This window comes from Ranitomeya imitator, chromosome 1 (genome assembly GCF_032444005.1).
Source record: "Ranitomeya imitator isolate aRanImi1 chromosome 1, aRanImi1.pri, whole genome shotgun sequence".
Lineage (NCBI taxonomy): Eukaryota > Metazoa > Chordata > Amphibia > Anura > Dendrobatidae > Ranitomeya > Ranitomeya imitator.
The window spans coordinates 1,236,167,643-1,236,456,000 of NC_091282.1; the positions used below are offsets into that span (position 1 = coordinate 1,236,167,643).

The 288,358-nt window shown below is 45.2% G+C and overlaps 1 protein-coding gene and 1 long non-coding RNA gene across 3 annotated transcripts; both read right to left on the reverse strand.

Moving 5' to 3' along the window:
- Positions 1 to 22,432: 22,432 nt before the first annotated feature.
- Positions 22,433 to 148,920, reverse strand: PTPRA (protein tyrosine phosphatase receptor type A). 2 transcript variants are annotated; one of them, XM_069745146.1, is made up of 23 exons: positions 148,495 to 148,920; positions 100,542 to 100,617; positions 62,235 to 62,313; positions 60,822 to 61,211; positions 59,918 to 59,941; positions 59,413 to 59,497; positions 53,537 to 53,610; positions 49,072 to 49,208; positions 42,151 to 42,241; positions 41,686 to 41,762; positions 41,136 to 41,172; positions 40,916 to 41,013; positions 40,594 to 40,713; positions 36,187 to 36,353; positions 33,373 to 33,508; positions 33,120 to 33,269; positions 28,082 to 28,175; positions 27,638 to 27,714; positions 24,422 to 24,556; positions 24,126 to 24,251; positions 23,221 to 23,372; positions 23,007 to 23,142; positions 22,433 to 22,862 (listed from the first exon to the last, which is right to left on the reverse strand). In XM_069745146.1, exons 3-23 carry the CDS (start codon positions 62,305 to 62,307, stop codon positions 22,788 to 22,790), a joined length of 2,454 nt encoding a protein of 817 aa, XP_069601247.1. In that variant the 5' UTR covers positions 62,308 to 62,313; positions 100,542 to 100,617; positions 148,495 to 148,920; the 3' UTR covers positions 22,433 to 22,787. The 2 variants fall into 2 exon arrangements, with proteins under 2 accessions (XP_069601247.1, XP_069601246.1); XM_069745145.1 differs by lacking the exon at positions 100,542 to 100,617 and having other exon boundaries at positions 148,495 to 148,738.
- A 68,596-nt stretch (positions 148,921 to 217,516) lies between these two features.
- LOC138658400 (uncharacterized) lies at positions 217,517 to 226,050 on the reverse strand. Its single transcript, XR_011317488.1, has 2 exons — positions 225,997 to 226,050; positions 217,517 to 217,608 (listed from the first exon to the last, which is right to left on the reverse strand). It is a non-coding gene; the product is annotated as an uncharacterized lncRNA (long non-coding RNA).
- Between the last annotated feature and the right edge of the window lie 62,308 nt (positions 226,051 to 288,358).

Genomic DNA, 288,358 nt, shown 5'->3' on the forward strand with positions numbered 1-288,358 from the left:
CTCTAGCTCCTCCCTCCATAGAATGTCTGTGTCTGCCTCTAGCTCCTCCCTCCATAGAATGTCTGTGTCGGCCTTTAGCTCCTCCCTCCATAGAATGTCTGTGTCGGCCTCTAGCTCCTCCCTCCATAAAATGTCTGCATCGGCCTCTAGCTCCTCCCTCCATAGAATGTCTGTGTCGGCCTCTGGCTCCTCCCTCCATAGAATGTCTGCGTCGGCCTCTAGCTCCTCCCTCCATAGAATGTCTGTCGGCCTCTAGCATCTCCCTCCATAGAATGTCTGTGTCGGCCTCTGGCTCCTCCCTCCATAGAATGTCTGTGTCGGCCTCTGGCTCCTCCCTCCATAGAATGCCTGTGTCGGCCTCTAGCTCCTCCCTCCATAGAATGTCTGTGTGGGCCTCTAGCTCCTCCCTCCATAGAATGTCTGTGTCGGCCTCTAGCTCCTCCCTCAATAGAATGTCTGTGTCGGCCTCTAGCTCCTCCCTCCATAAAATGTCTGCATCGGCCTCTAGCTCCTCCCTCCATAGAATGTCTGTGTCGGCCTCAGGCTCCTCCCTCCATAGAATGTCTGCGTCGGCCTCTAGCTCCTCCCTCCATAGAATGTCTGTGTCGGCCTCTAGCTCCTCCCTCCATAGAATGTCTGTGTGTGCCTCTAGCTCCTCCCTCCATAGAATGTCTGCGTCGGCCTCTAGCTCCTCCCTCCATAGAATGTCTGTGTGTGCCTCTAGCTCCTTCCTCCATAGAATGTCTGTATCGGCCTCTAGCTCCTCCCTCCATAGAATGTCTGTATCGGCCTCTAGCTCCTCCCTCCATAGAATGTCTGTATCGGCCTCTGGCTCCTCCCTCCATAGAATGTCTGTGTCGGCCTCTAGCTCCTCCCTCCATAAAATGTCTGCATCGGCCTCTAGCTCCTCCCTCCATCTTATGTCGATGTGTGCCTCTGGCTCCTCCCTCCATAATGTCTGTGTCGGCCTCTAGCTCCTCCCTCCATCTTATGTCGATGTGTGCCTCTAGCTCCTCCCTCCATAGAATATCTGTGTCGGCCTCTAGCTCCTCCCTCCATAGAATGCATGTGTGTGCCTCTAGCTCCTCCCTCCATAGAATGTCTGTGTCGGCCTCTAGCTCCTCCCTCCATAGAATGTCTGAGTCGGCCTCTAGCTCCTCCCTCCATAGAATGCATGTGTGTGCCTCTAGCTCCTCCCTCCATCTTATGTCGATGTGTGCCTCTAGCTCCTCCCTCCATAGAATATCTGTGTCGGCCTCTAGCTCCTCCCTCCATAGAATGCATGTGTGTGCCTCTAGCTCCTCCCTCCATAGAATGTCTGTGTCGGCCTCTAGCTCCTCCCTCCATAGAATGTCTGCATCGGCCTCTAGCTCCTCCCTCCATAGAATGTCTGTGTCGGCCTCTGGCCCCTCCCTCCATAGAATGTCTGTGTCTGCCTCTAGCTCCTCCCTCCATAGAATGTCTGCATCGGCCTCTAGCTCCTCCCTACATAGAATGCATGTGTGTGCCTCTAGCTCCTCCCTCCATAGAATGTCTGTGTCGGCCTCTAGCTCCTCCCTCCATAGAATGTCTGCATCGGCCTCTAGCTCCTCCCTCCATAGAATGTCTGTGTCGGCCTCTGGCCCCTCCCTCCATAGAATGTCTGTGTCTGCCTCTAGCTCCTCCCTCCATAGAATGTCTGTGTCGGCCTCTAGCTCCTCCCTCCATAGAATGTCTGTGTCGGCCTCTAGCTCCTCCCTCCATAAAATGTCTGCATCGGCCTCTAGCTCCTCCCTCCATAGAATGTCTGCGTCGTCCTCTGGCTCCTCCCTGCATAGAATGTCTGCGTCGGCCTCTAGCTCCTCCCTCCATAGAATGTCTGTGTCGGCCTCTAGCTCCTCCCTCCATAGAATGTCTGTGTCGGCCTCTGGCTCCTCCCTCCATAGAATGTCTGTGTTGGCCTCTAGCTCCTCCCTCCATAGAATGTCTGTGTCTCTAGCTCCTCCCTCCATAGAATGTCTGTGTCTCTAGCTCCTCCCTCCATAGAATGTCTGTGTCGGCCTCTAGCTCCTTCCTCCATAGAATGTCTGTATCGGCCTCTAGCTCCTCCCTCCATAGAATGTCTGTATCGGCCTCTGGCTCCTCCCTCCATAGAATGTCTGTGTCGGCCTCTAGCTCCTCCCTCCATCTTATGTCGATGTGTGCCTCTGGCTCCTCCCTCCATAATGTCTGTGTCGGCCTCTAGCTCCTCCCTCCATCTTATGTCGATGTGTGCCTCTGGCTCCTCCCTCCATAATGTCTGTGTCGGCCTCTAGCTCCTCCCTCCATAGAATATCTGTGTCGGCCTCTAGCTCCTCCCTCCATAGAATGCATGTGTGTGCCTCTAGCTCCTCCCTCCATAGAATGTCTGTGTCGGCCTCTAGCTCCTCCCTCCATAGAATGTCTGTGCCTCTAGCTCCTCCCTCCATAGAATGTCTGTGTCGGCCTCTAGCTCCTCCCTCCATAGAATGTCTGTGCCTCTAGCTCCTCCCTCCATAGAATGTCTGTGTGTGCCACTAGCTCCTCCCTCCATAGAATGTCTGTGTCGGCCTCTAGCTCCTCCCTCCATAGAATGTCTGTGCCTCTAGCTCCTCCCTCCATAGAATGTCTGTGTCGGCCTCTAGCTCCTCCCTCCATAGAATGTCTGCGTCAGCCACTAGCTCCTCCCTCCATCTTATGTCGGTGTGTGCCTCTAGCTCCGCCCTCCATAGAATATTATGAGCACCCTTTTTCAGCTCCTATCTCAGTAATGGGAAAATCTCCAAAGACATACTGATAGGGAATTTAGATTGTGAGCCCCAACGGGGACAGCGACGATAATGTGTGCAACCTGTAAAGCGCTGCGGAATATGTTAGCGCTATATAAAAATAAAGATTATTATTATTTATTATTATAATCTCTCCATTGAATTTAGAGTTCATCCCTGAATTGACAGTTAATGATCAGTCCAGTAGAGAGGTGTCTCTGATAAGATACAGTATATTACAAAGTTGCTTATTTTCATCATGTGTTCTATTGATTTATGAAATAACAATTAAAGCAGTGATCACTCTTTAAGCATTTTCTTGTATCCCAGCACCTAGCTGTCTCCATTTATGGAGGATTATCACATGACCATGTAGCAATCAGATATTCATCATTGCTGTTCACTAGGGTGCTGATTCTCCATGCTACACAGACTTGTTTAGTATTCTCCAATTTGGGAAATCTATCTATCTATCTATCTATATATATATATATATACACACACATAAGAAATGGGAGATGGAGTAATAAGAAAGGATGAAAGCCATTGCCGCACTTCCTGCACTGGATAAAAGAACAGAACAGGAGTGTGGAGCAAGTGAGTCTCTGGTTGTCACTTGGGCCACCTTTGCTAATTAAAAGTAATGTGACCGAATTTGGGGTCTTTGAGTTAACTCTTGAGCCACTGCAGTTTGAACCAATGTTCTTTGTTCCTGACCAATTGGGAACATTGTGACCTGCGGCCAGGGGCATCAAGACCTAGTATTAAAGCATGACTCCAGTGTTTTTTGTAATTGCAACACTAGAGCTGTGCTTTAAATGCAAGTCCCCTGCCCAATACTCACCTTCCGGAGTTTTCATCCGTTTTCGCCACTGCTCCAGTCGTTCTTCAGTGACAAGTGACCTGCTTGGAGGTAACTTTTCAATATAGTCTATATAGCCTCATTCTGGCTCTCAGACTTGTATTGAGAGCTTGTGACATAGCTTCTGGATAGTCAGAAGCTTCTGTCACAAGATGGTGCCGTGTGACTGGGGCGGTGCTGAAAAACATTGAAGATGTCAGAGGGCAAGTATGTGACTAGGGGCAAGGGGCTTACATGTAAAGCACCACTCCAGCACTGAAAAAAACCAAGCCACTGCAGTAGTGTTTTAACTTCTTGACTGGACTCTGCTCCCTTTGCCCTTGGCTGCGGCTCTTTGCTGAGCTCCACTGAGTATTCGATCAGTTTAATGTTCTGTTCAGTTGCTGTTTGTCTTAGATTTAGATCCTGCAGCTGCATTTTCACTGCAAATTGCTTCTGAGACCTGCTGGTTAACCTATCATTTGCTGTAGGTATTACAAACTGTTGTTTTGAGACTATTTTCTATGTGCTACAAACTGTGGAGCATTCAACAACTTGCATTTACTGCTTCTGGAACCTGCTAGCTATCCCATTGTTTGCTGTAAGCATTATGACCTGTTCTTAGGGTCTGTCCTCATTACGTTGCAAACTGCTGGATTCTACTGCTTCTGAAAGTACTTGTTAATCCATGGTTTGCTGTAAACATTACATAGTTGAGACTATCACATTATGTTGCATTCTGCTGTGGATACTACAACTTGTACCTACTGCTTCTCAGACCTCTTGATTGATCCATCGTTTGCCGTAGCATCTTTGACTCATTTAGAAACTGCTCATTTCACGCTGCAACCACTGATGCAGATTCTTGTGGTTTCTACACTACTTCAGACCTGACATTTTCCTCCTCTTCTACTCTCCTGCCACCTGGTTCTTTGGTTTTGAGTGTGCGCCTGCCTCACTTGTTTGCCATCCAGTATAGCCAGTAGTCCAGGGCCTCGCTGTTCCACGTGTCTGTCAGCCTGTTTGCCAATGCCATGGGGCCATGTCTTCTCCCTGACCTGTTGCTTTGTGAGTCCACCTCACCAGGTGAGCCCTAACACTGTGGGTAACATGGCTGGTTGGGAGCATTGTGAGTTGATGCAGGCACTATGGACACTGTATTTGAAGGCTTTGTGGCTTGCATTAGGGGTACTGTGGCTAGTTAAGAACATTGTGGCTGATTCTTAGTTGAGTGTTGCCAGTACTAGGGACACTCAAGCTCAATCTTAGGGTTATTAGCAAGAATTAATGCCAACACTAGCAGCAATGTAGGATATAAAAATAAAAATCTGCAATGCTACACCTGGTTTTTATGTCCCTCTTCAAAGTGAGAGATTGTAAGGCAAATATACATCTTTACTACCATAGAACAGGTGGTGGGCAGATAGCTGCAACATGACAGTCATCTCTCTTTTGTGTTTACAGGCAGTTGGCACAAAATACATCCGCCATTTACTGTGTTCCACTCCCAGACACAAGGAGATAATGGTCTGTGACCCACCTTCTCCTTTGCGTGTATGGAAATATTTCTATATGTTCGCATTGTGAAGATCATTATTTAATCTAGGTCTGAAACATCACCTTTAATGCTGTGACCTCATATCAGAAGATCTGTGGCTTGATTGTTGGACATGGTTGTAGTAGGAGTACGATCAGAAATAGGATAGCCAAAGTCGATAGATTTCACAGATCGGACTGTTAGTCAGGAAAACATTCATTTTTAGTGTTTGTCCTACAATTCCCAGAGGTTTTTGTTCCTGGATGAGATTAAATATCAAATGATCTGACAGAAGAGCAAACAAGGAGCCATGAATATTTTACAACATGGGAATTGTAGGCACCTGACGTGTGTGTGAATAAACCACGAGTCGTTGCTCCACAAGTCCAACTCTTCCACATTCAGAATGAACATTACTTTTATAGCACCAACATATTCTGCAGTGTAGTGCAGAGACTGATTCATTACGGAGGGCAAGTCACGGCTCCATATTTCAGACATACACTGGTGCTATTCTTAAAGGCCATCACAGAGCAGCATCCAAATGACAACCTGCTCCACTATTGTCCTGGAGAAGTCACAGCACTGTTAGGAGACTTGCCCACTGCTTATGGCCCATCGGCAGCTAGAGAAACCATAGACTTCTTATGATCTACGACATTCTTGGGCATCAAACCTCAAGGCTTCTCGGAACCAAACCCCCTTCCTATTTATGATTGACTAGATTTTTCCCAATTCTCTTACATAGTAACATAGTTAGTAAGGCCGAAAAAAGACATTTGTCCATTCAGTTCAGCCTATATTCCATCATAATAAATCCCCAGATCTACGTCCTTCTACAGAACCTAATTGTATGATACAATATTGTTCTGCTCCAGGAAGACATCCAGGCCTCTCTTGAACCCCTCGACTGAGTTCGCCATCACCACCTCCTCAGGCAAGCAATTCCAGATTCTCACTGCCCTAACAGTAAAGAATCCTCTTCTATGTTGGTGGAAAAACCTTCTCTCCTCCAGACGCAAAGAATACCCCCTTGTGCCCATCACCTTCCTTGGTATAAACAGATCCTCAGCGAGATATTTGTATTGTCCCCTTATATGCTATGAGAATGCCATACAGGACCACAGCCACAGAAGACCATAATTTTGGATGTTCACTTGAAGAACTCTTCAATAGTCGACATCTTTGACAACATCCCAATAAGGAGTGGCCACAATGGTCAATAAAGGTTTCGAAGAGTTGGGCATGCCTAAGCCTTAGTGACTTGTGATGATCGGTCATTGGTGCTTTGGAGGCTGCAGGGGGAGATTAGATTTCAATAGACTTCATGTCACTGTTGAGCATTGTAAGGTACCAAGTGGAGGCCATTTGATCACTTACTTATGAAGGCTACTGAAATTACGATGAACATAGTAACATAGTAACATAGTAAGGCCGAAAAAAGACATTTGTCCATCCAGTTCAGCCTATATTCCATCATAATAAATACCCAGATCTACGTCCTTCTACAGAACCTAATAATTGTATGATACAATATTGTTCTGCTCCAGGAAGACATCCAGGCCTCTCTTGAACCCCTCGACTGAGTTCGCCATCACCACCTCCTCAGGCAAGCAATTCCAGATTCTCACTGCCCTAACAGTAAAGAATCCTCTTCTATGTTGGTGGAAAAACCTTCTCTCCTCCAGACGCAAAGAATGCCCCCTTGTGCCCGTCACCTTCCTTGGTATAAACAGATCCTCAGCGAGATATTTGTATTGTCCCCTTATATACTTATACATGGTTATTAGATCGCCCCTCAGTCGTCTTTTTTCTAGACTAAATAATCCTAATTTCGCTAATCTATCTGGGTATTGTAGTTCTCCCATCCCCTTTATTAATTTTGTTGCCCTCCTTTGTACTCTCTCTAGTTCCATTATATCCTTCCTGAGCACCGGTGCCCAAAACTGGACACAGTACTCCATGTGCGGTCTAACTAGGGATTTGTACAGAGGCAGTATAATGCTCTCATCATGTGTATCCAGACCTCTTTTAATGCACCCCATGATCCTGTTTGCCTTGGCAGCTGCTGCCTGGCACTGGCTGCTCCAGGTAAGTTTATCATTAACTAGGATCCCCAAGTCCTTCTCCCTGTCAGATTTACCCAGTGGTTTCCCGTTCAGTGTGTAATGGTGATATTGATTCCCTCTTCCCATGTGTATAACCTTACATTTATCATTGTTAAACCTCATCTGCCACCTTTCAGCCCAAGTTTCCAACTTATCCAGATCCATCTGTAGCAGAATACTATCTTCTCTTGTATTAACTGCTTTACATAGTTTTGTATCATCTGCAAATATCGATATTTTACTGTGTAAACCTTCTACCAGATCATTAATGAATATGTTGAAGAGAACAGGTCCCAATACTGACCCCTGCGGTACCCCACTGGTCACAGCGACCCAGTTAGAGACTATACCATTTATAACCACCCTCTGCTTTCTATCACTAAGCCAGTTACTAACCCATTTACACACATTTTCCCCCAGGCCAAGCATTCTCATTTTGTGTACCAACCTCTTGTGTGGCACGGTATCAAACGCTTTGGAAAAATCGAGATATACCACGTCCAATGACTCACCGTGGTCCAGCCTATAGCTTACCTCTTCATAAAAACTGATTAGATTGGTTTGACAGGAGCGATTTCTCATAAACCCATGCTGATATGGAGTTAAACAGTTATTCTCATTGAGATAATCCAGAATAACATCCCTCAGAAACCCTTCAAATATTTTACCAACAATAGAGGTTAGACTTACTGGCCTATAATTTCCAGGTTCACTTTTAGAGCCCTTTTTGAATATTGGCACCACATTTGCTATGCGCCAGTCCTGCGGAACAGACCCTGTCGCTATAGAGTCACTAAAAATAAGAAATAATGGTTTATCTATTACATTACTTAGTTCTCTTAGTACTCGTGGGTGTATGCCATCCGGACCCGGAGATTTATCTATTTTAATCTTATTTAGCCGGTTTCGCACCTCTTCTTGGGTTAGATTGGTGACCCGTAATATAGGGTTTTCATTGTTTCTTGGGATTTCACCTAGCATTTCATTTTCCACCGTGAATACCGTGGAGAAGAAGGTGTTTAATATGTTAGCTTTTTCCTCGTCATCTACAACCATTCTTTCCTCACTATTTTTTAAGGGGCCTACATTTTCAGTTTTTATTCTTTTACTATTGATATAGTTGAAGAACAGTTTGGGATTAGTTTTACTCTCCTTAGCAATGTGCTTCTCTGTTTCCTTTTTGGCAGCTTTAATTAGTTTTTTAGATAAAGTATTTTTCTCCCTATAGTTTTTTAGAGCTTCAATGGTGCCATCCTGCTTTAGTAGTGCAAATGCTTTCTTTTTACTGTTAATTGCCTGTCTTACTTCTTTGTTTAGCCACATTGGGTTTTTCCTATTTCTAGTCCTTTTATTCCCACAAGGTATAAACCGCTTACACTGCCTATTTAGGATGTTCTTAAACATTTCCCATTTATTATCTGTATTCTTATTTCTGAGGATATTGTCCCAGTCTACCAGATTAAGGGCATCTCTAAGCTGTTCAAACTTTGCCTTCCTAAAGTTCAATGTTTTTGTGACTCCCTGACAAGTCCCCCTAGTGAAAGACAGGTGAAACTGTACAATATTGTGGTCGCTATTTCCTAGATGCCCAACCACCTGCAGATTTGTTATTCTGTCAGGTCTATTAGATAGTATTAGGTCTAAAAGTGCTGCTCCTCTGGTTGGATTCTGCACCAATTGTGAAAGATAATTTTTCTTGGTTATTAGCAGAAACCTGTTGCCTTTATGGGTTTCACAGGTTTCTGTTTCCCAGTTAATATCCGGGTAGTTAAAGTCCCCCATAACCAGGACCTCATTATGGGTTGCAGCTTCATCTATCTGCTTTAGAAGTAGACTTTCCATGCTTTCTGTTATATTTGGGGGTTTGTAACAGACCCCAATGAGAATTTTGTTACCATTTTTCCCTCCATGAATTTCAACCCATATGGACTCGACATCCTCATTCCCTTCGCTAATATCCTCCCTTAAAGTGGACTTTAGACAAGACTTTACATAGAGACAAACCCCTCCTCCTCTCCGATTTTTACGATCCTTTCTAAACAGACTGTAACCCTGTAAGTTAACTGCCCAGTCATAGCTTTCATCTAACCATGTCTCAGTTATTCCCACTATGTCAAAGTTACCTGTAGATATTTCTGCTTCTAGTTCTTCCATCTTGTTTGTCAGGCTTCTGGCGTTTGCGAGCATGCAGTTTAGAGGATTTTGTTTTGTTCCAATCTCCTCACTGTGGATTGTTTTAGAAATGTTCTTACCTCCCTTCTGAGTATGTTTTCCTGGGTCGTCTTTGTTCGAGTCTAATGTTTTTCTTCCCGTCCCCTCTTCTTCTAGTTTAACGCCCTCCTGATGAGTGTAGCGAGTCTTCTGGCGAATGTGTGTTTCCCAGGTTTGTTGAGGTGTAGTCCGTCTCTGGCGAGGAGTCCATCATACCAGTAATTCACACCGTGGTCCAGGAATCCAAATCCTTGTTGTCTGCACCATCGTCTTAGCCAGTTGTTTGCATCAAGGATCCTGTTCCATCTCCTGGTGCCATGCCCGTCTACTGGAAGGATAGAAGAAAAAACTACCTGTGCATCCAGTTCCTTTACTTTCTTCCCCAACTCTTCAAAGTCCTTGCAGATTGTCGGTAGGTCCTTCCTTGCCGTGTCATTGGTGCCAACATGTATCAGAAGAAATGGGTGGACGTCCTTGGAGCTGAAGAGCTTTGGTATCCTATCGGTCACATCCTTGATCATCGCACCTGGAAGGCAGCATACTTCTCTTGCAGTTATGTCCGGTCTGCAGATGGCTGCTTCGGTGCCTCTCAGTAGTGAGTCTCCCACCACCACCACTCTTCGTTGCTTCTTGGCTGTACTTTTTGCTGTCACTTGTTGCTGTGTGCCCTTTTCTTTTTTGCTTGCTGGTATTGCTTCATTCTTAGGTGTGCCATCTTCATCCTCTACAAAGATTTGATATCGGTTCTTCAGTTGTGTGGTTGGTGATTTCTCCATGGTCTTCTTGCTTCTTTTGGTCACATGCTTCCACTCATCTGCTTTTGGAGGTTCTCTGACACTTTTTTCACCTTCTGTGACCAGTAGAGATGCTTCTGTTCTGTCTAGAAAGTCTTCATTCTCTTTGATGAGTTTCAAAGTTGCTATTCTTTCTTCCAGACCCCGCACCTTTTCTTCTAAAAGGGCCACTAGTCTACACTTCTGACAGGTGAAATTGGATTCTTCTTCTGGTCGATCTGTGAACATGTAGCACATGCTGCAGCTCACCATGTAGGTTGTCACATCTGCCATGTTGCTCCTAGATCCTGCTGACTTGCTGTGTGTTTTCCTTCTTGTGTAATCTACTCAGCCAAGCTCTCTTGCAATAATGTCCTACAGGCAAAAATTTGCGCGCCGTAAGGCGCGCGGTTTGGTGATGCTTTCGAAGCAGCTGGTCCCAGCTGTACCCAACGATCTTCTAGCTTAGGGAGACTTCGCTTCTCCCAGAAGGCACCTGGAATATGCAAATTAGCCTCCTGAAGCTTGAATCCTTGGTTTGGTGATGCTTTCGAAGCAGCTGGTCCCGGCTGTACCCAACGATCTTCTAGCTTAGGGAGACTTCGCTTCTCCCAGAAGGCACCTGGAATATGCAAATTAGCCTCCTGAAGCTTGAATCCTTGGTTTGGTGATGCTTTCGAAGCAGCTGGTCCCGGCTGTACCCAACGATCTTCTAGCTTAGGGAGACTTCGCTTCTCCCAGAAGGCACCTGGAATATGCAAATTAGCCTCCTGAAGCTTGAATCCTTGGTTTGGTGATGCTTTCGAAGCAGCTGGTCCCGGCTGTACCCAACGATCTTCTAGCTTAGGGAGACTTCGCTTCTCCCAGAAGGCACCTGGAATATGCAAATTAGCCTCCTGAAGCTTGAATCCTTGGAACCATGCAGGTTCCATTTACGCCCAACCACATTCGGAGTGAGTGCAGAGTCTAGATAGAGAGTTATGGGTCTAGGTCTAGTATTAAGACCACCCCTAAGTCGAGAAAAAGTAAAAAAATTTAATTCTTGAAGAAGTTAAAGTGATACTCCATCTACAACTATTGTCCAGAGTGGAAATGTCCATCCCAAACCCAAGATTTTACACTGAGGTCCCACTGTTAAATTTTAGGCATCAATGACAAATTTCCTTCTCCGACAAAAGGCTCGTGTTTGGCAATGTATACAGACCCAGCATGTGCTGGAGGATACTCTTTTGGCATACACCAAATATATGAGGCAATATGGATACCTTCAGAGTAAGTGCCCTACGCTTTCCTGGCACATACACCAAATATAGGGAACAAAACTAAGTGTGAACACAACTTTACCTATGTGGTCCTCGAATGTTCGTGGCTCGGTACCTTTGTCTAAGACCTGAGTGCTCATTGGCAGGTTACAGTAGTGACCCATGAACCATATAAGACTTTGGGGCTGGGATAGGCATGGAGTTGGATAAGACAAATGGGGGCCGTCAGAGGAAATGGGTAGCCAAACTAACAGGTGGCCATTGTGTGAAGGCTATAACCCAGGACCCATTATATTTCTACAAAGAAAACATGGTCTTTAATACTTCTAAGAGTGATCTGTGAGTTTCTCTTGTTTTGTTTCAGAAACGATTCTTTCTTGGTACATGCTCAATATAATCTTTGGCAAACTCTGCAGACTTGTTAACGCACTGTCTTTCTGGTCAGTAGACTCGCGTCATACAAGTGGGTAAGTACATCTGTTATCTCGGTGATGCCAAATGGCCAAAGGATGTCCTGCAATTTATGATGGAAACACATCTGTTGGACGTTCTCACATCTTGGATTTGCGTAAATATTAGGTGACCGTGTTCTGGTAACTTTATATTTTTCGGTCCTGGATGTAGATTTCCCATTCTATATCCAGCCTTGTAATATCTGGCAGTAAAGACAGGTAGGGGTGAGTTGGAGTGGTTGGCATCTCAGAATGAGTCTCATTGGTGGCACGTCACATGTCGTGTGCCTGCCGGGCAGGCTTCAGGTGAGGCATGGACAGGTGGTGGCAGCTTCCAGCTCAGTACACATGACTTGAGTTGCTGAGCATTGGATTGAGCTGTGAGCAGATATGGACTCAATGTCCTCAAAGTATTAATAAGACAGATGAGCGCCTTCTTACTTGATTGCGGAATTATGACTGTTTCTATCATAAAAGCTCATAACATTACATTCACATGTATGGAAAAGTATTTTCCCTCTTAAAGAGATCCCTTAATATTGCATATTTACTGAGCTCCTCCGTATACATGATCGAGAACCAGATCTCGCTCCCGAGACCTCTGCAAGATGAAGACATGACTTGTCTATGTAGCAGCCACTACATTGGAAATCTACCAACCCATTCACATAATGCATTACTGCTTGTTAATGGCCCTCATGTTGGCGAGTCTTCTCTGTGATGTCCATAAGCTTCATTGGGGTCATCAGTATGAGAACCCCCATACATGTAAAGGTGTAGTTATTTATTCTCTTGGGTGAAGGATAATTTTACATATTTGATTACTCAGGCTCCAGGAAATATGTAATAGAAATAGAGATCTACCATTGTCAGCCTCGTCATTTGTCCCTAGTATACCTTTTCTTTAATCGGACATGTCAAAGGTTACTTTTACCATCACTCTTTCAGGTGCCAGCCAATCACAGGCTCAATTCCCTCTGTGGCATCTAAGCTCCACCCATGAGGGGAAAGACAAGGATATGTGCCCACGGTCAGGAACTGCTGCGGGTTTGACGCTGCCTATTTATGCATTAAATCCACACTGGCGAGCTGTGACAGCATAGTGGATGGGATTTCTAGAAATCCCATGTCCACTAGGCGCCCACAGACACCAGCGGATCACCCGCGAAGAAGACCGCAGCATGTCAAGTTCCCTTGAAGAGATGCTACTCTCCGCAAGACATTACATCAATAGAAAGTTTTGAATGCGGTAAATCCGAATGAATCAGCGAACACATGTGGATTGACCTGCATTCAATAGAAGGCAGCACTTTGTTCGCTGCGTCTAAAACGCTGCAATTCCCAGATCGTGGGTACCCGGCCTCATAACGTGAAGTTTGTATATGCATTTCACACAGTATCATGGGAGATAAATAACTAATAGATTTAATCATTTCCATTTTAGTTCTCAATTCCTATAAGGAGATCATCGATGTAACGACGGTGATGATGGGATTTTTCCTTTAAGTCCTTCCTTTTGAAATCCAAACATTTAATGATTCTCAGCCTGTGCAGGAATTTTCCAATCCAGCAAATAACCCCCGAATTTTTGTCAGAGAGTCTATTTACAATGCTCTAAGATCGTTAACAATTCTGATTGATTCCTCTTCCTAAGGCAAGTGTAATCTGTTTGCCTTAAGGCACATCTGCTGCCGTCTTCCCCGGGGACTTGCCTGCTTTATTGCTACATTGAAAGTTTGTTTGAAGAGGTGATGGATTATTCTGTTGCTATTTACTATTCCTTTATCTGAGCCAATGGTGGAGGCCAGTGGCAGATGCGGCTTTACATGCATCAGACCAGAGACACCGAGTTGTCAATATCTGTTACAACGGGCACACGCAGCCGATTATTCCCAGGTTGCTCTAAAGCCGCAGATTGACAACAGCTTCCTCGTGATGACTTATTTATAGCAGCGCAAACACCGAGGATGAATTGATACCAATTACATGTATGTGATTCAGTTCTCGAAGTGAAGCGGATGAAGACGCAGTCAATCAGTTCAGGAGAGTTTAGAAAAGTCTACGCAGGTGGCACTTTGGAGCAAACTTAAATTTTTCCCCTGTAATTAAAAAAAAAAGTTATTGAAAGCGGGTAAGGGAATCCATTACGGAGTGGCCACAAAGTGTCTTTGGAAGAACCAGCGATTCTGAGAACTTCAGTCCCCACCAATGCGGCCGGTTTCTCCATGGACTGAGGGGTTCCAGTTGTGATCCACCACAATTAGATCATCATCTAAAGAAATTGTACAAAAACAACCAAAACCTTTAAGTTCATTGGTAAAGTTTGGTGGTTGCCAAAGGTTGGGGCACATTATAGTCACTGGCGCACTCTTCCACAGCAGTTTAGGCAAGAAAAGCTGAGCTGTAATTGGTTAAATGGCCATCTATAGAGGACCACTGTACACCCATGTGACTCTGCTTTCGACCCAAAGTTTTATAAGTTAGTCCAAAAAAGTGTTTTGTACCATCTGATTCTTATTTTGAATAGTTTGCCGTGAAAGTACTCCCAAGTAATATGGTGCCAGACTGAGGCACACAAAGCCTGTATTGCTTCATAAGCACGACAATGAGAATGCAGCCTTATGGGAACTTCGTTCAGAAAGGTGTCCAGAAGGAAAAGAGGGACTTAAAAAAAACAAAAATAAAGGTAATTTCCAAAATCACTATATGGTCTTATATTATATATAAGTTTGCAAACTCGGCTTTGGGAAAATGGCCGCCGCAATCTCTTCTGCGCACCGCGCGTGCGCATCCCGCGGCCATTTTCCTGAAGCCCCGTGCAGCAGAGCACTCCATCTGCGCACGCGCGGCCCCAGGAAGATGACCGCCCCCACCGATGACAGGGGGTAATAGCGCAGATCGCGCGCTGCTTCTTCACGTGCGCGCAGTGGATTCGTCACTGCGACATGCGCACACCACTACGCCACCAACGGAAAGCTGGGGAAGAAAAGAGCGATGTCATCACGCCCACCTGACCTGCCTGATTGACAGGCGAAAACGGCGACTTTGGTAATGTATTTCTCAGCATAGGTGGGGAATCAGGGTACACTACATACACTATAGTAACGCACAGCGCAGGCCCTACTTAACAGTATTTATATCTCAATCTGAAAAAACGGGGTGACAGGTTCCCTTTAAAGAGACTCCTCCAGGCTTTACTTACCATTAAGTTGCCATTAGAACCATCCTATAGTTTCAAGGGTCCAGGATGATCATAAGCAATGCAGTCTCTCTTAGAAGTTTTCATACAATGGAGGAAAGAAACTTTTACTGTGAGGGAGGATATCATGGAAATTAGTGGAATCTCCTTCATTACACTGCGGAAGGCTGATAGTGGGAAGCAAATAATAGAGCGATGTAAGCAAGATGGGACTTTATATACAGAGGGCTGAAAGGAGAGAAATATTGCAGGATGGGCTGTGTATAAAGGAGACAGAAAGAAGAGATATTGCAGGATGGGTTGTATATACAGGGGACAGAAAGGAGAGAAATACTACAGGATGGGCTGTGTATAAAAGGAGACAGAAAGAAGAGATATTGCATGATGGGCTGTATATAAAGGGGACAGAAAGGAGAGATATACTGCAGGATGATCTGTATACGAGGGTCTGGGAGGAGTGATTTACTGCAGGATGATCTGTATACAAGGGTCTGGGAGGAGTGATTTACTGCAGGATATAGTGTATACAGGCTGAGATGAGAAATATACTGCAGGATGGACTGTACCTAAAGTGGATAGAAAGAAGAGATATACTGCAGGATGGGCAGTATACAGGGTGCTGAGAGGAGAGATATACTGCTGAAAGGGCTGTATACAGGGGGGCTGATGAGCTAAAAGGAGAGATATGCCACAGGATAGGTTGTATATACAGTGGACAGGAAGGAGACTGTTGTATAGAGCTCTGTGTACATGGCTCATTTGAGTTGTGTTTGATGCATCCTGAAGAAGTCAGATCAATGATTTGCAACCGTCACATGCATCAATATAGCAAACTTTTGCAGTTACACAAAATTAATCTGTCTGCAGCAGGCAACAAACACAGCTCCGCACTGCCATTGTGGAGAACTGCAGGAGAGTTGGTCTCTGCTAGAACCAGATAAAGGTGTAAAACTAAAGAGGTAGCTATACTGATGTAGACAGCAGAAGAAAGCATCCGGCAGGCAGTGTGCTGTACTGACAGTGCACAGATTAGCCTTATGGCACAGATAGGTGGGACTAGTCGGGAACACACAGAAGATGGAAAGAGGGGCCTGCAGCACTGAGGAGAAGCAAGTGCTGCTGGGAAATGTAATTTTAGCAGATAAGAATAGCACTGCCCTCTCTGCTATGCTATGTTGGATGCAGACAGAAATGGAAGACATAATAGGAACATGTTGGGCTTCGTCTGTATATTAAAATGTTAACCCCACCTCCCCACCCCCAAAAAACTGGGTTCATGGCACAGTCAAAGGGCAAACCCCCTAATTATAAAAAAAAAGTGAGTTTGAACTGACGTTAAGCGGGATGCCTCTGTAATTTGGTGCCACATATCCATGCACAATAAAAAAAAAATCCTGCAAATTCCAGATGAAAGAAGCCGACACTCACACAAGTCTTTCTGGAATGGACACATTTATTTCAGAGTAAAACCTGGTGCTTGAGCGACTTCCCGAAAATCAGGGAATGGACAAGCCTTTATTTGCACCATTAATAGCATGATCTGATGTCAGGATTAATGCGGAGGATGGACAGAGCTAAAACCGCAGCCGAAAACCCAAACTGCGGCTCACATGGTACAAAAGGAAAAAGGTCACAACAGTTAAACAACAAAAAAGGGAACAAAATACAAAGAATCATGGAAATGTTTGACGGAATGTTCAGTCCATTCACGAGTTCCAAAACACCGGTGGATTGGGTGACGTGACATAGATGGCGCCTACCGAATGGGGGGCTAAAATGGTCCTACTGGACCGCCGCCGAGTACGGGGCTCCCCGGAAATCTATCCATGTGTTCTCATGATATACTTTTATGTTGGAGGTCAATCGTAAATTGCACGGACCTGATTGTGAATGTGAGTTGCTACAATTAAAAACCCTAAAATAAAAAAATTATAAAAAAATAAATAAATAGAAAAATTAATAAAAAAACAAACAAAAAAAAAAAAAACTTTCTGGAGAGAAGCAAGTAAGAAAAAAGCGCCACATCTGTTGTGGTCAGGTATTACAGCTATGCTCCAAAGAAGCGATGAGCTACAATACCACACACAATCTGTAGACAGAGGTGGAGCGGTTTTTGGAAGAAAGCAGCCATGTTAATTTTGTACATCACCTTATCGCTTATGGATAGCTTTGGAGACATTTTTGTAAATCGGGTTCCATTAAGAATTTTACTGGCTGCAGAATGAGTTAAGTGAGAATCAGCCAGCGAGCTCATTCTGAGAAGAGACTTTTTCTAACGCACTTGTCTTTTTCTAAAATTCCTCTTTACGGATTTATAGACCATATCAAAGCTGAACCTTGATGAGGTCATAAATCAGCATAGAGGAGCTCAGCTAAAAAGTTACATTTTCCATCAGAACAAACAAGCTCACTGGTGGATTTCAGTTAACTCATTCTGCAGACAGCAAAGCTGAACAGTGCAAAATTATTAACAATGCTTAAGTGTAAAAAATAAAAAAAAGTCATGAAAGTGTCCACAAGCTTTAATGTAAAGTCAAATGCTATAGAACAGATCTAAAAATTATTTACAAACGATAATTAAAAAAAAAAATTAAAAAGTCATTAAAGAAAAAAAAAAAAAGTAAAAAAAATTACAGAGAGAAAAAAGTGAAATTCACATAGTGGGAGTTTGTTGGCACTTGGCGATGTGGAGCAGCTCCGTCTGACCTCATTATCTGGCTCTGCTCATCTCCTATAGATCATGATAATTACATTGATGTGTTTGTCGATTACGACCTATTAAGCTGGAGAATGAGCAATCGGATTTTGGTGAAGCTTAGTCAATACGAGCGCCCGGGTGACATCGCAATCCCACCGTCAGAGGTGGAGAGACACGTAAATACCTCTGAAAATGGATCTGAGGTTATATTGACCGAGCGTAGGAATCGGGATTTACACATCAAAGCATGTCTGATGGGCAACATCGGAACGACGGGAGCAGAGCAACACAACCTTAAGTCTTACTAAAGAGCTAGAAAAGAAAGAAAAATTATTTAAAGAGGAAATCCATGGAGCATCTTTACAGAAAAATGTATCAACACTTGGGATTGGTTCACATTCTGTTCGGCTCCAAAATCAACAAGAAAAAAACGGATTCAAATCCTCTCGGAAAAAGCTTCCTGTTATTTCCAAGAAGAAACCCAAATAGTAAAAAAAAAACAGCATCATGGGCACTATGTGGAAAAGGGGCAACAAGTTAATTCTTGAGGCTCAAAATTGGAAAGCTGAAAAGGAAAAAAAAATGTCCTGTGAACAAAAATAGTGTATTAAAAAAAAAAAAAACACTAGAAAAACTTAATTTTTTAAACTTTTTTTTGTGGGTGTATTTTTCATCCACAATAATCCATGTTGAAAATTTTGAGTTTCCGGACATGGATTTTGAAGCTACATTAGGCTGTGCGCACTGAGTTTTTGGGCAAATATTTTCGAACTGAGCCTTTTTTGCCATGTGCACACAGCTTCTTTTTCAGGTGAATTCCAACTGGAAACAGTAGGAAAAAAGCACAAAGAAACCCCCCAAAAACAAGGAACACATGCACAGCAAAGTACACGTGTTCTTTCTTTTGTCACTGCAGGATTCCAAAGCTAAGGCTAGGGTCACATTGCGTTAGTGCAATCCGTTTAGCGCTAGCGGATTGCGCTAACGCAATGTTTTTTATGGGGCCGCGTTCGGGGTCGCGGTAACGTCCCCGCTCTCCGGCGCGTCGCTAGCGCGTGCCGAACATGTAGTGTAGCGCGTTCCCATTAGCGTGAATGGGCGCGTTAACGGCCGCGTTGCACGGCGTTAATTTCGCCGTGCAACGCTGTCCGTTTAACGCGGTCCCATAACGCAATGGGAACCCAGCCTAAGAGAAGTGGCCTGTCCGCTCTTCTGGCAACATATAGCCACTATGGAAATCCGACGGCAAAGCAGCGGCATCTAAAAATCCCATAAAAAGTATTTGAAGTGGTATTTGACTGTGGATTTTGAAACGAATCAGCTTCCATGACAAAAGGCTCCAACAAGAAACGCCTCTTGATGCAGATTCTGAAACATATCCTAGAGGTCATGTTCACACAGTATACATATGTGGATTTGAGAGCAGATTCTATAAATCCCCTTTGAATAAGCTCCCTGTTCACATCTACAGTGCGCACATGGCGGTTTGTTTTTCAATAGTTTATTTTTTTATGTGGAAAAAGAAGCAACAAGTCAATTCTTGTTGTTTCTGCCTGAAATAGAAATGCTCCAAAATCAGTTGAAGCAAGAAAAACAAAAAAGGCCCACATACAAAAACTGCACCCAAAAAACAAACAAAATGAATTAAGGCGGTTCAGGACAGAAGATGTCCAGTAGCAATGCATTAGATAAGCCTGTAGCTGACTGACCATGAAGGCACGGTGTAGGGATTCATACATCGGTCTGTAATATGGCAGAACAAAGGATCACAGCAAAAAAAAGCGCAAAAAAAACCCTACAGTGCACCCTGCCTTCACAGAAAAGACCCCTTAAGTCCCTTCCCTTTTCTTCTGATGCCATGCTGTGCAAAGCCTTGTATCTCTCCCACTATCAATTGAGATAAAATAGCAAAAAAGGGAAAAATTTGATCAGACACATTCCCCTGCCCCCCTCCCATTACCAATTGAGAGAAAATAGCAAAAAAAGGCAAAAATAAGATCAAACACATCCCACTGCCCCCCCACAAAAAAAATAAAATAAAGTGCTATAGGTAAAAAAAAGAAATTATATAAAAAAGCATAAAAATGTTACCACCGACTGTGTCATATGCTAAGTGCTATCGATTTGGTTGCATTTCCTTTGGTCACCGCCAACATTCAGGTCACCCCCGAGGTGTTGGGTGAGGACTATACTCAAGAGAGGTTACCAATATCAGACTGGCAAGGGTCCGACACCTACAGCGCCATACACAAACTAGTGGCCATTCTTGAGTACTGCGGACTAGATCCTATTAATTTCAATAGGAGTGGAGTTGCAGTACTAAGAACAGCCACTACAAAATGTATGGAGCTGTGCGAATCCGGCTTTGTGCGCTAAGTACAACCGGCCACCTCTGGCGCTGATAACAGCTGATCAACGGGGTAGCTGGATGTCAGACCCTCACCGTGGATAAGTCATCGATATCTAAATCCTGGACAAACCCTTTAAGTCCCAGTATGTCTTACCCAAAAGCCAATAGTTTAGGGGAGAACACTACATATGTGAAGGATTCACTACTATTAATGTCATCTGAAGGTTCATGTGCAGAATCCCTCTGTGACCTCCACAGGAGGAAGAAGCAGGAAACTCTTTGGTCAGAGTTGGCGCCCAAGGTGGGATGTGTGCACTAGACTGTACAGATCAGGAATCTCCTCTAAACCTCCAGCGGTTTGTGTCACATGTCAAATACCAATGAATCAGCATACAGACATTAGGAACCCCAGCCACAGCTCTGTACATCAGCAGTGGGTTCACTTTTATTATCACTGATACTTTAGGTCAATTAAAAAAAAAAAACCATAAGGTGCCACAAAAAGATTTCAGGTAAAATTATCGTCACTGCTGGGCACACTAAAGGGCAACTCCGATTACAGCTGATAGTAATTTCAATGCCTTCAGTAAAATGTCCGGAACTAGAAAATGTGTTATTTACATCTACTAGTGCTGAAAGAATGTGCTTGAATAAGGTGTTATCTGAGCATGCTCGTGTGCCGAGTGTCTTCAGCGTGCTCGAAAAGCATGTTCCACTCCTCGCGACTGCATGTCTCGCGGATGTTCAATAGCTGCAACGCATGCAGGGATTTGCCTGTTTGTTAGACAATCCATGCATGTGTTGTGGCTGTCGAACAGCTGCAATACATGCAGTTGTGGGGAGCCGAACACACTCAACACGCGAGCATGCTCAGATAACACCTTATTCAAGCACATTCAGTCAGCACTAATAACTACCCATAAAACACTTTCCAAATCATATCTTTACCACACCAGGACTAAAGTACAGTAACACCACCCCTTATCGGCAAGAAATTGTACCTGCATGTGTAAAATTTTTTGTATCTGATAGGAGTTGCCCTTTAAGTGGATTTCTGTGTCAGCAAATCATATCAAACAAAATCTTCCAATTATTTTTTCTTTCAGTCTGTACGTCTAGCTCTAGTGACATTAGTATGAGGAATGCCTTCAGTTAAGAGAGTTCTGTCTAAAACTTGTGGAAATTTAATAAAGTCGAGTCCAACTTCTGAAAATCATGAAAATTAGACCTTCACTGATGTTTCTTGACATGGACGTGAACACAGCCTGGCCGTAGGTTAGTCATTTTGTCAGCTTGATCAATGTGCAGAATGATGCCATCATTTCAGATATTAAACAATTGTTGATGATGGACAGTAGCTGTCCATGACACTGACTCCAATGGATTTAAAGGGGACCTGTCACTCACCATAAATGTGTATTTTTTCATGTAGCGTAAATACTACCATTCTTCTGAATCCGGTGTCGTTTTTCTTTTGTTTCTATCCCTCTCTGTTCCCGAGATATGGCCTTTCTTGTCTGTATATAGTTCTAGGATGAAGTGGGCGAGGTCTGTTTTTATGTTGAGTCTACAAAGGGACCACGCCCCCTCAGCCTAAAAGACTATTTCTGTAGCGGGAAGAAGAAGTCATATCTCAGGGAAGGAATGGCACAGGAACAAAAGAAAAACAACGCCGGATTCAGGAGAAAAGCGGCATTCACAATAGTTAATAACAGCACATATTTATGGCAAGTGACAAGTCCCCTTTAAGAGTGACCGCTATAGTCAGCCTTGCACTTTATCCTAGGTTACTGTCTGCTACAAAACTATAGCCTTATTATAATATTTGGAGCTGACAAAATAGGTGCCTATGTTGTGAGTAACTGATAGAGAACGGAGGAGCAAAAGTTGACTTGGGTTATGTTTTTTTCTTCAATACCTGGAATGTACGATAAGAATTAGCCCTATGTGATACAAAGCAGCATATTCAGGTTACAACTGGTGTCTGACACCCCCTTTATTTCCCCCTGACCCTTACGAGCACCGCAAGTCTTGCCTCTGTCACAAATGGAGGCCTCGCGTTAACGGAGTATCAATAATCTCAAGACCGATAGTTTCATCTTATCTTTTTGTTTTTTCGCTTTTAATACAAAAAAAATCTATGATATAATTTCTATTTATATAATTATTTACAGAAGAAATTCATGATGTACGGCGGTAAATGTGGCGCCTATGATGCTGCTGTGTTTCCCATAAGTCTTAAAAATTAAAAAAAAAAAAAAAAAAAAAAGCTTCCAAAGGCTTTTTCCTTTCAGGTTAGAGATGGAGCTAGTGTCAATGCCAATAAACAAATGGGGAATGGGATATAAAAAAAAAAAAATCCAAAACATCAAGCTATTGTATTCAAATTATAAAAAAAATGAAAAAAATAAAAATAAAAATCCTAAATGGCTATCGGCACTAATCACTTTGCTACATATAAAATGTCCAGCTAATATAAAGCACGTTGTACCAATCCTCTAAAACAGTTAAGATATATACACTGATCTAGATATTAACAAATAGAATATTACAAAATATTAAAGGCCACGGTCACGTCCTCCGCCGGCTTCTTATTTGAAGTTGGCGTAGTCCGAGAAGGCGTCGATGTATTCTTGCACCACTCTGTAGCAGAACTCGTACTGCTCCTGTAATGGGAAAGTCACAATTCATTTCTTGATCAGGACAACCCCAAAAAAAGGCAGCGAAAGGGACATTATCGCTCTGTGACTCCAACCACAACCCCGTATCTCCCCAAAAATGGGCTCCAAAGGAAGAAACCAAGGACCTACCAGTGTCTGAACCATGTGTGGCCGCTGTAACCTCAAGCTTTTCACGGTCTGAAAGACGTCTAGAATTCCCTCAGCTTTCACTCTCTCCAGGACTGTACTCAGGGCGCAGAACGTCCCCGTCCTCCCAGCGCCGGCACTGCGGACACAAATAACAGCACATGAGCCCTCCCGGAGAACATGGGCCAGTGTTGGCAGAGGCAGCTTTTCTACTCACCTGCAGTGCACAGTGATCGGGTGATTCCCGGACTGCTGTTGCTGTTTTTGTACGGCCGCGATGATATTGATCATCCCTTTTCCGTCTGTTGGGATCCCAACCTCCGGCCACCCGTGAAAGTGGAACTGTCGGATCTGACGGGCTTTGTTTTCCTGGATAAAAAAAAGTAATGGTTAATAGAAAGTGATACACGAGGCACCAAAGGCCAGGCGCCAAAGGACAAGCAGAGTCCACCTGGCGGGGCGCCAAAGGACAAGCAGAGTCCACCTGGCGGGGCACCAAAGGACAAGCAGAGTCCACCTGGCGGGGCACCAAAGGACAAGCAGAGCCTACCTGGCGGGGCGCCAAAGGACAAGCAGAGTTCACCTGGCGGGGCGCCAAAGGACAAGCAGAGTCCACCTGGCGGGGCACCAAAGGACAAGCAGAGTCCACCTGGCAGGGCACCAAAGGACAAGCAGAGTCCACCTGGCGGGGCGCCAAAGGACAAGCAGAATGCACCTGGCAGGGCGCCAAAGGACAAGTGAGTTCCACTTGGTGAAGCCCCAAAAGGCAAGTGGAGGCCACCTTCAAAGGTGCAAAAAAATGGATAAAAGGAGACCCCTCATGGGAGGCCACAAAGAAAAATCAAATGGAGTTCACCAGGCGAGGGAACAAAAGACTAGTGGAATTCAGTTGTCGAGGTCCAACACGAGTGTCCAGTTGTTTAAGCCCCAAAAGAGAAGTAGAGTTCACCTGCCAAGGTCCCAAAAGATCAATTAAGTCCATCAGTAGATGCCCCAAAAGACAAGTGGAGTCCAGGTGCTGAAGGACCAAGGATAACTGCAGCTTACCGGCTGAAGCCCCAAAAGACAATCTCCCCAATGACAGGAGCAGAGACCTCTACCAGACCTTGTGAGCGTTCTCACCCGGGTGTTGGTGACCAGTAGATCTCGCACTGTGTAGCTCTCACATTCCTCCTCTTTCTTCAGTTCTATAGTGATATCCCCAAGTGACATGACGCCCTCTGACGGCCAATACTGTGCACACTTCTCCTGTAAGGACACAGGAATAAGAATGTACAGTCAGCTCCACGCCCCCGAGGAGGCGGACAACCAAGAGATCACAACAGTTTATAGAAAATCAGCCATTAATGAATGTTCCTCAGGAACAGATGATGATTATCAGAGGATGGTGGCATTTTTCACCCCTGATTAACCCTTACCTGTCCTCTTTCCTCCAGCTCAGTTAACATTACAATAGAACAGGATTTCCACTCCCAAATCATCCTCCAGAAATCCTCCATGGTGTGACGTAACGGGCCCTGGCTCGCAATGTACGAGTCTTTCTGTCTGTAGCCCTGTAAATAGCAAATGGAAAAAAAAATTTGTTAAGAGAGCACCCCCGTGTCAGGGCCAAAAACAGCAGAGGTCACCACACAATGCAAAAAAGTAGGACAATGGCCATCGCTGCTGCCATTTACTTTTACCGTAAAGAACCCCTCCTCCGAATATTAAGCCCATGTTAATATTTTAATATATAGTCTTAGAAGCAAATGTAAGATTTACCATAAACAAACGGGAAGGAAAGGGCAACACCCCACAAGGGAGATGCTAGCGGCGGCACCACTTCAATAATCTGTAGGACATTTATTCATTGTGAAGTCCCCGGGGTGCAAACCTGTGACAACGCTGAGAAAGGGAGCAATAAACTATGGATGGACGACTAATACCACCCCAGTATTGTCAGCAGGGCAAAGGCATTAGTGCAGGAACATCAATATGGATGAAACGTAAATGACAAAGGAAAATTAAAATACATAGAAATCGTAAATAGATAAAAAACCCTTTAAAAGGAATCGTTCACCAATTTTTTTTTTTTATTACACTAAAATGCATTTACAATGTGCTAAAAAGAATTGTTGCAATTGAGTCTCATTAAAAATGTTGCACCGTTTGCCTTCTGCAGCCTCTGTGGTGCACTGTACACTATTTCTGGCTGCAGAATGAGTTAACTGAGAATTTGTCAGTGGGCTCCTTCTGACATGAGAGTTTGTTACATTCATCTGTCATTTTCCGAGCTCCTCTCAGCTGATTTAAGACCATTGCCTGTACAGGGCAAAAGGTGCTAAATTTCTAATAAAACCCAATAAAAACATTATTTTAAGCCCCAAATACATTACGTATAATATTGAAGTATAAAAAACAAAAAGAGAAAAAATATATACAAAAAGTCCTCAGCTCCTTCAAGAGTTGGGCAACATAACATTATCCGATTTTCCATAAACATTTACAGCTTTAGATCAGCTTAAAAGGGCATCAAAAGTTAGATCATTGTGGGACTACGACTGCCTCTGCATACAGGACAGGGTCTGCGCCCTCCAATCCTGCATCAGTGTCCGGACTCACATTAATTAGATTTGTATATCATTTCTAGTCCAATTAAACAACAAGTGGGTGGAGCTTAACATTTTTTCATGAAACATGCATTTCTGAGATGATGTGTCAGGATTTTCCAAAGTCGGGACCTTAAAGTTTTTCAGAAATACTAATAGTAATTTAAAGGGAAAACATAGCTTTTCATAAATACGTATTTTTTCTAACCTGGTGTAAATTCTAATGTTCTCCTGAATCCGGTGATGTTTTTCTTTTGTTTCTACGCCTCTTCATTCCAGAGATATGGCCTCTTCTTACTAGAATGTAAATCTGTCCTTGGTCCTCAAGAAGAAATGACCACACCCACTTATCTAAATGACTTCATTTACATAAAGGAAAGAGGAGGCCCTATCTCAGGAACGGAGAGGCGTAGAAACAAAAGAAACACAGCACCGGATTCAGGGGAACAACGGCATTTACACCAGGAGAAAAATATTACATATTTATGACAAGTAACAGATCCCCTTTAAGGGAACCCAACTTTTTGGTTTTTATTTTGATGGATTTTTCACCTATGCATAGTCACATGAAATATGGAGGACTAATTCCTTTTTGAAACACATTCAAGTCATAGCAGGTAGCGCCCAGAATATGCCGAGCTCTCGCTTTCTCTTACAGAAACGTGGAGCGACCAGCTTAGTAAATACCAGCAGATTACCGCACACCACGCTGATAAATAAATCACGCTTCTATTTCAGAGCTGTAAACAACTCAAAAATGGCAAACACCCAACCGATGCAGAACAAGCGCACATTACTGACCCCTACAAAGAGGGAAGGGGGTAATCACCAATCAGTCTGCCATAAATAAAATATAACGCAGATAAATGGGGGGACCGTGTGGTCGCACTCAATACAGCAATCAGCCCCAAGCCGCAGGACGTGACTGGAGATCTGGCCGCAGCGGAAGGGACGGATGAAAGAAGAGAAAGCTCTGCTACACGCATGAGCCAGAACACAAACAGCCATACTACACATATAAGGTCGCACTCACACAGCCCTGCTACACGCATGAGCCCGCACACACACAGCTTTGCAACAAGTATAAGGAAGCACACACAGCTCTGCTACACACGCATGAGCCAGAACACACAGCCCTGCTAAAAGTATAAGGAAGCACACACACAAAGCCCTGCTATATGCATGAGCCCGCACACACACAGCTCTGCAACAAGTGTAAGGAAGCACACACAGCTCTGCTACACGCATGAGCCAGAACACGAACAGCCATACTACACATATAAGGTCGCACTCACACAGCCCTGCTACACGCATGAGCCCGCACACACACAGCTCTGCAACAAGTATAAGGAAGCACACACAGCTCTGCTACACACGCATGAGCCAGAACACACAGCCCTGCTAAAAGCATAAGGAAGCACACACACAAAGCCCTGCTATATGCATGAGCCCGCACACACACAGCTCTGCAACAAATGTAAGGAAGCACACACAGCTCTGCTACACATGCATGAGCCCGCACACACAGCCCTGCTAAAAGTATAAGGAAGCACACACAAAGCCCTGGTATATGCATGAGCCCGCACACACAGCCTTGCTACACAAATGAGGCCGCGCGCACACACATACACCCCTGCTACATGCACACACGTCCCTGCTACATCCAACGCCGCTACATACACTGCCCTGCTACATACACACACTGGACATTACATTAGCACACAATCATTTCACTTCCAGTGTATATACCAGCACCATACACAGACGTTCCTGCCAGGCCGGTGACTGATCACTACTGAGGAGTTAGTGTCCTGGTGGATCCTCTCCTGCACCGATCAGACTGAGGAGTGACTGATCAGTGTCGGCAGCAGGAGCAGCTCTCCCAGTGACCGGGACGTACGCTGTCTCAACTTACACACACACACACAACTTTTAGCAAGATTTTTTTATTGCTTAAAAAACCCCTAATTCTTCTTTTTGTATAAAATATCTGGCGTAGATATATAATCTATGTACGACACTCAGATTAGAGGCTGAGGTACTCACATCAATGAAGGAGGCATTTACATAATCTGTATTTTCTTCTCCTCGCTTTACCGGTATAATTACTCTGTTAAATTCATCTGGTCAAAGAGAAAAAAATAAAAGGTAAAAAAAATATATATATTTTCTTGGGAGCGGGTGATTGCTGCCCCCCACATCTGCACCCCAATAGAAAACAATTTTCCTAATTTTAGGGGAATATAATGCATTTCCCACTCCCACCAGCAGTGAGGATTTCCAGGAATCTAGTGACCAGAATTTAGCATATAAGAGGTGTCCCAGCCGCTGTCAACCCGATTGGCGCTGGTATGAAAAGATTGCTACCTAGCCCCTATGAATATGTGCACCTTAGGCAACTGCCGATTTTGCCCCCCTCTAAAACCAACCATGCACGCAACATATTAATACTAATCTGCAAAGGCGAGACCCGGAGTCAGAGAGACGTACAAGGAATTATCTGCAGGACCCGATTCTTCTTCATGTTGGCGGGAAGGTTCCCCGTCCTCATCTTGTCGTTCTGAATTTTAATGGACGTTAATTTCTGTGATAAGTAAAAGAGCAAAAATATAACGGTCACCGGAGGACATCGGGGGCAAAATCAGGTTGTATAGCATTGTAAAAAATAGGTTTAGTCCGGCCGCGAAATGGTCCCTCCCTACTCCCCTCCAATCAGTGCCATTGTGTCGCCCCATCACGGACAGACTTTTTACTATTGATGCTGCCTAATAGAATGTTAAAAATAATAAAAAATCATGCTGTTCTCACCTGTCGCCTCTGCAGCTTTCCTGCTCCTCACGATGCAGCCGGCAGCTTCCGTTCCCAGTGATGCATTGCGAAATTGCCCAGATGACTTAGCGACCTCGCGAGACAGCTTCGTCATCTGGGTAATTTCGCAATGCAATCACTGGGAACGGAAGCTGCCGGACACACCGCGAGGAGCGGGATGGCTTCGGTGGATGACGGAAGAGGAGTATATAACTATTATTTATTTTAATTCTTTTTTTCACAGGGACATGGTGCCCACACTGCTGTGTACTACGTGGCCTGTGTTACATACTATGTGGGCTGTGTTACATACTACGTGGCTGTCTGTGTTATATACGTGGCTGCTATATACTAAGTGGCTGTGCTAAATACTATGTGGGCTGTGTTATATACTACGTGGCTGCTATATATTACATAGCTGCTATATACACTACGTGACTGCTATATACTACGTGGCTGCTATATATTACGTCGTTGTGCTATATACTACATGGCGGTCTGTGTTATATACTACGTGGCTGCTATATACTACATCGCTGTGTTATATACTACATGCCTCTGCTATATACTACGTGGCTGTGCCATCTACTGCGTGGGCTGTGTCATATACTAAGTGGCTGTCCTATATACTACGTGGCCAGCCGTGACCAATCAGCGATATTGTCGCGGGATTTAAACACCTCTTCGGTGATTAGTCGTGCCCGGCCAACCGCGACCAATCAGCGAAACGCAGTACTGCAGCGAATTGGTGCGGGATTTCAACCACGCTTCTCTGATTGGTCTCGCCCGGCTGGCCGCGACCAATCAGCGATATTGGCGTGGAACTTAACTCCCACTCACAGCGCGACGTACATACATATTCTAGAACACCCGCTGCTTTAGAATCAGGCCACCATCTAGTATATTTATATATATAGAATATGGATTTATGTATGAATATAGCAGCCACAAAGTATACATCACAGGCCACGTAGTATATAGGAGCCATGTAGTACATAGCAGACAAATACTATGTGGCCTGTGCTATATACTATGTGGCTGCTATATAAATACATATTTTAGAATACCTGATGCGCTAATACAGGCCACGCAATATATAACAGTGGCCACACAGTATATAACACAGCCACGAACTATATAACACAGCCCATGCAGTATATAGCAGTCACGCAGTATATAACACAGGCCACATAGTGTATAACACATGCCACGCAGTATATAACACTGGCCACGTAATATATAGCACGCAGTATATAGCAGCCTCGTAGTATATAACAGTGGCCACGTAATATATAGCACAGCCCATGCAGTATAGAACACTGCCTATGTAGTATATAGCAGCCACGCGGTATCGAACACAGCCCACGTAGTATACAGCAGTGTGGGCATCATATCCCTGTTAAAAAAAAATAATTAAAATAAAAAATAGTTATATACTCACCCCCTGGGATCCACCCAAGCTCCGGTGAGACCGCCAAGTCTTCTGGGTAATTTCACGATGCATCGCCGGGAACGGAAGATGGCGGCAGGCGCGTGCGGCTCGGCGGACTACGGAGGGTGAGAATAGCAGGTTTTTTGTTTTTTTTTAAATTATTTTTAACATTACATTTTTTTTTTACTATTGATGCCGCATAGGCAGCTTCAATAGTAAAAAGTTGGGGACACACAGGGTTAATAGCAGCGGTTACGGAGTACATTACCCGTGGCATAACGCGGTCCGTTACCGCCGGCATTAACCCTGTGTGAGCGGTGAGTGGAGGGGAGTATGCGGGCGCCGGGCACTGACTGTGGGAAGTAAGGAGCGGCCAGTTTCTTCCGGACTGTGCCCGTTGCTGATTGGTCGTGGCTGTTTTGCCGCGACCAATCAGCGATTTGGATTTCCATGACAGACAGAGGCCGCGACCAGTGAATATCCGTGACAGAAAGACAGACGGAAGTGACCCTTAGACAATAATATATATATATATATATATATATATATATATATATGTATATATATGTATGTATGTATGTATGTATGTATGTATATGTGTATGTATGTATATGTGTATGTATGTATATGTGTATGTATGTATGTATGTGTGTATGTATGTATGTGTGTATGTATGTGTGTATGTGTGTATGTGTGTATGTGTGTATGTGTGTATGTGTGTATGTATGTATGTATGTATGTATGTATGTATGTATGTATGTATGTATGTATGTATGTATGTATATATATATATATATATATATATATATATATATATATATATATATATAATCTCTCTCTATCTATATAGCCCGTTGAAGTCCAGCTATATTCACCATCCGCCGCCTTTCCCGCTCCTCTGGAAGCTCCCGGGACCGCTCCATTGCAAGCGGCAGCTTCCGGTCCCAGGGCTGGTGTGAGCAGGACCTATGATGACGTCGCGGTCACATGACCATGACGTCACGGCAGGTCCTTGTCGCACACCAGCCCTGGGAGCAGAAGCTGCCGCTTGCAATGGAGCGGTCCCGGGAGCTTCCAGAGGAGCGGGAAAGGCGGCAGAGGGTGAGTATAGCAGGTTTTTTTATTATTATTTTTAACATGACATTTTTACTATTGATGCTGCATAGGCAGCATCAATAGTAAATAGTTGGGGACACACAGGGTTAATAGCAGCGGTAACGGAGTGCGTTACACCGCGGGCCGTTACCGCTGCCATTAACCCTGTGTGAGCGGTGACCCGAGGGGATTACGGAGCGGGCGCCGGGCAGTGAGTGCAGGGGAGGGACTAATCGGACTGTGCGCGTCGCTGATTGGTCACGGCAGCCATGACAGGCAGCTGCCGAGACCTATCAGCGAATGAATAACCGTGACAGAAGGACAGAGACGGAAGTGACCCTTAGACAATTATGTTTATAGAATATATATATACACATATATACACACACACAGACTATGAATAACCTGTGACTTTTCAGCTGGAAAACATGTCTATATACAGGAGGTGATGTCACCGCTCACCACCTCCTGTACAATGATAACACCTCTATATAGATAAACACAAGATCCACCATTCATAATAGGTGATCTCACAGCTCACCTCCTCCTCCTGTACAATGACTAATAATATATCTATATACAGTATATAACACAGGATCCACCATTCACAATAGGTGATGTCACAGCTCACCTCCTCCTCCTGTACAATGACTGATATCTACTGTATATAGAGGAGTTAACACAGGATCCACCATTCACAACAGATGATGTCACAGCTCACCTCCTCCTCCTGTACAATGACTGATAACACCTCTATATACAGTAGGTAACACAGGAGCCACCATTCACAATAGAGGTCACAGCTCACCTCCTCCTGTACAATGACTGATAGCACCTCTATATACAGTAGGTAACACAGGAGCCACCTTTCACAATAGGTGATGTCACAGCTCACCTCCTCCTCCTGTAAAATGACTGATAGCACCTCTATATACAGTAGATAACACAGGATCCACCATTCACAATAGGTGATGTCACGGCTCACCTCCTCCTCCTGTACAATGACTGATAGCACCTCTATATACAGTAGGTAACAGGAGCCACCATTCACAATAGGTGATGTCACAGCTCACCTCCTCCTCTTGTACAATGACTGATAACACCTCTATATACAGTAGGTAACACAGGATCCACCATTCACAATAGGTGATGTCACAGCTCACCTCCTCCTGTACAATGACTGATAACACCTCTATATACAGTAGGTAACACAGGAACCACCATTCACAATAGATGATGTCACAGCTCACCTCCTTCTCCTGTACAATGACTGATAACACCTCTATATACAGTAGGTAACACAGGAGCCACCATTCACAATAGAGGTCACAGCTCACCTCCTCCTGTACAATGACTGATAGCACCTCTATATACAGTAGGTAACACAGGAGCCACCTTTCACAATAGGTGATGTCACGGCTCACCTCCTCCTCCTGTACAATGACTGATAACACCTCTATATACAGTAGGTAACAGGAGCCACCATTCACAATAGGTGATGTCACAGCTCACCTCCTCCTCCTGTACAATGACTGATAACACCTCTATATACAGTAGGTAACACAGGATCCACCATTCACAATAGGTGATGTCACAGCTCACCTCCTCCTGTACAATGACTGATAACTCCTCTATGTACAGTAGATAACACAGGAACCACCATTCACAATAGATGATGTCACAGCTCACCTCCTTCTCCTGTACAATGACTGATAACACCTCTATATACAGTAGGTAACACAGGAGCCACCATTCACAATAGAGGTCACAGCTCACCTCCTCCTGTACAATGACTGATAGCACCTCTATATACAGTAGGTAACACAGGAGCCACCTTTCACAATAGGTGATGTCACAGCTCACCTCCTCCTCCTGTAAAATGACTGATAACTCCTCTATATACAGTAGATAACACAGGATCCACCATTCACAATAGGTGATGTCACGGCTCACCTCCTCCTCCTGTACAATGACTGATAGCACCTCTATATACAGTAGGTAACACAGGAGCCACCATTCACAATAGGTGATGTCACAGCTCACCTCCTCCTCCTGTACAAAGACTGGTAACACCTCTATATACAGTTTGGTAGCAGGGGTAAGGGTTATACAGAGGGGCATTTCATAGAGGGTCTTTGGGGTTTTCCGGGCCGTCAATCCCATTTCTAGAAGATGACATGAATGCGTTCTGACCTTAAACTCCTCCTCGAGGCCGTTGCTGTGGGTCCCGGGAATCTTATTGTACAACTTCTGGAGATGGGTTTCCAGAGACGTCACCTCCAGCTCGGTGTCTCCATAAAGGAAATGTTCCAGCAGCGCTTGGTAGATGAAGACGTACTGCATCTGTAGGAGAGGAGGCCGGCGTGACTGCGAGCACACGAGGAGACCGGGGCCCCCCACCATGGCCCAGTAACCCCTCCACACCACGGAGGCCCTCACTACGTACGTCTGTCTGTACCATCTGACAGCGCTGAGCCCGGATCCGGCTGACAAACCCGTACACATCCACCTTCTTCTCAGCATTCATCATATCCAGCATGGCGTCTATGACGATGAAGGTCCCGGTGCGGCCCACGCCGGCGCTGCAGACACACAGAACACAGAACGATCAGGCCAAAAACTCACAGAGAAAAAATTTACCCCAAAAGGTCAAACGCAAAGGGCCGACGGGCAGGTGGCTGATGACAACAGGAGAAGGTGGGATTCACCAAGGAGGCACCAAGGAGGGGGAGGGGCTGAGCGATGCAGGGGGCCGGCGGAACAATGGGGGAACGATGCAGGGGGCCGGCAGAACCATGGGGGAACGATGCAGGGGGCCGGCAGAACCATGGGGGAACGATGCAGGGGGCCGGCAGAACCATGGGGGAACGATGCAGGGGGCCGGCGGAACCATGGGGGAACGATGCAGGGGGCCGGCAGAACCATGGGGGAACGATGCAGGGGGCCGGCAGAACCATGGGGGAACGATGCAGGGGGCCGGCAGAACCATGGGGGAACGATGCAGGGGGCCGGCAGAACCATGGGGGAACGATGCAGGGGGCCGGCGGAACCATGGGGGAACGATGCAGGGGGCCGGCAGAACCATGGGGGAACGATGCAGGGGGCCGGCAGAACCATGGGGGAACGATGCAGGGGGCCGGCAGAACCATGGGGGAACGATGCAGGGGGCCGGCAGAACCATGGGGGAACGATGCAGGGGGCCGGCAGAACCATGGGGGAACGATGCCGGGGGCCGGCGGAACCATGGGGGAACGATGCAGGGGGCCGGCAGAACCATGGGGGAACGATGCAGGGGGCCGGCAGAACCATGGGGGAACGATGCAGGGGGCCGGCAGAACCATGGGGGAACGATGCAGAGGGCCGGCAGAACCATGGGGGAACGATGCAGAGGGCCGGCAGAACCATGGGGAACGATGCAGGGGGCCGGCAGAACCATGGGGGAACGATGCAGAGGGCCGGCAGAACCATGGGGGAACGATGCAGAGGGCCGGCAGAACCATGGGGGAACAATGCAGAGGGCCGGCAGAACCATGGGGGAACGATGCAGAGGGCCGGCAGAACCATGGGGGAACGATGCAGGGGGCCGGCAGAACCATGGGGGAACGATGCAGGGGGCCGGCAGAACCATGGGGGAACGATGCAGAGAGCCGGCAGAACCATGGGGGAACGATGCAGAGGGCTGGCAGAACCATGGGGGAACGATGCAGAGGGTCGGCAGAACCATGGGGGAACGATGCAGAGGGCCGGCAGAACCATGGGGGAACGATGCAGAGGGCCGGCAGAACCATTGGGGAACGATGCAGAGGGCCGGCAGAACCATGGTGGAACGATGCAGAGGGCCGGCAGAACCATGGGGGAACGATGCAGAGGGCCGGCAGAACCATGGGAGAACGATGCAGAGGGACGGCGGAAAAATGGGAGAACGATGCAGAGGGACGGCGGAACCATGGGAGAACGATGCAGAGGGACGGAGGAACCATGGGGGAACGATGCAGAGGGACGGCGGAACCATGGGAGAACGATGCAGAGGGACGGCGGAACCATGAGGGAATGATGCAGAGGGCCGGCGAAACGATGAAGAGGGCTGGCGGAACCATGGGGGAACAATGCAGGGGACTGGTGACACCAAGGGGGGGGGGGGGGAATCAGTGGCAGTAAGGGAGAAAGGGAGAGGGGCCAGAGGCACTAAGAGGAGTGGAGGGGAATCGGCGGCACCAAGAGGGAGAGGGAGGAGGGCCAGTGGCATCACAGGGTGAGGGGTGATGCAAAAGGCCAGCGGACCCATGGGATGGGGGGGGAGAGGGCGATGCAGAAGGCCGGTAGGACCACAGTTGGGGGAAGGGGTGGTGATGAAGAGGGCTGGCAGAACCACGGGGTGGGGGGTGATGCAGAGGGCCAGCGGAACCACAAGGGGAGCATGATGCAGAAGGACAGCGGTGGCAGCATGGGGGGAGATGTAGAGGGTCAGTGCAACAGCAAGGAGGATGCAGGGGGCCGGCAAAACAAAAAGTTTGGGAAAGAGTGAGTGTTAATTTGGTCGCTATATTATTATTCGACTTCAGAAAACCTTAAAGATCAATAAGTGATTTCCACATTTTTGCACACAAAAAGCAAAGCAGTCGTGTCTTTCTACAGGGAGGACACGTGACGTCATGGAAGCAGGAGGGGCCACAATTTAAAAAAAAAAGTCTCCTTTTTGCCATCAACCAGAATCTGATCAAAAAGTGAAGTTAAAAACCTCGCAGTGATGTAAAAAGTGAGCCGCCGCCAGACAGGAGCCTTGCGAGCCGCCACCAGACAGGAGCCCTGCGAGCCGCCGCCAGACAGGAGCCCTGCGAGCCGCCGCCGCCAGACAGGAGCCCTGCGAGCCGCCGCCGCCAGACAGGAGCCCTGAGAGCCGCCGCCGCCAGACAGGAGCCGCCGCCAGACAGGAGCCCTGAGAGGAGCCGCCGCCAGACAGGAGCCCTGAGAGGAGCCGCCGCCAGACAGGAGCCCTGAGAGGAGCCGCCGCCAGACAGGAGCCCTGAGAGGAGCCGCCGCCAGACAGGAGCCCTGAGAGGAGCCGCCGCCAGACAGGAGCCGCCGCCAGACAGGAGCCCTGAGAGGAGCCGCCGCCAGACAGGAGCCCTGCGAGCTGCGTCCCACCTGCCGCCACCCCCGATGCCTCTTCTGATCAGCCAGCCTGGCGCAATGTCGTCTGTGTACAATGAAGCAATGATGGCGTGGTACCGCGCGGGCGGCGCTGCGACGGCTCACTGACCTGCAGTGCACTACGATGGGCCCGGCGTACTGCGGGTTACAGGTTTTCACTTTTTTCAGAAATTTTAACATCCCTATGGGAGTAAAAGGCACCCCGAAATCAGGCCAGCTGGTGAAGTGGAACTGGGTGACAAGGCGCTGAGGCTTCTTATTGGAGACATCACCGACCTGGAAGAAGAGAGACAGAGAGCGTTACACCCGCAAGCGGCCCCCCGGACCGTGAGGAGGGCGGCTCCGGAATATTTCACCGTTTAGGAGTGGAGGAAACCAGTGTGGTGGTCACCGAGCTGCCCCGACCGGCAGATCTACACTGCTCGCCAGTGACCCCTGCTGGATGAACATGGTATTACATGTTGCACATTCAAATGGCCTAATAAGACATCTGGGCGGAGTCCTGCTCTGGGACCCTACCTTTAACCCCTTGAATGCCACTGTCCCTCTCAGACCGTGTGTTATAGGAACCTGTGACTTTATCTATACTGTGGTACCGCAGTATACAGAACAGGCAGTTAAAAAGATTGCAGGTTCAAGTCACCAAGAGACCACAAAATAAAAAAACAAAGAAAAAATTATAAATAAAAATATTTATAATTATAATCGCCACCCCTTTCAAATAAAAACATTCAGTATCGCCGACTCCATAAAAATCCTATCCTTAAAAATAAAAGGTTATTTAACCCATATGGTAAATAAAAAAATAAAAAAATGCCAAAACCGATGTTTCTCGGGCACCTGCCCCCCAAAATTCAATAACAAAACATTAAAGTGTCGTATGTGGCCCCAAGTGGTACCGATGAAAACAGCAGATTCCCATATATATATATATATATATACATACACTAGATGGTGGCCCGATTCTAACGCATCGGGTATTCTAGAATATGCATGTGCACGTAGTATATTGCCCAGCCACGTAATATATTGCACAGCCACGTAATATATTGCACAGCCACGTAATATATTGCCCAGTCACGTAGTATATTGCCCAGTCACGTAGTATATTGCCCAGTCACGTAGTATATTGAGCAGCCACGTAGTATATTGCAGCCACGTAGTATATTGCCCAGCCACGTAGTATATTGCACAGCCACGTAGTATATTGCCCAGCCACGTAGTATATTGCCCAGCCACGTAGTATATTGCCCAGCCACGTAGTATATTGCCCAGCCACGTAGTATATTGCAGCCACGTAGTATATTGCCCAGCCACGTAGTATATTGCACAGCCACGTAGTATATTGCCCAGTCACGTAGTATATTGCCCAGCCACGTAGTATATTGCCCAGCCACGTAGTATATTGCCCAGCCACGTAGTATATTGCCCAGCCACGTAGTATATTGCCCAGCCACGTAGTATATTGCAGCCACGTAGTATATTGCCCAGCCACGTAGTATATTGCACAGCCACGTAGTATATTGCCCAGTCACGTAGTATATTGCCCAGCCACGTAGTATATTGCCCAGCCACGTAGTATATTGCCCAGTCACGTAGTATATTGCCCAGCCACGTAGTATATTGCCCAGCCACGTAGTATATTGCCCAGCCACGTAGTATATTGCACAGCCACGTAGTATATTGCACAGCCACGTAGTATATTGCACAGCCACGTAGTATATTGCCCAGTCACGTATATTGCCCAGTCACGTAGTATATTGCCCAATCACGTAGTATATTGCCCAGCCACGTAGTATATTACCCAGTCACGTAGTATATTGCCCAGTCACATAGTATATTGCCCAGCCACGTAGTATATTGCCCAGCCACGTAGTATATTGCCCAGCCACGTAGTATATTGCCCAGTCACGTAGTATATTGCCCAATCACGTAGTATATTGCCCAGCCACGTAGTATATTGCCCAGTCACGTATATTGCCCAGTCACGTAGTATATTGCCCAATCACGTAGTATATTGCCCAGCCACGTAGTATATTGCACAGCCATATAGTATATTGCCCAGCCATGTGAGACCGCTAAGTCTTCTGGGTAAGTTGGCAATGCATCTCTGGGAACGGAAGATGGCGGCCGGCGCGAGAGCATCATCGGACGACTGAAGGTGAGAATAGCAGGTTTTTGGTTTTTTTTTATTATTTTTAACATTAGATCCTTTTACTATAGACGCTGTATAGGCAGCATCAATAGTAAAAAGTTGGTCACACAGGGTTAATAGCAGCAGTTACGGAGTGCTTTACCCGCGGAATAACGCGATCCATTACCGCCGGCATTAACCCTGTGTGAGCGATTATCGGAGGGGAGTATGGAGCGGGTGCTGACTGCGGAGAGTATGGAGTGGGCGCCGGGGACACTGACTGTGGGGATTACAGAAAGGGCGCCGGGCAGTGACTGCAGGGGAGTAGGGAGGGACTAATCGGACTGTGCCCGTTGCTGATTGGTCGCAACAGCCATGACAGGCAGCTGCCGAGACCAATCAGCGACTTGGATTCCATGACAGACAGAGGCCGCGACCAATGAATATCCAGGACAGACAGACGGAAGTGACCCTTAGACAATTATATATGTAGATATATATATATCTACTATACAATTGTCTAAGGGTCACTTCCGTCTGTCTGTCTGTCCTGGATATTCATTGGTCGCGGCCTCTGTCTGTCATGGCAGCTCCTTACTCCCCACAGTCAGTGCCTGTCGCCCGCATACTCCCCTCCACTCACACAGTGTTAATGCCGGCGGTAACGTCCCGCGTTATGCCGCGGGTAACGCACTCCGTTACCGCCGCTATTAACCCTGTGTGTCCCCAACTTTTTACTATTGATGCTGCCTAAGCGGCATCAATAGTAAAAAAAAATGTAATGTTAAAAATAATGTAAAAAAAACAAAAAACCTGCTATCCTCACCCTCCGTTGTCCGCAGAGCCGGCCGCCATCTTCCGTTCCCGGCGATGCATTGCAAAATTACCCAGAAGACTTAGAGGTCTCGCGAGACCGCTAAGTCATCTGGGTAATTTTGCAATGCATCCTGGGAACGGAAGATGGCGGCAGCCGCGCGCGTATCCCTGGAGCTCCGCTAAATCCCAGGGGTGAGTATATAACTTTTTTATTTTAATTATTATTATTTATTTTATTTTTTTTTAACAGGGATATGGTGCCCACACTACTATATACTATGTGGGCTGTGTTAGATACCACGTGGCTGCTATATACTACAAATACAGTGTTATATACTATGTGGGCTGTATGATATACTCCATGGGCTGTGCTATATATTACGTGGCCACTGTTATATACTGCGTGGGCTGTGCTATATATTACATGGCCACTGTTATATACTGCGTGGGCTGTGCTATATATTACGTGGCCACTGTTATATACTGCGTGGGCAGTGCTATATACTGCGTGGGCTGTGTTATATACTGCGTGGGCTGTGTTATATACTGCGTGGGCTGTGTTATATACTGCGTGGGCTGTGTTATATACTGCGTGGGCTGTGTTATATACTGCGTGGGCTGTGTTATATACTGCGTGGGCTGTGTTATATACTGCGTGGGCTGTGTTATATACTGCGTGGGCTGTGTTATATACTGCGTGGGCTGTGTTATATACTGCGTGGGCTGTGTTATATACTGCGTGGGCTGTGTTATATACTGCGTGGGCTGTGTTATATACTGCGTGGGCTGTGTTATATACTGCGTGGGCTGTGTTATATACTGCGTGGGCTGTGTTATATACTGCGTGGGCTGTGTTATATACTGCGTGGGCTGTGTTATATACTGCGTGGGCTGTGTTATATACTGCGTGGGCTGTGTTATATACTGCGTGGGCTGTGTTATATACGGCGTGGGCTGTGTTATATACGGCGTGGGCTGTGTTATATACTGCGTGGGCTGTGTTATATACGGCGTGGGCTGTGTTATATACGGCGTGGGCTGTGTTATATACGGCGTGGGCTGTGTTATATACGGCGTGGGCTGTGTTATATACGGCGTGGGCTGTGTTATATACGGCGTGGGCTGTGTTATATACGGCGTGGGCTGTGTTATATACGGCGTGGGCTGTGTTACATACTGCGTCACCTGTGTATATACTGCGTGGGCTGTGTTATATACTGCGTGGGCTGTGTTATATGGTACGTGGCTGTGTTATATACTGCGTGGCCTGTATTAACGCATCGGGTATTCTACAATATGTATGTATATATATATAGCAGTCGCATAGTATATAGCACAGGCCACATAGTATTTGTCTGCTATATACTACATGGCTCCCATATACTACGTGGCCTGTGCTATATACTATGAGGCTGCTATATACATACATAAATACATATTCTAGAATACCCGATGCGTTAGAATCGGGCCACCATCTAGTACATATATATAAATCCGTTGCCCTGCACAGCATTGCCCCCTGGTGGCCATCACAGCACATTACCGTCCCGGAGGTTTATTCACTACCTGCTGGATGCAGAACTTCCGTACGGTGTAATCCACCAGGACGGTCATATCTTCTACAGACACGCGGATATTTCCATACGTCCAGCACCCCTGGTCCGGCCAGTACTGGGCACATTTACACTGTGAGAGACACAAAGCACAATCCGTAACGAGGTCCAATTTTTTATTTATTTATTTTTAATCCAGAAACAGTGCCGCTTTTGTGAAACAGGCCGTGTCTGGTATTGCAGCTCAGCTTTAGTCATTTTCATGGGACGTAGATGCCATACTGGACACGACCTATGGACTAATGATCTTGTAATATGGATACTTTAGTCCTCACCTCCTTCCTTTCTTTCAGGTTCGTCACCATGACTATGGTCGCCGTATTCTGTTCCCAAATCATCCTCCAGAAATCGTTCACAGTTTCTTCTTTTGGACCTAGAATTAATTTGGATGCAAAAAAAAAAAGTAAAGATGATTTTTGCATGTACTGTACCTTTAAGAAATATAAAATCCCCCCAAATGCGAAATGCTGAACAGCGAGGAAACTTCTTTCTTACCTTGGGCTGCTATAAACTTGTTCTTCTCTTGGTAACCCTAAGGAGAAAGAACAAAAAAAACACAAGAACGAATAAAAGTAATAAAACAGAATAACAACATAATCAAGAGTAAAAAAAATAAAAAAGTTAAATCTAAATTAAAGGGCCGGTACACTGTGAAGAGGTTTAGCAAAGAGCGGGGAGTTTTCTGACTGAGACCCTCTTAAGTTGTAACACATTACAATGTAGTAAAGTGGTCATAAACATTACGTGTCTCAGTGGGGGGCGGTCTCATCTAGAGGACCGCCCCCATGATTGATGAACCCGCCCCCGAGGACCCGGCAGTGGAAGATAATCAGCGTTTCATCACATTTCTACTGTGAATCTGATGATTAGGCGCCAATTTCTAAATTCTGTAAATGTAGAGAATCCCGATACAATAATATAACGTTATCGTGAGGCGGTTTGCTGAAATTCCAGAGCATTTTCTAATTTATTTCCAGGAATTTGAGCTTTTTCTAAAAATAAATAAATAAATAAATAGATAAAAAAATCTGGAATCTGAACTTACATTGATGAAGGAGGCGTTAATGTAGTCGGAATCTGGAACTCCTTCGATGGGACTCAAGTGAAGTCTGGAATGATCATCTGCCATGAAAGATCAGAGTCGTATCTATGTGCAGCTATTAAAGGGGTCTTATGCAAAGTTTAAAAGTTAATGTCCACTCTTAAAGAGATTAAAAAAAAAATATTATTGACTTTTTTTTTTACATTTATCTTTTACAGTAGTCAGAAAAAGAGCTCCCAACTCTCCTGCATGGACATAAAATAATCGACTTCCTGCTGTCACCACTAGAGGGAGCTCACTGCATTCATTCTGCTCAGTAATAAACAGAGAATGCAGCGAGCTCCCCCTAGTGGAGACGGCCAGTATACACAGTGTTAAAGATGAAATTGATGCTTTTCGGCAGGGGGATCACAGTTAAAGCTCAGTGCACTGGCGGCAAATATTCCTTGTAGGATAATGCTTACTCACAAGGTAAGATGTTCACATATCTGTTCTTCTCCTTGTTCTCTTCCTTCGAAGCGGCTTCGCAGGTAGCTTGTATGGGACAGGCCGGCAGTGCCTGGACACAAACGTTTAAAAAGCTGGTGATACCCCACAATTATTGTCAGAAGGCCCCTAATAATGACACCAATAACCGGACCCCTGAACATTAGGTGTATGAGCAGCCTCCGTGCAGAAGAACCTCATGGAATGTACTGCCTTCTGGTGGATGTGCTTGGGTACTGCACTTTTTCAGAAAGTATAAATTTTGCCTTTTTTTATGTTCCTTTATGACATCTTGGGTTTGTGGAAGAAGTACTTGATAAAAGGTGGTACTTTTTTGCTACATATTAAATATTTTATTTGTATTATTTAAACTTTATTTTGGGATTTATTTTTAATTTTTATTCAACTGATCCTTATTATTTATAGCCATGTATGTTTGGCACTGATCATCATCATCGGGAGTTATAAAAATCCATCAAATATTTTTGATATTTATTCTTATATATAGTTACACAACTATATAACAGAAAAACGTGTAAATATAAAAAAAATGCAAAAATATTTGATATTTCCATTGGTTCCATTTCATTTTATTTTTTGTCTAGAGTTTTATTGCACGATAATAGTATAAAATAAATCCATAATATAAAACCCCTTTTTCCAGAAATTTATATATTTCATGTACTTGTGTACACAAAAATAAAGGGATTTACAGATTTTTTTTTATTAGGTTTATTCTTATATTTATTTTAAGTTTTCCTGTAATGCCATAGAGAAGCCTGCGGAGCGCGCCGTGCCCTCCCCTGCGCCGTGCCCTCCCCCACAGGCGTCCTCAGGTAGCAGTGAATGCATTGGTGGAGGACGGCGCCCCGGCCCTATCATCCACCAATGTCAGACAGCAGACGCAGCGACATCAGTTCATCACGCTGCTGATGAGACTCCGTGCACAGGAGACAGGAGCGCGACGAGTATGTGGTGTCGGTATTATTCCTGAGTACGGGATATTTATAAGTAGTTAAGAGGCTATGTGGGACGCACACTGTATATAAGGAGGCTATGTGGGGCTCATGGTGTATATAGGAGGCTATGTGGGGGCTCATACTGTATATAGGAGGCTATGTGGGGGCTCATTGTGTATATAGGAGGCTATGTGGGGGCTCATTGTGTATATAGGAGGCTATGTGGGGGCTCATACTGTATATAGGAGGCTATGTGGGGGCTCATACTGTATATAGGAGGCTATGTGGGGCTCATTGTGTATATAGGAGGCTATGTGGGGCTCATACTGTATATAGGAGGCTATGTGGGGGCTCATTGTGTATATAGGAGGCTATGTGGGGGCTCATACTGTATATAGGAGGCTATGTGGGGGCTCATACTGTATATAGGAGGCTATGTGGGGGCTCATACTGTATATAGGAGGCTATGTGGGGGCTCATACTGTATATAGGAGGCTATGTGGGGCTCATTGTGTATATAGGAGGCTATGTGGGGCTCATTGTGTATATAGGAGGCTATGTGGGGCTCATACTGTATATAGGAGGCTATGTGGGGGCTCATACTGTATATAGGAGGCTATGTGGGGGCTCATACTGTATATAGGAGGCTATGTGGGGGCTCATACTGTATATAGGAGGCTATGTGGGGGCACACACTGTATATAGGAGGCTATGTGGGGGCTCATACTGTATATATGGAGGCTATGTGGGGCTCACTGTATATATGGAGGCCATGTGGGACGCGCACTGTATATATGGAGGCTATGTGGGGGCTCACACTATATATGGAGGCTATGAGGGGCTCACACTGTATATAGGAGGCTATGTGGGCGCTCATACTGTATATAGGAGGCTATGTGGGCGCTCATACTGTATATAGGAGGCTATGTGGGGGCTCATACTGTATATAGGAGGCTATGTAATGGCTCATACTGTATATATGGAGGATATGTGGGGCACACACTGTTTATAGGAGGCTATGTGGGGGCTCATACTGTATATAGGAGGCTATGTGGGGGCTCATACTGTATATAGGAAGCTATGTAATGGCTCATACTGTATATATGGAGGATATGTGGGGCACACACTGTATATAGGAGGCTATGTGGGGGCTCATACTGTATATATGAGGCTATGTAATGGCTCATACTGTATATATGGAGGATATGTGGGGCACACACTGTATATAGGAGGCTATGTGGGGGCTCATACTGTATATAGGAGGCTATGTGGGGGCTCATACTGTATATAGGAGGCTATGCGGAGGCTCATACTGTATACAGAGAGTCTATATGGAGGCTCATACTGTATATAGGAGGCTATGTGGGGGCTCATACTGTATATAGGAGGCTATGTGGGGGCTCATACTGTATATAGGAGGCTATGTGGGGCTCATACTGTATATATGGAGGCTATGTGGGGGCTCATACTGTATATAGGAGGCTATGTGGGGGCTCATACTGTATATAGGAGGCTATGTAATGGCTCATACTGTATATATGGAGGATATGTGGGGGCACACTGTATATAGGAGGCTATGTGGGGGCTCATACTGTATATAAGAGGCTATGTGGGGGCTCAAACTATATAGGAGGCTATGTGGGAGCTCATACTGTATATAGGAGGCTATGTGGGGGCTCATACTGTATATAGGAGGCTATGTAATGGCTCATACTGTATATAGGAGGCTATGTAATGGCTCATACTGTATATAGGAGGCTATGTAATGGCTCATACTGTATATAGGAGGCTGTGGGGGCTCATACTGTATATAGGAGGCTGTGGGGGCTCACTGTATATAGGAGGCTATGTGGGAGCTCATACTGTATATAGGAGGCTATGTAATGGCTCATATTATATATATGGAGGCTATGTGGGGGCACACACTGTATATAGGAGGCTATGTGGGGGCTCAAACTGTATATAGGAGGCTGTGTGGGGGCTCGGAAGGGAAGGAGCGCCGTTTGACTTTTCAATGCAAAATTGACAGGAATTGAGATGGGACGCCATGTTGCGTTTGGAGAGCCACTGATGTGCCTAAACATTGAAGCCCCCCACAAGTGACACCATTTTGGAAAGTAGACCCCCTAAGGAACTTATCTAGAGGTGTGGTGAGCACTTTGACCCATCAAGGGCTTCACAGAAGTTTATAATGCAGAGCCGTAAAAATAAAAAAATAAAAATTTCCCTCAAAAATTATTTTTTAGCCCGCAGTTTTGTATTTTCCCAAGGGTAACAGGAGAAATTGGACCCCAAAAGTTGTTGTCCAATTTGTCCTGAGTACGCCGATACCCCATATGTTGGGGTAAACCCCTGGTTGGGCACACGGGAGAGCTCGGAAGGGAAGGAGCGCTGTTTTACTTTTTCAACGCAGAATTGGCTGGAATTGAGATCGGACGCCATGTCGTGTTTGGAGAGCCCCTGATGTGCCGAAACAGTGGAAACCCCCCAATTCTACCTGAAACCCTAATCCAAACACACTTCTAACCCTAATCCCAACGGTAACCCTAACCACACCCCTAACCCTAATCCCAACCCTATTCCCAACCGCAAATGTAATCCAAACCCTAACTTTAGCCCCAACCCTAACTGTAGCCTTAACCCTAACCCTAACCCTAGCCCTAACCCTAGCCCTAACCCTAGCCTTAACCCTAACGGGAAAATGGAAATAAATACATTTTTTTCATTTTTCCCTAACTAAGGGGGTGATGAAGGGGGGTTTGATTTACTTTTATAGCGGGTTTTTTAGCGGATTTTTATGATTGGCAGCCGTCACACACTGAAAGACACTTTTTATTGCAAAAAATATTTTTTGCATTACCACATTTTGAGAGCTATAATTTTTCCATATTTTGGTCCACAGAGTCATGTGAGGTCTTGTTTTTTGCGGGACGAGTTGACGTTTTTATTGGTAACATTTTCGGGCACGTTACATTTTTTGATCGCTTTTTATTCCGATTTTTGTGAGGCAGAATGACCAAAAACCAGCTATTCATGAATTTCTATTGGGGGAGGCGTTTATACCGTTTCGCATTTGGTAAAATTGATAAATCAGTTTTATTCTTCGGGTCAGTACGATTACAGCGTCACCTCATTTACATCATTTTTTTATGTTTTGGCGCTTTTACACGATAAAAACTATTTTATAGAAAAAATAATTATTTTTGCATCGCTTTATTCTGAGGACTATAACTTTTTTTTATTTTTTTGCTGATGATGCTGTATGGAAGCTCGTTTTTTTGCGGGACAAGATGACGCTTTCAGCGGTACCATGGTTATTTATATCCGTCTTTTTGATTGCGTTATTCCACTTTTTGTTCGCCGGTATGATAATAAAGCGTTGTTTTTTGCCTCTTTTTATTACGGTGTTTACTGAAGGGGTTAACTAGTGATATAGTTTTATAGGTTGAGTCGTTACGGACGCGGCGATACTAAATATGTGTACTTTTATTGTTTGTTTGTTTTTTATTTAGATAAAGAAATGCATTTATGGGAATATTTTTTTTTCTTTATTTAGGATTTTTTTTTTTTTTTTTTTTACACATGTGGAAATTTTTTTTGTAACTTTTTTACTTTGTCCCGGGGGGGACATCACAGATCGCTGATCTGACAGTTTGCACAGCACTCTGTCAGATCACTGATCTGACTTACAGCACTGCAGGCTTCACAGTGCCTGCTCTGGGCAGGCTCTGTGAAGCCACCTCCCTCCCTGCAGGACCCGGATGCCGCGGCCATTTTGGATTCGGGTCTGCAGCGAGGAAGGAAGGTAAGAGACCCTCGCAGCAACGTGATCACATCGCGCTGCTGCGGGGTCTCAGGGAAGCCCGCAAGCAGCCTCCTCCCTGCGCGATGCTTCCCTCTACCACCGGCACACCGCGATCACGTTTGATCGCGGTGTGCCGGGGGTTGGTGTGCCGGGGGTTAATGTGCCGGGGGCGGTCCGTGACCGCTTCTGGCACATAGTGCCGGATGTCAGCTGCGATAGGCAGCTGACACCCGGCCGCGCTCCCCCCGTGAGCGCGGCTGATCGTACTATTCCGTCCTTGGGAATTAAGGCCCACTCCACATGGACGGAATAGTACGTCCAATGACAGAAAGGGATTAAGTCTTTTTTAACCTGTTACATACGTGTCTGGGCAATATACTACGTGGCTGGGCAATATACTACGTGGCTGGGCAATATACTACGTGGCTGGGCAATATACTACGTGGCTGGGCAATATACTACGTGGCTGGGCAATATACTACGTGGCTGGGCAATATACTACGTGACTGGGCAATATACTACGTGACTGGGCAATATACTACGTGGCTGGGCAATATACTACGTGGACATGCATATTCTAGAATACACGTTGCGTTAGAATCGGGCCACCATCTAGTACTGTATATAAGAGGCTGTGTGGGGCTCATACTTTATATCGGAGGCTGTGTAGGGCTCACTCTATAGGAGCTACAATATGTAGGGGCTCATACTGTATATAGGAGGCTATGTGGGGGCTCACTGTACATAGGAGGCAGTGTAGGGCTCACTATAGGAGCTATGTGGGGGCTCATACTGTATATAGGAGCTATGTGGGGGCTCATACTGTATATAGGAGCTATGTGGGGGCTCATACTGTATATATAAAGGCTGTGTGGGGCACACTGTATATAGGAGCCTATGTGAGGGTTCATAGTATATATAGGAGGCTGTGTGAGGCTCATACTGTATATATGAGGATATGTGGGGGCTCATACTGTATATATAAAGGCTATGTTGGGGCTCATACTGAGTATAGAAGGCTATGTGGGGGCTCATACTATATAAAAAGAGGCAATGCGGGGGCTCACGCCACAGGAGGCTGTCGGGGCTCATACTTTTTTTTATAAAGGCTATGTGGGGCTCAAACTGTATATAAGAGGCTATGTGGGGGCTCATACTGTACATAGGAGGCTATGTAATGGCTCATACTGTACATAGGAGGCTGTGTGGGGGCTCATACTGTATATATAAAGGCTAAGTGGGATGCACAGTACATATAGAGGCCATGTGGGCGCTCATACTGTATATATGGAGGCTATGTAGGGCTCATGCTGTACATAGTAGGCCATGTGGAGGCTCATACTGTATATAGGAGGCTGTGGGGGCTCACTGTATATATAAAGGCTATGTGGGGGCTCATACTGTATATAGGAGGCTATGTGGGGATCATACTGTATACAGGAGGCTATTTGGCACTCAACCTTTATATATAATGCATATGTGGGGCTTACACTGTATATATGGAGACTATGTGGGAGCTCATACTATATATAGGGGGTTCATACTGTATATAGGAGGCTGTGGGGGCTCACTGTATACAGTGGGCTATGTGAGGGATCATGATTTATATAGGAGTCTATGAGAAAGCTCATACTGTATATAGGGGTCTATATTGGGGCTCAATTTATATATAGGAGTCAATGGGGGCTCTGCCAGTATATAGGGGATGTCAGAAAAAAAGAATTCTGCTCAATATTAAGTGATACAATGAACATAATTATAATTAATAGGTTAATATTGACATTGAGCAGACTTAATTTAAGCCTATTGCTTTGGTCTCCACAACAGTTATGGTCTCATGTGGCCCCTTGGGAGAATTGCCCACCCCCCGCCATAGAGCAAATTTGTCATTTTGATTTTTCACTCTCGTCTTGGCATGTAGAATTCATTATTTTTATTTTTATTTTTTTTTTTTTTTTTTTTTTTAACTTTTTAATGTCTGAATCAGGGTTGAATATATCATACAAGGGGTTAAACAATGAGCTCAGAGGCCTCCTGTGTCTGCTGACTACACCCTCCTGTGTGGGAGGAAGACAACCGGGAGGAGGGGTGAAGACGATTAAAATAATAATAGTAATAATCCCTAGTTCCCACACTCACATTGAACTCTTCCCGGAAGAGCTTGTTGTCGTCGGCCATTCTGCGGTTTATCTCCTCCTCCAGCTTCTCCACCGGCAGCGGCGGGTACTTGCGGTTGGTGCTGGGAGATCTCGCTAATAGCGGCATGCTCTGAGGTTCTGCGAGAAAACCAAAAACCATCACAAACAAAATCCTCAAACAGCACACGGTGTCCCAAAGACCTCCAGAACCGAGAGGACCCTACGTCCCAAAGACCTCCAGAACCGAGAGCACCCGGCGTCCCAAAGACCTCCAGAACCGAGAGCACATGGCGTACCAAAGACCTCCAGAACAGAGAGCACACGGTGTCCCAAAGACCTCCAGAACCGAGAGCACACGGTGTCCCAAAGACCTCCAGAACCGAGAGGACCCTACGTCCCAAAGACCTCCAGAACCGAGAGCACACGGTGTCCCAAAGACCTCCAGAACCGAGAGCACATGGCGTACCAAAGACCTCCAGAACAGAGAGCACAAGGTGTCCCAAAGACCTCCAGAACCGAGAGCACATGGCGTGCCAAAGACCTCCAGAACAGAGAGCACACGGTGTCCCAAAGACCTCCAGAACCGAGAGGACCCTGCGTGCCAAAGACCTCCAGAACCAAGAGCACCCGGTGTCCCAAAGACCAGCAGCACCGAGAGCACCCAGCGTCCCAAAGACCAGCAGAACCGAGAGGACCCCGTGTCCCAAAGACCTCCAGAACCAAGAGCAGCCGGTGTCCCAAAGACCTCCAGAACCAAGAGCACCCAGTGTCCCAAAGACCTCCAGAACCAAGGGCACCTGGCGTCCCAAAGACCTGCAGCACAGAGAGCACCCAGCGTCCCAAAGACCTGCAGAACCAAGAGCACTCAGCTTCCCAAAGACCTCCAGAACCAAAAGCACTCAGCATCCCAAAAACCTCCAGATCCGAGAGCACCCGGCGTCCCAAAGACCTGCAGCACAGAGAGTGGCGTCACAAAGACCTCCAGAACCGAGAGCACCCAGGTGCCCAAATAGCTCCAGAACCAAAAACACCCGGCGTCCCAAACATCTGTAGCACAGAGAGCACCAGACATCCTAAAGACCCCCAGAAGCCAAAGCAACCAACGTCCAAAAGACCTCCAGAACCAAGAACACCCGGCGTCCAAAAGACCTCCTGAACCGAGCACCGTCCCAAACATCTGCAGTACAGCGAGCACCCGGCGTCCAAAAGACCTCCAGAACCAAGAACACCCGGCGTCCAAAAGATCTCCAGCACAAGAAGCACGCGGCAGACCAAGGACGTGCAGCACTGAGTGCGCCCAATGTGACTCTTCAAACCAAAACAAACTACAATCCAAATAAATGAAAAAGAAGCAACACGTCACTCGTACTAATAATCAGTATAGGTGCTCGAGTAGGGTATCCAGCCCAGGAATCCAAAATCAGAAAAAACTTGGCACTCAAGAAGAATTTTGGTGTAAAGAAGAAGATCCTTTAATGTGCATCCACAAAAATATAAGTTTGAACGTTTTCGGTCCACATCCGGACCTTCATCAGAACAATTTTACTGGTATAGTAGGTAAAGCGCATATAGGGTCAGTGTGGTGAAATATGTGTATATATATATATATATATCTATCTATATGTGTGTAGGGACATATGTCTAGGGTTATACAGTCATGGCCAAAAGTATTGACACCCCTGCAATTCTGTCAGATAATACTCATTTTCTTCCTGAAAATGATTGCAAACACAAATTCTTTGGTATTATTATCTTAATTTAATTTGTCTTAAACCAAAAAACACAAAAAGAATTGTCCTAAAGCCAAATTGGATATAATTCCACACCAAACATAAATAAGGGGGTGGACAAAAGTATTGGCACTGTTCGAAAAATCATGTGATGCTTCTCTAATTAGTGTAATTAACAGCACCTGTAACTTACCTGTGGCACCTAACAGGTGTTGGCAATAACTAAATCACACTTGCAGCCAGTTGACATGGATTAAAGTTGACTCAACCTCTGTCCTGTGTCCTTGTGTGACCACATTGAGCATGGAGAAAAGAAAGAAGACCAAAGAACTGTCTGAGGACTTGAGAAACCAAATTGTGAGGAAGCATGAGCAATCTCAAGGCTACAAGTCCATCTCCAAAGACCTGAATGTTCCTGTGTCTACCGTGCGCAGTGTCATCAAGAAGTGTAAAGCCCATGGCACTGTGGCTAACCTCCCTAGATGTGGACGGAAAAGAAAAATTGACAAGAGATTTCAACGCAAGATTGTGCGGATGTTGGATAAAGAACCTCGACTAACATCCAAACAAGTTCAAGCTGCCCTGCAGTCCGAGGGTACAACAGTGTCAACCCGTACTATCCGTCGGCGTCTGAATGAAAAGGGACTGTATGGTAGGAGACCCAGGAAGACCCCACTTCTTACCCAGAGACATAAAAAAGCCAGGCTGGAGTTTGCCAAAACTTACCTGAAAAAGCCTAAAATATTCTGGAATAATGTTCTCTGGTCAGATGAGACAAAAGTAGAGCTTTTTGGGCAAAGGCATCAACATAGAGTTTACAGGAGAGAAAAAAGAGGCATTCAAAGTAAAGAACACGGTCCCTACAGTCAAACATGGCGGAGGTTCCCTGATGTTTTGGGGTTGCTTTGCTGCCTCTGGCACTGGACTGCTTGACCGTATGCAAGGCATTATGAAGTCTGAAGACTACCAACAAATTTTGCAGCATAATGTAGGGCCCAGTGCGAGAAAGCTGGGTCTCCCTCAAAGGTCATGGGTCTTTTAGCAGGACAATGACCCAAAACACACTTCAAAAAGCACTAGAAAATGGTTTGAGAGAAAGCACTGGAGACTTCTAAGGTGGCCAGCAATGAGTCCAGACCTGAATCCCATAGAACACCTGTGGAGAGACCTAAAAATGGCAGTTTGGAGAAGGCAGCCTTCAAATATCAGGGACCTGGAGCAGTTTGCCAAAGAAGAATGGTCTAAAATTCCAGCAGAACATTGTAAGAAACTCATTGATGGTTACAGGAAGCGGTTGGTCGCAGTTATTTTGGCTAAAGGTTGTACAACCAAGTTTTAGGCTGAGGGTGCCAATACTTTTGTCTGGCCCATTTTTGGAGTTTTGTGTGAAATGATCAATGTTTTGCTTTTTGCTTCATTCTCTTTTGTGTTTTTTTATTTAAGACATATTAAATGAAGATAATAACACCAAATAATTTGTGTTTGCAATCATTTTCAGGAAGAAAATGAGTATTATCTGACAGAATTGCAGGGGTGTCAATACTTTTGGCCATGACTGTATGTGTGACTAGTGATAATGTAACATCTGTCCTGAAGGCAAGTCGCACCTAGGTGTTAATAGGTACTTCCTTGGGACTAGTAGAAATTCTGTCTCCATATCCCACCAGGAGGTCTGGCTAAGGCCAAGAACAAAGGAACACTTGACACCTCTGAGGTCTTGGAGGGGAGATGCTAAATTGCGGCCTGAGGGAATCTATCCCTGAGAATCTTTCCACAAAAGAAAATAATATATTCATTGGGGGCGAAGCCGTGGCCCAATCAAACAGGCAGCAGTTATGATATTGGCCTGAGGGGCCGGTCTAGAAACCTGACCTCAGACCAAAGTTATAAATTTAGGCTGCAGACAGAGAATTGTGTTCACATGATGAGGGCAGCCTGAGAAGCTGATGTGATCCAATCTACATTCTTCCTTCCCTCAGGGATCAGAAAGCAACTACCAGTTAGATAATTTCTGTAAGTTTTCTCCTGTTTATAAATTGTATGTCTTTTTATTATCATATTTTTACACCTTTTTCTTATTGTAAGCATTAAACCTTTTGTTATTAAAGTATAAAACTTTAACAAGTTGAACCTTGAATGTTCTAAAAGAATCCATAGCCTAGAGGTGTGTGAGCCTTATGAGTGATAGACATATTTTTATTAGTATTGTTAGTTCCGGGACTCATCGCCCGTGTATTCGATGAGTGGTGGCAGCGCGTATGAGCGGGTGTGTGGCCTGGGTCGGTGTGTGATTTATGCTCCCATTACACATAGGACAGAGGTTGAATGCTGGACAGAGAGGGGAGATAGATTAACCCTTGCAGGCACAACCCCAAGTCACGTGTGAGAGCAGGCACGTGACGAATAAGTGACACCACGGAGAAGGGATCCGTGAGTCAGTGTTGGTTCAAACTGGATTATTCAACTGGCCTGGATGTAACGGGAGAACCTGTGGATGTCAGCGCACGAGGAGTACAGCGCAAGCCGCTCAGAGAGACGCCTACACACTGACCCTATACACGCTTTACCTACTATACCAGTAAAATTGTTCTGATGAAGGCCCGGATGTGGACCGAAAACTTTCAAACTTATATCTTTGTGGATGCACATTAAAGGATCTTCTTCTTTACACCAAAATTCTCCTTGAGTGCCAAGTTTATTTTCTTATTTTACAATGCAAATAAAAACACCACATACCCATGTCATCAGCTCGGCCATTTGACAGCCGGAAGGAATTGGAGTGACTCCCTGCTTGTTTGTATTTCTTAAACCTAAAAGAAAAAAAAATGCTAATCATTTGTGCCAAAAAGCTGTAGTGATATCATGAACTGATAGGGGTGCAATACACTCATTGGCCACCAGGTGGCAGGGCACACTAGTGTATATAAAACATATAACATCAAGATCAGTAATGTAATGTATGTACACAGTGACTGCACCAGCAGAATAGTGAGTGCAGCTCTGGGGTATAATACAGGATGTAACTCAGGATCAGTAATGTAATGTATGTACACAGTGACTGCACCAGCAGAATAGTGAGTGCAGCTCTGGAGTACAAAGCAGGATGTAACTCAGGATCAGTAATGTATGTACACAGTGACTGCACCAGCAGAATAGTGAGTGCAGCTCTGGAGTATAATATAGGATGTAACTCAGGATCAGTAATGTAATGTATGTACACAGTGACTGCACCAGCAGAATAGTGAGTGCAGCTCTGGAGTATAATACAGGATGTAACTCAGGATCACTAATGTAATGTATGTACACCGTGACTGCACCAGCAGAATAGTGAGTGCAGCTCTGGAGTATAATACAGGATGTAACTCAGGATCACTAATGTAATGTAAGTACACCGTGACTGCACCAGCAGAATAGTGAGTGCAGCTCTGGAGTATAATACAGGATGTAACTCAGGATCACTAATGTAATGTATGTACACAGTGATTGCACCAGCAGAATAGTGAGTGCAGCTCTGGGGTATAATACAGGATGTAACTCAGGATCAGTAATGTAATGTATGTACACAGTGACTGCACCAGCAGAATAGTGAGTGCAGCTCTGGAGAATAATACAGGATGTAACTCAGGATCAGTAATGTAATGTATGTACACCGTGACTGCACCAGCAGAATAGTGAGTGCAGCTCTGGAGTATAATACAGGATGTAACTCAGGATCAGTAGTGTAATGTATTTACACAGTGACTGCACCAGCAGAATAGTGAGTGCAGCTCTGGGGTATAATACAGGATGTAACTCAGGATCAGTAATGTAATGTATGTACACAGTGACTGCACCAGCAGAATAGTGAGTGCAGCTCTGGAGTATAATACAGGATGTAACTCAGGATCACTAATGTAATGTATGTACACCGTGACTGCACCAGCAGAATAGTGAGTGCAGCTCTGGAGTATAATACAGGATGTAACTCAGGATCACTAATGTAATGTATGTACACCGTGACTGCACCAGAATAGTGAGTGCAGCTCTGGAGTATAATACAGGATGTAACTCAGGATCACTAATGTAATGTATGTACACAGTGATTGCACCAGCAGAATAGTGAGTGCAGCTCTGGGGTATAATACAGGATGTAACTCAGGATCAGTAATGTATGTACACAGTGACTGCTCCAGCAGAATAGTGAGTGCAGCTCTGGGGTATAATACAGGATGTAACTCAGGATCAGTAATGTAATGTATGTACACAGTGACTGCACCAGCAGAATAGTGAGTGTAGCTCTGGAGTATAATACAGGATGTAACTCAGGATCAGTAATGTAATGTATGTACACACTGACTGCACCAGCAGAATAGTGAGTGTAGCTCTGGGGTATAATACAGGAGGTAACTCAGGATCAGTAATGTAATGTATGTACACAGTGACTGTACCAGCAGAATAGTGAGTGCAGCTCTGCAGTGTAATACAGGATGTAACTCAGGGTCAGTATTACAAGGTTTCTGACGCTTTGGCTTCTTGGACTATGATGTAAGCTCATGCAGACCGTGCACCTCACCGCTGTGGTCGATGGTCCCATCATTAGGGGTGTAGTGAGTGCATGCTATTCATGTTTCCACAACAGACGGCATTAGAACAACGCACAGCTTTATCGCTATAACATAATTATTCTCAGGACCGGTTGGCGGTACTCGCGTTACAGGCAGTAAAGCTCCTGAGCGTCCGCAGCTCCGACTGATGAGAAGGAAATGTAATTAGTTGGAGGATTAGATAAACATTCAGGGAGTCGGACCCCAGAGAATGGACGACGGCACACGACTCCACAACCAATCAACAGGGAGAAAGAAATAATAATCCCATCCTTTGTGAAATTAGAGGACATCTAGAAAGTCATGATGAGCAGTCTCCTGTAAAGCCAATCATCTTCATGCAGCTTACATTAATTTTCATCTAATTTAAGCTTAGCTGTCTTATCGCTCTTCATTATGGGCCAGAAATACCCCCAGACTGCTAAGGGGCCACAGTAAGAGGGGCGAGCGCTGAGCTGCTCCCTGACACACAGACATCGCTATTCCAGGAGGCAACACCATAGGGAGCTCAGTGCAGGGATTGTACAGCGCCCAATGAATCCAACAGGAGCTGTACAAATCAATGGTTCTTTGTTGTGAGCTGTCTATGGTGGCTGTATAATCTGTATGCAGTGAGCTCCCTCTAGTGGTGACTGTATAACCTGTATGTAGTGAGCTCCCCCTAGTGGTGGCTGTATAATCTGTATCTAGTGAGCTCCCTCTAGTGGTGGCTGTATAATCTGTATGTAGTGAGCTCCCTCTAGTGGTGGCTGTATAATCTGTATGCAGTGAGCTCCCCCTAGTGGTGACTGTATAATCTGTATGTAGTGAGCTCCCCCTAGTGGTGGCTGTATAATCTGTATCTAGTGAGCTCCCTCTAGTGGTGGCTGTATAATCTGTATGTAGTGAGCTCCCTCTAGTGGTGGCTGTATAATCTGTATGTAGTGAGCTCCCTCTAGTGGTGGCTGTATAATCTGTATGTAGTGAGCTCCCTCTAGTGGTGGCTGTATAATCTGTATGTAGTGCGCTCCATCTAGTGGTGGCTGTATAATGTGTATGTAGTGAGCTCCCTCTAGTGGTGGGTGTATAATCTGTATGTAGTGAGCTCCCCCTAGTGGTGACTGTATAATCAGTATGTAGTGAGCTCCCTCTAGTGGTGACTGTATAATCTGTATGTAGTGAGCTCCCCCTAGTGATGACTGTATAATCTGTATGTAGTGAGCTCCTTCTAGTGGTGGCTGTATAATCTGTATGTAGTGAGCTCCCCCTAGTGATGACTGTATAATCTGTATGTAGTGAGCTCCCTCTAGTGGTGACTGTATAATCTGTATGTAGTGAGTTCCCTCTAGTGGTGACTGTATAATCTGTATGTAGTGAGCTCCCCCTAGTGGTGGCTGTATAATCTGTATGTAGTGAGCTCCCTCTAGTGGTGACTGTATAATCTGTATGTAGTGAGTTCCCTCTAGTGGTGACTGTATAATCTGTATGTAGTGAGCTCCCCCTAGTGACAGCTGTATAATCTGTATGTAGTGCGCTCCCTCTGGTGGTGGCTGTGTAATCTGTATGCAGTGAGCTCCCTCTAGTGGTGACTGTATAATCTGTATGTAGTGAGCTCTCTCTAGTGGTGGGTGTATAATCTGTATGTAGTGAGCTCCCTCTAGTGGTGACTGTATAATCTGTATGTAGTGAGCTCTCTCTAGTGGTGGGTGTATAATCTGTATGTAGTGAGCTCCCTCTAGTGGTGTCTGTATAATCTGTATGTAGCGAGCTCCCTCTAGTGGTGACTGTATAATCTGTATGTAGTGAGCTCCCTCTAGTGGTGGGTGTATAATCTGTATGTAGTGAGCTCCCTCTAGTGGTGACTGTATAATCTGTATGTAGTGAGCTCCCTCTAGTGGTGACTGTATAATCTGTATGTAGTGAGCTCCCCCTAGTGGTGTCTGTATAATCTGTATGTAGTGAGCTCCCTCTAGCGGTGGCTGTATAATCTGTATGTAGTGAGCTCCCCCTAGTGGTGACTGTATAATCTGTATGTAGTGAGCTCCCTCTAGTGGTGACTGTATAATCTGTATGTAGTGAGCTCTCTCTAGTGGTGGGTGTATAATCTGTATGTAGTGAGCTCCCCCTAGTGATGGCTGTATAATCTGTATGTAGTGAGCTCCCTCTAGTGGTGACTGTATAATCTGTATGTAGTGAGCTCCTACTAGTGGTGGCTGTATAATCTGTATGTAGTGAGCTCCCTCTAGTGGTGGCTGTATAATCTGTATGTAGTGAGCTCCCTCTAGTGGTGGGTGTATAATCTGTATGTAGTGAGCTCCCTCTAGTGGTGGGTGTATAATCTGTATGTAGTGAGCTCTCTCTAGTGGTGACTGTATAATCTGTATGTAGTGAGCTCCCCCTAGTGATGGCTGTATAATCTGTATGTAGTGAGCTCCCTCTAGTGGTGGCTGTATAATCTGTATGTAGTGAGCTCCCTCTAGTGGTGGCTGTATAATCTGTATGTAGTGAGCTCCCTCTAGTGGTGGCTGTATAATCTGTATGTAGTGAGCTCCCTCTAGTGGTGGGTGTATAATCTGTATGTAGTGAGCTCCCTCTAGTGGTGACTGTATAATGTGTATGTAGTGAGCTCCCTCTAGTGGTTGCTGTATAATCTGTATTCAGTGAGCTCCCCCTAGTGGTGGCTGTATAATGTGTATGTAGTGAGCTCCCTCTAGCGGTGGCTGTATAATCTGTATGTAGTGAGCTCCTTCTAGCGGTGGCTGTATAATCTGTATGTATCTGTATGTAGTGAGCTCCTTCTAGCGGTGGATGTATAATCTGTATGTAGTGAGCTCCCCCTAGTGGTGGGTGTATAATCTGTATCTAGTGAGCTCCCTCTAGTGGTAGCTGTATAATCTGTATGTAGTGAGCTCCCCCTAGTGGTGGCTGTATAATCTGTATGTAGTGAGCTCCCTCTAGTGGTAGCTGTATAATCTGTATGTAGTGAGCTCCTCCTAGTGGTGACTGTATAATCTGTATGTAGTGAGCTCCCCCTAGTGGTGGCTGTATAATCTGTATGTAGTGAGCTCCCCCTAGTGGTGGCTGTATAATCTGTATGTAGTGAGCTCCTTCTAGTGGTGGCTGTATAATCTGTATCTAGTGAGCTCCCCCTAGTAGTGGCTGTATAATCTGTATGTAGTGAGCTCCTCCTAGTGGTGACTGTATAATCTGTATGTAGTGAGCTCCCCCTAGTGGTGGCTGTATAATCTGCATGTAGTGAGCTCCCTCTAGTGGTGGCTGTATAATCTGTATGTAGTGAGCTCCCTCTAGTGGTGGCTGTATAATTCTGTATGTAGTGAGCTCCTCCTAGTGGTGACTGTATAATCTGTATGTAGTGAGCTCCCCCTAGTGGTGGCTGTATAATCTGTATCTAGTGAGCTCCCCCTAGTGGTGGCTGTATAATCTGTATGTAGTGAGCTCCTTCTAGTGGTGGCTGTATAATCTGTATGTAGTGAGCTCCCTCTAGTGGTGGCTGTATAATCTGTATGTAGTGAGCTCCTTCTAGTGGTGACTGTATAATCTGTATGTAGTGAGCTCCCTCTAGTGGTGGCTGTATAATTCTGTATGTAGTGAGCTCCTCCTAGTGGTGACTGTATAATCTGTATGTAGTGAGCTCCCCCTAGTGGTGGCTGTATAATCTGTATGTAGTGAGCTCCCTCTAGTGGTGGCTGTATAATCTGTATGTAGTGAGCTCCTCCTAGTGGTGACTGTATAATCTGTATGTAGTGAGCTCCCCCTAGTGGTGGCTGTATAATCTGTATCTAGTGAGCTCCCCCTAGTGGTGGCTGTATAATCTGTATGTAGTGAGCTCCTTCTAGTGGTGGCTGTATAATCTGTATGTAGTGAGCTCCCTCTAGTGGTGGCTGTATAATCTGTATGTAGTGAGCTCCCTCTAGTGGTGGCTGTATAATCTGTATGTAGTGAGCTCCTTCTAGTGGTGGCTGTATAAATCCACATACATATCGGAGGACACCAGTTCCACAGAAGATCATAGAAGTCACCAACACTTACCGCAGCATGTACAGCACTATAATGATGAAAACGATGATGAGGAGAGAGGACAGTGCCACCATAACGGCTATAATGGGGGTCTCATCTAAAACAAAACAAGAAAGGCTCACACAACATGGACAAAATACCACTTATCACACATGATGGGAAGTAATGACTCTGCTCAGTTATATAGCCACCCGTAGAGCGAGCGTACAATGTATGGGCTTAAAGGGAACCGGTCAGCAGGATTGTGCTCAGGAATTACAGACAGTGTCAGGTCGGCGCCGTTATACCGATTACAATGATATCTGGTGATGAAATCTGTCTTGTGGTTGTTGTGGAATTTTTATTTTCAACTTTTGCAGTAATGATATGCTCGTGCTCCGAGGCGGCCTGTGGGGGTCTTCATGTGGTGCTCTGATTAGGTATTCATCAGTATGGTGTCTTGACAAGTCACTGATCCCTCACTGACCTGCTGACAGGTTCCCTTTAATAATGTGCTCAATAGGAAGTTGGGGCTTACCTTGACCTTCTTCCTCTGGGGCGCCTAAAGATAAAATAGTAAGAAAGAAACAACGTGTGAGTAAAGCCGAAGCTTAATAACCATATGAATGAAACCAAAAATATATGGGAAACAGTCAGCAAGGCCATTTGTAGGTTATCCTTGATTAGATAAGCTGTAACAATGCAGTACGACGCTATTCCTACATTGGATGGCAGTACCGTATCCAGTGAAAAGATCGCAAGGATGCATATATGAAAAGCAAGGAATGCGAGATTTCAGCTCTGAAGCAAGCAGAACTGTAAAAGCAGCTCTGGAGTTTAATACAGATTGTAACTCACAGGACTGTGGGATCAAACCAATTTTTTTGAGCAAAATGAGAAGATTAAAAAAAAAAAAAAAAAAACAATCCTGCAACTTTTTCAATTTTTCTAACCATTTAGATGCTGCAGCAGTTAATAACGCAGCATCTACGGTGTTATAATACAGAATCCCGGCTGTGTACATCGCCACCTCCGCAAGATCGCCATGACATACGGCATAAATCATTATTATGATGCACTGACAAGCTTTTCAAAAGTTTGATAAAAAGTTTTAAAAGTTTGGAAAACTCATGTCACTGCACCCCCATTAAGGAATTCTGGATGAATGGTCGAGGTCGACCATTAGAAGAGGTTAGAAAGAGGCTGTCATGTCCTGTACTACACAGATGGCCATTGATGTGAATATCTGCTGTGTAATACTCCACTTTACCTGTGGTGGCGCTGTGCAGATCTGAACATGTCCCAGATTACATCTGATTGTTGGGGGGGGATACACTTGTTAGACAATAAGCTCACCAGAGACCGAGAGTACCCCTTTAAGGACCAACTAACGCGTTTCAGGCCACAGATTCCTAATCATCAGTCTACGTTGTGGCCGTTACCTGTGGTCGTGAAGCTTTCTTCAGTTGGGATTCTCCATGTCGGGCTCTCTTCTGGGACGCCATCCACGGTGGTTTTCTCGTCATGGAAGGGGACGGCCGGGGTGCTTTTCCTGCTGACGGAGCTGACGGTGGTGGCATGAGCAGTGATGTTCTCGGACAGTGTGTAATTCCCGGGGTCTGTGTCGTTGCTGGTGGGGATGATGGCGGGAGGGTTGTGGGTGACATTAGAGGTAGGCGCGAGGACGACTGCGGCAGGGGTTGTAGCGACGGCAGGGTCCTGCTTAGGATCTGTAGGGTCAGGATTGGCACCGCTGCCAGTGCTCGACAGCACCGGGGGGATCTGTGCCGTTGGACCCGACGTGGCGTTCACAACATCTGCACTTTGGGTAGCTTAGGAGGAAGACAAAAAAATTAATAAAAAAAAAAATAACTTGACCCCTTAAATTATCTGGGGGTTGACAACTGACGTATTTGACCGTCCATTTAAGAGATCCAAATTCTAAGAGAATGAAATGATAAAATTCCATGTACCGTTAGTCACCACTAGAGGCAGCACACTGCATCCGGACTATACACTTGACTCTATGAGAACACTGTATGCAGTGAGCGCCCCCTAGTGGTGGTGGGAGGCAGAGAGAATTTTGCATTTTTACTTTGCTAATGTTTTTCTCAAACAAATATGAAAATAGAAGAAATCAGTGGGAACAGGAGCACGACTTGCTCCCCTGAGGCCGATCACTGCACCACCGCGACTACCTGACTGCCCCTTTAAATCCCGATCCACAATTGTATATATTTCTTACGGCGCCACATAAGTGTCAATGAAATATTCCACTGCGCCTTTCGCCTCCGGGCTGCAAATCTTGGGTCACGTAAGATGAAATATTCACTGCGTTGTACACCTGTAGCCCCAGGTATTGATATAAAAGGGACCAGATGCAGCGATTAACCCTGTAATATCTGACCGTACAATCAGACTAGACCACCCTGCAGAGCGGAGGCAACAGATCTCAGCCATTTACTGTTTTCTGCTTTATCTTCATCACCAATTTTTTTTTTTTTGCCTTTACACACTGTAGTGGAAACCATCACCAAGCAGGCTATTTATTCTACGTGGATCATGCTTAGCTGATGAACTATTCAGCTCACACGAATAAGCCCCTACAATAGGGAACCATTATGGATCCAAGGGAATTAGTAGGGGTGTTTAATGGCGCTCACAGTTCCACCAGAAGCTGCTTACTGATAGTTTCCTGGTAAAAATATTGACTTTTGCCGAAAAGAAACCGCTATGGAAAACCAAAGTGCGGTCAATCTCACGCCACTCACTCCAGTGATTGCAGATTTCTGGAGTTTGGTTGCTTTGAGGTTTTGGCTTTAATCAGACAAGGTAAAAAGTAGATCTCCACTCACCGAGGGTCACGTTCTCAGCCACGACACACGTGATGGAGCACGTCAGCAGGAAGAGAGCGTGCCAGGAATCCATGATGCTCTGAAACATAAAGAGGCCTAAGTTACATCAAGTGGAGGGGATTCTATAGACAAGCGCTGAGCACAGACAAGAAAAAAGGGTCTTATTCATCCTAGCAATGAAGTAGAAGATAACACTGAGCAACAGACACCAGCGCACATGCTTGGGCTTCAGACTTCTCGGGCAGTAGGCACTGAGGCATGGGTCTTTGGGCCTCCTACTTCCTGGGGAGTGGGCACTGAGGCATGGGTCTTTGGGCCTCCTACTTCCCAGGCAGTCAGCACTGAGGCATGGGTCTTTGGGCCTCCTACTTCCTGGGGAGTGGGCACTGAGGCATGGGTCTTTGGGCCTCCTACTTCCCAGGCAGTCAGCACTGAGGCATGGGTCTTTGGGCCTCCTACTTCCTGGGCAGTGGGCACTGAGGCATGGGTCTTTGGGCCTCCTACTTCCCGGGGAGTGGCCGCTGAGGTGTGTGTCTTTGGGTCTCCTACTTCCCGGGCAGTGGGCAATGAGGTGTGTGCCTTTGGGCATCCTACCTTCCGGGCTATGGGCACTAAGAGTGTGCCTTTAGGGGTGTGAGCACTGAGGTGTGTGTCTTTTGACCTGTGGACACTAAGGAGTGGGTCTTTGGGCCTCCTACTTTCCGGGCAGTGTGCACTGAGGAGTGTGCCTTTAGGCCTGCTACTTCCTGGGCAATGGGCACTGAGGACTGGGTCTTTAGGCCTTAGGACACTGAGGTGTATGTCTTTGGGCCTCCTACCTACTGGGCACTGAGGAGTGTGTTTTTAAGCCTGAGGACACTGAGGTGTATGTCTTTGGGCCCTCTACCTCCTGGGCAGTGGGCACTGAGGACTGTGTCTTTAGGCCTGTGGGCACTGAGGTTTATGTCTTTGGGCCGCCTACTTCCCAGGCAATGGGCACTGAAGAGTATGTCTTTGGGTTTCCTACTTCATGGCCAGTGGACCCCGAGGAGTGCGTTTTGGGCAGAAGGCATCATAAACCCTCTCCGTGCAGTGGAAACAACATGCATGACACCAGTGTGACCACTCGCTTACTAACAGAACGCGACTGGACAGCGGGCATTATTGGCAACCAGGGAGTAACAGAATAGCTCTGGGACAACAGTAAATGAATAGGAAATTACACTGCTCAAAGAAATAAGGGGAACACTAAAATCCCACATCCTAGATATCACGGAATGAAATATTCCAGTTGTAAATCTTTATTCATTAGCATGGAATGCTGTTGAGAACAATAAAACCAAAAAATGATCAATGTAAATCACAACTAATATCACACGGAGGTCTGGCGTTGGAATGACGCTCAAAATCAAAGTCAATCAAATTACAGGCTGATTCAACTTCAGTGGAAATGCCTCAAGACAAGGAAATGATGCTCAGTAGTGTGTGTGGCCTCCACGTGCCTGTATGATCTCCCTACAACGCCTGGGCATGCTCCTGATGAGGCGGCGCATGGTCTCCTTAGGGATCTCCTCCCAGACCTGGACTAAAGCATCCGCCAACTCCTGGAAAGTCTGTAGTGCAACGTGAAGTTGGTGGATGGAGCGATACAAGATGTCCCAGATGTGTTCAATTGGATTCAGATCTGGGGAACAGGCGGACCAGTCCATAGCTTCAATGCCTTCATCTTGCAGGAACTGCTGACACACTCCAGCCACATGAGGTCTGGCATTGTCCTGCATTAGGAGGAACGCAGGGCCAACCGGACCAGCATGTGGTCTCACAAGGGGTCTGAGGATCTCATATCGTTACCTAATGTCAGGTTATCTCTGGCGAGCACATGGAGGGCCCTCCAAAGAAATGCCACCCCACACCATTACTGACCCACTGCCAAACCGGTCATGCTGAAGGATGTTGCAGGCAGATCGCTCTCCACAGCGTCTCCAGACTCGTCTGTCGCATGTGCTCAGTGTGAACCTGCTTTCATCTGTGAAGAGCAGATCTGGTTTGTTGTCCTCCTATGGACCTCTCCATGTCTCCTGGTGTACAGGCCCATCTCTTGGTATCTGCTCTGGACACTGTGCTGACAGACACCACAACCCTTCTTGCCACAGCTCGCACTGATGTGCCATCCTGGATGATCTGCACTACCTGAAAATCTTTCATGGGTTGTAGACACCAACTCATTCTACTGCTAAAGTGACCAAAACAACAGCCAAAAAGGATGTGAACAGAGAAATGGTCTGTGGTCACCCCATAATAACTAACAGAAAAGCAACCACAGATCCACACCCGAGGTGGCGATATCAGACTACATAGAAAAGAAGAAAACAGAAACAGAACCTCTGATCTCTGGGAGGTGGAGGTAGAAAACAGCCACAAAACCATAATAAACATAAGAATGTTAAAAAAATAAAAAAAAAGTATTCTACCAAAAAAAAAAAAAACGTACAGTAATTGAAAAAATAAGAAGATAAATACACCATAAATTACCCATCTAAACTGAGTAAAAAGTGTGTAGGCTTATACAGCTCCTTCCTACTGAGCTGCTTGACGTCATCATACAAGATCCTCCATCCAACGACCTCATTTATTATGTGGACACCATACCAAGAAACATTATTCTTTAGTTGTCCTGAGATTCTTTTGATGGGGTCCCCTACCGACCACAAAGACACAAACTGCTGGATCTGGCTCTTAAACAACCAAGACCATGGCACCTTCTCTGAAGCCTTACAAAACAAAAATTCTTCATAAGAAAAAAGATGAAAGAAGAGCTCTGGACAAGGCATGGAGAGACCACCGTCCTTATGAGGGAGATAGAGTGAATGTGGTCAGGAGAAACATTGTCTGTTACCCCACAAAAAGTGAAAGACGACATTGGTAAATCTGGGGAGCAGCGGGAACACCACACTGATATAGAGGAAGAGCGGGAGCAGGAAGGTCTTCAGCAGGAGGATCTTCTCCAGACATGTCAGCTCCCAGTGTTTCCAGCTCTGATATAACCACTATAATACTGCCCCTATGTACAAGAATATAACTACTATAATACTGCCCCTATGTACAAGAATATAACTACTATAATACTGCTCTTATGTACAAGAATATAACTACTATAATACTGCCCCTATGTACAAGAATATAACTACTATAATACTGCCCCTATGTACAAGAATATAACTACTATAATACTGCCCCTATGTACAAGAATATAACTACTATAATACTGCCCCTATGTACAAGAATATAACCACTATAATACTGCCCCTATGTACAAGAATATAACTACTATAATACTGCCCCTATGTACAAGAATATAACTACTATAATACTGCCCCTATGTACAAGAATATAACTACTATAACACTGCTCTTATGTACAAGAATATAACTACTATAATACTGCCCCTATGTACAAGAATATAACTACTATAGTACTGCTCCCTATGTACAGGAATATAACTATTATAATACTGCCCCTATGTATACGTATATAACTACTATAATACTGCCCCTATGTACAAGAATATAACTACTATAATACTGTCCCCTATGTACAAGAATATAACTACTATAATACTGCTCCTATGTACAAGAATATAACCACTATAATACTGCTCCTATGTACAAGAATATAACTACTATAATACTGCCCCTATGTACAGGAATATAACTACTATAATACTGCCCCTATGTACAAGAATATAACTACTATAATACCGCTCCTATGTACAAGAATATAACTACTATATTACTGTTCCTATGTACAAGAATATATCTACTATAATACTGCCCCTATGTACAAAAATATAACTACTATAATACTGCTCCTATGTACAGGAATATAACTACTATAATACTGTTCCTATGTACAAGAATATAACTACTATAATACTGCTCCTATGTACAAGAATATAACTACTATAACACTATGCTCTCTGTTTATCCCTTATCACCTTTGTTGGGTAAGAGACCATTAATGTTCAGGACACAAACTTCTCTTCCATTATTTGACCCCAGGAGGGTATGTGCTGAGCAATCTGTGTCTCTGTTACCTGCCAGCAATCGGCTTCTCTCCAGGCCTCTGAAATGAGCAGGAGGACTGAGCGGAGACGCAGTGAATGGACCCGGTATTCCCACCATCAGGGGCCATTATTCTAATATTCCCCCATTACTCCAGAGATGATTAGAAGTTGTGGAGACACATTACAGATCGCTGCTCTCCTCCTAACAAGTGACTACTTTACATATCAATGAGATTTGTTATCTGAAACAAAAAGATTCTTCACAGAATATCGCGCCTACAATTACCGCTTTAAGGAGATTCATTTACATAAATTAGGTTTTAGTCTCAATGATCGGTCCTGTTTGTGACTTTCAGGCTTTATATCGAACCATCCACTACTGCCTTGAAGGTGAGACTGCCATCATTTTATAGATATCTCATACTGAAATGTGACTTGTGACTAATTAGCATATGATTAGTTATGCAGATTCTCGTCATGTCACTGCATTGTTACGGTTTTGCTCCTGGTGGTGATACAACCTGCGAAAGAAAGGTCACTGGTTGGAATCAAGGAGCCAGCATTAAGATGATTTCCCAAGAAAGGAGAACCATGGTCGGATTTGATTACGTATTCTTCCAGGTGTCATGGCCCTCACGTGATGCGGTTTGCAAGTTTTCTTGGCCAAGACACGACTGTCGATTAGCTGGATGATGATGTCCAGCTCATCGACAGTCGTGTCTTGGCCAACAAAATGGCCAAAATTTATCAAGTGAGCGCCATGACACCTGGAAGAATACGGAATCAAGTCCGTCCATCCAAAAGCCAAGAAGTGGACGTCCAGGCAAAATATCAGTCACCAAGTTGGCTCATTTCAAGGTCTCTCAGTTCTGGAGACAATCACGGCCATGGAGAAGGCTCATATGCTTCGTAACAGTGAGATCACAGACGTCCATGGAAGCACCATGCCACGCACGTTACACAAGTATGGAATGGTGGCCCGAAGAATGGTGGTGAAGAAACCTCGACCACAATAAGGTCATCAGAAGCATCAGCTCGAATTTGCAAACCAGTACGAAAAGTGGAAGATTGGAAATGGGTGATTTGGAGCAACGAGACGAAAGTCAACAGACGGCTCTGATAGGGGCAAACGGGTTTAGAAGAAACAAGGAAAAGGGGCCAACGAGAAATTGAAGGATCTGTCATGTTCGGTGGAGGAAGCCTGATGATATGGGGTATGTTTCACAGCCAAAGGCGTTGGATACTTGACCAGGATCGATGGTGGTCTCAATGCTGAGCTATGTGTGAGCGTCCTACAAGACGAGCTACTTCGTAAACTCAAGTACTATGGGTGTGAAAGGACGACATAGTGTTCCAGCAGGACCATGACCAGAGATTAGCGAAGAAATGGGTCAATGATAATGAGGTAGAGGTCCTGGATGGTCCTCCATAGTCCCCGAGACCTCAACCCAATCCAACACTTGTGGGAAGAGATGAAGAATGAGGCGACCAGTGGGCACCAACATGGGGAACGTGTAGAAGAGACCTGGGATCAGATTTCGGTGGAGACAAACCAGAATCTCATCAAGAGCAGAAGGGTTCAGCCAAAAAGGTGGATTTACAAAATACTAATTTAATGTTTAGGAACAAGACAGTAATTATGACAAGAATCCGCATAACTAATCATATGCTAAACAGCTGTATGTATGAGATAGCCAAGATAATGGTCTACATAATGATGGCAGTCTCACCATCAAGGCAGTAGTGGATGGTGAGATGTGGAGCCTGAGAGTCAGAAGTTCACAGCATGGTTCCCCTTCTGCTCCTCAGTGTACAGAACATTTCCCGATAGACTGAAGGCATCTCCTGGACTTCTAGAACATGGTTTCTAGTCTGGTCTTTCCCAGTGCTCCATATCTGCACTTCTCCTGGTCAGCCGCTAGATGGCAGTGCTCTGTCGCAGTTTGCTGCTCTGCATTGATATATACATCATATAATGAAAGATATATTTATTTTTCTGCGTTTCTCGCCATCCTGTATATACTGTGTTTATTCTTTACAATCAGAACCTAGCGCTTCCAGGTGCTTATGGCTGACCAGCGCAGTTCTGCACTTCTAACCTGAATGCAACTGTAACAAACTCTCAGCTGCGAGACAGCGAGCAGCAACATATAACATTTGACGTATAATATCGGCTCGCGGTCAATTAATTTAAGTCAATTGAAGTCGCAGTCAGTCCGTGCAGCCACAAGTGTCGCTCCTTATGAATGGACCCGGCCGCCGCCATCCTTGTGCCGCCGCGGGTAATGGCCATGTACGGAGCAGGAAGCAGAGTTCTGCAGTGAAGGCCGGCGCTATCAAACTTCAGTCCTAGTTACCATGACAACACGCTGCTTCACTACACAGGATTATTTTTCTTAATTAAATATTGGAGGCTTCGCCGTCGCCGATCATTTGCTGCTTTATGTCTTCGTAATTAAACACAAAAGAAATACGGTAATAAAAAAAAAAAAAAAAAATCATCAACCAAAAAGGATGAACGAGAAAGACGACCCGGAAAAGTGTACAGAGCGGAAACGGCCACGAGGGAGAGAAAAGAGGAATTACCGTATTTATATCCGATTGTTTGCCATCTATGGCGGAGAACCAAGCAAAACTAGAAAACTGCTCCACACAAAAAATAATACCGCAACACACTCTATACAGTGCAATTCTATATATACAGGGGGGGAAATAAGTATTTGATCTCCTCCTGATTTTGTAGGTTTGCCCACTGACAAAGACATGAACAGTCTACAGGTCCTTCTCAAAAAATTAGCATATAGTGTTAAATTTCATTATTTACCATAATGTAATGATTACAATTAAACTTTCATATATTATAGATTCATTATCCACCAACTGAAATTTGTCAGGTCTTTTATTGTTTTAATACTGATGATTTTGGCATACAACTCCTGATAACCCAAAAAACCTGTCTCAATAAATTAGCATATTTCACCCATCCAATCAAATAAAAGTGTTTTTTAATAACAAACAAAAAAACCATCAAATAATAATGTTCAGTTATGCACTCAATACTTGGTGGGGAATCCTTTGGCAGAAATGACTGCTTCAATGCGGCGTGGCATGGAGGCAATCAGCCTGTGACACTGCTGAGATGTTATGGAGGCCCAGGATGCTTCAATAGCGGCCTTAAGCTCATCCAGAGTGTTGGGTCTTGCGTCTCTCAACTTTCTCTTCACAATATCCCACAGATTCTCTATGGGGTTCAGGTCAGGAGAGTTGGCAGGCCAATTGAGCACAGTAATACCATGGTCAGTAAACCATTTACCAGTGGTTTTGGCACTGTGAGCAGGTGCCAGGTCGTGCTGAAAAAATGAAATCTTCATCTCCATAAAGCATTGACCCTGCCCTTGATGAAACACAGTGGACCAACACCAGCAGCTGACATGGCACCCCACACCATCACTGACTGTGGGTACTTGACACTGGACTTCAGGCATTTTCTTCTCCCCAGTCTTCCTCCAGACTCTGGCACCTTGATTTCCGAATGACATGCAAAATTTGCTTTCATCAGAAAAAAGTACTTGGGACCACTTAGCAACAGTCCAGTGCTGCTTCTCTGTAGCCCAGGTCAGGCGCCTCTGCCGCTGTTTATGGTTCAAAAGTGGCTTTACCTGGGGAATGCGGCACCTGTAGCCCATTTCCTGCACACGCCTGTGCACGGTGGCTCTGGATGTTTCCACACCAGACTCAGTCCACTGCTTCCTCAGGTTCCCCAAGGTCTGGAATCGGTCCTTCTCCACAATCTTCCTCAGGGTCCGGTCTCCTCTTCTTGTTGTACAGTGTTTTCTGCCACATGGTTTCCTTCCAACAGACTTACCATTGAGGTGCCTTGATACAGCACTCTGGGAACAGCCTATTTGTTGAGAAATTTCTTTCTGGGTCTTACCCTCTTGCTTGAGGGTGTCAATGATGGCCTTCTTGACATCTGTCAGGTCGCTAGTCTTACCCATGATGGGGGTTTTGAGTAATGAACCAGGCAGGGAGTTTATAAAAGCCTCAGGTATCTTTTGCATGTGTTTAGAGTTAATTAGTTGATTCAGAAGATTAGGGTAATAGGTCGTTTAGAGAACCTTTTCTTGATATGCTAATTTATTGAGACAGGTTTTTTGGGTTATCAGGAGTTGTATGCCAAAATCATCAGTATTAAAACAATAAAAGACCTGACAAATTTCAGTTGGTGGATAATGAATCTATAATATATGAAAGTTTAATTGTAATCATTACATTATGGTAAATAATGAAATTTAACCATTTAACCCTCTATAGCGACAGGGTCTGTTCCGCAGGACTGGCGCATAGCAAATGTGGTGCCAATATTCAAAAAGGGCTCTAAAAGTGAACCTGGAAATTATAGGCCAGTAAGTCTAACCTCTATTGTTGGTAAAATATTTGAAGGGTTTCTGAGGGATGTTATTCTGGATTATCTCAATGAGAATAACTGTTTAACTCCATATCAGCATGGGTTTATGAGAAATCGCTCCTGTCAAACCAATCTAATCAGTTTTTATGAAGAGGTAAGCTATAGGCTGGACCACGGTGAGTCATTGGACGTGGTATATCTCGATTTTTCCAAAGCGTTTGATACCGTGCCGCACAAGAGGTTGGTGCACAAAATGAGAATGCTTGGTCTGGGGGAAAATGTGTGTAAATGGGTTAGTAACTGGCTTAGGCTACGTTCACATTAGCGTCGCGTCGCCGTTGCGTCGGCGACGCACGGAAAAACGCGCGCAAACGCGCGCAAAAACGCGTTTTGCGACGCGTGCGTCGTTTTTGACGAAAATCGGACGCACAGAAAATGCTACATGTAGCGTTTTCTTGCGTCCGACGCTAGCGTCGGAAACGACGCACGTGGCGAAAAACGCCACCAAAACAACGCACGCGTCCCCTATGTTAAACATAGGGGCGCGTCGCCGCTGCGTCGCCGACGCAACGGCGACGCGACGCTAATGTGAACGTAGCCTTAGTGATAGAAAGCAGAGAGTGGTTATAAATGGTATAGTCTCTAACTGGGTCGCTGTGACCAGTGGGGTACCGCAGGGGTCAGTATTGGGACCTGTTCTCTTCAACATATTCATTAATGATCTGGTAGAAGGTTTACACAGTAAAATATCGATATTTGCAGATGATACAAAACTGTGTAAAGCAGTTAATACAAGAGAAGATAGTATTCTGCTACAGATGGATCTGGATAAGTTGGAAACTTGGGCTGAAAGGTGGCAGATGAGGTTTAACAATGATAAATGTAAGGTTATACACATGGGAAGAGGGAATCAATATCACCATTACACACTGAACGGGAAACCACTGGGTAAATCTGACAGGGAGAAGGACTTGGGGATCCTAGTTAATGATAAACTTACCTGGAGCAGCCAGTGCCAGGCAGCAGCTGCCAAGGCAAACAGGATCATGGGGTGCATTAAAAGAGGTCTGGATACACATGATGAGAGCATTATACTGCCTCTGTACAAATCCCTAGTTAGACCGCACATGGAGTACTGTGTCCAGTTTTGGGCACCGGTGCTCAGGAAGGATATAATGGAACTAGAGAGAGTACAAAGGAGGGCAACAAAATTAATAAAGGGGATGGGAGAACTACAATACCCAGATAGATTAGCGAAATTAGGATTATTTAGTCTAGAAAAAAGACGACTGAGGGGCGATCTAATAACCATGTATAAGTATATAAGGGGACAATACAAATATCTCGCTGAGGATCTGTTTATACCAAGGAAGGTGACGGGCACAAGGGGGCATTCTTTGCGTCTGGAGGAGAGAAGGTTTTTCCACCAACATAGAAGAGGATTCTTTACTGTTAGGGCAGTGAGAATCTGGAATTGCTTGCCTGAGGAGGTGGTGATGGCGAACTCAGTCGAGGGGTTCAAGAGAGGCCTGGATGTCTTCCTGGAGCAGAACAATATTGTATCATACAATTATTAGGTTCTGTAGAAGGACGTAGATCTGGGTATTTATTATAATGGAATATAGGCTGAACTGGATGGACAAATGTCTTTTTTCGGCCTTACTAACTATGTTACTATGTTACTATGTTAACACTATATGCTAATTTTTTGAGAAGGACCTGTATAATTTTAAGGGTAGGTTAATTTTAACATTGAGAGATAGAATATCAAAAATAAAATCCAGAAAATCACATTGTATAAATGATATAAATTAATTTGCATTTTGCAGTGAGAAATAAGTATTTGATCCCCTACCAGCCATTGAGAGTTCTGGCTCCTACAGACCAGTTAGACGCTCCTAATCAACTCGTTACCTGCATTAAAGACAGCTGTCTTACATAGTCACCTTTATAAAAGACTCCTGTCTACAGACTTCATTAATCAGTCAGACTCTAACCTCTACAACATGGGCAAGACCAAAGAGCTTTCTAAGGATGTCAGGGACAAGATCATAGACCTGCACAAAGCTGGAATGGGCTACAAAACCATAAGTAAGACACTGGGTGAGAAGGAGACAACTGTTGGTGCAATAGTAAGAAAATGGAAGAAATACAAAATGACTGTCAATCGACATCGATCTTGGGCACCATGCAAAATCTCACCTCGTGGTGTATCCTTGATCATGAGGAAGGTGAGAGATCAGCCTAAAACTACACGGGGGGAACCTGTTAACGACCTCAAGGCAGCTGGGACCACAGTCACCAAGAAAACCATTGGTAACACATTACGCCGTAAAGGTGTAAAATCCTGCAGTGCCCGCAAGGTCCCCCTGCTCAAGAAGGCACATGTGCAGGAAAGTCTGAAGTTTGCCAATGAACACCTGGATGATTCTGTGAGTGATTGTGAGAAGGTGCTGTGGTCAGACGAGACAAAACTTGAGGTCTTTGGCATTAACTCAACTCGCCGTATTTGGAGGAAGAGAAATGCTGCCTATGATCCAAATAACACCATCCTCACTGTCAAGCATGGAGGTGGAAAAATTATGTTTTGGGGGTCTTTCTCTGCTAACAGCACAGGAGGACTTCACCGACCGCATCAATGGGAGAATGGATGGAGACATGTACTTTAAAATCCTGAATGACAACCTCCTTTCCTCCAGCAGGACATTAAAAATGGGTCATGGCTGGGTCATCCAGCAAGAAAATGACCCAAAACATACAGCGAAGGCAACAAAGGAGTGGCTCAAAAAGAAGCACATTAAGGTCATGGAGCGGCCTAAATAGTCTCCAGACCTTAATCCCATAAAAAAACTTATGGAGGGACTAGAAGCTCTGAGTTGCCAAGCAACAGCCTCAAATCTTAATGATTTAGAGATTATCTGCAAAGAGGAGTGGACCAAAATTCCTCCTGACATGTGCACAAACCTCATCATCAACTACAAAAAGCGTCTGACTGCTGTGCTTGCCAACAAGGGTTTTACCACCAAGCATTAAGTCTTGTTTGCAAGAGGGATCAAATACTTATTTCTCACTGCTAAATGCAAATAAATGTATAGAATTTATACAATGTGATTTTCTGGATTTTATTTTTGATATTCTATCTCTCAATGTTAAAATTAACCTACCCTTAACATTATAGACTGTTCATGACTTTAGTCAGTGTGCAAAACTTACAAAATCAGCTAGGGATCAAATACTTATTTCCTCCACTGTATAATAGTAGTTATATTCTTGTACATACAATGGGGAAAAAAACTATTTATTCTGCCACCAATTGTGCAAGTTCTCCCACTTAATATGATGAAAGGCCTGTAATTTACATCATACGTGACCACAACTAGGAGAGTCACAATGAGAAAACTAATCCAGGAAATCACCTTGTCTAATTTGGCAAGATTTATTTAGCAAAATACGGTGGAAATTAATAGTCATTAACAAAAGCTCATCTGAATACTTTGTAATATATCCTTTGTTGGCAATGACAGAGGTCAGACGTTTTCTGTAAGTCTTCACAAGGTTGCCACACACTGTTGGTGGTACGTTGGCCCATTCCCCCATGCAGATCTCCTCTAGAGCAGTGATGTTTTGGGCCTGTCCCTGGGCAACACGGACTTTCAACTCCCTCCAAAGGTTTTCTATGAGGTTGAGATCTGGAGACTGGCTAGGCCACTCCAGGACCTTCATATGCTTCTTACAAAGCCACTCCTTCGCTGCCCTGGCGGTGTGCTTGGGATTATTATCATGCTGACAGACCCATCCACGTTTTATCTTCAATGCACTTGCTGATGGAAGGAGGTTTGCACTAAAAATCTCACGATACATGGCCCCATTCATTCTTTCATGTACACGAACCAGTCGTCCTGGCCCCTTTGCAGAGAAACAGCCCCAAAGCATGATGTTGCCACCCCCGTGCTTCACAGTAGGTATAGTGTTCTTTGGATGCAACTCAGCATTCTGTCTCCTCCAAACACGACGAGTTTTGTTTCTACTAAACAGCTCTACTTTGGTTTCATCAGACCATAAGAAATTCTCCCAATACTCTTCTGGATAACCCAACTGCTCTATAGAAAACTTCTGACGGGCCCGGACATGTACTGGCTTAAGCAGGGGGACACGTTTGGCACTGCAGGTTCTGAGTCTCTGGTGGCGTAGTGTGTTACTGATGGTAGCCTTTGTTACAGAGGTCCCAGCTCTATGCAGGTCATTCACTAGGTCCCCCCGTGTGGTTCTGGGATTTTCGCTCACCGTTCTTATGATCATTTTGACCCCCATTGGATGAGATCTTGCGTGGAGTCCCAGATCGTGGGAGATTATCAGTGGTCTTGTATGTGTTCCTGTGCAACCTAGGAGAGGCGAGCTTCCAAGAGTGGACCCTGTGGGTGGCGGCACCGAAGCTTCCCCAGGTGAGCGAACCAGGTGGAACCGACCCCTAGACAGGGATCGTTAGGAGCAGGCCCGGGGGAGTCTGATATCGCGACAGATGGTACCAAGAGGGGCGGCTTGTAGAGAAGTAGAGGGTAAAAACAGGTAGGAGCTAGCAGTAGAGCCGTAGGCTGGGTAGCAAGGAGACAGGAACCAAGATAGCTGAGTAGGTACAGGGAGCTCAGAAGGAGGTACCCATGGCACCGGAGTATGGGATTGAGAGAGGGACAGGGTCCACAGAGCAGAGGCCAGGAGGCGAGGGACGGCCAGGACAGGGCAGGGAGTACCGAGGCAGGGAGGACCAGGGACTGCAGGGGAGACAAGCAAGGATAGGGTAAATCAGATAGTGGGCAGACTCCTACAGAGGCGGCCTAAACTTGAGTATGCCGTAGCACACACAATCAGACGCCTCCACTAGGGGAGTGCGGCCTGATCTACCCAGTGGCAGCATCTGATAGGAACAGCAGTTGTTCCGGGTCAGATGCTGCAAGTTAAAGAGCCGGCATAGCGCGCACCCGCAGCCTAAGGCGCATGCGCAGATTCACCTCCGGCCGCGAGACAGACAGCGCGGGAGAGAGACGCCGGGACCCAAGACAAGCTGGAAGCCAGAACGGAGCGGTAAGTATTGGGGGGCAGAGCAGATGCAGCAGTGGAAGCAGACATGACAATTCCATTTTCTTATTTTTGCTCCCACAGTTGATTTCATCACACCAAGCTGCTTGCCTATTGCAGATTCAGTCTTCCCAGCCTGGTGCAGGGCTACAATTTTGTTTCTGGTGTCCTCCGACAGCTCTTTGGTCTTCACCAAAGTGGAGTTTGGAGTGTGACTGTTTGAGGTTGTGGACAGGTGTCTTTTATACTGATAACAAGTTCAACCAGGCGCCATTACCACAGGTAATGAGTGGAGGACAGAGGAGCCTCTTAAAGAAGAAGCTACAGGTCTGTGAGAGCCAGAAATCTTGCATGTTTTTAGGTGACCAAATACTTATTTTCCACCATAATTTGTAAAATAAATCTTACCAGATCGGACAAGGTGATTTTCTGGATTTGTTTTCTCATTGTGACTCATAGTTGTGGTCTACCTATGATGTCAAATACAGGCCTCTCTCATCTTTATCAGTGGGAGAACTTGCACAATTGGTGGCTGACTAAATACTTTTTTCCAAATTGTATGAGGCAGTATTATAGTAGTTATATTCTTTTACATAGGAGCAGTATTATAGTAGTTATATTCCTGTACATAGGGGGCAGTATTATAGTAGTTATATTCTTCTATATAGGGGCAGTATTATAGTAGTTATATTCTTCTATATAGGGGCAGTATTATAGTAGTTATATTCTTGTACATAGGGGGCAGTATTATAGTAGTTATATTCTTGTACATAGGAGCAGTATTATAGTAGTTATATTCTTGTATATAGGGGCAGTATTATAGTAGTTATATTCTTGTACATAGGGGGCAGTATTATAGTAGTTATATTCTTGTATATAGGGGCAGTATTATAGTAGTTATATTCTTGTATATAGGGGCAGTATTATAGTAGTTATATTCTTGTATATAGGGGCAGTATTATAGTAGTTATATTCTTGTATATAGGGGCAGTATTATAGTAGTTATATTCTTGTAAATAGGGGGCAGTATTATAGTAGTTATATTCTTGTATATAGGGGCAGTATTATAGTAGTTATATTCTTGTACATAGCGGCAGTATTATAGTAGTTATATTCTTGTACATAATGGCAGTATTATAGTAGTTACTAGATGGTGGCCAGATTCTAACGCATCGGGTATTCTAGAATATGCATGTCCACGTAGTATATTGCCCAGCCACGTAGTATATTGCCCAGCCACGTAGTATATTGCCCAGCCACGTAGTATATTGCACTACAGCACAGAGCCACGTAGTATATTGCCTAGTGGCGTAGTATATTGCCCAGCCACGTAGTATACAGCACAGAGCCATGTAGCATATTGCCCAGCCACGTAGTATACAGCACAGAGCCACGTAGTATATTGCCCAGCCAGGTTTGTCACAGGTTAAAAAATAAACATACTCACCTTTCCGAGGGAGCTCTTGTAGTCCACGGCAGCTTCCGGTCCCAGGGTTGGTATGAGCACAGGACCTGTGATGACGTCGGTCACATGACCGTGGCGTAATGGCAGGTCCTTCAACCATACGATCTTTGCCACCGGAACCTGCAACGGAAGATGGCGGCCGGCGCGAGCGACTACGGAGGGCGAGTATTGCAGTTTTTTTTAAATTATTTTTAACATTACATTTTTTTCTATTGATGCCGCATAGGCAGCGTCAATAGTTTAAAGTTTGGGACACGCAGGGTTAATAGCGGCGGTTACGGAGTGCGTTACCCGCGGCATAACGCGGTCCCTTAGCACCGGCATTAACCCTGTGTTAGCGGTGACCGGAGGGGAGTATGCGGGCGACAGGCACTGACTGCGGGGTGTAAGGAGCGGCCACTTTCTTCCGGACTGTGCCTGTCGCTGATTGGTCGCGGCAGCCATGACAGGCAGCTGGCGAGACCAATCAGCGAATGAATAACCGTGACAGAAGGGCAGACGGAAGTGACCCTTAGACAATTATATAGTAGATACTCTTGTATACAGGGGCAGTATTATAGTAGTTATATTCTTGTACATAGGGGCAGTATTATAGTAGTTGTATTCTTGTATATAGGAGCAGTATTATACTAGTTATTTTCTTGTGCATAGGGGCAGTATTATAGTAGTTATATTCTTGTACATAGGAGCAGTATTATAGTAGTTATATTCTTGTACATAGGAGCAGTATTATAGTAGTTATATTCTTATACATAGGGGAGATATTATTGTAGTTATATTCTTGTACATAGGGGCAGTATTATAGTAGTTATATTCTTGTACATAGGGGCAGTATTATAGTAGTTATATTGTTGTGCATAGGAGCAGTATTATAGTAGTTATATTCTTGTACATAGGAGCAGTATTATAGTAGTTATATTCTTGTACATAGGGGCAGTATTATAGTAGTTATATTCTTGTACATAGGGGCAGTATTATAGTAGTTATATTATTGTACATAGGGGCAGTATTATAGTAGTTATATTCTTGTACATAGGGGCAGTACTATAGTAGTTATATTATTGTACATAGGGGCAGTACTATAGTAGTTATATTCCTGTACATAGGGGGCAGTATAGTTATATTCTTGGTAAGAGGCAGAGCTTTCCTACTTATATTCCTGTATATTAGGCCACTATTCCAGCAGGGTTAATTCAGACTAATAAAAACACACTTATAACAATAGATTCTAGTACATATATAAAGCAGCGCCTTTCTTGCTGTTTGGTACAGCAGTGCGCTCTTTGGGAACAGAATGTAACGCCGTCTTCCCCTGCGCGGCCTGTTTCTATTGGCAGGGATCTCTGGCTCCCCTTACAGCATTACGTCACAATGATCCACATTACAGATTGCGATCCCTCTTAGCGGACGAGCCGCTGATCCACACCCTGTTCGCATTTATCACACCCTATAAACATATCTGCTGGTGTCGTCCGGCTCCGGCAGAGTTACTACGATAGTGTAATCAGTGGAAGCAGCTCCCCGGCTCTGCCCTTTATAGACATCTATGACGAGAGGGGAAAAAAAAACAAAAAAACTTTATTTTAAAAACGGAAATACCTAGAATTGTACGAACAGTTTAGAAGCACGTGGTCTAACTGTGGGGTCATAAAAGAAAAGAGGGCTAGTCGCTTCAACAAGTGTGAATTAAAAAGGGATTGTAAAATTGACTTAAGGCCCCTTCACATTTAGCGACGCTGCAGCGATACCGACAACGATCCGGATCGCTGCAGCGTCGCTGTTTGGTCGCTGGAGAGCTGTCACACAGACCGCTCTCCAGCGACCAACGATGCCGGTAACCAGGGTAAACATCGGGTAACTAAGCGCAGGGCCGCGCTTAGTAACCCGATGTTTACCCTGGTTACCATGCTAAAAGTAAAAAAAACAAACACTACATACTTACCTACAGCCGTCTGTCCTCCAGCGCTGCGCTCTGCTTCTCTGCTCTCCTCCTGTACTGTATGGGAGCCGGAAAGCACAGCGGTGACGTCACCGCTCTGCTTTCCGGCTCCCAGACAGTACAGGAGGAGTGCAGAGCACAGCGCTGGAGGACAGACAGCGGTAGGTAAGTATGTACTGTTTGTTTTTTTTTACTTTTAGCATGGTAACCAGGGTAAACATCGGGTTACTAAGCGCGGCCCTGCGCTTAGTTACCCGATGTTTACCCTGGTTACCAGTGAAGACATCGCTGGATCGGTGTCACACACGCCGATCCAGCGATGTCTCCAGGGAGTCCAGTGACGAAATAAAGTTCTGGACTTTATTCAGCGACCAACGATCTCCCAGCAGGGGCCTGATCGTTGGACGCTGTCACACATAACGATTTCATTAACGATATCGTTGCTACGTCACAAATAGCAACGATATCGTTAACAATATCGTTATGTGTAAAGGTACCTTTATTCTTTCCCATTGAACAGCGCCACTTATGACTGTGGTCAGTGAGTGGTACTGCAGCTTGAAAAAAAATAAATAAATTAAAAGGTAAGTTAAAACCAATGGCTCAAATACGGTAAAGGCCGCTGTGATGATGCGATATGCTATGTGGGTAACATTTTTGTGTATATTTCTTTTTTACTTATTTTCATGGTGTTCTCTTGTAGAAGGAGTTATTTGCCAATTGATGAATTGCTGTTATTTGCCATCTGATATCAGCCCCCACAGTCTTGTACTGTTCTCTCCACAGGGTCAGTGAATAATGTTGTTTGCTAATATGCTAATGACATGTTGACCTAGCTTGGTGAAACAATGAGCCCCTGTGACCCACCCCCCTAACATGTGAATGAGGAGAGGGACTTGTAAATATCAGGGAGGTGAGACACAGATCAGATCCTGTGTGGAATGATGATGTGTTCACAGCATGTCAGAGAGAAAGAAGAGTATATGGACTATGCTATCCTCTGTCTGCTGGATTGTTGGACTTCTATCCTGTTACTGAACTGCATTCGTGTTCTGGACTATTTTATCCTTTGTGTGGTGGAACGTTTATGGACCTTTCGTATTTTTGCCTAAATAAAGGTCTTGGAATTGTTTACTATACTCTTGCTCTGTTGATTGTGTGGTACCGGAGAAGGACCCCGTGACCGCAGCTAACAAGTAATTCAATTTCCAATAGCGATGTACAACAGGATTTACAGAAATGTAATGTATTTTTAATTAAAAAGACTTCCTAAAGATTTATCCCCCATGGCAGCAGGGGTGGAATCATGTATATTCATTGCGACTAATTTAATACCAGGAAATCCATGCCGTCACCACTCCGATGATCAGCTCCAACAAGAGGATTAGGCAAGTAATGACACAAAGACCATGACAAAAACCAAATCTGACCCCACCAATGGGCTTATCTTGGAGACGCTTAAAATTACGAAAAGGGATGTATGCGGCTTGTAGACAGGACAACATCTGGACATAATTCTAGAAGCCAAAAAGGTCTTCTAGAAATTTTTACATTTTAGGTGGAATTTTTCACATTTTTGGTATAGTAACGACGTTTTGTTGGGTTGGGTCGGATAGCTTGGCAGGTCAGCGTTAGACAGTCCATGGAGCCATCAACTTCAAGGTAAGGCGTTAATTCTTGTAATTTATTTGTACCATTTTTTAAAAAAGAAAATTCAGATGATAAAGGGACGTCAGACGGGAGAGAAGAGCGAGACCTCCAGAGACACCACAAAGTAACCCAACATATCCAATTGTAAGTCAATGAGGTCCAAGATTGAAAAAGAATCGATAACTCATTCCTGTTGTGACACCAAACCGGTATTCCGCAGGTTTCTACTTCCCGGACTCTCTCCAACACACAGGAAATGACTGCTCCGCCGCCAATCGTGATATCGCAGGACCAAGGAGTAAAGAAGTAGAGACCAACACAAGGACCAGTCCACATCTAAAGGGGGGAACTTGTAGACAATTACTAAGATTACTTTTTTAGCAGCTTTGGAAAAAAAATAAATACCGTCGAGGTGGACCTCCTCTTTCTGACCCACCTAAAAAAAATTGTCACCAGACAACAGTCATCTCTAGAGTAGTAAACAGATGGTCTATTACGGATGGAAATTTAGACATCAGGATCGTACTGGCCACAAATAGTCAATTACCAATAATAATAAAAATCATTAGGATATATAAATTTACTACAAAATGTCACCATCTGGGTTCGTCATAATTATATAAGACAAAGTCATCACTTAACCACAAGATCCACCTTATTCTGTATGACCAATTCCAACAAGCCTAGATGATTTCCAGCAGATGGCAATGTCTTCGCCTGGATGACTAGTACCGAAGATCCATCTTGTTGGGATGTCCAGATGACGCGTCGTAGATGACGACAGCCATTTCTGATTGTTTTCAGATGGCCTGGTCTACATCAACACTCTTTAAAGTCTTGAGTCTTCATCTTATATAGTTTACGCGTTTACATTCTTACAGCACAATTTTAAGCAAAAGTTGAGGTTCCTCATGATGGTGGACATAAGAGAAGGTAGCCATGAGCTCACGACCTTTAATAATGACATGTATATTCTCTGAGTAACACTTGTGGATTATCGAGCACCTAAAAAAAAAATAAAAAATCATCTAATGTGGTTGACATCCTCCATGCCACATCTTCTGGAAGTCCGGGAAAGTTGGATCTTTGCTTCTAATGATCCAGGTAAAAACATGGTGTAGTGTTATTGGAATCCGCCATGTTGAAAATTCAATAAAAATATGGATCTAGTGGTTAAGTGGTGACCTTTTTTAAAATAGTTATGACCTACCCAGATGATCACTTAACCACAAGTTCCATCTTCTTCAGGATAAAGGGTCATGGATGTTTGTAACAAACTGTAGATAAGTTAAAGCCACGTTTTCACCGGGATCAGTAGAAACAAATATTCACCTTGCCTTCCAGATATTCAACTTGACTTCCAGATTAAGTGTTGGAGAAAACGTTAACCATTTCCGATGACTTTTTTTTGGGGTGCTTTGGACTTTACCAGCGTTCTTTGGAGTCCTGGGTTTTCCCCTTAAATAATGTAAAATTTACCATTCTAACAAAATTTTAGGCAAAGTAGGGGTTCCTCATGATGGTGAACATTAGAGAAAGTAGCCATGAGCTCGCGACCATTAAAATTGTAATGATTACACTCTAAAATAACCAGGGCTCTATGTAGAGTGGGAGTCCGAGTCATGGAGTCGGAGACCATTTTGGTGGACTGGGAGTAGGTGTCATGGAAATTGAGGAGTCGGAGTTGGAGGTTTGGCTTACCGACTCCACAGCCCTGTAAATGCTGGTGAAGTCCAGGTCACCAAAAAATTCTGAAGTAGTTGACATCCTCCATTACAAAAAAATCTGTAAGACAAAGCAAGTTCGAGCTTTGCTACTAATGATCCAGGTAAAGACATGGACAACTTAATCTAGTAATAATCTAGTGTTATTGGAATCATCCATGACGCTTAATCCTGAGGAAGATGGATCGAGTGGCTAACTGATGACCTTAGGTTTAAATAGTTATGACCAACATAGATGATCGCTTTGAGATGAAGCGTCGTGGATGCTTTTAACAACTGTAGATCATTCATGGATATTTTATAGCCACATTTTCATCAGGATCAATAGAACCGGAGATCCAACTTGCCGTGACTTCCAGATTATATGTCGCAGAAGACGTAAACTACCTTCTATAATTTTTAGGAGCCCTGGACTCCACAAACGTTCTTTAAAAAGTAATCATAACAAGATTAATGGTCGTGAGCTCCAGCTTACCTTCTGTGATGCCCACCAAACCTCTATAAAAGATGAAAACTCAAGACTCCAGGCACATTATTCCTTAAAAATGGCCAGTGGCATCCAAGGAAGCTAAAAATTATCATGTGTGGTTGACGTATTCTACGACATCATCTGCAAGTCTAGGGAAGATGGAACTTTGGTGATCTAGGTGAAGACAAGTCCATCTCTGTCTAGATATTATCTAGGGCTGTTGGAATAAACTATGTCGCGTCATCCACTGCATGATAGTATTAGTAAAATCATGGCTTCCATCAAGACTACTTTAATTAGAGAGGGGCTTCTTAATTACTCACTGTAACCATGTAATAATCATATTCAGCAGAACCATCCTTGGTACAGTGGGCGCAAATGGGACTCCGGCCAGGCTAACCTCAAGAAAGGTTCATCTAGAGAAGGTGCTCCTTATTACGACAAATATTAAAGGCCATCAATTCTCCTCAATACTAATATGAAGGACCGTTACTGGAAATGTCCTTATTTCTCTTCAGGGATAATTTTACAATACAAATTATTAACGCTGCGTTTGACTGAGATACGTCATCACTTCCTCATCACCGAGGCTCTACCTGCAGGAGCCATATCTATATTCTTGTACATAGGGGCAGTATTATAGTAGTTATATTCTTGTACATAGGGACAGTATTATAGTAGTTATATTCTTGTACATAGGGGGCAGTATTATAGTAGTTATATTCTTGTACATAGGGGCAGTATTATAGTAGTTATATTCTTCTACATAAGGGGCAGTATTATAGTAGTTATATTCTTCTACATAAGGGGCAGTATTATAGTAGTTACATTCTTGTACATAGGGGCAGTATTATAGTAGTTATATTCTTCTACATAAGGGGCAGTATTATAGTAGTTATATTCTTGCACATAGGGGCAGTATTATAGTAGTTATATTCTTCTACATAAGGGGCAGTATTATAGTAGTTATATTCTTGTACATAGGAGCAGTATTATAGTAGTTATATTCTTGCACATAGGGGCAGTATTATAGTAGTTATATTCTTCTACATAGGGGGCAGTATTATAGTAGTTATATTCTTGTATATAGGGGCAGTATTATAGTAGTTATATTCTTCTACATAGGGGGCAGTATTATAGTAGATATATTCTTGTACATAGGAGCAGTATTATAGTAGTTATATTCTTGTACATAGGGGGCAGTATTATAGTAGTTATACCCACCTACCCCATAAAGTGTATTGTTTGTGTCAGTCATTACTGCAGCTTTTGCTTTATATTTAAGGACCAGCAAGCACAGGATAAATAGATGTTCAGTTTCATCTCAAAACTGATTACGGTAATGCAAATAATTTTATATAGTGACAAATAAAAAAATGTATTCATTTAGAAAGAAACGTCTGCAATCTATGGGGGTCCTGGACTGGCCCCACAGTCATCAGGTGAGCAGAATGACCACAGGGGTCCCTTCCATATTCTTATTTTCAGAATTGACAGATCGGATTAATGTCAGACGTTAAAGAGAAAATGACATTTCCATAATCAGCGTTGGCTTATCTTGTAGCAGGTTCTCTACTGTTTTTTTTGGGGGGGGGAGGGGGGTGAGCATTTTTTTTTTCCAGAGTTTTAGTAATCATTCCAAGTTATGGGGTTAGACCCCAATACAATGTCTGGGAGTGAATGATTATGCTTTAGTTTCGCTGATGTCTAGCAGCAGCCGTCTCCGGCCCATTCCTAACACGTGCACCCTCCGCCTATACGAGCGTGCATGTAAGCATTCTATATTACAGGATTTCCAATATTAGTAAAACCAAAATTAAAATGACCAATAAACAAAAATTACACCAGTATACATTAAAATATATATAGATCATTGATCAGGAATGGTTTGTGATTTTTTTTCCGTATATTTCAGACGCTGGGTTATCGCCGTGGTGCCGAGATTACAGTCCACATCTGCGTCTGGATGGAGCCTTTCGGTATTTTGTACGCAGCCGAGTAGGTGCGTAGGACAGGTCACCATGGAAACTGACAAAGCCGGACAGAAAAAAAAACCTCACAAAGCAGAAAGCCAAGAATCAATGTGCAGGAAATGATCGAGCGGACTAAACCTAATAACGCTGCACGCCCGCGCTAGAAGGGAAGGACTGGCAGCGCCGCCCCACGTCATAGCGCCACATTAATGGCCAGGAGCGGACCCCCATTACCCATGGAATCCCCCAAAATAATAGTAGTAGGTACTGTGTGATCGATCGCGAGAACAGGGCTCTGCAGTGTCCCAATGACTGGAGTAATGGCCACGCATGCACAGTGCACACCACCCACCTATTCATTGTGTATGGAAGAACTGTGCTCAGCCATCTCTGTCAGGCCCATAGACAATGACTGGAGTAATGGCCACGCACTCCACCCACGTATTCATTGTGTATGGAAGAACTGTGCTCAGCCATCTCTGTCAGGCCCATAGACAATGACTGGAGTAATGGTCACGCACACCACCCACCTATACATTGTGTATGGAAGAACTGTGCTCAGCCATCTCTGTCAGGCCCATAGACAATGACTGGAGTAATGGCCACACACACCACCCACCTATTCATTGTGTATGGAAGAACTGTGCTCAGCCATCTCTGTCAGGCCCATAGACAATGACTGGAGTAATGGCCACCCACCTATTCATTGTGTATGGAAGAACTGTGCTCCGACTCCACGACTCCGACTCCACAGCCCTGGTGCCCACCACCGACCTATTCATTGTGTATGGAAGAACTGTGCTCAGCCATTTCTGACAGGCCCATAGACAATGACTGGAGTAATGGCCGTGCATGTGCCGTGCACACCACCCACCTATTCATTGTGTATGGAAGGACTGTGCTCAGCAATCTCTGACAGGCCCATAGACAATGACTGGAGTAATGGCTGCACATGCGTCGGGCACACCACTGACCTATTCATTCTCTATGGAAGTAATGTGATCAGCTATCTCTGACAGGCCCATAGACAATGACTGGAGTAATGGCTGCACATGTACAGTGCACACCACAGCCTTTTCCACAGTCTATGGGACTCCTGTAGACAACGGAGTACAGCAGTTCTATAGACAATGAATGGCCACACATGTGCGGTACATACCACCGCTCCTTCCTAACAACTGTAATCTCCAACAGTTGCATAAAAAAATGGAGTTAACTCCATTCATTTTCTATGGGACGGTTGTACTCGCTTATCTGTGGCAGTCCTATAGACCACGAATAGAGCGGAGGCGTACACCATGCACACGAGGTCAATGCTCAAGTTTCAAAAGGAGCACCTCAGAACCCCTTCATTGGAGTGGCACGGGTCTCAGACAGACTATTGTGTGGACATGGGGTGAAAATGTGGTTCACGGGATGGACCTTTAAAGTCAAAAAAAGGTCAACAGCCCGGTGTATGGCAAAACGACAGTATTGGCATTTGTTAGACCTGCGAGTACATCGAATGTACGCTGTAAACATAAGGTAAAGGTACCGTCACACTCAGCGACGCTGCAGCGATATAGACAACGAGCCGATCGCTGCAGCGTTGCTGTTTAGGTCACTAGGAGACGTCAAACACCGGCAACAGCAGAACAATGCAGGAGCGATCCATTGACGTAACGGCGACTCACTTATCGTTCTCGCTGGTTGTTGCTCCATGAAAAACCATTGCTGGCATCGTTGCTTTTGCTGTCAAACATGACGATACACCCCGACCTGACGACCAAATAAAGTTCCGGACTTTCAGCTCCAACCAGCGATGTCACAGCGGGATCCAGATCGCTGCTGCGTGTCAAACACAACGAGATCGCTATCCAGGACGCTGCAACGTCGCGGATCGCTGTCGTTCTTGTTTTAAAGTTGTTCAGTGTGAAGGAACCTTAAGGATGATTAAAAAAAAAAAAAAAAACTAATAATGCTAAATAAGCCTGGATGTAAAGATGGAGTCACAAATAACGATATTGTTGCAACGTCACGCTTTTTGTGACGTAGCAACGATCCCGCTAACTATCTCGTTATGTGTGACCGCGACCAACAATCAGGCCCCTGCTGGGAGATCGTTGGTCGTTGGGGAATGATCAGGACCTTTTTTTTGGTCGCTGATCACCCGCTGTCATCGCTGGATCGGCATGTGTGACGCCGATCCAGCGATGTGTTCACTGGTAACCAGGGTAAACATCGGGTTACTAAGTGCAGGGCCGCGCTTAGTAACCCAATATTTACCCTGGTTACCATTGTAAAAGTAAAAAAAAAAAAAAAAAAACACTACATACTCACATTCTGATGTCTGTCACGTCCCCCGGCGTCCACAGGGTTAAAGCTGCTTTCAGCAGGAGCGCTGCCAGCGCCGGCCGTAAAGCAGAGCACAGCGGTGACATCACCGCTGTGCTCTGCTTTACGGCCGGCGCTGACAGTCAGTGCAGGGAAGCTCTCGGCAGCATCGCGTGCATTAGCAGCGCTCTCGCCCAAAAGCAGTTTTAACCCTGTGGACGCCGGCGGGGGACGTGACAGACATCAGAATGTGAGTATGTAGTGTTTTTTTTTTTTTTACTTTTACAATGGTAACCAGGGTAAATATCGGGTTACTAAGCGCGGCCCTGCACTTAGTAACCCGATGTTTACCCTGGTTACCCGGGGACTTCGGCATCGTTGAAGACAGTCTTTCCCCGGATCGTTGGTCGCTGGAGAGAGCGGTCTGTGTGACAGCTCTCCAGCGACCACACAACAACTTACTAACGATCAGGGCCAGGTTGTATCGCTGCTCGTGATTGTTGGTAAGTCGTTTAGTGTGACTCTTAAGCCAGGATACATTAACCCCTTTACCCCCAAGGGTGGTTTGCACGTTAATGACCGGGCCAATTTTTACAATTCTGACCACTGTCCCTTTATGAGGTTATAACTCCGAAACGCTTCAACGGATCCTGGTGATTCTGACATTGTTTTCTCGTGACATATTGTACTTCATGATAGTGGTAAAATTTCTTTGATAGTACCTGCGTTTATTTGTGAAAAAAACGGAAATTTGACAAAAATTTTGAAAATTTCGCAATTTTCAAACTTTGAATTTTTATGCAATTAAATCACAGAGATATGTCACACAAAATACTTAATAAGTAACATTTCCCACATGTCTCCTTTACATCAGCATAATTTTGGAACCAATTTTTGTTGTTGTTAGGGAGTTATAAGGGTTAAAAGTTGACCAGCAATTTCTCATTTTTACAACACCATTTTTATTTAGCGACCACGTCTCATTTGAAGTCATTTTGAGGGGTCTATATGATAGAAAATGCCCAAGTGTGACACCATTCTAAAAACTGCACCCCTCAAGGTGCTCAAAACCACATTCAAGAAGTTTATTAACCCTTCAGGTGTTTAATAGGAATTTTTGGAATGTTTAAATAAAAATGAACATTTAACTTTTTTACACAAAAAATTTACTTCAGCTCCAATTTGTTTTATTTTACCAAGGGTAACAGGAGAAATTGGACCCAAAAAGTTGTTGTCCAATTTGTCCTGAGTACGCTGATACCCCATATGTGGCAGTAAACCACTGTTTGGGCGCATGGGAGAGCTCGGAAGGGAAGGAGCGCTATTTGACTTTTCAATGCAAAATTGACAGGAATTGAGATGGGACGCCATGTTGCGTTTGGAGAGCCACTGATGTGCCTAAACATTGAAACCCCCCACAAGTGACACCATTTTGGAAAGTAGACCCCCTAAGGAACTTATCTGGATGTGTGGTGAGCACTTTGACCCACCAAGTGCTTCACAGAAGTTTATAATGCAGAACCGTAAAAATAAAAAATCATATTTTTTCACAAAAATTATATTTTTGCCCCCAATTTTTTATTTTTCCAAGGGTAAGAGAAGAAATTGGACCTCAAAAGTTGTTGTCCAATTTGTCCCGAGTACGCTGATACCCCATATGTGGCAGTAAACCACTGTTTGGGCGCATGGGAGAGCTCGGAAGGGAAGGAGCGCCGTTTGACTTTTCAATGCAAAATTGACTGGAATTGAGATGGGACGCCATGTTGCGTTTGGAGAGCCACTGATGTGCCTAAACATTGAAACCCCCCACAAGTGACACCATTTTGGAAAGTAGACCCCCTAAGGAACTTATCTGGATGTGTGGTGAGCACTTTGACCCACCAAGGGCTTCACAGAAGTTTATAATGCAGAGCCATAAAAATAAAACAAAATTTTTTTCCCACAAAAATGATTTTTTAGCCCCCAGTTTTGTATTTTCCCTAGGGTAACAGGAGAAATTGGACCCCAAAAGTTGTTGTCCAATTTGTCCTGAGTACGCTGATACCCCATATGTGGGGGGGAACCACCGTTTGGGCGCATGGGAGGGTTCGGAAGGGAAGGAGCGCCATTTGGAATGCAGACTTAGATGGAATGGTCTGCAGGCGTCACATTGCGTTTGCAGAGCCCCTAATGTACCTAAACAGTAGAAACCCCCCACAAGTGACACCATTTTGGAAAGTAGACCCCCTAAGGAACTCATCTTGATGTGTTGTGAGAGCTTTGAACCCCCAAGTATTTCACTACAGTTTATAACGCAGAGCCATGCAAATAAAAAATATTTTTTTTCCACAAAAATTATATTTTAGCCCCCAGTTTTGTATTTTTCCAAGGTTAGCAGGAGAAATTGGACCCTAAATGTTGTTGTCCAATTTGTCCTGAGTACGCTGATACCCGATATGTGGGGGGGAACCACCGTTTGGGCGCAAGGGAGGGCTCGGAAGGGAAGGAGCATCATTTGGAATGCAGACTTAGATGGATTGGTCTGCAGGCGTCACATTGCGTTTGCAGAGCCCCTAATGTACCTAAACAGTAGAAACCCCCCACAAGTGACCCCATATTGGAAACTAGACCCCTCAATGAACTTATCTAGATGTGTTGTGAGAACTTTGAACCCCCAAGTGTTTCACTACAGTTTATAACGCAGAGCCGTGAAAATAAAAAATCTTTTTGTTTTCCCACAAAAATTATTTTTTAGCCCCCAGTTTTGTATTTTCCCAAGGGTAACAGGAGAAATTGGTCCACAAAAGTTGTTGTCCAATTTGTCCTGAGTACGCTGATACCCCATATGTTGGGGTAAACCCCTGTTTGGGCACACAGGAGAGCTCGGAAGGGAAGGAGCACTGTTTTACTTTTTCAACGCAGAATTGGCTGGAATTGAGATCGGACGCCATGTCGTGTTTGGAGAGCCCCTGATGTGCCTAAACAGTGGAAACCCCCCAATTATAACTGAAACCCTAATCTAAACACACCCCTAACCCTAATTCCAACGGTAACCCTAACCACACCTCTAACCCTGACACACCCCTAACCCTAATCCCAACCCTATTCCCAACTGTAAATGTAATCTAAACCCTAACCCTAACTTTAGCCCCAACCCTAACTGTAGCCCCAACCCTAACCCTAACCCTAGCCCTAACCCTAGCCCTAGCCCTAACCCTAACCCTAACCCTAGCCCTAACCCTAACCCTAACCCTAGCCCTAACCCTAGCCCTAACCCTAGCCCTAGCCCTAGCCCTAGCCCTAACCCTAGCCCTAACCCTAGCCCTAACCCTAGCCCTAGCCCTAACCCTAGCCCTAACCCTAGCCCTAGCCCTAACGGGAAAATGGAAATAAATACATTTTTTTTTATTTTTCCCTAACTAAGGGGGTGATGAAGGGGGGTTTGATTTACTTTTATAGCGAGTTTTTTAGCGGATTTTTATGATTGGCAGCCGTCACACACTGAAAGACCCTTTTTATTGCAAAAAATATTTTTTGCAATACCACATTTTGAGAGCTATAATTTTTCCATATTTTGGTCCACAGAGTCATGTGAGGTCTTGTTTTTTGCGGGACGAGTTGACGTTTTTATTGAAAACATTTTTGGGCACGTGACATTTTTTTATCGCTTTTTATTCCGATTTTTGTGAGGAAGAATGACCAAAAGCCAGCTATTCATGAATTTCTATTGGGGGAGGCGTTTATACCGTTCCGCGTTTGGTAAAATTGATAAATCAGTTTTATTCTTCGGGTCAGTACGATTACAGCGATACCTCATTTATATCATTTTTTTATGGTTTGGTGCTTTTATACGATAAAAACTATTTTACAGAAAAAATAATTATTTTTGCATCGCTTTATTCTCAGGACTATAACTTTTTTATTTTTTTGCTGATGATGCTGTATGGCGGCTCTTTTTTTGCGGGACAATATGACGCTTTCAGCGGTACCATGGTTATTTATATCTGTCCTTTTGATCGCGTGTTATTCCACTTTTTGTTCGGCGGTATGATAATAAAGCGTTGTTTTTTGCCTCGTTTTTTTTTTTTTTTTCTTACGGTGTTTACTGAAGGGGTTAACTAGTGGGACAGTTTTATAGGTCGGGTCGTTACGGACGCGGCGATACTAAATATGTGTACTTTTATTGGTTTTTTTTTTTTATTTAGATGAAGAAATGTATTTATGGGAATAATATATTTTTTTTGTTTTTCATTATTTTGGAATATTTTTTTTTATTTTTTTTACACATTTGGAAAATTTTTTTTTTACTTTTTTACTTTGTCCCAGGCGGGGACATCACAGATCAGTGATCTGACAGTTTGCACAGCACTCTGTCAGATCACTGATCTGACTTGCAGCGCTGCAGGCTTCACAGTGCCTGCTCTGAGCAGGCTCTGTGAAGCCACCTCCCTCCCTGCAGGACCCGGATCCGCGGCCATCTTGGATCCGGGGCTCGAGCAGGGAGGGAGGTGAGGAGACCCTCGCAGCAACGCGATCACATCGCGTTGCTGCGGGGGGCTCAGGGAAGCCCGCAGGGAGCCCCCTCCCTGCGCGGTGCTTCCCTGCACCGCCGGCACATCGCGATCATCTTTGATCGCGGTGTGCCAGGGGTTAATGTGCCGGGGGCGGTCCGTGACCGCTCCTGGCACATAGTGCCGGATGTCAGCTGCGATAAGCAGCTGACACCCGGCCGCGATCGGCCGCGCTCCCCCCGTGAGCGCGGCCGATCGGCTATGACGTACTATCCCGTCCAGGGTCAGATAAGCCCAGGGCACCTCGACGGGATAGTACGTCTAAGGTCACAGAGGGGTTAAGGAACAAAGGTATTAACACCAGACCAGGTCGAGCAGCAGTTTGGTGAATCGGTGGTTACTGCAGGTTGTAGGCTTGTCGGAAGACGCGAGTCTTCAGGTTCCTTTTGAAGGTTTCCATGGTAGGTGAGAGTCTGATATGTTGGAGTAGAAAGTTCCAGAGCATGGGGGAAGCACGGGAGAAGTCTTGTATGCGATTGTGGGAGAAGATGATAAGAGGGGAGTAGGCTGCATAGGCTGCGTCAATAGTAAAAAAACTTGGTCACACAGGGTTAATAGCAGCGGTAACAGACTGCATTACACCGCGGTCCGTTACCGCTGCCATTAACCCTGTGTGAGGACAGACAGGAGGGGAGTATGCGGGCGCCGGGCAGTGACTGCGCGGAGTAAGGAGCGGCCATTTTCTTCCGGACTGTGCGCGTCGCTGTTTGGTCGTGGCAGCCATGACAGGCAGATTCCGAGACCAATCAGCGAACGAATAACCGTGACAGAAGGACAGACAGACAGACGGAAGTGACCCGTAGACAATTATATAGTAGATAAACACATAGGAGATCCATAAAAGTGCAAACATAATATTATACATTAGTGCAGTATAAGCAACAGGTAAAAATGAAGATTAATGAAGGAACACAATATTAGTGAAAATTATGGGGACAAACTAATAGTAATAAAATAAGCGACAGAGCTGTCAGCCATCAGCGTCACATGTTCGGCCATGGCCTTAAATAACGGCACATACAGAAAAATCCACACACAAACATGGTAAACATGGCTGACAATGGAACGGATGGGGGACAGGAAGTGCGGGGGCTCCGACAAATCACAGTGTGTATTGTGCCCCCAGCCCGCGCTCTCCTCAGCCATCACCCTGTCATTACCGGCATTACAAAACTTACTGCAGTTGCCATGGCGATGGTCACAGCGACCAGCGGTAGAGAAGAAGTGCAGGAGAATTAATGGCGGCCAAGTGCTGACTAGATATACAGGGGCTGCTCACAAAATCAGATCATCATCAAAAAGTGAATTTATGTCAGTTCTTCAATATAAAAGTGAAACTAATATTATATAGAGTCATTACACAGTGTGATATACTTTACGTTTATTTCTGTTAATGTTGATGATTATGGCTTACAGCCAATGAAAACCCAAAAGTCATTATCTCAGTAAATTAGAATACTTTATAACACCAGCATTAATGATTTTAAAAATCTGAAATGTTGTCCTACTGAAATGTATGTTCAGTAAATGCACTCAATAATTGGTCCGGGCTCCTTTTGCATCAATTACTGCATCAATGCAGCGTGGCATGGACGCGATCAGCCTGTGGCGCTGCTGAGGGGTTATGGAAGCCCAGGTTGCTTTGATAGCAGCCTTCAGCTCGTCTGCATTGTTGGGTCTGGTGTCTCTCATCTTCTTCTTGACAATACTCCAAGGTCAGGCGAGTTTGCGGCCAATAAAGCCCAGTGATACTGTTGTTTTTACACCAGGTATTGGTACTTTTGGCAGTGTGGACAGGGGCCAAGTCCTGCTGGAGAATGACATTTCCATCTCCAAAAAGCTTGTCGGCAGAGGGAAGCATGAAGTGCTCTAGAATGTCCTGGTAGACGGCGGCGCTGACTTTGGTCTTGATAACACACAGTGGACCTACACCAGCAGATGACATGGCTCCCCAAACCATCACTGATGGTGGAGACTTCACACCAGACCTCCAGCAGCTTGGATTGTGTCCTCTCCACTCTTCCTCCAGACTCCGGGACCTTGGTTTCCAAATGAAATGCAAAATTTACTTTCATCTGAAAACACCTTGGACCACTGACAACAGTCCGGTTCTTGTCCTCCTTGGCCCAGGTAAGACGCTTCTGGTGATGTCTATTGGTCATGAGTGACATGACACCAGGAATGTGACACTTGTAGTCCATGTCCTGGAGACGTCTGTGTGCGGTGGTTCTTGAAGCAATGACTCCAGCAGCGTCCACTCATTGTGAATCTTCCCCCCACATTTGTGAATGCTCTTTTCTTAATCCTTTCCAGGCTGCGGTTATCCCGGTTGCTTGTGCACCTTTTTCTACCACACTTTTTCCTTCCACTCTACTTTCCATTAATATTCTTGGATACAGCACTGTGTGAGCAGCCGGCTTCTTTAGCAATGACCTTTTGTGGCTTCCCCTCCTCGTGGAGTGTGTCAGTGACGCCTTCTGGACATCTGTGAAGTCAGCAGTCTTCCCCATGATTGTGGAGCTACTGAAACAGACTAAGGGACCTTTATAAACGCTTAGGAAGCCTTTGCAGGTGTTTATTGTTAATTATTCTAATTTACTGAGATAATGAATTCTGGGTTTTCATTGGCTGTAAGCCATAATCACCAACATTAACAGAAATAAACACGTGAAATAGATCACTCTGTAATGACTCTATATAACATACGAGTTTCACGGTTTGTATTGAAGAACTGATATAAATTAACTCTTTGATGATATTCTAATTTTGTCAGAAGCCACTGTATACACACTATATAGCAGGAGCCATTCAGGGAAAAATCCTCACAGCACAGGATCTAATGAGGGACTGACACTGGGACCTTTACTGTGAGAAGATGGGTTGTGCTTGGTGGTATGATGATACATACTATACGCCCGGCTTCTATAGTCCATAAAAGTGTTCAGGATATGAGTGATACCCTGCAACCCTTGACCCCCCAAGTGTAAAACATCCACTAATCCCCCACACAAACACCCCTGCATAAACATCCAGCCTCTCGCCCCCCTGGCTGTATAACATCCGACACCATGCCATGCAGTTTGTGACCGAACAAGTGATTTAACAAGTCCGTTCATGACATTTATTCCTCCTGAATCTTCCGCCATCACCTGTGAGTGACATTATGGAGAAGTGGAAGGAACGGCAGCAACTCGGTGGAGGAGGATCATGCTATAGACCACTATCAGGGGGCTGCCTCGGACCCTCAGCTCCAGTAATGGGAAATCTTAAAGACATTGTGAACAATTGTAGCTTCAGATTTGTGGGAACAGTTTGGAGTTCGCCCTTCTCTGCCCCCCATTCGTCAGGCCTCCAAATAAGAGCAAACAAGAAAGTAGAGCAATCATGGATTACGTCCGCCACACGGAATCTAGAAATCCTCCATCCGCGCAGTTTATAGGGAGACGATCCGCTGCTGCGGCGTCCTCCCTCCATATGGCCGCTAGAAGCAATCATGGCAGACGTTGTTGTTCCTTCAGATGTCACCGAGAATACGGCTTAAGACGAAAATTCCCCCAAAGCGTAAACCTAATCTTCCAAGTGCGAGAGAGACGGCAAAAGGATAAGCAGAAAATAAGAAGCGGCGGCTGGAGGGTCAGACGGATCAAACGCTCAAATCCCATCATCTAAGGGGATAACATTAGGGAGAGATCAAGAGGAGACGCGACAATGGAGAAAACTCTGGAGGCCGAAGAATCTAATAAACAGCATGCGAGTCCACATTTATTCACCTTTCCAGTCATGACCTGCAAGACCCGACATAAAATCCAGATTTACAAAAATTTACCCCCTTAAAAGGGGGAACCGTCACCAGGTTAAAACTGTCCAGTTTTATACTTGATGTTCCCCCGAGTAGAACGCTTTTTGTTATTTTTAAATCCGACATACGGTTCTAAAGATATGTGCCTTTTTATTAAGCGCCCGTTTTTATGATCTTTGCCAACAGGGAGTGACTTAACAGGTTCCTTGGGGGCGTGTTCTAACTCTGCTCTTCCCTCTTGGCAAAAATTAGCACCAAATACAAAAAAGCCAATATCTCTGGAACCGTATGGTGGATTTTAAAAAAACAAAAAACAGCAAACTCGGGGGAATAGCGGGAATAAAATGACACCGTTTTCCAATTTTTTTTTTTTTTTTTTTTAAAAAGTGGATTTGGATTTTGTATTTTAATGAAAATAAAATGCAGAGACTTCGTTCTCTTGTGCCAGCTGTTAATCACCCACTGACACTGGAATAAGACTGCAGGATGCACTAGGAGCAGGACATATACATAAAAAGCAAAAAATAAGTAAAAAAAAAAAAAAAGTAGGCCAATTCTACAAATTAGAGGCTGAAATGAGCACAGGGTGACTGGGAAAACCCAAAATAGATGGAAGTGATAAAACTATAAATGTGTGTCGTCAGCGCACAAATCACATGAGGAGCAGCAGGAGGTTCACACGGTTGAGGCGGACGAGGAGCCAAGAGGAACATGGATTCTCCAGCTAAAGGCTTCTGACTTGGGACTAATATAGGACCCCAAAGACAGAGGCAAGCGGCGAGTGATAATGTGACCCAGGTAGAAAACGGCTCCTTCTAATCTGATCTATACCCTCAGACTTACGGTTATCAAACTGGAATTAAAAAAACAAAAACAAAAAAACAGACACCAAAGGAGAAAAGAAGTTGGGACTATCCTGAAAGGTCAGAAAGGATCCAGGCAAACATCACGTAAACGGCTTAAGTTGTGGAAAATGTATGGGATGTGGCGGTGTGTAACCACCAACAAGCAAAGATCCTGGCGGGAAACACTGCTGCGATCGTCTGCAGCGCTGATTTCAGGGGAGGGGCAGTAAATGTTAAATAGAGGCCAAGAAAGGTGACCAGCTCCTTTAACTGCTCCTCCTGTCACTACTCTCCAGCAGTCACACACCTCCTTATACTGCTCCTCCTGTCACTAGTCTCCAGCAGTCACACACCTCCTTATATGGCTCCTCCTGTCACTAGTCTCCTGCAGTCACACACCTCCTTATACTGCTCATCCCATCACTAGTCTCCTGCTGTCACACACCTCCCTATACTGCTCCTCCTGTCACTAGTCTCCTGCAGTCACACACCTCCTTATACTGCTCCTCCTGTCACTAGTCTCTTGCTGTCGCACACCTCCTTATACTGCTCCTCCTGTCACTAATCTCCTGCTGTCATACACCTTCTTATACTGCTCCTGTCACTAGACTCCTGCAGTCACACACCTCCTTATACTGCTCCTCCTGTCACTAGTCTCCTGCAGTCACACACCTCCTTATACTGCTCCTCCTGTGACTAGTCTCCTGCTGTCACAAACCTCTTTATACTGCTCCTCCTGTCAGTAGGCTCCTGTTGTAACACACCTCCTTATACTGCTCCTCCTGTCACTAGTCTCCTGCAGTCACACACCTCCTTATACTGCTCCTCCTGTCAGTAGGCTCCTGTTGTCACACACCTCCTTATACTGCTCCTCCTGTCACTAGTCTCCTGCTGTCACACACCTCCTTATACTGCTCCTCCTGTCAGTAGGCTCCTGTTGTCACACACCTCCTTATACTGCTCCTCCTGTCACTAGTCTCCTGCAGTCACACACCTCCTTATACTGCTCCTCCTGTCACTAATCTCCTGCAGTCACACACCTCCTTATACTGCTTTTGTCACTAGACTCCTCCTATCACACACCTCCTTATACTGCTCCTCCTGTCACTAGTCTCCAGTAGTCACACACCTCCTTATACTGCTCCTCCTGTCACTAATCTCCTGCTGTCACACACCTCCTTATACTGCTCTTTTCAGTAGGCTCCTGTTGTGACAGACATCCTTCAACTGCTCTTCCCCACATACCTCCTACTGCTCCTCCTGTCACTAGTCTCCTGCTGACACACACCACCTTATACTGCTCCTCCCATCAGTAGTCTCCTGCTGTCACACACCACCTTATACTGCTCCTCCTGTCACTAGTCTCCTGCTGTCACACACCTCCTTATACTGCTCCACCTGTCACTAATCTCCTGCTGTCACACACCTCCTTATACTGCTCCTCCTGTCACTAATCTCCTGCTGTCATACACCTTCTTATACTGCCCCTGTCACTAGTCTCCTGCTGTCACACACCTCCTTACACTGCTCCTCCTGTCACTAGTCTCCAGCAGTCACACACCACCTTATACTGCTCCTCCTGTCACTAGTCTCCTGCTGTCACACACCTCCTTATACTGCTCCTCCTGTCACTAGTCTCCTGCTGTCACACACATGCCCACATGTTAAAATAAGCATTAAGTGGAGAACCCCTTTAATAATATTTTGTTAAGTGTGAAAAATTTGAAAAAAAAAAAAATTCAGATTGAAAATACGGAAAATAAAAAATAAAAATGTATCCACCCACCTCCCCCCTAAAGCCTGCTAAAATCGCCTCTAAATTCTTCTCATACAAAAATTTTTAAACAAAAGATCAAAATCACTAAGGAGAAGGGAAAAAAAAATTCTGGAAACATCCTCAGAATGAGCAAGGGCGAGTCCGAGGCGTAGAGATGAGGAGCGCTAACACAGCTCCGACACACTCCAGAGAGCGCAGCAGAGGACGAGGCGCGACAGGAATATCAATGAGGGGGCAGAACAAAGGCGAGGCAGGAAAATAACACAGCTGAAGGGCATTTAGCCATCCACAGGGTGAGTACAGCGCGTGCACACGTCATATACATGTACTGGATACAGGACATAAATCCCTTATCATCCTGAGCCACCTGCTTCATGACCGGAATGCAAGAATGCAGTGAAGACTGACACTACAGCAATAAAAAGCCAGAGGAAAGCATCTCTTATTGTACGCTGCTCAGGGCCTCGCCAGAAGAGAGCAACATGCATGGCACAATCTGTTTGCATGACCTGAATGGCACAATAAAACCTTCTTTCAGTCCCAAAGGAGCAGTTATGGCTCAGCGGAGGCTTTATGAACTTAATATAGATTTTATTAGGATTTTTTTTCGCGTGTATAAAAAAAAAGCAATTCTATGAAACATGCTTTTATGAAAAACCACATCATAGTATTGGACGCAAAAAAAACCAACAAAAGTTATATGTGGAAAAAGGAAAACAAAAACTACAAAAACACAGAACTACAGGGCATAATAGTGAATAAGGCACATAAATCAACAGACCTATAAACTGCTTGAAAATCATAAAAAAAAAATCTTACAGAAACGCTTACAGAAAACATAAAATGCCACAGAGTATAAAACAACAAAATGGACCTTAAAAAAAACATAAGGCAAAGATTTTGGAAAAAAAGATGTGGCCCACTACTGTAGGTCTGGAAACTGCAGTGTTAAATCCTAAATGAGGCCTTAAAAAGGTTGAACAGAATTAGAAAGTCATAGCAGCTTTCTTCTTCATGCACCACAGTAGTGCAAAGGTTCAGAGTGGAGCTCAAATCTAGTCACTTCAATCCAGTCACCCTGCAAGAGACATAACCCAGTAAGAGTTGTGTTGCTGTCTTTGACATTGATAGCCTCTTTTTCTCCTGTAAAGAAAGCTGCCATGTTTTTCTAATCCTGGAAAATTGTTAAAGTACATATAGATAGGGAACTTTAAATCTACTAAGATTGTCAATAGCGTTTTATGATTTATTTTAGAGCCTCTGAGGGAACCGCCATGGGGTCAACATACACCCAAGAACACACATTCCTATCAAGTGATGTATGTGAAAGCTGAACACACATTACACAATAATCCACACACCTTATATATAGCCTTTACACTGGCCATTATAGCAAACTGGGGTTAACATTACATGCATATGTACAGTAGTGCGAACAGAACAGGCTCGTTATATATTATCTTATTACATATCAGAAAAATATGGGTGCAGAACAATAATTAGCAAAATGGAAAATCATAGAATGGTGCAATACATACTGACTTAATCCATGACATCAGCAATTACTATTCTTAATAGACAATTCCACAAATGACCCCACCCCAATTCAATAGACCCCAACAGAATACCAAAAATGAACCTTCTCAGTAGTCTCCAATATCCGTTAAAAGTTTAGACAAGGGATTTACACGACGGCTTCAGAAGCTTTGCTGGTAGTCTGTGGCCATCGGACCAGGATTCTGTGAATTAACACCCGGGGTCCTGGTAGGCAGGACAAGGTTCACCAGGCTGTGGCTAGAGGGGGAGCACCAGACCAGGATCCTGCTAAGGAATACTGGGGATCCTGGCAGGCAAGACGTTCACAGGATTTTGGTCCAGTGGCTATGGGTTACTGGGGTAGTCAATAGACCAGGGATCCTGCAAATCTTTTACTTTAACCCTACCATTAATGCATTATGAAAGTGTGATAAGGCCGTTATAAAAACCTACAAAGTATATAAAGGCTTGCGACACATTCTTGTTACATCGATCACAAGATGGGTGATAAATGTTTGATCACAGTGGTTTAAGAGTCCCAGCTCTTCCTCGCTGCCATGGAGACTTAATAGCCAGATCCTTGTTAGTTAGTGGTGACCCTCAGATCCTAAAAATATAGCTTATCCAAAAACCTATCCTCCTCCTCTCCAAGCATCGTAACAAAAATTTTCAAAAACATTCAGAAACTCAACAGTAGATAGAAATCATACAATAGTCGGAGGAGCAATGTAACCATGGCCTTACCTTAAGGGAAGAATAGGATCAGCCGTCAGTCCAGGCTTCCATAAAGAACCATCTGTAGGAACCACGTTCTTCTCACCTGGAATGATTAAGAGGTTGAGTCCTGAGTGTCGCACCCTAGCCTCCTATCTAAAAAAATAAAATAAAATAAGGATCCTCCATTCACGCAAACTCTATAAATCTAGAAAATGTGAGCTTCTACTTCCAGTACCCTCTTCCTCTGTACTTGAGACAACCAGGTGGGCTACTGGCTCCATTTACCCCTCTTTTTTGGGGGATAGATACTGTGCAGGTCCGATTGCCCTGTGTTGGGTGTAGGAAGCCATCCCTCCTAATTTGAAGACACCCATGGTAAATATTCTTTATGTACCTGTAGGACATTGTCTAATGGAGCCAGAGTAGAAGATCACACGTTTTTTGGAACTCAATGTGACCCCACAATTGTTGCATATAATGCGAAATTATTCACTTTAACAACAATTAGAAAATCAAGGGTTAACTACCGATTTGCAGCCGTGCCTTACATTGGGGGGGGGGGGGGGGTACAATGCGTGGGCTTTTGGGACAGGTCCACATTCTTTAAAGTAGAAATCAAAAGCTCACTCATTGTCTCCGGCTCAAAGAGAAGACAAAGGTCACATGACTCATCTTGGAATCCCGGCTTCCAGGGAAACTTCCCAAGAATGAGGGCTAGATGGAGACTTCACCACCACTTCAGTCACATGAGGAAACCTTCAAGAGTTTTTGCCATTTATGCCCCTGTGCACAGTCTGTGCTCTTTAATTCATACAACATTCCTCATCCTCCCTGATGATGTCACAGATTAACTCAAGTGATGTCATCAGCTCCTTGTTAGAGGCTGTGCGGTAAGTGATGACATCTACCCCCGGTGACCATCACTGAAGTCATCTACCCCTGGTTACCGTTACTGACATCATCTACCTCTGGTTACAGTCACTAACGTCATCTATCCGCGGTTGCCATCACTGACGACATCTACCCCCGGTTACCATCACTGACGACTTCTCCCTCCGGTTACCATCACTGACGACATCTACCCCTGGTTAAAGTCACTGATGTCATCTACCCCCGGTTACGGTAACTGACATCGACCCCAATTTAAAAAAAAAACAAAACACGGATTTATGACATCACTGTTCATGCAATCAATGTACTAACAGGAAGATGACCTCACAGACAGTGCAGCCAATGAATTAACAAACGGATGATGACATCACTGGCAGTGATGTCACTGTGCATTGTTAATTTAAAGGCAAATAACACCGTAAATCTTACAGTATAGCATGAACTTAAAGGGACACTCGTCGGGTCATTCATCAGCTGTTTCTGGATGTGGAGAGGCCGTCTATACAGGACAGTCAGGAAGTATATAACTTCCCGCCACTATCACTTTATGGAACATTTCTTTTCCTCTGTGTGTTCTGTCAGCCGCACCCCATATGACACTGCAGGACCATTATAAGCTGAAATGCCTGTGAAGGCAGCAGCCATGACATCATCAGATGGAGTAACAGAACACACTGTGAGCACTAGAGTGCTCAGTGCATGTAGTGAAGTCAGAGTCCATGAGCGGGGGGTCATAACCCAATAGAAGAAGTGAGAGCCGGGGGCATGTGCCGTGTCAGAGGCAAATCCGGGATTTCCGAACAGGAATTCCACTGCGCTCTATATATAACCCGCTCTCACATCCTGGCCGGCCTGTCTGCGCTCCAGTCATCCCTGGAAAACGGGTATGTCAGGCCTACCCTGCATGCCGCCGTGTCGCCCCTGCACCCCCGCCGTGTCGCCCTGCATGCCGCCGTGTCGCCCCTGCACCCCCGCCGTGTCGCCCTGCATGCCGCCGTGTCGCCCCTGCACCCCCGCTAGCCGATATAACCCCACAAAGACAATATCTAAGGGCTCTGTGTTATACAATGGACTCCAGCTGTAGGGCCATCGCTCAGAACCCTGAAGTTGAAACACAATCACTGCATAATCACAGAATCAAAAAATCATCGGACAATCACAAACACCACACACCATCCACTCACACAATCACAAAAACACTGTAGGAAATCACTGTATAATCAAAGAAACAAAGCACAATCACGGAAACACCACACACAAACCCCGAACACAATCACTGCACAATTAGCTTAATCACAATTACAGAATCACAGCACACAATCATCGAGAAATGCCGCACAATCACAGCACACAATCAATGCACAATTACAATTGCCAGAATCACCGTACAAACCGAATTATCACAGAATCACTGCACAATCACAGAAACATCACACAGATCCACCGCACACAATCACCAGTCACACACAATCACCGTACACAATCACACACATCACCGCAGTCACACAAAATCACAGCACACAATCACCGCAGTCACACACAATCACCGCAGTCACACACAATCACCGCAGTCACACACAATCACCGCAGTCACACACAATCACCGCAGTCACACACAATCACCGCAGTCACACACAATCACCGCAGTCACACACAATCACCGCAGTCACACACAATCACCGCAGTCACACACAATCACCGCAGTCACACACAATCACCGTACACAATCACACACAATCACCGCAGTCACACACAATCACCGCAGTCACACACAATCACCGCAGTCACACACAATCACCGCAGTCACACACAATCACCGCAGTCACACACAATCACCGCAGTCACACACAATCACCGCAGTCACACACAATCACCGCAGTCACACACAATCACCGCAGTCACACACAATCACCGCAGTCACACAATCACCGCACAACAAATACGTAAGCAACTTTTTAATAAACTGAATTACAATTCCTCACCATTTTCAAAATATCTGTTTGCTGTCAGCAAATGAAAGCCGTGTGCTAGATCACATTCATACAAACCCCATCCTGATCCAGTGCCCACGTCATCACGACCATTATTGTTGTGAATTCTGTGGTCAAGCTCCCTCCTGTGGTCATGAGTGGTACTTCGGCTGGTTCTGTCTATGAGCTTCCTCTGGTGGATGTGAGTGGGGCTGCGGCTTCTGAGTTTCCTTCCTCAGGTGACGAGGTTAAGTCGTTAGGTGCTGCTCTATTTAACTCCACCTAGTTCTTTGATCCTGGCCTCCAGTCAATGTTCTAGTATTGGTCTTGCTATCTCCTGGATCGTTCCTGTGGCCTGTCTGCCTTGCATGAGCTAAGTTTTGCTTATGTTACTTTTGTTTCCTATATTTTCTGTCCAGCTTGCTATATTGGTTTTTCTTGCTTGCTGGAAGCTCTGAGACACAGAGGGAGCACCTCCGTACCGTTAGTCGGTGCGGAGGGTCTTTTTGTCCCCTCTGCGTGGTCGTTTGTAGGTTTTTGTGCTGACCGCAAAGCTATCTTTCCTATCCTCGGTCTATTCAGTAAGTCGGGCCTCACTTTGCTAAAATCTATTTCATCTCTGTGTTTGTATTTTCATCTTACTCACAGTCATTATATGTGGGGGGCTGCCTTTTCCTTTGGGGAATTTCTCTGAGGCTAGGTAGGCTTATTTTTCTATCTTCAGGGCTAGCTAGTTTCTCAGGCTGTGACGAGGCGCCTAGGTTCTGGTCAGGAGCGCTCCACGGCTACCTCTAGTGTGGTATGATAGGATTAGGGATTGCGGTCAGCAGAGTTCCTACGTCTCAGAGCTCGTCCTATTTAGTAACTAAACAGGTCACTTGTGTGCTCTTAACCACTAGGTCCATTGTGGTTCTGAATCACCTGTTCATAACACATTATACTGGCTTCACAGTAGAGCTTGTGCCGACAGTTCGTTACAATGTATTTGTTCAGGAAAATTATATACCGGTATGTATATTCATATACACCGCCTCATGTAAAGCCTGATACACAACCTCACCCGTTTCGCTGCGACAATCCTTCAGAAGTGAGAAATATTCGCTTTCCAGTCTGAAGAACCAATATTCCATTACAGCCAGAAAAGCAGAAATCTCACAACACTATAAAAGTCGTAAAGCTGCCGAGCCCCTGCCTTGTACATTTATCGGGTGCCATTCCGGCTCATGACTTCTCCTCTGTCAGTCGCCTTATCGGAGCACCGACCAGCACAGAGTACAATGCCTGTGTGTTGGCTGGCACCCTGGGTAATGAATTGGTTAATTAGAGGATTAGCCACCGCAACTTTAGCATCCACATTATTGCTTAATTTCCCAATAAAGCACCTTTTGTATAGAGCGGGTCCAGATCCCTGGCAGGGACAACACTGCTGGAACCGGTCCACGCAGCCTGACAAGGGGAGGTATAGATTTTACGTCCCGTTAATTAATCATCTCGTTCGTATGATTCAATTTAAGACAAAGGCTGGAAATTTTTTTATTTTTTTTTTTTAAATCTCTTCTCATTCAGGATCCAGAGAGATTACTTAATTAACGATTTCAGCAGAACGCTCCGATAGGGTAATCACTGGAAGAACTACAGAGCTTTTACCCTAAAATGTGACCGTGTGCGGCCCCCATTACTGTACCCATAGGAGTTCGGGTTGGCTGTGCAGCGGGGAGGGGATCCGAGATGCCATTAACCTCTTGTGAATACTAACTCCACCATTAATGAGGTCAGTATTACCATTGTAGATACGGTGGTTGACATTGGTAGTGATGTCATAGGTGACTTGTTAATATGTAGTACGCAAACAGTGATGTCATCCTCCTTTTGTTAACTGATAAGATAATGTGTCAGTGATGACATTATGGACCTGGTCATATAAAAAGCCCACTTGTTTGCACAAACCTCAGAACTCCATGATGCCATCGCCCCATTGTTAATTCATATTCTGCACAGACAGTGATGTCATCACCTATTGTCAACTCATAAGAAACATTAAGTGATGTAATCATGCCCCAAGAAGCAGGTTGCACGGTTAGTGAGGTCACAATGCCCCTAGGAGCAGGTTGCACGGTTAGTGATGTCATCATGCCCCAAGAAGCAGGTTGCACGGTTACTGAGGTCATCATACCCCTAGGAGCAGGTTGCATGGTTAGTGATGTCATCATGCCCCTAGGAGCAGGTTGCATGGTTAGTGATGTCATCATCCCCCTAGGAGCAGGTTGCACGGTTAGTGATGTCATCATGTCCCTAGGAGCAGGTTGCACGGTTAGTGATGTCATCATGCCCCTAGGAGCAGGTTGCACGGTTAGTGATGTCATCATGCTCCTAGGAGCAGGTTGCACGGTTAGTGAGGTCATCATGACCCTAGCAGCAGGTTGCACGGTTAGTGATGTCATGTCCCTAGGAGCAGGTTGCACGGTTAGTGATGTCATCATGCCCCTAGGAGCAGGTTGCACGGTTAGTGAGGTCATCATGCCCCTAGCAGCAGGTTGCACGGTTAGTGAGGTCATCATGCTCCTAGGAGCAGGTAGCACGGTTAGTGAGGTCATCATACCCCTAGGAGCAGGTTGCACGGTTAGTGAGGCCATCATGCCCCTAGGAGCAGGTTGCACGGTTAGTGATGTCATCATACCCCTAGGAGCAGGTTGCACGGTTAGTGAGGTCATCATGCCCCTAGGAGCAGGTTGCACGGTTAGTGATGTCATCATGCCCCAAGGAGCAGGTTGCACGGTTAGTGATGTCATCATGCTCCTAGGAGCAGGTAGCACGGTTAGTGAGGTCATCATACCCCTAGGAGCAGGTTGCACGGTTAGTGATGTCATCATATCCTGCGACATCATCTACTTCTTGTTAATATATGGGCAGTGGAGTCGTGCCCAGCGATGCCTGCTTATTAATTGGCTGTAGAGTGTTGATGATGTCATTGTTGCCCCCCTCAACCCACCATCCACTTCTTAGGCCCTACATCTGATGAGGTCAGGAGACCCCTCTGCGTCTACGCACAACTTATTTACGCCAGCCTAAAAAGTGCCACCCCGCGATCTGCGGACAGCCCAGTTGGCGATGTGTCCGGGGAACCGTAGGCATGCATACACTGCAGAGGACACATGGGTGGGCTGCAGCTTCTCGGGGGGTGGAGGAGACACAAGAGCTGGACAGCATCAAACACAATGAGGTCCTCAGCAGGAAGCAGCGATTCATAATGCAATAATGTCGCCATTGAAAAGTGAACCAAGATCTGGCCACAGCTGGACGAGCTCCACATCCGGCTGCTGCTATTCTGGGAGCAAGATATAATAAAAGATAAAACCGCTCATCGGCCATCGGAGCATCCGTGTACTAACCGAATTATACGGCAAGGGAGGGAGAGAAAGCCCACCGCACTGATTAATGGGGGTCCAATTGGTGTATATGCGGATAAAATACTCTAATTTTAAAAAAAAACATACAAAGTGCTATAAAAAAAAAAAAAGAAAGCACCATTTAACCAAGCACCGGCTCTAAAGGCATCCGATACTCTCCATTTATTCATATCCCTTTTATGCAGCAGTCATTGATGTAACGGAAGCGAAGCGGAGAAATGAGCGGGGTCAGCAGATCGAGAAATCAATTAGACACATGGGTGGGGTGTTACTAATTCATGTAAAGAGGTCACAGAGCCGCGAGACCCCCGAGCTCACGGCTGCTGCAGCACCACGGAATCCGCTCACTTCAAAGACTGCTCCGCCGGGGAATACGGTAGAAGAACGCCGGAAGGTTCACAGCAACGTCAAGAAGGCGCGGATACATAAGAGAAAATAACCAGAAACCATCATACGTGCAGCTACAATCACACACATGTGCTCAAGACTAAAGGTTTATTAACGGGCAGTATTGGAATTACAGCAGTTACAGTGGGTACAGAAAGTATTCAGACCCCTTTACATTTTTCACTCTTTTATTGCAGCCATTTGGTAAATTCAAAAAAAAAATTTTTCTCATTCATGTACACTGCTCCCCATCTTGACTGAAAAAGATAACAAAAATGTAGAAATATTTGCAAATTTTCTAAAAAAGGAAAAAACTGAAATCTCACATGGTCATAAGTCTTCAGACCCTTTGCTCAGACACTCATTTCAGTCCCATGCTGTCCATTTCCTTGTGATCCTCCTTGAGATGGTTCTACTCCTTCATTGGAGTCCAGCTGTGTGTAATTAAACTGATAGGACTTGATTTGGAAAGGCACACACCTGTCTATATAAGACCTCACAGCTCACAGTGTATGTCAGACCAAATGAGAATCATGAGGCCAAAGGAACCGGCCGAGGAGCTCAGAGACAGAATTGAGGCAAGGCACAGATCTGGCCAAGGTTACAATAGATTTTCTGCAGTACTCAAGGTTCCTAAGAGCACAGTGGCCTCCATAATCCTTAAATGGAAGAAGTTTGGGACCACCAGAAGTCTTCCTAGACCTGGCCATCCAGCCAAACTGAGCAATTGTAGGAGAAGAGTCTTGGTGAGAGAGATAAAGAAGAACCCCAAGATCACTGTGGCTGAGCTCCAGAGATGCAGTAGGGAGATGGGAGAATGTTCCACAAAGTCAACTATCGCTGCAGCCCTCCACCTGTCGAGTCTTTATGGCAGAGTGGCCCGACGGAAGCCTCTCCTCAGTGCAAGACATATGAAAGCCACATAGAGTTTGCTAAAAACACATGAAGGTCTCCCAGACTATGAGAAATAAGATTCTCTGGTCTGATGAGAAGATAGAATGATCACTACAAAAGTCTAAGCGGTATGTGTGGAGAAAACCAGGCACTGCTCATCACCTGCCCAATACAATCCCAACAGTGAAACATGGTGGTGGCAGCATCATGCTATGGAGTGTTTTTCAGCTGCAGGGACAGGACGACTGGTTGTCATTGAAGGAAACATGAATGTGGCCAAGTACAGAGATATCCTGGATGAAGACCTCTTCCAGAGTGCTCTGGACCTCAGACTTGGCCGAAGGTTCACCTTCCAACAAGACAAAGACCCTAAGCACACAGCTAAAATAACAAAGGAACGGCTTCAGAACAACTGTGACCATTCTTGACCAGCCCAGCCAGAGCCCTGACCTAAACCCAATTGAGCATCTCTGGAGAGACCTGAATATGGCGTCGACCAACGTTCACCATCCAACCTGACAGAACTGGAGAGGATCTGCCAGGAAGAATAACAGGATCCCTAAATCCAGGGGTGAAAAACATGTTGCATCATTCCCAAGAAGACTCATGACTGTACTAGCTCAAAAGGTTCTTCACCTCAATACTGAGCAAAGGGTCTGAATGAATACTTATGACCATGGGATAGTTCAGTTTTTCTGTTTTAATAAATTTGCAAAAATTTCTACATTTGTTTTTTTTCAGTCAAGAATCGGATGCAGAGTGAACATTAATGAGAAAAAATGAACTTTTTTTTGAATTTACCAAATGGCTGCAATGAAACAAAGAGTGAAAAATTTAAAGGGGTCTGAATGCTCTCCGTACCCACTGTATGTTCTTGTACATAGGGGCAGTATTATAGTAGTTATATTCTTGTACATAGGGGGCAGTATTATAGTAGTTAAATTCTTGTACACAGGGTCAGTATTCTAGTAGTTATATTCTTGTACATAGGGAAGTATTATAGTAGTTATATTCTTGTACATAGGGGTCAGTATTATAATAGTTATATTCTTGTACATAGGGAAGTATTATAGTAGTTATATTCTTGTACATAGGAGCAGTATTATAGTAGTTATATTCTTGTACATAGGAGCAGTATTATAGTAGTTATATTCTTGTACATAGGGGCAGTATTATAGTAGTTATATTCTTGTACATAGGAGGCAGTATTATAGTAGTTATATTCTTGTACATAGGAGGCAGTATTATAGTAGTTATATTCTTGTACATAGGAGGCAGTATTATAGTAGTTATATTCTTGTACATAGGGGCAGTATTATAGTAGTTATATTCTTGTACATAGGAGCAGTATTATAGTAGTTATATTCTTGTACATAGGAGCAGTATTATAGTAGTTATATTCTTGTACATAGGGGCAGTATTATAGTAGTTATATTCTTGCACATAGGGGCAGTATTATAGTAGTTATATTCTTGTACATAGGAGGCAGTATTATAGTAGTTATATTCTTGTACATAGGGGCAGTATTATAGTAGTTATATTCTTGTACATAGGAGCAGTATTATAGTAGTTATATTCTTGTACATAGGGAAGTATTATAGTAGTTATATTCTTGTACATAGGAGCAGGATTACAGTAGTTATATTCTTGTACACTGGGTCAGTATTATAGTAGTTATATTCTTGTACATAGGAGCAGTATTATAGTAGTTATATTTTTGCACATAGGGGCAGCATTATAGTAGCTATATTCTTGTACACAGGGTCAGTATTATAGTAGTTATATTCTTGTACATAGGGGCAGTATTATAGTAGTTATATTTTTGCACATAGCGGCAGCATTATAGTAGTTATATTCTTGTACACAGGGTCAGTATTATAGTAGTTATATTCTTGTACATAGGGGCAGTATTATAGTAGTTATATTCTTGCACATAGGGGCAGTATTATAGTAGTTATATTCTTGCACATAGGGGCAGCATTATAGTAGTTATATTCTTGTACATAGGGGCAGTATTATAGTAGTTATATTCTTGTACATAGGGGCAGTATTATAGTAGTTATATTCTTGTACATAGGGACAGTATTATAGTAGTTATACTCTTGTACATAGGGGCAGTATTATAGTAGTTATATTCTTGTACATAGGGGCAGTATTATAGTAGTTATATTCTTGTACATAGGGGCAGTATTATAGTAGTTATATTCTTGTACATAGGGGCAGTATTATAGTAGTTATATTCTTGTACATAGGGGCAGTATTATAACTTAAGTTTCTGCATACAGGGGACAATATTATAATAGTTATGCTCCTGACTAGAGGGGGCTTTTGTTAGCAGTGGTCTCTTTCCCTCACACTTCTACTGCAGCTCATACAAAGTGCATTACTCAGAGAGGAGTGACAATGTGAACAGATAAAACTTCCTCACGGGGTCAAGTTGAAAGTGAAAATGGAGTAAGTATTTTAGGAATATTTGTGTGAGACTTGATCCTCTGGTCTTTGGACTGTGATATTATACATAATAACTCTTGGTGTCACTTACACTCCAGGCCAAGAGAAGTGAGATAAGGGCTAAATATACTGTATATAATGGAGGTTACCCACTACATGAGAACCAGCGGTGCCATACACTCGCTAACTGCCAGGAAGCATGGGGCTGGTGGCCGTTAAAGAGCAGGAAGCAACATAATGCTGTCTATTGCACTTTACACCCCCCTAAAAAACGAACAAGACTGTTAACCCCTGACCTTCCAAAATATGTCAAGTAGGGTAACCAGAAAGGGACAGATGGCAGAACCTTCTTGTAATCTGTATCCACGAAAACACATAGCTATGCACAGAAGCTGCGTACACAGAACGGTAGGCGTTAACTAAATCAAGAGAAAGCACAAAGATGCCTCGTTTTTGCAGGAATAAAATCTGCATTTTTGTGATCGCAGGCTTAGTCGAGTGGTCTTTCCAGCATAGGATACACCCCTGGGAGCCTTCTGCACCCCGCGACGTGCCACGTAGTAAAATGGTCCTAAAAGCTGAACATTTTGGAATAAAAAAAATGGAAATGTTTCACCTAATCGCGGTGTTCTCAGAAAGGCAAAAACAGGTTTAAAAAAAAACTGATCTGAACAGAAGAAATCCGGAAGAGAACAACTACAATGGGCGGCCCCCCGCCTCATGTGGCCTCCCCCCCATCCTAGTGTAGGGGGTTTGGCCCAGGGGTCTCAATTCATTGTAGGGAAGGTTTGGTCGGGGGGTCTCAATTCAGTGTGGGAGGGCTGGTCTGATGTGGTCTCAATTCACTGTACAGGATTTTGACTGGCGGGGCCTTAATTTATTAAAGGGCCTGGTTAGTCTGGGGTCTCGATTCACTTTAGGAGGGTTTGGTCTGGGAGTGCATCTCAATCCATTATAGGGGGTGGGGGGTGGGAAGGTTTAACCCCTTTACCCCCAAGGGTGGTTTGCACATTAATGACCGGGCCAATTTTTACAATTCTGACCACTGTCCCTTTATGAGGTTATAACTCTGGAACGCTTCAACGGATCCCAGTGATTCTGACATTGTTTTCTCGTGACATATTGTACTTCATGACAATGGTAAAAATTATTTGATAGTACCTGCGTTTATTTGTGGAAAAAAACGGAAATTTGGCGAAAATTATGAAAATTTCGCAATTTTCCAACTTTGAATTTTTATGCAACTAAATCACAGAGATATGTCACACAAAATACTTAATAAGTAACATTTCCCACATGTCTACTTTACATCAGCACAATTTTGGAACCAAAATTTTTTTTGTTAGGGAGTTATAAGGGTTAAAAGTTGACCAGCAATTTCTCATTTCTACAACACCAATTTTTTTTTTTTAGGGACCACATCTCATTTTACGTCATTTTGAGGGGTCTATATGATAGAAAATACCCAGGTGTGACACCATTCTAAAAACTACACCCCTCAAGGTGCTCAAAACCATATTCAAGAAGTTTATTAACCCTTCTGGTGCTTCACAGGAATTTTTTGTATGTTTAAATAAAAATGAACATTTAACTTTTTTTCACAAAAAATTTAATTCAGCTCCAATTTGTTTTATTTTACCAAGGGTAACAGGAGAAAATGGACCTCAAACATTGTTATACAATTTGTCCTGAGTACGCCAATACCCCACATGGGGGGGTAAACGACTGTTTGGGTGCATGGCAGAGCTCGGAAGGGAAGGAGCGCCGTTTGACTTTTCAATGCAAAATTGACAGGAATTGAGATGGGACGCCATGTTGCGTTTGGAGAGCCACTGATGTGCATAAACATTGAAACTCCCCACAAGTGACACCATTTTGGAAAGTAGACCCCCTAAGGAACTTATCTAGAGGTGTGGTGAGCACTTTGACCCTCCAAGTGCTTCACAGAAGTTTATAATGCAGAGGCGTAAAAATAAAACAAAAATTTTTTCCCACAAAAATTATTTTTTTAGCCCCCAGTTTTGTATTTTCCCGAGGGTAAGAGGAGAAATTTTACCCCAAAAGTTGTTGTCCAATTTGTCCTGAGTACGCTGATACCCCATATGTTAGGGGGAACCACCGTTTGGGCGCATGGGAGGGCTCGGAAGGGAAGGAGCGCCATTTGGAATGCAGACTTAGATGGAATGGTCTGCAGGCGTCACATTGCATTTGCAGAACCCCTAATGTACCTAAACAGTAGAAATCCCCAAGTGACCCCATATTGGAAACTAGACCCCCCATGGAACTTATCTAGATGTGTTGTGAGAACTTTGAACCCCCAAGTGTTTCACTACAGTTTATAACGCAGAGCCGTGAAAATAAAAAATCTTTTTTTTTCCCACAAAAATTAATTTTTAGCCCCCAGTTTTGTATTTTCCCAAGGGTAACAGGAGAAATTGGACCACAAAAGTTGTTGTCCTATTTGTCCTGAGTACACTGATACCCCATATGTTGGGGTAAACCCCTGTTTGGGCACACGGGAGAGCTCGGAAGGGAAGAAGCACTGTTTTACTTTTTCAAGGCAGAATTGGCTGGAATTGAGATCGGACGCCATGTCGCGTTTGGAGAACCCCTGATGTGCCTAAACAGTGGAAACCCCCCAATTATAACTGAAACCCTAATCCCAACAGTAACCCTAACCACACCTCTAACCCTGACACACCCCTAACCCTAATCCCAACCCTATTCCCAACTGTAAATGTAATCTAAACCCTAACCGTAACTTTAGCCCCAACCCTAACTGTAGCCTTAACCCTAACCCTAGCCCTAACCCTAACCCTAGCCCTAACCCTAGCCCTAACCCTAGCCCTAACCCTAACCCTAGCCCTAACGGAAAAATGGAAATAAATACATTTTTTTAATTTTTCCCTAACTAAGGGGGTGATGAAGGGAGGTTTGATTTACTTTTATAGCGGATTTTTATGATTGGCAGCCGTCACACACTGAAAGACGCTTTTTATTGCAAAAAATATTTTTTGCGTTACCACATTTTGAGAGCTATAATTTTTCCATATTTTGGTTCACAGAGTCATGTGAGGTCTTGTTTTTTGCGGGACGAGTTGACGTTTTTATTGGTAACATTTTCGGGCACATGACATTTTTTGATCGCTTTTTATTCCGATTTTTGTGAGGCAGAATGACCAAAAACCAGCTATTCATGAATTTCTTTTTGGGGAGGCGTTTATACCGTTCCGCGTTTGGTAAAATTCATAAAGCAGTTTTATTCTTCGGGTCAGTACGATTACAGCGACACCTCATTTATATCATTTTTTTATGTTTTGGCGCTTTTATACGATAAAAACTATTTTATAGAAAAAATAATTATTTTTGCATCGCTTTATTCTCAGGACTATAACTTTTTTTTTTTTTTGCTGATGATGCTGTATGGCGGCTCGTTTTTTGCGGGACAAGATGACGCTTTCAGCAGTATCATGGTTATTTATATCTGTCTTTTTGATCACGTGTTATTCCACTTTTTGTTCGGCGGTATGATAATAAAGCGTTGTTTTTTGCCTCAAATTTTTTTTTTTTTTTCTTACGGTGTTTACTGAAGGGGTTAACTAGTGGGCCAGTTTTATAGGTCGGGCCGTTACGGACGCGGCAATACTAAATATGTGTACTTTTATTGTTTTGGTTTTTTTTAGATAAAGAAATGTATTTAGGGGAATAATATATTTTTTTTTTTTTCATTATTTTGGAATTATTTTTTTTTTACACATTTGGAAATTTTTTTTTTTACTTTTTTACTTTGCCCCGGGGGGGGACATCACAGATCGGTGATCTGACAGTTTGCACAGCACTCTGAAGCCACCTCCCTCCCTGCAGGACCCGGATCCGCGGCCATCTTGGATCTGGGCCTGGAACAAGCAGGGAGGGAGGTAAGACCCTCGCAGCAACGCGATCACATCGCGTTGCTGCGGGGGGCTCAGGGAAGCCCGCAGGGAGCCCCCTCCCTGCACGATGCTTCCCTGCACCGCCGGCACATTGCGATCATGTTTGATCACGGTGTGCCGGGGGTTAATGTGCCGGGAGCGGTCCGTGACCGCTCCTGGCACATAGTGCCGGATGTCAGCTGCGATAGGCAGCTGACACCCGGCCGCGCTCCCCCCGTGAGCGCCGCCGATCGCGCTGGACGTACTATCCCGTCCGTGGTCATAGGGGCCCACCCCACCTCGACGGGATAGTACGTCCGATGTCAGAAAGGGGTTAAGGTACCATTACACTAAACGATTTACCAACGATCACGACCAGCGATACGACCTGGCCGTGATCGTTGGTAAGTCGTTGTGTGGTCGCTGGGGAGCTGTCACACAGACCACTCTCTCCAGCGACCAACGTTCAGGGGAACAACTTCGGCAACGTTGAAACTGTCTTCAATGATGCCTTAGTCCCCGGGTAACCAGGGTAAACATCGGGTTACTAAGTGCAGGGCCGCGCTTAGTAACCCGATATTTACCCTGGTTACCATTGTAAAAGTAAAAAAAAAACACTACATACTCACATTCCGATGTCTGTCACGTCCCCCCGGCCGTTAGCTTCCCGCACTGTGTAAGCGCCGGCCGTAAAGCAGAGCACAGCAGTGACGTCACCGCTGTGCTCTGCTTTACGGCCGGCGCTGACACAGTCAGTGCGGGAAGCTGACGGTGGGGGACGTGACAGACATCGGAATGTGAGTATGTAGTGTTTTTTTTTTACTTTTACAATGGTAACCAGGGTAAATATCGGGTTACTAAGCACGGCCCTGCGCTTAGTAACCCGATATTTACCCTGGTTACAAGTGAACACATCGCTGGATCGGCGTCACACACGCCGATCCAGCGATGACAGCGGGTGATCAGAGACCAAAAAAAGGTCCTGATCATTCCCAGCAACCAACGATCTCCCAGCAGGGGCCTGATCGTTGGTCGCTGTCACACATAACTAGATCGTTAACGATATCGTTGCTATGTCACAAAAAGCAACGATATCGTTAACGAAATCGTTATGTGTGAAGGTACCTTTAGTCCAGGTTGTCAATTCATTGCAGGTGAATTTAGTCTGGGGGAGTAATCACTTCACTGAATGGGAATTTATTCTTGGGTGCTCTCAATTTGTAGTGAGGAGATGTCTGGTGGGGTCTCCATTCATTGTAGGGAGTATGGTCTTGCGGGGTCTCCATTCATTGAAGGGGCTTGGTCTGGCGGGGTCTCCATTTATTGTAGGGGGTTTGGTCCAAAGTCTCAATTCATTGTAGAGGGTTTGGTCGAGGGGTCTCAATTCTTTGTAGGGGGTTTTGTCCAAGGTCTCAATTCTTTGTAGGGGGTTTTGTCCAAGGTCTCAATTCTTTGTAGGGGGTTTGGTCCAGAGGTCTCAATTCTTTGAAGGGGGTTTGGTCCAGGGGTCTCAATTTACTGTAGGGGGTTTGGTCCAGAGGTCTCAATTCATTATAGAGGGTTTGGTCCAGGGATCTCAATTTATTGTAGGGGGTTTCGTTCAGGGGTCTGAATTCATTGTAGGGGGGGGGGGGGGGGGGTGTCCAGGGTCTCAGTTCATTGTAGGGGGTTGGTCCAGAGAGAAGAATTCACTGTAGGGGGTTTGGTCCAGAGAGAAGAATTCCCTGTAGGGGGTTTGGTACAGGGGTCACCATTGTAGGGGTACTGGTCATAACAGCCTCGCAGCATTGTGGTCCCTAGATCAAATCCAACCAAGGACAACATCCACACGGAGTCAATACATTCTCCTGGTGTTTACATGGTTCTTCTTCCTGCTCTCTAAAAGATAGTCAGGGGGAAATTAGACAGTCAGCCATATTTGGGACAATGAGTGCTGTATGATACATCTAAATATATCCGAAATATATATATCCGAAATGTTGGTGCTGCAAGAAAACGGGGAAAAAAATAACGTGTTAAAATGTTATTAGGATGGGTCAGAGCGATGAACGATGAATTTAATCATAGGGATCATCCAGGGACAAGTGTGTGTCCAGTGATTAGTGGGGTGGACAACGGCCGTGCGGTGCCCCCTCCATGACTGTCCCAAGCTCAGCTTCTAGTATTAAAAAAATTCTAAATGTTTGACTGGACACCTATATTGCTATTCGAAATTAGGACAAAAATGTTTTTAATACAAAAAATCCCACGGGAAATTAATGGCAGAGTTAAAAGTGTAAAACTGGAGAGACGTTCCCAAAGAGTCAACCATATTACACTCTCCCAGCACTGGAGGAGATTATGCCAGTCCTCCTAACAATCTACTTATTGTCTATGCAGAGATCCAAGGACTTACACAGAGGAAGGAGAGGAGCGTGGGTGTGGAAACCATAACAGTATCAAGAGACGAGAAAAACAAGGACGAGCGCGGGGTTAACTCCATACTACCAAAAAACACCTACATTTACTGTACACAGGCACTGACTCCAATCACATCCGACCGTATGCTACAAGCGTGCAGGAGCAGTATTATAGTAGTTATATTCTTGTACATATGGGCAGTATTATAGTAGTTATATTCTTGTACATAGGGGCAGTATTATAGTAGTTATATTCTTGAACATAGGAGCAGTATTATAGTAGTTATATTCTTGAACATAGGAGCAGTATTATAGTAGTTATATTCTTGAACATAGGAGCAGTATTATAGTAGTTATATTCTTGTACATAGGGGGCAGTATTATAGTAGTTATATTCTTGTACATAGGAGCAGTATTATAGTAGTTATATTCTTGTACATAGGGGCAGTATTATAGCAGTTATATTCTTGTACATAGGGGCAGTATTATAGTAGTTATATTCTTGTATATAGGGGCTGTATTATAGGGGCTGTATTATAGTAGTTATATTCTAGCACATAGGAGCAGTATTAAAGTAGTTATATTCTTGTACATAGGAGGCAGTATTATACTAGTTATATTCTTGTACATGGGGCAGTATTATAGTAGTTATATTCTTGTACATAGGAGCAGTATTATACTAGTTATATTATTGTACATAGGGGCAGTATTATAGTAGTTATATTCTTGTACATAGGAGCAGTATTATACTAGTTATATTATTGTACATAGGGGCAGTATTATAGTAGTTATATTCTTGTACATGGGGCAGTATTATAGTAGTTATATTCTTGTACATAGGGGCAGTATTATAGTAGTTATATTCTTGTACATAGGAGCAGTATTATAGCAGTTATATTCTTGTACATAGGGGCAGTATTTTAGTAGTTATATTCTTGTACATAGGAGCAGTATTATAGTAGTTATATTCTTGTACATAGGGGCAGTATTATAGTAGTTATATTCTTGTACATAGGAGCAGTATTATAGTAGTTATATTCTTGTACATAGGGGCAGTATTATAGTAGTTATATTCTTGTACATAGGGGCAGTATTATAGTAGTTATATTCTTGTACACAGGAGCAGCATTATAGTAGTTATATTCTTGTACATAGGAGCAGTATTATAGTAGTTATATTCTTGTACATAGGAGCAGTATTATACTAGTTATATTCTTGTATATAGGGGCAGTATTATAGTAGTTATATTCTTGTACATGGAGCAGTATTATAGTAGTTATATTCTTGTACATAGGAGCAGTATTCTAGTAGTTGTATTCTTGTACATAGGGGCAGTATTATAGTAGTTATATTCTTGTACATAGGAGCAGTATTATACTAGTTATATTCTTGTATATAGGGGCAGTATTATAGTAGTTATATTCTTGTACATGGAGCAGTACTATAGTAGTTATATTCTTGTACATAGGAGCAGTATTCTAGTAGTTGTATTCTTGTACATAGGGGCAGTATTATAGTAGTTATATTCTTATAATACTTGAAGATTATTACTAACAGTATTGGAGCAATGATACGATCATATTTAGGATGTGAGGAAATGTTCTATCTTTCCGTTACTTCGAGGACAGATGAGACTTGCAGTATGGCTGCCGGTGAAAACTCGAAATACCCATAGAAATCTCCAACCGTCTAATACGACGGCCTTAGAAACAGATTTACTCTGTACTGAACCAGCAGGAAGCGAGGAGGGCTGAGCGCTCGGCCCATTACCAGTGCGACCACCTCCTGATCCATCTGGAGATACAGATTATTCTTTGAAGCTTCTCTTCCTTTTCTGGGATTTGCGCACAGACTAAACAAAGAATCTGAAGGGGACGGATCGGCAATGGCGAAGAATACAATTTTTGAGCGAGTCCATACAAAACTATGCGCAGCCCCGAGATTCGGAAAAATGACAGGTAACAGCAAGACATTTAAAGGGATACTACCATTTTTTTTTCAACTTTTTTTTCTTTAAACATAGTCAAAAAATAAAAATTGGAAACCCAAAATCCAGCCTGAATAATTAATAGACAAATAGATGAAATATATATAAAACTCACGCAAGAGAAAAGAAAAAAAAGGAATGCACATAAAATTAGTGTCACAGTAAGATCACAAAAGAACTGAAGTTTGAGAACAAGCTTAGCTAAAAGGGTTGGAATTCTGACAGAAGGGGAGAGGCTCCTGCTGCAGAAACCTGCCTAGCTACTACTGCAGCATAGAATAAAGTAACCTAAAATACAAAATATAATTAACACCGTACAACCCCCGATTGCAATAAAAATTGGGCAGAAGTGTAACATTTTTAAAGAAAACAAGAAGAAAGCAAGGATTTTTGAAATCTCTCAGAAAACAGATCTGTGATTGTACAAGAAACTCCCTCTAATCCCGCGGGTATAAAATGTATTCACATATTAGTCAGCGAGCCGTCGCAATCCGGATCTTACTATATCCCAAAGTAAAAAAAATATATATATAAATATTAGTGGAGTACAGGATGCTGGATTAAAGGTAAATTATTTAAAGGGATATCCATGTGCACCGCGTGGCGGTAATATTTTCACAGCGAATCTCTCACATGATATAACCATGAACTTGAAGCTGCTACCAAAGCGTTAACAGGAAGTGGATGAAAGCAGCGAGGAACAGAACGCTACATGTTCCAGGAATATTGGCAGCCGCTGCAGTGGAAGCATCATATCTCCCAGCTGCTGCACTCCTACAGACCACCTGTATGTGATAAGACCACCAGCACAGGATCTGGGGTGGGGAGGGGGGTGAATATATAAAAACAACTTGGAGGAGGCACAGATGTCCTGAGATTTACTATTCAGAGAATTTAAAAAAAGTTTTGCAACTTTTTGAAAAGTTTTTAGATAAATTTTGTAGTGGGTTGCCTCGATCTTCAAAGTCTACGCATGCTGCGTGGGAGTGGAATTTTTATTATTATTATTTATTTATTTTTTTTGTTATTTAATCCAAATATTTTTCACAGCAGAGAGTTTGCTACAAATCGCATCGAGTCTAGACAATCAGCTAAACAGTGAAAAATGGCGCACGGTATTTTCTAATCGATGTAGTGCACGTAATAAAAGGGTTATTATCTGTGACATGATCCCTTTAAAATGTGGACTATGCTCCAGCTTCCTCCAGAATACATGTATAACGAGAGAAAAGGGAAAAAAAAAAAAAAGGTCATGGACAGAACGAGGCGGCCCGCGTCTCACTGTGAGCACAGCCGCGGTGACTAATCCCACGCGGGCACAATACCAGCTGGGCACGGTGGGAGGAATAAGGCGAAACTATGGGAGTCGGGGACAGAAAAAAATAAATAAACTGGCTAAAAAGGGATTCCATAAATTAATGACAAAAAAAAAAAATTATACCGGCTTCTGGCAAATTTCAAGAGTTCTTTTGTTGTGGATTTACTTTCAGTGCAAAATCCAATTCACCAAAATCTTCTGCGATCTACAGCGCCTCTGGTGCTCACTAGGCCACTCGCGGTGCTGCGATGTCACCTGAGGCTCATTCACCACCAGAGGAAAGAGCTGCGGCACCAAGACAGGCAAGAAAGAGCTGCGGCACCAAGACAGGCAAGAAAGAGCTGCGGCACCAAGACAGGCAAGAAAGAGCTGCGGCACCAGGACAGGCAAGAAAAAGTTGCGGCACCAGGACAAGCAAGAAAAAGTTGCAGCACCAAGACAGGCAAGAAAGAGCTGCGGCACCAAGACAGGCAGGAATGAGCTGCGGCACCAAGACAGGCAGGAATGAGCTGCGGCACCAAGACAGGCAGGAAAGAGCTGCGGCACCAGGACAGGCAAGAAAGAGCTGCGGCACCAGGACAGGCAAGAAAGAGCTGCGGCACCAGGACAGGCAAGAAAGAGCTGCGGCACCAGGACAGGCAAGAAAGAGCTGCGGCACCAAGACAGGCAAAAAAGAGCTACGGCACCAAGACAGGCAGGAAAGAGCTGCGGCACCAAGACAGGCAAGAAAGAGCTGCGGCACCAAGACAGGCAAGAAAGAGCTGCGGCACCAAGACAGGCAGGAATGAGCTGCGGCACCAAGACAGGCAGGAAAGAGCTGCGGCACCAAGACAGGCAAGAAAGAGCTGCGGCACCAGGACAGGCAAGAAAGAGCTGCGGCAACAAGACAGGCAAGAAAGAGCTGCGGCACCAGGACAAGCAAGAAAGAGCTGCGGCACCAAGACAGGCAAGAAAGAGGTGCAGCACCAAGACAGGCAAGAAAGAGCTGCGGCACCAAGATAGGCAGGAAAGAGCTGCGGCACCAAGACAGGCAAGAAAGAGCTGCGGCACCAAGACAGGCAGGAAAGAGCTGCAGCACCAAGACAGGCAAGAAAGAGCTGCGGCACCAAGACAGGCAAGAAAGAGCTGCGGCACCAAGACAGGCAGGAAAGAGCTGCGGCACCAAGACAGGCAAGAAAGAGCTGCGGCACCAAGACAGGCAGGAAAGAGCTGCAGCACCAAGACAGGCAGGAAAGAGCTGCAGCACCAAGACAGGCAGGAAAGAGCTGCGGCACCAGGACAGGCAAGAAAGAGCTGTGGCACCAGGACAGGCAAGAAAGAGCTGTGGCACCAGGACAGGCAAGAAAGAGCTTGAAATTGTTCCACAAAATGAAGTACGGTATTTCTCTCAATTATTGCCATTGCATGTTTGGCTATACACACATTTATTTACTTTCTGTGTATTGAAAAAACACAAAAACTACTAGAGAAAAAAAAAAAAAAAAAAGACAAATTGGATATAATTCACACAAAACCCAAAATATGACCTGGTCAATGTTGTTGGCACCTTTTCAAAATTGTGGTTAAACAACTTTGTTTCAAGCATGTGATGCTCATTCACACCGACCTGTGGCAAGTAACAGGTGTGGACAATATGAGAATCATACCTGAAACCAGATAAAAAGGGGAGACGTTGACTCAATCTTTGCATTGTGTCTGTGTGTGCCACACTAAGCATGGAGACCAGGAAGAGGAGAAGAAAACTGAGGACCAAAATTGTGGAGTAATATCAACACTCTCAGGGTTACAAGTCCATCTCCAGAGATCCTGAAGTTCCTTTGTCCATGGAGCACAACATGATCAAGAAGTTTTGTACCCACGGCACTGTAGCTAATCTCACTGGACGTGGACGGCAAGGAATAACTGAAGAAAGGCTGGAACGCAGGATGTCCCGGTTGGAAAATGAGCAGTCCTAATCAAGGTGAAAAGAAATTCAAGCTGTCCTGCAGGCTCAGGGTGCATCAGTGTCAGCGCGAGCTATCCCTCCACACGTAAGTGAAATTAAACACTATGGCAGGAGACCCCGGGAGGACCCCCACTGCTGACACACAAACATAAAAAAGCCAGACTGCAGTTTGTCAAATTGTACATGAGTGACCAAAAACCCTTCTGGAAATGTTATGTGTTGTGGACAGATGAGAGCTAGATAGAGCTTTTTGGTAAAGCACATCTTTAGACAAGACCTGGAACAGTTTACAATAGAAGCTTCGTCCAAAATGCCGGATGAGAGGTGTAAGAAGCTTCATGGTTATAGGAAGCGACTGATTGCCGTTATTTCAAAGGGTGAGCAACAAAATATTAAATTGAAGGTGCCAACAATTTTGTCAGGCCCATTTTGAGGGTTTAGTTTGAAATTATGTTCAATTTGCCCTTTTTTCAATACATAAAAGGTAATAAACATGTGCATAACAAATCATGTGCAATTGCAATAATTTTCGGGGAGAAATACTTCATTTTTTGGAACTATTTCAAGGGTTCCAACACTTTTGACCATGACCAAATAAATAATTAATATAAATATATATATATATATATATATATATATATATATATATATATATATATATATATATATATATATATATATATATATATATATATATATATATATATATATATATATACATACACACACACTAGATTGTGGCCCGATTCTAACGCATCGGGTATTCTAGAATATGCATGTCCCCGTAGTATATGGACAATGATGACTCCAGAATTCGCGGCAGACTGTGCCCGTCGCTGATTGGTCGAGGCAACCTTTATGACATCGTCGCCATGGCAACCATTATGACATCTATGTCGATAATGTGCCCTTTGCTGATTGGTCGAGGCAACCTTTATGACATCGTCGCCATGCTGTGCCCGTCGCTGATTGAGATGGCCTGGCGGCCTCGACCAATCAGAGATGCGGGATTTCCAGGACAGACAGAAAAACCCTTAGACAATTATATATAGAATCAGCCTGGAGAAACCATGTGCTCCCGATGATTAAGTACAGTGAATATTCATTAGCGGCTCCCCGCCCACCTATCAGCTGAGTGGTGAGCCGGGAGCAGCAAATGCTTAAGCAGGGACACACATGGCTTCTCCAGCGCTGATTCCTGCAGCAGCTGGGCAGGTCTGTGTCTGGGGGAGAGGAGGCAGCAGCAGGGGCCAAGGGAGAGAGGAGATGGCTGCATACCTGCCTGCCATGCCTGGGCTGGACGCTGAGTTCTGTGCAGGAGGACCTGTGATGATGTCAGGAGTGGGCGGGCTGGAGCATCACATGGCAGCTCAGAGCCCTCCCTCTTCTTGACATCATCACAGGTCCTTCAGGCTCTCCAGTCTCCACTAGAATCTGCAGCTTCCTCATAACCTGTGCTGTGGAAAGGAAAAAGGGACTGCTCTGTGTGCAGTCATGGGACGCTCCAGCTTTAACCTCACCACAGTGTGGCTGGCTGCCACATTTAAGAGGTTAGTCTTTACAAAACACAATAAGGGTATGTTCACACGTTCAGGATTTCCATCCTTTTTTTTTCAGGACTGTTTTTTTTAAAAACTGCAGCTCTTGGCAGAAAACGCAGGTCCTTTTTTGTCCTTTTTTGGTGCGTTTTTTGATCCTTTTTTTATGCAGTTTTCTAACCCTAACCCTACCCCTAACCCTAACCCTACCCCTATTCTAACCTTAGTGAAAAAAAAAAAAAAATTCTTAATTTTTTTATTGTCCCTACCAATGGGGGTGACAAAGTGGGGGGGGGTGTCATTTACTATTTTTTTATTTTGATCACTGAGATATAACCTCTCTCAGTGATCAAAATGCACTTTGGAGCGAATCTGCCGACCGGCAGGTTCGGCGGGCGCACTGCGCATGCGCCCGCCATTTTGCAAGATGGCGGCGCCCAGGGAGAAGACGGCCGGACGGACACCGGGACGCCGGGTAAGTATAAGGGGGGGAGATTAGGGCACGGGGGGGCACCGGAGCACTGGGGGGGGCATCGGAGCACGGGGGGGGGCATCGGAGCACGGGGGGCGGGATCGGAGCACGGGGGGGCAGCCACACTCCGCCCACGCACTTCCGCCCGCTCCCCCGCACTTCCTGCTGCAGCGGTTCTGCACATCAAATCGCAGTAAAACCCGCAGATATATTTTTGATCTGCGGGTTTTACTGCGGTTTTGACCTCACAATGGAGGTCTATGGGTGCAGAACCGCTGCGGTTCAGGAAAAAGAAGTGACATGCTCCTTCTTTTTTGCCGCAGCTATTCTGCACGGCTTTTTAAACGAAATTCCGGATCATGTGCACAGCAGTGACTGTTTTCCATAGGGTTACATTGTTATGTACCCTGCATGGAAAACAGCTGCGGAACCGCAGCGGCAAAACCGCTGCGGTTCCGCAGTAAAAAACGCACTGTGTGAACATGGCCTAAAGCACTCTGCCACTCCTTTGGTGAACTATAACTCCCAGCATGTCATAGGATCTGCAGGACATGCTGGGAGTTATAGTTCTCCCATGGGATTTTAAAGCAGCACTCCAGTGTTATTTTGCAGTGCTGGAGTGGTGCTTTAAATATAAGCCCTGTGCCCCCATTCTTATACTCACCCTCCAGCATCATCATATAGTGCTTTACAGACACCACACTGGTCCCGCAGCTTCCAACATAACATACTATTATATATAATACCACATATAATAGTATGTCATTTATGTTATTAAATATTTTACCACATTTTTTAGCTTCAAATATTTTTTTCCCCTATTTTCCACCTCTAAAACCTGGGTGCGCCTCATAGTCCGAAAAATACGGTATATCTATATCTATCTATCTAAGAAAAAAAAACAAAGGAAAAAAAAAAAAAAAACAACCAGCACTTCCAATGTGAACACATGCAAGCTGCAAGCTGTATCATATAGATATAAAGAAACACAGCAGCACATGTATATGAATCTAGGCCATGTGAAAACAGACAAATATTCGATATGAATCATACTACTCAAAAATATTTTTTCATAAAAATTTTCTCAAAATAATTTTTCATAAAACTTAGTTATAGATAAAATGAAGATTCTTAGCGCATAAATTGGCCAATTTATGCGCTAAGAATCTTCATTTTATCTATAACTAAGTTTTATGAAAAAAAAATTTTTGAAAAGTTTTTTATGACAAAATATTTTTGAGTAGTATGATTCATATCGAATATTTGTCTGTGTTTTCACATGGCCTAGATTCATGTACATGTGCTGCTATATATATATATATATATATATATATATATATATATATATATATATATATATATATATATATATATATATATATATATATATATATATATATATATATATATATATATATATATACACACACACACACACACATATACAAACACATACATATATACAAACACATACACATATATATACAAACACATACACACTAGATTGTGGCCCGATTCTAACGCATCAGGTATTCTAGAATATGCATGTCCATGTAGTATATTGCCCAGCGACAGACTAATATATATATATATTTTTTTTTATTTATTTTTTTATTTTTTTACACACACACACGTATCATGATTCAAGGCAAATCAAATTTCAATTTGCGCACACAAAAAGTGCAAATGTGTGAGTTTGTACATATAAACACACACACACACACACACACACACACACACACACACGAGTATACATAATGTATTTGCAACTAACACATCTGTATTTGACCCTGGTGCATAAAGATTAATATTGACCCCTCAACTTCCTTACACCATCGCTATGTTTTTCCTGTTTTCTGCTTTTCTAAAAAAACGATGGTAATGACTTTGCATTTGAACGTTTTTACACGGATGATAAAGCCTCACGTGTCACGCTTCTCACACCATTATTTCATACTTCTGAGAAAACCTTGTTCTCCATCTTTACCTGTGGTATATTACACGCAGACTGAATTATTAATCTCTCGTTATTTGGCCACACACACACCCTCAGGCTACACACACTCTCCAGCTACACACACACACACTCTCCAGCTACACACACACACACTCTCCGGCTACACACACACACACTCTCCGGCTACACACACACACACACACTCTCCGGCTACACACACACACACTCTCCGGCTACACACACACACACACACACACACTCTGGCTACACACACACACTCTGGCTACACACACACACTGGCTACACACACACACTGGCCACACACACACACTCTGGCCACACACACACACTCTGGCCACACACACACAGACACTGGCCACACACACACAGACACACACACAGACACACACACTGGCTACACACACACACACACTCCGGCTACACACACACCCTCCAGCTACACACACACACACACACACACACAGACACACACACACACTCCAGCTACACACACACACACCCTCCATCTCCCCGATCTCGGTGCAGTTTCCTCCAGTTGAATCCTATATTTTTAGCTGACAGGAAGCTGCCAGCGCCTCGGCCTCCATCCCCTTCTGTTCCTATGAACGTCCGCATTCATGACAGGTTTTTTCCCAGGAATATTTCCAGGTCATGCTAAAAGCAAACTCGTCAGCGGAGACCTGAATCTGGGTCATTGTCCTGTATTGACCGGACCCTGCAGGGTGCACTTACTTCCTGTACTAATTGCAGCGACTCTTCTCGTGTACCTCCCAGAAAATGACCCATTTGGGTCGATAATGGACGCCTCATCTATACAACTGCGCTGGGCATTCCTCCGCTCCAGTCGTGTCTCTCCGGAGGAAAGGGTGGGGGCTGATGGATATTCGGAAGTGAATAATATCCCACAATGATGGACGGATGAGCAGATGCCTGCGTCAGTGTCCACGGGGAAATGATTCATTCATGCGGCAGGACCCGGCCTCTGCGAGGACCCGGCCTCAGCGAGGACCTGGCCTCAGCGAGGACCTGAAACGCGCCAACAACCATCCCACCGAATGGACTGCGGCTCCATCACCAGAGAAAAGACGGGAGAATACAAAGACCAAAACCGGGGCCATAACAGACGCCGAAAACATATATACATTATATACACACACACTTAAAGGCACAGGTCGACTTTTCTCGCAGATGTCAGAAGAAATTTCCTTTCCACTCTGGAAATCTCTTGTTCCAAGTGACTAAGCTGGAGGAGTAAGACGTTCCGTTAGTCACGGGTTCGCACCGCCGACCGTTTCCAAGAAATCTTGTTTTCTTAAAGGGATGCAAATGTTGTACTCCCCTGACGTTAAAGGCAACGGTGCTGCTGTGCAGGGGAATCTGAGCACATCATGTGCGATACAACCCAATGAGCACGTGTATCTCAGCCACTCGTGTGTGCGATACCGTGCTGCCGAGCCCATCATGTGACACTGATACAGTGCTGCTGACCCATCGTATCTAAGCCCATTATGCAGGGATACAGTAAATTTAAGCCCATTATGTGAGACCTAGTGCATCTAAGCTTCTCATCTGTGATGCAGTGCTGAGCAAGTGTATCTAAATTCAACATCTGAGATAGTTTGTCAAAACGGTGTGTTGTCGTGTATCCGAGCCCATCATGCGTGTTGTAGTGTATCTGTGCCCATCATGTGTGTTCTAGTGTATCTGAGCCCGCGTGTCCTACACTGCAATGTTGAGTCAGTGTATCCCAGCCCGCATGAGCTATACTGCACTGCTGAGCCAGTGTATCCGAGCCCATATGCGATACACAGTACTCCTGAGCCAGTGTATCACAGGCCATGTGCAGTACAGTCTAAAAGCCAGTGTATCCAAGCCCATAAAAATATTGAATTCCATGATGTAATCCTATCCCAGAACACGTGTATCTAAGCCTGCCATGTGTGATACTCTCTGAAAAACAAACCCCGCGATATCTTTCCCATTAGGGTTAAAACATCTGGCAAGAAATCAGAAAAAAAAAAAATCTGTGCAGGCCATGTGCAGAACTGCCGCTATAAATATGGAGAGACCTGATCTCATTTACATGGTAAAGGAATATTGATTGGGAACAGCCTGGAAGCAAGAGCAGCAACCGGTGCGGGGGTCTCCTGGGGGAACACACGGAAAGGACTGCAATAAATACCCAAAATTCTTAGATACTAAGAACATAAAAAATAAGAAGCTGAGGAGAACTAGCACCTGAAGGCAAATAACCCTCATCATCCCAGGGTACTTGTGAGCACCCACTGCGGGACCCTCAGACATTATTATATGAAGAGTTTGCCCCTTTTTTTGCCGAAAGGAATTGATCATTACGAATAAAACAGTACTCCCTCTACAGCTGCTGAGAAGAAGATCGTTGCATCAGAAACCTTTACCCATATCAGAATGAAAAGGGAACCGAGAGGGGTCGAGTTCCACCTCTCCAGATTTCTACAAAGCCTCAGACACAAGACACCCACAAGTCCCGGGTGTATTCTATGTGCCATCATATGGGTCCCCCAACATCCTTCCCAAAAGGATAAACGGATGAGGGGGAACTTGATCTATTCCAAATACAATGGATTCTACTATTCGATTTTGGAAATTATTTTAACCAGCCTCAAATAATCCCGAAAATCTGCTAATCCATAAAAAAAACAAAAAAACATTAAATTAAAAATACAATATAACACGCCCACCTCTCACAAATTCAGATGCCGAAAGCCGAGAAGATTAAAACCAATTGGGAGAGATATGCCGTAATTTGGAAGCCTCGTATCTTTGTTCACAAGTGTCCGATTATCCAGAATATCGGATCATCTGGCTCATTACATATAGAAAGAGGGAAACGTTGCCAATCAGCCGCAGAATTAAAACGCCTGTCAGTTGTTACTAGGACATGCTGGTAGTTGTAGTTCTATGATGAAGGTTGGAGGCTGCTGTTCTTCTCTTGGGTACAGAGCTGCAGTTGTGGGGTCTCCGTTGCCAGAGGAATGATCGCCATCCGGCGTCCCAACACGTCCCCGCGCTCAGCTGGCCGGCACACACTGAGGGTTTTCACAGCCTCCGGCAGCATCTGCTCTGCAGCCCCGGACAAGTGTTCACACATGAAATATTTCCTCTGCTGTCTGAGCCACGGAAGCTCGGCAGGATGGGATTGTGAATGTTAAAGTGGAGCTCGGAGTAAAAACCGAACAGCTATAAATGAAAGGCGTGAAGACTTTTGCAACGGAGTCTAAATTATATATCGGCCCCAAAACATGAATGTTTCTCATTATGGGCTTAAAAAGGGCAATAACCAGTCCTAAAATACCGCAAATGAGATCCTAAAATAAGCAATAGCAAATAAAGGGGTAAAGTATTCGAACAAATACCTCATTTTATCACGTATGAAGCAATTAATTCTATATTATCTACAGATTTTGACATTTTCACTAATAACATAAAAAAACCTCACGTGTCATTTTTCCACTGTGACTAAGTGTAGAACACAGAGCTGAAGCTCAGTAAGACACGGCACACGACGCACGCTGGGGTTTTCTGGTCACCACACTGGCACCCAGCCTGGGGATATAATTGGAGAATGGGTGAGGAAGTGGGCAACAGCGAGTTCCAATATGATCATCATAACAGATCTGCGGAGGTTATGTAATTACTGGGTAAAAGACATCTTGTAGGAAGAGACGTCTGGCAACGGTTCTCACTGCCGGCATTCAGGCGGAAAGAGATGGTTAACCACGTCAGGCAGGCGGTTACTGGTCGGGGTGTTGTCACACTACAACTCTCAGCATCTCACAGAACAATTACAGTACTATCAACAATGAAAAAAAAACTCTCCTAAGAATAAAACTTCTATAAAGCTGCTATGTACAAGAATATAACTACTATAATACTGCTCCTATGTACAAAAATATAACTACTATAATACTACCCCTATGTACAAAAATGGAACTACTATAATACTGCCCCTATGTACAAGAATATAACTACTATAATACTGCTCCTATGTACAAGAATATAACTACTATAATACTGCCCCTATATACAAGAATATAACTACTATAATACTGCCCCCAATGTGCAAGAATATAACTACTATAATACTGCCCTTATGTACAAGAGTATAACTACTATAATACTGCCCCTATGTACAAGAATATAACTACTATAATACTGCCCCCTATGTACAAGAATATAACTACTATATTGCTGTCCCTATGTACAAGAATATAACTACTATAATGCTGCCCCTATGTACAAGAATATAACTACTATAAGGGTATGTGTCCATGATCAGGATGGCCGGCGGTATCGTCGGAGCGGCTTAGCCGCTCTGCGGTAAGCCCCGCCCCCTTTCTGGGACGCGATGATGCCGGATGTGTTCATAGCACACATCCGGCATCATCGCTCCCCACCATAGGGCCCTGTGCTATATCTTGCGGCGACGCAGCGTCGCCGCAAGATATACGGACATGCTGCGATCTGAAAAGACGCGCAGCATGCCCGGAGTCGCAGGGCCGCCGCGTGCGTGTTACCACACATAGTGGAGACGGGATTTCATTAAATCCCCTCCACTATGCTGTAACATCTGGACGCTGCGTGTCTGACGCTGCGGCTCTATGCAGCGTCAGACACGCAGCGTTTCCTGCACGTGGAAACAGACCCTAATACTGCTCCTATGTACAAGAATATAACTACTATAATACTTCCCCTATGTACAAGAATATAACTACTATAATACTGCTCCTATGTACAAGAATATAACTACTATAATACTGCCCCTATGTACAAGAATATAACTCCTATAATGCTGCCCCTATGTACAAGAATATAACTACTATAATACTGCTCCTATGTACAAGAATATAACTACTATAATACTGCCCCTATGTACAAGAATATAACTACTATAATACTGCCCCATATGTACAAGACTATAACTACTATAATACTGCTCCTATGTACAAGAATATAACTACTATAATACTGCTCCTATGTACAAGAATATAACTACTATAATACTGCCCCCTATGTACAAGAATATAACTACTATAATACTGCCCCTATGTACAAGAATATAACTACTATAATACTGCCCCCTGTGTACAAGAATATAACTACTATAATACTGCCCCCTATGTACAAGACTATAACTACTATAATACTGCTCCTATGTACAAGAATATAACTACTATAATACTGCCCCCTATGTACAAGACTATAACTACTATAATACTGCTCCTATGTACAAGAATATAACTACTATAATACTGTCCCCTATGTACAAGAATATAACTACTATAATACTGCCCCTATGTACAAGAATATAACTACTATAATACTGTTCCTATGTACAAGAATATAACTACTATAATACTGCTCCTATGTACAAGAATATAACTACTATAATACTGCCCCTATGTACAAGAATATAACTACTATAATACTGCCCCTATGTACAAGAATATAACTACTATAATACTGCTCCTATGTACAAGAATATAACTACTATAATACTGCTCCTATATACAAGAATATAACTACTATAATACTGCCCCCTATGTACAAGAATATAACTACTATAATGCTGCCCCTATGTACAAGAATATAACTACTATAATACTGCCCCTATGTACAAGAATATAACTACTATAATACTGCTCCTATGTACAAGAATATAACTACTATAATACTGCCCCTATGTACAAGAATATAACTACTATAATACTGCCCCCTATGTACAAGAATATAACTACTATAATGCTGCCCCCATGTACAAGAATATAACTACTATAATACTGCCCCTATGTACAAGAATATAACTACTATAATACTGCCCCTATGTACAAGAATATAACTACTATAATACTGCCCCTATGTACAAGAATATAACTACTATAATACTGCTCCTATGTACAAGAATATAACCATTGTGTAGATATCAATATTATGTTTTCCAAAGTTAATATGAACAATGAATAATATAACGATGAGTATCCCATTGTGACTCTCGGCACAGGACGCATTTTCGGGCTGTGTGATCCTTACAGACACGCGGTCGTGCTCACCAGGCCCATGGAGCGTGCAGACTGATAATAGTTTTGACAGTACGGCTGTTCCTCGACTTGCAACAAATGTCAGATCGTGGACGCGGGGAGCTCTACGTCCGGACAGATAAAGCTGTACTCGTCTATGGAAGCAGAACACTCTTTCGAGTCAGCAAGCATGCGATAAATCCGAAAAGATGGGAGATGACAGATAACGAGGGAACGCAGCGGCAGGCGAGGCCGAAATCCAATAGACAGCTGCTGAGTAGAGAAAGAACTGGCACGCCACAGATAGAAAATAGGTGGTGGATTGAAAAAAATAAAAACACTAAAAATTTTATATCAAATTCCAACCATTAAGGACAAATTTAAAGGATCTGCGCCGAAAATTCATCTTTAATTTTTAGATTTTTTTTTTTTTTTCAAATATTTAACATTTAATTTATATACGGTAATTTATGTTTTAAGAAACCCCTGATAGAAGTGGACATGTATTTGGCATCTTTCTTAAAGGAGACAAGCTCTTACCATGAGCCGAATGTCTTTTTTATTGTCTTCTGCCATTTGGGTATAGACGGGAAAGAACAGAAAATCCCGGCTAATTTCAGCATCTTAAGTTCTTAAAGGTAATTATGACATTTAGTATCTACCTTTCCCCGAGGCGACAAGTTTGAGAAGTGACAACTTCGGGAAATCTGAGCTCAAGGTTTACAGAAAACAACTACTCGGTGCTTGCCACCACGTGCCGTCTCCATTACATTACAAAAAGTTACAGAAGGTCTTCTGAATACAAGACGACCAGAAAGACGACCAGAAAGACGACCAGAAAGACGACCAGAAAGACGACCAGAAAGACGACCAGAAAGACGACCAGAAAGACGACCAGAAAGACGACCAGAAAGACGACCAGAAAGACGACCAGAAAGACGACCAGAAAGACGACCAGAAAGACGACCAGAAAGACGACCAGAAAGACGACCAGGCCATTTTTGCCCAGTCTCTTTCTTATGATGGAGTCATGGACACTGACCTAAACTGAGGCGAGTGAGGCCTGCAGTTCTTTGATGGTTGTTGTGGAGTATTTTGTGACCTTTTGGATGAGCCATCTCTGCACTCTTGGGGTAATTTTGGTTGGCTGGCAACTCGTGAGACTGTTCACCACTGTTCCATGTTTTCGCCATTTGTGGATAATGGCTCTCACACCTTTGTTTCTCATTTGCTTTCTTTCTTTGGATCATGGCACAATTTCTAGCTTTTGAGGATCTTTTGGTGTACTTCACTTTGTCAGGCAAGTCCTATTTAAGTGATTTTTTGATTGAGAAAGGTGTGGCAGTAAGCAGACCTGGGTGTGGCCAGGGAATGTGATGTGGTAAACCACAGTTAAATTATGTGTTAAGAGTGGGGGCAATCACGTTTTCACACAGGGCCCTCTAGGATTGGATTTCTTTTTCCCTTAACCCCTTAGTGACCGCCAAAACGCATTAAAACGGCGGCTGCCAAAGTTACTTATGATTTCTCTCTCCTTTGATATGATACACGTCAGAGGAAAGAGAAATGATGCCCTCCTCGTGAACACCCTGGGTTACCTCCACTATCCCAGGGTCCTCCCAATCCGTTCCCCAGCTTGGCGTCATCTTCCTGGGAAAAAAAAAAATTAGCAGGCACATGCCGAATGCGTCAGCCGAGATCTGCCGGCTGCTACCCTGCAACAATAAGGAATTTTTTCCTTACGATCATTGTGATAGAACCCATCAGTTATTATTATTATTATTTATATAGCATCATTAATTCCATGGTGCTGTACATGTGAAAAGGGGTTACATACAGGGTTTGATACAGTTATCGAATAAAAAAATAAATAAATAAATAGTAAATCAAACCTCTCTTTGTCACCCCTTAGTTAGATAAAAATTTTAAAATACATTTTTTATTTTTTCCATTCTTTGCAGTTGGGGTTAGTGGTGTGTTAGGCTGTGTGCACACGTTCAGGATTTTTCGCGGTTTTTTTTTTTTTTGCTATAACGCATACATATGCATCCCATCATTTATAATGCATTCCGCAATTTTTGTGCTCATGCTGCATTTCTTTCCGCCAAAAAAACGCATCGCAGTAAAAAACGCAGCATGTTCATTAATTCAGCAGATTTTTTGTGGATTTCCCACTATATTATTGCATTGGGAACCTCTGGAAAAAAACGCAAAAAAGCAGCGGAAAAAACGCATGCGGATTCCTTGCAGAAAATGTCCAGTTTTGTTCAGGAAATTTCTGCAAGAAATCCTGACGTATGCACAGAGCCTTAGGTTTGTGGTTAGAATTTTTTTTTTTCTCCCCAAGTTAAAAAAAAAAACAAAAACACAAGACGACAATATGACGGCTAGTGTTGAGCGCAAGTGCTCGCTAATCGAGTTTGCATCGGGTGCTTGGGTATACACGGAGTATCGCAGATCGCTGCTTGTAGTTTTTTTCCGGGTGTCTAACAGGCGCAAAACATGAGGGGCAGGGACGTGAGCACCCGCGATATTTGGTGCAAACCCGAGGAAAACTGGAGTAGCGAGCACTTGCGCTTAACATTCAATATGACGTTATCAAATTCTGTGTCGTACCTGTGGGTTCAAAATGCTCATTACACCCCTGGATAAAATCCTTGAGGAGTACAGTTTCCAAAACTTGACTAAAAAATTTTGTTCCAAAAAAATCTTAGAATCAGTGGGATCCTTTGAAGAGTTCCAGAGTTATGAGCACATAAAGTGGCATTGGTCACAATGGTAAAATTGCTAAAGAATAGGAAATCAGGGAGGGGGGGAAACACTTTCACACAAGTGTAAATGTCCACTCATCTCTAGACAGGATCCGACTACACGGGGCTAGTTTGTAGTCTGTTACCATGGAGACGCAGTGGCTGTCAACAGGAAGACATTTTTAATGAAGCACTTTTTCAAGTTCCTTTAGTTTTTAATTGGATATAAACAAAAAAAAATTAAGTAGTATATAGACTTCAGGTCCTTGTTTCACGTATTATAAACTCACAAGGCGCCTAGATTAGCCTCTGTGCCTATACTACACATAGGTTTACTTCAGATCCTCTCCTACAGAGATATTAAAATGGCGCTGACAAATTTGATTGGTCGTCCTTGGCAACCAATTCCATCCTACACGACAAAAAAAAAAAACTCTTAATCAGATTGGTTACTATGGAAATCCCCTCGGCATCTTTTAATTGACTACAAGATGCAAAAAAGAATAAAAAATAGCAGCGATCTCATTGGTTGCTATGGGAAACCGCTGTTCTTCATGCACGTCTAAGGCCTCCATGTTTACATTTTTCCCCACTCAGCTCTGGTTGCTACAGGCAACAGTTTTTTTTTTTTTTTGTTTTTTTTTTTTTTTTAAGCTTTATGTATTAAGTATACAAAAAAAATGAAGCCGTTGCCGATAGCAACTGAATATTTTTATGAAATTTAAAAAAAACAAAATTAAAGTAGGGACATGATTGGCTGATAGGTAACCGCCATTTTCGGCCTGCAGAGATCTCTTATATACCCGGCGTCCATCACTAGAATCCGCCGCGCTTTCCTTCCTCACACAATAAACCATAGATCAGCGCGATGTAGGAAGTGGAGCTGTGGACATGGCCGCCGACTGTATCATTGCGGTGTGTGATTTTTGCTAACGTAACCACAGAGTAACCAGAAAATTATAGGGCTGCCATCTTCACATGGGATCCCAGTGTATGTTTAGTCATGGCTCCCTCTCCGAAACCACCGGCCTCCTCCCCGGTCATTAGACGGTGACCTAATAGCCGGAGTCGTCCGGAATAGGCAGTTATTCCCCCGGCCAGGCCGCAGGGCCCCGTGTACAAGACAGAAAAACTCCCTTCCTTCCTATTACTGTTTCCATTCTTTGCCGCATCCCAAACAATTGCAGTGAATGTCTGTACCCGGCGCGGGGTGCCAGTCTTCTGTCCACACAGGATCCATCAGTACGACCTAGATGTCTAAAAAGAATTATTACAAAGACCCCGGGTCAAGATGGCGGCAAGAAGGTCAAAAGTCCATTAATTACCTGATGAGTAGCAATATGGCAGGAAAAGACCCCCATACAAGTACCTCGTGTGTCATAAGGTCAGGAAACGACCCACAGGACCCCCTATCTAACCTAGAAGCTCATCTCCATATTAAAGGGGACCTTTTCACCAGGTCAAAAGTGGACAGTTTTTATTCCCGCTGCTCCCCTGAGTATTCAGATGTTTGTTTTTTTCAAATCCGCCATACGGTTCCAGAGATATAGGCCTTTTTATCCAGTTCTTATTTTTATGATCAGTCAAGGGGGCAGATCAGCCTTAAGACACGCCCCTAGAGATTCGAGACACACCCCCAGAGAATCCCGCGAGCCACACCCCCTTACCAAAAAAAAAAAAAACATTAAATCTAAATAAAAAGGCCCATATCTCTGGAACCATATTGCGGATTTAAAAAAAATAAAAAATAAAATGATCAGGGGAAGAGAAGGAATAAAATAAGAGCAAAACCGGCTACTTCTGACCTAGTGACAGGTCCCCTTTAAATACACTACCATTTATCGTAATGACCGCCTCTTCGTTACTTCAGCATTTCTAACTGTGCCCACCGCACCAACGTCACAATTACAGGTGTCAGAACAATGTAGGTAACGTCAGAAACTACCAAAACCTCCCACCTGGCTCTGTGGGGAAGCAATAACCTAAAGTCACAACAAAACTGCCATGACTCACAGGCTTTTAGCTTCTACGTCCATTCTAGGAAGTAAAGAAAAAGCAATTTATGGCAGAACAATCCCTTTAATACCTACATGATCAAAAAGCAGAGCTCTCCCTTTAATTTTTCTTGGTCATGATGTATCCCTCTACAGTAAATGCCATTAACTACAATTTGTAATTTACGGGGGGGAGGGGGTTTATAGTTGTACCATTTTAATAAGAGGCATCAGATTGGAGGCACACTGTTGTACAATTTAAAATATGTTCACTAGAGGTTGGTATTATTTCACCACTGTCTAACAGCATTAATACATTTACAAAATCAAATACGTTGGTATTTGAGCACTGTATGACGGTATTAATACATGTATAGAATATGGTCATAGGTTGGCATTTGAGAACTATATGGCGGTATTAATACATATAGAATATAGTCATAGGTTGGTATTTGAGCACTGTATGACGGTAATACATATATAGAATATGGTCATAGGTTGGTATTTGAGCACTGTATGACGGTATTAATACATATATAGAATAGTCATAGGTTGGTATTTGAGCACTGTATAGCGGTATTAATACATATATAGAATATGGTCATAGGTTGGTATTTGAGCACTGTATGACGGTATTAATACATATATACAATATAGTTATAGGTTGGTATTTGAGCACTGTATGACGGTATTAATACATATATAGAATAGTCATAGGTTGGTATTTGAGCACTGTATAGCGGTATTAATACATATATAGAATATGGTTATAGGTTGGTATTTGAGCACTGTATGATTGTATTAAAACATAGAATATGGTCATAGGTTGGTATTTGAGAACTATATGGCGGTATTAATACATATAGACAATATGGTCACTAGAGGTTGGTATTTGAGAACTATATGGCGGTATTAATACATATAGACAATATGGTCACTAGAGGTTGGTATTTAAGAACTATATGGCGGTATTAATACATATAGACAATATGGTCACTAGAGGTTGGTATTTAAGAACTATATGGCGGTATTAATACATATAGAGAATATGGTCATAGGTTGGTATTTGAGCACTATATGACGGTATGAATACATATAGAGAATATGGTCACTAGAGGTTGGTATTTGAGAACTATATGGCGGTATTAATACATAAACAGAATATGGTCACTAGAAGTTGGTATTTGAGCACTATGGCAGTATGAATACATATAGACAATATGGTCACTAGAGGTTGGTATTTCAGAACTATATGGCGGTATTAATACATATAGAGAATATGGTCATAGGTTGGTATTTGAGCACTGCATGACGGTATTAATACATATATAGAATATGGTCATAGGTTGGTATTTGAGCACTGTATGATGGTATTAATACATACGGTATATAGAATATGGTCATAGGTTGGTATTTGAGCACTGTATGACTATTAATACATATAAAGAATATGGTCACTAGAGGTTGGTATTTGAGAACTATATGGCAGTATTAATACATATAAAGAATATGGTCACTAGAGGTTGGTATTATTTGAGCACTGTATGGCGGGATTAATAATACATATACCGCATATAAAATTGATTTAGGCACTATACTGTATAATACCTTATAAATGGAAAAATGACAATATAGGGTTTGGCTTGCACATTATATATCTTCCCGAACATCCATCTGAGGTAAATTTCATCTACTACCCAGCGCCGCCTCTGAATAATAAAGGGGATGTGATTCTGGATGACACCCCCCGCTCCCAGGGTAAACAGACGAGTTGTGCGTGCAGCCCACTACAGAACGGCAAGCAAAAAAGTTCCGAGCCAGAACTCTCCTGTGACCCCCATGATCCCCCGGCCCCTGACTCTCATGACTGCTGACTGTCCGCTTACATTCATCCACTGCTTTTCCAGAAATGGGTTTTAAAATAAATCTGCTTTGTGTTGGCATTTATAAAAGGAACCCTTAGATCAAACACAGGGTTAAAAAAAGAAAATAAAATCAGATTTCATACCTGGTCCCTCACCAGCGGCGGCGGAGCAGTTTTGTGCCCCTTTAACTCATCTGTTGTCAGATTAACGCAGTCGCTCAGCACTCAAAATAGGAAGTGTAAAAAAATGGCAGAAAATTAATGGATGAATGGCGACATTTAGGCTATGTGCACACGTTCAGGATTTCTCGCAGAAAATTCCTGAGAAAAAAAACGGACATTTTCAGCAAGAAAACCACATGTGTTTTTGCCACGTTTTTTTCAGACACTTCCCAATGCATTTTGTAGTGGGAAATTCGCACACAAAAAAAAACGCAAAATTAATGAACATGCTGCGGTTTTTACTGCGATGCGTTTTTTTTCACAGAAAAAAACGCATCAAGTGCACAAAACATGCGGAATTCATTATAAATGATGGGATGCTTACTGTATGCTTTTTTTGTGTGGTTTTATAGCGTTTTTATCGGGAAAAACCGCAACATGTGAACACAGCCTTAAAGGGGTTTTTCCACCTTTCAGTATACAGCACGCCATTAAAGTGGCTCCTTTAAAAATAATAAACCCCAACACTGAGCCTCGACAGCTGAACCTGTGATTGACCAACTGCATGGGTAACATCAAATCAACAGCGCTGCAGCCGATCACTGGATAAAGCGTTACATAAAAGAAGAACTACTGACTGATTATTAATTAACACAGGTGCAACATTGGCGCCCAAAATGATGGAAGGGATAAACCCCATAAGTTCAGCCCCCCAAACCTCAGATGGGAGACACTCCTTTAGGGTGGGGTTCACATAAATTCCGCCCACTTTGTGCCTAGATCCTGAAATTAGTCAGGCCTGCATCTGATAATTCAAGAAATTTGGCAAATATGATAATTTTCCAGTCATTATGCGACTACTGGGTTTCTCCCAAAAAAGGTTTAGGTCCTCCTTAGGAAAATCTAAGGGGACAGTTTTGGGATCTACTTTAGTGTACGTCGCAGTGGTGTGGTGACATTGCGGATTATTGCCTCAAACGCACCCAAAAATCAGACAAATGGAAAAAAAAAACGCAGCAATCTGATTGGCTGATAGGGGTCGGTGGTCCTCCATGGTACCCGACACTGCTGTTCTTGCTAACGAGAGGGGGGTGGGGGGAGCCACGGAACAAAAATTGTGATAAAACATTGCATTGTTTAGTATGGGAAGCGCATGTCGGACCGCGGGTGAAGCACGAGTAGAGGGTTTTTTCTAAGGATTCGATTCCGCAGCTCTTCTTGTAATGTGACCCAGAATGAATCATCTGGACGGTTTTTCCTCTTTGCTGATTTCAAGAAAATGTTCACGAATTGCCGGCATCAGCAAGAGACAAGGATCTGAGCCTCGATAATTAGCGCTGGCGTAAGGTGAAACTAATTACAATCCACAGCCCTCTCCACCCCGGAGCCTACAGACAGCGCTGCGACATCAGCATCAGAGTACAATATCCACCCTGACCTACAACCAACGCAGCCACACAAAGCCCACCCGATCTCCATGAGACGTCCTCAATATTCATCTCCTGGACCACCCCTTCAAAGTAATCACTGAGGATCATTGCTTTTTGAGAAACTTTAAAAAAGGATCCCGTCTGTTTGGCCTATTTCCAAAAAGAAGCTAAACTACTGTCTAGTGGAAGACCCCATAAGCATCAGATGAAAGTAGTCAGAACCTGCCTAGGACTGCCAGACCATCTGATATCACATGGGGGTCTCTACTGTCCCCCAACAAATGATGTCAGGGAAAAGAGAAGGGACAGCCTGGCCATCCAGTATCACATGGGCACGGCACGGCCATCCGGTATAGCATCTGATATCGCACGGGGACTGCCCAAGCATCTGATATCGCACGGGGACTGCCCAAGCATCTGATATCGCACGGGGACGGCCCAAGCATCTGATATCGCACGGGGACGGCCCAAGCATCTGATATCGCACGGGGACTGCCCGAGCATCTGATATCGCACGGGGACGGCCCAAGCATCTGATATCGCACGGACACTGCCCGAGCATCTGATATCGCACGGGGACTGCCCGAGCATCTGATATCGCACGGGGACTGCCCGAGCATCTGATATCGCACGGGGACAGCCCGAGCATCTGATATCGCACGGGGACTGCCCAAGCATCTGATATCGCACGGGGACAGCCCGAGCATCTGATATCGCACGGGGACGGCCCAAGCATCTGATATCGCACGGACACTGCCCGAGCATCTGATATCGCACGGGGACTGCCCAAGCATCTGATATCGCACGGGGACTGCCCGAGCATCTGATATCGCACGTGGACGGCCCGAGCATCTGATATCGCACGGGGACTGCCCGAGCATCTGATATCGCACGGGGACTGCCCAAGCATCTGATATCGCACGGGGACTGCCCGACCATCTGATATCGCACGGGGACGGTCCGAGCATCTGATATCGCACGGGGACTGCCCAAGCATCTGATATCGCACGAGGACTGCCCAAGCATCTGATATCGCACGGGGACTGCCCAAGCATCTGATATCGCACGGGGAAGGCCCAAGCATCTGATATCGCACGGACACTGCCCAAGCATCTGATATCGCACGGGGACTGCCCGAGCATCTGATATCGCACGGGGACGGCCCGAGCATCTGATATCGCACGGGGACTGCCCAAGCATCTGATATCGCACGGGGACTGCCCGACCATCTGATATCGCACGGGGACGGTCCGAGCATCTGATATCGCACGGGGACTGCCCAAGCATCTGATATCGCACGGGGACTGCCCAAGCATCTGATATCGCACGGGGACTGCCCAAGCATCTGATATCGCACGGGGACTGCCCAAGCATCTGATATCGCACGGGGAAGGCCCAAGCATCTGATATCGCACGGGGACTGCCCAAGCATCTGATATCGCACGGGGACTGCCCGAGCATCTGATATCGCACGGGGACTGCCCGAGCATCTGATATCGCACGGGGACGGCCCGAGCATCTGATATCGCACGGGGACGGCCCGAGCATCTGATATCGCACGGGGACGGCCCGAGCATCTGATATCGCACGGGGAAGGCCCAAGCATCTGATATCGCACGGACACTGCCCAAGCATCTGATATCGCACGGGGACTGCCCGAGCATCTGATATCGCACGGGGACGGCCCGAGCATCTGATATCGCACGGGGACTGCCCAAGCATCTGATATCGCACGGGGACTGCCCGACCATCTGATATCGCACGGGGACGGTCCGAGCATCTGATATCGCACGGGGACTGCCCAAGCATCTGATATCGCACGGGGACTGCCCAAGCATCTGATATCGCACGGGGACTGCCCAAGCATCTGATATCGCACGGGGACTGCCCAAGCATCTGATATCGCACGGGGAAGGCCCAAGCATCTGATATCGCACGGACACTGCCCAAGCATCTGATATCGCACGGGGACTGCCCAAGCATCTGATATCGCACGGGGACGGTCCGAGCATCTGATATCGCATGGAGACGGCCCGACGATCTGATATTGCATGGGTGTCTCTCTACTGTCCTCCCAACAAATGATGTCAGGGGAAAGAGAAGGGACTGCCTGAGCATCTGATATCACATGGGCAGGGTCTCTCTACTGTCCCCAGATAAATGATGTTGGGGAAACTGAAGGCTTGAGCAGCTGGAATGTCAAAGTCCAAACTTTTTGCTTTCAGTGCAGTGGCCTCCTCTCTCGTTGTTGAAAAATCACGCGTAATGTAGAGTCGGGAGAGGTAGCTGGCCGTATAGTCAACTTTTACCTCACATGTGACCAGCTTTAGGGTGAGTTCACAAGTGGCAGTTATAGTGCCTGCTTAGCTCTGTTGAGGGAGAAGGATTGTGCATATTGACATTCAACATGCCCCATCCTTCTTTTCTCCATTGTTTGCTCTTGAGGGAATCAGGATATTCTCACATTAGTTGGATGGCCGGTCCTGTTGGCATGTTCTGGTGACATTCACAGTGTGTGTACGGCCACCCCTAGTTCCAACCTCTTGTAATTAACTTTTATAGACGACACACAAAAAAAAACACTGCCGTGTCAGTGTATATATACTATACATATGTATACATACACACACACGCATATCTCCAATCTCTCTGATGGCAGATGTTGAGGGAAAGAAGGATCAGGTTTTTGGATTTCGAGCAGAGTGTGAATGGGCGAGATGTAAAATTACTATAAGGGCCACCTAATCCAGGGTACTATATGGGTGGCCCCCCGCACAGTACCACCACACATTAAACCATGTATCTGCAGTCGTTTGTCCTCCATGATTTATACCAGAAGAAATAAATGGGCTTTTGACGATGAGCGAGTTGAAGCGAGACCCCGGGCCTAGTAACGCTCCTGGGTACACCATAGGAAATTGAATACACAACAGTCCATACATTAGGAAAGCAGTTTCTCCTCCAACGAAACGCGTTGCGCATTTTAATAACCAAAAGTGCGGTCATCCATTGTGGCTGACAGATCGCCTCCTCGTAAAGCTGCTCTCTCCACTGGACCCTCCGCGGCTCCCAAAACAGAAAGACGCCTCCCGGCTAATGTTTCTGGTACTCGTTAAACTCCTATTCCTCTGAGGAGGCAAAGGATGACGAGCTGCATCTAGGAAGGGGATCGTCTGCAAAAATACTTCCTTTTCTGTCCAAAAAAAAAAAGCTGTTTGTTTGGGTCACAAAACCAGTGATGAACCTTCATTAAGGACAGTGAAAATACAAAAGGTTTGTGCCACCGATATGTGGAGAGGGAAGAAAGCAGCGGTCAGACATTTATGCCAGCAGGTTGTCTGATCCTTTTTGTCACCAGGGGAAACAATCAAAATTCAACATGCCCGATCTTTCTTAAAAGAAGGATCCAAACAAGGAGGATCCTATTCGGTGACTGCAAGCAGAGATTCAAACAAAATATTATAGAAATTAAAGGAAAATAAACAAAGATGGCTTCTAGTTAAAATGTATTGACACGGGAACAGACCAGGAGATCTCCCTTCGACATTCAGTTCTGAGCGTTAAAAAGGGATAGGACACCCCTAATCCTTGCAATCATCTTGCTGTCAGACATTGTGAACTTTTTTTCCCTGCCACGTCCAATTAGAGCCATCATAGAAAACACAGATAACATTATACTCAATGCCAGTCAGCTGCCACAAAGCCCTCAGGAGCACGTGACACAAGAATAAGAGGGCACGAAAGCGGGCCAAATCAGAGCGGATAAAATAAGGACTGACTCAATGACACGAGGGCAATGGACTCTAGAATCCGAGAGTTTTATACTGAGGGGGTCTCGATTTTCCGCAGTGTTATAACCAAATTAGAAAGTTGTGAAATGCTTGATTTTGTGCTTCATTTCAATACCTCTGCTTGCTTTCAAGGAAAGGACATTGTAGTACACAAATAAAAACCCCAAGACTGCAGACCTCCTGGATTTACGCTACCCAGAAATGCCCCCTCATACGCTGGATGCTGGGTGTTGTAGTCCATCAGCGACGGATTGTTGACAACAGATGAAGCACCCTACTGGGAAACAAACTCTCAACACCTCACAGCGAGGACGGCAGGTTACCCGACCGCCGGAATGTAACCTACAACGGGCGGCAGGTCATTTCATGATCCACCACAAAGCGATCGACTCCTGAACCCAATCACTAATTTATAGATGAAATTTCCCCTAGACTCCAGAGCAAAAAAAAAAAAAAAAAAGTTACGCACAGAAGATATTTGTAAGAGATTCACCAAACAAAATGGAGATTTTTTTTCAGTCAGAAAAATTTTTACGAAATTAGGCGCCATCTGGACGCCATTTTGAAAAAGATGAGAAATCTGAGACATGTGATGGCAGATAGGGCCTAAACTGTGAAAAAGGTGGGAAATCAGCCTTTCATGGCCTCTGATGTAGTGAAGGGAGTGACAACCCAAAACAACGATGGACTTGGCCTCTCCCAACATATACATCTCGAAGAAAGAGCGTCCTTGTTGCCCCTAGCAACAAGAGTTCAGCAGTGCTCTGAATGGCATCCTCGTTGCTAGGCAACCCAAATTAAAGCGGTTTTATCAAACTGGGCGGGGCTACGCATTCTAATTAACGCCTCGTTAGGTTTACAGGCCTCATTTAGGTTGTCAAGGAATATTTGCACCTCACATAAATAGCACTCAACATTCAATTTTAGGGCGGTGATCTGATAGGATGTTGTGGTCTTGCAACAGACAAAAAAAAATCCACAACCCTATAAAAGGTCCTGACCTCCAATGATGATTATAGTCAGACATAACGAACCCCTTTAATAATGACGGACAAGGCTGGGCACTCAACACACAGCCACCATTACAGTTGCCATACAGGCCAAGACCAAGCACTTCTAGGATACCTAGTTACAACAGCCAACAAGGCGGCCATATTGACTGTCACTTTATTTCCTCAAGAAACTGGTGCCACTGGTGAGCGAGCCGAGGGGCCCATTAATATGGTGCCACTACGGATAATGAGGGCTACAAAATTATGTCACACAAATTGTGGGAATAAGTAGACGACAGCAGACATGACAAGAACAAGTCGACAGCGCCTGCGCTCTGTCATCTCCAGTGCACCATCAGTCATCATTTCACCAGAAAAAAGAAAAAAAAAAATAATATATCTCCACTGGATTTATTTTATCTTTCTCTCTGGAAAACCAGGGTGGCAACCGATCCAAAGAGTCGCCCCACAAAACAACTCAATGGGACGGGGGGGGGGGTTAAGTCGCTGAATAACTGCTGAGTGCACCCCTTAAGGCCCAGTTCACACGGTCAGAATTTGGTTAGTATTTTACCTCAGTATTTGTAAGCCACAACCAGGAGTGGGAGTAAAATGCAGAAGTGGTGACGTGTTCCCACTTTTGACTTACAAATACTGATGTAAAATACTGTACGTGTGAACGTAGCCTTATTTGTAGGCCGGGGCTACACAGCGACATTGGCCACAACGGTCGTCATGCAGCCAAAGTTCGCTCAGCGCCGCTGCTACATGCAGCCAAAGTTCGCTCAGCGCCGCTGCTACATGCAGCCAAAGTTCGCTCAGCGCCGCTGCTACATGCAGCCAAAGTTCGCTCAGCGCCGCTGCTACATGCAGCCAAAGTTCGCTCAGCGCCGCTGCTACATGCAGCCAAAGTTCGCTCAGCGCCGCTGCTACATGCAGCCAAAGTTCGCTCAGCGCCGCTGCTACATGCAGCCAAAGTTCGCTCAGCGCCGCTGCTACACGCAGCCAAAGTTCGCTCAGCGCCGCTGCTACAAGGCGGTGCTGTAGAAGTAAATGGCGTCACACTGCGGCACCTGCACTACTGCGATGGTATTGGACTCGCTTGAAGCCATTGAAGCAGCGTTAGGCCATGTGCACATGTTGAGGAAATTTCTGCACCGTTTCCAAAGCTCTAGGCTGGAAAACCGCAGCCATAAAAACGGGCATTTATGATGTTCTTTTTTTTGTTTTTTTTTTACTTACTTGAGTGAGGTCATTGGTAAAAAACTCAGGGAATTGACATGTAGAAGATTATTTTCTGCACCAAATCTGCAAGTCACAATTAAAGGGAACCGGTTACCCCGAAAATCGCGGGTCAGGTAATCCCACCGGCATCAGGGGCTTATCTGCAGCATTCTGTAATGCTGTAGATAAGCCCCCGATGTTACCTGAAAAAGGAGAAAAAGACGTTATATTATACTCACCCAGGGGCGGTCCCGCTGCTGGTCAGGTCGGATGGGCGTCTCTGGTCCGCTGCGGCGCATCCTATCTTCTTTCCATGACGTCCTCTTCTGATCTTTAGCCACGGCTCCGGCGCAGGCGTACTTTGCTCTGCCCTCTTGAGGGCAGAGGATAGTACTGCAGTGCGCAGGCGCCGGAAAGGTCAGAGGCGCGGCGCCTGCGCACTGCAGTACTTTGTCTGCCCTCAACAGGGCAGAGCAAAGTACGCCTGCGCCGTAGCCATGGCTGAAGATCAGAAGAGGACGTCATGGAAAGAAGATAGGAGGCGCCGCAGCGGACCAGAGACGCCCATCCGACCTGACCAGCAGCGGGACCGCCCCTGGGTGAGTATAATATAACGTCTTTTTCTCCTTTTTCAGGTAACATCGGGGGCTTATCTACAGCATTACAGAATGCTGCAGATAAGCCCCTGATGCCGGTGGGATTACCTCACCCGCGATTTTCGGTGTGACAGGTTCCCTTTAAGCAACGTGTGAACACAGCCTAAGTGTCCACTTCCATAGCACCGCCATGTAGCAGTGGCACGGAGTGGGCCGAGTAGCCCTAAGAGGCGCCAGAAGAATCACCAGGCAATTCCTATACGCCAGAGAGACGGTCAAATGAGATTAGATGGAAGACGAGGGTCATACATGTTTAATTAAAAAAAAAAAAAAAAAAAAGCAATATCAGACCTGTCAGATCACAGAACATGTCAGATGTAGTGTGTCATTTCGGAAACAATTAAAGGGATAATAGCATCATCCACCGCACATCGCCTCTCCTCCAGGAAACGGACCTGGGATCGGATTTTTTTTTAAAGTAAACTTTATACTGACAATCAGGGCGTATCTGACCCAGAACAGGAACGAGTGAGAGAAATACAGCAGGGATGGGGTTAACAGAGCGCAGGCCCCGACAAGGGGGGAGATGGGGGCGCACTCTTGTTGACATGTAGCTACAAGTGGAACCTCCCAGCAGAACAGAGGAGCAGGAGCGCAGAGGGGTGTATGATGGAGAATACATAGATAATACATAGATTGATGATACATAGATATATATGATCGATAATAGATGATACATAGATATATGATAGATTATAGATAGATGATACATAGATAATAGATGATATATAGATAATAGATAGATAGATTATATATAATAGATAGATAATAGATGATACATAGATATATAGGATAGATACTAGATGATTAGATTATAGATAGATGATACATAGATATATAATACATAGAGAATAGATGATAGATTGAGAATAGATGATAGATAATTAGATGATAGGTACTAGATAGATAATATAATAGATATATAGGATAGATAATAGATGATACATAGATATATGATAGATGAGAGATAGATGATAGATAGGATAGATAATAGATTATAGATAATAGATAGATGATACATAGATATATAGAATAGATAATAGATGATATATAGATATATAGGATAGATGATATATAGATATATAGGATAGATGATATATAATAGATGATACATAGATATATAGGATAATAGATGATATATAGGATAATAGATGATATACAGGATAGATAATGATATACATGCTAGCTCTAGTAGCTGCCCGCAGACTGCAGTGTCACATAGTCCCGCACAGGAAGTTGCCGTCGGTGCGGCCTCTGACCTCTCCCGGCCCCGCCGCCCCCCACAGCCCCGGACGCCCCCGCCGCCCCCCACAGCCCCGGACGCCCCCCACAGCCCCGGACGCCCCCGCCGCCCCCCACAGCCCCGGACGCCCCCGCCGCCCCCCACCGCCCCCCACAGCCCCGGACGCCCCCCACAGCCCCGGACGCCCCCGCCGCCCCCCACAGCCCCGGGCGCCCCCGCTCTGCACCGCCTGCAGTAATCAGGGGATGGCCAGCACTGGTCGCCCCTTACCCTCAGCCCCCGGTGCAGGGATCCGGCGATCTGCTGCAGGGAATCCGAAGCAAACGATCCAATATCGGAAGCAGATGAGATCCACGGCGCTGAGCCCATATAAGGGATCCAGGGATCTAGTGCAGGGATCCGGCTTGTGGCGCTCCCTCCAGGGTGGCGGTGCTGTCTGCGATCCGAAAGTTACAATCCAGCAAGGAGAGGGCGGGCGGGCGGCAGCACGAGCAGCTACTGCAGCCTCATGGTGGCCCTGTGGCCCCGAGGGCCGGTGGGGTGGGAAGGGGGTATGCAGGAGGGTGTGCTGGCTACAGCCCTGTGTGATCCGCCATGATGCCCGTGCACAGCGAGAGGGAGGCAGCAAACCGTGCACACTGCACACAGCGCAGATCCCGGGAACACCGCCTGTCAATCACGGCCCCGGCCACGCCTTCTGAGCGAGCTGTCAATCACGCCCCCTCCTCTGGCGATCCCGCCTATGACCACGCCCCTCAGTAAATACGCCTCTTTGTAACCACGCCCTCTGACTGACCGTCAATCATTTCTCCAGCACGCCCCTTTTGTGCGCGCTCACGTTTGACCACGCCCCTTTCCGGGGCGTGCGGCCTGTCTGTCACTGCTCTGACCACGCCCAGCTGTACGCCCACGTATTGGAAGCAGCGTCCTGTCACAGTCGGTGCGCATTGTCCGCCGCTCCCGTTCCTTGGCTGTATCCGGGCCTCAGCGCCCGCTACAGCGTCACCGTCCAGGCCTGGCCCTGGATCATGAGTCCCAATGGGCGCTTTGCCTTCCAGGGGCCATCACTTGTGGGGGCTTGTTTTTTGCAACGCGAGATTTTGGGGTCCGCACGACACTTTGTGAAGTGATCGCTCCTGTGAATTTCCGCCGCAGGCCGGGAACAGACTTGGGGGACGCCGGGGCTCTGCCGGGGGAGGGGTGGGGGGGCTAGCACAGGTCTGGGGGTCCCGGGGGGCTGGCACAGGTCTGGGGGTCCCGGGGGGCTGGCTCATGTCTGGGGGGGGGGCTGGCACAGGTCTGGGCGGGCTGGCACAGGTCTGGGGGTCCCGGGGGGCTGGCACAGGTCTGGGGGTCCCGGGGGGCTGGCTCATGTCTGGGGGGGGGGGGGCTGGCACAGGTCTGGGGGTGCCGGGGGGCTGGCTCATGTCTGGGGGGGCTGGCACGGGTCTGGGTGTCCCGGGGGGGCTGGCACATGTCTGGGGGTCCCAGGGGGCTGGCACAGGTCTTGGGGTCCCGGGGGGCTGGCTCATGTCTGGGGGTCCCGGGGGGCTGGCTCATGTCTGGGGGGCTGGCACATGTCTGGGGGTCCCAGGGGGCTGGCACATGTCTGGTGGTCCCAGGGGGCTGGCACATATCTGGGGGTCCCGGGGGGGCTGGCTCATGTAAGGGGGGCTGGCACATGGTTGGGGGGGCCAGCACTGCCTCCAGCCTCAATCTGCAGGGTCCCATCGCAGCGTAATGACGTGTGGTTGTGATTGACAGAACGTTCCAATTAGGAGGGGGCTTTCTAGTTCCGTCCCATCCAGGCCCAGCTTATAGGTTCTGAAGTCACCCAGGTTCTGGAGCCCACTGCTACGTCAGAGAGCGTCAGCCCTACACGTCATGTGGCTGTAAGGCCTCATGTACATATTTTGTATCAGGGCCACGGAGCCTCACAGTCCTCATACAGGGTCCATGATCACAGCGGGACCGAGACGCTGGGCCTTCCTACAATGCCACCAACTCTGACCCAGCCATCGGCCCACAACCTCTTGAGACCTTCTGCAGTGCTGCCTACTCTGACCCTTCTCCCCTCATCACCATGACCTTCTGTAGTGTCACCTACTCTGACCCTTCTCCCGTCACCACCAGGCCCTCCTGCAGTGCTGCTGGAGCACCCCCAGACATGAGCCAGGAACTCGGTACCGGGCCCTTCGGTTCTCAAGGGGGATGTCACGGTGGCTGACCCGGTCTGTGGCCCTGTTCCCATTGACCGGGACAGCTGCGGCTTTTCTCCCCCTCTTCCGGGCGACCTCCACTCGCCATATTGCCAACCAGGTTCTGCCTAATAGCTTCCAGTTGTTCCTGCTCCTCCTCTTCCGGAGGGCGGTTTCTTCTTCCTCCACCATCCCAGACCAGGAGGCGGACCTTTCTTGTTGATGGGCATATCTCCCGGACATAGTAGTATCTGTGAGGGTCTGGCTCCACTTTCTCGCCGTTCTTCCAGGCTACGCCCACAATGACACACCCCACTCCTCCTGCACACCACGTGGCGCTATAATGGCGGCCGTTTTGGTGGGAAACGGCAATATACAGTCTTTAAGCAAATCACAGTTCAAGCACAATTCTGGCACAGTTCTTAGGCACACAGGACCCGATTTTCAGGCTTAAGTAGATCCTGTTTGCGACGCCAAAAGATTGGAGCGCCCCCAAGGGCTAGGGGAACTCTGAGCCGGGCCCTTCGGTTCTCAAGGGGGATGTCACGGTGGCTGACCTGGTCCGTGGCCCTAGGGACGTCCGTTGTAAATGGGGTAAAGTTCTTTAAAGGGGTAATGTTCGTGACGCCACCTGTGGTATTTGGTCAGGGTGACCGACGCTGCTTAGGGGTCCGCTGGGGTGATGTTATGGCAGCTAGTTGGTATACCTTCCCACAGGTGAAGTGTGTCCCCAGGGCTTCCCAGTGTGTAGATGGTGGATGGTGAAAGGCGCAGTGAAGAACAAGGTTGCAGTCTCTTTAACTTTACTGAAGGCTTCAGCGTCCACAGTCGAGAGCACCAGATCACAGGGCAGGCAGAGTCCGGACGGTTTGGAGGCAAATCCAGAGTCCCCTTATCCAGGTGGAAATCAGTAGCCTTCCTCTAGCACCTGGATGTTGTAGTACCTTACTGCTGAGCTTCTCATAAGGTCCTCACAACTGATGTTGATGTTCTAGATGTTATGTCTTTCTCTGTCCCCCAGATCGATAGGAACAACCCGTATGACTGGTGGCTTGAGGCTTTTTACAGGGACTCTAGCACGTCCCGGCCTCCCATAGTTGCCACCGTGCCTCCTGGGTAAAGGTCGGGCAACTAATATGGACTTAGCTGTCCTGCCGGTCTCTGGAGCCAGGCTTGGAGACGATGACTCTTTCGGTGTTCTGGCTACCGGATCCTGCACCTCAGAAACTCCTTCTGGTTTCCTCTCCTTTTGCTATGACTTCATTTCTCACTCTCTGCAACACAATTCTCCTTCAATGTCTCTTTCATAGGATGCTGCCGCACGTGGGGCCGACGCAGCTCCGTGGCCTTCTGTCTAGGCCTCTGACAGGATCCCACCCCTGTCAGGGACCCACTACCTGAGGGAGCTCAGATGGCAGCTAACTGGGTGAAGCCCAGCTGGCTTCTGCCTAACTTCCTATCCAGACCACCAGTTTTACCTAATTGTGAAGAATGCCCTACTAAATAGGAGCATAGCTCCCCCTGATGGACTGGAGTATGAAGTGTGTGGTGTGGTTTGTGATACCTGATAAAGTGATCTCCTTTATTGCCTTCAGCCATAACATCACTCCCCCTGGTGGAAGAATGACATTACTGCAATGGCCAGGACCCTGGGGCGCTGCACTGCCTATTCTGACCCTTCTCCACTCACCACCAGGTCCTTCTGTAGTGCCGCCTACTATGACCTTTCTCCCCTCATCACCAGGACCTTCTGCACTGCCGCCTACTCTGACCTTTCTTCCCTCACCATTAGGCCCTTCTGTAGTGCCGCCTACTCTGACCTTTACCCCTCATCACCAGGGCCTTCTGCACTACCACCTACTCTGACCTTTCTCCCCTCACCACCAGGCCCTCCTGTAGTGTCACCTACTCTGACACTTCTCCCCTCACCACCAGGTCCTCCTGTAGTGCTGCTTACTCTTACCCTTCATCCCTCACCACCAGGCCCTCCTGCAGTGCTGCCTACTCTGACCCTTCTCCCCTCATCACCAGGACCTTCTTTAGTGCCGCCCACTCTGACCCTTCTCCCCTCACCAGCAGGCCCTTCTGTAGTGCCGCCTAGTCTGACCTTTCTCCCCTCACCACCAGGCTCTTCTGCAGTGCCGCTTACGTTTGACCACCAACACCCTGAAGGATTATCCATTTGCTGCCTCAGGCACATTTTGTCTGCTCCCGCTCCCTTCTCCTATGTTACGCCCCTCCGTTACAATATCTCCCACCTCTATGTCCCATGTTACTTGTCTTCCTGAATAAAGAAGCCTATAGAAAGAGCTTAGGGTACGTTCACATTTGCGGTTTGCGCCGCAGCGTCGCCGCCGCAACAAAACGCATGCGTCGTGCGGGCCTATCTTTAACAATGGGGCCGCATGTGCATGCGTTGTGTTGCGTTGTGTTGCGTTTAACGCCGCATGCGGCGTTAGGGCGCACCTGTCTGGGCGCGGCAAACGCAACATGTTGCATTTTTCGGGCGGCGCCGACCTTTTAAAAAACGCATGCGTTGTGTCGACCCTATCTTTAATATTGGCGCCGCATGTGCATGCGTTTTGCTGCGTTTTTGTGTGCGTTGCGGCGACGACGCTGCGGCGCACAACGCAAATGTGAACTTGGACTTACAGCTGGCTGAGGCAGATTCTGCAAGGCCTGGGGAATGTTCTAACCCTTCCGCCTGGTCTCCCCTTTTTCTGGGGTAGTCCTTTTATTGCATGTGTGGCCTGGGCATTTTTTTTTCTTTAGATTATGGCCTTGGGCTTTAAGCTGAGCCTCTCTTGTAACCAGGATGTGTTGTACCACGGGAGATGTAAAGCTGCAGCCGCCATGTAATATGCCATCTCTGGCCATAACGCAAAGGTTGGGTAACTGTGAAGAGGAAGGGTTATTTCTCTAGTTACCTAGCACGACAGCCACTTCGGAGGTTGTCTTCCCCGCCCTAATAGGGGACAGGAACACAAAGAGGTTAAATACCCCTCCCCTTCCTGCAACCACCAGTGTTTTCCTGTCCCCTATGTGGCATGAAGAGGATCTGAAGGGGCTGCCGTGGCCGACGATCGAAGCTCCACTTGTTACCTTTACTAGCCGGGCAGCTGAGGTCGGTGGGCTTTCCTCTCCTCCTCTGGTGCTGCTCCCGTCTCCTTGCCAGGCAGTGCTCGGGATCCTCCCGCATCTTCTGCACCTCCTCTGGGAGTAAAGCGGGGCGGTGATGTGCATGCCGGGGGCCTCCTGTAGCCCCCCGGCTTCCTCCTCCTGCTGCGTCCCGGGCGGTGGGTTGCGCGTCACTTCTGGTCTGTTCCTGTGCATTCCACAGTGGAGCGCGCGCCGGCCGGCGGTTTGTGCTGCATCGTCCGGGGCAGCATTATTGGGCCGTTTCCGCAAGGTCTCCCTCCAATTGGGCCATGGGGAGGAGGAGCACAGAAAACGCTGACCCACGATCCTCTTTAAAGATCCGGGTGGGAAACCACCAGGTAAGGCCTGTCTGACATGACGGACGGACATGGACGGTGACAAACCCCCTTGCTCTGCATCTGCAGAGCCCAGCGTACCCCCTCCTACTGTAAGTAGCAGGTGTTAGCCCCAGCTATCATATAAACATACATACATTATTTCAAGCGGCTTAAGCAAACCTTTTTCTCTATTTTTAGGGAGAAAAGGCCTCTGACCCTAGAAAGACAAGCCGCAAATGCAAAGTGTGTGCAACCAGACTTCCATCTACATATGGGAAAAAGCTCTGCCAGTCCTGAACAGATGAGGTCCTACGCACTGAGCAGCCCTCTCTTCTGGATAGCATAAAATCCCTCATTAAGCAGGAGGTCCAGTCTTCCATGGCAAACCTCTCCCAGACTCCGGTACCTCATCCACCTCCTCCCAAAAAGAGGAAAAAGGCCCCAGTAGAGTCTGACTCAGACTCGGGAGAGTCAATCCTTGGATTCAGAGGACGTTTGGGAGAATGAGGGTTCCACTTCCACCCCACCCCTAAATCAGAAAAGAAAAAAAATTACTTTAATTTTGAGGATATGGGTGACCTAATTAGCATAGTAAGAGGCACCATGGGGGTGGAGGATCAGGAAATTAAGCTTACTGTACAGGACGAGATGTTTGAAGGGTTAAAGCCCAAAGATCAAAAGGGGTTTCCTGTACATAAAAATATTCAGGATTTAATTCTTCATGAATGGGGTCTCCCTGAAAAGGGTCTTAACAGCCCCTCAGAACTGAAAAACCGTTTCCCCTTGGACGGAGATAACTCCTTATGGGAAACCCGAAAGTTGATGTACAGGTATCCAGAGTAACTAAGAAAACGGCCCTTCCCTTTGAGGACTCTTCCCAGCTCAAACATCCAATGGATCGAAAGATAGAGAGCTTGCTTAGAAAGTCCTGGGACACCGCCACAAATTTATTAAATACTAACAGCCTCCATGTGCGTGGCTAGAACCTTGTTCATCTGGTTACGCAAGCTTGAGGATCATTTGGCACAGGGCACCCCAAGAGAGGAGATTCTAGACTCCCTACCCTTGCTGCAAAAAGCAACAGGATTCCTAGCTGATGCCTCTGCTGAGGCCGTCCGTGTAGCCGCAAAAGCGGCCGTCCTCTCCAACTCATCCAGGAGAGTACTCTGGTTAAAATCCTGGGGAGGTGACTTCATCTCCAAGTTATGCAGCATCCCCTTCCAGGGCCATCATGTATTTGGTCCCATTCTGGATATCTTGGATAAGGCAGCAGATAAAAATAAATCGCCCCGTGAACAAAGAAACCCTAAGAAACGCATTTTTCGTCCCTCCCGTGACCCATCTTCACAAAGGGATTATAGGGGAAAAGGCAAAACGGGGAGATGGAGTTACCCCAAAGGAGGCAAGGGCAGGAACATCCTTGTCCCCCAGACTCAACAGACCCCCGATAAACAATGACGCTGCTCCGAATCCATCTCTGCAAATCAATGAGATCTTCGTACCATACGAGATGGACTAAAAATAGAATTCAAGAGACCTCTCCCACAATACTTGAAAATAACCTCCCTACAAACCCCACACCTCCAAAACTACTTATTAAGAGATCTACAAAGTCTGCTCCAGTCAAATATGATCTCACTGGTGCCAAAACTGGAGGAAGGACGTGGTCATTATTCACATCTCTCTCTGGTAACAAAACCGTCGGGGAAAAACAATCATTATAAACCTGAAACCATTAAACGAATCTGTCCGCTACGGGAGATTCAAAATGGAATCAATCAGGTCATTAATTCCCCTCATCGGGTAGAATTGGGTAATGGCAACAGTGGATCCGAGGGATGCGTACTACCATGTGCCAATCCACCCAGAACACAGGAAATTCCTCAGATTCGCAGTCTCTCAGGGGCAGCAAATCAAACATTTCCAGTTCAACGTCCTACCCTTTGGCATCTCTCCAGCTCCACGGGTTTTTACAAAAATCATGGCAGAAGCCATGGTCTTCATCTGTCGCCAGGGAATATGCATAGTCCCATATTCAGACGACTTTCTCATCATGGCACCATCTATCCCCCGTCTGGAGACGGACATGACAAAGTCCCTGGAGATATTAAGATCCCTGGGCTGGATCCCGAATCTAGAAAGATCAGAAATCCATCCCTCCACAAGGAGAAAGTTTCTGGGGGTTATTCTGGACTTAAAAGAAAGAACATCGTTTCTACCCAGAGATCGTCAGATCGACCTTATCCAGAAAATAACCAGATTCAGAGACCAGCGAGCACTGACCCTCAAGGAGTCAATGTCTGCTCTAGGTTCCCTGACCGCATGCATCCAAGCAGTTTCCTGGGCTCAGGCTCACACGCGAACTCTTCAGACCTACGTGCTCCTAGATTCCAGGAAGCGACAGGTCCCATTGACTCAAAGGATGTTTCTCCCCGGCCACGTAAAATCGGCTCTAAAGTGGTGGTTGGATTACCAAAATCTTCAAAAGGGGGTCAGCTGGGACCAGCTTCCCCTGAAGACACTCCATTCAGATGCCAGCAAACGGGGCTGGGGCGCAGTGATAGACAGTTACCACTTTCAGGGACAATGGCCATCAGACATCAGCAGTTCCTCGAATCTATGGGAACTAAAAGCCGTAGAAGAAGCTCTAAAAGCATCATCTGCGTTGATCCAAAATTACCACGTTCGAATTTATTCGGACAACATGACCACAGTGGCCTACCTGCGACACCAGGGAGGAATGAAGTATGCCGGTCTAAAGGAAATCGCAGCAAGAATCTTTTCCTGGGCAGAGAAGAACCTTCTGTTAGTCACAGCGGTACATCTCAGAGGAGTAGTCAATACTCAGGCAGACTATCTCAGCCGGAAAGACATACATCCAGGGAAGTGGTGTCTGGACCAAACCGTGTTCATGTCCCTAACCTCAAGGTGGGGAACCCCAGAAGTGGACCTGTTTGCTAATTGACAAAATGCAAAGACGGAGACATCAAGGCGCAAGGAATAGATGTGTTCTCACAGCTGTGGAGGTTCAACCTCGCATATGCTTTTCCACCCATTCCCATGCTGGCAAAGACGCTACAGAAAATTAGGACAGACCGAGCTACCACAATCTTAATCGCACCACTATGGCCCGGGAGGAGCTGGTACAGTGCCCTACTGGACATGGCCCTAGAAGGTCCCTGGCTTCTACCTCAGAAAGTCGACCTCCTTCACCAAGGTCCCCTACTACTTCCGGACCTACACAAGCTGAACCCAGCAGCATGGTTACTGAGGCAAAAATCTTAAGAACCAGGGGACTCTCGGATAAAGTAATCAAAAGCCTCCAAAAAAGCAGAAATCCAGTTACCAATGCCATCTACGCCAAGGTCTGGAAAAGGTTTACTACCTGGTGTTTCCCAGAAACCCCAGACCCCTTTCATCCCAATATAGCACGGGTCTTAGATTTCTTACGGAAGGGATTAGAAATGGGCCTTACCCCTAGCACACTCAAAATGCAAGTATCAGCCCTTACCACCTTTTTTTATCTAGACTTAGCCAGCCACCGCTGGATCAAACGCTTTATGATTTCAACATCCAGGATGCGTCCTAGACTCCGTAGTAAGGTGCCGCCTTGGGACCTCAATATCATTCTTAATGGTCTAACTCAAGATCCATTTGAACCCCTTGGATCTATGACTATAAAGAATTTAACCCTCAAACAGTCTTTTTAGTCGCAATCACTACGACTAAACGTATAGGGGAGTTGCAGGCCTTGTCGATACGGGAACCTTATCTGATATTCACTACGGATAGCATTATACTGAAACTAGATCAGTCCTTTCTTCCTAAAGTGGTCTCAAATTTTCACAAGGATCAGGATATTGTGCTACCCTCATTCTGCCCAAACCCCTCCAACCCTGAAAAAGAGACCTTTCACACCCTCGACGTCTGCAGGGTGGTTCTATCTTACTTACGACAGACTGAAGCCTGGCATATCGATCAAAATGTATTCATTCAGTTCTCAGGCCGGAACAAAGGCAAGAAGTCGGCAAAGAACACGATCGCGAATTGGATCAAACAGTCTATTTTCCTGGCTTACTCATCACAGAAACTTGATCCACCTGCTTCTCTGAAGGCACATTCTACCTGGGTGATGGCAACATCATGGGCAGAGAGGGGGAATGCTTCATCAGAGCAGATATGCAGAGCCGCCACCTGGTCGTCCATCCACACGTTCACCAGACATTACAGGCTAAATTTCAATAGGGACTTAACATTTGGCAGATGAGTTTTGCAGGCCGTGATCCCTCCCTAGAGAAATTAGCTGTTGGTATTACTCCGAATTGGCTGTCGTGGAAGGTGACTAGAGAAAATAGAATTAGTCTTACCGGTAATTCGGTTTCTAGGTACCTTCCACGACAGCACTAATTTCCCTCCCTATCTGATATTTTTTCTTATTGGATGATTCCTGCATTTGCATGGTAATTATACATGCTAGTGTCCAGGAAAACACTGGTGGTTGCAGGAAGGGGAGGGGTATTTAACCCCTGTGTTCCTGTTCCCTATTAGGGCGGGGATGACAACCTCCGAAGTGGCTGTCGTTAAAGGTTCCTAGAAACCGAATTACCAGTAAGACTAATTCTATTTTCCTACCTATTACTACAATGGTGGGCTATTCATGTAGTATGTCTTCTGTTACCCCTGCCACTGGTGGTTAGGAAGTCACCGAGCCATAGAGTTTATCACGTTTCCAATATATCGGGTAGGAGGAATAATGCAGGACATCAGACGTGCCCGCCAGGTGCACAGGAGTAGAGAGATGGAGGATCCAGAGCCTGGCATTGAGGAACAGTCCCTCAGACTGTCCTGGAGCTCACTGATACCCTGATCCTGGACTGAGGACATCCCTTAGAAAACCAATTACCATCTCATACCGAGCATGACCAGCCATTGTCAGAAGTGTCAAAATCTATGGGAGCTTAAAATTTTGCCCTGCGTCCTCAATGCCGGTTCTTGGAGTAATGTGGTGGCACTGGATTGGTAGAAGAGACTCATGGAGAGCTAATGCCCCATTGGTTATGGTGCACAAAATACTTGCTGCGCCCCCTAACGCTAAGGAATCACAGATGAAATCTTTACTTTCGGGGTGATCTGGAATCGGCTCACACTTAAGATTTCGAGCCTGAATCTTGGATTTACGACTTTAGGTTTTTGAGCAGATCCTATACTTTCTATAAGGGTCTCTTGTTCTCAGCTGTTCATCGCTGCCCTCTAAATATGGTTCCCCTGGTTTTGGAGGGGGTTTCCCAGTAATTCTACTTTTTACTATTTTGTGAACAATATAGTGAACTAGTGAGCAGGACTATAGTGTGTATATTAGGCGCTAAGCAAGAGTCTTCTTAAAGGAGCAGAATGCTCAGCTTTGTATGTGGTGTCATCTCCATCGCTCCATTTGTTGGGGTCGGTGGTCTTGTTCTGGTCACTCATTGTTGACTGTCCCGGACATCCCTTCAAACCTTACATTGTGCAAACCAGATGCCAAACTCATCTTGGCGTGGTGGGTTATATTGTGGGTGTTCATAGCTGAGCACCCACATATTGTAGGCAGAAGGTGGGTGCACCTGACAATGTTCACCTCCGCTGTGTCTGACATGTCCCTCTCCGACTATTCTTGTGACTTGTGATCCTCACTTGTTGTGTCATCACAGTGATCACACACGACAAAGGTAACTTTATATTTACACAACAGTGAAGGTAACACGACATACCCGGGAGTCCAATAATTCTATATTCCCAGTAACACCAATGGGATGGAGCCGGAGCTGTCCTGCCCGTAATTCTAAATAATAACATGCATCGTATCATACAGCAAAAGGGGTACCTTATGGGGGTCCCCCAAATCAAATACCCTCTGACCCAATCATATAGCCAGTAAGTCACTGCATGACAACGCAGCACTTGCTCTTTAGCACCTCAGACTTTAAAACCGTGGCCCCAAAATATTTTTCCCAGAAAATTATTGCAATTACAAAAGTTTTGTTATGCACGTTTTATTTCTTCCATTTGTGTGCATTTGAACAAAACTCAGAAAATGAGAAGCCTCTGATGTCCAGCTGAGAGGTGTAAGAAGCTTTTTGGTGGTTATAGGATTGCAGTTATACATTCCAAAAGATGCAACCAAATATTAAGTTGAGGGTGCCAACAACTTAGTCCCACAACTACACCACACAGGAGAGCTGACAGATCCTCTATATACTACACCACACAGGAGAGCTGACAGATCCTCTATATACTACACCACACAGGAGAGCTGACAGATCCTCTATATACTACACCACACAGGAGAGCCGACAGATCCTCTATATACTACACCACACAGGAGAGCTGACAGATCCTCTATATACTACACTACACAGGAGAGCTGACAGATCCTCTATATACTACACCACATAGTAGAGCTGACAGATCCTCTATATACTACACCACACAGGAGAGCTGACAGATCCTCTATATACTACACCACACGGGAGAGCCGACAGATCCTCTATATACTACACCACAGAGGAGAGCTGACAGATCCTCTATATACTACACCACACGGGAGAGCTGACAGATCCTCTACATAATACACTACACAGGAGAGCTGACAGATCCTCCAAATACTACAAGACACAGGAGAGCTGACAGATCCTCTATATACTACACCACACAGGAGAACTGACATATCCTCTATATACTACACCACACAGGAGAGCTGACAGATCCTCTATATACTACACCACACAGGAGAGCTGACAGATCCTCTATATACTACACCACACAGGAGAGCTGACAGATCCTCTATATACTACACCACACAGGAGAGCTGACAGATCCTCTATATACTACACCACACAGGAGAGCTGACAGATCCACTATATACTACACCACACAGGAGAGCCGACAGATCCTCTATATACTACACCACACAGGAGAGCCGACAGATCCACTATATACTTCACACAGGAGAGCTGACAGATCCACTATATACTACACCACACAGGAGAGCCGACAGATCCTCTATATACTACACCACACAGGAGAGCCGACAGATCCTCTATATACTACACCACAGAGGAGAGCTGACAGATCCTCTATATACTACACCACACAGGAGAGCTGATAGATCCTCTATATACTACACCACACAGGAGAGCTGACAGATCCTCTATATACTACACCACACAGGAGAGCTGACAGATCCACTATATACTTCACACAGGAGAGCTGACAGATCCTCTATATACTACACCACACAGGAGAGCTGACAGATCTTCTATATACTACACCACACGGGAGAGCTGACAGATCCTCTATATACTACACCACACAGGAGAGCTGACAGATCCTCTATATACTACACCACACAGGGGAGCCGACAGATCCTCTATATTCTACACCACACAGGAGAGCTGACAGATCCTCTATATACTACACCACACAGGAGAGCTGACAGATCCTCTATATACTACACCACACAGAGAAGAGCTGACAGATCCTCTATATACTACACCACACAGGAGAGCTGACAGATCCTCTATATACTACACCACACAGGAGAGCTGACAGATCCTCTATATTCTACACCACACAGGAGAGCTGACAGATCCTCTATATAATACACCACACAGGAGAGCTGACAGATCCTCTATATAATATACCACACAAGAGAACTGACAGATCCTCTATATACTACACCACACAGGAGAGCTGACAGATCCTCTATATTCTACACCACACAGGAGAGCTGACAGATCCTCTATATACTACACCACACGGGAGAGCTGACAGATCCTCTATATACTACACCACACAGGAGAGCTGACAGATCTTCTATATACTACACCACACAGGAGAGCAGTACTTGGTTCTCACAGTAGGTGGTGCATGTGCATTAAGTTAAAGTGCAACTCATTTTGGAAAAGTTTTTACATATTATAGGAGCTGAATAATAATTCTCATCTGTGGGGGTCCAGTCCTGATAACCCCCTTTTGATCCATCAAAGCTGCACTCTGAAGTGCTCAGGTCCTGCACAGAGTTGTATACTTGTCTGCACATTCATTCTCAGTATACAGACCTAAAGACTTGTACACCGCTTATGTACAGTAGGAGCTGCGCACTTCAGAGAGCTGTATTGACCGATCAGTAGGGGTCTCTGTACACCCACTGATCAGAAGCACTATTCAGCGCCTATTAAATATTCAAGCATGGATAAAATTGTTGGTAACTTGTGGTAAAATACAAAAAAACAACAGTCACTGAAATAAGGTGAAAGTAAAACTAACAAAATGGTCGGACGTAATATTATTATTATTATACATTTTTATGGCGCCATTTATTCCATGGCGCTTTACACGTGAAAGTGCAAGCCGTCTGTGCGCACTTTCGGCATTTTCACCCTGCCTGCACTACTGCGTCAATTCTACTTTGCGTTCACCAGCTGATAAGTAGCGTACCAACAAGGTGGAACTCCACTCTGCATATTCTTGAGCAACTGCAAGCAGCCAACAGTGGAGTTTCAGTTGCAGCACGCATGGCTGAGTCGCTCTACAATACAACACCACTTCACCTTCAATGACTGGGCCTCCATGAGGGACATGGGTGCTGCATTGCTCTGAATTGCTCTTTGAATACTCCACCAATGAGGCTAGCGCTGATGATACCATTATCAGCGTTACTATACCACTCATATGCCTGCTGGAAAAACCAACTCAGGCCATGATGGATGAGGTGGTGGCAGAAGAAGAGGAGACATTTTTCGGGGAGAACAGCACCCTTAACCGAACTCCTCAAGGGGAAAAAGTTGGTCATGGTTCGGTAGAACCCCCAGGTGGAAGAAGAGTACCAATCCATGAAAGTGGCGCTGTGCGGACAGACCATCCTCATTAGCCCCAACTTCCAGAAATGCTTCATCGTGCAGACGGATGCCTCTAACGAGCCATGTGATGCCGTGATCCATGTCTGAGGATAAACAGTTTTCAACCTAGACAGTGCCAAGATGCGAATGTCCAAGCTGAGAAGCACTTGGGAGTGAGCTGCTGCGAGCGCAGCATCAGTGAGCAGCGATTACCTTGAAGCGATGGCCGGTGGACCACCACGGTGCAGGAAGACTACAGTATACAAGATGAGGTGCAAACAACAAAGGGTAGATTTATTGGAAGGCAAGGAATGAAGTGGATGAGGAAGGTGCAAACAGGGGTATGCAATGGCAAAAGATCATTTACAAGAGTTACATTCTTTAGTTTGTCTGTAAAATAGTACGGTGCAGGACAATAGCAGGACAGCCACTCTCGCTGCACCCGGAAAAGTCTGTCAAATTTCACAAATCCACTCTGTTACAGGCTGTGGGTCCTCTCATGCAGAAAACAACACAAAGCATCAAGGTCAAAGTGTAATGAAGGAACGTGCAATGCAGAAACAGCACTTATAGAGGAGGCAACAAAGTTGGAAAAGCAGACAGAGCACACTGTTCTACATATCGGACTGGTGGAACTCCTGCATTAGACCTCTGGGATCTCCGGAGCTCTTGGCTGTCAGGCAAGGTTTGACTATCTTCCAGAGGAACACTTGCTGCAGGAGTCATCGTGGGCTCTTGTCTGGTCTCGTACTCACGTGGCAAGCTGATCTCCCTGGGGCCCACATTCAAAGCTCTTATAAGGACGTGTCCTCGCTGGACCACAGCTATCGTACGAGCTATCATGACTTTTTGGTCCACTCCTCTGCCTACCACAGGCTGAACAATCACTTCCAACCCGTCAAGGTTGCGATGCGTCCCCACTGGAAGGTATACTATAGTTTCTCGCTCGGGAGGCAGGTCTACAGGTTCTATACCAGGAGCCCTGATGACCCCTACGGTCTGATAGGATGGCACACTCTTCTGCGTCCCACAGACGCGGATCAGTCGTTGAAGGACTTCTTGAGTAGGCTTATGTGTAGTAGCCTTCTTCCAATATCCAGGTCCCCGTTTGGTAAACATAATCTGATCGCGTTCACGTAGAATATTCATTCCCAGTACTACAGGAACATCTTCTTTGATAGGCTAAGGGACTAGCAGGATCCCTTTTCTCCCTACTTCTTGCCACAGATTCGAATATTCATCCACACGACCCCTGTGACCGGGATCGGTTGTTGGTTGGCAGCAAACAACCGAATCAATGTCTCTTTTTCTGGCTTGGCCAGGTCCTGGAAATGCTGCTTGAAATATGTTTCTGGCATCGTTGTCACTTGTGACCCGGTATCTATCAAGCAATCCACTAGAACTCCTTTGAATTCAGCACGTAGGATGGGGCTCCCAGCAATCAAGTGTTCGTTATGATATGGAGCGGCCTCTCTCCTCGCCTCCCCCGCAGAGTGCTGCACTACTGCAGGGGTTGGTAGTTTAACGGTGGCTTCCGCTGACCTTGAGTATGGTTCCGACAGTCTCTAGCAAGGTGCCCCCGTCCTCCACATTCCCAGCATTGGATGCCTCCTCGCCGGGGGGCACCTCGAGCCTGTCCTCGTGCTTTCGATGCCTGACAGGAGGGGGCTTGCTCCCACTGATCCCTTATCGGTCGGGCCGAAGAATGGTTGCATAAGTACGGTGGGTCAGACTGTTGTAGTTCCCCCACTCTTCGTTCCATCTGGGTCAGTTTCTCTTGCACGTTGACAAGGGATCGCTGCAAGTCTTGCACCACCTGGACCAGTACCTCCTGATGTTTTGGGTCCCCGCTGGTATTGGCACCCTGGACACGCATCACCCCAGACGCATAGCTCTCTTCTATACTTCGGGCCACCGTTTAAGAGCCGGATATGCCCGGACCCATTCTGATAGTGCTCGCCTCAAGGATGTGCTGTGCAGTCCCAGAATGAATTGTGTTATGAAAGGCAATTCAGTACCACAATGGACATAGCGGTCAGAGCACATACAGTGATCTGACAATAACCCAAAATCATAGAACGAGCTCTGAGACGTGGGAACTCTGCAGACCGCAATCCCTAATCCTCTCCAAACAACACTAGAGGCAGCCGTGGATTGCGCCTAACTCTGCCTATGCAACTCGGCACAGCCTGAGAAACTAACTAGCCTGAAGATAGAAAATAAGCCTACCTTGTCTCAGAGAAATACCCCAAAGGAAAAGGCAGCCCCCCACATATAATGACTGTGAGTTAAGATGAAAAGACAAACGTAGAGATGAAATAGATTCAGCAAAGTGAGGCCCGACTTTCTTTAACAGAGCGAGGATAGAAAAGGTAACTTTGCGGTCTACACAAAACCCTAAAGAAAACCACGCAAAGGGGGCAAAAAGACCCTCCGTACCGAACTAACGGCACGGAGGTACACCCTTTGCGTCCCAGAGCTTCCAGCAATAAATTAGACAAGCTGGACAGAAAAAATAGCAAACAAATAGCAAAGAAGAACTTAGCTATGCAGAGCAGCAGGCCACAGGAATGATCCAGGGAAAAGCAAGTCCAACACTGGAACATTGACAGGAAGCCAGGATCAAAGCATTAGGTGGAGTTAAGTAGAGAAGCACCTAACGACCTCACCAGATCACCTGAGGGAGGAAACTCAGAAGCCGCAGTACCACTTCCCTCCACCAACAGAAGCTCACAGAGAGAATCAGCCGAAGTACCACTTGTGACCACAGGAGGGAGCTCTGCCACAGGATTCACAACAGAATTGCTCCCGAAGTATACGGTCTTTAGAGCCCATGCCGCCAAATCCATCCACCTCCTTTCTCTGCACCTCCGCTAACAATTCTTGCAGTGCTGTTGCATATTGAGAAATTCCTTCTTCCAGCTGCAGCCTAGAGAAAAATTTGGCGCAAAGGTGTCCGGCGTTAGCAGTCTCACCGTAGATCTCTTCCAGGAACTTCACTAGCTCCTTCAGGGTACTGCGGGTGAGTTCTGCTTGTAGGCAGACGTTTCTATGGGCTTCTCCCTCTAGGGCAGTTAAAGTAATGTCCGCTTCAATGTCTGGGCTGATGTTATAAATCTTCAGGGTGCTTTGCAGCCGGGACACCCAGTCGGACAGTGGCATATTATTGCCATCAAACTTTGGTAGCACACTAAATATAGTGCCCATAGGGAGTGTCCTTGCAGGGGTTTCACCAATGCCCACAGCATCTCCATTAACATTAGCATTCCCGCTGTTGCTGTCTGCTGCCTCCATCTTGGTGACAGTACCCTGCTCGCAGCGCCACTTGAAGCGATGGCCGGGGAACCACCACGGTGCAGGAAGACTACTGTACACAAGATGAGGTGCAAAGGGTAGATATATTGGAAGGCAAGGAATGAAGTGGATAAGGAAGATGCAAACGGGTATGCAATGGCAAAAGATAATTTACAAGAGTTATATTCTTTAGTTTGTCCGTAAAATAGCACGGTGCTCCAACTATTAAAGAATCAACATATGTCACACAAGTAAATGCAAACAATAAACTAAACAAATAATGATGCTACTCTACGTATAACCTCCCTGGCATTTACTAAGCAGTGTACTGACTACTGAAGCCTACACTAGGCCCTGACATGTGCACAAAACAGGAACAAACTCATGGTGATGCTGGGGTCTCAGATCCAGTCCCAGGGGGGCCCCAAGCAGTCTAGTACTGTGGTGCGCACAGCTCTCTGCCTGCTCCATGAAACGTGGTCTTCTCCTTGCTTCTGGGTCCTGGAGGTGCTCCTGGAAACTGTAAATCCTTTTCTCGGTATCTTCGTGGCTCCTCGAATTCACACAGGACAGCCACTCTCGCTGCACCCAGAAAAGTCTGTCAAATTTCACAAGTCCACTCCGTTACAGGCTGTGGGTCCTCTCTTGCAGAGAACAGCACAAAGTTCTCTCTGTAGCAGCTGCAGCTCACACAGGCTGTTCAGGCTCCACCCTTGCCATTTGCACAGTCCAGCTCATTCACACAGCCTCTTCCAGGGGAGAAGCAGGACATTCCATCACACCAGACAAGGGGGTGCAGTCTCTTAAAGTGACAGCGTGTTCCTTACTGTCCATAACAGCACCACCCTCTTACAACCTCATCCAGAAATTCTCATGGTGATCTGAGGCGAACTCACTGAGCTGAACTGTGGTGAACTCACTGACTTTTCTCACAGTGCTGGTCGCCGCAGTTCCTAAACATTCTGGATTCAGCTGGACTGTCCAGATTTGAGCGGGAACCCCGCTGTCCTGGCAGGTCATGGCTCCTCATCCTCAGGTGGCGAGGCCAGAATCTCTGCTCGGCAAGCACTTATTGTCACGATAATGTGAATATACCATGTTTGAGTATCTACTTAAAAGTACATTGGCTTTTCAGACACACGCTGTGGGCCTTTCCGACCCCCCTCTTCCCCTTCTTTTCTCTGCCTGTGTGTGTAACCCAGAACCCCTCATTTCTCCCCCTCCCTCAAGAATTTATATGGCTTCAGTGAAAGTACATGTAGAAGCATATGGGAAAAGAAAACCCAGGTTTCTTTGTCCTTGCAAATGTAAATATCATAGCACCGATTAATGATAGAAGTGGGACAAATACATTTTTGACATGGGCTTCAGTAGAACTATCAGCCAGTGAGTTTTCTAGGTTCCAGAACCGGCACATTTGAGAACCGGATTACTACGGATCTGGGTCACCCAGTTACCTCATGTCTATACTTAAACGAATCCCTATAGCACGCTGAGCATAATGACAGGGGTCTCGTCTTTCTACGAGGTTCCTACGCCAAGATATGTGGGATGATGGGTTTTCATAATGCTAAGACAGGGGAGTATCCAGCCTCTAAGTGAGGTCACCACAGGGGGAGAGCTTTGGTTTTAGGTTAGGAAATAAGTGAGTGAAGCAGCTGTCTTCACGTGTCTTTGTCCGGGGTCTAGCTGCTATACAGATGCGTTCTATGCATCTAGATGTGTCCCCTCCTCCACAGTACATGGTCAGCCATGAAATGATATGACATAACAAAATGTAAGTGTTTTTCAACTTTAATCCTATTTTATTTGTATTTGTATTGTACATATGATATTTGTCTTCTTTATAATATCTTTTTGCACCACTGTAAGCACTGCCTACCTTTTTTTTGGAGTAAAATATAAAATTAGCTTGTCTCTCCTTGCTCTATAACGTACGGTCACGTCCTCTGAAGTGAATTACGCTACTAATCTGGGTTGGCTCCGGACCCATTAATAATTAAAAAATCGGAGCTGGTGGTAGCGGATTTGTTGTGTGCGTTTGGGAGGCTTTGTAGCGACTGGCGGTGTTAATAATTATTGTTCCCCCTGAGTGGGAGTAGTTATATCGCCCTCGCTGCAGTGTGCCCATTAGCCAGTACAAAGTAAGGCAGCCTTTCTGGCGACTAATTATCCTAGGTGCAGTACCGTGACTGACCTGAGGGTAAGGGAGGTGCCATAGAGCTGCAAGTTTCAAACTGGGAAGTGGGATATAGATAAATCCCCTTCAGAAAGGAACCAGGGGCAACGAAACATCCCCGCTTCATGACAAATTGGTGTGAGTGGTGGGGAAGATAATGGTATTCTCCCCAGTAACCGTTACATATTGTTGGCAGCGCGTTGGGATTCCTGACACTTATAATTATTTAACTATACAATTCCTTTTTTTCTAGAGATTTGTTCTCCCAGGAGTCAAACCCACAAACTGCACCTTTGCAGGCATCAGCTAAAGTTGTGAACCACAGCCTTCACTGACGAGAAAAGCAGCATTTTCTATACATATATCTGAACCCACAGGCAGATGATACTGATACATAGAAAGACACTGCTATGTACAGATGTATCTCTATGTCCTTCTCTTCTAGAGGGGAAAAAAAATAAAAGTCAGATTTTTTTTCTTTGAATAAAATTGCTAAAATAATAAAAACAATTACAAAAATATAGCTTTTGATGCACTTTTTTAAAAAACGAATAAACACAAAATCAGCAAAAAACAGACATATTTGCTGTCCCTGTAATCGTAACAACCCACACAACGCAACAATCAGATTATTTATGGTGACTAAAAAACTGCGTAAAAAATATGGCGTGATTGATTTTTTTTCTCCGTTAAAACCCATAAAAAATGTAATAAAAGTGTAACGCTGAGGCTGTGTTCACACATCCCGTAAGGGCTGTGTTTTTTTCTGCTGGTGTTTGCGGAGTTTCTTTTTTGCATTTTCAACCTTTCTTGGTTCCTTTTTGGTGGAGATATGAATCTGGATTTTTTACTGCTTTTTTAATAGTACAGAAAAGCTTTGATTCTGCACTTATAAATGCTACAGCATTTTTTTTATATGTTTTTTCAGGCTCCACATAGAAGCCTATAGAGGAAAAAAGCAGTAAAACCACACAATACAACAGCATCTATGGATGCATCGAGGGCGGCGATCTCATGAAATCACATCCACTTTGCTTGGACATTATTAAGCCGTGTTTACATGTAGCGTAAATGCTGCATTTTTTTCTGCTGTTTTTTTGTGTACAGAAATTCTGCTGTGTTTTACTGTAAAAAAGCAAATCGGATGAGATTTTGTGAAAATTGCATATGCTGAACTCTGGAGTTTTTTTCTGTAGAAAAAACGCACTTAAAAAAAACTGCAGTTACTTTTGCGGAATCAATGCTTTTCTGTACTATAAAACATTTTTAAAATACTGCAAAAAAACAAACAAACTTCAAATAAGAGGGAAAAGGCTTAAAAAATGCAAGTATTTCTGCAACGTGTGAACATGGCCTTAGGCTATGTGCACATGTAAGAAAATCCGCATCTCCTGGCAGAATCTACAGCTTGCGGATTTGCCGCGGTTTTTATGCGGATTTACTGCGGTTTTTGTGCCGAATTGATGCGGATTTTGTGTGGATTTTCTGCAGTTTTTACCACTGCGGATTTCTATTAATGGATGGGTGCAGAAGCGCTGCAGATCCGCACAAAAGAAGTGACATGCACTTCTTTGAAATCTGCAGCGTTTCTGCACGGATTTTTCTGCACCATGTGGACAGCTCTTTTTTTTTCACATTGATTTACATTGTACTGTAAATCACAGTGCAGATCTGCAGCGTTTCTGCGCGGAAAAAAAAGCTGCAGATCTGCACTAAATCTGCACTAAATCTGCATCGTGTGCACACGGCCTTAGGGCGGCTGAGGATGAACGTCTTAAAAACTGAGTTTCATCCAGAAAACTTGGACGATTTTCAACTAATTTTCATCAGCGCACCAACCATGTAATTTTTTCTCCATCCATGGGACGTCCGGGTGCCGTCCGTTTTCAGATATCTACGTTGAAAAATGTACATGAATAATTACAGATTAATAATGGAAATGTATCTGTAAAAATTGTATGCCGCACTGATGTTGTGTATGGGATCTGAAGGGTGAGCCTCATCCGAAATAGGCAGAAAAGTAGTGCCGAGAGAAAAATCATTCCTACTGGATAACATTCATAAGGCTATGTCATAAAAATGGAGAAAAAGTACACTGCATATCTACTCATACCCCGGGGTTTGGGATTTGTGGAGGGCGCAGTGGTCGGACCCCCAGCAATTATACTTTTATCTTGTTCTTCATGGGAATATCCCTTTAATGGGATCTATGTAATGCCTCATGTCCCCTGTGGAGGGCGCTACAGGTAAGTTAAACCCTAGATTCTGGGTTCTTTGCAGATTCCATTTTATTGCTGGGAGTCCAAGCAGTGGAATATCCAAAACTCGGTCTAGTTTAGGCTACTTTCACACTAGCGTCGGCCCGTTGCAGTGCTTCGGGCCGACGTACCGACGCATCCTGTGACAACGCAGCACAACGGGGGCCCCATTGTAAGTTGCGGGGAGGAGGGGGCGGAGTTCCGGCCGCACATGCGCGGTCGGAAATGGCGGACACAACGCACCAAAAAAGCGTTACAAGCAACGTTTTTTGGTGCCGACGGACCGCCACAACACTACGCAACCGTCGCATGACGGTTGCGACGTGTGGCAATGCGTTGCAACGCGTCGCTAATACAAACCTATGGAGAAAAAAACGCATCCTGCAAACAACTTTGCAGGATGCGTTTTTTCTGCAAAACGACGCATTGCGACGTGCGTCGTACAACGCTAGTGTGAAAGTAGCCTTAGGGACCACATATGCTGTCCTCAGAAAAAGTAGTGTGACAACTGTTTTGTTTCTGTCTCTGTTTCTGTTGCACTCTTGCTGCCAGTGTTCTAGTTCTGTGTCCTCTGGGACTTGTAGTTCCATCCAGGCTGGGAGATAAAGAGTTAACTCCTGTTAGTGTTTGCTCCCAGCTGTGTGGTCTGGGTGGAGCTGCAGGCTATTTAAGCTCCTGAACTCCTGCTTTCCTCTGCTAGTTATAGTCTGACTGGCTTCTGTGGGCAGGTTTGGCCTTGTTCTTGGTTGGACTAGTCCTCTGCTTTATGATTTTTTTTTCCCCCTACTTTGACCTCTGGTTTGTTCCTCTCGATGGTACCTCTTCTGTGGAAGTGATCCAGTAGAATCCATTGTAAGACCAGATCCCTGGCCTGCACAGCAGTTAAAGGGTGAAGGCTGAGGTTCTGGGCGATGGATCCATGCCTGCTGAAGGCAACCAATGCCAGAAACACGCCAGCGTCTAGGTGGGCCCGAGTATGTCCGCCTGGGCGCACAGGTATTTTCTAATAATTCTTCATGGTTTTTTTGCTCCTTATTTCTTTCTTGTCTAGAAGAACCATCAGGCCTTTGGTTTGTGCTCTGACGCTAATTTTGTGGCAAAAGATCTTGGTTTTCCTATGAGTCACTGCTATTAATGTCTCACCCAGGGTGCGGTGAGGTACGTCACTAATGAGGGGTCTCTGCTTTATAGTAACTTACCCTGTGAAACACAATATATGCATATGTTTTATAAATGAATTTTGCTGAAGGGGTGTATCACTGTCCATTTCACCAGTAGGGACAGGCTTCTTCTGTTAATAAAATGGCTGCCTCAGGCCATGTATTGACTATTGGGAGCTTAAGGTACCGTCACATTTAGCGACACTGCAGCATCGCTCTGTGGTCCCTGGAGAGGTGTCACACAGACAGCTCTCCAGCGACCAACGATGCCGAAGTCCCCAGGTAACCAGGGTAAACATCGGGTTACTAAGTGCAGGGCCGCGCTTAGTAACCCGATGTTTACCCTGGTTACCAGCGTAAAAGTGAAATAACACAAACACTACATACTTACCTTCCGCTGTCTGTCCCCCGGCGCTGTGCTTCCTGCACTGACTGTGAGCGCTGGCTGGGAAGCACAGCGGTTGTGTGTGTGTGTGTGTGTGTGTGTGTGTGTGTGTATATATATATATATATATATATATATATATATATATATATATATATATATATATATATATATATATATATATATATATATAATTTTTTTTTTTTTTTTTTGTGTGCAGCTGGTTATTTGTATTGGGGTTATCAGAAAAGTACTAGTGTTAGATTAGGGTTAGTTTTTCGATAGGCAGGCACATAAATAAAATATAGGGAAAACCATGTTGACCAGATTCAGAACATTTTAACTCTATAACTACTGGAAAAGGATCTTTGAGATTAAACACATGCAAGAGGTTCATAATGCCAATCCTAGACTATTGCGATTTGCTGGTTCAGAAATTGTGAAATACCCGCCACAAGGAGGAAATTGCAATAAAATTCTTTTACAGCATGAAGGGAAATGGTTCATGTGAACTAATGCTCAGGGCCCAATAGGGTTGAATGATAAATTAGATGTGTCAGTCGTCTTATAAAAATTCTGTGTTAAAAAAAAATTGCCCGGTTTGCATTGTGATTAAGTGTCTTCAACAATGTTGTAGCTCTGTGCATATATGTAAAAAATGTTTTGTGTGTTTTTAGGGTTAAAAAACAAAACAAAACACTGTTTTCTATACACACATGATACCTATACCTTTAACCCCTTCACCCCCGAAGCTGTTTTCGTTTTTTTCGCTCCCCTCCTTCCCAGAGCCATAACTTTTTTTTTTTTTTCCGTCAATATGGCCATGTGAGGGCTTATTTTTTTGCAGGACGAGATGTACTTTTGAACGACATCATTGGTTTTACCATGCCGTGTAACAGAAAACGGGGGAAAAAAAGTGTGGTGAAATTGCGAAAAAAAAAAGTGCAATATCACACTTGTTTTGTTTGGCTTTTTTTGCTAGGTTCACCAAATTTTATTAGCAAAATCATGAAGCGCCGAAGTAAATAGTGGTGAAGAGCTAACCACATTGGCTCTCCCTACACACCCAATGGGCGCTAGCAAACCAGGATAGCTCCAAGCAGAGATCAGTACAAAAACGGAGCATAAACATCCATAACACCATAGCTATGTATAAAGAGGTATAACGTTTTATTATAGAATTCAATCAAGGTAACATCAATAGTAACAGTGCAATAAGTGCTGTGAGCACTCTGCACACACAGAGAGGCAATAAAAAGGAGACATGGTGATGGCCAAACACAAGGAGGGATAGACACTATATCATATATCTTTTATATCTTTATATCGTCCTTTACACTAGCACTTGTAAGCCGCTTCTCATTAGCTACAAGGTCCTACCGGTATCCCCTTAGTATAAGTGACAACAGAGCATGGTGCCTATAATGCACCTTATACTGGATCAGGCTCACCCATAATGATTGCTAGGAAAGGTGTCCCCCCTCCTGGCGTGGCTCCCCTGGATGCGCATTTCGCCTATTTCGCTTTCTCAACAGGGTTTGTGCTAAATGCTAAAACTGAGCTGCCATTATAATTCTCCAGGTCATTACGAGTTCATAGACACCTAACATGACTAGGTTATTTTTTATCGAAGTGGTGAAAAAATTTTTTTAAGTTTGCTAAAAAATGCGTGATTTTCTGATACCCGTAGCGTCTCCAATTTTCGTCATCTGGGGTCAGGTGAGGGCTTATTTTTTTGTGTGCCGAGCTGACGTTTTTAATACCATTTTGGTGCAGATACGTTCTTTTGATCGCCCGTTATTGCATTTTAATGCAATGTTGCGGCGACCAAAAAAAACGTAATTTTGGCTTTTTTTTTTTTTCGCTATGCCATATAGCAATCAGGTTAATGCTTTGTTTTTGATAGATCGGGCTATTCTGAACGCGGCGATACCAAATGTGTATTTGTTGTTTTGAAGAAAAAAAATATATATATATATTTTTTATTTTTTTTATTTTGGCATGCTTCAATAGCCTCCATAGGAGGCTAGAAGCATGCACTACACGATCAGCTCTGCTACATAGAGGTGAAGTACAGATCACCTCTATGTAGGAGAAATGCAGGTGTACTTTGAACGCCGACCACAGGGTGGCGCTCAAAGCAATCGACCATCAACAACCATAAAGGTCTCAAGGAGACCTCTGGTTGTTATGGCAATGCACAGCTGACCTCCGATCATGTGACGGGGGTCAGCGGTGCGAGCACCTTCGGCCGGGAGCGCTAGTTAAATGGCGGTCAGCGCTTGACGGCGGCATTTAACTAGTTAATGGGCGCGAGCGGATTGCGATTCCGCTCGCGCACATGTCAGCTGTACAAAACAGCTGACACGTCACAATTTTGAGGTGGGCTCACCGCCGGAGCCCACCTCAAAGCAGGGGATATGCCAGCTGACGTACTATTCCATCAGCTGGCAAGAAGGGGTTAAAAGGGAAGAGACATCATGGTTAATCACGCACCTGGACCCATTGATGCGCAAAACGGCCGTCCTCGGTCACCCTGCACCCTCGCATATACCTGCAGCTGTTATTATGATGTCCTCAGTCCACGCTATGGCGCAATAAAGGACTTTTTTTTTTTTTTATCGCAGCACAAGCTGGTGAGTGCAACATTTACCTCTTTTTGTATATGTTGCTCTTGGACTGCTAATCAATGAGCACCACAAAGCCAATGAAAGATACCACCTGATATTATACAGGGAACTATTGCTGCTGCAGCCACAGAAATCTGTAGGTGTAACCTAGTGCCGTTCTACTTTTCTCTATGAAACTCCTCAAATAAATAAATGGCCCTCAGGACTTTCAGTGCAGAGCAAGGGTACAGCCTGCCTCTGAAGTGGAGTACCACAGTCCCCCAAGCCCCTGCCGCTGTGGTATTATGACTTTTTTTTTTTTCCCCCTCCAATTCCCCCTTTTTCTGCAGTCCCTTGAATAAGAGTAGATGTCACCATTTTTTACCCCCATTTTTTTTTTTTTTTTTGGTTTGTGTGTTTTTTCCAAAGTTTCTCTAGCCCCGAAGTCTTACAATTAATCATCATCAAACAAACCTCTTTGCCTGACAATATATTTCCCAAAAAACCCACTGCCTTTCATTCCTGTTCCTGGATCCCAACAAATGTCCCTGAAATTTAAAAAAAAAAAAAAAAAATCTTAGGCCAGCATCACACTAGCGAGTTTTACGGACGTATGAGCGCATAAAATACGTCCGTAAAACACGCATTACACACGGCCCAATTATTCTCTATGCCCCTGCTGCTATCTGCCGTATTTTACTGTTCCGTATTATACGGCTTTCTACGGCCGTAGAAAATTGCAGCATGCTGCGTTTGTCACCGTATTGTGCAAAAAAAAAAATCACCAATGAAAGTCTATGGAAGCAAGAAATATACGGATTACACACGGACCAGCAGTGTGACTTGCGAGAAATACGCAGCGGTGTTACAGAGAAAAGCCGGCAATTCAGTGCAGTGTACAGTAAAATCACACTGACAGCTTACAGTAGAATAGGTAGAATAAATGTGTACACATAGAATATATATATCAGTGACATATATACAGTGGGGCAAAAAAGTATTTAGTCATTCAGCAATAGTGCAAGTTCCACCACTTAAAAAGATGAGAGGCATCTGTAATTTACATCATAGGTAGACCTCAACTATGGGAGACAAACTGAAAAAAAAAAAATCCAGAAAATCACATTGTCTGTTTTTTTAACAATTTATTTGCATATTATGGTGGAAAATAAGTATTTGGTCAGAAACAAACAATCAACATTTCTGGCTCTCACAGACCTGTAACTTCTTCTTTAAGAGTCTCCTCTTTCCTCCACTCATTACCTGTAGTAATGGCACCTGTTTAAACTTGTTATCAGTATAAAAAGACACCTGTGCACACCCTCAAACAGTCTGACTCCAAACTCCACTATGGTGAAGACCAAAGAGCTGTCAAAGGACACCAGAAACAAAATTGTAGCCCTGCACCAGGCTGGGAAGACTGAATCTGCAATAGCCAACCAGCTTGGAGTGAAGAAATCAACAGTGGGAGCAATAATTAGAAAATGGAAGACATACAAGACCACTGATAATCTCCCTCGATCTGGGGCTCCACGCAAAATCCCACCCCGTGGGGTCAGAATGATCACAAGAACGGTGAGCAAAAATCCCAGAACCACGCGGGGGGACCTAGTGAATGAACTGCAGAGAGCTGGGACCAATGTAACAAGGCCTACCATAAGTAACACACTACGCCACCATGGACTCAGATCCTGCAGTGCCAGACGTGTCCCACTGCTTAAACCAGTACATGTCCGGGCCCGTCTGAAGTTTGCGAGAGAGCATTTGGATGATCCAGAGGAGTTTTGGGAGAATGTCCTATGGTCTGATGAAACCAAACTGGAACTGTTTGGTAGAAACACAACTTGTCGTGTTTGGAGGAAAAAGAATACTGAGTTGCATCCATCAAACACCATACCTACTGTAAAGCATGGTGGTGGAAACATCATACTTTGGTGCTGTTTCTCTGCAAAGGGGCCAGGACGACTGATCCGGGTACATGAAAGAATGAATGGGGCCATGTATCGTGAGATTTTGAGTGCAAACCTCCTTCCATCAGCAAGGGCATTGAAGATGAAACGTGGCTGGGTCTTTCAACATGACAATGATCCAAAGCACACCGCCAGGGCAACGAAGGAGTGGCTTCGTAAGAAGCATTTTAAGGTCCTGGAGTGGCCTAGCCAGTCTCCAGATCTCAACCCTATAGAAAACCTTTGGAGGGAGTTGAAAGTCCGTGTTGCCAAGCGAAAAGCCAAAAACATCACTGCTCTAGAGGAGATCTGCATGGAGGAATGGGCCAACATACCAACAACAGTGTGTGGCAACCTTGTGAAGACTTACAGAAAACGTTTGACCTCTGTCATTGCCAACAAAGGATATATTACAAAGTATTGAGATGAAATTTTGTTTCTGACCAAATACTTATTTTCCACCATAATATGCAAATAAAATGTTAAAAAAACAGACAATGTGATTTTCTGGATTTTTTTTTTCTCAGTTTGTCTCCCATAGTTGAGGTCTACCTATGATGTAAATTACAGACGCCTCTCATCTTTTTAAGTGGTAGAACTTGCACTATTGCTGACTGACTAAATACTTTTTTGCCCCACTGTATATATATACGCTAGATAGCTTTAAAGCCAGTAATTCAATTGCCGGCTTTTGCTATCTCCTTCCTAAACCCGACATATGAGACATGGTTTACATACAGTAAACCATCTCATATCACCTTTTTTTGCATATTCCACACTACTAATGTTAGTAGTGTGCATGTGCAAAATTTGGCCATTCTAGCTATTAAATTAAAGTGATAAATGGCGGAAAAAATTGGCGTGGGCTCCCGCGCAATTTTCTCCGCCAGAGTAGTAAAGCCAGTGACTGAGGGCAGATATTAATAGCTTGGAGAGGGTCCATGGTTATTGCCCCCCCCCCCCCCCCCCGGCTAAAAACATCTGCCCCCAGCCACCCCAGAAAAGGCACATCTGGAAGATGCGCCTATTCTGGCACTTGGCCACTCTCTTCGCATTCCCGTGTAGCGGTGGGATATGGGGTAATGAAGGGTTAATGTCACCTTGCTATTGTAAGGTGACATTAAGCCAAATTAATAATGGAGAGGCGTCAATTATGACACCTATCCATTATTAATCCAATAGTAGTAAAGGGTTAAAAAAAACACATTATTAAAAATTATTTTAAGGAAATCAAAACAAAGGTTGTTGTAATATTTTATTCTACGCTCAATCCATATGAAGACCCTCGTTCTGTAACAAAGAAAAAATAATAAACTAACAATATACATACCTTCCGAAGATCTGTAACGTCCCACGATGTAAATCCATGTGAAGGGGTTAAAATATTTTACAGCCAGGAGCTCTGCTAATGCAGCGGTGCTCGTGGCTGTAAAACCCCAGGGAACGAAGGAAAAGTAGGTCAATGACCTATATTTACCTTCATTCGCGGTGAGGCGCCCTCTGCTGGTTGTCCCTCGAGCGTGGGAGCTTTCCTAGAAAGCTCCCAGGCTCGAGTTCATGAGGACAACCAGCAGAGGGCGCCTCACCGCGAATGAAGGTAAAACTAGGTGAAGGTAAACTATTGTGATATCCAGTAGTTACATGGAGTTAATTAATTTTTGCCTATGAAGGATTAACTTCTGTGACTCCTTGGTCAGATGAGCTGCTGCTGGGTGTCAGGTGATGAGGCACCCTGCCTTTAAATATTACCATTACCCCTCATTTCTCGATGGTGAAAGAGTTAATGCTCTGCAAAGACTGCTACCGTATGTAGATGCCATGTGCTGGCAGACATTTGTATCACAGCACCATGGACATGAATTATTCTATGCCCGATGCAGAGATATATCTTTCCTGTATTTAAGTGCTAGTACAAACACTTAGGCCTCTTTCACACGTCCAGATAATTCCGCTACCGGAGAAATCTGTACCGGAATTATCCGTGTCCATGTGCTCACGTAGCTCATCAGTGTGGCACACGTGCGGCAGCCGTGTGCTGACTGAGGACCACACGGACCGTGCAGGAGACAGCGCTACAGTTAAGCACTGTCCCCTGCATGTGGTGCTGAAGCTGGTATTCATTCCTTCCTTCTTCCCAGCAGCGTTCGCTGGAGAGAAGGATTTTTCCCTTAAAAATAAAGTTTGTGTCCCATACCCCCCCCCCCCCCCCGCTTGCCTGCCGGGAAATACTAACCCAGCTCCTGCGCCTGTCTCCTCTCTGCGCCGGCAGCAGGTCCTGTGTGAGCGGTCGCGTGGTACCGCTCATTACAGTGAGGAATATGCACATTCCATATGTTTTTTTTCTTTCATTACTTTTCACCAGCGAACGCTGCTGGGAAGAAGGAATGAATACCAGTTTCAGCACCACACGCAGCGGGGACAGCGCTTACTGTAGCACTGTCTCTCCTGCGGGTGGTACATGCACATGGAGGAGAGTGGACACTGTTCTCCATGTGCTGCCAGTAAAAAAAAAAAGACAGGTCCGTGTGAAAACATGCACATGTGCAGAAACACATAGATCCTAATGGATCTACATGTGTCAGTGTCTCCGGTACATGAGAAAAATGTCACTACACGTACCGGAGACACTGATGTGTGGAAGAGGCCTTAAACAGTAAAATAACAGCTTTATTATAGAAAAAAATAACATAGAACTGTTCCTTAACCCACACATAATACTAATATATAAAGTCTATACACAAACCGTGGATCAGATGCATGAATGGAGCCCATGTACAATATTACATGTCAAGCCATGAACAATATCCCCTTCTCTGAAATCTTTTCTTCGGACTCAATAATAATATTTCTGTCCCTGGCTTCAGATCTCTCGGCATAAGAGAATTGTTGGGGTCTCTCCATGTCCACAATCCTGAACCTTCCCCGAAATGATTTATCATCCGTCCAATAGTGGACTGTATGTCTGGGTGGCAATCACACGGTGCTTTGGTAGCATTAATGCACAATTTCTGTCTTTTATGTTTAAGAAAAAAAAAAAACTACATGACATTCCTGCCTGTGATCTCTGCAATTCTTGCCCTTCATTAGAGTCCATAGTTCCTCCATGATGATCACAGACCACCTCTCCTTTTTGTAAAAGCATGGCTGGTCTTTACGGTATGCCCACCTCTGCTGCTGTCCTGTTAATAACGAGTCCTTTCCACTTCTGTGTCCTCACAAGCTCTTTGATCTCCTCTGGAAGGTCATTTCTCCTTGGCATTCGGAGTTTCCAAGCACGTGCCACTTCTATGGTTGGTACATTTGTTTTACATCCCTGTCCCTTCACGTAGTTTGCCAGTTTTCTGCTGAGGGGTTGTTCCTGAAAGAATCTAAATATGAAATAAAAAGTTAGAATAAGCAGCACATGTACTCTGTTCTCTTTTTTTTTTTTTGCTTAAGAATACGCACCCCAAATTTTGAAGGAAAAGAGGGGGAGGGAACCTTTAATGTTAAATCGGGCCTGTCTTCTAATGCCAGTGGCTGTCTTATAATCAGTATGTGTCCCTCATCATTATACAGGACCCCCCACCATCCTGGTATGTCTACTGTCCTGAAATGTGTTCTCCCTCAAAACACATTTTGTTCAAAGTGGCCGATCACGTTCCCTAATCGGTCATTATGTGTAGCCCATCTGCTATCTCTATCTATCCCCCCACTCCCTCAAGATGGCTGGACCATCCATGTAAATACAAAGCACAGGTGTGTATCTCCCCCACCTCATTGTAGATTGTAAACTCTCATGAGCAGGGTCGTTATATTATGCTTTAATTTGTTGTTAGTAACACTGATACTTATGACTGTTTGAAACTGTAAAGCGCTGCGGAATATGTTGGCGCTATATAAAGATTATCACTCCACTGCAGCCTTGCAGCGCTGGGGTCCTGGGTTCTAATCCCACCCAGGACAACATCTGCAAAGAGTTTGTATGTTCTCTCCGTGTTTGCGTGGGTTTCCTCCGGGTTCTCCGGTTTCCTCCCACATTCCAAAGACATACTGATAGGGAATCTAGATTGTGAGCCCCATCGGGGACAGTGATGTGTGCAACCTGTAAAGCGCTGCGGAATATGTTAGCGCTATATAAAAATAAAGATTATTATTATCACTCACTCACTCACAAGTGACCAGCTTGTTGCAGTGAAGTGGAATGACGGGAAGGATGTTTACGTGCGGACCACTCTGCATGCGGACACCACTGATGGTCAGAGGTGCCACCAGGGACAAGGAAACGCCGGTCTGCATCACTAACAAACTTATTGGTGGCATTGACCTGTCAGACCACATGGTAACACAAAACCCATTCTTAATTAAAATAAAGACACAAAACCTCAAGTTGGAAATCAATGGCCGTGGTGTTTATTTAGGTTGACATGAAATAAATTAATTGAATATTACCAATAAATATCTTAATAAATAAATACCAAGAATTTCATAAATTAATTAAATAACACCAATAAATAACTGAAACAATCCACCCAATAGTTGGGCGATTTTTACCCTCAAACAACCACGACAAGGAAAGGAACACCACAAAATAGGGAGGGCGGGCGTGATCTTCTCTCTTCATAAACGATATGAGGAAAACTGAGGTAAACCTGCCTATTTATAGACAAGATTTTTCCCGGTCTTTTACAGCTGACCAATGAGAAGGCATAAAAAGAGCGCCAACAAAAAAAACAGAAATAACCAGCTCGTGTTACCACAGCTTTACTCATTACTCATTTAACCCTAAAAATTCATAACAGAAACCAACCAATATAACAGCAAAGTGATAATTAAACTAATAAATGAAAAATAAACTGTAGGGTCTGTGTTCCCATGAGACCTCCCCGCATACTTGGCTTTAGGGGAGGGCTTCCATTCTCCAATCATACCTGGTGAAGCGGAATACAAGGGCCTGGTACAAAAAGGTGGCAATCTACCTTATGCAAACTGCCACATACAATGGTGTTGTCCTGTACAAAGTCCCAAAGACCGCTCACATTACTCCAGTTTCAGGAAATAATTGAGGGCCTCATGTTTGAGTCAATGGCACCAGGGGAAGCCTTTGAGTCTGAGGATTCCCAGAGACTTCCTGAGCGCCATTTTCCTCACCCTGTCGCTCCCACCCAAATGTAACATCAAAAAAGATGCCCTGTTTGTAGGGAGCATGGCAGACTGATTCCTGGTACTATTGCCCCATGTGCCCATCCCAGCCAGGTCTTTGCATCTCCCCTTGATTTGAGACCTACCACACCACCTACAATTAGAGGTTTTATATTCTGGTTGGTGGCCCCAGTTGAGTAATTTGGGACAAGTAATAGAGAATATTTTCATCAGTAGATCCCATTTTAATTCCAGGAATTGATCAATCTCATAGCAAACTACTATTCCAACAAATTCTCATCCATGTACCCACGTCTGTACACTCGAGTGTGGACCCCACAAATGTTTCTGAGAAGTCAGGTCATCTGACAATTAATTATAGGACTTGATTACTCGAACCTTTTTGACCATTTATCTAACTTTGACTGTTTACGACTGTCTTGCTACTCAACTTTGGCTTCCATTTATATTACTTATATTTATGTTGGTGATACAGGCTTTTTTTTTTTTTTTTGGAGGGGGTTTCTAATGAGGAAGTTCCATACTGTACACTATGGGCTTTACTTCATGGTTTGCACCGTCCATATCTGGTTAACCCCTTAGATGCTGCTGTCAATAGTGACTACTTCATTATAAATGGTTAAAAGAGTGTGGGGGCTTCCTATTTAACCAAATTGGTGCCCTCAGATCATGATTGTGTGGTCCTGATGTTTGCCATGGCAATTCATGACCAAACAGCGGCTTTAGTCTGATGCCTGTTGTAACCTGTTCAGAAGTTAGAGACATTTAGGTGGTAAAAATACACATTTTCATTCCTATCATGCCACTTTGCATTAATTCCTGTAAAGCACCTGAAGAGTTAATAAACTACCTGACGGCAGTTTTCAATATGTCTGGGGGTGCTGCTTTTAAAATGGCATCACATTTGGGGGTTTCCCAATATGAGACCCCTAAAGTCACTTCAAACATGGATAAGTCCCAAAAAAAAAAAAAAAAAAAATTTTTATAAATTTCATTGAAAAAATGAAAAATTGCTGCTACATTTTTAATCTTCCTAAAATGCTAACAAAATTAACATTTTACAAATGGTGCTGATGTAAAGTAGATATGAGGGAAATGTTGTTTATTAATTGTTTGCTGTGGTATGACTATCTGGATTAAAGGGATAATCATGCAAAGTTTGAAAATTGCTAATTTTTTAACACTTTTCACAAATTTTTGATATTTATTATAAACACAAAACATTGACCTAAATTTACCATTATCATAAAGTATAATGTGTTACGAAAAAACAATCTCAAAATCACTGGGATTTGTTGAAGCGTTGCAGAGTTATTACCAAATAAAGTGACACTGGTCAGATTTCAAAGCTTTCGCTTCGTCACTAAGGGGTTAAGGGCAGAAAGTTTGAAAATAACAATTTTCAAATTTTGCCAAATTTCTTTTTTTTTTTTTTTTTTCCCCCCCCCCCCCCTACCCTCATAAATAAACAAGTCATATCAAAAATTATACCACTAACATGAAGCGCAATGTGTCTCGGGGAAAGTCTTTCAAAATAAGTGGAATATGTTAAAGCATTCCAGAGTCATTACCTCATAAAATGACAGTGGTCAGTATTGTAAAAATTGTTATGGTCATTAAGCACCAAATTGGCTTGGTCACTAAGGGGTTAAAGGGCATAAAAAATCAAAAAAATGGTAAAAAATGGAAAACTGACTTATGTATGTTCTGTCCAATTTTTGCTCGTTTAAATAAACGGAAATCCAGATCCACCTAAATCTACCACTATCACGTTCAACAGGTCACAAAAACAAAATCATCTCCTTTGTCTGTTATTTGAGGTAAATGCCTCAGAAGCTTCTGCTATTTTGGCTATCACCTAGTCCAAGGGGTGGGGAAGTTCAGGCCCACGGGCCATATGCAGCCCACGATATCACCTGTGGCCCACAGCCACTTTGTCGGTTTTTTTTTTGGCCCTTTAATTCTTCAGATGTGCATGCAGTATTGTCTGACGTTCTCCAGTGCCAGGGCCTAAGCATTCTGTGTGGTAGCAGTTTGTGCACCGCGCTCTCCAGCTCCCCTCAAGAAACTGGCTAAGAAGGTGGCTGGCTCACTGGCAGCTACAGGTAACATAAGGCAGAGTGATATAAACCTGGAGTGGATTACTGCATGATTGCTACCACATCGAGAGGAGCCGGTATGGGCTCGGCAGAGTTATTCTTGTGATGAGTCCTGTGCTCACACTGGTACTTGGTGATGGTGGTTTCACTAGATGCAACATGACGGGCAAGGAGCAGTTGATCAGCTGACATTCCGTGGAGAGACCGGGGGGTTAGTCTTGCGAAGTGACCCATGTACCGAGCAGTGTCTTGTAGTTACCCCTCTAATTTGTAGCTTTGCACCCCGGTTGCCCTCACAAAAGCACCTTGTAGCTGGCACCCCGCTCAGCAGTGAGTTCAATGGAGGCCAGCAATAGCTTTTATATCCAGGACACTGGTGTACCGAACTAACCCTGTAGTCACAGCACCCTCTGGTGCGCGCCAACCATGTCGCAATGTGCCATATTGCTAGTGGCGTTTTGTCAGTTCTCGGTTTCCGTTTGTTGAACTCATGTGTTGATTTGTTTAGAAGCCGTTGGCTTGGTTCGCTACTGTTGAGAATACAAGGCTGCTCGGTGTGGCCGTGCAAACATGAAATGCACTTCTGTTCTGTACTCTGTAATGTCCCCACCCCCTACTACACATGACTAGGAACCGAGAGCTGTGCGCATGCGCCAAATTCTTCCCACGTGCGCTTGTACTGTGGTCTAAGAATTCCAGTGCTTTCCCATCTGAAGTGGTTATTTGCAAACTTGTGTCACAGACTAACGGGTGTGCGCGCGTGAGACAAATTGTGGTAGTGAGTGGTCCACAAGTTTGTTACACTAGTGTGTTCACTGCTAGTATGCATGTGGCTTAGTTGCGTGTCCTTTGTATATTTGGTTTAAACTTAGAAAACCAGTTGCGAATAGCAAAATCATCAATACCTCCCAACATCGCACATCTCACCATAGTCACCCCAGCATCACATTAGGTGGGAGTTCTTTAAATGTCTGAATTTATTGGCTAATGTTTAACTTGACTTTATATGGCCCACGAATGCTATTATAAAATTCCAAATGGCCCTTGGCAGAAAAAAGGCTCCCCACCCCTGACCTACACTGTAGGTCCTCCTGGTTCTAACACTATAAGACCAGTCTCTTGCCCCTGGCTCGCTCCTCCGGACAGCAGCCCTTCTGTGGAAGCAATCCATTGGACTCCGCTGTAAGACCAGATCCCTGTACAGGGGTTAAAGGGTGAAGGCCGGGGTGCCTCTGGAATTTGCCAAATGGAGTGGCTTGTGCCAAGTCTGTCCGAGGTGGCCTTTTTGAGCCTGTGGCCTCAGATACAAGGGGGAGAATGTTTTGACATGTGGAATGTTAAAATGTATAGATGGCTAGAGATGCAGATGCAGCTTACCGGTGCACTTACAGAACAGAATTATCCAAAGTGTTTAGTATTTTTCACCAGTCAATGTCTTGTAGACCTGGTTCCCCTTAAGAATAACCTTGTGACTTATTCAGACAGCAGATATGGATGGGAATTAAGGACTGACCCTCCGACAGATTCAGCCTCACAAATGGCTTTGAAGCTGTAGACGAAGACCTGTGTTGAATAAATGGCCCGTGGACCAAGCCTTAACCAGTTACTTGGCTGTCAATATTCCTTTTGCCCCTCATGTTTCTGGCCAACCAGAGGAGACACTTGCCTACTAATCTGTACTTATAGGATCAACACTAAAAATTATTTTAAAACTTAGTTCAAGTGCCCAAGCTGGCTAAAAGTTTAAAAAAGAATGCCAAACTTATTGTTTTATTTGTGGGTTTTTAAGCAGAACATTGAGTATTAATAAACGTCTTGCTTTGTTAGCGTTTGGACCTGATTCACTGACACACAGCTCCAAACCCCCTTCACTGATGTAAATTTATGCTAAAAGCCTCCACCAGAGGGAGCTGTGACACTTGTGCACTGGACTGAATAAATAAACCAGTATGCAGTGCATGCTGAGCTGCCCTCTAGTGGTGACTACACATAAACATAATGTTCATATTTTAACCCCTTAACGACCGCCGATACGCCTTTTAACTGCGGCAGTTAAGGGTACTTAAACCACAGCGCCGTTAATTAAGTAAATGGCGCCCCCCAGAGTCCGATTTTCTCCAGGGTCTCGGCTGCCGGGGGTAGCCGAGACCCCAGAGAACATGATTCGGGGGTTTTTTCTTACTGACCCCGCTTTTGCGATCGCTGGTAATTAACCGTTTACGGCGATCGCAAAAAAAAAACGCGATTTCCCTTTTAATTTCTGTCCTCCGATGTGATCGCACATCAGAGGACAGAGAAATAGGGGGATTTGGGGACCCTGTTATACTTGCCGGTGTCCCTGGGTCCTCCTGCATCCTCTCCTACCCGCCGGCGTCTTGATGGGGAAAGAAAATGGCGGGCGCATGCGCAGTGCGCCCGCCATCTGTCGCCATTGGCCGGCAGGAGAAGAGCAGTTGGGGCTAAATTGAGGGTTGGGGTTTTCACACTTACGTCGGTACGGGGCCGTCGAAATGCGTCGGCCCGACATACCGACGCACGTTGTGAAAATTGTGGGCAGCGGATGTAGTTTTTCAATGCATTCGCTACCCAATCTATGTCCTGGGGAGGAGGGGGCGGAGCTACGGCCACGCATGCGTGGTCAGAAATGGCGGACGCGACGTACAAAAAAAGTTACACTGAACTTTTTTTTTGTGCCGACGGTCCGCCAAAACACAACTGATCCAGTGCACGACGGACGCGACGTGTGGCCATCCGTCATGATCCGTCGGCAATACAAGTCTATGGGCAAAAAACGCATCCTGTGGGCACACTTGCAGGATCCGTTTTTTTGGGGGTTTTTTTTGTTTAAAACGACGGATTGCGACGGATGCCAAACGACGCGAGTGTGAAAGTAGCCTTAGGGCTAGTGTTAGGGTTGGGGCTTAAGTTAGGGTTAGAGTTGGGGTTAGGGTTTGGATTAGGGTTAGGTTTGGGATTAGGGTTAAGGTTAGGGGTGTTTTGGGATTGGGGTTAGGTTTGGGGTTGAGATTAGGATTAGGGGTGTGTTGGATTTAGGGTTTTGATTAGGGTTATGTGTTATGTTTGCTAATGACAGGTGTTATGAAGGCAATCCAGAAACAGTGTGCTTAGCGATCAGAGCGCACACAGTGATCTGACAAATACCCAAAAATACAAGAACGAGCTCTGAGACGTGGAAACTCTGTAGACTGCACACCTGATCCTATCCTAAACACAACTAAAAGCGGCTGTGGATTGCGCCTAACAACTACCTAGGCAACTCGGCACAGCCTAAGAAACTAGCTAGCCTGAAGATAGAAAAATAGGCCTGACTTGCCCCAGAGAAATTCCCCAAAGGAAAAGGCAGCCCCCCACATATAATGACTGTGAGTAAGATGAAAAGACAAAACGTAGGGATGAAATAGATTCAGCAAAGTGGGGCCCGATATTCTAGGACAGAGCGAGGACAGTAAAGCGAACTTTGCAGTCTACAAAAAACCCTAAAGCAAAACCACGCAAAGGGGGCAAAAAAACCCCACCGTGCCGAACTAACGGCACGGCGGTACACCCTTTGCGTCTCAGAGCTTCCAGCAAAACAAAAGACAAGCTGGACAGAAAAAAAGCAACAAAAAAGCAAAAAGCACTTGGCTATACAGAGCAGCAGGTCACAGGAACAATCAGGAGAAGCTCAGATCCAACACTGAAACATTGACAAGGAGCAAGGATAGCAGCATCAGGCGGAGTTAAGTAATGAAGTAATGAAGCAGTTAACGAGCTCACCAGAACACCTGAGGGAGGAAGCTCAGAAGCTGCAGTACCACTTGTGACCACAGGAGTGAATTCAGCCACAGAATTCACAACAGTTATGGCTAGGGTTGACATTGGGGTTGTTTTGTGGTAAGGGTTGTGATTATCGTTAGGGTTAGTGATTAGGATTATGGATCAGGTTGGTATTAGGGTTAGGGGTGTGTTGGGGTTGGAGCTAGAATTGGGGGGGTTTCCACTGTTTAGGTACATCAGGGGGTCTCCTAACACGACAGCCAATTTTGCGCTCAAAAAGTCAAATGGTGCTCCCTCCCTTCTGAGCTCTGCCGTGCGCCCAAACAGTGGGTTACCCCCACATATGGGGCATCAGCGTACTCGGGATAAATTGGACAACAACTTTTGGGGTCCAATTTCTACTTTTCTCTATGAAACTCCTCAAATAAATAAATGGCCCTCATGACTTTCAGTGCAGAGCAAGGGTACATGTTGTGAATTCTGTGGTCAAGCTCCCTCCTGTGGTCATGAGTGGTACTTCGGCTGGTTCTGTCTATGAGCTTCCTCTGGTGGATGTGAGTGGGGCTGTGGCTTCTGAGTTTCCTTCCTCAGGTGACGAGGCTAAGTCGTTAGGTGCTGCTCTATTTAACTCCACCTAGTTCTTTGTTCCTGGCCTCCAGTCAATGTTCTAGTATTGGTCTTGCTTTCTCCTGGATCGTTCTTGTGGCCTGTCTGCCCTGCATAAGCTAAGTTTTGCTTGTGTTACTTTTGTTTGCTATATTTTTTCTGTCCAGCTTGCTATATTGGTTTTTCTTGCTTGCTGGAAGCTCTGAGACACAGAGGGAGCACCTCCATACCGTTAGTCGGTGCGGAGGGTCTTTTTGCCCCCTCTGCGTGGTTGTTTGTAGGTTTTTGTGCTGACCGCAAAGCGATCTTTCCTATCCTCAGTCTATTCAGTAAGTCGGGCCTCACTTTGCTAAATCTATTTCATCTCTGTGTTTGTATTTTCATCTTAACTCAGTCATTATATGTGGGGGGCTGCCTTTTCCTTTGGGGAATTTCTCTGAGGCAAGGTAGGCTTATTTTTCTATCTTCAGGGCTAGCTAGTTTCTCAGGCTGTGCCGAGTTGCATAGGGAGCGTTGGGCGCAATCCACGGCTACCTCTAGTGTGGTATGATAGGATTAGGGATTGCGGTCAGCAGAGTTCCCACGTCTCAGAGCTCGTCCTATGTTAATAGTAACTATCAGGTCACTTTGTGTGCTCTTAACCACTAGGTCCATTGTGGTTCTGAATCACCTGTTCATAACAGGTACAGCCTGCCTCTGAAGTGGAGTACCACAGTCCCCCAAGCCTCCGCCCCTGCCGCTGTGGTATTATGACTTAATTTTCCCCTCCAATTCCCCCTTTTTCTGCAGTCCCTTGAATAAGAGTAGATGTCACCATTTTTACCCCCATTGTTTTTTTTTTTTTTTTGGTTTTGCCAAAGTTTCTCTAGCCCTGAAGTCTTACAATTAATCATCCATCAAACAAGCCTCTTTGCCTGACAATATATTTCCCAAAAAACCCACTGCCTTTCATTCCCATTCCTGGATCCCAACAAATGTCCTTGAATATGGGATTAGTAGAAAAAAAAAACACGCTGCTCCTACTCGGCAACAAAATCTGTCCACAGCACCCCTGTATTTGCAGCCGTCATGTCCCAAGTCCGTTACGAAGCCCTGATGAGATTTCTTCAGTGACAATTTCCAAGCCCCACCCCGAGAACTGACCCCAACTATGATCGGCTAAATAAATTGAGACCCCCTAATCTCCCTCCTGCAAACTTCCTTTCTAAATTCCTATACCCCAGAGAAAAATGTCAGTCGACGAGTCATTGATGGGCTACAAGGGCCGTCTATCATTTTGCCAATTTATCCCCTCCAAGCGAGCCAAATACGGCATCAAAATGTACAAAACTTGAGCTCATCAGGGTACACATCCACCACCTTCCTAATTTATGAAGATGGGGACTGCCAAACACCTCAAACTGCCCCCAGACAACTGGCATCCCAGGCAAAATTGTCTAGGAGCTAATGATGCCCTTCCTCCATCAGGGCTATCATGTGTAGTTGGAGCGCCCCCAGACACAGGGCCACGAGTTCTCGGTACCGGGCCTCTCTGGTTCGGTTCTGAGGCTGTCACGGTGGCTGGACCCGGTCTGTGACCCTGCTAAGGGGCATTCAATAAAGGTGGTAGGAGTCTGTCAGGGGTTCGTAACGCCACCTGTGGTGTTCGGTCAGGGTGACCGATGCAGGGGTGATGGAATGGCAGCTGGATGGTATACCTTCCCACAGGTGAAGTATGTCCCCAGGGCATCCCAGTAAGGTTGATGGTGTGAGGTGCAGTCAATAACGAGGACACAAGGTTGCAGTCTCTTTACCTCTTTACTGAAGACTTCAGGATCCTCAATCCAGAGCACAGTTAACCGGGCTATCTGAGACCGGCCGGTCTGATGGGCACATCCAGAACTCCCTTTGCAGGTGGAAATCACTGCCTACCACTAGCGCCTGTGTGTTGTAGTGCTACCCTGCTGAGCATTCGGAATAGTCCTCACAACTTCTGTGTTCGTTCGTTCTTTCTAATTCGTTCCAGATGTTTCTAGTTCAACGTCCCCCAGGTATGTTATTGCTAGGACGCACCCGTATGACGGGAAGGCCTGGAGGTCTTCTGGGACCCTAGAGACGCCCCTCTCCCACAGTTGCCCCCTATGTCTTCGTAGGAAATTTAAGGTAGACAGCCAACCTATAATTAACTGTCCTGCGGAGTTCAAAGTAAGGCCTAGAGTCAGTTACTCCCTCGGTGTTCCGGCCACCGGCTACGCGCCTCAGTAGGATGTTGCCTCGGTCTCACAGCACGACTTTTATTGGTTGTCCTTGATCTCGTTTACACTATTCCACAATATCCTTCCCTTCGTGTCTCTCTTGCAGGGTGTGCAGGCGCGGTTCCGTTACCTTCTGTTCGCTAGGCACCTGCCAGGTTCCCACGCCTGACAGGGACCCCCCTGTGTCTTCTCCCTGCAACACGCCCTGCCACGGGATGTTGCCTGAATCCAACCCAGTCAGCTTCTGACTAACTTCCTCCCCAACCCTTAGTTTTACCAGTGTGAGGAGTGGCCCAATAAATAAAGCCTTTTTCTCCCCCTAGTGGCCGGAGTGTGAAGTGTAATGTGTTCTGGTGATACCTGGTCAGGAGAACTCCTTCTGTGCCATCAGACGTACCATCACTCCCCTTAGTGGCAGTCATACTGCAACGACCAGATCTCTGGGGCGCTGCATATATGGACTATTATATGAGCATCCCCCTATATAAATCCCTCCACGCTGGAAATACAGGGGTCTGTGGGACAGTCAGGAAAAACAGTGGGGTTTAAGTTACAGTTGGTGTCCAGACGTTCATGGAAGAAGGGGTAACAGGACATCGTGGACACTAAACTGACTCTATGGGGCAAGGAGTACAAGTTACCCTAATGGTTGACATCACTATGGAGGAACACTGCTCTCCGGCCTCCATCATCATGTGGAGCAGCTAAGCCTCTTCATCCTCGATTTGGGGGTAAGTGACAATCCATGTAAGTGTAGTCTAAGGAGCTGTCATGGCACTTGTACATGTATATACAGTCAGCTGTCATGGCACTTGGGGAAGTCACACCAGGGGGCTGTGTAGGCCTCTACAGTACCACACAGCCTTCCGGAGACCCACAGACTCCAGCAGCCCCCATGCACCGGCCCCTCCAGCCTCCACAGGCCCTGGCAGGCTCCCACAGCCCCCATGTTTGAAAAGTTATGAAACATAAATGCTCATTTGTGCTTCACTGGCCATTTTTTTTTCTTTCTTTAATCCATATACAATTAAAACCTAAGAGGTGAGAAGAGTTTTTCCAGTCCTTTAGTTTCAGTCTATACTATAGAATGTCTACCTTCATCCTTGACTTGGGTAATTAAAAATGTATGTATGGTTTGGGGCTCATGCTCAATTGCAAGTAACTTGGATGAGTCTCGCATGTTAAGGCCCGGCGCCGCTGCCGGCACTCAGATCGGAGCGTGCAACCACATAGGAATAGCCGCACGCTTCGCTCCTCCGTGCCGGGTATTGCTGTGCGAGACTCGTCCGAGTTGCTCACAGGTGAGTATGAGCCCTTAGGCTATGTGCTTACATAGGGAAGAGGTGCAGAATTTTCCTCACAAAATCCACATCCGCGGATTTTGTGCATTTTTTTTTTAATGCAGAATTGCTGCAGATTTTGCCACTGCAGATTTTTAACATGGAGGGGTGTAGAAACGCTGCAGATCTGCACAATAGTGACATGCACTTCTTTGAAATCCACAGCAACTCTGCACTGATTTTTTTTTTTTTTTTTCCACACATCTTTGTTTTGTTTTTTTCCTCATTAACGTTGTACTGTACATCAGTGCGGATCTGCAGCGTTTCTGCACGGTAAAATCCGCATCGTGTGCACATACCCTTAAAGAGATGGGAGTGGGGATTGATGCAAGAGTCTGTGAGACATTAGCCAGTTTTAGTTTGTGCACACTGTACTTCTTGTGTTGCAGAAATCGCCTGCCTATTTTATTTATATATATATATATATATAAAAAAATTTTTTTTTTTTTAATGTTATGGGCTGCGTTTTCCATTTGACAGCCATTCTAATCAGCTGGCAAATGCAGCACTAAAAAAAAGCACCACAATTTGTGGGAGCGTTTTTGAATAATCTGTGGTTTCTGTGGCTGAAAAAAAGCAGACAAAATATGCAGTGATCATAGTACAGAGAGGAGAGTGTAAGGCTGTCACTTGTAGACTGCTCTAGTCTTTGTGATATCCAATAGTTACATGGAGTAAATTAATTTTTGCCTATGAAGGATTAACTTCTGTGACTCCTTGGTCAGATGAGCTGCTGCTGGGTGTCAGGTGATGAGGCACCCTGCCTTTAAATATTCCCATTACCCCTCATCTCGATGGTGAAAGAGTTAATGCTTGGCAAAGACTGCTACCGTATGTAGATGCCATGTGCTGGCAGACGTGTTTGTATCACAGCACCATGGACATGAATTACTCTATGCCCGATGCAGAGATGTATCTTTCCTGTATTTAGTGCTAGTACAAACACTTAGGCCTCTTTCACACGTCCAGATAATTCCGCTCCCGGAGAAATCTGTACCGGAATTATCCGTCTCCATGTGCTCACATAGCACATCAGTGTGGCACACGTGCGGCAGCCGTGTGCCGACTGAGGACCACACGGACCGTGCAGGAGACGGCGCTACAGTTAAGCACTGTCCCCTGCATGTGGTGCTGAAGCCGGTATTCATTCCTTCCTTCTTCCCAGCAGCGTTTGCTGGAGAGAAGGAATGAAAAATCATTTTTTAATTTTCCCTCAAAACTAAAGTTTGTGCGCCCAAACCCCCCCCCCCCCCGCATGCCTGCCGGGAAATACCCAGCTCCTGCGATGTCTCCTCTCTGCGCCGGCAGCAGGTCCTGTGTGAGCGATCACGTGGTACTGCTCATTACAGTGAGGAATATGTGCAGAGAGGAGACATCGCAGGAGCCGGGTGAGTATTTCCCGGCATGCAAGCCAAAGGGCGAACACTGCTGGGAAGAAGGAATGAATACCAGTTTCAGCACCACACACAGCGGGGACAGCGCTTACTGTAGCGCTGTCTCTCCTGCGGGTGGTACGTGCACACAGAGGAGAGTGGACACTGTTCTCCGTGTGCTGTCCGTAGTGTGGTCTGTGCTGCCAGTAAAAAAATGGACAGGTCTACGTGTTTTGCACACTGACACACGGTCCGTGTGAGAACATGCACATGTGCAGAAACACATAGATCCTAATGGATCTACGTGTGTCAGTGTCTCCGGTACATGAGAAAACTGTCACTACACGTACCGGAGACACTGACGTGTGGAAGAGGCCTTAAACAGTAAAATAACAGCTTTATTATAGAAAAAAATAACATAGAACTGTTCCTTAACCCACACATAATACTAATATATAAAGTATATACACAAACAGTGGATCAGATGCATGAATGGAGCCCATGTACAATATTACATGTCGAGCCATGAACAATCTCCCCTTCTCCGAAATCTTTTCTTCGGACTCCATAATAAGATTTCTGTCCCTGGCTTCAGATCTCTCGGCATAAGGCTATGTGCACACGTTCAGGAATTCATGCAGAAAATTCCTGTGAAAATCCAGACATTTCTGCCAGATTTCCGCATGCGTTTTTTGCGCGGTTTTGACTAGGTTTTTTTCCCTGACATTTCCCAATGCATTAGACAGTGGGAAAACCGCAAAAAAAAAAAAAACGCAAAATTAATGAGCAGGTTCATTATTTTTCCGCAATGCGTTTTTCATGCGGAAAAACGCACATGTGCGCAGAAGTTGCGGATTTCATTAAAAATGATAAAATGCTTAATGTATGCAGATTATTTGCGGTTTTATAGCGCAAAAAAAGCTAAACCGCAAATAATCTGCAACGTGTGCACATAGCCTAAGAGAATTGTTGGGGTCTCTCCATGTCCACAATCCTGAACCTTCGGCTTGAGACTGTGAACCTTCCCCGAAATGATTTATCATCCGTCCAATAGTGGACTGTATGTCTGGGTGGCAATCACACGGTGCTTTGGTAGCATTAATGCATAATTTCTGTCCTTTATGTTTAAAAAAACAAAAAACTACATATGACATTCCTGTCCGTGATCTCTGCAATTCTTGCTCTTCATTAGAGTCCATAGTTCCTCCATGATGATCACAGACCACCTCTCCTTTTTGTAAAAGCATGGCTGGTCTTTACGGTATGCCCACCTCTGCTGCTGTCCTGTTAATAACGAGTCCTTTCCACTTCTGTGTCCTCACAAGCTCTTTGATCTCCTCTGGAAGGTCATTTCTCCTTGGCATTCGGAGTTTCCAAGCACGTGCCACTTCTATGGTTGGTACATTTGTTTTCCATCCCTGTCCCTTCATGTAGTTTGCCAGTTTTCTGCTGGGGGGGTTTCCTGAAAGATTCTAAATATGAAATAAAAAAACTAGAATAAGCAGCACATATATACTGTTTTGTCGTTTTTTGTTTTTTTTTTTGCTTGCACAGACAATAGACATTACAACATAACAGAAATACAGTTCAAAACAGATACCAGGAGGAATGAGGGCCCTGCTGCTCGCAAGCTTACAAACTATGAGGAAAAGGGGAGACACGAGAGGTGGATGGTAACAAATGCTAGTTATTCAGATGCAGCAATGTAACAAGGAATAACATAATTTTGATGCGGCACCGACCTCAGCTTATTATTTTTAACAGAGGCGCCATCTTCCATACAAGATAACATGTAGGGGTTCGGTGAAGGAAGCAGTGAAGGCGTATAAGTGTGTGATGGGGTCACTTAACTCATAGAAGGACAGACGCCCGGTCTCATAGTCTAAGAAGACTCCCAGTTTTGGACTTTGTGGCTTTACATCAAGGCTTAATATCAATGACTTGTAACTTACATGGCCTCACAAAACCCATTCATACAAAGAAAACACAAACACTAAAGTTTTTGGATAAAAATGGCCGTGTAGTTTATTCAGGGTTACATAAGTTAAATAAATAAATACCAATAAATACTTCAATTAAAACTCAATTTCCATATTACTCCAATAAACCAATCCACCCATACATGGGTGATTTTTCCCACCAGGCCAAGGCTCAGCGAGCCAAGGCCCCCCCCAAAACCACACAGCCATTTTTCAATTATTGACTGTAAGTCAAGGTTAAAAATATCACACCCAATATCCGATAAATGAACCAAATCGGGCCTATAGAGGCCTGGTAAAAAACCTTCCAATTCCCTATGCCGAAAAGAGAAACCTGAAATTAAAGGAAAGAATTTCTCCATAGATTTGTTGACTCTTCTCCGAATTTTATCAAGAAAAGAAAGATGATTGTTATGCCATAATAATCTGGGGATGATCTCGGAAAAAAACAAAAGAACGAAGGGGCAAAATTTGCCTAATACTAATAAAATCCGATCTCATGGATGCTAACAAGTCAAGAGTCCTGATTTTTACCGAGATCATTCCCAGACACATGAAAAATGATCAAATCAGGAGAAGGATACTTAATCAACCATTTTTTAACTTGCTCCACCACTGAAAACCATTTTAAACCTCGAACTCCAAACCACCAAACCTGAATATTGGAAGGATTAAAATATAAGTTCTCTGTGTAAACTCGCTGACTAGCCCTCTTCTGGGCCCAGAAGACTAAAGAATGTCCCACTAACGGACCTAAAAGAAAACCAAAATTAATAATCATAGAGATCATGTCTAATATACAGTTTGAACCTCTTGGAATTCCATCTACCCATCTCCTTTATTCCAGACTCAGAAATTCCGGCCCTAGCGGCCTCAGTGGCCGCTCCAATTCTAAAAGAATGGGAAGTAATTTTAAGATGCTTCAGATTCAAAAAATTCAGACATTTTTTTTAAAACTGAATTAAATTGAAATACTGTGACCGGTGATAGATCCCTATGAATAATGGGCCCTCAAAGGTCTAGTTTTAATCCAATTAGACATCAAATCCACAGGGCAAATGGACGGATCAGAGGCAGTGAATTTTCAACCTAGCACCTCTACCTAACTGATCCGTCTCAGATTTTCTAATAAAGAGTTAAAAAGGCTTCGTGAATTTGAACATCTAATAACATGAGCCCTGAGGGTTCAGTTTTTTTGGCAGAAACTACCTCGCCAATGCGAAGCGCACCAAAAAAGACAGAGAAAAAATCGCACTGAATAAAAGGGCCTCATTAGAATTTACACAAACGTAAGTGAGGCTAGAGCATAATTCCTTGAGTAGAGCCAAAGATATAGGCCTTCTAGCATCAGGTATAAAATTGGACTTTTTGAGGCCCTTCAAAAACTGTTTGACTGCAAAGAAACTTGTTAATGGAATGTTGCCAGAAAGCTTGAGGAAAAAAGAAACCCCAGCAAGGCATTTAGCTATAGCTGAATATGACAGACCCATTTGAGCCATGTCAGCAGCAAATTTCAATGCTGCTGTTGAGTTAGGAACCAATGGGTCATAACAATTCGAATTGCAAAAATTATTCCATTTACGCCATGCGGCTGAATAGTCAGCCCATGATCTCACAGATAACTAATTTTTAATAAAATGTGGTATTAAATTGTAATCACGTCCCATATTGCAGGAGATAAGAAGGTTGCTTCTGGGTCCGCCCTGGGAACCTGCAGAAAAAAATGTGACCACTGACGATTAAGCAAAGAGTCCGTCAAGCCTAAAAATTTACTCTGACCTAGATTAGCCTTCAGCCATATATTACATTTAAGACATACGAACACCAAATGTCTCAAGATCTTAGCTACAACAGTATTTTTTTTTTTTAAGACAACGTATTAATGGCAAAAACTACCGCTTGGTTAGAGGAAAAAAATAAAATTCTAGAGTTCTGCATTAGCGACCCCCAAATGTAAATTCCAGCAAAAATAGAAAAAATCTCAAGGAGAGCTGAATTGCAAACCAAACGCTCAGATACCCAACATGAAGGCCATTGGATAGAGGTCCAATGAGAAATACAAAAAATGCTACCGCCGAGCCGCTTGTCAAAAGAAAAGACCAACTGAAAAGAATCAGCTGCTACAAAGGATGACTGCCACAAGGATCTGCCATTAAATTCCGACAAAGGTGAGCCATAATCTAGCATCCTCTTTGAGATCAGAACGAATCCTGATATGACAATGAGGTGAAGATACGCCTTTGGTGGCATCATATAAACTTCTGCAAAAAACCCGACCAATGGGGATAGCTCGAACTGCAAAATTCAATAATCCGAGCAATGACTGAAGATCTTTAAGCGTCACCTTCTCTTTTGACAAATTTAGACAAAGCAACGCAAAGTTTCAAAACTTTTTCAATGGGAAGACGAGACTCCATTTTTTGGGAATCCAAAGTGATTCCCAAAAAATTCAATTGTTCTGGAAGGACCTACTGTCTTTTCTTGAGCAATAGGAACCCCAAAGAAATCGCACATTTGAATAAATTTAAGGGCGTTCTCACATGCGGGGGAGCCGAAAGGACCAATAAATAAAAAATCGTCTAAATAGTGGAGAATACCCGCGTCCTTGCAATTATTTTCTAGAACCCAATGAAGAAAAGAGGAAAAACTTTCAAAATAAAAACAAGACAAAGAAAAACCCATGGGTAGGCACTTATCGAAAAAGAAACAGTCATCAAAATAAAAACCTAAAGAGTTAAAACCGGACGGGTGAACGGGGAGGAGTCTAAATGCAGACTTAATGTCCGATTTGGACATCAAAGCATTGCAGCCGAATTTTTTAAGGATCTCTAATGCAGAATCAAAAGAAGAGTAAGCTACTGAAACTAAGGACTTATCCACCTCATCATTCAAAGAGGAACCTGATGGGTGGGATAAGTGATGAATCAAACGAAAAGAGCCCTCATCTTTTTTAGGTACTAAGCCCAAAGGAGATATACGAAAATTAACAAAAGGAGGTGTTTCAAAAGGCCCAGAAACTCGGCCAAGTTGAATTTCACTGATAATTTTATCCCTAGCAACATCCTGATTGGCCTTTAAGGACGGTAAATTAGGAACGACTAAACAACCCTCCCCTTTAAATTGAGGTATGAAAAACCCTTCTAAAAAAACAGAACAATTCACTGATCACCCGATCTGGAAATTTGCTTAGCCATGGGGACACGTTTGCCAGGCTCACTGGAGTCTGCGCTTTTAGTAATGTGCTCTTTAGCAGAGGACTGCTGAGCTGCCTGCTTCTTGAAGCATTTAACCATTGGGTGCGAGTTTCCACAGAAAGAGCATTCGTGACGGAATCTACAATTATTGTTCCATTTGCAAAAGGAATCATTATAAGCGAAACAAACGCCCTGCTTCAAAGTGCTAGTGGGGGTCTGTTTCACATTGCTATTTCTCTGTGGAAGCATAAGGTTAATCCACAAACCGATATCCTTCACTCCCCAATGTAGCTCGGGGTGAACCGACAATTTGTGCCTGAAAGCTTCATCATAGTTCAGCCAAGCGAACCCGCCGAAATTCCGATAAGCTTCCAGTATATCTAAGTGTTGGAATAATTTGCTACAGAGATGGGGAGATTTTTCACCCAACACTGCGGCAAAAATGGTAAAAGCCTGAACCCAATTGTTAAAAGATTTATAGCTAGTGCGTTTAAATTAATCAGAATCAGCTTTATCCTCCTTTTTATCAGGTTTAAAAAGCTGATCCTTCTTGGGTAATAAAGAAAAAATATCTACATATTGATTATTCCAAATAAGCTCTTTAACAGAAGAGCTCAAGTGGAATCCCAAAGGAGATAATTCACAGGTCAAAGCTTCCTTAAAAGTATTAACAGGAATAATGTTGGCGGGCAACGTGTCAGACTGCAGCACTATATGTACCTGATGTGTGTGCAGTAGAAGGAATAACGTCCTTCAATGTATCCGCCAACACTTTCCTAATGATATTTGTGAGCTGAGAGAGGGACAGACGTAGGTAAAATAACAGTCTCACCCCTCGAATGTTGTCCAGTCTTGGGATCTCTGCAGGAGCTGGAGCTCAAGCCCTCCCTGTTGGGCGAGCCCATGCGATCAGCTGCTGCAAACGGCGACTCCTCTTCATCCTCCTCTGACTGCGACGCTGGAGCGTCCCGGATAGCGTCGCGGATCAACGACGTAGATGCTGACGCTGCTGCGGGAGCCGCTGACACCGCAGCGCTTTTACGGCCGCGGTGAGGTGCAGGCCTCCCGTCTGGAACAGCTGATGAGGACGGGGCCCCGTTCCGGTGCTGGCTGCAGAGGTCTCGCGCAGGGCTGCGAGACTTCTGTGACAGGCGGTGTCGCGACTTCCCCCTCACTTCCTGTCTTGACCGGCCGGAAGCAGGAGTCGACGCCGAAGGAGAATAGGGAATCCTCTGTCTTCTGAGGCGCACAGAAGCCTGAGATGCCGGCGGGGCTGGAGGGGCTTGACACGCCGGCTGGAAGGAAACTTCTGGAGGGGGAGGGAACGCCTCAGCTGCCGCGGAGGAAGGTTCTATAGCCAAGCAGCGCTGAAGCCATTCTGCTCCACCCTCAGCGCCAGCTCTGGTCAGGAGTTGCTGCAGGAGATCCTCCATCCTCAGGTGCCTCTTCTTCTTTTCTTCTTCACCGGCAGAATGACTAAAATCCCCTGAAACCAGGGTTTATATACACAAATATTTGGGCGCCCAGCACTTCAATAACCAATCAAAACAGTTAAAATTGGGCGCCAGGTAGACCAGAAGAAACTGGATAAAACCAGTTTCTCCTCACCTCATCTGACTGACCTGACCTCTAAATGACCCATAGAAAAATTGTCATATTAAGACCTATAGGGTCTGAGGCCATGAGACCCCCGCTGTATTTCTTCTGGGTTCACGCGGGGGGGCTAACATTATATGCTTCCTCAGACATCAACAAAAACCAAGATTTAGCATGAAGTCTAACATCAGAGTTATATCCTTCCCTTTCTACACTGAGAACACATTCCGACTTCACATTCTCCAATCTGGTTCCACTCTACCTCCCAGTAATGTCTTCCTGAAGAGAAGCCAGATCTGCTTAAAACATGGGAGTAATCCATAAATCTTACTGACGATTCTGGTCTGTCCTGTTCTTCTGAATCTGCCGTTTTCAGATCTTCTGATATCTTTATACAGTTATAAGCAGCGTCCACATCCAGCAACACGTCTGGAACTTGGATCCCGAGCTCTGAGGTACATGTACATGTACATGTACATGATCCCCCACCATCCTGGTAGATCTACTGTCCTGAAATATATTTATGTTCTCCCTCAAAACATTTGTTCAAAGCGGCCCATCACGTTCCCTAATCGGTCATTATGTGTAGCCCATCTGCTATCTATCTATCCCCCCCACTCCCTCAAGATGGCTGGACCATCCATGTAAATACACACCTGTGCTTTGTATCTCCCCCACCTCATTGTAGATTGTAAACTCTCATGAGCAGGGTCGTTATATTATGCTTTAATTTATTGTATTAGTAATGCTGATACTTATGACTGTTTGAAACTGTAAAGCGCTGCGGAATATATTGGCGCTATATAAAGATTATCACTCACTCGCAAGTGACCAGCTTGTTGCGGTGAAGTGGAATGACAGGAAGGATGTTTACGTGCGGACCACTCTGCATGCGGACACCACTGATGGTCAGAGGTGCCACCAGGGACAAGGAAACACCGGTCTGCATCACTAGCAAACTTATTGGTGGCATTGACCTGTCAGACCATATTCTAATCATACCTTGTGAAGCGGAATACAAGGGCCTGGTACAAAATGGTGGCGATCTACCTTATGCAAACTGCCACATACAACAGTGTTGTCTTGTATAAAGTCCTAAAGACCGCTCACATTACTCCAGTTTCAGAAAATAATTGAGGGCCTCATGTTTGAGTCAATGGCACCAGGGGAGGCCTTTGAGTCTGAGGATTCCCAGAGACTTCCTGAGCGCCATTTTCCTCACCCTGTCGCTCCCACCCAAAAGGAACCTCAAAAAAGATGCCCTGTTTGTAGGGAGCATGGCAGACTGAGTGATTCCTGGTACTATTGCCCCATGTGCCCATCCCAACCAGGTCTTTGCATCTCCCCTTGATTTAAGACCTACCACACCACCTACAATTAGAGGTTTTATATTTTCTGCTTGGTGGCCCCAGTTGAGTAATTTGGGACAAGTAATAGGGAATATTTTCATCAGTAGATCCCATTTCAATTCCAGGAATTGATCAATCCATAGCAAACTACTATTCCAACAAATTCTCATCCACGTACCCACGTGTGGACCCCACAAATGTTCCTGAGAAGTCAGGTCATCTGACAATTAATTCTAGGACTTGATTATTCAACAATTTTTGACCATTTATCTAACTTTGACTGGTTACGCAACTTTGGCTTCATTTTATATTTGGTGATACGGGCATCTATTTTTTTTTTTTTTTTTTTGTTTGGGGGGGGGGTGTCTTTTAATTAAAAGTTCCATACTTGTACACTATGGGCTTTACTTCATGGTTCTTGCCGAACCTCCGGTACCAGACAATACTTCACTATTTCTGTAGAGAACTGTTTGTTTTGTGCATATAGTGGTTCTGACCTTGGCGGGTGGGAGCTTGCTATGGTGTACCACGTCTATTGGCACATTTGTCCCTCATGTAGGGATTCATGGAGCTAAAAGGACATTGTACGACCAGTCTCTGAAGTGTCGGCCATTCTAGCCCTGCAGGTGTTTCATCATTGGAACAAGCTCAGTCTTGTCCTAGTTGGGTCATTTTTCTCCACATTTTGCCCTTCATGCCAGTACAGTTTATTTTTCCTGCTACAATGTACAGAAATGTGGGATAACTGTTTAGTTAGAAAGACCAAGTTTAATAGTCCGCTAACGTGTTTTTAGGAGCATGCCTCCCTCTGAGTAATTCCATGTCTCTAGAAGCTCTGAATTGGTCCTGGAACTTCAATTTTATCCTAAAGACCAAATGGCCAGCCATCTATTATAGGCATAGCCGTGTCCAGTACTCACATTGGTGCCATATTGGATATATTTCTGAACGCATAAAAACTATTGCTAGAACACTTGATGTGTTCCTCTAAGTACAAAAATGAACCATAAGACAGTAAAAAAAATGCAAATTGTAAACTTTCAAACTTGTGTTGCATCAACTGCATAAAAAATGATGGTGTCTAACTACTCACTACCTCCATAGATTACGGGGTATTATTTATAAAAACTTATGGGGATTCCTGTTGCTCTTGAACCACACAGGCTCTGCCAGTATGATAATCTATTTGAAATAAAGCTAAACTTGTCACATTGTGCCCCTTCCTCTCTGAGCCCTTCCGTTTGTCCAAACAGAACACTTTGACTATACATGGGATATCGCCATGCTCATAAAGTGGGTAACAAATTGTGAGGACCACTTTGGTGTAAACTCTGACAAAGTGAGAAATCCAGGTCTAAAACAAAAGTTTTGTGAGAAATGACTTTAATGACTACCTAATGTTATCAAATTGTCTTACTTGTGGGTTCAAATTGCTCAATATACCCTTGGCTAATTTTTTTTTAAGGGGTGTAGCTTCCAAAATCGGGTCAGTTGTGGGGGGTTTTTTTTGTTTAGGCACATCCCCAGACACGACATGGCATCCGCTCTCACAAATTTGTGATATAAAATTAAAACTGTGCGCTTTCCCTTCTGAGCTCTGCCATGCACCCAAATAGTGGTTTACCCCCACATATGGAGTATCTACATATTTAGGAGAAATTGCATAACTTTTGTGGTTCATTTTCTTTTTAAAAGAAAAAAAAAAATTGGTTGTGAAGTAAAATGTTTGTGGGAATAAGTGAAATTGTGTTTTTTTTTTTTTTGTTTTTGTTTTTTTTTTTTTGTTTTTCATTCCCCATTGCTTCAATTTTTGTGAAGCACATAAATGGTTAATAAACTTAAGCTTGAATGTGGTTTTCAGCACCTTGAGGTGTGCAGTTCTTAGAATGGTGTCTCCTTTGGGGTATTTTCTGTAATGTACACCCCCTCATACCCTTATAACTTCATAACACAATTTATTTCTAAATTTGTGCTGATGTAATGCAGATATGAGGGAAGTGTTTATGAAATGTTTTGATTATTTGTGATATCTCTGATTTAAGGGCATAAAGTTTGAAAATTACAAAATTTTAAAATTTCGCCAGATTATTTTTTTTCATAAACAAGTCATATAAAAAATGTTACCACTACCATGAAGTGCAATGTCTCAGGGAAAGTCTCTCTAAATAAGTGGGATACGTTAAAGCGTTCCAGAGTCATTACCTCATAAAATGACAGTGGTCAGAATTGTAAAAACTGTTTTGGTCACTAAAAGGGTTAAAGGGCATAAAAATTCAAAGATGAAAAACTGACTTATCTCTGTTCTGTCCAATTTTTGCTAGTTTAAATAAACGGAAATCCAGATCCACCTAAATCTACCACTATCACGTTCAACAGGTCACAAAAACAAAACAATCTCCTCGTTCTGTTTTTTTTTTTTTGTTTTTTTTTTTGTAAATGCCTCAGAGGCTTCTGCTATCTCCTAGTCCAGGGGTGGGGAAGTTCTGGACCGTGGGCCATATGCAGCACACAATATCACCTGATGCGGCCTGCAGCCACTTTGCCATTTAATTTTTTTGGCCCTTTAATTCTTCAGATGTGCGTGCGGTATTGTCTGACGTTCTCTAGTGCCAGGGTCTGAGGCTGGTTTCACACTTGCGTTTCAAAACGCATGTGTTTTAAAAAAAAAAAAACGCATGGTGAAAAAACGCTGTGTTTTAACGCATGCGTTTTTGCATGTGGTTGAAAAAAACGCGGCTTTTTCATGCGTTTGCGTTTTTTAAACGCATGCAGATAAATGTGACAGCTGCCAATCATCAAAATAAAGTAAAAAAAACCCACAATAAACAAAGAGCTAGGGTTAGGGGTAGGGATCCTAACCCTAACCCTAAAGGGATCCTAACCCTACCCCTACCCTTAAAGGGGTTAGGGGTAGGGTTAGGGGTAGGATCCCTTTATCAATTTTATGGTGTGGGGTGGTTTATCAGTGTTTTATTTTTTTTTTTGTTTTTTAAACGCATGCATTCCCATTGACTCCAATGTGTTATTTGACCCAAAAAAACGCATGAAAACGCATGCGTTTTTGTCCAAAAAATGCCTCTCAAAAATACAAGTTGCATTTTTGAAAATGAACGCATGCGATTGAAAACGGGACCAAACGCGTACACAAAACCGCATGCGTTTTCAATGTTAAATATAGGGAAAAAACGCATGCTTTTTTTTGTGCAAAAAAAAAGCTGCAGACAAAAACGCAAGTGTGAAACCACCCTGAGCATTCTGTGTGGGAGGAGCTGCTGCGCCGCTCTCCAGCTCCCTCAAGTAACCGGCTAAGAAGGTGGCTGGCTCACTGGCAGCTACAGGTAACATAAGGCAGAGTGATATAAACCTGGAGTGGATTACTGCATGATTGCTACCACATCGAGAGGAGCCGGTATGGGCTCGGCAGAGTTATTCTTGTGATGAGTCCTGTGCTCACACTGGTGCTTGGTGATGGTGGTTTCACTAGATGCAACATGACGGGCAAGGGGCAGTTGATCAGCTGACGTTCCGTGGAGAGACCGGGGGGTTAGTCTTGCGAAGTGACCCATGTACCGAGCAGTGTCTTGTAGTTGCCCCTCTTATTAATAGCTTTGCACCCCGGTCACCCTCAGGAAAGCAGCTTGTAGCTGGCACCCCGCTCAGCAGCGAGTACAATGGAGGCCAGCAATAGCTTTTATATCCAAGTCACTAGTGTACAGGACTAACCCTGTAGTCACAGCACCCTCTGGTGTGTGCCAACCATGTAGCAACGTGCCATATTGCTAGTGGCGTGTCAGTTCTCGGTTTCCGCTTGTTGAACTCATGTGTTGGTTTGTTTAGAAGCAGTTGGCCTGGTTCGCTACTGTTGAGAATACAAGGTTGCTCGGTGTGGCCCTGCAAACATGAAATGCACTTCTGTTCTGTACTCTGTAATGTCCCCACCCCCTACTACACATGACTAGGAACCGAGAGCTGTGTGCATGCGCCAAATTCTTCCCACATGCGCTTGTACTGTGGTGCTAGAATTCCAGTGCTTTCCCATCTGAAGTGGTTATTTGCACACTTGTCAGACTAATGGGCATGTGCGTGAGACAAAAATTGTCTTTGTGGTATTAGTGAGTGGTCCACAAGTTTGTTACACTAGTGTGTTCACTAACCGAATGCTGCACAAGTCTACAACTTACAACACTGTCAAATGACCCTGCCTCGGCACCTGCAAGGCGATGCTAGTATGCATGTGGCTCAGTTGCGTGTCCTTTGTATGTTTGGCTTAAACTTAGAAAACCAGTTGCGAGTAGCAAAATCATCCATACCTCCCAACATCGCACATCTCACCATAGTCACCCCAGCATCACATTAGGTGGGAGTTATTTAAATGTCTGAATTTATTGGCTAATGTTTAACTTGACTTTATATGGCCCACGAACGCTATTATAAAATTCCAAATGGCCCTTGGCAGAAAGGTTCCCCACCCCTGACCTACACTGTAGTTCCATTTCAGCTTCCAAACTGGAACCCCCCCGACACTGGCAAATCCACAGATGAGCCATAATTTAACCTTATTTAAGGGGGGGAAACCCTTATGTAAGGGGGAAACCTGAAGAGGCCACAGGTGTTATCCACCAGAAATATTTAGACTTTGTTCCATCCCAGGAAGCTAGGGCCCAAATTTATAGGTGGTTTTTTTAATATTTGAGATCAACCCTTCAGTGGACTTGGTTTTTCTCCCCTCTACAGACCCCAAGTCCTCATGGTTCTAACGCTAGAAACAGGGTGGATTTGATAAAAATCTAACTGATTTAAATCACTAGTCAGTAAGGCTTGATTTAAATCAGTGATATAAATCAAAGTGTCTACCTAAACTAGTTCTTGCTACTTTAACATGCAAGTAGATGAAGATTTTTAGAATCACTTTTTATATTACTTTTTTCTCCCCAGTTTAATGGGTTAATCATTCATATTTGGACACCACTGTTCTGTTGTACTTAGGAAGGAGAAAAATAATCCTGACCTTAATAACAATTTAAATAGATTAATTCAACTGAAACAATAACATTACAGCATAAGTTATTTGCTTAAACAAACATCCATGTTTAACTAATTTGGCTAAACAAAATATATATTATAAGAAACTTAGACTGTCAGCCCAGCCGACACATGAAAAACATGAAAAACTTAAATACTACTGTCCCTGCTGTCCTCTGTAGCTCACTTGTCATCATCTTCTTTGTTCCTATTCATAATCTGGAAAAGAAAAACAAGCTTTCCTGCTTTATTGGGTCCCAACCGATTTCTCAATTTAGAATGAATGAGTCCAAAGGAAGAGAATATTCTTTCAACGCCTGCAGAAGAAGCTACTGCTGTTAAAAGTGAAATCATTACTTGAACAGTCTCTAAATCCAAGCGCTTAAGTGACTTCCACCAGTTTACTGGTGTGACCTTCCTTAAAATATCTTCAGCAAACCTATATTTCTTGAATGGTTCCCCCTTAGCTCTGAAGCTTATTATAGTTGGCATTAAAGATGGATGATTGCTGGATACCCATGTCATAGCTAACTCCTCTTCCTCAGCACTTAGGTTTTGACCCTGATATTGGATATTGACAATATTTGCCAAAAAATGAGCTGGAGTCAGTGCTTGTCCCATTCGTTTGTTTACTGCTTGTAATTTAATTCTGTCCATGTGTAGTTCTGTTTTTAAGTGTTCACTCAGTTCCTTCCAAATTTCAACAGCATCCGCAATATAACAGCTATTTTTCTGTATTTTGTTTAAAGCTTGAGAGATGGGTTTCAGGAAGCTCAGCATATGTTCAACATTTCTCTTAAGCCCAATGTTGAGGATTTTGGCCGTGACAGTGCCATCTATTTTATCTCGATTTTCTTCACGAAGTGTCATCAGAATTGGACCTGTTTTTGATATTCTGCTCAAAACAGTCCACCAGAGTTCCATCTAACATCTTGTGGGAGCTTTAGCTTGGTTCCACCCATCCTTTTCAGAGCTGCTGCAGCAAAATGATTATTACGGAAGTATTTAGCAATTTCAACAACATTAGCCTTTATTTCTGGAACACTTAAGTCTTTGGCTAAGAGGTGCAGCAAATGAGCACTGCAACCATATGTTATTAGCAGCTTTGTATTCCCTCCCTGCTCTTCTAAATCTCTTCTCATCTTGGATACGTTTGCAGCATTGTCAGTGACCAAACTGCGTACTAGACATTTGAATTTTTGTTAACATGTCGTTATAGCTTTTACTGCCACTTCTTGTATGTATTCTGCTGTGTGCATTTCCTGACGTATCAGTTGTTTGTGCAAGGAAGACTTTACCTTCTTCTGTTATACAAGCACATACAATAGGATCATTGTGGACATTACTCCACCCATCAATACTTAGGTTAACAATTTTACCCTCCAGAGCTGTTGCACATTGCTCCATTTCTGTCATACACTTGATCCAGCAGTTTCCCTGCAACATCAGCTCTGCTGTGTGGACTGTATCCTGGTCTCAGTGACTGAACCATATTAATGAAATGTGGGTTCTCAGTCAGACGGAAAGAAGAGTTCGTTGCATAAATAAACTGGGCAATTTATTTCATTAATCAACTCTTTTTCTAATCTGCTAGTTCTTATCACAAACCTATCTATGGTGGTTCCTGGAGGTAAAGGTTTTTACTTCCTTTTGGGTGATGGTGATATGTGGCTGTGGGTGCCTGATGATGATGCTGCTAATTATTATTATTATTATTATTATTATTATTATTTATTATTATAGCGCCATTTATTCCATGGCGCTTTACATGTGAGGAGGGGTATACATAATAAAACAAGTACAATAATCTTGAAAAATACAAGTCACAACTGGTACAGGAGGAGAGAGGACCCTGCCCGCGAGGGCTCACAATCTACAAGGGATGGGTGAGGATACAGTAGGTGAGGGTAGAGCTGGCTGTGCAGCGGTTTGGTCAATCGGTGGTTACTGCAGGTTGTAGGCTTGTCGGAAGAGGTGGGTCTTCAGGTTTTTTTTGAAGGTTTCGATGGTAGGCGAGAGTCTGATATGTTGTGGTAGAGCATTCCAGAGTAGGGGGGATGCACGAGAGAAATCTTGTATGCGATTGTGGGAAGAGGAGATAATAGGGGAGTAGAGAAGGAGATCTTGTGAGGATCGGAGATTGCGTGCAGGAAAGTACCGGGAGACGAGGTCACAGATGTATGGAGGAGACAGGTTGTGGATGGCTTTATATGTCATGGTTAGGCTTTTGTACTGGAGTCTCTGGGTGATGGGGAGCCAGTGCAGGGATTGACAGAGGGGAGAGGCCGGGGAATAGCGGGGGGACAGGTGGATTAGTCGGGCAGCAGAGTTTAGAATAGATTGGAGGGGTGCAAGAGTGTTAGAGGGGAGGCCACAGAGCAGGAGGTTACAGTAGTCAAGGCGGGAGATGATGAGGGCATGGACTAGGGTTTTTGCAGATTCTTGGTTTAGGAATGTGCGGATCCGTGAAATATTTTTGAGTTGGAGGCGGCAGGAAGTGGAAAGGGTTTGGATATGTGGTTTAAAGGAGAGATCAGTGTCAAGGATTACCCCAAGACAGCGGGCTTGTGGGACTGGGGAGAGTGGGCAGCCGTTTACTGTAATGGATAGGTTCGTTGGGGAGATCGCGTGAGATGGGGGAAAGATGATGAATTCTGTTTTGTCCATGTTAAGTTTTAGAAATCTAGTGGAGAAGAAGGATGAAATAGCAGACAGACATTGAGGGATTCTGGTTAGTAGGGAGGTGATATCTGGTCCAGAGATGTAGATCTGTGTGTCGTCAGCATAGAGATGATACTGAAAGCCGTGAGATTCTATGAGCTGTCCCAGGCCAAAGGTGTAGATGGAGAAGAGCAGGGGTCCTAGAACTGAACCTTGCGGGACTCCGACAGATAGGGGGCGAGGTGAGGAGGTGGTGTGTGAGTGGGAGACGCTGAATGTACGGTCAGTTAGGTATGATGAGATCCAGGATAGGGCCAATTCTGTGATGCCAAGGGATGAGAGGGTCTGCAGCAGCAGGGAATGGTCCACTGTGTCAAAGGCAGAGGACAGGTCCAGGAGGAGGAGGACAGAGTAGTGTCGCTTGCTCTTGGCGGTTAATAGGTCATTGGTGACCTTAGTTAGGGCAGTTTCAGTGGAGTGGTGTGACCGGAAGCCTGATTGAAAGCGGTCGAAGAAGGAGCAGGAAGATAGATGGGAGGACAGTTCAATATGGACATGTTGTTCCAGTAGTTTTGAGGCAAAGGGGAGAAGTGATATAGGGCGATAGCTAGATAGAGGATGGGTCAAGAGAGGGCTTTTTGAGGATAGGTGTGATTGTGGCATGTTTAAAGCTAATGAAGCACTATCCTGGATGGATAACTCTGAAACTGTAGAACAGGATGATGGTGATCTTGGAGGTGGATAGTTTCCAGAATCCATAAATTCCCTTAAACAAAAAAGTCAATGCTGTTATTTTATTTATACAATTTCTGCTTATTGTACACAACACATCACTGCCCCTGCCCCAAAAGCCCAAAAGGAATATTTGTTTTTCTTCATAACTGTACCAAATGACAGTAACATGCAGTAATAAGAAATATAATTTTTCTCACACGACAGTTCAGTCTTTAGAAAAAGGATTCAATAAAAATGTTTACCAACCTGAAGATCCTGCCTGTTCAGAAGTTTCTTTGGTCATCTTCATCACCGCACTTCTCATGATGTTGCCTCATTCGCGCCACCAGGCCTTGCATCTTTGTTGCATCGTTTGCATTTTGCACGCATGCCTGCCTTACCGATAGGCGAAGGAGCTTCATTAAAATATTCCCAAACTGGGTCTCTTTTATGGCCTGCTGCCATTATAATGAAAGAATGTAATAAACCTCAGATCGTACACACAAACAGATCCAGACTTGTCTGTCTGTGGCTATGCTGCAGTATTGTGCTCAAAGTTTCACTTTCATTTTCTTGTCTGCTTGCCCTTCCTCCTCCTCACACTTAGATTCACATTCTTCTTGTGCAGATCTATTCCACTCCAAACAATCAGAAACATATTGTCTAACTTCTTGGACTTGGCACTGAAGGGGTTGATTCTGTATTCATAGGTTTGTAGAACAATAGGATTAAGGTCTTTTTCTCAACTCTGTTCATGTTGTAACATTTTTGCCGTGAAGAGGCTGGGACCTCTGCGGAGTCAAATTCAGTTTTGAGAACTGCGTAAGTAAAGCGAGCGTCTGTGATAATATAGGATAGACACTGCCCACTAATCCTACAGAAACCTCTGGAAGAGCATGGCATTGTGAATGTTACACATATACAGCCTTTATTCTACTGAGTTAAATAACTCAGCTTTATCTCATGATGGAAGAACCTTTGGATGGTAAAATATTTTCCTCCAAAAAGCAGTTTATTGAAAAAAATCCGATTGAAATCAAAAAAATCCTTTTTTTTTTTTTTTTTAAATCCACCCTGGCTAGAAGACCAGTCTCTTGCCCCTGGCTCGCTCCTCCGGACAGCAGCCCTTCTGTGGAAGCAATCCATTGGACTCCGCTGTAAGACCAGATCCCTGTACAGGGGTTAAAGGGTGAAGGCCGGGGTGCCTCTGGAATTTGCCAAATGGAGTGGCTTGCGCCAAGTCTGTCCGAGGTGGCCTCAGATACAAGGGGGGGGGGGAGAATGTTTTGACATGTGGAATGTTAAAATGTATAGATGGCTAGAGATGCAGATGCAGCTTATCGGTGCACTTACAGAACAGAATTATCCAAAGTGTTTAGTATTTTTCACCAGTCAATGTCTTGTAGACCCGGTTCCCCTTAAGAATAACCTTGTGACTTATTCAAACAGCAGATATGGATGGGAATTAAGGACTGACCCTGGTCCTCCGACAAAGATTCAGCCTCATAAATGGCTTTGAAGCTATAGACTAAGGTCCGAAGACCTGTGTTGCATAATTGGACCATGGACCAAGCCTTAACCAGTTACTTGGCTGTCAATATTCCTCTTGCCCCTCATGTTTCTGGCCAACCAGAGGAGACACTTGCCTACTAATCTGCACTTACAAGAGCAACACTACACATTGTTTTAAAACTTAATTCATTTAAGTGCCCAAGCTGGCTAAAAGTTTAAAAAAGAATGCCAAACTTATTGTTTTATTTGTGGGTTTTTAAGCAGAACATTGAGTATTAATAAACGTCTTGCTTTGTTAGCGTTTGGACCTGATTCACTGACACACAGCTCCAAACCCCCTTCACTGATGTAAATTTATGCTAAAAGCCTCCACCAGAGGGAGCTGTGACACTTGTGCACTGGACTGAATAAATAAACCAGTATGCAGTGCATGCTGAGCTGCCCTCTAGTGGTGACTACACATAAACATAATGTTCATATTTTAACCCCTTAACGACCGCCGATACGCCTTTTAACTGCGGCAGTTAAGGGTACTTAAACCACAGCGCCGTTAATTAATTAAGTAAATGGCGCCCCCCAGAGTCCGATTTTCTCCGGGGTCTCGGCTGCCGGGGGTAGCCGAGACCCCAGAGAACATGATTCGGGGTTTTTTTACCGACTCCGCTTTTGCGATCGCCGGTAATTAACAGTTTACGGCGATCGCAAAAAAAAACCTATTTCCCTTTTAATTTCTCTGTCCTCCAATGTGATCGCACATCAGAGGACAGAGAAATGGGGGGATTCGGGGACCCTTTTATATGTACCGGTGTCCCTGGGTTCTCCTGCCCGCCGGCATCTTTATGGAGAAAGAAAATGGCGGGGGCATGCGCAGTGCGCCCGCCATCTGCCGGCCGGCAGGAGAAGAGCAGTTGGGGCTAAAATTAGGGTTAGGGTTGGGGTACTTTCACACTTACGTCAGTACGGGGCCATCGCAATGCGTCAGCCCGACATACCGACGCACGTTGTGAAAATTGTGCACAACGTGGGCAGCGAATGTAGTTTTTCAACGCATCCGCCTCCCAATCTATGTCCAGGGGAGGAAGGGGCGGAGTTACAGCCACGCATGTGCGGTCAGAAATGGCGGACGCGACGTACAAAAAGTTACATTGAACCTTTTTTTTTTTTTTTTTTTTTTTTTGGGCAGACGGTCCACCAAAACACAACTGATCCAGTGCACGACGGACGCGACATGTGGCGATCCGTCGGCAATACAAGTCTATAGGCAAAAAACGCATCCTGCGGGCACACTTGCAGGATCCGTTTTTTTGTCCAAAACGACGGATTGCGATGGATGCCAAACGACGCAAGTATGAAAGTAGCCTTAGGGTTAGGGTTGCGGCTAAAGTTAGGGTTTGGATTGGGGTTGGTATTGGGGTTAGGGTTGGCATTAGGGTTACGCTTGGGATTAGGGTTAGGTTTAGGATTAGGGGTGTGTTGGATTTAGGGTTGGGGTTAGGGTTGACATTAGGGTTGTTTTGGGGTAAGGGTTGTGATTATCATTAGGGTTGTGATTAGGATTATGGATCGGGTTGGGATTAGGGTTAGGGGTGTGTTGGGGTTAGGGTTGGAGTTAGAATTGGGGGGTTTCCACTGTTTAGCTACATCAGGGGGTCTCCTAACACGACAGCCAATTTTGCGCTCAAAAAGTCAAATGGTGCTCCCTCCCTTCTGAGCTCTGCCGTGCGCCCAAACAGTGGGTTACCCCCACATATGGGGCATCAGCGTACTCGGGATAAATTGGACAACAACTTCTGGGGTCCAATTGCTCCTGTTACCTTTGTGTAAATAAAAACTTGGGGGCTACAAAATCTTGTTTGTGGAAGAAAATATTTTTTATTTTCATGACTCTGCATTCTAAACGTCTGTGAAGCACTTGGGCATTCAAAGTTCTCACCACACATCTAGATAAGTTCCATGGGGGGTTTAGTTTCCAAAATCAGGTCACTTGTGGTGGGTTACTAGTGTTTAGGCACATCAGGGGCTCTCTAAACGTGACATGGCGTCCGATCTCAATTCCAGCCAATTCTACACTGAAAAAGTAAAACGGCGCTCCTTCACTTCCAAGCTCTGCGGTGCGCCCAAAAAGTGGTTTACCCCCACATATGGGGTATTGGCGTATTCAGGAGAAATTGCATAAGAAAATTTATGGTTACATTTCTGTTTTTACACATGTGAAAATAAAAATGGTTCTGAATTAATGTTTGCAAAATAAAGTTAAATGTTCATTTTTTTTTCCTTCCACATTGTTTCAGTTCCTGTGAAGCACGTTAAGGGTTAATAAACTTCTTGAATGTGGTTTTGAGCACCTTGAGGGGTGTAGTTTTTAGAATGGTGTCACACTTCACATTTGAAGTCATTTTGAGGGGTCTATATGATAGAAAATAATGATGTGGTCCCTAAAAAAAAAAATGGTGTTGTAAAAATGAGAAATTTCTGGTCAACTTTTAACCCTTATTACTCACTAACAATAAAAATTGTTTCCAAAATTGTGCTGATGTAAAGTAGACATGTGGGAAATGTTGTTTAACTATTTTTCGTGACCTTTCTCTCTGATTTAAGGACGTAAAAATACAAAGTTTGAAAATTGCAAAATTATAAAAATTTTCACCAGACATCTGTTTTTTTCATAATCGCCTAATATCGAAGATGTTACCACTAACATGCAGTACAATGTCACAAAAAATCTCAGAATCAGCGGGATCCGTTAAAGCGTTCCAGAGTTATAACCTCATAAAGTGACAGTGACAGAGCCAATTTTTACAATTCTGACCACAAAGGGGTTAAGCTTGAGGAAACCATTCCATCCATCTAGACCATTTCCTGGAGTATTTTTCAATTCTGTTGTCAATCAAGGCCAACTTGTGTTCATATGAGTGTGAATTTTATCCATAATATCTTGAAACAAAAGGGATCTGACCTTTTCCAGTGATAAACAATAGTTTTTGGTAATTAGTAGGATGTGAATAATCACAACTAAGGATGGTGAAATTAGCTGGGTCTCTAGAGATAATAAAGCCAGTTGGGGAGATAATGTGGTGTCTGTGGAGTGAATTTTATTGATCAAGTTGAATATATTCGTCCATAAGGGTTTAATGTAAGGGCAATGCCACAGAACATGAATCAGACTACCACGTTGATCACATGCCCTCCAATCTGGTGAATGGCAAGAATTAATCAGACCCAATCTGGCAGGAGTATAGTACCAAAGAGTTAGAATTTTATGGTGGGTCTCTTGGAGAGCGATGGCAATAGTGGAGGTAAAAGATGTGGAACACGCTATTCCCCAATCAGTAGTACTAAAATTCAAGTGAAGCTCGGATTCCCATTTAATTATGTTTTTGGTCTTAATAAATTCTGAGCAATTGTTGATCCAAATTACACATGTACTGTATTTCACACTCTCAAAAATACTGTGGTCAATATTATTAATCCGGTTAGCAACCAATTCAAAAATGCGTGGGGCAGTTTTCAAGAACTTATCAACAATCTTTCAATATCAGGTATTGGCAAAAAAGAGGGAAAATCGTACTTGCTCTTTAACTAAATAGTTGGCAGTTGGAATCAATGAGAAAGTCCTTTTTTAGTTTTAGTTTGTTTATACCCCTTGTAGCCCAAAAGGCATCAATATCACGACCGAATAACGAGAATAGTTATATATATATATATATATATATATATATTTATATTTTGGACAGACTACCTTTTTCTAATTTTGGTTAGACATTACCACAATGAATTTTAAACCAAACAATTCAGTTGCAGTTGAAGTTGAGACTTTCATCTTTCATTTGAGGGTATCCACATTAAAATTGGATGAAGGGTTTAGGAGTTTCAGCTCCTTAAAATGTGCCACCCTGTTTTTAAAGGGACCAAGATGGTGGTCAGTTTAGGTTATCATGGCTGCTCCCCTGAGTCCTTGGCTATTTTTAATAACCCATTTAACACTGATGAGGTCACAGGATCCTCCTGGGTGTTTAGATTATTGCATAATTACCCTGAGCCACTCCTCCTTAGGATATCGTTTAATTTCCAAATCCACAATAACAGTAATTTTGACCAAGGCGTTCCAAACTTTTATACTCTACTGTGTAAAAATGAAATAAAATTTTTATTTGGATACATTGGGTTTATAATAATTACATGTAAACAGAACCAAAAATTAGCAATACTGAAATCTATTTATTCCAGTGTTGCCCTATAATCTGTAAGCGTGTAATTTGAGGAATCTATGGCTTGGCGCTTATTCTACTGTTTCTTTAGATTGTTCCTTCCTGGCTTAGCTGTCTTCAGTCAATAACAAATATATTGTGGTGCCATGTTTTCTAGGAAAATCGCTGTAAATGCATTTATGACCAAAAAGTATTATGGTGCCCAGGATCAGTTTTCACTTGGTGCCTGATACCCCATCACTGTTCTCGGGCCCCATAGGTCAAATCTTGCACTCGGGCCTATATTTCCCTGGTTCATGATCAGCACAACAGGAGCTGAGCAAAAATGGCCGTACAATGTTTATAGTATTTTGAATTATAGTACTCTGTCCCATATTATGTCTAAAGTGCCAACAAAAAATGGAGTATATATAATGTACCATAAAAAATAGACAACTTTTACTTAGGAAAAAAATCACATACAATGTTTATTGGATTTTACATTTGTAATACAGACACAAAAAGGAAATATGGAGAACTGAAGGTAGGCTAGGGAAGATGGGACAATCTGTAATTAATACAGTGAGCAAACACTGATATTGGGATATAGGCGTACAGTGAGGACTATGTTATGCAGCCAAGTGCTGACCGCGGCATTTCAGACGCCTTCCTCTGGGTCAACATTGTAGGACAATGGGCTGAACTGGATGGACCTGTGGTGTTTTTTATTTTCTCCCATTGTTGCTTATCTTTACTGGGTGTATCTTTGTTCATATGTTCTCTTTTCTGTTGGTTGGTTTCTTAGCTTTGCTTCTATCCTGGGGCAACTCTGCAAGGAATAGATAATGGGTTTTAATATCCTTTTACCACATACAATTATTGTGAGAACTGCAGATGAGTCGCCCACAGGGCAGTGGGGTACCCGGTCCAGTTGCACAGGGATGTCAGTGGCTGCGACCCGGTCCATAGCCCTGGGCCTCAACGTTAAAGGGGAAAATGTTCCAAGTTTGTCGTGATGCCACCTGTGGAGTTCAGTCAGTAGTTGCACCGACGCTGCATTCAAGGGGTCCCCTGGGGGATGTTGCAGCAGCATAGATGTTACACTTCCCACAGGTGAAGCAGAGTCCCCAGGGGTCGTAGGGTGTAAATGGTATAGCTGGTAAACAAATGGAGGAGACAAGCTGTAAGTCTTTACCTGGTTTACTGCAGATGGCAGGCCACAGTCCAGGGCACTGGTAACAGGTGCATTAGGAGTCCAGGCAGGCCAGAGACAAGTGAATCTCCTTGGCAAGTCAGGTTGGGGGCCTTCCACTCAGTGGCAGCAGGAACCTGTTACATCAAGCGCAAAGTGTTCCCAGCAGTCCTAATTCGTTCCCCCTGTCCTGGGACAGGTACCTGTATGGCAGGCAACTTGAGCCGTGCCTACTGGGATCTTTTCACGTTGACTCCGGCTTCAAGGTGCTGCTGTACCACAGGTGAATATGGGCAAAGTCCATGTAATCCTATGCCCTCCGGTTCTGCTCTAGGCCTTAGTACTCCGCAAAAGCCTCGGTTTCCCGGTACCTGGTTTCTGCGCACTGACTCCTTGGAGGCCTACTCGTAGCCTCCTTGAGTCCTGTCTCACCTCTGCTCCCTTCTTGTCTGTCCTTGCTCACACTCCATACAGACTAAACTGCATTCACTCGTCTCCTGGGACCAACTGTCTAGCTCCTCCAAACCAGGATCTTTATCCAGGGAAGCTCCCCCTCCTGGCCTGGATTTGGAAGGTGGAGGTGTGTGATTACCTGCCAAAGGCAATCTCCCTTATATCCAGGCATAGCACTACCCTCCCCGAGATGAAGGCAGCAATACTGGGGTGCCACACAGGAATGTTTCCTAACTAAAAATCTATAATCAAGTTTGTTTTTTTTTTTTTTTTTTTTTTACTGCAGGCATCAGAACAACCAATGGCAGTGCCTTTTCAAGCTACATTTGTGTAGATTTTCTAGACTTTAAACATATTGGGTCTCTGAGCAGCACTGTTGCATTATACATATTTGTGCATATAAGTCAAAGGGATGGCTACTCTACAAAAGTCAATAGTTCAGGCCTGTAATATAATAAATTGGCACTCAACTGGTATGTATAGGATGCTTTGAAAGTGAAATTTTATTGCAGTCCAGAAAAATAAACGTTTCGGGCTCAACACGACCTTCTTCAGTAAACTGCATCAGACCTATCAATACAGAAAAATAGTAAACAAAAATATAATCAAAGTAAAAAACAATTGAGAAGAATATTACCAAAAAGGAAATTAAATCTAAAACACTACAAATCAACAAAGGTGCATAGTGATGGAAGGAAAAAATGGGGAAGGAATGGAATGCATACCCGACTGCTCTTATGTTGTAAGGAGGAAGATGTCTCTGTATCTCAACAGAGGGAGCAACATATATGTGGGCTCACCCTGTGTAGGTATAAGGGAGAAAGGTCTCCCTATAGGATGAACAATGGATAAATGAATAATTAGATAATGTGATGAGAGACAAATAGAAATTTTTTTTTTTTACATACATACATACATACATACATACATACATACATACATACAGTGTACTAACCAGATAGGAATCTGTGTTCAGGATGGGCAATGAAGATACTCCGTCTTGTCATTGCAGAGACTATAATGGTGTATATAGAAAGGGGACTTGTGATAATCGGATGATAAAGGGGTATATCCAAAGCACGGCACTGTCTTACCTATAGTAAGTAGCTTGTCGTGGATAACTGAGAGGAAGTATGTCTTTAAGAAGCATCTATAAGATTCAGTATATTAGAATAATCTTGAGCTCCTTGGTGATAGGTAAGAGAGTGGCTAGTAAAATAAGCAAGAAGTGCCATATAGTGCACAGATAGTATGAGGAGGTGAGAAAAATGCTATAGGTCATGTAGCTCACCCGGCAGCTGCAACCTAGTATAGAGACACGAGGTACTAAAGGAGCCCACCTAAAATAGAGGTAAATAGGAGCGAATGGGTCAAATGATATGACCGTAAATGCTTACCCAGGTGTTGTAGGGAGAGTTGCACGTCTAACACGTTGTCCGCCGCTGGTTAGATGGTGTGTGTGTGTAACCCAGGAGAGCGCTTAAATTAATAAGGGGCGGGACTAAGGAGCGAGCCGAGACAGGAAGTGCATCATGTGTGACGCATACTTCCGGAATCGCAGAGTGTGCTTCTAACCTCCATGTTGTGTGCGGTAATGCCGGTAGCAAATGGATATAGTGGCCACCAGTGAGGGCCGTGTCGTAACCGGAAGTGTCACAGATTGTGATGCTTACTTCCGGAACAGCAGAATGTGTTAAGGTAGTCATGGTGATTAAAGAGCACAATGGCGCTACGTAAATAGATAGTTATAAGAATATTGGTACATAAGAACTATGAAGTATAAGGTGATGAAGGTGTGGGAGTACTAACAGAAGAGATATATTGATATGGAATATGTGGCAGTATATATAATTAAGAGTCGGGTAAAGTGGGAGGGGGAGGAGATGAGTCCAAGGGGAGGGAAGGACCGGGAGGTGACTTGCAAGAAGGCATCAATATAGGCAACTCTGTAAAGAGAAATCAATAGATTAATATCCCATATTGCATAACAGAGATTAACAGCCAACATATGTACATCCTTGTGACCAAGGTGAATGCTCCTATGCTTAGAGCCCAGTATAGTATAAGATCAAACCAGTTGGTAAAGGATCGCTTATCATATAAGAAAACAGGAGCCCCTGTGAGGATGAAAAACGTATCGGTAAATAAAGGCTAGTGGGTCATACTCCCTATTTAAGCTTCTCGGTGCCAAGGTCTGTAATTCATGGATCCAAAAGGCTTCCCATTTTCTTGAGTAGGTGGATTCTATTGACCCCCCCCCCCCCCACCCGTCGTGGAATAGGGATAAAATCAATCACTTGGAATTTGAGTTGAGATGCTATGCCCCCTGTGTGATGAAGTGGTATGGGAGGGGTAGCAGCATGTTCTTACAACGAATGGTGGACTTGTTTGTTGATGTGGTCCCTGATGGACTGGGTGGTTTCACTAATATAGAGGCCGCATGGACATTTGATTAAGTAGATGACGGATGAGGTGTCGCAGGTTGAGAAGTTCCTTATTTTATATTTCTTACCCGAGTGGGGGTGTAGGAAAGCGTCACCTGTTATTGCACTGGTTTCAGTGTAAACAAGGGTGCGTGCCGTATTTGTGTTTACTGAGAGCTTTAACTAGAGAGTCCCGAATATTGGGGGGACGCTTGTAACACGGAAGAAAATGTTTCTGAAATTCAGGGATATTGGGATGTGCAGTGTAGAGCAAATTCCAATGTCGCCTAATGGTATGGTGTAAAATATGCACATAAGGATGGTAAACATCAACGAACGGAATCCTTTTACTAATGGGAGAGCAAGGAGTCGATGAGGGGTTAAGAGACTCAGATAGTAAATTGGAAGGGTAGCCTCGTTCTTTGAATTTGTTATACATTTCATCAGTACGGGTCCTGATCAAGGTAGGTTCTGTCACTATCCTTTGAACTCGTTTAAACTGGGACCGAGGGATGGATTTCCTAGTAGTTAAGGGATGGGCGCAATGAAAATGTAGAAGGCTGTTTTTGTCAGTAGGTTTAGTGTATAAGTCTGTCAAAAGTGTTCCTGAATCATCTTTCATGACCATGGTGTCTAAAAAGTTTACCTGTCGTATACTACTAGTGATAGTAAAGGTGAGGTCAGGCCATGCCATATTGAGATCGTGAAAGGAGTCCAATGTAACAGGAGATCCTGTCCATATACAAAACACATCATCGATGTAGTGTTTCCAAAGTGGAAAGTGGGCCTGAAATGGTGAATTGGTCTAAACAACTTCTTCGAAGAGGGCCATAAAGCTATTTGCGTATGGTGGGGCTACATTTGAGCCCATCGCAGTGCCCTTGGTCTGAAAGAAGTGATCTTCAAACATGAAGAAGTTCTTGGTGAATACTACGGTTAGTAGGTCTAGACAAAGGTCTGATGTCAGGATTAGTTACTTAGTAAGCAGACGTTGTACACTAGAGATGCCTTGAGAATGGGGAATTGATGTGTACAGATCTTTAACATCGAGAGAGACTAATAGGGAATCACTCGGGATGGATTCTAATTTTTGTAATTCATTAAGAAAGTCACCTGTATCGAGTAACAAGGAAGGTATCTTGCGTACGAGGGGGGTGAGAATTTTCTCCCAAAAAATAGCTAAAGGAGAAAGAATTGACTCCGTGGAGGCCACGACGGGGCGACTGGGGGGGGGGGTGTTCGAGGTTTTTATGAACCTTCCGTAGCATATAAAATACTGGTGTAATGGGATTCTTTTTTAAGCAAGGGTCTTATCATCAATCACTCCTCTGTCAACATATAAGGCAAGAGTGTCCCTAATAAGGTTTTGAATCAAGGAAGTGGGATCTGTGGGAAGAGGTGTATAGATAGAACTGTCATTGAGTTGATGATTGACTTCGATAAGGTAATCCGACTTATTCATAACTACAATTGCCCTACCTTTGTCAACTGGCTTTATAATGATCTCTTTATCATGATGTAAGGATTGTAGAGCCTGGAAATCCAGTGCATTGATGTTGGGAGCAAAATATAGTTTACGTGTTTCAATGGCTTGACGAAGTTTAGTAAATGCTTGTTCAATGAAGGCTATTAATGTTTCTACAGCATGGGATCCCCTGGGAGGTCTAAAAGAACTTTTAGTACGTAAGCCTAGACTCTGGGACGTCACTAAAGCATTAGTGCTACTCTCTTCCTGAGCCCTCATCCTGTCATGTGCTGCTCCCATCCTGCACCCCATGCTGAAAATGACTCTCCTATTGTCGCTGGGGGCCTGAGCAGGCGGGGACACCGGTAAGGTACCGGTATCGCTGCTGGCTCAGGCCTCCAGCACTTGCTATATTCACCTGTCCCACATTCCACCGCAGCACGCCGCTCCTTCTGGGTGCTCTCTCTGACTGTTCAGTCAGAGGGCAGCGCCAGCACGCACTAATCGCGTCATTGCGCCCTCTGGCCTGATTGTCACAGGCAGAGAAGACAGCGGCACGCAGCGGTGCAACGGAGACACGTGTGTGTGTGTGTGTGTGTACACACAGCATACTCGCCCTCCTGGCACATCCCTTCTCCGTTGGAGATGCCGATCTCCTCTGGGCTGCATCACTGTGCGGTCCAGACTGCACAGGCGTTTGCGCTTGCGCAGTCTATAAAGTGGTGGGACAGTGATGCTCCCAGTGTTATAGATGGGGGGGGGGCACAGTTCCAGGAGCAGGAGGAGATCTCTGGATAATATATTGGGCCTGAATCGGGTGCAGACTGGGAATGAAATTCAGCCCTGGCATTTGAAATCAGACAGGCCCATGCTGTTCTCATCCCCAAGCACCAGATTGGATAAATTACTAATATTACCCTTCATGGAGGAAAGCAATATTTACTACAAGACCGATATTGCTAATGATACCTCCATCACAACTCTTAACAGTATTGTTGTCTTGATGGCATACACCCACGAGTACTAAGAGAACTAATTAATGTAATAGACCTTACTAAGACCTTTTCGGCCTTACTAACTATGTTACTATCAATTATTAGGTTCTGTAGAAGGACGTAGATCTGGGTATTTATTATGATGGAATATAGGCTGAACTGGATGGACAAATGTCTTTTTTCGGCCTTACTAACTATGTTACTATGTTAAACCATTATTTCTTATTTTTAGGGACTCTATAGCGACAGGGTCTGTTCCGCAGGATTGGCGCATAGCAAATGTGGTGCCAATATTCAAAAAGGGCTCTAAAAGTGAACCTGGAAATTATAGGCCAGTAAGTCTAACCTCTATTGTTGGTAAAATATTTGAAGGGTTTCTGAGGGATGTTGTTCTGGATTATCTCAATGAGAATAACTGTTTAACTCCATATCAGCATGGGTTTATGAGAAATCGCTCCTGTCAAACCAATCTAATCAGTTTTTATGAAGAGGTAAGCTATAGGCTGGACCACGGTGAGTCATTGGACGTGGTATATCTCGATTTTTCCAAAGCGTTTGATACCGTGCCGCACAAGAGGTTGGTACACAAAATGAGAATGCTTGGTCTGGGGGAAATTGTGTGTAAATGGGTTAGTAACTGGCTTAGTGATAGAAAGCAGAGGGTGGTTATAAATGGTATAGTCTCTAACTGGGTCGCTGTGACCAGTGGGGTACCGCAGGGGTCAGTATTGGGACCTGTTCTCTTCAACATATTCATTAATGATCTGGTAGAAGGTTTACACAGTAAAATATCGATATTTGCAGATGATACAAAACTATGTAAAGCAGTTAATACAAGAGAAGATAGTATTCTGCTACAGATGGATCTGGATAAGTTGGAAACTTGGGCTGAAAGGTGGCAGATGAGGTTTAACAATGATAAATGTAAGGTTATACACATGGGAAGAGGGAATCAATATCACCATTACACACTGAACGGGAAACCACTGGGTAAATCTGACAGGGAGAAGGACTTGGGGATCCTAGTTAATGATAAACTTACCTGGAGCAGCCAGTGCCAGGCAGCAGCTGCCAAGGCAAACAGGATCATGGGGTGCATTAAAAGAGGTCTGGATACACATGATGAGAGCATTATACTGCCTCTGTACAAATCCCTAGTTAGACCGCACATGGAGTACTGTGTCCAGTTTTGGGCACCGGTGCTCAGGAAGGATATAATGGAACTAGAGAGAGTACAAAGGAGGGCAACAAAATTAATAAAGGGGATGGGAGAACTACAATACCCAGATAGATTAGCGAAATTAGGATTATTTAGTCTAGAAAAAAGACGACTGAGGGGCGATCTAATAAGCATGTATAAGTATATAAGGGGACAATACAAATATCTCGCTGAGGATCTGTTTATACCAAGGAAGGTGACGGGCACAAGGGGGCATTCTTTGCGTCTGGAGGAGAAAAGGTTTTTCCACCAACATAGAAGAGGATTCTTTACTGTTAGGGCAGTGAGAATCTGGAATTGCTTGCCTGAGGAGGTGGTGATGGCGAACTCAGTCGAGGGGTTCAAGAGAGACCTGGATGTCTTCCTGGAGCAGAACAATATTGTATCATACAATTAGGTTCTGTAGAAGGACGTAGATCTGGGGATTTATTATGATGGAATATAGGCTGAACTGGATGGACAAATGTCTTTTTTCGGCCTTACTAACTATGTTACTATGTTATGAGAACACAGATTCTGTTAGCAATGAAGCAGACAAGGTGGCCCACAACCAGAGTGGCCCTTCTGGCATTTGCCAGATGGCCAGTCCGGCCCTGGCCTGAATTAATAAATCCAAAACAAAGTCTCCCTCGTCCCTCACATCCCAACAATGCAATATGATCTTCTAAAGCTATTTTTATAAGTTAATGATCTGGTATCGTTTCTTCTATTGATGAATTATGTCCTTTGCTGTGGGCTGGTTAGTTATCCAATATGCGCAGAGGCGTAGCTAGAGCTTTTGCCGCCGGGGGCTGGTCCCGAGCTTGGCGCCACCCCCCCCTCCCCCCAGCAGGAATAAGACCTCCGATGTAGAACTTTAATTGTTTCGCCGGTGAATGTTACCATCACATGATCGGGACTGCAAAAAAAACAAGTTCTGCTTACCTGACCGCGCTCCTGCTCTCTCCACGCAGCTGAAACGTGCACTCGCCGGCGACTGACAATGTCAGACGCCGGCGACATGCACACTGGGAGTGACGTCAGCTGCCAGCCTCAGATTGGCTGGCGGCTGTTAACTATTGACGCGCGGGCCCACACGTCAATAGCGTTAAACAGCTGCAGCGCCGGCCGCAGCCCGGTGACCCACCCCCAGGGCCGGCTCCAGGTTTTTGAGGGCCCCGGACAAGAGTCTCTGGGTCCCCCCCCCTACCCTTTAACACATACCACGATTCATGATGCCCAGATACGGCAGAGAAATCTAGGTATAGTACAATGCCAGATTTCACTTCTTACATGAGTGATAGCTATTGCAAATTCTACAGTGTATATATACAGGGCAGTGGTACTGTGGAGTATATATATACAGGGCAGTGGTACTGTGGAGTGTATATATATATATACAGGGCAGTGGTACTGTGGAGTATGTATGTATGTATGTATGTATGTATGTATGTCCACTGGTATTCTGCCAATTTCAGCTTCAATATTGTTCCTTAGGTCTTCCAAGGTGTTGGGACGGTTGATATACACCTTAGACTTCAGGTAACCCCAAAGGAAAAAATCGCATGGGGCTAAATCTGGTGAGCGTGCTGGCCAGTTCACATCTCCCCTCAAAGAGATAAGCCGTCCAGGAAACATTTGCCTCAAACAATTCATGGTAACCCTCGCTGTGTGTGCAGTGGCACCATCCTGTTGGAACCATGTATCCTCTAGTTCCATTGCCTCAAGAGCCGGCTGAAAATAATCCTGTATCATAGACAAGTACCGTTCGGAGTTCAGTTATGGCACGACCATTATCCTGAAAAAAGTAAGGACCAATGATGCCTACTCGTGATATGGCGCACCACACAGTGACGCGGTCCGAATGCAGAGGTCTCTCGTGAACTTCTCTGGGGTTTGTTTCACTCCAGTAACGCATATTTTGTTTGTTTACACACCCACTGAGGTGAAAATGTGCCTCATCAGAAAAAAACACAATTGCGTCACGGGGTATCGTTGCTAACATGTCTTCACAAGAGGTCCGCCGTGTCAAATAGTCCCATGCTGACAAATGTTGGACCACGCACATTTTATACGGGTGAAAATTCAGTTCATCATGAAGAATCCGGTGGAGAGAACGTCTTGAAATGCCAAGAGCAAATGATTGCTTCCGAGCAGAGCGTTTCGGAGATTGCAGTACTGCTGCTCTAACTCTCTCGATGTTTTGTGGTGTTGTAATCCTTCTCTCAGGTCCCCTTCGTACACATGACACATTCCCTGCTGTTCTGAATGCATTCACCCAATTTACAATTGATTGCCGTCCAGGAACACGTCCGCGTGGAGGAACAGCAAATTGTAAACGAAAAGCACGCTGCACTGCAATGATCGAGTGGGCATTTGAAAAATACGCTTCAACACAAAATGACCTCTCCTCACGTGTCCACTGCATGATGGCAACTGAAAGGCAGAGGAATACAAATCTCCCATCAGCCACTGTAAGCCACACCCACTCTCCCCTCTCTTCGACCGACAGTGCCGTCACAGCATGCAGTGCAAAAAAGCAAATTACCGCGCTCCACCCTGTATATACCGGGCAGTGGTACGGTGCAGTGGTACTGTGCAGTGTATATATACAGGGCAGTGGTACGGTGCAGTGTATATATACAGGGCAGTGGTACTGTGCAGTGTATATATATCAGCAGCCGCCCAGGCCCCCAGCACTTGTCCTGTATATATATTATATATACTGTCATGCAGGCTGTATAGATACAGTATATACATATACAGGACAGGTGCTGGGGACCTGGGCGGCTGCTGAAGTATATAATATACAGTATATCAGCTGTGGCCGCCCCAGGTCACTCAGACTGTCAGAATACAGGGATACATCACACTCACTCAGGGCGGCAAGGCTTGCCAAGGAGCTCCTCCCAGAATCTGCCTGTCCTGATGTAAGTTCAGCAGTCAGCGAGGGGCGGGCGGGAGAGCAGAGCAGGAGAACTCTCCGCCCACAAACAATGTCACGCTGGCTGCCTTGTTAACCCCGATGTGCCTGCACTGCCTGGCCCTGCACTGACTGAAAAGATGCTTGTGCCAGCAGGGCTAGATGCCCGCCCCCCGCATTGTGCCACCCGGGGCGGCCCGCACCCCCCTTCCTACGCCACTGAATATGCGCTTGCACATCTGGTCAATGGTCCTGTAGCAATCCTGTAAAGAATTGATCATAGAAATTTTCATGGCACTATGAAGATTGTTACAATGGCGTTCTTAGAGAATGCAGATGCTGAATAGGAATTTTTGGCCTTCTCAACATCATTTTTCCCTTCCCCCATGACTGCACACCTGAGCGAGGGGATCCGCCCAGCCAGGACAGGAAACCCTACTGAAAATAAAAGGGCGGTACCTCTCCCTCGCTTCAGTTGGGTTTCCTGTCCTGACAGGGACCCTCTTACTGAACACGGCGGTTCACTTACCCAGGTCCCGTCCCGGCGTGGAAGAACAGGCAGCGCCTGTGCGTCGGGTTCGGGGGTCTGGAAGCGCCGTCCGCAGGTCCTCCGGGTCTCTGCGTCCGAGCGGGCGTTGAGCAGCATGGTCAGAGGGCTGTGTTCCCTTCCATGGCTGCCACGCCGCCCTCCCCCCTCTGCCGGCGTCCAGGTGCGGTGGCCGCTTCCGGGTCGCTCGCCTGACGTCACGCGCAAGGCACGCTGGGAATGGGCGTGCCCGCGTGACGTCGGGGGCGGGCGCCGGATCCAAGATGGCGGCGCCCATGATGAGAACGCCGGCCGGTGAAAGGGAACTCCGGCGGCACGGCAGAGTGGGAGGGGGTTAATTTGGGCACCGAAGGAGGCGGGGAGTGCAGTGGTCCCCCCATAAAAGGGGGTTAGACCACAGAAGACGCGCTCATGTCCATAAACTTCACCATGGAAGTAGGACAACAGGAGCAGCAAATGGAGCTCTCACCAGATGCCATGCCGAGCCACCAGCATACCAAGAGCAGCCGCTCAAGTGGTAGGAACAGCAGTCGCTCTGTCCGGCAGGATTCGTCAGCGTCCAGGAGGGACGCTTCACGTGCATTTGTCCAGCCTCCAAAATCGGTACCCTTGATTGTCGGTGGTGGTGAGTGATCTACGTGAATGTAACCCTTATGGTAACAGGGTCCATTTTTGTTTGTTTTGATCACTAGGGGTCCAGGAAAGCGGTTGGTAAAACAAAGAACCGAGAGTGTGCCCTTTGTAGAAACCCGCTTGCAGTTCAGTGGCAGAAGGATCTCTGTGCTGACTGCATTACGAAAACCATACAAGAGACCTCTAATTTTGCCACTAGCCTAAAAGCCATAATACAGGCTGAAATAAGACTCCTTAAAATTGGCCCTTAGCGAACCAAGAAGAAGCCGTAAGGCGTCCACAGACTCAGATGCCTCTCAGAGACAGGGGAGTCATAAAACATCCCGGTCTCCCTCTACCTCCTCGGCCTCTGTCCAGTCTTCAGATTCCTCCTCGGACAGTGATTCAGGAGGTCGTCCATGTTTCCCAACTAAGGACGTAGATAAACTGGTCAAAGCAGTTAGATCTGCAATGGGGCTTAAAGAGAAGACACCTAGGTCACTAGAAGATGTCATGTTTGGTGGCCTAGAAGAGAAAAGGAAACGCACGTTTCCAGTTAATGCAAAAATAAAAGCATTAATTGACAAAGAGTGGAAAAAGCCCGAAAAAATGGGTTCCTTGCCCTCTTCATCCAAAAGGAGATATCCTTTTGAGGATAAAGACTCTGAGTCCTGGGAGAAAATCCCTAAGATTGACGGGGCAGTAGCCAAATGTTTAAAAAAATCTTCCCTTCCGTTAAAGGACTCAGGTGTTCTCAAAGACCCGCTTGATAAAAAAAGCAGATAGTTTCCTGAGACACATCTGGGAAGCCTCAGCGGGGGGCCTTAAGCCGGCGATTGCGGGAACATGTACGGCCCGTGCCCTAATGGTCTGGCTACATCAGGTAGAAGATCAACTGAAAAACAAAGTACCCAGAACTGACATCCTTGCAAATATTTCTTTGCTACAAGGAGCAGCAGCTTTTTTGGCAGACTCTTCTGCGGATTCCGCAAGACTAACAGCTAGAGCCGCGGGTTTGTCCAACGCGGCAAGAAGAGCCCTCTGGCTCAAAGGTTGCCCGGGGGATTTGCCATCTAAACACAAACTGTGTTCTAGCCCATGTGACGGCCAACTTCTCTTCGGTAAAAAACTTGAAGACATCCTGGAACATGCAGGAGATAAGAGAGGTTTTCCCAACATCCCTAAAGATCCTAAAAAACCTTTTTTTCGGAGGAGAAGATATAATAGAGGTCGCCCCCCAGGGGAGAGGAAAAATTGGGACTTTAGAGATAAAAGCGGATCAGGCTATATGTTTAAAGGGCCCTCCACATCGGCAAAAAAATCCCCCCCCAATAACATTACGCCAGAAGTGGGAGGAAGACTCTCTCCCTCTTCTTTCCGGCCTGGGTAAATATCTCCCCCAGTATCTGGGTCATGAACATCATCAGAGACGGCCTAAAAATAAAATTCGTCTGTCCTCCCAGACGAAACTTCATAATAACTCCCCGACGGAAGTCTCAGCAGGAACAATCTGCCCTAGAAACCGAGATCTTGGGACTTGTCCACAAAAAGGTTCTTCAGGAGGTCCCGGTTCAGGAAGGAGAGGGGTTTTACTCCCCTGTTCTTGATCCAAAAACCGGATGGTTCTTGGAGAACTATTATAAATCTAAGAAGGCTCAACCAATCCATAGAGAACTACACTTTCAAGATGGAGTCTATAAACACGACCATAAAACTTCTCTTCCAGCACTGCTTCATGGCAGTAATAGACTTAAAGGATGCTTACTACCATATACCAATACATCAGGAATATCGGAAATACTTGAGGGTAGCTCTCTATATTCAAAATCAGGTAAAGCATTTTCAATATACAGCTCTTCCATTCGGCCTGTCTACAGCCCCCAGAGTTTTCACCAAAGTGATGGTGGAAGTGATGTCATACCTCCGGTCCCGGGATGTAGTAATTGTCCCATATCTGGACGATTTCCTGGTAATAGGGAGGTCGGAGTCCCACTGCACTCATCAAATATCAGTGGTAACATCAACTCTAATGGAGCTGGGTTGGATAATAAACATCCCCAAATCCAGACTACTGCCAGTAAAAATACAGTCCTTCCTGGGGTTAATACTGGACTCCGAGCGTCGGCTCTGTCTCCTTCCACAAAACAAAGTGGACAAGATAATAAACCTGACCAGTACAGCAATACGTCAACCCGCAATGACTCTCAGAAAGGCGATGTCCCTTCTAGGCTCATTAACATCGTGTATACCGGCAGTAGAATGGGCACAATTCCACCTAAGACATCTACAGTGGGAAGTTCTCTCAGCTCAAAGACTGTTAAGAGGGCATTTAGAAGGAAATCTGTCTCTCCCTGAGCGTAAGGGATTCCCTAGCTTGGTGGACTGTAGAACACCACCTGACAAAGGGGGTTCGGTGGTAAAATCTGGTCATAGACATCACGACCGACGCAAGCGGTACAGGTTGGGGAGCTCATCTGAGATCTCACTCTGTACAAGGTACCTGGTCCATAAGAGAAAAAAAACTATGGATCAAACGAAAAAGAGCTATGGGCAGTGGAGAAAGCCCTAAGACATTTTCTCCCTTTACTCCAGGGTCGCCATACTCGAATCCTAACAGACAATCGAGCAGTGGTGGCATATGTCAATCATCAGGGAGGAACGAGGTCCAAAGGCCTCATGAATGCGTCAAAACTCCTCTTCCAACTGGCGGAACAACACCTGTTATCTCTGTCGGCACTACACATCAGGGGCATAGAAAACACTCAACCAGACTTCCTGAGTCGCAGAGGCTTAAGACAGGGGGAATGGTCCTTAAACCCCCAGATATTTCAGCAAATAGTCCAAGCCTGGGGCTCACCAGAAATAGACTTGTTTGCTAATTCTCACAACAAAAAAGTCAGAAAATTCTGCTCCTTGAATCCAAGAGAACATCCCTTCGCAGTAGATGCCCTACTAATACCTTGGAAGTTTTCTCTGGCCTACGCATTCCCCCCGATAGTGATGATCCCAGCTGTGATCCGGAAGATCAGAGAGAATCAGGCGAAAATTATCCTCATAGCTCCATTTTGGCCAAGGAGACCATGGTTCTCCCTTCTAAGGCAGATGTCGGTAACAGATCCATGGATTTTGCCAGAAATTCCGGACCTACTAACCCAGGGCCCAGTAACCCACTCTCAGGTGAAGGGCTTCCATCTGGCAGCCTGGAATTTGAGAGGGCGTTACTAAGTCGCCATGGATTCTCACCAGGTTTAATCTCCACCCTGTTGAAAAGCAGAAAACCCATAACTTCTAGAATCTATGGTAGGACATGGAAAAAATTTCTTGACTTCCTGGGTGAACCATTGGGGGAGGTGGCTCCAGTGGGTCCTATCCTAGAATTTCTGCAAGCAGGATTACATCTTGGGTTAGCAACCAGCACCCTTAAAGTTCAGGTTTCAGCCTTGGGGGCCCTGTATAATTGTAATCTTGCCTCAAATAGATGGGTTTCACGATTCATAAAATCTTGCAGTAGATCTCGGCCGGTCGTTATCCCAAAAATCCCTCCTTGGGATCTAAATTTGGTTTTAGAAGCTCTAACTAAACACCCGTTCGAGCCCTTACAGGAGTTATAACCTAAATTACTTACCCTTAAAACAGTTCTTCTAGTAGCCCTAACATCGGCACGTAGGGTAAGTGATTTGCAAGCCCTGTCAATATCCCCTCCTTATACTCAGGTTTTTGATGACCGGATCGTTGTAAGACCGGACCCGGCTTATCTCCCCAAGGTGGTTCAAAAGTTCCATAGGAGTCAAGAGATTACCTTACCATCTTTCTGTAGTAATCCCAAAAATCCAGGGGAACAAAAGTTCCACATGCTAGATGTGAGAAGATCTATGTTACAGTACATATCTATGACTAGTCAGTGGAGGAAAGACCAAACCCTATTCATAGCCTTTCAGGGTAGCAAAAGAGGGTGTGGGGTAGCTAAAAGTACTATTGCTAGATGGATTAGGGAGGCCATTAGTTTATCCTACTCTGCGGGTGGCACTCCGGTTCCTGAAGGCATCAAGGCTCACTCTACCAGAGCCATGGCTACCTCCTGGGCGGAAAAGGCTGAGGTATCAATTGATCAAATTTGCAAGGCCGCTACCTGGTCCTCACCCTCAACTTTTTTCAAGCACTACCGGCTAGACCTTTCCTCCTCTGCTGACCTAACCTTTGGTAGAAGCGTACTCCAAGCGGTGGTCCCTCCCTAAGGTTTCATTCTACAAAAGTCTCTCAGGTGTGCCGTCATGGGGGAAGGGAAAACACCAGGGTTACTTACTGGTAACAGGTTTTTCCGGAACCCATGACGGCACCTGTATATTCCCCCCCCCTTTATCACCTTTTCGGTGTGCACTATTGTTTTGGGTGCTTTTTTAGTTAATATGATGTGGTGTTGGATTGCCATGTGTACTAACCAGGGGGGCCTCTCATGCTCTGAAAACCAACTGAAGCGAGGGAGAGGTACCGCCCTTTTATTTTCAGTAGGGTTTCCTGTCCTGGCTGGGCGGATCCCCTCTCTCAGGTGTGCCGTCATGGGTTCCGGAAAAACCTGTTACCAGTAAGTAACCCTGGTGTTTTAGCCACTTAACCCTTTACATCCTGTAAAAATCCTTTTGCATCTTTGATTTATATTTTTTTTACCTCTGACCTACCCAAAAGCCTATTGTATGGCTTTTGCTGAACATTGCAAGCCTCACTTCAATACTGGCTTAAGCCCTTCTAATGCTTACCATGCAATCCCTGCAGATGGCATTATATTCTTTAGATATGCCCCTGCTTTCCTTTTGAGATGTGTATGAATGAATGTGTGAATGTATGAATGGATATGTATGTGTGTATGTATATGTATATGTTTCCAATTCTTTCTTAGTTGTGAGATTCTGCTAAAGGAAAATCTTCTGTCCTCCAGAACATCCAGCCATAGGACCTTTCCTACTTTATTTCTGGGTCCACTAAAATCTGCCACACATGTTGTATCCTTATCCTGAGCTCCCTGGACGTAAGTCCTACGTAAATTTTGGAGCATCCGCATGTAGCGTAATATATCACATTCATGCTACTGCAGGAGATCCGATATCTTATATCAAAGGTTTTGCTCCCGTCAGAGCTACAGAAGGTAGAGCAGCGCAGGACATTTGCGCAGGCGAGACAGCGACCGCATGGTATACAGTAGATCCCGGCACAGGGCCCCTAGAGCCAAATGGGTGCTTCACGGTGGGTACATAATGGCTCCTGACAAGAATGTCCTTTAAGTTTTTGGACCTTCTTGCAGTCATAAGGGGATGATCACCCACTCCAGTTCCCAGGGAGGGCTCGGTACTCGGAATGGACCAATGTTTAGCAAGGATCTGCCGCATATCCTCCCACTCATGATTAAAGGTTGATATGAACCGAATTGGTCCATTGTTTTTGGTGTCTGGTCGAGCTCTGGTACCCTGAAGGAGATCGCCGCGCGGAGTAACCCGCGCCCTACGATATCCATGTTTGATGCACCGGTTGGAATAGCCACGTGCTGCAAACCTGGACTTGAGGTCAGAGGCCTGTGTTTCAAATTTTGCATCTGACGAACAGATCCGCCTCATCCGGAGGAACTGTCCGACCAGGCAATGTGAGCTGAGGACTCATGAATCAAAGAATTAACAGATGTAGGCTTGCGATATACATCCGTTTGAATAGACCCATTTGTGTCCACTTAAAAACTGACATCCAGGAAGTTGACCTTTTTGATGTCATAATTATAGGTCAAACGGATGTTAAAGGAATTCCGATTCAGCGTCTCCATAAATTCCCCGAGCTGCCGCACCGTCCCATCCTAAAGAAAGAAAATATCAATATATCTGTGCCAGCACAGCACATGGGAGGCGGCCCGTGGGCCCACGTCGCCAAAAATAAATCTCGCCCAGGAAGAGATTTGCGTACGAGGGCGCACAGGCCGTGCCCATGGCTGTGCCACGCATCTGCAGATAAAATTGGTCTTTATAAACAAAAAAATTGAGTAAGGACGTAGTGCAGCAGCTCGAGGATAAGCTCAGAGCGGGCCGTCCCGTGTAGCTTTTTTTTTTTTTGTGGGCATACTGAGCCATCTGACGAATGAGGACCCACATCCCTCTACTGGTGGGATCCCATTTGGATTGTCGCACTCTAATGCGCAGAGCATTGCTGCTTATGACGTGGTCTTCGTTGACTAAGCCGCCTTCCAATGTTTTGGTTGACCAAAATATCTGTTCGTTATCACTTTTTTTTTTTTTTTTTTTTTTCAGGGCTCTTCATATTGGCTAGCGCTGCACATACTAGGATTTACTCGTATTGTGATGTGCACAATGATAGAAAAATTTTGATTAATATCGTGCAACAGACTTAATGAAATGGGGCAACGACATTCCTGACTAGGCTGAGGCCTTTTCCAGTCTTTAACTGCTTGTTTGATGAAAAAATAATTTATGTGCACTCCCCATTAGCTGGAAGAAAAAGGCTATGCCAGATGGATGTCTCTGTGCCGACGTACCTGACGCGCCTCTCTGCTTGAGCCGATTCAAGAGTTCTATCGCACCTATCGACTGGTCGTCCATGAGTTAATGAGCACCACTTCTGCCAAGTCTTACAATAAACCTGCCAGGTAGCTGGTGTAACTGAAGCTCGGATTAATGGCATCAGTGACCAGCTGGACCAGCTATGCTTAAGAGTTCAACTGCCTTGTTAAATGAAGGGTAAGTTACGGATGCTTCTTCTGGGAGTATTGCCGTGTTAACCAAATCGCCTTCTGGGTATGAAAGGTGATGCATGATCAGATATTTTCCAGGTTCTTTTCTAGGAACTATGCTTAACGGTGGAATTCTGAAATTCCTGAATGGCAATGAATTTAAATGGGCCTGCCATCCTACCTAGTTCTACCTTTTTTTTTTTTTTTTTTTTTTTTTTTTAAACTTAAAATCTCGGGTAACTCAGTCACTTATTTTAGATTACTAGCCGATGTTGGTGTCTGACTAAATTTGAATGGGATAAAAAAGCCAAATTTAAAGCTGTGATATACCTGCTGTGCAGCTTCTTTATTGGGGTAAAGGCTTAGCCAGGGGCCCGTCGCGGTTCCTTTCACTGGGGTTATGCCTTGTAGGTGCTCTGTTTGCTTGGTGGGTACACCATGCTGCTGGGTGTCCACCTCTGCAGGCTGAAAAGTCATGCCTATATTTTATAGGACGCATGGGAGCGGCAGTATCCCTCGTTAAACAGCAAGCAGGCCCCTAATCTCCGTACGACCATTGAATTTTGGCCTGCGGCTGAGTAATTAGTAGTTATGGACGAAAAGAGGGTTTTTTGTTTTTTTTTTTTGGGACAGCATGAGTCGTAACCAGACATCTGACGCTTTTGCACCCCAGCTTAGATCAGGTTGCGTGGCCAGCCACCTGCGGAACTCTTCATTGTACCGTCTCCATGTGGAACCACTGTGGGACTTGTATGAATTATATATTAAATCCTGATAAATAGTTCAGAACAGCGTTCTGGATGGTTTTGGCCCATAATGCAGCCAAAAACTGCGAAGGCCTGAAGCCAATTCATTGGCCTTATTCCTATCATCTAACTGCTCGGCTGTCCTCCTTTCCTTAGCTACGGTCTGTTGGTCTGCTGATAAAAGCGATCAGATGTCCCATATTTTTTGTTTTGTCCAAGTCTACATGTGGCCCTAGCTAATTCCGCAGAAAAATGTCCTTATGAAGGCTAGCTGATTGGGGTGTTGTCCTAATGTTGGTTGACCCGCCTGGGCCAGTCAAATGGTGAACTAGTGCCCTGATAGCAGATGCTAATTTGCGCTCTCCTACGTTGTGCATGGCGTGGTGCTCGCTAAGTTCAAAACACTCACCACTGTAAGGCTATGTGCACACGTTCAGGAATGTGTGCAGATTTTTCATGCAATTTTCCTGACTAAAACCTGATGTTTTCTTCCGGAAATCCGCGTGCGTTTTTTGATACGGTTTTTTCTAGCGTTTTTTAAGCACAAATAAAGTTGGTTAAAAAAAAGAAAAAAAGACTCAATAGGTCATTTCCTGTTCCAACCCCTCTTCTCCATTTTGCCTTTTTGTTGCATTCAACATGCCGCACGTTCAGCCCCATTGGCGTCTGTCGCCACAACAAAACCATCTTTTGTTGCTGACGGCACTGCTTTTGCTGCAGCACCACAGTGAGCAGGTAATATAATGTCATTAGATGTGCACACTATGCGGACTATGCTGTGGATATGCAGTGTTTCTGTTGCTGCAGATAGGCTACTTCCCACTTCCGTAGAGCTCCCTCGCAATCTGTCGTTTTGGGATAAAACGGATCCTGCATATGTGCTTGCAGGATTTTTTTTCCCATACACTTGTATTTGCAATGGTTTGCGACATTTTGCCGCACGTTGCATCCATTGTGCGATGTATGCCTCGTGTTTTGGCAGACCGTCGACACGAAAAATCCTTACATGTTACTTTCTTGGTGCATCGCATCCGCCATTTTTGACTGCTCATGTGCGGCAGAAAATACACCCCCTCCTCCCCAGACTGCAGAATGGGCAGCGGATGTGTAGAAAAACTGCATCTGCTGCCCACGTCATGCAGTTATTTCACAACGTCCATCGGTATGTTGGCGCCAGTGTATTGCGACGGAACAGTACTGATGGAAGTGAAAGTAGCCTTAGCAGCGATTGTCCATGCGTTGTACAGTACCATGTAAATAATAAAGACTATATTCTCCCATAGGAGCAATCTCGGAGAAGGATTAGAAGACGTCCAAAACGGATGTGGGTTCATCCCATTATTAATGAGCGGGAGGCATAGCTAGGGGTTCAGCCTGGGGGGGCGAGACATCTGAGTGGGCCCCTAACCTCTGATTACAACTATGGTGATGCACCCTAATAGTGGACGTAGGAGAACGTCAGCAGATGATCCTGCTGCAACTAAAAAAAAAAAAAATCTCCACAAGACCAATACTGATATTACCGCCAAATTGTGACCATATAGGGGTAGATACCAGTCCTACAAAGCATACAAGTGATAACAGCACAGTTACAGATGACTTACCACTGACGTTCTTTCTGATGGAATCGTTCACTTTTCCCGCCTTTTCCATCTGGTCCAGACCGACATGGCGACTTCTCCACCCAGGACTCATCTGCAGAGAATACAACAGACACATTTCACTTCTCATATTCCAGCCCCATCACCATCTATTCCCAACCTGCACAAACTCCTCATCCTGCTGATACTCCAATACTGAGCCGCTGCTGCCGTATGTGTCCCTATTACTACACCTGATACCCCAATACTGAGCCCCGGCTGCCGTATGTGTCCCTATTACTGCCCCTGATACCCCAATACTGAGCCTCTGCTGCCGTATGTGACCCTATTACTGCACCTGATACCCCAATACTGAGCCTCTGCTGCCGTATGTGACCCTATTACTGCACCTGATACCCAAATACTGAGCCCCGGCTGCCGTATGTGTCCCTATTACTGCCCCTGATACCCCAATACTGAGCCGCTGCTGCCGTATGTGTCCCTATTACTGCACCTGATACCCCAATACTGAGCCGCTGCTGCCGTATGTGTCCCTATTACTGCACCTGATACCCCAATACTGAGCCGCTGCTGCCGTATGTGACCCTATTACTGCACCTGATACCCAAATACTGAGCCCCGGCTGCCGTATGTGTCCCTATTACTGCACTTGATACCCCAATACTGAGCCTCTGCTGCCGTATGTGACCCTATTACTGCACCTGATACCCAAATACTGAGCCCCGGCTGCCGTATGTGTCCCTATTACTGCCCCTGATACCCCAATACTGAGCCGCTGCTGCCGTATGTGTCCCTATTACTGCACCTGATACCCCAATACTGAGCCGCTGCTGCCGTATGTGTCCCTATTACTGCACCTGATACCCCAATACTGAGCCTCTGCTGCCGTATGTGTCCCTATTACTGCCCCTGATACCCCAATACTGAGCTCCTGCTACCGTATGTGTCCCTATTACTGCCCCTGATACCCCAATACTGAGCCCCGGCTGCCGTATGTGTCCCTATTACTACACCTGATACCGCAATACTGAGCTCCTGCTGCCGTATGTGTCCCTATTACTGCCCCTGATACCCCAATACTGAGCCTCTGCTGCCGTATGTGTCCCTATTACTGCACCTGATACCCCAATACTGAGCCTCTGCTGCCGTATCAGGGGCAGTAATAGGGACACATACGGCAGCAGCGGCTCAGTATTGGGGTATGTGTCCCTATTACTGCACCTGCTGTGTGGTACAAATGCAATGCTCCTCATACTGCATCACATAGTAATGCCACCATTGTGCCCTTATATAGTACAATGTCTCCTTTGTGCTCTCACAGTGACCCCTGCGTTAGCTCCCACACTGTATAATGACTCCTGCCTTAGGTCCCATGCTGTGTAACGGCTCCCACATTATCTACCACACTTTATAATGACCCCTCCATTAGCTTCCACACTGTATAATGACCCCTGCATTAGTGTCCACACTGTATAATGACCCCTGCATTAGTGTCCACACTGTATAATGACCCCCGCATTAGCTTCCACGCTGTATAATGGAACCCGCATAGCTCTCACTCCTTGGATTCTGGTCACTGTCTGTCCCTCTCTGGGGGCTGATACTTGCACAGCCCTGAAATATATGACAAAGACATAAATAGAAGAAACAGCCAGTGGGTGCGTATAGAGGCCATCATATGGGTATAGCTCCCTGAATGTGTCCAGATAACCCTAAAGGAATACTCTTGTCTGGACAAGACCCCAAAAAGGGAAACGGAAATGAGGGAACCAGAAAAAAAGAGGGGGAGGTAGAATATTACCTATCTAAAGAAAAAAGTACACCCCCTGGCTCTTCTGTTCCTTTTTCCTCTTCTCCCCCTTGGGGATCTTGTGGTCTAGACCGAGTATATGTAAATGGACCCGCACCCATATGTGATTTTTCTATATGCACCTGCTTGCTGTTTCTATTTTCTTCTGTCTGGCTATTTATCATCTTAATATATACTTACCTTGTAATGTCTTCACATCCTGTTCCGTCCACATGTGTCCAGATCCCAGAATTCTAAGAGGCGGAAGTTCACCGACCACCATATTGGGACACCCAAGTGATGGGTGTCTCAATTTGGAAACGGTTTACGATACCAGCCTCTTGCGCTGTACCACCAGCTGAACACCGTCCACCACACACACTGTATATGCCGTACGCACCACACACCCACTGTAAACGCCGTAGGCAGTACACACACTTTATACTCATCCTCTTGAGCGGTACCACCAGCGGAACACTGTTGCAAACATGCCACTGCCAGGATCAGCCGAAAGACTCACTGACCGCCGCCATCTTTGTACAAGAGGAGCGCAGAGCACATGGGGTAGACAGGTCAAAGAAGAGAGCACAGACGGGGGGAAAGAGAGTGGATAGGTGGGCGAGCACATGGGGGGAGAGATTCTCAACGCTACAAAGCCTGACCCCATCGTGACATTACCGCCTTCCCAATGCGATAGCATCGGGTCTCCATATAGTAAATATATATTCATCCTCAACATCTTTAATAAAAGGTTTTACCTTTTATTTTTCATATTTCGTGTTTTTTTTATTTTTTGTGTTTACCACCTTAGATTTACTGATATGAAATCATGCAGACACTGGTCTGATAGGATCCTGACCCAGGCTACAGGATAGAACATATATATGGGCTGGGGTCTTATCAGACCAGTGTTATATATATAAATATATACACACACATACATATATATTTATTACACTGACAAGACTGGTCAGTAATGTGCATTGAAGGACGTGACCTTGGCTGCAGGACCCCACACATGAGGATATTTGACTCTTTCCCATATATGATGTATATATAGGAAAGAGACATATTGTATATCCTCATCTGTGGGGTCCTGCAGCCAGGGTCACTCACTCTGAGTGCACATTACTGACCAGCCGCCATAAATCTCAGTGCCCTAGAAACTGCAGATACAGCACAGGAATCCTGCTGGGTCTTATCAGGAGAGCAGCAGATAGAAGTGTGAGCTGTACTCACACCACTGTGTCCTGCTCCTCTCCAGTCTCCCTGGGAAAAGATGCTTCTTCCTGTCTGCTCTGCAGCAGACATGGCATGCCCCCTCAGCGTGCACTGTGGCCGTGTCTTCAGTGTACTGAGGCAGGCAGCTGTCAGGTACAGTGCTGGTGCTCAGGGTGTATCAGCATGGGGGGGGGGGGGGGGGGCTTTGGGGAATATGTTCCTCTCTTCAGCCACAGCCCGCGGTAGTGCAGGGAGAGATCATGTCTCCCTCTTCTCTACCACAGGCTGTGCACGCTGATATAATTAAGTGTAGCATAGCTCCAGGTGGGCCCCTGTGAGCGGTGGGCCCGGGGCGACCGCACCCTCTGCCCCCCTGCTAGCTACGCTACTGGCGGGAGGAAAAGGGACACTTCCATGTCCTTTACCAAGATTTAAGGAGGTAAGATAATATAATAATTTTTATTTATATAGCGCCAACATATTCCGCAGCGCTTTACAAATTATAGAGGGGACTTGTACAGACAATAGACATTACAGCATAACAGAAATACAGTTCAAAACAGATACCAGGAGGAGTGAGGGCCCTGCTCGCAAGCTTACAGACTATGAGGAAAAGGGGAGACACGAGAGGTGGATGGTAACAATTGCTTTAGTTATTCGGACCGGCCATAGTGTAAGGCTCAGGTGTTCATGTAAAGCTGCATGAACCAGTTACCTGCCTAAGTATGTAGCAGTACAGACACAGAGGGCTATTAACTGCATGAAGTGAATGAGAACATGATGCAAGGAACCTTTTTTTTTTTTTATATAAATAGGCCACACAGGGATCGTTAGGTTAATACATTGAGGCGGTAGGCCAGTCTGAACAAATGAGTTTTTAGGGTACGCTTAAAACTGTGGGGATTAATCGTATTAACCTAGGTAGTGAATTCCAAAGAATCGGCGCAGCACGTGTAAAGTCTTGGAGACGGGAGTGGGAGGTTCTGATTATTGAGGATGCTAACCTGAGGTCATTAGCGGAGCGGAGGGCACGGGTAGGGTGGTAGACTGATACCAGGGAGGAGATGTAGGGTGGTGCTGAGCCATGGAGTGCTCTGTGGATGAGGGTAGTAGTTTTGTACTGGATTCTGGAGTGGATGGGTAGCCAGTGTAATGACTGGCACAAGGTAGAGGCATCGGTGTAACGGTTGGTGAGGAATATGATCCTGGCTGCAGCATTCAGGACAGATTGGAGCGGGGAGAGTTTTGCAAGAGGGAGGCCGATTAGTAGAGAGTTACAATAGTCCAAGACCAAGTTACAATAGTCCAATAGTTACAAGATATAGGTAGAAAAGATATATTGTCATCTGTGTTCAATAAAAAAAAAAAAGTGATGTTCTACACTGTTGTGTTATATATCTGTGGTTTTTGAATTTTTTTTTTTTTTTTAACATTCATTATTCCTGAGAAATTTATGCAGTTTTGCCGGCTTACGATTCAGGCATTTGATCGCCTTCTGATAATTCTGGCTCCACAACTCAGCTACGAAGACACATGCATGTGAAGATCAATCTCTGCTGAGGAAAGGCTGCTCATCACCTTGCGGTAAGGCCCTTTTTTTAAAAAAAACAAAAAACAAACTCCACACATTGGCCCCATAGTTAATGCTGCCACAGTGCCGCCATAATGCTGCCACTGCGCCACAATGCTGCCAATACCCCCCAGAATGCTGCCAGTGCACCACAATGCTGCCAGTGCCCCCCATAATGCTGCCAGTGCGCCACAATGCTGCCAGTGCCCCCATAATGCTGCTATTACGCCACAATGCTGCCACAGCCTCCATAATGCTGCCACTGCACCACAATGCTGCCAGTGCCCCCCATAATGCTGCCACTGTGCCACAATGCTACAAGTACCCCCATAATGCTGCCACTGTGCCACAATGTTTACAGATTTAGTGCCCCTGAATCGTACGATTTATGTTGTCATGCATATTTTCATCGTTATTAAAAATATTCTAATTTTTTTTAATTTTTTTTTCCAGGTTTTTGGCCACAGGAGAGAGCTACACATCCCTGCACCTCCAATTTAGGGTTGGCAAATCCACCATCTCTCAAATTGTGAGGAGCACATGTGCCGTCATCTGGCAGAAGTTGAAGCCCATCGTGATGCCTTGCCCAACCGTGGAGACTTGGCTGCAGGTAGCAGCAGGCTTTCAGTCTGTGGCCAATTTCCCCAACTGCGTAGGTGCTGTCGATGGCAAACATGTGAGAGTGCAGAAGCCACCAAGATCAGGATCACGCTTCTTTAATAATAAGTATTTTTCTGTGGTCCTGATGGCGGTGGCTGATGCCCATTACAAGTTTGTTGCCATCGACGTTAATGCTTATGGCAGTTCTGGGGACTCTCGGGTGCTGCAATCATCACAGATTGGACTTCAAATTCTTCGAGATGGCGGAACGCTCCCAGCCCCAAGACCTTTGCCCGGTTCCACACATCCTGTACCCTTTGTGATGGTATCGGATGAGGTATTTCCCTTAAATAAAACCTGCTGCGCCCATACCCACGAAGGGCACTGGATGACCGGCGGAGGATTTTCAACTATCGGCTGAGCCGTGCACGAAAATATGTGGAATGCACCTTTGGGATCATGTGTAGTCAGTGGAGGATCTTTCACACTGCCATCCAGCTAAATACGGAGACCGTTGACACTGTGATAAAGGCATGCTGTGTTCTCCACTAGGGTTGAGCGAAACGGGTCGTTCATTTTCAAAAGTCGCCGACTTTTGGCAAAGTCGGGTTTCATGAAACCCGATCCGACCCCTGTGCGGGGTCGGCCATGCGGTACGCGACTTTCGCGCCAGTCGCGTTTCAATGACGCGAAAAGCGCCATTTCTCAGCCAATGAAGGTGAACGCAGAGTGTGGGCAGCGTGATGACATAGGTCCTGGTCCCCACCATCTTAGAGAAGGGCATTGCAGTGATTGGCTTGCTGTCTGCGGCGTCACAGGGGCTATAAAGGGGCGTTCCCGCCGACCGCCATGTTACTGCTGCTGATCTGAGCTTAGGGAGAGGTTGCTGCCGCTTCGTCAGAAGCAGGGATGGCGTTAGGCAGGGTCCATTAACCCCCAAACCGCTTGTGCTGTAGCGATTTCCACTGTCCAACACCACCTTCGGTGTGCAGGGACAGTGGAAGCTACATTTTTTTTTTTTTTTTTCCCCTCAGCGCTGTAGCTCATTGGGCTGCCCTAGAAGGCTCCCTGATAGCTGCATTGCTGTGTGTACGGCGCTTTGCAAACCAACTGCTTTTTTCAAAGCACAAATCCTCTTGTTCCTTCCTTTCTGCACAGCTATCTTTTTTTTTTTTTTGTCCACACTTTTTATTTAATTTGTGCATCAGTCCACTCCTTATTGCTGCCTGCCATACCTGGCTGAGATTACTGCAGGGAGATAGTAATTGTAGGACAGTTCCTGTTTTTTTTTTTTTTTTTTTTTTCTTTTTGTGGGAGATTAAGATTAGCATTTCTGCTAGAGTACCATCCCTGTGTGTGCCATCTCTCACATAGTGGGCCATAGAAAGGCTTTTTTTTTTTTTGGTTGATTTGGTTTCTAAATTCTACCTGAAAAAATCAATAAATTAGTCAGTGGGAGATAAATATTGGCCTCTGGGCTTGTGTGCCACTCCTGACTCCTGTGTGTGCCATCTCTCACTCAGTGGGCCATAGAAAGCCTATTTTTTTAATTTGGTTTCTAAATTCTCCCTGGAAGAAAAAAAAAAAAAAAATTAAAGTGGGAGATCAATATTGACATTTGTGCTTGAGTGACAGTCCTGCGTGTGTGGCATCTCTATGATTTGGTGCCACAGAAAACAGAGTGTGTAACATTGTGCCTGATTTTCCTTGCGGTCTCACCAACCTGTAAAGGAATATCGAAATCATACTGAAGATATAGCTCACCGTGTAAGTTGTTTGACAGCAACAAAATACCGTTACTTTGGTTAAGTTTTTAAAACAATGAGGAAGTATGGTGGAAGAGGTAGTGGCCGTGGGCGTTCATTGTCAGCTGGTAATGATGGTAGTGGTAGTGGAGCATCAGGTGGTCGTGGGAAAAAAAATATTGCACCTAAGTCTGGAGCTGTGGAGCCAGGTTCGTCGTCTGGCTACACAAGGCCTCGAACGCTCCCTTTTCTGGGAGTAGGAAAATCGCTTTTAAAGCCGGAGCAGCAAGAGCAAGTTTTGGCTTGCCTTGCAGACTCAGCCTCTAGCTCTTTTGCCTCCTCTTTTGAAACTGGTAAATGTCAAAGCAGCGCGTCGTTAGTGGATGTTCACGGTCAGGGACAGGGACAAGTCGCTTCCTTGTCCTCTTCAGCAAAAACAACAGAGAAGAATGCAGCAGGCGACACAACGGACTACTCCATGGAGCTTTTTACACATACCGTCCCTGGCTTAGAAAGTGAAGCAGTTAACAGGCCATGCCCATTACAAGTTGAATCTGACATGGAGTGCACTGATGCACAGCCACAGCCAGACTACTATGCTGGTCCTTTGACTCAGACCACAACATTGCCCTCGCAGGGTACTGATCCAGAATCAGACCCTGATGAGACTATGTTGCCCCATCACGAACGCTCTACCACCGACTTACACGGTGACACAGACGAAGTTGCGCACGAGCTAGAAGAGGAGGTTATAGATGACCCAGTTGTTGACCCCGATTGGCAGCCATTGGGGGAACAGGGTGCAGGCGGCAGTAGTTCTGAAGCGGAGGAGGAGGGGCCGCAGCAGGCATCAACATCGCAACAGGTTCCATCTGCCGGGCCAGTATCTGGCCCAAAACGCGTGGCAAAGCCAAAAACTGTTGGAGGACAGCGTGTCCATCCGGTTAAAGCTCAGTCTGCAATGGCTGAAAAGGGATCCGAGGCTCGAAAGAGTGCAGTCTGGCATTTTTTTAAACAACATCCAATTGATCCGCACAAAGTCATCTGTCAAAAATGTTCAACTAGCTTAAGCAGAGGTCAGAATCTGAAAAGTCTCAATACAAGTTGCATGCATAGACATTTAACCACCATGCATTTGCAAGCCTGGACGAACCACCAAACGTCCCTTAAGGTTGTAGCACCCTCGGCCAATGAAGCTAGTCAGCAACGCTACATCCCTTCTGTCACTGTAAGGCCACCATTTTCCGCACCACCAGCAGTATCTGTGCAGGTTTCTTTGCCAGCCCAAAGCAGTCAGGGTCAGGGAATCGCCAGTTTCGTAGGAGGAAATACTGCATCTAGGGCACCGGCGGAAACAATACCGTCTCCAACCGTCTCTGTCTGCCATGTCCACCGGCACATCCGCTAGTTCCACGATCTCCAGCTCTCCAGTCCAGCTCATCCTACATGAGACTCTGGTTAGAAAAAGGAAGTACTTAGCCTCACAGCCGCGTACACAGGGTTTGAACGCACACATAGCTAGACTAATCTCGTTAGAGATGATGCCCTACCGGTTAGTTGAAAGCGAAGCTTTCAAAGCCCTGATGGAGTACGCTGAACCACGCTACGAGCTACCCAGTCAACACTTCTTTTCGAGAAAAGCCATCCCAGCCCTGCACCAGCATGTTAAAGAGCGCATCGTCCATGCACTCAGGCAATCTGTGAGTACAAAGGTGCACCTGACTACAGATGCATGGACCAGTAGGCATGGCCAGGGACGTTGCGTGTCCATCACGGCACACTGGGTGAATGTGGTGGATGCAGGGTCCACAGGGAACATCAATTTCGGGACAGTTGTGCCTAGCCCACGGTCTAGGAAACAGTCGGCTGTAGGCGTTTGCACCCCCTCCTCCTCCTCGTACTCCTGCAGAAGGGAGAGCTCTTCCACAGACCGCAGTCGCCCAACCACTCCATCGGCAGCTGTCACTGTTGCACATCAGTTGTCCCATTATGGCCCAGCTACTGGCAAGCGTCAGCAGGCTGTATTGGCTATGAAGTGTTTGGGCGACAACAGACACACCGCGGAAGTTCTGTCCGAGTTCTTGCAGCAAGAAACGCAGTCGTGGCTGGGCACAGTAGATCTTGAGGCAGGCAAGGTAGTGAGTGATAACGGAAGGAATTTCATGGCTGCCATCTCCCTTTCCCAACTGAAACACATTCCTTGCCTGGCTCACACCTTAAACCTGGTGGTGCAGTGCTTATTGAAAACTTATCCTGGGTTCTCCGACCTGCTCCTCAAAGTGCGTGGACTTTGCTCACATATCCGCCGTTCGCCTGTACATTCCAGCCGTATGCAGACCTATCAGCGGTCTTTGAACCTTCCCCAGCATCGCCTAATCATAGACGTTGCAACAAGGTGGAACTCAACACTGCACATGCTTCAGAGACTGTGCGAACAGAGGCGGGCAGTTATGTTTTTGTGGGAGGATACACATACACGGGCAGGCAGTAGGATGGCAGACATGGAGTTGTCAGGTGTGCAGTGGTCGAAGATTCAAGACATGTGTCAAGTCCTTCAGTGTTTTGAGGAATGCACACGGCTGGTTAGTGCAGACAGCGCCATAATAAGCATGAGCATCCCTCTAATGTGTCTGCTGATGCAAAGTTTGACGCATATAAAGGATCAGGCGTCTGCACCAGAGGAAGAGGAAAGCCTTGTTGACAGTCAGCCATTGTCTGGTCAGGGCAGTGTACAGGACGAGGTAGCGGGCGAAGAGGAGGAGGACGAGGAGGATGATGGGGATGAGTATATTTTTAATGAGGAAGCTTTCCCAGGGGCACTGGAAATTGGTGGCGTGGCAAGGCCGGGTTCTGGTTGTGAGGGACACAAGTGACGTAGATTTGCCTGAAACTGCCCCTCAACCAATCACAACCGCAGATTTGACAACTGGAACTTTGGCCCACATAGCGGATTATGCCTTGCGTATCCTCAAAAGGGACACTCATTACTAAAATGATGAACGATGACGATTACTGGTTGGCCTGCCTCCTTGATCCTCGCTATAAAGGCAAATTGCAAAATATTATGCCACATGAGAACTTGGAACTAATATTAGCAACCAAACAATCAACTCTTGTTGACCGTTTGCTTCAGGCATTCCCAGCACACAGCGCCCGTGATCGTTCTCACACGAGCTGCAGGGGCCAGCAGACCAGAGGTGTTAGAGGGGCAGAAATCAGAAGTGGTGTTGGACAGGGGTTTTCTGACCAGGTTGTGGAGTGATTTTGCTATGACCGCAGACAGGACAGGTACTGCAGCATCAATTCAAAGTGACAGGAGACAACATTTGTCCAGTATGGTTACTAACTATTTTTCATCCCTTATCGACGTTCTCCCTCAACCGTCATTCCCATTTGATTACTGGGCATCAAAATTAGACACCTGGCCAGAATTGGCAGAATATGCATTGCAGGAGCTTGCTTGCCCAGCAGCTAGTGTCCTATCCGAAAGAGTATTCAGTGCTGCAGGTTCAATATTAACCGAAAAAAGGACTCGTCCGGCTACCCAAAATGTAGATGATCTAACCTTCATTAAAATGAACTGGATTTCGAAATCTTTTGCCCCACCTTGCCCGGCTGACACCTAGCTTTCCTATGAAAAGGTCTTGCCTGTGGACTATTCTGAATGCCTTTTCCAATCTCATAATTTGCAGCACCTGATTGTCCAGCATAAGACATGTTTACACCTCCCTAAATGGCCAAACTCCCCACACGGGGCCGTGGTATCGACACTTGGCGACAGCACCCGTGAGAGTGCTGTTTGTCTGAAGAGGTGGGTGTGCCCGCTTTTGGTCGACGGCACTGCCACTGGGTCCCTCATAGTACAATAAAGTGTCTCTGGCGGTGGTGGTGCGCACCCAACGTCAGACACACTGTTGTAACATGAGGGGCCCTGGGCCTGTACCGCCGGCCACAAGAGTTCCCCCACCCCCAGCTCAAACATTGCTAAACCACTTGCACAATTCTCTCACAGTTCCACCAATGTTTAGTCTATTCGCTGACATCCGTAAATTCCTGCCACTGACAATACCATTGTGTTGACATGTATGATGGTACTTAACATAGTCAGGGGCAGTGTCCTATATTTACCCAAGTAAATACTTTGTGCCAAATTACTAGGTTTGAAACTACGCAGAGGAGCCCACCCCAGTACCGAATGATTGCACCCTTTGGTGGTTTCGTTTTGTTGTCATGCGAGAGATTAACATGTATTTATTGTTTGGGACTACTAACTGGCAGACACTCATTACAATCGGCCTCCGCTGACAACACCAATGCTGCTCGTGTACCCCTGGAACCTATTTTTAATTGCATAGAGCATCCTTTTTTTAATAGTAGGCGTACAAAGTCTGTCTGCGGTCCACTATTGAAATTGTCCTCCAGTGCCCAGAGCAATGCTGCCTGTGTACCCCTGTAACCTTTTTTAAGCTGCAGTGAGCCACATTTTTGGTTTAAGGCCTAATACCTGTGTCTGTCTGCGCCACTCAATACAGCTGTGTTCCTTTGAAAAAAGCTGAGCATCAATAGTCTTGTTTTCAGCCTCTAGGAATTTTAAAACTGCATTGGGGCTACAACTTTGGTAGGGCCTACTAACGGTGTCTGCCGCCCCAAGGTGTGCCCCAGGTTTCGTCCACATTGCTTCGATCTTCCTACTCTCGTTTGGTAGTTGTTGGAAACTACACTGCATTAGGCCTACAAATTGGGTATGGGGTGTAGAGACGGTGTCTTCCACTCCAAGGTGTTCTCCAGGTTGCCTTTCCTGAGCTTCTATCTTCAGGCTCTTGTTAAATGGAACAACTACATTTGGCGTACTAGTTGGTTTGGGGCCTACTATCGGTGTCTGCCACTCCTTGCTGTTCTCCTCCACTGAACAAAGCTGTGCCGCCTGTTTACTACTGTTGCCAATTTTGAACTGCATTTCGACTACTTACTGATTTGGGCCTACTCTCTGTCAGCCTCTCATTCCAGTTGTCCTCCACTGCAATGCCCCCTGGTTAGTCCTGTGTTACCAATTTTGAACTGCATTTAGCCCACTTTATTCTTTGGGCCTATATCTGTGTTTCCTCCTCATCCTGCCCATTGCCCAGCCAGTGATAGATGAGTCTGCTGGTACATTGACCCATAACGCAACATTCCCCGTGCACGCTACACAGCAAGATTGTGACCCTGCTGAAAGTCGGGTTCCTCTTCCCGCATACCATACCACCTTACACGGGGACAAAGAGGAAGGTGCAGATGAAAGTGCAGGTTCCTTCATCAGGTGGGGGGAGGAATACTAGTTGGCGACGGCACTGGCACAGGGCCTCTCATAGTACGCAAAAGTGTTGCTGCCGGTGGGAGGCGCCCCCGCCGTGCAAACACACCGCTGTACTTTGAGGGGCCATGTGCCAGTGCCAATGCCAACGAGTGGGCCCCCCCTGCTTGCTCAGGATCACAGCACTTGCAAAGTTGAAATACTTACCTCTCCCTGCTCCACTGCCGTGACGTCGTCCAGATTTACTGGGCCCACTAATTACTTGAACCAGCCCTACCCCCCACAACTTTAGCCAAATGACCCCCAATTTCAAATGCCTTCCAATTATTATAAGCTAAATTACGATTGACAAGCTTCTGTAACAAGAATGAATGTTTTTGCCATTAAAATGGGCAGTGTCGGTGTTTTCCTGGCCTCCACTCACTGCCGACTATGCTCCCCCATTGACTTGCATTGGGTTTCGTGTTTCGGTCGATACCCGACTTTTCGCGATAATCGGCCGATTCCACTCGACTCGACTTCTAAGATAGTCGGGTTTCGCGAAACACGGCTCGACTCTAAAAAGGTCAAGGTCGCTCAACCCTATTCTCCACAACTACGTTCGGGACTACAGCACAGAGGTAGTTGAGGAGTCACAGCTGTCTGAATTAATTGCAGTGGACAACTTGGGTGAAGGCAGGCAATCCATCTCGGGGTTGCGTGTGCGAGAAACCTTCACTGACTACTTCATGAGTCCTGAAGGTGCCGTGCACTGGCAATACTCCTGTGCCGGTGTTGAGCAGCCTGAACAGCAGAGAAGATCGGACACCTAACCCCCATCAAGATGTCAGCCTGTACAGAAGAGCAGATCGGATGGCTAACCCCAAAGCAATCAAGGCCCTTGTGTTCTTCATCAGTACAGCTGAGCAGATTGGATGGCTAACCCCATGCATTCAATGTCCTTTTTGTTCTTTATCATTTAAAAAAAAAAATAGGAATTAATAAAAAAGAACTTTGTTTGAAAAATCAAACATTGTGTCCGCAACTAACTCTTTAGTCACTGACACTGTTATTATCCCATTACCCACAGTTCATATTCTGCAAATTGAAATAACCTTTTTTTAAATAAAAAATGACCAGACATTTTTTTTCAAATACAAATTTAGTTTTTATTCATAAATAACAATGTGTACTACACATAAAAACAAAACGTCGTTAACTGACGTAGCTATTACAACACAAGGACAAACATTGTCCAGAACAGTCCATCAACAATGGACGTTATCACAACCTGTCAACAGGACAAAATAGTGCATCAACAATGGCTTTTTTCACAACCTGTCAACAGAACAGTTAGGTTGGGGACAGAAATCCTAAAAATTCCCCTTTCTCCGGACACACATTTTAAAAAAAAAAATGTAGTATTTTTTTCCAAAAAAAAATGTGTACTACACATAAAAATATAACGTCGGTAACAGACGTAGCTAGTAGAACACAAAGACAAACATTGTCCAAAACAGTCCATCAACAATGGACGTTATCACAACCTGTCAACAGGACACAAGTGCATCAGCAATGGATTTAACAACCTGTCAACAGGACAGGGGGGTTTAGGACCGAAATCCTCAAAACTGCTGGTACTCTGGCTCGTACCCATACCCCGGAAACATTTCTTGCGAAGAAATACTCGTGTTTTGGGAGACATTATGCCCAGAACTTTGACGAGTTGTACAGTGGCTGGAATTATAGGCTTCTGCAGCGTCGGGCCTGTGTGCTGCATGGAAAAAACGTTGAGAAGCAGCTGCTGGTGTTGGTGGTGGCGGCACACTTGGGTTAGTAAATGCCTTCATAATTGCTACAACTATGTCTTGTGATGGGGGTATTGATGATGGGACAGCAGCAGACATTAGAACTGCATTGACTGCTGCCCTAACCATTGGCACGGGACGGGCAGAACCAGACCCCAACCCAGTGGGCCTTGAACCGCCAACAAAGGAGCTGGACGCAGCGGAAAAGGCAGCAACAACAGCGGAAGACACCACCGCCGCATTCACCGCAGAGGACGAACTTGCCACAGTACAGGTGGGTGGCATAACAGCAGCATGCATGGAGGATGACTGCCTAGGCAAGGGTGGATTTGGTGAGGAGCACATTGGATAGTCCTCCACCTCCTCTCCATCACCATGCTCCAGGCTGTTGTCTTCATGGACCGGTGGGTTTTCGGCCCTTACATTGCCTTCAGTTCTGTACAAGGAATAAAAAAGACTTATTCAATAAAAGAGTACTGTGAAACGTTGAAGATGCAACAAAAAAAAAAAAAAAAAAATATATATATATATATCTATCAATCTATCTCTTACCGCCGCAAATTTTGGCTTGTTAAAATGAACTGCAGCTGGTCTGCAAACGGCACCCTCTTATTTGAGGGCGAGCTGCCACTTTCTGCCTTCTGTGCCTTCATCAGTCTGTCGGTCACAGATCTCCACCGTTTTTTCACATCTTCCACTGAAATGGAACAGTTTAAAAAAATTATAAAGGAAATAGATGGTGGCCCAATTCTAACGCATCGGCTACTATAGAATATGCATGTCCACGTAGTATATTGCACAGGACAAGTACTATATTGCCCAGCCACGTATGTCCAAAAGTTTCACCAATCCAAAGTGGCACTGGACAGAGGGGTTTTCTGACCAGGTTGTGGAGTGATTTCGCAATGACCGCTGACACGACAGGTACTGCTGCATCGATTCAAAGTGACAGGAGACAGCATTTGTCCAGTATGGTTACAAACTTTTTTTTCCTCCATGTTCTCGCATAGCATCCTTAAAGGAACTTGCCGCTTGCACTGTCAAGGACAGGGCGGGAGGACGGAGGGTGAGAATAACGTTATTTTTTTTATTTTTTACTTTAGATCTTTGTACTAGTGATGCTGCATACGCAGAATCTATAGTAAAAACATTGTCAAACAGGGTTAATAGGTGCATAACCAGAGTGCGTAACACCTCGCTCGGTTAACGCTGGCATTAACCCTGTGTGAGGCCTGACTGTTATGACCTGGTGGTTAGGAGCACCAGGAATGACCTGATGGTTAAACTCACAGGACAAGCTCTGGGAAGTGGGAACTTTGCTGACCGCAATCCCTAATCCTCACACACTAGAAATAGCCGTGGAGCGTACCTAACAGGCCTAGACGCCTCAGCACAGCCTAAGAATTAGCTAGCCCTAGAGATAGAAAATAAAGCCTACCTTGCCTCAGAGAAATTTCCCCAAAGGAAAAGGCAGCCTCCCACACATATATTGACTGTGAGTTAAGATGAAAGTCACAAACACAGAAATGAAACAGGTTTAGCAAAGGGAGGCCAGACTAACTAAATAGTCTGAGGATAGGAAAGGTATCTTTGCGGTCAGCACAAAAACTACAAAAAGACCACGCAGAGTGTGCAAAAAGACCCCCGCACCGACTCACGGTGCGGAGGCGCCACCCTGCATCCCAGAGCTTCCAGCTAGCAAGACAAAATCATGAAAGCAAGCTGGACTAGAAAACCAAGAACAGAAAATAACAAACGGGGACTTAGCTTCTTGTAGGAAGACAGGTCTCCAGAAAGATCCAAGAGCGAACTGAACCAGCACAGGAACATTGACAGCTGGCAAGGAGTAACGATCTGAGTGGAGTTAAATAGAGCAGCCAACCAAAGGATAAACCACGTCACCTGTGTAAAGGAACCTCAGAAGCAGCAGCTTCACTCACAGCCACCAGAGGGAGTCCATGGACAGAACTCGCCGAAGTACCATTCACGACCACAGGAGGGAGTTCAACAACAGAATTCACAACACCTGACTAGAGGGGAGTATGGAGCGGGCACTGACTGCGGTGATGAAAGAGCGGCCATATTGACGCCAGTCTGAGGCCGTCGCACATTGGTCGTGGCAATGTTTGTGGGCATTTTGCCACAACAAACCAGCGACTTGTATTCCATGAAAGACAAAGGCCGCAAACAATGAATATCCGTGACAGACAGAAGGACAGACAGAAAGAGGGAAGTGACACAAATAGACAATTATATAGTAGATACTTAATAAAAATAACACGAATTTAACATACTTACAAATAAGTTTTTGGCCCGCTTTTGGTAGTTGAGGCCACTGCGGATAAATTTCTGTGACAATGGCTGGCCAGGCATCACGTTTAGAAGCGGAGGCTTTGTGTTGTGAATTCTGTTATCGAACTCCTTCCTGTGGTCATGAATGGTACTTCGGCGAGTTCTGTCCATGGACTCCCTCTGGTGGCTGTGAGTGGAGCTGCTGGTTCTGAGGTTCCTTCCACAGGTGACCTAGTTTATTCTTTGGCTGGCTGCTCTATTTAACTCCACTCAGATCGTTACTCCATGCCAGCTGTCAATGTTCTAGTACTGGTTCAGTTCGCTCTTGGATCTTTCTGGTGACCTGTCTACTCCAGCAGAAGCTAAGTCCCTGCTAGTTAATTTGTTCATTGTTTTCTTGTCCAGCTTGCGATCATGATTTTGCCTTGCTAGCTGGAAGCTCTGGGATGCAGAGTGGCACCTCCGCACCGTGAGTCGGTGCGGGGGTCTTTTTGCACACTCTGCGTGGTCTTTTGTAGTTTTATGTGCTGACCGCAAAGATACCTTTTCTATCCTCAGTCTGTTTAGTAAGTCTGGCCTCCCTTTGCTGAAACTTGTTTCATTCCTGTGTTTGTGACTTTCATCTTAACTCAGTCAATATTTGTGGGGGGCTGCCTTTTCCTTTGGGGAATTTCTCTGAGGCAAGGTAGGCTTTATTTCCTATCTCTAGGGGTAGTTGGCTCTTAGGCTGTGAAGAGGCGTCTAGGCAGAGTTGGGTACGCTCCACGGCTATTTCTAGTGTGTGTGTGTGTGTGTGATAGGATTAGGAGTTGCGGTCAGCAGAGCTCCCACTTCCCAGAGCTTGTCCTGTGTTAGTTTAACCATCAGGTCATTCCGGGTGCTCCTAACCACCAGGTCCATAACAGCTTTGTACTCCTCACTGGCACGGTCCCAGACCTCCGGGTGTTTTTCTATCTACTATTTTGATAGAGAACCAGTCACTACATTTTTTAAAATTATTTGGATAAGAAATATAAAAATATCTGTACACTAAATGGTGGCACGATTCTAACGCAGCGGTTATTATACATATGTATTTCTGTATATAGCAGCCACATACTATGTAGCACAGGCCACGATATTTTGTAGAATACCCGATGTGTGAACACAGGCCACACAGTACATAACAGTGTACACGCAGCATATGGCCGGCGTCACACTCGGCATAAGACAATACGGTCTGTATTTTACGGCTGTAAAACGCTGAAAAGTCCCCAAAATATTGGTCCATATCTCCTCCTTAGGCAGGGTGTGTCAGCGTATTTTGCGCATGGCATCCTCCGTATGTAATCCGTATGGCATCCGTACTACGAGATTTTCTCGCAGGCTTGCAAAACCGACATACGGATATACAAGGGATCCATGTGCTCAAAAAATAATAAAAACATATATATATATATTTTTTTTTTTCATACAGCGCTAGATAGCTTAAAAGCCGTTCATTCCATTGCAGACTTTAGCTATCTCCTTCAAAAACCCAACATGAAATGAGACATGGTTTACAGTAAACCATGTCATATCCCCCTTTGTTTTGCATATTCCACACAGCTGATGTTAGTAGTGTGTATGTGCAAAATTTGGCCGTTCTAGCTATTAAATCAAAGGGTTAAATGGCGGGAAAAATTGGCGTGGGATCCCATGTAATTTTCTCCGCCAGAGTAGTAAAGCCAGTGACTGAGGGCAGATATTAGTAGCCTGGAGAGGGTCCACAGTTTTTGGCCCCCCCTGGCTAAAAACATCTGCCCCCATCCACCCCAGAAAAGGCACATCTGGAAGATGCGCCTATTCTGGCACTTGGCCACTCCCTTCCCATTCCCGTGTAGCGGTGGGATATGGGGTAATGAAGGGTTAATGCCGCCTTGCTATTGTAAGGTGACATTAAGCCAAATTAAAAATGGAGAGGCGTCAATTATGACACCTATCCATTATTAATCCAATACTAGTAAAGGGTTAAAAAAAAACACAAACACAATATTTAAAAGTATTTTAATGAAATAAAAACAAAGTTTGTTGTAATAATTTATTCTACGCTCAATCCATCTGAAGACCCTCGCTCTGTAACCAAAAAAAAATAATAAACCAACAATATACATACCTTCCGAAGATCTGTAAGGTCCCACGATGTAAATCCATCTGAAGGGGTTAAGATATTTTGCAGCCAGGAGCTCTGTTAATGCAGCGGTGCTCCTGGCTGCAAAACCCCGGAGACCAGCAGAGGGCGCCCTCATATGAAGTCAAGCCTGGGAGCTTTCTAGGAAAGTTCCCACGCTCCAGGAACAACCAGCAGAGGGCGACTCACTGCAAATGAAGGTAAATATAGGTCATTGACCTACTTTACCTTCATTCCCCGGGGTTTGGCAGCCAGGAGCACCGCTGCATTAGCAGAGCTCCTGGCTTCAAAATATTTTAACCCCTTCAGATGGATTTACATCGTGGGACCTTACAGATCTTCGGAAGGTATGTATATTGTTGGTTTATTTTTTCTTTGTCACTGAGCGAGGGTCTTCAGATGGATTGAGCGTAGAATAAATTATTACAACAACCTTCGTTTTTATTTCATTAAAATACTTTTAAATGTGTTTTTTTAAACCCTTTACTAAAATTGGATTAATAATGGATAGGCGTCTTATTGACGCCTCTCCATTATTAATCTGGCTTAATGTCACCTGACAATAGCAAGGTGACATTAACCCTTCATTACCCCATATCCCACCGCTACACGGGAATGGGAAGAGAGTGGCCAAGTGCCAGAACAGGCGCATCTTCCAGATGTGCCTTTTCTGGGATGGCTGGGGGCAGATTTTTTTAGCCAGGGGGGGCCAAAAACCATGGACACTCTCAAGGCTACTAATATCTGCCCTCAGTCACTGGCTTTACTACTCTGGCGGAGAAAATTGCGCGGGAGCCCACGACAATTTTTTTCTGAGATTTAACTCTTTCATGACCCAGCCTATTTTGACCTTAAAGACCTTGCCATTTTTTGCAATTCTGACCAGTGTCCCTTTATGAGGTAATAACTCAGGAACGCTTCAATGGATCCTAGCGATTCTGAGATTGTTTTTTCGTGACATATTGGGCTTCATGTTAGTGGTAAATTTAGGCCAATAAATTCTGTGTTTATTTGTGATAAAAACGGAAATTTGGCGAAAATTTTGAAAATTTCGCAATTTTCACATTTTGAATTTTTATTCTGTTAAACCAGAGAGTTATGCGACACAAAATAGTTAATAAATAACATTTCCCACATGTGTACTTTACATCAGCACAATTTTGGAAACAAAATTTTTTTTTGCTAGGAAGTTATAAGGGTTAAAATTTGACCAGCAATTTCTCATTTTTACAACGAAAGTTACAAAACCATTTATTTTTAGGGACCACCTCACATTTGAAGTCAGTTTGAGGGGTCTATATGGCTGAAAATACCCAAAAGTGACACCATTCTAAAAACTGCACCCCTCAAGGTGCACAAAACCACATTCCAGAAGTTTATTAACCCTTCAGGTGCTTCAAAGCAGCAGAAGCAACATGGAAGGAAAAAATGAACATTTAACTTTTTAGTCACAAAAATTATCTTTCAGCAACAATTTTTTTATTTTCCCAATGGTAAAAAGAGAAACTGAACCACGAAAGTTGTTGTCCAATTTGTCCTGAGTACGCTGATACCTCATATGTGGGGGTAAACCACTGTTTGGGCGCACGGCAGGGCTTGGAAGGGAAGGAGCGCCATTTGACTTTTTGAATGAAAAATTGGCTGCACTCTTTAGCGGACACCATGTCATGTTTGGAGAGCCCCCGTGTGCCTAAAAATTGGAGCTCCCCCACAAGTGACCCCATTTTGGAAACTGGACCCCCCAAGGAACTTATCTAGATGCCTAGTGAGCACTTTAAACCCCCAGGTGCTTCACAAACTGATCCGTAAAAATGAAAAAGTACTTTTTTTTTCACACAAAAATTCTTTAAGCCTCAATTTTTTCATTTTCACATGGACAACAGGATAAAATGGATCCTAAAATTTGTTGGGCAATTTCTCCCGAGTACACAGATACCTCACATGTGGGGGTAAACCACTGTTTGGGCACATGGTAAAGCTCGGAAGGGAAGGAGCGCCATTTGACTTTTTGAATGGAAAATTGGCTCCATCGTTAGCGGACACCATGTCGCGTTTGGGGAGACCCTGTGTGCCTAAACATTGGAGCTCCCCCACAAGTGACCCCATTTTGGAAACTGGACACCCCAAGGACCTTATCTAGATGCCTAGTGAGCACTTTAAACCCCCAGGTGCTTCACAAGTTTATAATGCAGAGCCATGAAAATCAAAAATAATTTTTCTTTTCTCAAAAATGATTTTTTTAGCCTGGAATTTCCTATTTTGCCAATGGTAATAGGAAAAATTGGACCACAAATGTTGTTGTCCAGTTTGTCCTGAGTACGCAGATACCCCATATTTGGGGGTAAACCACTGTTTGGGCGCACGGCAGGGCTCAGAAGGGAAGGCACGCCATTTGGCTTTTTAAATGGAAAATTAGCTCCATCGTTAGCGGACACCATGTCGCGTTTGGAGAGCCCCTGTGTGCCTAAACATTGGAGATCCCCCACAAGTGACCCCATTTTGGAAACTAGACCCCCAAAGGAACTAATCTAGATGTGTGGTGAGCACTTTGAACCCTCAAGTACTTCACAGAAGTTTATAACGCAGAGCCATGAAAATAAAAAAAAAATTTCTTTTCTCAAAAATGATTTTTTTAGCCCGCAATTTTTTAGTTTCCCAAGGGTAACAAGAAATTTCACCCCAAAAGTTGTTGTCCAGTTTCTCCTGAGTACGCTGATACCCCATATGTGGGGGTAAACCACTGTTTAGGCACATGCCGGGGCTCGGAAGTGAAGTAGTGACGTTTTGAAATGCAGACTTTGATGGAATGCTCTGCGGGCGTCACGTTGCGTTTGCAGAGCCCCTGATGTGGCTAAACAGTAGAAACCCCCCACAAGTGACCCCATTTTGGAAACTAGACCCCGAAAGGAACTTGTCTAGATGTGAGGTGAGCACTTTGAACCTCCAAGTGCTTCACAGACGTTTACAACGCAGAGCCGTGAAAATAAAAAATCATTTTTCTTTCCTCAAAAATGATGTTTTAGCAAGCATTTCTTTATTTTCTCAAGGGTAACAGGAGAAATTGGACCCCAGTAATTGTTGCGCAGTTTGTCCTGAGTATGCTGGTACCCCATATGTGGGGGTAAACCACTGTTTGGGCACACGTCGGGGCTCGGAAGTGAGGGAGCACCATTTGACTTTTTGAATACGAGATTGGCTGGAATCAATGGTGGCGCCATGTTGCGTTTGGAGACCCCCTGATGTGCCTAAACAGTGGAAACCCCTCAATTCTAACTCCAACACACCCCTAACCCTTATCCCAACTGTAGCCGTAACCCTAATCACAACCCTAACCGCAACACACCCCTAACCACAACCTTAATTCCAACCCAACCCTAACCCTAAGGCTATGTGCCAACGTTGCGGATTCGTATGAGATTTTTCAGCACCATTTTTGAAAAATCCGCAGGTAAAAGGCACTGCGTTTTACCTGCGGATTTCCAGTGTTTTTTGTGCGGATTTCACCTGCGGATTCCTATTGAGGAACAGGTGTAAAACGCTGCGGAATCCGCACAAAGAATTGACATGCTGCGGAAAATACAACGCAGCGTTTCCGCGTGGTATTTTCCGCACCATGGGCACAGCGGATTTGGTTTTCCATAGGTTTACATGGTACTGTAAACCTGATGGAACACTGCTGCGAATCCTCAGCGGCCAATTCCGCAGCCAAATCCGCACCGTGTGCACATAGCCTAATTCTAAAGGTATGTGCACACGCTGCGGAAAACGCTGCGTATCCGCAGCAGTTTCCCATGAGTTTACAGTTCAATGTAAACCTATGGGAAACAAAAATCGCTGTACACATGCTGCAGAAAAACTGCACGGAAACGCAGCGGTTTACATTCTGCACCATGTCACTTCTTTGTGCGGATTCCGCAGCGGTTTTACAACTGCTCCAATAGAAAATCTCAGTTGTAAAATCGCAGTGAAATGCACAGAAAAACCGCGGTAAATCCACAGCGGTTTAGCACTGCGGGTTTATCAAATCCTCTGCGGAAAAATCCGCAGAGGACCAGAATACGTGTGCACATACCGAAACCCTAACCCTACCCCTAACCCTAGTTCTTACCCCAACCTTGGAAAAAAAAATTCTTTATTTTTTTTATTGTCCCTACCTATAGGGGTGACAAAGGGGGGGGGGGGGGGGGTCATTTACTATTTTTTTTATTTTGATCACTGAGAGGTTATATCTCAGTGATCAAAATTCACTCTGGAACGAATCTGCCGGCCGGCAGATTCGGCGGGCGCACTGCACATGCGCCCGCCATTTTGGAAGATGGCGGCGCCCAGGAAAGAAGACTGACGGACCCCGTGAGGCTAGGTAAGTATAAGGGGGGGAGATCAGGGCACGGGGGGGGGGGTGGATCGGAGCACGGGGGGGGGGATCGCTGTCCGGGGGGGTTGGATTGGAGCACGGGGGGGTGTGATTGGAGCACGGGGGGAGCGGACAGGACGGGGGAGCGGAGCACAGATCGGGGGGCTGGGGGAGCGATCGGTGGGGTGGGGGCACATTAGTATTTCCAGCCATGGCCGATGATATTGCAGCATCGGCCATGGCTGGATTGTAATATTTCACCAGTTTTTTAGGTGAAATATTACAAATCGCTCTGATTGGCTGTTGAAAGTGAAACTGCCAATCAGAGCGATCGTAGCCACGAGGGGGTGAAGCCACCCCCCCTGGGCTAAACTACCACTCCCCCTGTCCCTGCAGATCGGGCGAAATGGGAGTTAACCCTTTCACCAGATCTGCAGGGACGCGATCTTTCCATGACGCATATGCTGCGTCATGGGTCGGAATGGCACCGACTTTCATGACGCAGCGTATGCGTCAAAGGTCGGGAAGGGGTTAACCCTTTAATTGCCTGTAGCTATTAAATTTAAGGGTTAAAGGCAAATTAAGGGTTAAATGTCGGAAAAAAATGGCGTGGGCTCCCGCGCAATTTTCTCCGCCAGTGGTAAAGCTAGTGACTGAGGGCAGATATTAATAGCCTGGAGAGGGTCCACGGTTTTTGGCCCCCCCTGGCTAAAAACATCTGCCCCCAGCCACCCCAGAAAAGGCACATCTGGAAGATGCGCCTATTCTGGCACTTGGCCACTCTCTTCCCATTCCCATGTAGCGGTGGGATATGGGGTAATAAAGGGTTAATGCCACCTTGCTATTGTAAGGTGACATTAAGCCAAATTAAAAATGGAGAGGCGTCAATTATGACACCTATCCATTATTAATCCAATTTTAGTAAAGGGTAAAAAAAAAAAGGAAAAAGTATTTTAATTAAATGATGACACCTGGTTTTTGACCATTTTTTTAATTTTAATGCAAAGGGTTAACTATTCTGGCTGACCGGAGATGGACTGATAAGTTCAACTCTGGTCAGCCGGTGAGTCTGCGCAGCCGCAGTGACTACCGAACGAGTTCCCCCGAACAGCGCGAGCGGCCTTCGGGAGAACTCGGTATACATTCATTCCCGTTCATTGTCCCGTTCATTGTATCGGCGGCCGTGGTTTAGAGCAGCCGCATGTTATGTGGCTGCTCTAAACTGTAGATCATCGTGGGACACTCGTTTATTTGGATGCTGCGGAGGGTAGGTATATGTTGTGGTTTGTTTTTTACTTTTTTTCTGACGAGGGATTCGTGGAATTGGGCGTTTAGGTGAGTATGGGGTTTTTTTTTTATTTATTTTAGGTGGAGATCGGCGGGGACAGGTATGTATATTTTATTTTCACAGGTAACCACTGGTCACCAATGAAACTTTTGGGGGACTAAATATAAGGGCCACTGGCCACCAATGAACCTTTCTAGGGGTGGGGGGTTAATACGGGCCACTGGCCACCAATGAACCTTTCTAGGGGTGGGGGGGTTAATACGGGCCACTGGCCACCAATGAACCTTTCTAGGGGTGGGGGGTGGTGAATACGGGCCACTGGCCACCAATGAAACTTTTTAGGGGGGGGGCAATTATTTTGGGTCGTGGATATTAAAAAAAAAAAAAATGTGTGTTTTTTTTTTTTTGCACGCAGGAACAGTTCGATGGGAAATACTGCTCCCATCGAGCTGAGCCTGCTGCTACTATAGGGAATAGACATAGGCCGATGGGAGTAGTAGTAGTCTCATAGGCCTATGTCTGACTACACACATACACAATATACACATACACAATATACACCACACACGGACACACACATAGACCCTTACCACACTAATCATGAAAGGCACATCCAGCTGCATCCGGTCATACCAGTCCATGTTGGCAGCCATCATCCAGGAAGACTGATACTGTCTTCCTGGATTATGGGATGCTCCTGGCATGATGGGATGGCCATGTGACTTCCGGTATGCCGCACTGTGTACCTCCGCAAATCTGCTTGAATTACGTGAATTTTTTTTAGATTTGCGGAATTCAAGCGGTACAATAGAAGTCTATGGGCACGGAATCGCCGCGATTCCGCATATTAATGAACATGCTGCGTATTTTACCGCTAATCTTTTCCGCTGCGGAAAAACTCAGTATGTACACATAATTTGCGGTTTCCATTATAATTGATAGGATGCTTAATGTTAGCGTTTTATTCGCGTTTTTATAGCGGAAAACCGCGAAAAAACGCTACGTGTGCACACAGCCTCAGACGCAGGCAGTGTCTCCCAGGGATGTCGCCGTTGTGATGACTTTGAGTTGGCAGGAAGCCCAGGGAGATGGGGCTCCCTGACCAGTAGCCAATGACATTGCACATGGTTGTTGGTGGCTGCCATTGGCTTGAGCGCATGTCACTCAACGCGAGCCAGAGTTTCTCCTTCACTTTCTCGATGGGTTGGTGTGGGCTGGTGGACCTGGGAGATGGGGATGGGTCTCCCCAGCCAGCAGCCAAGGATGGAGCACGTGACAGCTGAGGCTTGTGATGTGCCTGAGCCCGAGGGATTACCGCTGATGGTAGAACTCAGGCCCTCGTATGGTTGATGATCTGGCTGGAGGCCATGGGGAGTATAGATGTTCCCTCTGATAGTGATGGATAAAGGGCGTGACTGCCGTCTTCTGTCATTTGCATGATACCGCCTATCGTGACTCTCAGATGCATTGGACCATCCAGAAGTAGATGGGGAACGCCATCTAGAGAAACGAGATCTGTTGGTAGGGGGAATAGCGAGAATCAGAGGGACAGCAAAGATTGTGGGAATCTTAGGATGATGGGGAGGGTCTGCAGTATATATGCCTGCAACTGAAGTGGATGGAGAATGCGGTGGGGGCACTTATTTTGAGGATAAGGGGGTCGTTATGCTGGCTATGGGCCCTGATTGGAGGTGTAAGGCGTGATGAAACAGATGGCTTTATATCGCAAGAGTTGTAGCATGGGATGTGCTTGAAGGGACAGGGGTTGATGTAAATTTGTTGTTAATTTGTGAGTGTTAGGGGTGTTGTGTGGTGCACCATTTATGATTGGCGTGCACGTGATACCAGCGACAATGTGCATGCTTGTGGTATACGGTATTGGATGCAGAGTGCTGGTTTGGACCAGTCGTCATGCTCTGCGACTGTTGTGGACCCCACGGCCCCCCGTGCAAGCATTGCAGCTGTGCCTGCAGGAGGTGCATTGTGGGCCAGGTCGTGGCTGGCTGGTGGTCTGCAGTGGTGGGCGGGATCTGCCTGGAGCTATGGACACATGCTGGGGGGGATTGGGCCTGCGGCATGGGCAACTCTATGCCAGGTGCGGAAGTGGTTGGGGCTTCCCTGGGTCATGCTGTGCTTTGGGCTGAAGCTTGGGCCTGAGCACCGTAAGTGGGTGGGACTTGCCCAGGCCACACAGCCATGAGGGCAGGAGCTGCAGAGGATGGAGCCTAGTACATCCTGGCCTGTGGTCCAGGCCTCACGACAGCGCCACCCCTCCACTGACATGAAGACACTCCAGGGGCAGGAGCACGCAGAGCGTCTACCCTGCCGCACCATCGGGGGTAGGGGAACCAGTGCCTGCAGAAGGAGCTGGGGGTGGGCCAGGGGAGGAAAGCTCACCTGCAAGGTCGGTGGTGGTTAGACAGAAGAGGGGACCAAGGGAGGCCGAGCGACGAAGCCCCACGGAGAGGTCAGGAGGGGAAGTAGAGGACTGAGCCCTGGGGGATAAGGGGGCCTGAGGGGAGGTTAGGGAGTCATGAGATGGCACAGGGAGGTGAAAACCTAAGCCAGACACAAGGCCTTGAAACCATTGCTCACCTTCCTGTGCTGCTCTCTGCCGCAAGGCCTCGATCATGGTGTTGGACTTAGCTGCAGGGGGAGAGCCAACACAACAGCTTCCAGGGGTCAGCCGGAGAGAGGAAGGCACTGACCCCGGGCTCCTGAATTTAACTCTTGTGGGTGTGGCCAGACACCCCTTCCTCCCGTTGGTCAGCTGGGTGTCCCAAATTACTGCATCACCAGGGGAGCAGTGGGAGGGGGAAATTGGGGACTAAACAGTTTCCATCTAGCTTAAAGGGCTCCGCAGTCAGAGGCACGTTCCTTAGTACTGTGCCTGCCATTCCGTGTTGTCTCCCTGTTGGTCCTCCAACTGATTGGTTGAAGCCAATACTGGTGGCTGCGTCTCGGCCTCATCAGTCTTTCCTGAACTTCCCACCAAGTCGTGAGCATGACACATCTGTCAGGGTCTTCTCCCAGTAAACTCTTTCAGCCATGTTCATATGTCAAGTATCGTGCAAAAAGTTGCTTTTCAGAATAAGCGTATCATGATAGTCCATGTCTCTCATACATGTCATATGAGATGGCTAGTGATGTTTGGCAGGTTGTAACTATGGAGGAAAGGATATCTGTACCTGTTACTACATATAAAACCTATAAAGAATGCACTAAGGGATCCAAATAGTAAAAAGCAATCATTTTATTGAAAATATATTAAAAAATTCATAATGCTAACAACGGGATTCAATAATGGAGACAACTAATAGGTGGAACCACAAGTCAAAGGCAATCTAACATAAGTTATACTAGCACCCTACCAGAGGAAACGCTGATGTGCCTAATCGTGTATTAAGCTGACCAAACAAATTATACAAATTTAACTGGTAAGAAGTATCCAGTGGTCAGCATGTAGAAGACAAGGAAAGGTAATGAAGCCATGTAAACCGATGTATTTACCTTAGATTAGCAGTGCCACTGCCCGTTACTACATATGGCTGTAGGTCACTTGACGTGGTGAGTCTTACCTTGAATGGTATAGTCTGAAGACAATGGATGGAATTACTATGACCTTACCAGTACACATCACAAAAGTTTGATCATCTGTCGGTCAGCAGTAAAGACAGGTCTGATATATTTCGCATACACTTTGAACCACTGAAAGGAAAAGAGTTTCTTGAGCCAATGGCACCCCTCCCACAGGTTTTAAATGGGGACAAGAGGGGATTGCCTGGGTTCCCTGGCTTTGAGAGACTGATTCTTCCTCTGAAAGCACAAACTATACAGTGAAGGAACAGATTAAGAAAGATTCTCCATTTTGTGCTTTGACTCCATTTTCTTATTGGTTAACCCCTTCATGACCCAGCCTATTTTGACCTTAAAGACCTTGCCGTTTTTTGCAATTCTGACCAGTGTCCCTTTATGAGGTAATAACTCAGGAACGCTTCAACGGATCCTAGCGGTTCTGAGATTGTTTTTTTCGTGACATATTGGGCTTCATGTTAGTGGTAAATTTAGGTCAATAAATTCTGCGTTTATTTGTGATAAAAACGGAAATTTGGCGAAAATTTCGCAATTTTCACATTTTGAATTTTTATTCTGTTAAACCAGAGAGATATGTGACACAAAATAGTTAATAAATAACATTTCCCACATGTTTACTTTACGTCAGCACAATTTTGGAAACAAAATTTTTTTTTGTTATGAAGTTATAAGGGTTAAAATTTGACCAGCGATTTGTCATTTTTACAACACCATTTTTTTTAGGGACCACCTCACATTTGAAGTCAGTTTGAGGGGTCTATATGGCTGAAAATACCCAAAAGTGACACCATTCTAAAAACTGCACCCTTCAAGGTACTCAAAACCACATTCAAGAAGTTTATTAACCCTTCAGGTGCTTCACAGCAGCAGAAGCAACATGGAAGGAAAAAATGAACATTTAACTTTTTAGTCACAAAAATTATCTTTTAGCAACAATTTTTTTATTTTCCCAATGGTAAAAGGAGAAACTGAACCACGAAAGTTGTTGTCCAATTTGTCCCGAGTACGCTGATACCTCATATGTGGGGGTAAACCACTGTTTGGGCTCACAGCAGGGCTTGGAAGGGAAGGAGCGCCATTTGACTTTTTGAATCAAAAATTGGCTCCACTCTTTAGCGGACACCATGTCACGTTTGGAGAGCCCCCGTGTGCCTAAAAATTGGAGCTCCCCCACAAGTGACCCCATTTTGGAAACTAGACGCCCAAAGGAACTTATCTAGATGCATAGTGAGCACTTTGAACTTCCAGGTGCTTCACAAATTGATCCGTAAAAATGAAAAAGTACTTTTTTTTTTTTTCACAAAAAAAGTTTTTAGCCTCAATTTTTTCATTTTCACATGGGCAACAGGATAAAATGGATCCTAAAATGTGTTGGGCAATTTCTCCTGAGTACGCCGATACCTCATATGTGGGGGTAAGCCACTGGGCACACGGCAGGGCTCGGAAGGGAAGGCGCGCCATTTGACTTTTTGAATGGAAAATTAGCTCCAATTGTTAGCGGACACCATGTCGCGTTTGGAGAGCCCTTGTGTGCCTATGCATTGGAGCTCCCCCACAAGTGACCCCATTTTGGAAACTAGACCCCCCCCAAGGAACTTATCTAGATGCATATTGAGCACTTTAAACCCCCAGGTGCTTCACAGAAGTTTATAACGCAGAGCCATGAAAATAAAAAATAATTTTTCTTTCCTCAAAAATTTTTTAGCCTGGAATTTCCTATTTTGCCAAGGATAATAGGAGAAATTGGACCCCAAATATTGTTGTCCAGTTTGTCCTGAGTACGCTGATACCCCATATGTGGGGGTAAACCACTGTTTGGGCGCACGGCAGGGCTCGGAAGGGATGGCACGCCATTTGGCTTTTTAAATGGAAAATTAGCTCCAATCATTAGCGGACACCATGTCACGTTTGGAGAGCCCCTGTGTGCCTAAACATTGGAGATCCCCCACAAATGACCCCATTTTGGAAACTAGACCCCCAAAGGAACTAATCTAGATGTGTGGTGAGCACTTTGAACCCCCAAGTGCTTCATAGAAGTTTATAATGCAGAGCCGTGAAAATAATAAATACGTTTTCTTTCCTCAAAAATAATTATTTAGCCCATAATTTTTTATTTTCCCAAGGGTTACAGGAGAAATATGACCCCAAAAGTTGTTGTCCAGTTTCTCCTGAGTACGGTGATACCCATATGTGGGGGTAAACTACTGTTTGGGCACATGCCGGGGCTCGGAATTGAAGTAGTGACGTTTTGAAATGCAGACTTTGATGGAATGCTCTGCGGGCGTCACGTTGCGTTTGCAGAGCCCCTGGTGTGCCTAAACAGTAGAAACCCCCCACAAGTGACCCCATTTTAGAAACTAGACCCCCCCCAAGGAACTTATCTAGATATGTGGTGAGCACTTTGAACCCCCAAGTGCTTCACAGACGTTTACAACGCAGAGCCGTCAAAATAAAAAATCATTTTTCTTTCCTCAAAAATGATGTTTTAGCAAGCAATTTGTTATTTTCACAAGGGTAACTGGAGAAATTGAACCCCAGTAATTGTTGCGCAGTTTGTCCTGAGTATGCTGGTACCCCATATGTGGGGGTAAACCACTGTTTGGGCACACGTCGGGGCTCGGAAGTGAGGGAGCACCATTTGACTTTTTGAATACGAGATTGGCTGGAATCAATGGTGGCGCCATGTTGCGTTTGGAGACCCCCTGATGTGCCTAAACAGTGGAAACCCCTCAATTCTAACTCCAACACACCCCTAACCCTTATCCCAACTGTAGCCATAACCCTAATCACAACCCTAATTCCAACCCAACCCTAACCCTAATCCCAACTGTAGCCATAACCCTAATCACAACCCTAACCACAACCCTAATTCCAACCCTAACCCTAAGGCCATGTGCCCACGTTGTGGATTCGTGTGAGATTTTTCAGCATCATTTTTGAAAAATCCGCGGGTAAAAGGCACTGCATTTTACCTGCGGATTTCCAGCGTTTTTTGTGCGGATTTCACCTGTGGATTCCTATTGAGGAACAGGTGTAAAACGCTGCGGAATCCGTACAAAGAATTGACATGCTGCGGAAAATACAACGCAGCGTTTCCGCGCGGTATCTTCCGCACCATGGGCACAGCGGATTTGGTTTTTCATATGTTTACATGGTACTGTAAACCTGATGGAACACTGCTGCAAATCCGCACCGTGTGCACATAGCCTAATTCTAAAGGTATGTGCACACGCTGTGGAAAACGCTGCGGATCCGCAGCAGTTTCCCATGAGCTTACAGTTCAATGTAAACCTACGGGAAACAAAAATCGCTGTACACATGCTGCGGAAAAACTGCACGGAAACGCAGCGGTTTACATTCCGCAGCATGTCACTTCTTTGTGCGGATTCCGCAGCGGTTTTACAACTGCTCCAATAGAAAATCGCAATTGTAAAACCGCAGTGAAATGCGCAGAAAAAAACGCAGTAAATCCGCCATAAATCCGCAGCGGTTTAGCACTGCGGATTTATCAAATCCGCAGCGGAAAAATCTGCAGAGGACCAGAATACCTGTGCACATACCGAAACCCTACCCCTAACCCTACCCTTAACCCTATTCTAACATTAGTGGAAAAAAAAAATTTCTTTATTTTTTTTATTGTCCCTACCTATGGGGGTGACAAAGGGGGGGGGGGGGTGTCATTTATTATTTTTTTTTATTTTGATCACTGAGATATAATCTCAGTGATCAAAACTCACTTTGGAACGAATCGGCCGGCAGATTCAGCGGGCGCACTGCGCATGCGCCCGCCATTTTGGAAGATGGCGGCGCCCAGGGAGAAGACGGACGGAGCTCGGCAGGATCGGTGAGTATGATGGGGTGGGGGGGAGCACGGGGGGGGGGGATCGGAGCATGGGGGTGGGGGGGATCGGAGCATGGGGGTGGGGGGGATCGGAGCATGGGGGGCGGAATCGGAGCGCGGCAGGCGTGGAACGGAGCACGGGGGCGTGGAACGGAGCACGGGGGCGTGGAACGGAGCACGGGGGGGTGGATCGGAGTGCAGGGGGGGTGATTGGAGCACGGGGGGGTGATTGGAGCACGGGGGGGAGCGGAGCACTGGACGGAGGGGAGCCGGAGCAGTGTACCGGCCAGATCGGGGGGCTGGGGCGGGCGATCGGTGGGGTGGGGGCACATTAGTATTTCCAGCCATGGCCGATGATATTTCAGCATCGGCCATGGCTGGATTGTAATATTTCACCCGTTATAATAGGTGAAATATTACAAATCGCTCTGATTGGCAGTTTCACTTTCAACAGCCAATCAGAGCGATCGTAGCCACGAGGCGGTGAAGCCACCCCCCCTGGGCTAAACTACCACTCCCCCTGTCCCTGCAGATCGGGTGAAATGGGAGTTAACCCTTTCACCCGATCTGCAGGGACGCGATCTTTCCATGACGCCACATAGGCGTCATGGGTCGGATTGGCACCGACTTTCATGACGCCTACGTGGCGTCATGGGTCGGGAAGGGGTTAAAGATAAATTCTGTTATTTAATTAGTTAAAAGGTTACAGCTGCCATGAAGTAACTTTATCTTGTTTTTCACAAGCCTTTTATTCAACTAGGTTATGGTTGGTTCATAATTGGTATAAAGACCTTGAGTGTTCTAACTCGAGCCAGATAAGAGACTCGGGGGTGTATCGCTATACAAGACTGAGGCATCTGTTAGTATGTCTTTTTTTTTTTTTTTTTTTTGATGCCAAGAAAACATGACCATATCTATAGTTTCCATTTTTTTCTGTATCCTCATGGGTTAAGTCTTTCCTGCATTCTTATAGGTTAAGAACTATGAGCGTGTTCTTGTGCTGATTGGTTGAAGTATAATTTCTATGACTATGAAAAGTCATACACAATAAACGGGGGCCAGAGATCTGCTCGATCCCCCATACAGAGACATGCGTCTCCGTCTGGTCATTTTCAGTTGCCAGCAACGCTGTGTAGATTAATTTGGAAATCACTGAGTCAACCGTGAAGGATCAATTTAGATCCTCCCTCAACAATACTACTTGAGTGGAGGCCCACTTGTCTTCACTGCAACAAGTCTTGCGATGCCGCAGTACATGTGGTCATCCCATTCCACTCTGAAACCTAAGACGTAAAAAGGGGGAAAATGAATGAACTGGTTCAGCAATGACCGCTGACCCACAGGGTATGACTACTTATGGTCATGTTACAAATACCTGGGCTTTGGAGGTTTTTAATAATTAGAAGGGCCTGGACGTACAGTAGGATTTCATTGCAGTCTTCTGATCCCCCATCTTGCACAGCCTCTATGCACTCCAGAAATGTAGGCCTTGCCTCCTCCAGTATTCTCTGATGAAGCCCTCAGACACCCAAGGACTGCCAGTGTATCCTACCTGTGGTGGAAAATGAATAAACTGCTATTGTGTGATAATTAAGCAGATTATTGGATCTTTTGAACTGTACCTTTTTGCTGACGGATTCTCTGACTCTAAGTCCATGAAGACCTCAAAGGCTCTGTGTAGCTGAGGTTCCTGTATGCTCAGATGAAAGGCACACAACTGATAGGTGCTGAATCTCCAAATATACTTCATTATTCTGAGGGAGGTCTGGTACAATAGTTGGAAGTTAAGCTTTTATTAAACAAAAAAAAATCCTTGACATTGCTTGGTCTTTCAGTGTTGCAGCTCGTGGGTTAACAAAAAAGAAACCTTGTTATGTTCAATGCCTCCTGTTGACAGTTGGGACCCCAAATGTAACTGTTAAATATGAATGGAGCCCCTTCAGAACTGTGATTCATTTTCATTGAGTGAGGCTTATACAAGCCATTGGCCTTTGTAGCCAGATGTTTTCTTTCCATTGCATAGTCTGAATCCTGAAAGTGCTGCCATCCACTATCTCCTCATCGTCTATATAGTCAGAGAAGCTCCCTGTGTGCTCGGGCTCTGGGAATGCCTCTACCTTAAAATTGCCTGCAGGCTGTAAAGGGTCAGGGGTGTCCATCACATGTGAATCTAGCTCCACCAGGGCATGGAGCAGGGGCAGAGCTCCAAATTGTTTGTTTCTACCTGAGCGCAGACCTCCCAACCCTCTTGGATCCAGCAGGACTGTCCCGATTTGACAGTCAGCACTGCGATCATGGGCGGGACATTAGTTGTCCCGCACTGGTTGGGAGGTGTGTAATATCACCCGGTCAGCTCCCTGAGTCCCTGCACCAGCAGAGCAGCACACCACATATTGGCTGCTCTGTGCACACAGGACCTGTGATGAGGTCACAGGATGGGAGGAGTCAGGGGTCACATGATCGGGAGGACCTCCGTGTACAGGACTCTGCTGGTTGTCATGGCGCTGGACGAGGGTAAGCGTATGTGTGAGGTCAGGAGGTGTTTACAGTGTGGATGTGGCAGAGCCGTGTACAAGGTGTATGGATCAGAGCCACGTGTGAAAGGTGTATGGAGCGGAGTCGTGTGTGTGTGTACAAGGTGTACGGAGCCGAACCATGTGTGTACGAGGTGTACAGAGCGGAGCAGTGTCAATGGCTCCACATGATGCTGCGTACTGTATAATGGCTCCACATGATGCTGCGTACTGTATAATGGCCACACGTGATGCTCCGTACTGTATAATGGCCACACATGATGCTGCGTACTGTATAATTGCTCCACATGATGCTGCGTACAGTATAATGGCCACACATGGTTACCCCACCTCCATCATTGCCTTCTCCATCACCCCACACACATATTCACACACGCACACATATTCACACACACGCGCTCCCTTTCAGCAGTCGGTAGCTTCCACTCCTGCGGCGCTGAATGATGTCATCCAGCTGCGCCGCTGACTGCTCGCGTCGCTGCAGCTGTGATACGCCACTAATAAAGACCTCACACTCTGCTCCACTCCGTACACCTCATACACACGCGGGTCCGCTCCGTACACCTCGTACACACGTGACTCCGCTCCATACACATTGCACACTCTGCTCCGCTCAGTATACCTATAACAACTCTGCTGGCATCACAGCATGGCCTCACATCTCTCACACAATCTTACCCACTGCTCCAGGCCATGATGTGCTTTCTCTTTAATGCCAGCTCCATGTTCTGTGTCTCTGCTCTCTGCATGCCTCATGGCTATGTGTATAGGGGGCTGGCGCCTGAACTCTCTGGTTCTTATAGAAATCAAATGCATCTGTCTAATCAGTTCCTGACCAATTATCAAGAGGCCTCCTGTATATAGTGCAGCTCCACCCTGTGGTCTGGGCCTGTGCAATGTGTTAGCTCAGTTAGTGTCTAGCTGCTGAGTTTGCCTGGCCTTGCTCTGAGTTACTCCCTCTCTGGAGGCTTTTCTCTGTGCTATTGCCTTGATCTTGTTGTCCACCCTCCAGGAGGCAGAATATCCTGGTCCCTGTGTCTTTGTCCCTGTGTCTTGTTCTATTGCCTTGTCTGTACTTTGTCTTTTCTCGGTCTCCTTGTCTGTGGCTTTCTTCCCTGCTTTCTTTCCTTGTGTTTTCTGTTTGCTTACACTCCGCACTCTTGCGGCTCTGCACTCAGACCTTGCTTCGCACTCTCTGGCTTTGCTCTGTGGCTCCGCTCTTTGCGGTTCTATCTGGCCCCGCTCTTTGCGGTACTATCTGGCTGCGCCTCCTGTGTTTCTGCACTTGGCTCTGTCTCCGCTCTTGGCTCCGCCTCCAGCGTCTCCGCTCTTGGCTCCGCCTCCAGCGTCTCCGCTCTTGGCTCCGCCTCCAGCGTCTCCGCCCTTGTCTCCACCTCTTGCGGCTCCGCCCTTGGCTCTGCCTTCTCCTTCTCTTCTCTTAGTTCCACCTTCTACTTGATACTTGGTCCTCCTGTGTGAACAGGTCCCTACCTGTTCCTTCATTCTCCTTTCCTTCTGGCTTGTTTCCGTACCTGCATCTTCTGTGTACAGGTCCCTACCTGTTCCTTCATCACACTCACAATAGGACTGCACTCGGGTGTCATCAGAGTGCAGCCTGATTCATACACCACATCAACCCGTCCTGTGTATCCTGTGTTCCTGCCAGTCCTGCCGTTCCTGCCCTGCCTTCCAGTCCTGTGTTCCTGCTGTCCTAGCCAGTCCTGTTTCCTGCCGTGTCTCTGCCAGCCCTGAGTTCTCTGCTGTCTCTGCCAGCCCTGTCTCAGCCATGCCAGCCTACTCGTCTGTGTTCCAGCCATGCTCTTCTGCCAGTCCTGCCTAATTCCCGCACCAATCCAGGTGTTCCTGTCTCCCAAGTGGGATCAGCAGCCACAGCCAGACACCACCCTGGAGTAGCACCTGGCAGCTGCCTGCTGCACAAGCCTGTCCTCACCATCAGAGGCTCCAGTGAAAACCCAGGCAGCTGTCATAGTCACGCCCCTTCCAGGGTAGTCTGGTTTGTGGCTCAGTGGGGCCACAAACCCCCCGAGCTCACGCCCACCAGTCAGGGCGTGAGCGTGACAATACCTTGTACATACACTGCCGCCATCAAGGCATTACTGCTCTGACTGGTGTATGGGGCCCGCTAGTCTCATCTGCTCACTAGGCCCCTTGTTGTGAATTCAGCTTTTGGGCTCCCTCCGGTGGTTGTAGAGGGTAATGCATTTGTGACTGGACTGCAGGATTGGACATGTGTATCTACTAATTGCAAAACTGACTGGGGTATATAGCCTTGCAGGACTCTTTAGTCCCTGCCAGTTGTCCATTGTTTTTAAAGGATTCACTTCCCTGCTGGTCTCTCCAGTTTGCTGTGCTTTTCTACAAAGATAAGTCCTGGCTTTGTTTTTGCTGTCCACCTGCAGTGGACATTAGATTTGTGCATATTCATGTTTTTGTCTGTGAAGGATTTTTTACAGCTAAGCTGTGTCTCTGATGATGCAGATATACCCCCCATGTCTTTAGTCAGATGTGGTGATTCGTATTTTCTGTGGTGGATATTTTCTAGTGTTTTTATACTGACCGCATAGTACTCTGTTCTATTCTTTCTTTTTAGCTAGTATGGCCTCCTATGCTAAAATCTGATTTCATATCTGCGTGTGTTATTTCCCTCTCCTCTCACAGTCAATATTTGTGGGGGGCTATCTATCCTTTGGGGATTTTCTCTGAGGCAAGATAGGTTTCCTGTTTCTGTCTTTAGGGGTAGTTAATTCTTAAACTGCGTCGAGGGGTCTAGGGAGCGTTAGGTACCCCCCACAGCTGCTTCTAGTTGCGCTGCTAGGTTCAGGGTTTGCAGTCAGTACAGGGACCACCTTCTCCAGAGTCCGTCTCATGCTGCTCCTTGGCCACCAGATCATAACAGTACAACTGGCCAACAATGAGTTAATTGCATCTCAGAAGAAGGGAGAGAAGCTTTTGAGCCATTTTTTTTCCTTAGCTTGTTCCTCCCTCTTTAACTCTGGGTGGCTGCGGAACCTAGTAATAACATGAGTGTTCAGGAGTTAGTTTCTCGTGTGGATCAACTTGCTGCTAGGGTACAGGGTATTGCAGAATATATTGTTCAGACTCCTGCCTTAGAACCTAAAATTCCCACTCCTGATTTATTCTTTGACAGATCCAAATTTTTGAGTTTCAAAAATAATTGTAAACTGTTTTTTTAGCATTGAGACCCCGTTCTTCTGGTGATCCCATTCAGCAGGTTAAAATCATTATATCTCTGCTGCGTGGTGACCCACAGGATTGGGCATTTTCCCTGGAAACTGGCAATCCTGCTTTGCTTAATGTTGATTCGTTCTTTCAGGCATTGGGGTTGTTGTATGATGAGCCTAATTCTGTGGATCAGGCTGAGAAAATCTTGTTGGCCCTGTGTCGGGGTCAAGAAGCGGCAGAATCGTATTGCCAGAAATTTAGAAAATGGTCTGTACTGACTAAATGGAATGAGGATGCCTTGGCGGCAATTTTCAGAAAGGGTCTTTCTGAATCCGTTAAAGATGTTATGGTGGGTCTGAGTGATTCTATGTCTCTGGCCAATCAGATTGATCGGCGCTTGCGTGAGCGCAGAGTTGTGCACACTGTGGCATTGTCCTCTGAGGGGAGCCCTGAGCCTATGCAGTGTGATAGGATTTTGTCTAGAGCTGAACGTCAAACATTCAGGCGTCAGAATAGGTTGTGTTTTTACTGTGGCGATTCTGCTCATGTTATTTCTGATTGCCTTAAGCGTACAAAGAGAATCGCTAGTTCTGTTGCCATCAGTACTATACAACCTAAATTTCTATTATCTGTGACCTTGATCTGCTCATTATCATTTTCTGTCATGGCGTTTGTGGATTCAGGCGCTGCTCTGAACTTAATGGACTTAGAATTTGCCAGACGTTGTGGTTTTCCCTTGCAGCCTTTGCAGAAGCCTATTCCTTTAAGGGGCATTGATGCTACACCGTTGGCTAAAAATAAGCCCCAGTTTTGGACACAGCTGACCATGCGCATGGCGCCAGCCCATCAGGAAGATTGTCGTTTTCTGGTGTTGCATAATTTGCATGATGATATTGTGCAGGGTTTTCCTTGGTTGCAGCTATATAATCCGGTGTTAGATTGGAAATCCATGTCTGTGACTAGTTGGGGTTGTCAGGGGGTTCATGATCAGGTTCCTTTGATGTCAATTTCCTCTTCCCCCTCTTCTGAAGTTCCTGAGTTTTTGTCTGACTTCCAGGATGTATTCGATGAGCCCAAATCCAGTTCCCTTCCACCGCATAGGGACTGTGATTGTGCTATTGACTTGATTCCAGGTTGTAAGTTTCCTAAGGGCCGACTTTTCAACCTGTCTGTGCCTGAACATACTGCCATGCGGAGCTATATTAAGGAGTCTTTGGAGAAAGGACATATTCGGCCATCTTCTTCACCGTTGGGAGCGGGGTTCTTTTTTGTTGCCAAGAAGGATGGCTCCTTGAGACCCTGTATTGATTATCACCTCTTGAATAAGATCATGGTCAAATTTCAATATCCTTTGCCTTTGCTTACTGATTTGTTTGCTAGGATTAAGTGGGCTAGCTGGTTTACTAAGATTGACCTTCGAGGGGCATATAATCTTATTCGTATTAAGCAGGGTGACGAATGGAAAACTGCATTTAATACGCCCGAAGGCCATTTTGAATACCTTGTGATGCCATTCGGACTCTCTAATGCCCCATCTGTGTTCCAATCCTTCATGCATGATATCTTTCAGAGTTATCTTGATAAATTCATGGTTGTATATTTGGATGATATTTTGATTTTTTTTTTTCCAATGATTGGGAGTCTCATGTGAAACAGGTCAGGATGGTATTTCAGATCCTCCGTAATAATGCTTTATTTGTGAAGGGGTCAAAGTGCCTCTTTGGAGTGCAGAAGGTTTCCTTTTTGGGTTTCATTTTTTCTCCCTCGTCTATAGAAATGGATCCGGTTAAGGTTCAGGCCATTCATGATTGGATTCAGCCCACATCTGTGAAGAGCCTTCAGAAATTTTTGGGCTTTGCTAATTTTTATCGTCGTTTCATTGCCAACTTCTCCAGTGTGGTTAAACCTCTGACCGATTTGACCAAGAAAGGCGCTGATGTGACGAATTGGTCCTCCGCGGCTGTCTCTGCCTTTCAGGAGCTTAAACGCCGATTTACTTCTGCCCCTGTGTTGCGTCAGCCAGATGTTTCTCTTCCATTTCAGGTTGAGGTTGACGCGTCTGAGATTGGGGCAGGGGCCGTTTTGTCTCGGAGGAATTCTGATGGTTCCTTGATGAAACCGTGTGCCTTCTTTTCTCGGAAGTTTTCGCCTGCGGAACGCAATTATGATGTCGGCAATCGGGAGTTGTTGGCTATGAAGTGGGCATTTGAGGAGTGGCGACATTGGCTTGAGTGGGCCAAGCACCGTATTGTGGTCCTGACCGATCATAAGAATCTGATTTACCTCGAGTCTGCCAAACGGCTGAATCCTAGACAGGCTCGATGGTCCCTGTTTTTCTCCCGTTTTGATTTTGTCTCGTACATTCCTGGTACTAAGAATGTTAAGGCGGATGCCCTCTCTAGGAGTTTTTTTTCCTGATTCCCCTGGGGTTCTTGAGCCGGTCGGCATTTTGAAAGAAGGGGTGATTCTTTCTGCCATCTCCCCTGATTTGCGACGGATTCTTCAGGAATTTCAGGCTGATAAACCTGACCGCTGTCCAGTGGGGAAACTGTTTGTTCCTGATAGATGGACTAGTAAAGTGATTTCTGAGGTTCATTGTTCTGTGTTGGCTGGCCATCCTGGGAATTTTGGTACCTGAGATTTAGTTGGTAGGTCCTTTTTGGTGGCCGCCTTTGTCGCGGGATGTGCGTTCTTTTGTGCAGTCCTGTGGGATTTGTGCGCGGGCTAAGCCTTGCTGTTCCCGTGCTAGTGGGTTGCTTTTGCCATTACCGGTCGCCGAGAGGTCATGGACACATATTTCTATGGATCTTATTTCCGATCTTCCGGTTTCCCAAAGAATATCGGTTATCTGGGTTGTCTGTGACCGATTTTTTTTTTTTAAGATGGTTCATTTGGTGCCTTTGCCTAAATTGCCTTCTGATTTGGTTCCGTTGTTTTTTCAGCATGTGGTACGTTTGCATGGTATTCCGGAGAATATTGTGTCCGACAGAGGTTCCCAGTTTGTTTCTAGGTTTTGGCGGGCCTTTTGTGCGAAGCTGGGCATTGATTTGTCTTTTTCTTCTGCATTTCATCCTCAGACAAATGGCCAGACTGAGCGAACTAATCAGACCTTGGAGACCTATTTGAGATGCTTTGTGTCTGCTGATCAGGATGATTGGGTGGCTTTTTTACCATTGGCCGAGTTTGCCCTTAATAATCGGGCTAGTTCGGCTACTTTGGTTTTGCCTTTTTTTTGTAATTTTGGTTTTCATCCTCGTTTTTCTTCTGGGCAGGTTGAGCCTTCTGACCTTCCTGGTGTGGATTCTGTGGTTGACAGGCTGCAGCAGATTTGGGCTCATGTGGTGGACAATTTGGTGTTGTCTCAGGAGGAGGCTCAACGTTTTGCTAACAGTCGTCGGTGTGTTGGTTCCCGGCTTCGGGTTGGGGATCTGGTTTGGTTATCTTCCCGTCATGTTCCTATGAAGGTTTCTTTCCCTAAGTTTTAAGCCTCGGTTTATTGGTCCTTTATAGGATTTCTGAGATTATTAATCCGGTGTCCTTTCGCCTGGCGCTTCCGGCCTCTTTTGCTATTCATAATGTCTTCCATAGATCTTTGTTGCGGAAATATGTGGAGCCCGTTGTTCCCTCTGTTGATCCTCCGGCCCCTGTGTTGGTCGATGGGGAGTTGGAATATGTGGTTGAGAAGATTTTGGATTCTCGTTTTTCGAGGCGGAGGCTTCAGTACCTTGTCAAATGGAAGGGTTATGGCCAGGAGGATAATTCTTGGGTTTCTACCTCTGATGTCCATGCCGCTGATTTGGTTTGTACCTTTCATTGGGCTCATCCTGATCGGCCTGGGGACTCTCGTGAGGGTTCGGTGACCCCTCCTCAAGGGGGGGGGGGGGTACTGTTGTGAATTCAGCTTTTGGGCTCCCTCCGGTGGTTCTAGAGGGTAATGCAGTTGTGACTGGACTGCAGGATTTGACAGGTGTATCTACTAATTGCAAAACTGACTGGGGTATATAGCCTTGCAGGACTCTTTAGTCCCTGCCAGTTGTCCATTGTTTTTAAAGGATTCACTTCCCTGCTGGTCTCTCCAGTTTGCTGTGCTTTTCTACAAAGATAAGTCCTGGCTTTGTTTTTGCTGTCCACCTGCAGTGGACATTACAGTTTTGTGCATATTCATGTTTTTGTCTTGTTCAGCTTTGTCTGTGAAGGATTTTTTACAGCTAAGCTGTGTCTCTGATGATGCAGATATACCCCCCATGTCTTTAGTCAGATGTGGTGATTCGTATTTTCTGTGGTGGATATTTTCTAGTGTTTTTATACTGACCGCATAGTACTCTGTTCTATTCTTTCTTTTTAGCTAGTATGGCCTCCTATGCTAAAATCTGATATCATATCTGCGTGTGTTATTTCCCTCTCCTCTCACAGTCAATATTTGTGGGGGGGCTATCTATCCTTTGGGGATTTTTTCTGAGGCAAGATAGGTTTCCTGTTTCTGTCTTTAGGGGTAGTTAATTCTTAAACTGCGTCGAGGGGTCTAGGGAGCGTTAGGTACCCCCCACGGCTGCTTCTAGTTGCGCTGCTAGGTTCAGGGTTTGCGGTCAGTACAGGGACCACCTTCTCCAGAGTCCGTCTCGTGCTGCTCCTAGGCCACCAGATCAGAACAGCCCCTTTCTTGCCTTGAGAAAGGCAATAGCCGAAACGCGCGTCGGGGGGGACAGGGGTGAGGTGCCAGTCCACGCCGGGATTCTTTCTACACTGACTGGTATGTATATTAGTTTTACTCATTGTGTATGTGCTCTTTTATACAATCCTCTGGACCTGTGTGTTTAATGCAGGTGTTTGAACTTTATTTACTTGCACAGTCACTTTGATTTTTCTGTGATACCTGTCTCGGTTACAATGTGGATATATTTATACTGTAGGCACCTGTCCCCTGTTCATGTAGGTGCGTGCTGAGTACAGCACGGGGATTATTTCCCCCTGTCTTTTTTAAACCTGGAATTATCATTAATAAAGTTTGTTCTACATATTTATCTGGACTTTATGCTGCTTCCTTTCTATTGGTTTTTGTAGATGTGTGATAGGCAAACAAAACACCAGGGATGAACTGGTCCCAGTTGGTTCCTTGGTCATTGACAAGCTTGCAAAGAGATTCTTCGAGTGTTCGTTTGTCACGTTCCCACTGGCAATTTGCTTGTGGGTGGTAGGCAGATGAAATCTGGTGATCTGTTTTAAAATGATCCATCAAGTTGTCGATGATCGAGTTCACAAACTCTCTTCCCTGGTCGCTAATCAGTGTCCATGCAGCCTAAGCGGCAAATAATGGTGTACAAAAATTGTTACGGACATGGCACTCTTGTCTGGAACAGCTGTTTCTTCAGTCCACTTCGAGAAATGATCAGTGACAGCAACTATATATTTGTTGCTGTTCGAATAAAAGTATGGAGCTTAGTTGGGATTTATATGGACTCCCATGACAGCACACGAGAGAGGGGATCCGCCCTTAAGGAACAGGAAACCTACAGATACAAAAGGGCGGCACCTCTCCCCATGCATCAGTTGGTTTCCTGTTCCTGAAGGGACTGGATGCCTATAGAAACTACAGGAGTCCAGGCCGGCCGGACCGATTCTGGTGGCGAGGGGGTCTCCCACTTCGGCCGGTGCGGGTACCTGAGGTAGTCACGGTGGCCCTGGCAGGGCGGCACGGCGGTGGCTAGGCAGCGAGGAGCGGTCGCCAGGGGGTGTCCGGTCTCCGGGACCAGCAGATGGTAGGTGCCTTCCCATGTGCTGCTGGGTCTCTCTGTGCAGGGGGGGGGCGGCAGCATCTAGAGGGCGCCGATCGGAACGTAGCTGGCCGGCCTCGGCGTTCCACGAGGGCTGCAGCGCTGACAGGAAGCGCTGTAAGCGGTGGTGACGTCGGGGGGCAGAGCCGGCAACGACTTCCGGGTCGGTGAGCTCCTGCGCATGCGCAGGGGCTCCAAGATGGCGGCGCCCACCGGAGATCATGCCGCAATCCCTCCTGAGCGTCGGATGATCCCCCACAGCTGCGGGAGGGCGGGAAAATCAAACAAACAAGCTGGGCAAGGTGCGCTGACCGAAGGAGGGGCTTTATAAGGCGGCTCCAGCAGCGTGTTCCCGGGTTCTGGCTCCATTTTACTAAGGATGGAATCGGATCAGGATCAGCAGGTTGTGCTGCTGGAACAAGCATCCCAGAAACCCAAGGAGAAGGAACATGAAAAGAGGAGCGATGGTTCGGGCCGCAGAAGCTCCTCCAGACAGGGGTCTGGAGGGTCAGCCAAAAAGGATCCTCCTCGTACTTCGGTATTTCTGGGTGTGAGCAGCCACTGGTAAGTGATCTTCGAGAAAGTTCACTTAGTGACTAGTCTCCCCTCATATGTTTTATGCAGGGAAGGAAAAACGTCAGTAAGGCGAAGCATAGGGAATGTGCCATCTGCAAGGTTCCCTTGCCTGACTCACACCCTAAAAAACTGTGACCCCTGTATCCAGCAGATGGTGAGGTTCTGGAAGGAGGGGAGGGGGTATAGCATGTAGATCTTACACTCTAGTCTACCTTACTTATCCCCGTAGGTAGCCGAAGAATCCTCCTCTATTACGGCCAGTCTCAAAGAGATGATTAGAATGGAGGTTAAGGAGTCCTTTAAAAACCTTTCAGTCAGGAGGTTCTAGGCAGAGAACTGAGTGGGCATCTGATTCATCTGTGGAAAAGGACAAGTCTGAAGAATCGGACGATTCAGCAGCATCATCCTCCTCTTCGGAAGAAGACGCTGCTCAGTTTTGCCTACCCCTAGAAAGAATAGACAAATTGGTAAATGCGGTCAGAGGCACAATGGGTATATCAGAACCCAAGCCTCAACTATCCAAAGAACAAATGATGTTCAGTGGATTGGAGCAGAAAAAGCGCAGTGTGTTTCCTTTAAATGAGAAAATACAAGATCTTATTAATAGGGAGTGGAGAAAACCGGAGAGAAAAGGCTCCTTACCACCTGCGCAAAAACGTCGGTACCCTTTTGATGACCCAGCAGTAGGTAACTGGGAGAAAGCACCAAAGCTGGATGCAGCAATTGCCAAGGTAGCAAAACGATCTTCTCTCCCATTTGAAGATATGGGAACACTTAAAGACCCCCTGGATAGGAAAGTGGATACCTTCCTAAAGGGGACCTGGGAAATGGCAGCTGGCTCCTTAAGACCTGCGGTAGCTTCAACCTGCACGGCAAGGTCAATGATGGTCTGGCTGGACCAGTTAGAGACGCAATTAATACAAGGGGCCTCTAGAGATTCCATACTCTCAGCATTACCTGTAATCCAGGAGGGGGCGGCTTTTTTATTGGACGCCTCAATTGACTCCGTAAAGTTGGCAGCTAGAGCAGCAGGACTTTCTAATGCTGCAAGGAGAGCCCTATGGCTGAAATGCTGGCCGGGGGATATGCAGGCAAAAGCAAAGCTCTGCGCTATCCCTTGTAAAGGCGAGTATTTATTTGGGCCTACCCTGGATGAACTCCTGGAGAAAGCAGGAGATGATAAGAAAAAGTTTCCCAACCTGTTCAATCCATACCGTCGTCCCTTCAACAAAAGAAGGTTCAACCGGGGAGGAAAGCGCGCCTTTTCACCAGGGAGAGATCGTCCCAGATGGGAGGATAGGCGAAAACGAGGTACAGGTCTCATGTTTCGCCGTAACCAGACGGAGAATAAAAAACAAAACCAATGACTGGCAATTCCAGTGGGAGGGAGACTATTGCAATTCTCGGCAGAGTGGTCGAAAATCACAAACAGCGTTTGGATAAAAGACAGTTTCCCATGGTCTCAAGCTGGAATTTGTTCATATTCCACAGGACAAATTTAGATTAACACCCTGGCGCTCATCTCCCACTGAACAATTCGCCCTAGAAGAGGAAGTGAGGACTCTTTGCTCCAAAAATGTTTTGGTAGAAGTGCCGTATTCTCAGGCAGGGAAAGGGTTTTACTCTCCCTTGTTCCTAATCCAGAAGCCTGATAAATCTTATTGAGACCCTTAAGATTTATAATGGTTCTGTAAGTTTTTGGTGAAACATACTTTCAAAATGGAGTCCATTAATTCGGCAATAAAAATGCTTTTCAACAACTGTTTCTTGGTAGTAGTGGATTTGAAAGATGCCTACTATCATGTACCCATTCATGCTGATTTCCAACGGTACCTGAGGGTAGCGATACTAATGGGGGGTAGGATTCAACATTTTCAATTCAGAGCGCTCCCTTTTGGAATCACCTCGGCACCTAGGGTGTTTACTAAAATAATTGCGGAAGTCATGGCGCATTTAAGGGAGTCAAATGTCCTTATAATCCCCTACTTAGACGATTTCCTCATTGTAGGTAACTCGGTAGATCATTGTCTGTCACAATGGGAGATTGCTAAAACCAAACTAGAACGGTTGGGTTGGATCATAAACTTTGAAAAATCGAAATTACTGCCCCTAAATGTTCAAAAATTCCTGGGGTTAATGTTGAATTCAGTGACACAGCAGCAGGGGCGGACTGGGCCGGGTGGCAGGAATGCATATGCCCCCCGGGCCGGTGTCTGAGCAGGTACACAGGGCCGCTGGAGGACCGGCAGCGATTTTGATATATAGCGCATCCCGCAGCCGGCCCTTTAAATCTTGTAGTCAGGGCCTGTGTGCGCGCATTGCCCGCACTGAGAAGTACCGAGGCGGCCCGTTCTAGTGCGCGAGCACGGCCGCATTACTAGTTCCGGCGCGTGCTCGTCTGCTGCCTGTGCCAGCGCGGGCCGGGCAAGCAAGCAGGAGACCACGCGCGCACATGGAGAGAATAGATATGAAAAGTCCGGCGCGCATAGGGCGCCCCCACGTGACCTGAGTGTTTCTGACGCGTCAGAGAAGAGCGCTCTCCTGAGTCTCACCAATGCCTGGGATGATCGTCTCCTCTTCACCGCCTATGATGGCCTGGACAGGACCCACTTCAGCTCTTCATCCTCCCGACCTCCCCCCATCTCAGCCAGGACCTGGGTGAGTCCCAAGATGAATTTTTTTAAATGTGTATATACAGCAGTTGCACCTATATAATGTGTATAGACTGCTAGATATATATATATATATATATATATATATATATATATATATATATATATATATATATATATATATATATATATATATATATATATATATATACACACACACTATATAGGTGATACTGCTGTGTATAATCACTATACCACCTATATGATGTATGTATAGCAGTCTATATCTTATATAGGTGACCCTCTGCTACTGATGTATATACCTTAAATAGGTGACACTGTGGAGTCTGTATGTATAAATATGTACATGTATATACGTTATATAGGTGATACTGCTGTGTATACATGTACATATTTATACATACAGACTCCAGTGTCACCTATATAAGGTATATACATCAGTAGCAGAGGGTCACCTATATAAGATATAGACTGCTATACATACATCATATAGGTGGTATAGTGATTATACACAGCAGTATCACCTATATAATGTGTGTGTGTGTATACAGTGGGGCAAAAAAGTATTTAGTCAGTCAGCAATAGTGCAAGTTCCACCACTTAAAAAGATGAGAGGCGTCTGTAATTTACATCATAGGTAGACCTCAACTATGGGAGACAAACTGAGAAAAAAATCCAGAAAATCACATTGTCTGTTTTTTTAACATTTTATTTGCATATTATGGTGGAAAATAAGTATTTGGTCAGAAACAAACAATCAAGATTTCTGGCTCTCACAGACCTGTAACTTCTTCTTTAAGAGTCTCCTCTTTCCTCCACTCATTACCTGTAGTAATGGCACCTGTTTAAACTTATCAGTATAAAAAGACACCTGTGCACACCCTCAAACAGTCTGACTCCAAACTCCACTATGGTCAAGACCAAAGAGCTGTCAAAGGACACCAGAAACAAAATTGTAGCCCTGCACCAGGCTGGGAAGACTGAATCTGCAATAGCCAACCAGCTTGGAGTGAAGAAATCAACAGTGGGAGCAATAATTAGAAAATGGAAGACATACAAGACCACTGATAATCTCCCTCGATCTGGGGCTCCACGCAAAATCCCACCCCGTGGGGTCAGAATGATCACAAGAACGGTGAACAAAAATCCCAGAACCACGCGGGGGGACCTAGTGAATGAACTGCAGAGAGCTGGGACCAATGTAACAAGGCCTACCATAAGTAACACACTACGCCACCATGGACTCAGATCCTGCAGTGCCAGACGTGTCCCACTGCTTAAGCCAGTACATGTCCGGGCCCGTCTGAAGTTTGCTAGAGAGCATTTGGATGATCCAGAGGAGTTTTGGGAGAATGTCCTATGGTCTGATGAAACCAAACTGGAACTGTTTGGTAGAAACACAACTTGTCGTGTTTGGAGGAAAAAGAATACTGAGTTGCATCCATCAAACACCATACCTACTGTAAAGCATGGTGGTGGAAACATCATGCTTTGGGGCTGTTTCTCTGCAAAGGGGCCAGGACGACTGATCCGGGTACATGAAAGAATGAATGGGGCCATGTACCGTGAGATTTTGAGTGCAAACCTCCTTCCATCAGCAAGGGCATTGAAGATGAAACGTGGCTGGGTCTTTCAACATGACAATGATCCAAAGCACACCGCCAGGGCAACGAAGGAGTGGCTTCGTAAGAAGCATTTCAAGGTCCTGGAGTGGCCTAGCCAGTCTCCAGATCTCAACCCTATAGAAAACCTTTGGAGGGAGTTGAAAGTCCGTGATGCCAAGCGAAAAGCCAAAAACATCACTGCTCTAGAGGAGATCTGCATGGAGGAATGGGCCAACATACCAACAACAGTGTGTGGCAACCTTGTGAAGACTTACAGAAAACGTTTGACCTCTGTCATTGCCAACAAAGGATATATTACAAAGTATTGAGATAAAATTTTGTTTCTGACCAAATACTTATTTTCCACCATAATATGCAAATAAATTGTTAAAAAAACAGACAATGTGATTTTCTGGATTTTTTTTTCTCAGTTTGTCTCCCATAGTTGAGGTCTACCTATGATGTAAATTACAGACGCCTCTCATCTTTTTAAGTGGTGGAACTTGCACTATTGCTGACTGACTAAATACTTTTTTGCCCCACTGTATATATATATATATATATATATATATATATCAGTCTATACACATTATATAGGTGCAACTGCTGTATATAATCAGTATACCACGTATATAATGTACGTATAGCAGTCTATATCTTATATAGGCAATACTGCTACTGATGTATATAAGTTATATAGGTGATACTGCTGTGTATACATCAGTAGCAGTATTGCCTATATAAGATATAGACTGCTATACGTACATTATATACGTGGTATACTGATTATATACAGCAGTTGCACCTATGTGTATAAACTGCTATATATACCTTATATAGGTGATACTGCTGTATATAATCACTATACCACCTATATAATGTAGTCTATATGTTATATAGATGACACAGCTACTGATGCATATATACCTTATATAGGTGACACTACAGGGTGTGTGTGTATATATCACACCACTGTTATACACAGCAGTATCACCTATATAACGTATATACACATCAGTAGCAGTATTGGCCATATATATGATACAGACTGCTATACATACATTATATAGGCGATATTGGCTGCTACTGCTGTATATGATAGTATAACCTATATAATGTATATACAGCAGTCTATATACATTATGTATGTACTGCTACTGATGTGTATATAGTTATATAGGCGATACTGGTGTGTGTGTATATACACACGTACATATACACAGCAGTATCACCTATATATAATGTATATACACACCAGTAGCAGTATTGCCTATATAATGTATATAGACTGCTGTATATATGATAAATGGGTGATACTATCATATACAGCAGTAGCAGTATCGCCTATATAATGTGTATCCAACATTTGCAGTATCACCTGTATAATGTAGACTACTGCATGTACATTATATAGGTGATACTGCTGTGTATAGTCGCATTATCTATCTATCTATTATCTGTTATCTATCTATCTCTATCTATCTATATATAGCAGTTTCACCTATATAATGTATGTACAGCAGTCACAGTATCACATACAATATATAGGTGATACTACAACTATACAGTCGCAGTATCAACTATATATTGTATATACAGTAGTTTCAATGTGATATATATTCAGCAGTCGCGGTGTCTCCTATGTGATGTATGCATCATAATATAGTATAATGCTGTCTTAATTATCTACTATATAATTGTCTTAGGGTATGTGTCCACGTTCAGGATTGCATCAGGATTTTATGCAGGTAAAATCGTGACCAAATCTGCACCTGAGATCACTGGCAGGTCACCTGTGCTGGCCTTGCGTTTTTTTCTGCAATGTAAGGACATGCTGCGTTCTGAAAAGACGCGCCACATGTCCGTTTCCGCGGGTCCGCTGCATGCGTCTTTTAATGCATAGTGGAGACTGGATTTCATGAAATCCCCTCCATTATGCTGTAACATCTGGACGCTGCGGCTCAACGCAGCGTCAAAAACGCAGTGTTTCCTGCACGTGGAAACATACCCTAAGGGTCACTTCCGTCTTTCTGTCTGTCCTTCTGTCTGTCACGGATATTCATTGGTCGCGGCCTCTGTCTGTCATGGAATCCATGTCGCTGATTGTTCTCGCCAGCTGCCCGTCATGGCTGCCGCGACCAATCAGCGATAACCACAGTCCGATTACTCCCTCCCTACTCCCCTGCACTCAGTGCCCGGCGCCCGCTCCATACTCCCCGCAGTCACCGCTGACACAGGGTTAATGCCAGCGGTAACGGACCGCGTTATGCCGCGGGTAACGCACTCTGTTACTGCCGCTATTAACCCTGTGTGACCAAGTTTTTACTATTGATGCTGCCTATGCAGCGTCAATAGTAAAAGGATCTAATGTTAAAAAAAATAAAAAATCATTATATACTCACCTTCCGCCGCCTTTCCCGCTGCTCGCGGCGCTCCGGTGACCGCTCCATGCAAGCGGCAGGTTCCGGTGGCAAGGATGGTATGTGACAAGGACCTGCCATGATGTCACGGTCATGTGACCGCGACGTCATCACGGGTCCTGCGCTACCAACCCTGGGACCGTAATCTGCCGAGTGCACCGCACACAGGAGACATGACTACAAGGGCTCCCTCGGAAGGTAAGTATATGTTTATTTTTTAACCTGTGACATATGTGGCTGGGCAATATACTACGTGGCTCTGTGCTGTGTACTACGTCGCTGTCCAATATACTACGTGGCTCTGTGCTGTATACTACGTCGCTGTGCAATATACTACGTGGCTCTGTACTGTATACTATGTGACTGGGCAATATACTACGTGGCTGGGCAATACACTACGTGGCTGGGCAATACACTACGTGGCTGGGCAATACACTACGTGGCTGGGCAATACACTACGTGGCTGGGCAATACACTACGTGGCTGGGCAATACACTACGTGGCTGGGCAATACACTACGTGGCTGGGCAATACACTACGTGGCTGGGCAATACACTACGTGGCTGGGCAATACACTACGTGGCTGGGCAATACACTACGTGGCTGGGCAATACACTACGTGGCTGGGCAATACACTACGTGGCTGGGCAATACACTACGTGGCTGGGCAATACACTACGTGGCTGGGCAATACACTACGTGGCTGGGCAATACACTACGTGGCTGGGCAATACACTACGTGGCTGGGCAATACACTACGTGGCTGGGCAATACACTACGTGGCTGGGCAATATACTACGTCGCTGGGCAATATACTACGTCGCTGGGCAATTTACTACGTAGCTGGGCAATATACTACGTGGACATGCATATTCTAGAATACCCGATGCGTTAGAATCGGGTCACCATCTAGTAAAATATATATATAATTTATATTAGTGAGAGATGTTTATATGGTGTAGAGAAGTTTATATAATGTGGCGCTATGTATATATTGTGGAATTCACACTATATATACACTGCTGCCACATCTCTACACTATATAATATATACACCGCTCTATATTCCTTAACACAGTATATAATATGCAGCTGTGTATATAATAGATTGTAGTATGCTGTATATACTCGTGTATAAAGCCGAGTTTTTCAGCATATTTTTTTTGTGTGCTGAAAACGTCCATCTCGGCTTATACATGAGTCATTGTCACAGATAGACGTAGGGGGGCAGCGGGTCACAGAGGCAGGAGCCGGCGGCTGAGGCTAAAGCCTGTGCCGCTGCTAAAGAAAAATGAATATTCACTGCGCTGGCAGTGAATATTCATTTCTCTTACAGTGTACACAGCCACAGCCGCCGGGGCCAGCAGCTCTTCAGGCCGAGCGATCACGTGTCCTCCGCTCATTAGCTCATTAAGGTAATGAGTATTCACCCCTCTCCACTCCCATAGGAGTGGGTAAATATTCATTACCTTAATGAGCGGGGGACACGTGATCGCCCAGCCATAGAAGCTGCTGGAACCAGAACAAGATGCTGCGAGGGCATGCAGGGAAGGTAAGTAGGATGTGTTTTTTTGTTTTTTTTAATAGGAACCATGCATACAAGGACAGGGATAAGGAGCCATGCATACAGGGACGGGGATAAGGAGCCATGCATACAGGGACGGGGATAAGGAGCCATGCATACAGGGACGGGGATAAGGAGCCATGCATACAGGGACGGGGATAAGGAGCCATGCATACAGGGACGGGGATAAGGAGCCATGCATACAGGGACGGGGATAAGGAGCCATGCATACAGGGACGGGGATAAGGAGCCATGCAT

Coding starts and splice junctions, on each gene's coding strand:
- PTPRA (XM_069745145.1), bottom strand. CDS start 148,593: ATGGGCTCAGCGCCGTGGATCTCATCTGCTTCCGATATTGGATCGTTT. Junction 59,498..59,917: donor CCCAGAGGAAGAAGGTCAAG/GTAAGCCCCAAC, acceptor GTTTTGTTTTAG/ATGAGACCCCCATTATAGCC. Junction 41,173..41,685: donor TTAACGCCTCCTTCATCAAT/GTAAGTTCAGAT, acceptor CTTTCTCCTTAG/GGTTACCAAGAGAAGAACAA.